The sequence below is a fragment of the Malurus melanocephalus genome, unplaced genomic scaffold (assembly GCF_030028575.1).
Source record: "Malurus melanocephalus ecotype Western Australia unplaced genomic scaffold, MMel_1.1 scaffold_163, whole genome shotgun sequence".
Classification (NCBI taxonomy): Eukaryota; Metazoa; Chordata; class Aves; order Passeriformes; family Maluridae; genus Malurus; species Malurus melanocephalus.
Window position 1 is genome coordinate 615,449 of NW_026623395.1, and position 245,465 is coordinate 860,913.

Below are 245,465 nucleotides of genomic sequence, written 5' to 3' on the forward strand. Positions count from 1 at the left end.
GAGTGAAATCTGTTCATACTGGGGTGTTGGGGAAAGAGTACTTATCTGATTCATGTGGTCTCAGTTTTTGCATCCAATTCTGTCATTGGTTTGATCCTTTCCCTTTTTCATGCTGAATGTTAGCTCACTAAATGAGACAGGCAGGAAGAATCCTGGTCTCCCATCAAATACAATGGTAGATAAGTCAAATAGTCCAGTCTTGTCTTGCAGACAGAGGTTGCTATAGCCTTAAGATAAGTTGTTCTGTGAGCAATTTTCCTTCAGTGTGTGCTTAATTGCCTAATCAGTGTGATAAACTTATTTCTGAGTTTAAAACCAAATAACTAACATCATGTAGTCAGCAACTTTGATTTGATGAATCAGCTGATTTTTGTTCAGATATTAAAAAGTATTTGAATAAAGAAATATTAGAATTGTACTTCTTCCCACTGCTGTTCTTCAAAGTAGTTTTGAGGTTGGGAATTACTAGATGGGTTAAGTAAGCAAGTTAATATGTATAAACTTGGCCTGTCACTGTGCCCTTAAGTTGTTTTTTTGTAGCAAGATAGTCAAAATATCTTGGTGCACTGAAATAAGAGTCGATTGCTCAGCAGCTAATGTAGCATCAGTTTGGGGCTGAAAGATGGTTGCAGAATTACTGGAAGACTTTTAGAAATTTGGAGGTCAGGTGGATGGGACATGTAATCATATCCTCATGTGAAACTTACCCTGAAGAGGAAAATTTATATTAATAATTTAATATTAATGTATTAAATATTTTATTTACATTTATTTTAATATTTTAAAGKGTCATTAAATTTGTGAATTACTGTTTCATTAAAAACTAATTTGAATAAGGTTTTTCTTCTGATAAAGTTACTTTCCCTGAAATACAGTTAATCTTTAGTCCTTTGTGCTTCAGTCTCTTACATTGTGGGYTTCCTTGGTCTTTTTGCTTTGTCTTTTCTTTCTGAAGATAAGCAGTACACTGGTATTACCTCATCAGTGATTTAGCACAACTGATGTGTAAAAGTGTCATTGTTTGCCCAGAAACTCCAAGAGACATGAAGGATGAATCTCTGCCAATGCCTAATCAAAATAAGCTTTATGCTTGCAAATATTATTGGGGCTAAAAAGGGCCATCGATAAAACAACCTAATGCAGCACARTAAGATCAGCAGAATAAACTATCCTGATGTATTTTGCAGAAGATGTAATACTCAMAGAGCCTTACAATGGAGGCAAGCAAACAGATAAAATAATTTTCCACCGAAAGAAATCKCTATATGTAGGTAACTGCTGTAAAATACTACTATCACAAAGAGGGAACTGTCTCTATCTGTAAAGAGCTGGAAAAATAAATAACAACCTTTAGTAACCATAAGGGATCTCTTTAGGCATCAAAGCAGGCTGTGGGTAGYGAATCAATCCCTGGAAGCCTTTAAGAACAGATGAATAACAAYTTTTGGCAGGGGAGGGTTAAACTGTTCTTGGAGGTTTAGGGAAGAGGGTTTAGCTTGGGATGGGGGGAAGATGGGTGTCGTTTGCTCAGGTTGATGTCCTTCAGGTATTTCCTCACAGGTGAAACAAACATGAACTCTTACTGTAACTGAAAATATATTGGTGGCTTAGCTTTCAGTTCTAATATTTGGAATGRACGGTTTTAATGATAATCTATGGAAATACGAAATTGAATCAGGTTGTTCTGATCAAATACGAGATGACAGCCCAGTGGTTCACCAGAGGCATTGTAGCTGATGAATATTTACTCAAACATTGACTAGACARGAAAAGTGCCAAACTGTTTCTTTCTCGATAATGAATTGCCTTGGTGTGTATTTGAAATAGTAATAGTTAAACCTTCCTGTAATTTTATAARATTTAACAGTGCTAAGATAAAAGCTTTAGGGGAATCCTTCCCCTCTTTGAGATGAGAGCAGAATTAAGAATTTGAGGTACAATTTATTATCAGCAATTAATAGCTTTCAAAAAGACAACATAGAGCCAGATASTACCCTCAAAATGTGCTTAAGCTAGTTGATTAAAAACAAAAATCTAAACCACAGTTCTTTTAGARTAATCCAGTCCTAGTATCTGTTTTTCAGTTTCATGTTCACTATACTTCCAGGARCAGTGAATAGTGAGGGGTTTTTGCTTGCCTTAGTCTTTTAACAGCTTTGGAAAAAGTGATATGAAGTACTGACAATAATTATGAAAAYTTGGAGAGGTTATTTTTCAGCTCAGTGTCAGCCATGAGTACAATCAAATAGGTTGTCCCCTCTCCCCCCTCCTACYCCAGTTGTGTATGTCACTTTGATTATATCTTTAGCTACTAATCCTAAGTGATGTAGAGACTTTTTTGCTCCTGAAATATATTTGAATAAATAAATGTCACCTCTCTGAGATGGATATGCTTTTTATCAAATATAAAGCATAGCTGTTCATTCCTAAGGCTAACATTAAGCAGGACACTACTCATGTAAGTTACCCCTGCATCATTCCACAGCTGTCCTTATTGACATTAGTGTGTTGGAGACAAAAAAACCCAGTGACACTGCGGCACTCTATTGACTGGTTTTATAAGCTGGAGATGAACAGTGGCAGAGGCACACATTTGCCTCTGCAGATTTTTCCAATGTGCCTTATTCCTAACTTTGTAAAATGAGCGTAACACAGCCATAGATCACTACTTATGCAATTAATTAAAGATATTGCTGTGTTCCAATATTTTAGAAAGTATTATTTAGAACTACATATTCACTGGGTTGTTCTAATGCTCTTCTTTTTGATTTGTGGTGAATTACATGATGGATATGGTGGTGATGCTCAGTATGAGAACACTCACTAATAGAGAAGTTATCAGCAGCTTAGTTTTGTCAGTTCTATTGATTTACTGTCTTATTCAGAAACAAAACTTGATAAACTAATACTAAAGCAGGTGTTACACAGTGACAGCAGTCAGAATTTAGGGCTGGGAAAGCAGGAGTCATTCTTTGATTAGGAGCCATGGGGCTGTGAGATTAATGCARAACTTCTCTTGAAAAAGATTTCAATAGGCCCAAAGAAATTGCTATTTTTTAAAAAAAAAAGCAATGTTTCAGTTGAACAATTTCTTAACCTTACATTCCAAAAAATGCAAGAGTGTCTTGAAGTGAAAGTATTTCCTTTTCATAAGGTCTTAATAATATATGTTTTGCATCCTGATGCAATTAAAAAGTAATTATGTTCAAGCAGCAATCAGTATTTTGACTGGGAAAAATTACTGTTAGCAAAGAAGCTGCTTTTCTTAGTTTTGTGAATTTATTTCAAAGATTAAATATTTAAACAGRAAGTTACAAACTGACAATTTGAAAACAGAAATGTTGAAGTGCACTTCCTTTTCAATTAAATTAGTTTAGTATTAGTGCAAATGTGCCAAGCTGAGATATTTTGACAGTGATTTGAATGTTAATTGGTGCATGAGGAAGCCAAAAATAACTGATGAGTTAAAGGAATTTGTGGGATGTCTTTAAAAAACACATTTTTTTAACATGTATACTGTATAATGAAAATTATTGACTGGTTATATCAAGCAGTCTACTTCTATAAGTAGGTACTTCCTACTTCATTTCTAGGAATCTCTGAAAGAGATTCAAAGAGTCATCTCTGAAAGTCATGATCATGTAATCCTGGGAAAAGGCGCGAATGGTTTTGACTATATTGGTCTGAGTTTACAGGAAGAAGGTAAAAAGTTCATTGTAGAGAAATTGGACTAACAGTTCTAAGATCACTTCATGGTTGCATTTAAGGCTTTCAAAAAGTGGTGTTTAGAAAGTTTGCTTTGACAAAAAGAGATGCACGGATAAAGGCAGATGTTCCGGAATGCATCACACACCTGCTTTAGTTTCCTCTACTTCCTATCCTTTCAGGTAAAGGATTTTTTTTTTTTTTTTTTAATTCTGGAATTACTCTGAGAAAGTTTCTCAGAGAGAAAATGTTTTGAAATTTGATATGATTGTGAAGAAAAGAAAATGGAGATGTCTTTTATTTGAATAGAGTTGCAGTTAACTTATCTGAAGACTTATTTTAACTTCCTATGATATTTTGACTTTAGATATTCWCTTATTTGCTCCCTGCCCTCCCTGCCTTAAATCAATGTGAAAGTTGAAAATTKCTTTCTTCACTGATCAAGTGTTAAATATTCTAGACCCTGGCAGAAACCTTTATGAGCTGCTGTATCATTTGAGGATTCTGTTAGGCAAGGTCAGAAAAAGAACCATCACTATAGAATATCAACAAATGGGACTGTAATGTGTTTTCTTCCACAATTAAATTTCAGTTCTCTCCTTTGCTTTRGAATTCAAAACGGGACCACTGTAACATTTTTTCTCCTTCTCCTGTTTCAAGTAACCACGTTGCAGCATTTCTCAGGTTGTTTTTTGACTAATGTTAAATGATTTATTAGTGGTTTTATTGGCAACCTGTGGCTAATTCAACATGCTATAGAATTATACAGCTCCTGTTCATATTTTAGTTGAATTATAGAGTGCTTTGTGAGCATTTGAGGCAATGCTTTAAGAAAATACTTCAGAAGACTGAAACTCAACAGGCTTCCCATCAGAGGCAGATTACCAGTGATAATGGATGTTTCACATAAACCAGGAAAATAAGCCAGTTAGTATGAATCAGCTGGGCTGTTCTTTATGGGCACCATTCTGTGGAGGCAAAAGCTGCCTTTTGGAATGTAGTGAAGATAAATAGACTTGTGAAGGCAAGAATCCATTACATTAGAGAGAATTGGGGTTGTTAGTTAAAAGGATTGGTGGATAACCTCTCACAATGCAAGAAAGGGAAAGAAGTCCTAGGGTGAGGAGAGAGACATACTGGGATAACCACTAATCATAGCAGTGGGAGGTCTAGGATAAGAGAGAGAGCTGAGAGTAGCCACGAATGGAGCGCTGATGAACTCAGAATCCTAGCACAGAGAATGACAGGTCATACACTGAAAAGCTAATKAATTATATTGATGGAACCTAAGCAGTAGCTAGACAGAGAAGGCCTAGGGGAAAAAAGATCCAGGAGAGTAAATTACCTTGCTTCCAGATTTATGATAAAAGATGTAACTCTTCACAATTGTTGCCATCACTCATTTTCTTGAATCCTTGYAGAATCTGCCTTGGGGTTCCTACTTCACCTCTGTGGATCTTTCTTGTGATCGACTCTCTTCAGACATTTTCAGATTAGTGGGGTTGAAYGTTTTAATTTACTATCAAGCAATTTTTTTCAAGTTGGGTGGTATGCCCTTTTTTCCTAAATCTTTCTGTGCTGTTTATAGATCTTGACTAATCTTGAGATGGCTCTTAAGTAGCACAATTAGTAGCACTATTAAATATACACTTGACTTTAAGTATATGACTGAGGGTTGTATTGAATGGAGATGCTGTAACTCTTCYACTCTGTCACTTCTGTTTCAATGAGCTTTACCCTCTAGTGATTTAAGCAGCTGAATCTCCCAGAGTGCTCATTTGTTCTACCCCAGTGCGATGGGGTGGACAACCAGAGGGTAAGAGTGAGAAAACTCGAGGACTGAGTTACAGGAAAACTAAAACCAGTTTCCCATGTGAAAAGTGGCAACTGAGTCTGATTCTTCATTTTWAAAATATTTTAGCAAGGATTCTACTTTCCTAGACAAAAAACTGAAACAATTTCTGGAATGAATGCATTTCTAGGKAATAACAATGAACATAATAGGAATGGAAAATGAATAATGTACAAAAAGGAAAGGACACAATGGGGAATTAAATTTCAGAAGTAGCATATATTGTTCTTCAGTTACACTTCAAATAAGGTTTCTTTAGGTGCTTGATAATCTGAATGGGGAGAAAACTCCCTTCTCCTTCCTGGAGWAAAAAAAAAAAAAAAAAAAAAAGGCTTTTCTTGATTTGTTCTTCAGTTAATATTGAGTTCTTTCCCTTTATTTAAACTATGATCCCATCTTATGATCCCTTCTGAAATCAGGGCCAAATTTTTATTAAATTGCAGAGAGCAAGAATCAATTATGGTTTTGTATTTTTTATGTGTTCCCTGTTAATTGCTATTTTAAAAAAAAAATGTTAAGTGCAGTTTTAATTCACTTAATAGGATTCCCACTGTATAACTTTATAAACCTAACAATTGGTTTAAAGAAACATTTCAGAAAGTTCTAATGCGGGATAAGAAATTGCTTTAACTGCCTTTACTTCAGAATCCCCTAAGCACTTTTCACAGTCRTCTGAAGTAAAATTAAACCATCTCACAGCTGCACTGTGAAATAGAAATTTACTCTTCTTTTTTATTGCAAACTCTTCTTCTTAGAAGGAAATATTGAGCTTCATAGTAAAGAAAAATAGTAAGTGTAGAGAAAACCAAATCTGATGTGGAGAAGRATATCTTTAAACTCTGTACGTGCTTCCTAAGAGCAGCGGGAGCGGCGGCGCTCGGGCCGGTTTTGGGAGCGCCGCGCCGGGGGTGGTTTGCGCGGCGGGGCCGGCAGGGGGCGCGCGGGGAGCGGCGAGCCCGCCCCGGGCGCGGTCCGGGGGCTGGGGGGGAGCCCGGGGGACGCGGCCCCGCTGAGCTTCTCCGCTCTAATTCGGGCAGAATAGTGGGACTCAAGAGCTGTCCCCTGAGATTGCTTTCTAATTGATTGATTAGATTCAAGAATTGACAGTTATTGCCTTCCTTTGATAAATGGGAATAACCATCCCTTAAGCAAACTGGGGAGGTGACGTGCAGGAGAAAGATAGCYTAGGTCTGTGACAGCTTTTCCAACTTTCAAGTTGAAATCCATCATGAAATGCGAATTACTTCAAAGTCGTTCTATCAGTTTACAGATGCCATTATTTCAATTCAAACATTGTACAGTAGAAATAGTCAAATAATATCTAACATAGTTATTTAATACTGTTTAGCACACAAAAACAGCGATGGAAATGACTAAAATATTTTTCAGGACAGTCTTTTATTTCTATGAATTTAAAGAATCATCTCTGAAAGTTGTGATCATATAATCCTGGAAAACGGCTATAAGAATAGCTATTATCTCTATGGGTGAATAGCTGCCCGTTGGGCTTTGGGTTTTTTGTTTGGGGTGAGGTTTGGGGTTGGTGGTGATAAGTTTTGCTTTGGGTGGGTTTTCATTGTTTTCTCCGTTAGAGCTACAGGGTTTGGCTGGAATTGTGTGACAAATTGCAACAACTCTATACATGTTGTATGTGTACATACAAATACACGTACTTCTCCTCTTTCTTCTGTATGTCAAGTTGTTTCTTTAACACTGTTTGGGAAATGGCGTGAATCAGTGTGAATCCACAGAGTTTTTCAAGGCTGGCTTCATCAACATGTCACATTAGTGCTGAATAACCACTAAAATGTATATGGCCCACACATGCAAATTGCTCCGTTGTGTTGCTTTGTTGAAAACTGATGTGGATGCTTTCTCAAGATGGGCCATTCCAGTCATTGACTTARAAGTATCTGGGCTTCCAGAACTGTGAGAACTTCTGCTGCTGTACAGAATTAAAACCTTTGCCCATAGATTTACTATAGAAAGTCACTACCATCATGTGTCTGTGAGAAGGGTGTGAACAGAGGTACWATATAACTTTGTTGGGTAACTTCACTTGTAAGTCATTAGTATGTATTTATGAAAAAAACTTCTTTCATGATTGGTCAGCACCATAACAAGCAAAGTCAGCAAATGTTTGGCCTGGAGAAGTTCTATACAGAATTCTAACTTCAGGGAAGATAAGCCATGATGAGTTCAGCAGGTTTTTGCATTGATGTTTTCTTTTTTTATTTCCTTCTGAAATATCAGTTGAATAATGCATCTGGTAGAGGACAATGTCCTGCTTAKGATGGAWTATCAAATAAATTGAGTAAGTTCAACTTTGATCTTAAACATTCAACAGCATGTAGTAACACAATAGATGAGTATAAACATGGTCAACACTTAAGAACTTCCTTGAAGATGACAACGTTAATCCAAGTGTTATGAGTTATTGGCAAATACATTTCTTTATGACATGACAAAACTTTATATTTTTGCAAAACAGTTCCAATGTTTACTGTTTTTACCGTCTGTAGTTTCAAGACCATTTGTTTCATCTTGCTGAAACTGATACTTAGAAGTATCTGYTGTGGGTGGCCATGCTTGACTAGGCTGCCTTGTTTTTTTCCTTTTCATCCTTACATGAGTAGTTCTGTTGATTTTGAGAGGCGTTATTGTTGCATCTTGTGTAGCTAGGACTATAGCTCTGATCACTGATATCAGTGGAATATTTCCTATTGTGCACTTACAAGAAAGTTTCATGGTATATTTTGTTGGCATGCAATGTGGCAGTTTTGAAGAATCAGTTTGATTCCGTTTAGACAGAATATTAAGTAATTGCTGCAGGCTAATAACTACAATAAGATTTGAATAATCAAGCATTCATTCATCTGGTTCTTAACTATWAATCTAATTAATGGAGTGTTTACAGGTTGCATTTATTTCAGCAAGACACAATAAATATAATGGTYCATAATTATTTTATAATGATATACAAAAATCCAAAATATTAATTTTATAACTGTATTTAAGAGATAATATTCTCGATTTTTTTCAGTTTATTAATTGTACGTAAAATACTGCATCCCGGAATGACAGTAGTGGTAATAGAACAAGGATTGCAGAAAGTGAAAGTTACAACCACCAAGTTTTAATTACTAGAAATTAAGTGCTGCCTTGTAYTCGAGATACCCTTAATATATTTTTGAAGAAAGTAACTGAGTTTCAAGCTTCTCTGTTACAAACGTGTCAGCTCTTGCCAGGCTGTCCAAAGTTTGAGGGAGTTRAGTTTAATTTTTATTTGGGAAAGATATGCAATTTAATATTCACTGTGGCATTCTAGTCATGCTATCTCCCAAGATTAAAGAGGATAATCTCATACCTGTGGTTTTAGGCCTGTACACATGTTTTGTGAAACATCTGCACTTTGGCTGTATGTGCACTTTGCAGAATGATTTTATACAGGTGCATTTTGGATGCATTTCTGCAGTTCTTCATGTGTCAGTTTTAAATATGCTTTCAATACATATAAGGCTGGATGTGGCCTTACACACACTATTAAACATGTTAACATTTGAAAAAAYACCTGATGTATTTTGTGCAGGATAATTTACACACTGCAAGCATAATWATACAGTCCATTCTGCTCTTTGAATTGCAGTAAATATATTACATATAAATATATGTCCCCAATTAATATCTACTGCCTAGGTATTAACTGGGGACATATAAAGTGCTTTTCATGGAAAGGGAGTGATACATTTCTTATCTGGAGCACCCCTTAAATCATCATGGAACGATAGTAGTTATGGAGGGTATTTAGCAGATTCATTACAAAAAAATATCAGCTGTTGATGAAAGCACTGCTGAAAGAAATAGCTTCACGGTCATTTCTCTGGGTCATGCCAGACTGATAAATAAAAGGTTAGGGTGAAACATGGCCCTGCCAAGCAAGAGATCCTATCTCCCGCTGTTCTCCTTGCGGCCACGGATGCGCACCTGGCAGCTCCCCCGAACGGACTGCATGTGTTGTTTCTGTGAGCAGGGCTCCTCCGTAAGCCTTGTGAGTGGCTCTGTGAGCAGAGGGGCTGCCTTCCACGCAGCAGGGCTGTGCCTATTGCAGCCAGTGCTGCATTCGAGAGCAGTGGCAGGAGAAAACAGCAGCGGGGGAAGTTCCCAGCGCATAAAGCACCAGGATGATTACTGTTCTTTCGTGTTGATGTTGTTTTTGAACCGGAGTAGGACACTAACTCCTGCTCTGCTATTACAGAGGAGAAGCAGCACCGAGCTGCAGAGTGAATTAGGAGCTAACATCATGATTACTCTTCGCTGTTAGCACAAGTTGTAGGAGGGAAAAAAAATGGGAGAGGGAGGAAAAAATTCCCTATTTAATGCCGCCTAGGGAATACCGTGGAATTTAGAACAGATAGCGTTGCAGACTAGCAGCATGCCTGACTGCACTTGACTTGAATCACTGGGAAAGCAGCCTCATGTTGTATCATTTAAGGCTGAAGGAAGAACGGCAAAATAGTAATGGATTTGTGTACAGTGTTTCTGCATAAATGGAAAATAATATAAAGATGGTGGTATGTAATTTGTATTTTATTTTTAAGAAGAATTTAATCCAGGTATGTATGCTCTTTATATTTTTGTCTAGTCTACATACAGTTTTCTGTTTCCTTTGTTTCCTTTCCTTATTTTCATTCTGAATGTACCTCCCACTGTTCTTGTTAATTCAATGCATTGATTTGTAACTGATTTGCTTTCTAATGCTGTAATGTTGATGAAACTGTCTGGGCTTTTGGAATTAACACTTCATTAAAAACCTTGGGGGGGGGGGGGTTATTCTGTAAGGTTGGTAACTTCACAGTTTAAACTGAGTAAGACAGTATGGTGATTTTTTTTCAATGAGTTGATATGTTTAAATTGATACAAAAATATAAATAAATTAATTATATGAACACACAGTGAAAATATAGTATGTTTTGCTTATTTATGTCAGTACTTTTTTTCTAATTTGTGACAGGATTAGTAATAAATTGAGCTTTACGGATGCTTATGTATTTCTGGGTCTTGATTAATCTCCAAGATGAACACCCTGCAGCTTTCTTTTGAAGAGGCAGCTTGCTTAGGCTACATGCTTGATTCGGTTCCACAGCTAACTGTGTGTCTTAGAATACCCTCTAGGATGTACCTCCTTCAAGCCACAACCTAGAAAAACACCGTAACTGTTTTATACATTTTTGTCCATCATTTTAGGATCAAGAAGATAACATTAGTATTTTGCCATCTGCAATTTCAGAGGCCAATAGTAGCTGAAACTCATTTCTTACTATGAGATTGATGGTTCATTTTGCTTTAAGAGAAAAAATCATGTAGATATAAGAATATGACTGTATTCTTTAGCCCTCCCCTTTCTTTAGTCRTGGGCTCCTTTTGCACTTTTTGCCTTATTAATCTTTTCTTTCAGCTGACAATTGATTATATGTGCTAAGTGAAATAGAACATAGAGCTATGTGCCCTTAAACTAAGGACACATAGATAGATGTCTTATAATGTCTAGTAAAAAGATGTTAAAACCTCTTAATTCTTATTTGATTGTTCATTAATCTTGAAATATCTTAAAACATTCTGTTGCATTTCTAATTTCAATGCAGCCTAGTTATTAGATTGTTTTTAATAATGTGTTGATCCAAAAGGAGTTAATATCAGTTCCAGTATTTTAATACTGTTGTTAACCCTTGGCGGRCAGAACTCCTGTGCTCTAGAAATATTCATTAGTGTAATGTTAATTGCTTTCTGATGTGAAAATAARCTGTCTGTAAAGTTGTAGCTGTTTTTCACAGAGAGGGTGATACTATGTTTTGTTTCTGATTGCAGCTGTCAGTGATTATATAAAATAGATGCCTTTATTTAGTGTAGTACACAGCTATGATTTGGCAATTGAAAATGTGAGGTTGCTTGACGCATATGAATGTTTTAAAACTCAGTGCTAAATCTTACCATCTAAATCAACATAGTGAGAAAAACAGTGAGARAATGTGAAGTCTAAAAGCACTAAGAAGAATGAAAAGTAGAATTTAAGGTTAAAGCATGTTTTGTTCCTCACAAATTTGTTTTGTAAGGGATATAAGATAGAAATTATGATCAGCTGTCCTGTCAAAGAACTTCACATAGAAAAATGTCATGATGCAAGATAAATGAGGGTTCTTTCAGTGGAATATACACAACTTGGAGAGTTGTATAAAGGTTTTCTATCACTGTACCATTTGCTTGTTCCTGCAGTGATGTCAGCACAACATTACCATAATGGCTATATATTGCTGTGAAAACACTTAGGAAATCTCAGGTAAAGTACTGGGATTCCAGAGTGTTGCACAGCAGACTCATAACTCAGAATATCTCCCAATTCATTAAAGCATCAATGAGGACTGAAAATTCCAAATTTTCCATTAGCTATAGTGTTGTGAAAATCTAGGAAGAATGAAGTGGTATAATAGCTTCTGCCTTGTGAGACCATTACAGCTCGGAAGCTCTGGAGCCTAAAAATTCTTTGGCACCTCAGAAGGTTGTTACACTGTTTTTGCTTTTCTCATTTGTGTCATCCACTTCCGTTGGGAGCAGAGCCTCTTGCTCTCAGGTATAAATCCAACTATCACTCACAGTTGTCRGGACACTGAAGCAGACAGCAGAGGGTATTTTTTAATAAAGTTTTTGCAGCAAGTATAGAATTATGCTTAGTGTCTACCATCCCTATCAATGAATGTCATTTCAGGTGTTAAGCATGATTTCTATGTGTTTGTGCCTACTCATCCTAGTGTATGTTGTCAACAGTACTTGTAGTTGTTTGTACATGTGCTGTTTCAAATGCAAATGTTTCAGGTGATTGCTACCATTTATCAAATGAAAGGCCACATTATCAAAAACTTTCCTTTTCATAAGTTTTTGTTCTAAAAGTTTGATGAAACTATTAGTTTACCAGATTTTAGAAAACATGTAAAATCTCTTTGTTGCAGAGGAATGGAATCCTGAGAACTTTACCTGTATAAAGTTTTYCTCTTGCTTTAAATATTTCACTTGGAATTTTTGTAAATAGTTAAAAAAATAAAATCCCTCCCCAGACCCTAAAGAAAGAAAATAAGCTGTAGAGTGATGTAGAGCACACATGGTCACAGAGTTCACATTGAACWCTGTCAAAGAGAGATCTAATTCAGGGCAGTGTGTTGCCCATTCCAAGGCTCAGGCCAATAAAGTTAGAGGATTAAAATTCTTACCTGAAAGACAATCAAGGGTTTTCTTTCTAAAATTCTGTTTTCTGATGGAATTATTGTTCTGAAAAGTTGCTGAAAYTTTTGAAATGTTAGTATTAAAGGAAACTTTTAATATACTCAATATACTGTAGATACAGTGTCTGCATATATGTTAGGCAGTGTAAATTAAATCACTTGAGTTCTCAACTTATAATGTCTAACTGACCCTCTATTAAAAYGCTAATGCAAAGCTAAGGACAGAACTGAGATTTATTTAAAATGTATGGTGATAATTCCTATTTTTAAATGACACTAAATAGGTTCTGATTATTATATAGTAACTCTTTTGTTTACTTATGGTAATCTGACATAATAGCAAGCTGGTAATAGTCTAACTAAGCTGMTATATCTGGTACTGATTCAGTAATTCAGTAATCTCCATATTGTAAGCAAATAACTTTTCTCTCCTGTGTTTCCCATTCCTTTTGTAGCCTGCATTGAAGTAGAAATGAACTATTGGTGAAATTTTCTGAATCTTGGCAGTTTTTGAAGTGAGAGTATTGACTAAAACAAGTTTATATAGGACAGCATATRTCATGTATACAGGGAGGAAAAGCTCACTATTACCATCTTATTTATACACTACGGTGTCCTTTTTTTCTCTTTTTAATTGAAACATTTGAGGAAACAACTAGAAACATGAAAGAGAAAAAGGTTAGTCCATTAAGTCAAATAATATTTAAGTTTTGTTCCAAATCAGCTGCAGTCTCTTTGTTTTTGTATGCACTAGTATGTTATCTACTCTCCAAATGGACCACATTTTACCCTTTATATCTGTTCAATAGCTTTTTGCATCTCAGTATTAATCTAATATACTTGGCATATCTCTTCCTTTGTTTTTAGTTCTAGTCAAGTCCATTGATCTTTAGGAACAGTTGCTTCAAATACGGCTCCATGTTTGCAATGTAAAGACCATACTACAGATTTATTCTTAAAGAAATWGTGTTCTAAATGCCTTCAACAATCTTCTTAGTAGATTATAAATATTTGAATTGTGATTTTAGACTCAGTTGTCTTAATAAAACTTTCTGGAGAAAAATGCAATTACAAATACAAAGGTGTAGAGAACAGCATGACTAAAAAGGTAATTGTGCAAGTTGTTGCAAAATAGTGGGGTTTTTTCAATTCCTATCTGTCTTCAACAGTAAGTGAAAAAAACAAAACCGAAACATCTTTTACTGAAAAAATAATCCTCTCTAGTGGTCACAGTAGTAGGGAAGCAGTGAAGACAACTTTTCTCTTCAGAAAAATTACTCATCCTTGCTTGCTAGGAATTTGCATTTTCTTCTAAAATAATCTGAAGATAACATGCTTCTATATATTACAAAGCGGTTTAATTGCAACTGTTAAACTACTGACTTAATTCATTAATACAGAAAGTTCTGTATATGATTTCTGGGTTGCATGTTCTAAATCACAATGAGCCAAGGTTAGGTTTAAGCCTGTGCTGTTTGTATCTGTTGCTGTATAACTTGATTAAGTTGTAGGCTGACAGAAGAGATACGTGACAGCTATCAATGACCTGTCTTGCAATATGATTTTAAATAGCTAGATTGGATTYTGTAGTGTACCTCATGAATATATGTGCAGCCTCTCCAGGGCAGCAGTAGGCTTTGTGGGTTAAAAATTAAGCAGATATTTGGCACTTTGGACTGGGGTTTGAAACAGCAAGCAGGTGGTTAGTTTTACTTTTTACATTCCCATAGAGAAGGCAGGTTGTTTAAGGGGGCTAGATGTGTTAATGACAGGATCCATAAAAAGTATCACCAGGTAAACAAGCAGATATAATAAGCTTTCCAAATAATTTTGAAGACTAGGAAGAGCTTCCTAGCCAAAAGGAGAGAGTGCTGATAGCACTTCATGCTCACCTGTGAATGTTGGAGGGGCTGGTCTGATAGGGCAAAAGTCTGCTGATGTAAAAACTCGAGGAATTCTTGGAACAAAGAGTAATTATCCAAAAGAGAAAGCAGGTGTTTTTAGTGCTATTGTCAGGGTTCTTTGGGCAGGTCGTCCACGCAGCATGTGCAGTGTTGAGATAAGTGTCATTTTACCTTAAGAGACTCACCAATTACATAGATTAAAAATGTCAGTAGTTAAGACTACAAGGAAAATTTAAGAATATAAAGAAGCAGATAAGTGCTCTAAATTAAGTTCTTCTGAATTAGGTCATCTGAGATGATTGTCAGAATAGTGCTCCTGTTATAGTAAATTAATGAAGTGATGTGGAGTGTACACTCTAATGCTCATCAAAAGGAAGGGAGCATAGTTTTCACCCAACAGACGAGTTGAGGGCAAGTACACTTACATCAAGATAACTTCATTCCCAGGCAAGCATAAAACTAGTAAAAGACCATAATAAATCTGTATATCTGAATTCTGTTATTGATTCTTGTTCCTAATAGTGAGAGAACCTCTCTTGGCCTTAGTTTCTGTGAATGCAGGATAGATTGTTTAAATTATTTTTGGTACTGTTTGATTAATTAATCTCTATGGAGCATTTTGCATATCATAAAAACATGTTGCTGTCTCTAGACTATAGTGACTGTTTTGGCAGCAATACAGAGTGGTATTGCTGCCGGTTTTGTTTTGGTTCCCCCTGTTGTCTTGGTGTTGTGAATGTGAGCTGTCACAGGGCATTTGATAGAGAGAAATTGCTCTTCAGTCTCATCTTTCTCCCTGGCCTCTTCCAATACACACAGATCCCTTGTAGTTAATTCATAGTGTAAAGTTTAAGCAAGGCTATGGTTCTGCCTGGTTCTTGCTTTATAAGGGGACAGTCTGCATCCCCAAAGCTACCTCTGAATGGAGAGAGCTGTTGCTCTGAAGCTTCAYTTACCAGGATCTGAACAGAAACTAACCAGTGATCTAGCTAATCTATTTAAATATTTAAATGATACTTTTAAATGATTGACTTTTCTTCTTTTATAAAAATAGAGTTGGATTTGTTAAAGTAATTTTTTTAAATGGGAATCTCAGAGAGTCTGGTGTTCAGATATATAACTAAAATACACTGTTTGCATTATTTTAAAAGCTATCATTTTTAACTGGGCCCACTCCTCCCCCCTTCTGCCTGATAGTTTGAGGCTTGGATTAAGATCCTTTATACAGGATGCTTCCAACTGGCATTTTTATTTTGACAATGCTTTGATATCAACAGTATGCTTGAGACCAATCCAAATTATCTGTTCACCTTCAAGCTGATCAACAAAACTATTTTCAGACTTGCTATGGGTAAAAAGTTGATTAAAGTGTCATTTTGTCCTTTCTTTCTAGAAGGAACCATTAAGAATTCATTTTAGTTCTAATCTCACAATCCATAGCACTTCCCAGTTTCCTGCTCTATAACCATCTAGCATAAAGTCCGTACTTCACTGCTGTAACATTTCAACATGATTTTTATGCATAGAATGGGTTAACCCAGCAACGTTGACATTTATAATATATATTATTTTCATTCAATACACAGGCAAAGTGAGAATTTAAAAATTATGGCCATTATGGTTTATTGGGAGACCTGGATAAAACAAGAAAATCTCCATATGACAACTTGCAGCTCATTTAGATAATTGACTTAGTTCTATGTACTTCTTAAAAGACTATTCCTTATCTTACAGAGTTTTAACCTTACATTGATTTAAAATGTTAAGGACAACCTATGCAAATCTTTACAGAAAGAAATGGATGAGACCTATAATGACTCAAACTCRATGCTGTGTAGACATACAATTGTAGAAAATGAGTTTTTGACAGAGCAATGGTAGGCTGTAAACTTATTAACAGATCATATGACTAATACAGCTGAGATGGAATAGAACTCGCATGAGAGAACATAAATCTGCTCCATTTAGCAGATTTCCCTGTGTTTGAAACAGTACAGCTTTTAATTCACTATGGCGTTGTCAGAAACTGGATTTAAATAAATTCAGTGCTGAATGTTCAGCTATTTGTAATATTTTCAATTATCTCTGATAAAAAGCATTGGTTAGGCACTGGATAAAACACACACATATATGGCTTGCTATGAAATCAGGTTTTTTCTACAGAAAAGCATTAAACCGTATATAAAATGAATGGAAATGTTCCAAAGTCCAGTGATAACTTCATTATTTCTTGATGTTTTTAGGCTGACACAGGAAACAAGYCTTCTGGCTTGTTTATACATTCTTAATTTGAAGTCATTTGAAGAATTTCCAAGTTATCTAAGTGAAGTTTATATAAGAGAGCATTTAAAAAATCTGTGGCTGTGTGGGTAGAAGAGGTAGGCAGTCACACTTCAAATCTTGTTTTATAATGGTTACAAACATTCAGTGTAAGAGCTGAATGGTTAACAAGTGTTTCTACATCTAGAAACATGCCTTTGACATTGAAAAGTGTCCCAGAATGGTTCGCTTCTCTGCTAATAATATGTGAAAACAAGGCAGCCTTGGCTCTAGTGAAAGCTTCTCAATACTCTGAGAGAAGTCATTTGCATTCATTGAAAATTGTATGCAGTCTCATTGAGCATTCTTTTGCTTCCAAACATTGCTTTGTCTTAATACACTCTTAATCTGACTTTAGGTATAAGCCTACAAGAAAAAGAAGTGGCAAGAACTATGCTGATGTATACTTACTAAAAATGTGATTCATATCCCACAAATATCTCTCCTTTTTATAAAATAATAAGCAGCCACTTTGGGAAGAGTGTTTTCTATTCTTCTGCTCACTCTGCATGCCAGTTTTGTTTTTTAACTGGAAGAGGAATAAGTCTGTTTACATACTCTCTTCCAGGATTCCAGAAGCCATCCAGGCTTTTAGCAGCTTTGCTGGTGCTCTATGCAGCAYAGTGCATTTTGCTGCTGCAGTATGAATCAGGGGTTAGTGATTATTTACCATTACGTATGTGTATTCATGTAATGAACAAATATCTAGAGTATAATAGTAAGGTCAATGAAGACAAACTATRCAATACAAAGACTAGATCATGAGGTGTGTGGGTGCACCATAATGTTTCATAATGTTTCAGGCTGTTTGCAGACAAGGACAGTTCATACTCTCTACTCCTCTTAAGACACCACAGAGCAGTTTTTAACYGTTCATATACCCTGTATCTAGTCAAACTTCTTATTCTGCCAAAGAATTTTTAGCTGCTTTAGAAACCAAAGTGGCAATTTGAAGGACTTCTTTCTTGGATTGTTCAGAGCTGGATTTTTCTAAGCTGGTTACCTTGGTTTTATTCTGCAGCTATCAAACTGGATAGCCTGTACAAGAACTACATTTACATGTTTAAGATGTATTGACTACATTTCTATGGAATGCAAACTTTTGTTTTATGGAATAGAAACTTCCAGATACCTCATGAAATCTTGTTAGACTTGTTTTAGATCAAATAGCTTTCCTGTTGCAATAGCATCTGTTTCTGTCCTGCAACTTATAAATTATGTTTATTTCTCCCATTTTGTGTATGTTTAGGGTTTTGTTTCTTTCTGTGACCAGAATAATGTCAAATAACCTGGATGAGAATTCCCATCACTTGTCATTATTTTCTGTTATTTTCTATGAGTTATTTTCACTTAAAGAAGAGAAACCAAGAAGATAAGCCCACTTTTGAGTCCCAGCTTATCTAGCATGTTAAAGTCTGCTATCAAAGCAACTATTTCACAAGCCATAGGCATGCACAYAATTCAGTCTCAAAATAGAGCAGTACTTCATGGATACAATACTCATTTGTTGTACCTGAATCCTACCTTGCTCCAAAAGATGAAGCAAGTGAGAACATTCTACTTCTGTTTTACTTTCTAATAACAACTTTTTGCCCTGTCAGTTTTTTTCACCACTGGARTGTATCAAATAGATCTAAATTGAAAAGTCAGTACTCCAAAAGAAAGTAGAAAGCATTTAAACTGAATATCTCTGTTAGAGGCAGAGAATTAAACTGGACAAAGAACATGTAAATAACTATAGCTTATTCAGTGTTGTTAAAAATATTTGCCTAGGTCTGTTTTCAGATTCAATTGTTCATGAAAAAAATCTATTCAGACAATTATGAGATATCATCTGTGTTCATTGTAACCTAGTTAAAATATCATCAGTATTATTGAACGAAAGGTTTTCTTGGTAGCCATTGTAATGTCATTCCCTCCTTTTTAGACACTTCAAGAAGCCATGTGCAACAGAGTGAGATTTTGGAAGACATACAAAACCTCATCAGGATTTTGTTTCGAGCAAGCAGATGCATGATCTTTTTTTTCTTTCAATTTTTCTGTCACATTATTCCAGAGCATCAGTAGTTTATATGGCTGTAGTCTCCATTGAAACATTGCAGATGATTCTTTTGGAGATACAAATACTTCTCTGGTTCAAAAATTGGTTTTTGTGGAAACAACCTAAAATAAATTACACTCCATGGTTTCTGCCCTCTTCAAGAGCCTGATCTCATCTYATATATATATAAGATTTGCAAAGGAATGTTTACAAAGAAATCGGGAAATAGTACAAAAAGGAAAGAGAGTTGTCAGAGCAAAAAGGAACAAGACTTAACTCAGATTGGACAAACAAAAAATCCAAAATTTTCAAATGCTTTAAAAAGCACCGTTAAAAAGATTGCCAAGTGCCCATCTGCTCGCAACTTATCMACTGAAGAAGAGGAAAGCAATAGAGAATTTTCACTTTCTCCAACATTCAGTTACAGAGTTGCTATTGCCAATGGACTTCAAAGGCATATTTTTGTAGCAAACACTAATAATGAAGATATAGTTCAAGACCTGTCTTCAAATGATAGCTCATGTTCTGAGTCATTAAGTGAAGTAAAAACTAATAGCAAAAAAACTGAATATTTATCCCACACAATGCCTGTGAGACGCAACAGGAAAAGCTTAAGCAGCCTTGCAGCCTCTGATGGAAGTTCGGATGGAGAACGCACTTTGCACACGCTGAAGCTGGGAGCTTTACGAAAACTAAGGAAATGGAAAAAGAGCCAAGAATGTGTGTCATCAGACTCRGAGCTAAGTTCATGGAAGAAAACATGGGGATTAAGAAGTAAATCTCTGGACAGAACTGGCCGTCACCAGAAATCAAATACTCTTGAACCTGGCTTTAGTTCGACAGGTTGTATTAGCCAAACMCATGATGTTATGGAAATGATCTTTAAAGAGCTTCAGGGAATAAGTCAAATTGAGACAGAACTCTCTGAATTAAGAGGGCATGTCAATGCTCTGAAACAATCAATTGATGAAATTTCTAGTAGTGTAGAAGTTGTGCAAAATGAAATTGAGCAATTACGAACTGGATTTGTACAGTCCAGAAGAGAAACCCGTGACATACATGACTACATTAAGCAGATAGGCCATCCAGGAAACAAAGCAAGTCTTAGGTTTCTAAATGTGCCTGAAGAGCGGCTTGAAAAAGCTGAAAAYATAGTTTACAAAATTTTAATAGAAAAAATGGGGTTCTCAGAGGCACAAAGCACTATTAAAATCGAGTTTGCCCAAAGGCTGGGGCAGCAAAGAGACTGTCCAAATGCAAAGCCAAGACCCATTCTTGTTTACTTTGAGTCATCACAACAGAGAGATTTGATTTTAAAGAARTCTTATAAACTTAAGGGAACTGGCATTGGAATTTCTACGGATATATTTTCCCATGAAATTAAAGACAAAAAAGAAAGAGGACTGACTTCTTCTCAGACGTATGAAAGCATGGATATGAAACTTTTAACTGTGGAGACAAAATCTAAAATGCATGACTGGGAGTCACCTGACAGTGATAGAGACTTGGAATCAGATATAAATAAGAACAGTTATGCAAAAATATCTAAATCAGCACTTCAGATAAAACCAAGCACTACAAAGGGAACTACTGAGTCCCCAGACACTAAAGACCTTGCCAGAACTGCTGACAGTAGCRCCTTTTCACACAGGAAAAGTTATGACAATCAGTCACCAGAATTTGATACTATGGAAAAACAATCAAAGACTTATTATTCGGATGTGACTCCTTTATGGCATTTACAGAATGACTTTGCAACACCAAAGCTTAGCCGCTCAGAATCGGATTTCTCCAAATTATGTCAGTCTTACTCTGAGGATTTTTCAGAAAACCAGTATTTTAGCAGAACAAATGGCAGTTCACTATTGTCTTCCTCTGATCGAGAGCTTTGGCAGCGAAGGCAGGATGATTCTCTAACTTGGTACGGCAGTTCCCAAGAGCAGACTTTTGCCCAAGACATGCAGCAGTATCCAGAACAAAATGMAGGAGGGAATATAGAAACTGTTGATAGTGGGGTAAGCAATGGAATAATCTGTGGATCTGGAGACATAAACCACTATGATGATAGTCAGCTTTCTTTACAGGATGATCTTTCCCCATGGAAAAACTGGAATCAGTTGGAACAAGGGGCAGATTTGGGCCTRGACTCATCCATGCAGGAAGTTTTTGTGTATGATATGAGCAGTCCTTCAGACCAACAGACAGATTTTGGAAAGTGCCAAAGTTCTGACCTCCAGTATGATACCGAAAGCTATGATTACACTCTAGATGGTACTTCTCCRTCCTGTCCAGGCCTTGACAGCGAAACACAAAGTCAGTGGACTGGTCAATATGATGACTATCAGGAAACAAATTCTACCTCCTCTTACCAGAATCAAAACAGATTGCCTATGATGTACCGAAGTCAAAGTGAGCTACCAAGTGATGACTCAGAAGAAGCAGCCCCTAAATCATGGCATAGCCGATTAAGCATAGATCTTTCTGATAAGACTTTCAGCTTTCCTAAATTTGGATCTACACTTCAGCGTGCTAAGTCGGCTTTAGAAGTAGTCTGGAATAAAAGTACGCAGAGTTTAAGTGGATATGAAGACAGTGGATCCTCTTTTATGGGAAGGTTTAGAACTTTATCTCAGTCTACTGCAAATGAGTCAAGTACCACACTTGATTCTGATGTTTATGCTGAGCCTTATTGCTACAAAGCAGAGTATGAGGAAGGCTTAGTTGAACCATCTGGTGACAATGAAACAGACTATGTAGAAGTAATGGAACAAGTCCTTGCTAAACTAGAAAATAGAACTAATAGTAGCGAAACCAGTGAGCAGGTCCAAGAATATGAACTGGATCAGTCTTTGTATGAAACTCCATATGAGATGCTACCAGAGGAACAATATGACACACAGATTGACAGCGTGATCAGTGAAGAGATATTGGAAGTTGAAAGTGACATCCCTCCTGAAGTAGAAATAAGGGAAGATGAAAATCAGAATGTCCCAGAGATGATTACTGAAGTTACTGAAATTCCAAAGAAAAAAAGAATACGACCATCATTTAAAGAAGCTGCTTTAAAAGCATACAAGAAACAAATGAGTGATTTGGAGGAGAAGATCCTTGCTGGAGGTAATAGTATTTTAATACTATCTTTTAAGTAACATATTCTCATTAGAGTTGGAGATTAATTTTTTTATAGTACTTTATCTTGCTCCCATTGAATTCAGTAACAAAAATTCTGTTTATGTCTGGTTTTGTTTAGAGGGTGAAATAGTTCACTAGAAATCAAAAGGTTAAATTTTACAAGTTTGTTTTGAAACTGTTTTCTGAATATGCTTAGTCAGACATGTTTGTAAGTAACTGTATTTCTTTGAATTTCAGTAACTTGAAAATTAAATTTCACAAGGCTTAAGTCTTAAAAAAAGAACTAAAATGTGCACTGTTCTTGGTTTTCTCATTGCTTTATAAATGTGTTTACAGGAGTAGTACAGACAGATATTAYGCTCTTGCTTTCTTAAACAGTTTTCAAGGCATGGTTGGTTCTATATTCATCCTGATGAGCAGAGTCCTCCATCCTCTATGCAACCCATAACTTAAGTACATACAAGAGTGAAAGTCTAAGCTGATTTTAAGTCTGTTGTTATTTTGATTCTGCCCTTGTTTGTACTCCCAGTAAGCTGTCAGAGAAGTAGTCCCCAAAATGTGGTGAGAAGGGTGTGGAAGACAAGAGTGTAAATGGTAGCATCCATGTATGAAGAAGTTTTAGTGAGGAACTAAATTCACAGAGGGTGTTGACACTGATTCAAGATTTTTATCTTTTGTATTATCGGAATTCAAAGCATATAAATAACTTTAATACCTCTAGTAATATACAAATAAGATGTTATTCAATGTAAACATTCACTGTAGTGCTAATAACATATGTTTTAATATTGCATGTGCATTTAATTGGGAACATCGTAATGACTGTAGGTAGCCAGATGGTAATTGTCACCTTGACTGAATCTTTCCTTTATYTGCCTTGGAAAAATAATCATCTGATATGTTCATTTTAAAGATGAATATCTGTGCCTTTAGCCAAAAATTGTATTCAGTAGTAATGAGCTTGAGCTACTATAGCATTTCTTTTGTAGATGWACAGATACTTTTACAATAAATAGTCATCCTGAAAGTATGGTACAAAAGCATTTAAAATACTGATAGTGGTAGAGTTTACTTTAAAATCTATTTTTACATTTCAGTAATGATACTTGATTGTGTATTTTTATTTTGCGGGTATTTTTGTGCAGTACTCTGTTAGACACTAGATGGTGTGTATATGAAGGAATAGCTATCAATAACTAGTATCAATAACTAGTATCAATGATTAGTATCAATAACTAGTATTTTCATTACATTTTCCTAATTATATGAGGCATGAGACAAGGGGGAACCACATTCATATTACCTAGTAAAATGTACAATAGGAATACAATGGTCTGAGGACTTAATTAAAGAAAGCACACAAGGAAGACCCAAAATATTGAAACCCRAATTGATTCCACTATTTAAAATCTGTGCATTTCTATGTATTGTTAGATAACAGGTTGTTAGAAAATTAGGTCTTTGATGTTACATCTCAAGCAATCATTTCTATGAATTAAATGTATGCTCTTCTTTCAACCTAGCAGGTAAAAGACTTCTTTCATTCTCTTAATCTGTTACATTTTTTTTCTTTTACGAAGCTGAAACATTTCTTATATTTAYAGAGAATCCATCTGACACCAAGGCTAATTTATGAAAATGTGTTATTGGGTATAGTCTATGGGGCAGAGTGTCTGTATGGTTATGAGATGTCATATACTAGGACCTCCTTTTTTGTTTTCACAAATAAAATACTATAAAACATTATAAAAGAGAAGGGAAATAAAGGATAAAAGGGAATACAGCAAGAGGTTCAGGGAAATTTACACACGAACTGCTGCAACACGCTACTTCTCAGCCTATTCTTAAAACAGTGTGCACTCACTCTCAAGCAGCAGTTTTGTTTCCTCTCCACACTGTTTTCCATGCCATCAAGGAGGACACCTGTTTCAATCAGGAATTCTGCCCCAGCAGTCACCAAGTGATTTGTTACAAAGGTATCTTCAGGTCCTGTAGCACACCTAGCAAGACCTATTAACAAAACATGCCTTTCATGTTTTTATATCTAATGGATGAATATGATATTCTTGCCTTTATGTCTGCAGAATACTTAGCAATTCTTAAGARTTAGAAACTTGTTTCTAACATGTTTTCTAGCTGGAAGTAGTCTACTCAAATAATTTATTTCCTGAAAATAATTTCTGCTGAGTGACAGGTAGTATTGTTGGAGCCAAATCTTTCTTTATTTTACTTTCAGTTTACTCTCAGTGAGCTGGATAACGTATATTACAGACAGTCTATTCACAGATAATGAAATCCACAAGTGGAATATCTTTCCTTGGAGACAGTCAGAATCCATCTGGACATGGTTCTTGGCAATCTGCTCTAGGTGGCCAGATTTAACCAGTGTTCTTAGGCAAGGCCTCCAGGGTTCCCTTCCAGCCTCAGCTGTTCTGTGATGAGGAAATGCATTTTTGAATACTTTGGATGCAGCCTTTGAGCAGAGATGTCTTCTTAACGTCAGTTTGTCTGCTAAGAAAAAACACCTTCCACTTCTGTTTATTRCTTGAATATAGTCTAGGAGAAAAACATTTTGTAAATCAGTTCTTAAAGGGGTTCTACAAAACTTACATAATGAAACTTCTCAGTTTTGACACCTGTCTCTTGCTCTTTATGTGTGTAATTAGGCATGTCTGGAGAATACTTAGTTGATCATTTAAGCAAATAATTGTTTAATGTATTCTATCTTCATTTCAATATTTGAAGGAGTAATAATAACTTCTTTTAAAAGTCACTAATAGCTGTTCTAGGGTTTACATGACTTTTATGAATGGGTTTTGGGGTGTTTTACTCTCTTACCCCTGTAACTGATTCACAGTCAGCTTCAGATTTCTTAGTTTTGGATGAAAAAGTACTAGTAAGAGATCAAGTTCTTTGAATTAATCTTCATTATATAATCAAAATRTAACCTATTCTATAAGGAACTATTTCATCCCTCCCATGTAGGCAGGAGCAGGTAGACAACAATCTGCCCAAGCAGAGGTATAACTGTATCATACAGTAATGTTAGTTCTCCAATTTAATACAAAAGAAGGGTTTAGACTGATATGATTTTCATTCTAGTAGTGCATAAGATAAGGTCAATAAATCTTTGGTACATAAATAATTTATTAGTGCACAAGAACCCCATAAGATAGTCCTGTTCACTGTCACTAGCTGGAGAGAAACAATACACTCTGGGCTGATTTCTTATGTATTATTTATTACAAAATGGTTTCTGAGATGTACTGGAATGACTAGGTTATATGAATGAGAGGAGACATCAGCAGTACAGSAGTAATCCTCAGATTTAAAGTTCTGTAAGGATACTGAGACGTTGTGAGGGTGCATGTATATTAATGGAGGGATTGATGACTTGAAAAACATCAAAGAAATGCTCTCCAGTTGTTTGGTTTTTTGTACACTTTAACAGAGAATAACTTACACTTTTATTCATCGTACTAGTCTTTGCTTGTTATTGTCTAGCTTTCTTTTTCCTTAATGGCTTCTTTCCTTCCATCCCTGTCTTATCTTTTACAGGTGCCTTAGCATAAGCATGATTTTCTGTCCTGAAGGAATTATGCTCCTGGATAAGATTCCAGAGTTTCCTGCAGTCTTCTGAGTTGCTTTTATTGATAATATAGACTCTTTCTGCAAAGGGTAGTTTATGAGCAGTAGCTTCTTGATCCAGTTGCGGAAGATTTTGGTCATCATTTGATATGTCAGATTTTAAAAATCAGTCTGATTTTAAAACACCTTTTCAATTTTCAGCCAYAGAGTAACCTGTAGATTGTTTATGATGTCAAGATAGGTGAACTCATCTAGCTCTATACATACATGCAGTGGCAACTCAAGAGTACAGGGATTGGATTTGCCTCATTAACAGTGAAGTGTTTCTGTTGTTTTATAGATAGGATTTGTATTRTGCTTAGGGGCATCTGACTGAAGAACAGAACTCAGAGATCCGTATGAATACACTCTTATTATGTTTATGCTAACATCTGAAACCAAGGGAATCAGTAATGTATTACCTTCCTGCCATGGTGGTGTGGTCATTTGATTTCCACATTAAGAAAAGCTGCCAGTAAAATAAGTAAACTTATTTCAATGCATATTTAAAACTCAGCCTATTCAAACAAAGAATTTTTTGAAAGTACATATTTTCTTATTTAGACAGCTTTCTGGCCTTTTTATAAAAGCTGTTTGCTGGAATTTCCTGAGTCAGCTGTATTTTCTTAAAGAATAAATTCTTTAGAAGTTAATCTTGTGATCCTCAGACACTTTTTTCCTATGTCTTACCTCCGTGGCTTTTTTTTTTTTTAAACATGCACTTGCATAGGTGCACAGTTACTTGTAACTAACAGCTCTTGTTAATAGTGTTGTACTGCTTTTGTTATGTGAATATAAGTCTTGGATTCAGACCTGAAATTATCAGTGCTGTGAGCCAGATGAAAATCAATGGATCTGCTATTGTTTAGGAAATTAATCAGTCATTTTTATAGYCATTCAGGTAGAAATAGGATAAGTAAAAACCTTACTTTGAAAATTTGTGAGTCTTGAAAATTCCATACTGGTTGGTGCTGGCTGTAATGGAGAAATAAAAAGTTAGAAGTTAAATTGTTTTTTTATGTTAAAGAGTTATTCTGTATGCAATCTACAATAATTGTGTTGGGGAGTGGSCTTTAAGAAAGGACCACTGTTTGTAAAAAGATAAGTGAAAAGTAAATATATATCCCGTTGTATTTCTTAATTGTTTGAGGTAGCTACATTGATTAAAATATGGTGCAAAACACAAAATACTGTGTTTGGGTTTGAGGCGGATGTGTTYTATAAAAATAAAATTCCTTCTCAGACTGCTGGTGCAGACTGGGGAAGGGAAGGATGTCCTAGACAGATGGTAGAATTTTAGTTTGGKCTTTAAAATACTGAAGCAATTAATAAAGATACCATATGTATATTTGTATGAATTATGCCAAACTGAAATGCCCATTCTTTCACTGACCTGTAGTAACAGCCACAGTTTACAGTAAACACTCCCCAGAATCTCCCCAAAAAGAGGAGTGACTGAAGCTGAGTASTGGTCACACTTTTAAGTTTCCTGTAAGTTTAGTATCACCTTGTTCAAAGTAATGAATTAAACACTTTTTATGTGATCTCTTTGAGATGTTTTTCCTGAGCCCATGGCATTTCTCATCTTTCTAATCTCAGGCCCAGTGTGATGGGGAGGAGAAAAAAGTCAATGAATGAGCATTCTGCAATTAGTCTTTGCATCAGTGGGAAAGAATAGCCCAGACAGAAACACTTAGAGTTAATAAAAGATAACAGCAGTACCAAGCCCYAATATTTTCTGTTCTGTCAAAACATTGGAGCTGAAGTATTCAGTGATACAAGGTTTTGTTTGTTTTTCTCACATCTTGTTTATTTATGGTTTGTTTGGGTTTTTGTTTTCACAAGAGTGATAAATTACTTCATTAATTTAAGGATTTAACTGATTGTGTATTCTGTGTGGCTGGTATAACCACATCTGCAATGCTAAAAAAATGAATATATATTCACCTAATGTATCATCTATAAAGAGATGGATTTGGGGACAAAGTACTTTTCAATACAAGGTGATTAATCTTTTGCTCTTCTCTTCATGTGTAAGTAACGTAAACAGGCAGATTCCAGAGAGTTTTCATCAGTGTAAATTCCCTTCTGTGTTCACATGAGATGATTGTCACAATAGAACAGATGGATTGTGTGAGCGGGCTGGGGAAGAAATGATTACTTGCTATACATTTTCATAGACATATAGTMGTGAGGAAACAAGATTACGGCAAGTTAAGGAATCTGTTTGGTGCTGTAGTAGGAATGGTAATGAACCACAGAATTTAATAATCCAGTTTTTTCAAGTGTCTTTGGTTTCTTTCCCAACACCATGTTTGTATCCATCTTTTGGTCAGGTAAATAAAATGATGGAAGTTTTTAATCTTTTTTGGGGGGAGCTGTGGGAGGGAAGGTGGTGTGATAAGCTGTAGTTCTGCTGGATGGGGAGGACACAAAATATATTTTCAGATGATGTGGGTAGAAACTGATAAGTACAATATATTCCTGCACCCAAAATGGCTAGCAAAAATTCTASAGTATCCTTTTTCATGTATGCATGTGTGCACTCTGAGAATCTGCGACTAATTCTACAGGAGGTAAAACACTGTTCTAAAGATTAACCACTCCATGAATTCAGTCCAAATGGTGCTGATGAACCAATGTGTATTGTTTTGACTGAGCTTCACTTGCTTGTTTCATGCACGTAGAGTGTATGCATTATTTTCTTGCTACAGGTTTCACTGGACTTAGGCATAACTCTTTCCACCCTTCCCTTCTTGTTTCTCTTCTATCCTTTGACAGAGAAAAGGGGTATCAGAGTCTTAAAACAGAAAATTGGCAGTCTGTCCAGTTTGGGAATAATGGATTTGTAAAAAGGTTGCTTTTGAAAAATTATGGGAGGAAATCTAATCAGTTAATGATAAAGGTGATACATCTGTCTTTTGTCTGGAAGAAAAAGTGAGTAGTTACATCCAACATCTACACTGAAGTTGGGGCTTTGTGAAGGATGTTCTGTATCAGTTGCTTGCTACATGTTCAGTCTGTAGTTTTTTTTTTCCCCTAGCTAAGGGGAGTGAAATAATTATTTATAAAAACCTGTTTAATATATCTCCCAAAAACATAATATGTGTTTTTGTTACACAACATCATGTGTAAGAGATTCTCTGTTTTACTGCCAAAGGGAAATTCTGACTCCTTTCATGGGACAGGTACCAGAGTTTTCCTTGTGCACATTTTCCACATGATCAGTAGAAGACCTAGACAGTTGTCTCCGAGGAACTCTAAACAGGCAGAAATACCTGAAACCATTCCACTTATTTCTGATGCAAAATTATTGTTGATACTGACAGAACATTGTTAACGGTGAGAATTGTTTTCTTAAGGAGTTGAGAGTATTTTTAAGATAGCTTGCATGATGAGAAGTTTTAATAAATCTGAAAATCAAGACTTACAGCTGTGCTGCTGATGGAACCATTTAAAAATGTCTTGGATGCTGTGGTAAAGAATATGGTATGCAAAAGACACAAGGATACAAGTTAGCTAGAGAAAAAAGCCCACAGAAAATACTGTAATCTGTTTTCACTAAATAAGTAGTGGCAAAGAGCAATCTGCTGACTGACACTAGAGTAGCTTCTCTGGAGTAGATTATTGTAACAGCAGCAAGTGATTTGTCAGTGCTATCACATAACTGTCACCCATAAACTATGTGTATCTCTGGGTATCACCAATGCAACTGCAGCCACACCAAAGTATCCTTGTGCTTCAGCTGCATATATACCAAGATGGAATAAGGACAGACAGATGTGATGGATGTACTATTATTGCATGTAAAAATAAACCAGGAGAGAAGAATATTTACTAAATGGATGAGTACAAGCTAAAGCACCTTTTAATCTTATCCTGTAGGTCTTCTGTTTCATTTAGCACAAACAGGATGGCACTGATGCCTCTCTGCATCCATAAGACAAGTAGGGTACTTCAAATATGAAATAGTGGAATTTTCCTTGGGAACTTTAAAAGGCATGTTGGGTGAAATTTTCTTTTTCTAAAACACTATAAAAGTAAGGACAAAAAGACATCCCTCTTTTTATTAGTTGTAAAAAAGGATTGAGGAATTCAGAAGGATTTATGCATGTCCTACCAAGCAAAAAAAGTCCAGGCGTACCAAAAGTCATCCTTTGAATTCCAGCATACCAATCTTCAGTTCTTAACATCTGTGTCTCTCTTTGGTGTTTAGGAATAATTATTCCAACTTATTATTTCAAGGAGAGCCAAAGCAAATTGTAGTTTGATTTTGGGTTTACCTATAGCATAAAAGATAACGAGAGGGTAAATAACCATTTTTTAATGTTTTAATGCTAATCATATTATTTCAAGTATTTTCCTTCTATTGTATCTGCTAAGCCAGTTTGCTTATCAACAGAAGAAAATCTGCTATCTTTGTCTTATCTCAGTAAGTGATATTGGCTCGATGTCATCTTTTTATTCTGTATGTGATAATACACATTTTTTTCTTCCACTACCATAAGTCTTGAAATTAGTTTGGATTATTTAAATGTTTCAGCCTTTGATTTTGGGATTTCTGAAGATAGTGTTTAGTAACTGAGACTATTTTAGATAGTTCCTTAAATCTTATCTCGAAAGTAGAAGAAACTAAACAGGAGTAGAAACAACTTCCTACCAACAGCAGCTATGAATGTCATACCCTGTGCGATGTGACTGTTTCCCAGACACTACTTTCTGACCCCTTGTTCCTGATCCTAGGTGTATGTGTTATTTTTGCTCTTTAACAGTAGTATATTTATATGAGTATATTGGTATATTTATATTTTACAGGTTTGCCAACATTAGCATTTTATTTTTCATCAGGAGTACACTTTGAAGCAAATCTCTTCCTTCCCAATTCGCCGCATTTGGTTTGATCACTGGAATGGCTGGGTGGGATCTGTGTCTTTTACTGAAACCAAGCCAGATGTTTCTCTTCAAGATCACATGTGTTGTGCTTGGCAGCTAATGGGCTTTCAGTCATCAGGGCCAAAAGTAGAACTGCTATGAAGTAAATGCCCCTGAGACATTTTTGCTGTAAGCACTTGTGCCTTCATCACCAACTGCTTTGACCTTCTGATCCGCTCTTAGGGCACTCAGCTATTTTGCACACATGTTCTTTGTGGCCCAAGCAGCTCAGGGCAGCAGCTCACCCCTCTGTCCGAGTCTGCCATTCAGCATTCCTGCCCTGCTGTCTCTTCTGTCTGTGCTGCTGGGACAAACCAGCTTAAGTGTCTCACTGTAATCCTCACATTCAATGCAAGAAGCACCAAGAAGAACTTGTCTTTGTTAGAGACCAGAGGAACTACTCTCAATTTRTCAAACCAAGGGGCTGTTTGCCTGGATTTCTTTGAAAGTTATCCAGTTGGACTTAAGTTTGGAAGTAGGACCATGATATAGTGATTCAAGTCACTTTGTGGCATTATTAGCTATGTGATATAGAAAGATTTGCAATAATCAATTATCAGTTTGCTTTCATAGGAAATAGTTATTTGGTTGTATGTACTGTTATCATATGTTTTGAGGGAGATTATAATATGCCTTTTCATCCGTTTTGGATAATATATGCCTTGTTTTAATGCTTTCTGGGGTCAGAAGAGAGTGCTTAAAATGCATTCTGTCTTTTACTTCCTATTGTCACCCTGACAAGCCAGAGACTGTCAAGAGAGCCCAGTCTTCAAGTGGATGGTAGTTTTTTGAGCTCACAGCATTCTGTAATCAAATAGTTCTCCTGACAGTCAATATTTATCCTTTGAGAGATCAGTTCTAGAATTTGATAGAAGTGTCTACTAGCTATTGAAAAACAATAGAAAACAACACCATTAGGAGGCTAATGTGACTCAATTTCTAAACACCAGAGATATTTCTAAGGCATGTCCTTTTGTTTCAGATTTGCAAACCACTTTATTAATAGAGACACAGATGCAGTTTTCATCTTCACCAAACTGACCTCCTGTTTTGGCTCTCCATGTATCCGCTAGTAAATTTTCTACATCACTGCTGGTAAAATGCTAGCAGCAATTCTTCTATTTCTCCTGTCAACCAAGCTTTATTCAAGTTTGACCTTCTCTTTGTCAGACAAGCATCACTCATCTCTTATGATGTGCTAGCTTTAATATTATCTTTCAAGCGTTATATGCTATCTCCCTAGAATAAGCTTCAGCAATACAACATCCTCTAGGCTTACAGAGTGCAATGTTCTGTTCTGTAGTGGCAATAATAGCTTCTGGGTGCAGCATTTATTACTTTAGCATGGCTAAATTTGTGTCATTGTTTTGGACAATACTTCTTTCAAGTCCTGTTTCTATTAAACCTGGTTTTCATCTGTTATTCTCCTTTCTCAGCAACACACACTAATTAAAATTGCCCACCTTGGACTACAAGCTGCTTCTGACTGGGTACTTTGCACATGTTATTTTCATGGAACAGCTGTATTGTTATCTAATTCCAGCAAGTATTTTGTCTGAAGGCTTTGTTTCTAGGAATGAAGTAATTATCAGTCAGTTTGATGTTCTTGCAGCCATTTTGCAGAATTAAATATTGAAATGGTATTTTGAGAGAATAATAAACATTAATTCTTTTTCCTGTTTGGTGCAATAATGCACACTTACAGGAGTGGAAAAACAATGTTTTAATTCATTTTAATGCTAGGGTTTCCTGACAGCYTAGGTTTTTAGAACCTTATTACACTTTTTGTGCTGTGCTGGGGGTGGAGAACTGAATTTTTGCAGTCATTAAAGAAAAAGAAGTGTATTGAGACAATGTTCTGCTGCTCAGGAAAGTGCAGAAGTGAAATAATGACACAAGACTTTTGAAGGAGGGTTATGATTGGAGGGGCAGAATCACCTGAACTTCTTTGATATAAATATGTCTGCTGACTGATAAGACCAGTTGTATTTCTGATGGTCACAAGCTACGAAAGCAAAGGGCTGTATTGACTTCTATATCTTCATTGCTAATATATTTTTCATGCTGGAAGAATCTGCCTTTTCAGCATCCTTCATAGATTTTTKTTTCCTCAGAAATTTGGGTATGGAAATTAATTGTCCAGTGTGATGAWTTTTTGTTTTGTGAGAGATGTTACAGATGGCAACATTGCAGATAGAATTATTAAATTGGGCCATGACAATTTGAAAACAGTTGATAAAGTGCAGATTTAAACTTTTCTACGATCTGTGCGTTTTGATATTAAGTTTGAATAGTAATTATGCAGCATTAATAAACACTTGTTGGAAATTTCACTTAGCCTACATTTGAACTGATGGATGGATAGAAAATAACCAGKGGGCTTATCTGACAGTACTGAAAAAATGGCAAATAAGGGCCTCTCATTTCATTTCCCAGCCATCCCCATATGTAAACCACTTTCAAYAGAAGCCAGGATTTAGTGGCTATGCTAAATATTATATAACTTTTTAATACCCAGAACTTACTAAYGGAAACTTAAAGACTAATTTTATCTAATTTCAAGCTTAGTTACCTAATTAAATACAAATGACTGCCTTAAAAAATAAAAAGGGTTGGTAAGCGTTTTCCTTTTGCCTTCAATATTTGACATTTATAAATATGATTTTCAGTCATATGTAGCTAGATGAGCACCCTGCTCTTCATCACTCCATTACACAGGGGTGTGTATTTATATATGGACTGTACTGAGCTGAAATAGCAACAATTAAGGAGTAATAGGATTTTTCCTGTAATCCTAGTAAGAAACACCTTCCTGTTATCTAAAATGGCATGTGGTATAGAGGCCTAATATGAAGGCTTTTACTGGTATTTCACAATGTAGTGAATTTTCAATTAAAATARAAATTTAAGGAGAAACAACTAATTAAAATGAGAGGAGTTAACTAAATGAACTAAATGAACTACTGCTCCTAGGTACACTCATAACTTTTTTTAGTTTAGTATTTTGAATGTGTGAGTGACAGAAGTGACATCTATAAAGATAAACTCTTTTAAGTAAATCATTGTCATTCAGCAGTATAATCTGAGATGTCTAGCCTTAAATCCCTGATTTGAAAATACATTCAGTGGTCTCTTACATAATCACAGTTCATTTCTTATCTACATCAAGGAATGTTGCTGTCTGTTCTGGTAACCTAACAACTACTAAAGTGAACTGCTTGGTGACTCTGTACACTTCCTGATTTGGAGCTCTCATACATGCAGAGAGCACTTCCACAGTTCACAWTATTTCACTCATGGCGAGTTCAGAAGAAGCAGTAAACAATGAAGTTTTCAAACTAATTTTGTCTGTGAAGATGCACTCATTTGTTACAAARAAAGAGATGTTCTTAAGATCTCTTTTTTGGGAAATTTGCGTCAGTTGTCCRCTTTATGCAATTTCTATTGAGAAAAGAGACCATTAGATGGGTGCATTTTTTCATAAGTAGCAACTGCAAGCTAAGTCAAAAACATGCCTATTTTCCCTTCCTAATTTTGGATTGTCACTTTTCTTCCTAAATTTAGGCAAAATTAGGTTTCAGTAAAGGAAATATAGTGAAATTAGATAAAGTTGGCTGGAACCCAAGAGAGGTAAAGAAAATATTATATATCTGTGTCTCCTGGTCTGAAAAATTCCATTTTATGTGGAAGACACATTTCAATGATTTTTAATATAACTTTCTAAGCAAATGAATTAAATAAGGAATTTATGTGATTATTTAGGCATCTAATAGGAAAGTATCTGCAACCTATTAATAATTGCRTTTCACATAAATAATATTGAGATTTGTTATGTGCCTTTTTGTGGCAGTATTAACAATATTGTTAAGAGTAGGTATTCTAGAAAGAAGGTGCAGGTTGTAGGAACAGATTATGGTGAGGCTTCTTAAATTACAAATAGTGTCTTGCCTAAAACTTCCATCAGTCCCCAGATTTCTCTTCCCCTTTTGGACTCTTCCTTTTTTAAAAGTGTGAGAATTGATGCCTCTGTCTCTCCTACACAGAGCCCTGTTGGTGCAYGCTCTCATGCCTTTTCTCTCTTTAAGTCCAGATGCTTCTCCGGCCCTCGTTTTTAACTATTCTTCAACTTTTCTTTAGGCCTCATAAAAGCACATCCCATGTTTCCATGACCAGCTTCCAGTCCTCTATTTACTCCTGGCTCTGCTCTTGCCCTGCCTTGTGAAATGCTGTAATAATTTTGGAATTGAGAAGTTAGATCATATGGTTGTCCAAATATTCTTTATATGCTTGAAAGAGAAGCCAATAGTATCTGATGTTGTGAGACAAATACATTTTACAAAGAAATAATAAAAAATATTTTTAAAGTAAGCTCATTTTCATAAATCTAGTCAGTCAAGTACTTTGATCATGTAAGTAGCCTCTAAAATTAGTGGCACAATTGAGTCTTTTAGTTGCCTGATTGTCACTACTATGCTCTATGCAGTTTTACACTTATTAGGATATTTTTATTTATGAGTTTGAATGTTATTTTTTCCTGTAAATAAAGTGGTTTAAAAATCAAATGTGACACATATTTAAGGTGTAAATTATTATTTTATAATGCATATAACCTGAAGTAGCTCCAAGCAGCTTAATAATAACTGAACAATTTAAAGAGTCCATAGAAGGCGTGTTCCCTTTGGGGAAGTGGGAAGATCAGTAAGGTGACAATTAAAACAATGCTGTTTCATGTATGCACTGTACCATAAAGCACAAATGTGGCAAGACGATAAAATACAGGTAGCTTTTTCTGCCAGCAAATATTTTCTGTCTGATTGTAAATGTTTACATTGTGGTTTTGCATTAAGCAATTTAGAATAAGATACATAGATACATTAGATAATTTATGCTTTCCCAGTTGTAGTTCTGTTGGCATTTGTGGTTAATTTCTGTCATTTTATGAGTAACTGTGATAGAATCATTACACTTCAGGAGTTTGGGTGGGGGTGTGGTGTTTATCCTTACAGACACTTTCCTTTTTTTTTTTTTTGAAAATAGAGCATTAGTTTTAAATACTGCAACTATATTAAGTATGCATTCATTATTATTTAGAATATATTTTTTAAAAGCAATCAAACTAAAAATCACATGGAGATAGGATATAGTATGTGAATTATATGCTACCTGAACAGTCATGCATAAGGTATTCTATGGCAGGGGTTCTTACCTCCCCTGAACAACCTTCTGCTTGATAAAGGTGTAGTGACAGTGATCTTGCCACAATTATACAGTAATGCACAGGTGTTACTTGGATTCTGGTCTACATTAACAGATTAAAATACTGACAGATTTTATAGCATAAGATTTTTCTCAGAGACTGTTTTGTCTAATCTATATTCCCCTTCTTCCCAATTCTCTTTCAGATAGCGGTTCTGTGGATGAAAAGGTTTAAAATCACCTATTTGCTATAGGGATCATGTATTTTATTGTCGTTTGTTTGTGACTTATTTGACCTGTTCTGTTCCTTCATTTTAGTTGTGAAATCTGCATGGTTTATTTCCCAGCTTTCCACTCTTTTGTTCTCCTTTGAGTGTATTGCAAATGTGTTGCATTTCTATACAGGGTAACCCTCACTGTTGTGCTTTTCATAATTGCCAACACAGGGGTCTGCTACTGTCAAACATGATATCTGASTTTTGCCTCTAATTATCACCTCCCCTGCATACACTATAGGATTTAAAGGGCAACAGTATTTGGGAAGCAATATCTTATCTTCCCATGGGTTCTTCCAATGTGTGTCACTAAATGCTGAATGCTACCAAAATGTTTCCCAAAGGAACAGTTACTCTAGCTTTGGCCTGGAGCTGACCCTGCTAAACATTTTCATATGTCTTATATGTTTGATGCAGTTAARTTCTGTCCAAAACTTACTAAAAGCAACCAAGTAACTACTCTTTTTGATCTCTGTTAAAGGCTAGGATAGTAAGTGCAAGTTCCTTGGATGCTTCCAAACTTTATGCAGTCCAGGCATTTGCTGGGTAAGTAAAAATATAACTGTGAATTATGTTGTTTATATCTGAAAATTAGTCTTAGAGCATTTTTTCGAAGTTTTTTTTTTTTTTTAAGAAAGTGCATTATTTTAAAAGGAGGGTTGTTTCATTGCGTGTATCTTCTATTTTTTTTTAATTCCTTATTTTTTAGAAATTAATGCAACCATTTGGATGCTGAGGTCAATGAGATAAGAGATTTTTTTACCTCTGCATGTAAAATAAGTGTCCTTTGAAGCTGTAGCACAATTTTGTCTTCATTCTGCTGAAAATGTGGTAGTGTCATGCTAGCAATATTATATCACTCTAGTACTACAAAGTCAAGGGGAAAGATCTTCCAGTGACTGAGACTAATGTGGTAGAAACCTGTTAATTTTGCTTTGTTGTCTCCAAATGAAGTTATCTTGCATCCAGTTGTAASGATTCCTTCCTATTTTGAATACTTTTTTTATTATTCAGGAAAAGGAAAAGAAGTAAAAATAATTGGTAGAATTTATCAGATATATTAGTTTCCTAGTTAAAAGGGTTGTTATCCCCTTGCTGGTGCACTGTGTAAGCACTTATTGGTRTAATTACACTTTATTACAAAGACAAGATGATGAGATTAATCATTCGTCATCTGATTTCAGATGTAAAAATGCTATACAATAGATGTTAGACACTATGAAGTTTTTCCTATTTAGATTYCTATTTTGGGAGGGTGTGGGTGTCCCTAAAAGGTAGTTATGGCAATCATTTGCTTAACATAATGCCCATGCTTCTTTCTATGGAAGGTATAGTTATGGTAGCACTTGTACTTTTTTTTTTTTTATTCTCTGACAAATTCAAGAAGCWCAGAAAAAATAGTCAATATGACAGGTTTTTTTGGCTTGAATGATGTTTCATCGAATTGTTATGGTTCCACTTCATCACCTTTTATGTCAGATTATTGTTGGATTGTAATTGGACATAGGGAGTGGAGTAAAGAATTCAATGTATAACCTACATTAACATGAAGAGTTTTTCTATGGCTATTGTGTGGATCTCTTCCTTGCTATGTTATTTCTTAATGATCAGTAAAATGGGTTTAGTAAGAATCTCCATTTTAGTCATATTTTTATGTTATAGAGCAGCCTAATAGTTGGAAATCTACTAGATATTGCCTCTTTGTGAGCGTAAGAATGCCTTATAAGTTTTATGTACTGCTGATGGAACTGCTCCTGAGTAGCAAAAAGCCCTGAGTTTATTTCTTGGTCTCTGTACATTTACTTTTCATGATCTCAGAAATGTTATTTATTTCTATCACACTTTTGCTGGGTTTGTTAGTGTCTGGAAGTTGCAGTTTGGGTCTACTTCGATCTTTATGTCCTTGAAAAGAAAATTCTAGTATCACAACTCTGTGTGGAAAAATGTTCATGTGAAAGTACAAAGAAATTGAATAAACTGACTATAAATTCTTTTCCCTTTCTTAGAGAATGGTGCAGATGCATCAGAAGGCACTGAAAATTTCACTAATTTTAGTTACATCTCTCTTCACRCAATAATTGTGACATATATAAATAAATTTAGAGCTTTCAGTTGATAATCTCTTCATTGTGAATGTAGTTTTTATATGCACTAAGATAGCAAGAAATATAAGACTGAAAAAGGTATTTGAGGTCGTACTAAACAGAAGTACCATGGAAAGGAAAATGCTCGGTCTTGAAAAATACGGTATCCCAGGTTCTCTGAAAATTTCCAAGGATCTCTGAATTAGAACTGACAAGGTGTATATATAGCAATCTTCCAAAATCCTCTGTGAAAGAAGTTCAGGGGGATACCTKTGTTAATTGTTTGTAAGAGTCAGAAAGAATGAAGCTGATTTGTTATCCAGATCAATATGTATTCTTTTAAATTTTGTTGATGTGTAAGCCTGTTATTCTTTGAAGTGGCTCCAAGCTGTTGTTTTGCCAAATTATTGCTCTTTGTTGTTGTTTCCAAGTTACGTGTGAGATCTAACTGGAGTTTAATTATGTGCTCAATGAAAAAAGCTCAAACCAGGCAAGAGAAAGTAATGATGGTCACCATGGAATTATTTTAAAATGTGGCAAGTTCTGTTTTCCACAGTCACATGGAGTTGCCATGTGATCATGTATTTAGCTTGGTATTTTAAACTTTGTACCAAATTTGTTACAACAATATCCAGTGATATTCAATATGCAGTGTTGGGCTGTATCTCAACTACCTGTTGTTAAGAACTTTTGATGGAAAGCTATTCTTACAATTTCTAAATCAATGGTAAAAAGTTTAGGAGATATTAAGCAACCTTTCAGCTACTCTGCTTTGGGTAAACGCCAGAAAAAAAAAAAAAAGCACCAAGAACACTCTTACTGGTTTTTCATGACAATTGAAGCACTTGCCTTTAGCTGGTAACTGCTAATTTTAACTGTAAATAGAGATGTTCTACGCAGTTCTTAAGGATGTAGGCTTGTAAGCTCCATGGTTTTATTTTCTTCTTTGCCTTATCTCCTACAGTCGTGGACTCTATGGAATTGACAGCATGCCAGACCTGCGAAGAAAGAAATCTTTTCCCATTGTTCGAGATGTGGTGAGTGACTTCTGAAAGTGTTGATTCATTTGCCAGTTCTGTAGGTCTTTCTTGTCATGACTRTTGTGCATCTGAATGAGGGCTTGCAACAATTGTTTTATGGAAAAAAGGTGTCTTGAGAGAGTGGATTGAGGCYAGTAAAAGTCAATGAGGCAGTTTTTATAATGTACTAGATAAGTCTGAATATCTCACTGGTATTTAGGTATTACATGTGTAATCAAGTAATGTGCATTTCAAGCAATAAAAAAACTACTCATTTTCACAAAGACAGCTGCTGTTGAGTGTTTGGGACRCTGATTCACTTTATTTATTTTGATACTGAAAGAGAAAGAAAGTTTCTTTGAAAAAGCAGTCCTTTTCCACTATGAATATTTTAAAGATTTATGCATACTTTTGGTACAAGATGAGGTATCAGGGTTTTTAACAATCATTGTAAACAATAATTTAAGAAAATAAATTTCAAAGTGGAAAAGAATGGAAGTTCCTTTGAGATTTATTCTGACTTGCAGTCTAAGCAAGATTAAGAATCKCTCTGCTCTGAAGAATTTCAAGTGCTATTTACATTTCTCTTTTGCTTTTCCTGTAGTATAGAATTCATAATTMTATAAAATATGTATTTAGTTTCTGATGGTGGTGAGCCTCCAGACCAATTCCTCATTGTAAAAAAATTATGGGGTGTTAGGCTCAGTAAATGATTACTATGGTTGTCATTGATCAGCCTTTGCCAAATTATGCTCCATGTTTTCTCAGTTACTGTGTTCAGTTATCCTGTAGTGATCCACAGAGCAGTCAAAAAGAAACAGTACAACATCCATTTTAGAGTAGAATTCCTTCTGAAATTGATGAAAAGTTACATTGTGKAACATAGTAAAGCCTGCACTCATTAAAACCATCTTTTTGACAGCCTCTCCACTCTTATTAGTTGTATTAAACATGAGTATAAACTACTGTCCTGTTGTGACACTTTTATGCATGTTAAAGGACACTGCTTTATTCTTGTTGCAACTGCTTACAGAACGGTATAACTCAGAATGCATTAAGACAACAAATAAATGTAAATTATTCTTTTTTATGTTTATGACTGTTTCAGCATAATAGAAATAACATTGCTAGAAATGAGTGCTAGAGTCTCTTGATGCTGACTAAAATTAATATAATTTTTTGTTTCAATAAATCTGACAAATCATTAATATTCCTTATAATTTCTTTCCTATCATGTCTGGATTTTTCAGGCTATGGTAAGTACTTTTATATTGATAAATGTTCTAAAGTGACCATAATAACTGTTACACATTCCATTAATGTCTTATTTATYATGACCTTCTATTGGAAAATAGAAAAAATATTTTATGACAAACAATTTAGTCATAGGAGAGATTGTACCTTGTGTGAATATGTTGTCTGCATCATGTATGCAAAAATCATTAGAAAAAGTTTATGTTAAAAAGTTATCAGTATATTCCAAATACCTTTTCTAATGATACAGGCACAGTGTTTAGGACTCAAGCTCAGGGATGAAGCTTCCCCTGTGGTATGGGAAAGCCCAAAATATTTGGAGAAAGAGAAGTTGACAGTGTTCCCTGCTTTAAATTCTCTTGCTATCAATCAGATACACTTTTCCTTATTTTCCTAATTCCTTTCTATTTCCAGTTCCACTCCATTATTTTCACGCTTCCAGCATAGCATCTCAATATCTTGTTTATCAAAATTGTGTACATTTTCTTAAAATSATATCTCTGACTCCCATTTGTTTCCATAAATTCACATTTTGAAAAATCCYGTTTTTAACACAGAAGCACAGAATATGTTCAGTTGAAAGGGACCCATARGRATCATCAGGTCCAACTCCCAGTCCTGCRCAGGACCATTCCYAAAAGWTACACCATGTGCCTGAGTGTCCAAATGCTTCTGGAGCCCAGTCAGGCTTGTGCTGTGACCACTGATACCACCTTTTTTCTGATATGTAACCTAAATCCCCCTGATAAAGCTTCATAAATTCCCTCTGACACAATTTCAGGCCCTTCTCTCAGGTCCTGTCACTGTCACCAGAGAGCAGAGATCAGTTCCTGCCCCTCCTCTTCCCCTCAAAAAGAATTTGTAATTGCACTGAGGTCTTGCCTCAGTCTTCTCTAGGCTGAACAGACCTGGTGACCTCAGTCACTCCTCACGTAGCTTCACTTCCAGACCCTTCACCATTTTTGTTTCCATCATTTGGGTGATCTCCTCCTAAACCTCTGAGTTCTTTTTTACACTAAAAAAGTGTATTGGGATTCTCTGCTTTCTTTGAGTTTTTTTTGGTTTTTTTTTTCATTCATTAGAGTCATTAGAGGGGATAAAGCAGTCAAAATCCACCTGCAGGCACCATTCTCTTTGCTTCAGTCCTGGATCATTATTAGACTTCTGGTAGAATATATCTRGTGCAGGAGAGAAAGCCAGTGAAAAAAGTGATGGTTCAAGTGCAGTAACAATACAGAGAGCATGAACTCTGTTTACTGTGGAGCCAGAAAAAAGTGTCCAGTGCACCTGCTGATGTAATTGCTGTARCTTCTGATTTTAAAAACTCATCTTCTCTTTTGTATTAGTTAGAGCTTGAATTGAGGTGACTTTGTACTGTGCAAGCACTGTAATCAGGCAAATTTCTTCTTTTGATCACTCAAGAATGTATGCTCCTTAGCTTTATTATTTGATTATAAGAACACAAGAATAATTTGTAAATCTTTGCTGCTGTTGTAAAACAGTCTCTTGAAGTGTAACACCAGATGAAACAACTGCCTGTTTCAGCTAAAATGATACTGCACTGAAATTTTTTCACACTCCGTGTTTCCACAACAAAAACATTTATAGAGGCTAGAATTCAAATACGGTAATTTAAATATTCATATCAAGAAGATAGTCATTTAAATTGCAGTTGTCATATTCTCTGCTTCTGTATGTTGTCAGCTAAATACMTCATCTATTTCACATTAATTCTGCTATATACAGTCCATTTTCTTAACTCCTTTAATCATTGATAAGCAAAWCGGGTTAAATTAATAATAAAAATATTCATTAAGTAGATAAATAATAAAACAGTAAGTATTTGTATRTTTGTGAAGGCTTTTTTAGTTCTGCTAAATGGAAATCATAATGTAGTTATCTTTGAGGCTGTTCAGGACATGCTTTTGTATTTGTGCTACAAATATGAAGCAAAAGCAAATGGTGTTAGAGTTATGTCCAGTCATGATTGTGTAGTTGAGCTGAATTGTCCTTTTTTTTTTAAATATGTTTTCTGGGCTTAAGATTGCAGTTCTATTGAATATTTGAGGATTAGACATCAACCTTTTTAATAGAAAAATTTCAAATCAGGGCTAAGTTATTCACTCAGTAACTTACTTCCTCTCAAGTTACGTTTTTCCTCCTTCCTACCCCCTCCACCCCAGCRCCTCAAGAAACAAGAGTACAAATCTCTCTTCCAGAATAATGAAGCTGAGATCCCTAGACTCATGTACCTGCAGTTGCCCAAAAGAAACAGTTCTGAAATTGTGCTGGYTTTAAATGCTTAAAACAGTGGAGTTTTTGTCACATTCACCTTTAGTGGGTAACTTTTACATCACATTAAAAATATTATCAGCATCAGTAAAGTGGTACAAAATACTTTGTCCTCAACTTTTTTTTTTCCTGCTGATAGCTGCCTGTAGGTTTTTTTTAAAGAAAAGATGATCAAAAAACTGAAACCCTCTGTAAAACCAGAGGAATGAATGTTGCATGGCACAGGCAGGAGTCACGAACATTTACATTAGCCTGACTGCTCGCTCCTCGGTGCTATTTTAGCTGTGCAAAACACAGCTTGCTTATTTCATTGTGATAGAGGACTTTTYCTTTTTTCCAACGCAATTGATCACTTAATATGTAATTGTAGCTTAAGTCAAATTTGCTTTTACTTACAGTTATCATTTTTCAGTGTTTTTGCTAGAATGACTTCTAATTATATTAATTTATTTATTTAAGCTGCTAAGGCAAATTTGGAGATAATAAATTAGACAGTGTAGATACAAGTTGTTAGGGAATCTAGAAGGCCTTGAGCATGAAGGAGTCTAATTTATTTTAAATCCTGTAGAAGGGATTTGGAAAACAAATTAAAAATTAAATAGATTATGGTCTGCTTTATCATCTTCTTTTACTGTTTGAGGTTCTTGCTAGGTTTTTGGTGGTTTTTTTATAAWTTTTTTCATATATTAATGATTCAACAGTACTTAAGGTCTTTATGCCCCTCAGGTCATATTTTCACACAAGGAAACAGATGAAATAGCATCTGAACATCAGTTGGAGAGGGYAAACAAGTCCTGTGACAAGTTCTGTGTCCTGTTAAAGGAGAGAGGTGAAACATTACAGGTTCCTGTTGCTCACCCTGTTCTTTTGATGCTCTGACAGTTTTGATTTCCAGCTGATAAGCTGCACTCACCTTTCTTTCTTGTTGCTGCTTAAAAACAGAGAGGCAATAGGGGGAAACATATTTTCATTACATTCATAACCTGTCACCTTGTTTCCCACAGATAAATCTGGCAGGTTTTCCCCCTTTTTCTTTCCAAAATGCTCACTCCTCCTTCTTTCTCTCCATACTTAAGGAGTGGCACTGCTGTGTGCTCAGTGCTTCACACTATTGAATTATCAACATCTTCACTGTTTCAGAACAGAATTATTTTATGAGTTTTCTCTTGTAGATGTAGTTTGYTCTGACAAGGGTACATAAATGGAAATAATCCTTGTGTGTCCTTTTTTATTTTTTCACTAAAATCTCTGTAAACTTAATCCGAATGACTGTTAAATTTACTGKTTTATCACAAATCCCTCTAGATATCACTTTCTTCCACCATGGCAAATACTTTATTAAGCCTAATTATCTGTTTCCTATTAGGTTTTGTTATTTTTTATGGGGCACTGTACTGTAATTTTAGACACATTTCTGATTAAGGAGCAAAATGGCAAAGCTCCATGATTCCAAGGGCACCCCTTGGGAGAACTCGGCGTGAAGGACATGTGACAGGGTCAAATTTGCTTCCCTGTTTTCTTTTTTCTCACAGGAAATAGTATCTGTTTATTGACTTAGAGGGATAGCATGAAACTGCAGTTCTGCTGGCTCATGTTCTTTGGTGTATTGCTGGAGGACAGAGCACAGCAGCAGCCACTGCCCTCTATTTGAGGTTAATGTTATTATACCCTTTGTGCTCCTGTCCTGGCAAGTTGTTCACATTGCTCTATTGCTTGGAATAGCTGGGATTGGGCAATTGAGACCTAAAAGGGTCAAATCCCCTCCCAAGTGTAAGGGACATGAAGACTAGAGATCAAAACTATAAAACTAGTGTAGTGCATAATTGTACTTGGGTACTTTGCTATTCTTTGAGAAAAAAAATATGCTTCAAGAGGGAGCAAAGGATGGATGCTTTTCAAGTACATTGTTTCAAGACCCAAAACTCTACTGGTTATGAAAATTGKTTTTTGGCTCTTAATGATCCAAAAACAATTTTACTTGTCATKTTTAACTTTGATATGTGGGTCCTGTAGTGTTGGATTTTGTCACAAAAAGTGGGGRAAAAAAAGCCTGAGCAGTGTTTAATCTTTCCTGTGACTTTGTTGATCTGACTGGCACACACCGATGGAACTTGCCATATTCACAGAAATAGAATTAAATTATGGTCACAGAAATAAACAGAATTATTTCTAACTAATAACAGAATGGAAAATCTGATAGCAAATTAATTGCATAGAGTTGGTAAATTGCTGAGTTTAAAAGAGGAAAAAAAAAACAGAAGGTTCTTTGTAACAGGAGAGAGATTAATCAAATACTACTAGGCCAAGGATGATTTCTTCCCCTATAATTGGTTTCACAAGATTAATAATTCTGTGTCAGTCTGCAAGTTTAATTATTATCAAGAAAAAGTTATTGAAAATTGAATCAGGGAAAGTGAACATTTAAAATTAAAATTGAGTGGTCTTATAAATAAATAAATATAAATTAATTTTAAATATGTCAGTGTTTAAAATTATATAATTGGAAGAAATTGGAATTGCCTCTTCATCCAGAGATTAATGATGCAGTTCCTGTGCTGATGTAAGCCTAAATTGCTTCCGGCCCAGTCTGTATTTCACAAAAATAAGAATGTCACATACCAAGTATCATTTAAACTTTTGCTGTAATAGTTCTGCAATGATGGACTACAGAGATCCACTTCACAGTTACGTGAAAAATCTGTATCCTCACAACAAAGGCAACAACAGACTTACAGTTASTGGGTGGTATAATTGATCCACACACTGCTAGACTGTGAGGGCAGCAAAGCATGACAAAGCAGATAGTGGATGACAGAAGCACAGAGATAAAGCACAAGTGTACAAACACACTTGGAATGATTTAGAATGGGAGAAAGGAATAATGAAACCAGCCCTGCAGGTGAAGTACAGCAATATAACAGTGTTATGGTTGATATTTTGCACAATGGACTGAATCTAATCTGTTTCTGTCAGGTCAAAAGTATTACTGATAGCGGAAGTGATATTCATATCTGATATATTATTCTTAAAACACACAGMATTCATTTCCTCAAGGTTCTTTCTGATCATTATACTTGCTAGTTAATTCTCAAGGACCCATTTAAATTTCTGGGGTGTTGCAATAAGGAATATAAAATTTCCTTGTTTATTGTATACTAAAATTACCTTGTTTTCAGTCCTTTGTATGTACCTTACTAGAGCAACAGAGATTATCTCTACATCCAAAYGCATGGTCCTCAGAACTAGAAGTTGCCCGTATACCAATAACATCATATGGCCAATTGAGGAAAGATAGTGGCAGTTCTGGTGTCTTCTCCTATTTCAAATAACTGGAGCATTTCTCCATACAACTATCCATAGTATTTAATTAATATTGTTTTCAAAGAAATTAATACTTTAAGATTTCTCAAGGTCTTTTTATTTAAGACAAGTAGCATTTTACATACATGCACACAGTTTAAAAATGCTCAATGAGTTACAAAAAGTTATACAGMCTGACAACTTGAATTGTAAGACTTCCTCAAAACTATCCCCCTTGTTGCTGCAGGCACAGTCAGCTTCCAAATTAGGGCAGGATGCCTGTCCTTGTACCACATTAATTTGGTTGGCAAAGTAGAAAAATAGTGACAGCCTGTGGTTTAAAAAAACTGAGTCACAAACCTCTGAATAACAGGTTTTATATTAGAAATGGCAGTTCAACTGGGCACTGCTGAAAGAAACAGTAATGATGAWGGAGAGTGTACTTCCATTATGTACCGAAACCTTAAAAATTGTGGGTTGCAAATATTAACTAAAAGGTTTTGTATCTTCTACGGTTTTGTTTACATCCAATAGCATAATCAAGTATTTGCCTTCCATAATCAAGTGTTTGCCTTCCATTAGATTCAACAGCTGATGTTATTCCTATAATTAGTAACTCTTGCATTTGCCTTAAACAGACACTCGCAGCTCGAAAATCTGGTATTTCCATGGCCATGCTCATCCGGACCTCCATAAATACTGATGAAATGGTAAGTGTTTTCAATGACACGTTTAAGTCTTTTAAATAACAGAGACATTTTTGTTCAAAGAGCTCTAAAAATCATTTCAGCTAGACACTGCAAACTGGATGAAGTTGACTGCATTCCATTTATTGTATGGGAACTTAGAGGAATCTTGAGCAGAATTTGCTGCCTGATACATATTAGCCAGACCAGGTTTGCTTCTGCTGACTCACATTCATGACAGTCAGAAGGGACTAAGCAAGAAACCTTTGATTTACGAACGAGTTACTTGGGGAGGATTTTTGTTTTAAATTGTCCTGCTGTACCATATTTACCTGCAGTCTTTCATCATCTTTTTTTCTTCATCACACAATGAGTGCGATTAGAATGGCAGACATCTGCAAGATGGTTTTTTGTGATCATTTTTTCCCAGTTCTTATAGGTAGCTGGGACACTATTTGCTTTTTTTTAAAAAATGTAACTCATGCTAATAATGTATGTGATTCTATGAGAAATATTTAATTCAAGAAGTGACCAAAAGAATCTTTTGAAGAAACGTATTGGCATAGCCAGTAAAACATGTGAGTTGTGGTTTTCCATTGTTGATTTCACTTAGATTTAGCAAAAGAAATTTTTYTTAATGAAAACACAATGGGTGCCATTTTCTTCAGGAATATTTAAAGTGTGGTGTGAGAAGATGTATATGACTAAACTAAGTAAATACAGTAATTTGAGGAAATACAGGCCTATTCTATGTTCATCCAATTGGTAGTGCATACATMGCCTTCTAAAATACCTTCTATTTTGAAGAAAAATGAGGAGTTGAATTTTTCTTAATCTGTTGTTAAGGTCCATGGCAGAAGAATGGGAAAACAGAAAATACTGACAGGTGTTCTGGGAACTGAAACTCATARCACAGATATGAACTCATCCATCCGTCTTACCTGATTTATTGTAAACTTTCTGTGCTTACATGGCAGTCATAAAATTATGATTTSGTGGTGCTCAAGGATGGATTGCTGAGGTAGAAAATACCTGATGTTTGAAATGTTCTTCCAGTAGGGGCAGGGAGCACTGTTTTACAGATAAATGTAATGCTACAGCCRGTAAAGCCTCTTGCAATATATTTAAAACAAGGGAAAGGCACTACTTTTCTATTCTGCCTCTAAGTAGCCAGCCAAACTTAATAACCTAGGGCATCATTACTCTTGGGTAGAGCAAGATTTGAAAACAGAAAGGACAGACATTTTCAGGCAGGAAAGAATTCTCCAGATACTCTCCACAAAATGAAGATGTGAAATGCAGATGAAGAAATGGAGTTACCAATGAAAATTAAGGGRAAAAAATCCCCTTTGGGCAAGCTATTCCTCTGATTAAGGCTTTTCTAGTTTTTACCCTTCCTCAACTTTTTCTGGAGGGAATGTTAGTGACTCTGGTGGGTGTAGGTTATTTGGCTGATTAGATTCAGTATGGAAATTCTTTGAACTAACGCCTTTTATTAAAACTCAAGTGCCACCTACTCAAAAAATTACACCCTGAGGTTAACACTTTGAGCTTTGCCACCTGTCACTGCTGTCCTTTTGGTGCAACACGCACATGACCCAGTGAGTTGTATGTTCACAAGCACAGATCCAGGGACATTTTAACCAGTGTGATACTTAGACATATGCTTTCAGTTGAGCAGCCATTGAATTGCTTTGTTGAGCAAAGAGACAGAGCTGCAAGTTTTTGAAAATAATACATCAATGACACGGAAAAGCATCTCAAGTAGGATATCACAGAAGTAAATTTCCCTTCAGAGGATAAACAGATAACAAAATAATTCTTATATATATTAGTAGTGCTAAATGTTGCCAAACCAGTTATTAGTTATATAGTTATATTGGAAGCTATTAATGCCATGTCATTATGCTCTGTATTTCATATAACAGAAACATTTAGATAGAGAAGAGTGATAGGAATTAAATCCTCTAGATAGTAAGAGAAATAAAATTCTCCTTTGCAATTTGCTTTATTGACAACAGGGGAAAGAACATATTCAGCAGCAAAAYCAATCTACAAATTGTGTCTTTCAGCTGAAAACTTCATTTACCCTCTAATGTTTTGTTTTAAGGCCTGTTGATCTCTACCATTTCATACTTACTGACRTTTCAGAAGGAGATAAAAGTTACTGGCAAAATTCTAAAAGTATTTATGYGAAAAAACATTGGAGCTGAACAGGGTGAAAGGGCAGGATTTATACTGAGGCTACATGGGTTCAGGAGTAGAAGAGTGTAATCGGTGGTTTCTGRGAAACATGACTCCTCAGCAAGCTGTGTAATTTCACTTTAGGCTGTTTTAGTTTTCTTTCTGGGCCCTGTAACATGGAAGGCAAAAGGGGACAAATGTACAAAAATGAATTCTTCAGAGTTACTTGGCCTAAACTATCACAGTCCTTAGGGTCTGCCAAATCAAACTGGTGCACACCTTTGCTTGCTTTCAGGGATGTTATTAGGACAGGCTAAGAAGCACCCTGGAGAGAAATTCAGTATTTGTTTTAGTCCTTTCTCCTGTATCAGTTTTTTTTTTTCTTGGTTCAGTTTTTCATTGTTCTCAGAATGCTCATATCAAATGTCCATAATATGTCTCACTGTATATCTTTGGCCAGGCTTCACAACACAGATACTGTTTTCAGCAGTAACTCTTAACTTCAATAAGAGCTGTTGCAGCCTAAGCTACCTAACATTTGGTTTTGTTAGTTTTAGTGCTTGACCCTATGAATTAGTGGATTTATGGCTGCATGGTAATGGTYTTCTCACAGCAGCAAAATCCTTGAATTGATGACTCTGTGCAAAATTACAAAGATATGCATGCAAAAAAATATTTGATTTATATYGGACAGTCTCTTACTAGTAAAATATCTTAGAAGTTTGAGTAGAGATGTAGGAATATAAAACCAAGAATGTGTCAGCATGTTTTTAGACAGGTTAATATCTTGTATTTAGCATATATTTACCACAGCTGAATATTAAAGATAAGGGAGTGTTAACAAATGCTGAACTGAATAAATTTGCCTTGCTTCCTGTACTATCAGAACTGTGGCAGTGATGTTAAAGCACAGAGACAAACCAGACAAATCCCAAAATCTTTTTCACCAGTTTACTACAGYCGTATAGTCAGCATTAGAGTTGCCTTGCATTATATCCACAGCAGAGGAAGACATAGTAGGATAGATGGRCTTTCAGAAATATCCCACTGTGATACCTTTTTTTATATGATTTCTTCTCTCTAAAAGAAACAGTTATTCATTTATAAGGGAATGCTTGCAAAGCAGTCACATGTGTGTTTAGTGAACACTCACCCCCTAAAAAAAACCACAACCAACCTAAGATCATATTTTTGTGTGGTGCCAAGTGCTGTCTACMGGCTGCTGAGCTCTTCTTATTCCCAATAAATTGCCTGGACCTAGAAGATCTGAGTGCCTGAAARAAAGCTCAAATAAACAAATCAGATTGTTGTCCCCATATAAGCCAAGGTTTTACACACRAAACTGCGGGGACTGCTTTGTTTTCACCTTATTAAGCACTAAAGAGCTGAGATTGGGGTTATTGCTGTACTAATCAGAGAATAGCCAATAACTTTTTCTGTAGTAGAACTAGTCGTGGAACTTAAGCCAAAGCAGTCCAAGAAAAGGGTTTGGATTTTTGAGAGTATGGATCATTTTATCTACAGTAAAAAGCAAATTGATGCTTAAAAAGGAAGTGGTGAGTGTGCCATTGTAGGAATGCAGATAAAAAAGAACCCTAAAATTGGCTCRCTTTTATTTGATGAGATTATTTAGACTTTGAATATTAAAGGATAGTGTTGCATATAATCAAAAGACATGTTTTGCAATGTGTCTGAGTTCCTATAGGAAGTATTTAACTATTCAGAATTAATGCCAGGAAGCTACTTAAAATGCCCCAATGAATGTAATGCTGCTGGTTTTGGTTTTTTTATTTCTGCCTCAAAATATGAAAAGGTATATATGAGACTGTGTTGAGTGATTTGATTCCATCTTAACTGCTCTTTGTGCAATCAGACAAAACAGTCATCCTGAGTTCTTTTGTCTTCAAAATGTAAAGCAAAATGAGTAAATCARTATTTTGTAAATTAGTTCATACTTCTATGTATAGTCTGATATTTTGTAACATTTTAAGTGTAAATGACATGTAGTTAAGAAACAGTTCATTTTGTTAAACTGAAGTGGGTTTTTTTCTTGCCCAACAGAAAATACATGTCTTCAAGAAGACACTGCAGGCTTTGATCTATCCAATATCATCAACTACACCTCATAACTTTGAAATCTGGACAGCTACCACTCCCACATACTGCTATGAATGTGAAGGCCTCCTTTGGGGCATAGCCAGACAAGGCATGAGATGCACYGAATGTGGTGTCAAATGCCATGACAAGTGCCAAGACCTCCTAAATGCTGACTGCTTGCAGAGTGAGTATTTGTTGACAGCTAAASTGTTGTATTAATTCACACCTTTCGGTTCTGTATGTAGATTCAGCTSTATCCTGAAATGAAGGACCAGATCACCCAAAATCAGTGAAGGCACATTGATGCTCATTAATTGAGAAGCTAGCCGTAACCTTTATGGAATACCTTCTATTAATTCCACTTTTGTTCTTGAAACCTGTCAAATGCTGCTGGGCATTTACAAAATAATGCTTGGTACACCGGTGAATTATTTACTTTCCGCTGCCTATGGTAATACCTGGAGCAATTTATTACTTGGCGTAAACCCTCTCTGTTTTATTTAACTCAAAATGCCAAAGATGTCAAAGGAAAGATTAAAAGAAATCCTGATACTTATTGCAGTCATATTGATGTGCTGTATTAAAGAAAAAAATATGAAACAGTAAGTAAGATGTTGTTCCTTCAAAATACAAAACCATGTATGTGTAAGGGAAAAAAATGTTCAGTCAGTGAGACATTTGGCACTAGAATTAAGGCAAAACAACATTTTCTTTGCCCAGCTTGGTTCCAGCCACCGTGCATTCTCCTGTGAAAATATATCAGGTATATTTAAATCGTACTTAAATTACAACACAATTATTACATAAGATTTAAAGCAATAGAAAATCAAGACCTGCAAATCTGCTGATATTCTGATTTTGGAATGGAATGGGCTTTTATTACTCTGGAGTTATTGAACATTGTTCACTGTTGATATGTTCCAGAGCTTCTACATGTAGGAAAACTAAATAGATATTTCACTCTGTTCTTTCTTCTTCTTACTGTGTTCTCTGTGTGAGGAGCTGTCACAAAGGATTGATGCTCAAGGTTTGTACTGTTCAGGAACAAATAAAAATTTCCCAGAGCAACTGACCCCTTGGAGAACAAATCAGTGATGAATTTCTAAATCAAACTTCCTGACTGTGCTTAATTTTGGTTCTGCACTGTGGCTGAAACTGAGCTGTTGTCCCCTGGTCCATATGACCAGCCCAAAAAAAAATCCTGTAAAAAATGAGAGCATGCAAAAAATAAATAGGATTGGCAGTYATCTATGGTATGAACAGTTTGAAAACATTGAGCAACTGAGTCTTGAAAGACCAAAACCTCTAGAAGGCAAATTGCAGATAAAATATTTAACATGCCTAAGAGATCCCACTCTTCTCATTAGTATGCAAATATTTCTGGGCATCCTGTCATATTTTTTGCAACAGATTAATTGTTCAGTGTTCATAGTGTGCTACTTTGAAAATGAGATTCATGTTCATTGTTTTCCATTGAAAAATGAATGGATCAATTGGTTAAATCTTTATTTCTGAGAATGCTGATGCTAAGTGTCATAAAGTGAAATGTAGTTATTTTTATATTTTTATGTAGATATTTATTTTATATTATTATGYAGATATTTTTATTATCCCAGTCATGCTTTTCCCCATCTCATAATCACTAGGATGTATTGGCCTCCAAACTTCTGTAATTTTTTTTTCATATATAATGATTGCTAATGTAGACTGTAGAAATTAATCCACATCTCCAGATCTTTAGGGTCAATATATAAACTTGTTCTACATTAGATTTAGAAAAAAAAAAGTGATACTTTCATTAGATCTCTCATCCTCGATCCCTTTCTTGTACGCGGTGCAATATTAAATTAGAATTTATTTCAATCATGTTGAGTTTGTCTCAGTCCCTAGGGTAAAAGGAGCTTGTTAACTGCCTGTGCAATGTAAGTTACACTATYGTCTTAATTAGTTTGATCAATACTGCATGAAAAGGGTTGTTGATAGATAGCAATAGAGGTTGTCAGCAGTAGAGGATGTAAAACTAGTTACAATAAATAAATTAGGATAAAGAGAAAGATATTTAGTTAAAGGAAGTTGTATTTTAACACATATTTTTGTTTATCTGTGCTGTCTCAAAAATCAGCAGGGTTTCTAACAGGAATATGATATTGCCGTTCCATTGTGCCCAGGATTTATCATTCAATTGTGATGTTACATTTCTACTTTTTTAAGGAAGGGCAGAAAATAAGAGAAAATTAATAAAAGTTCATTCCTGCATCTTCTAAGAATGACCTGCCATGCTTTCCAGACAGCTCAGCAATCATCTCTTTTGTAATAAAATCAGAATTTTTAACTGGTGTTTTGTTTCATGGTAGCGCATAATTCTATTTCCACTAATTCCTAATTTTTTTGTCTGGAAAAATCTTTAATCACTATGATTTTGGTCTTCCACATTCAAAAAGTTTAGGTTCTCTGACCAAGAGATTTTCAAGATCTCTCAAGATTTAGTAGCCACAGAAAACACCTGGAAGAAGCCATATAATTCAGCCTTTCAGCAGACTGGGCTCACTGGTGCCTGGTGTCTCAACCCACACTTTTCCAATCTTACAACATTATGCCTTCCCACTTTACACCTCTATGTATAGATAAATGTTGTTCTCCAGGGTGTTAGGAAATCTGCAAACACATTGAAAACTGAAGAAAACAGTGTAATATTCGGTTTGTAAGACTTCATTGAAATCTTATGCTGAAAGATGACCTTTCCAGCTCTATAGATGAGCTTATAATTTCTTCTTTAGCACTGCAAGCTGAGTACCTCAACAAAAGCTCCTTCAAAAKACCATATTGGTGTTTGATTGTATTATAAAGGAACTCTGAGCTTCTTCAGAAGCATAATTCATATGAATTATGATTGCATAGCAAATTGTTCAATATTATTTTGTGGTAATTTTACTGTCCATTTGAAGGGAACTATATTAATCTTCCCAGGAGTTGAGGACGGCTAGTTGGATGATGCTTTCACAACTTTTTGGAAGAGTGAAGTATTTTCTGCTGCTAATGATAATGAAGATTCTGATATTTAGTGCCAAAAGCCTTTGAGTGGTGTTTAACAACATGAGCCAAAATTCATCAATGCCTATAGCAAGTRGCAGTGTGTCCTTGATTATAAAATTTTGTGTATTCTTTTCTCTTGCTTTATATGTTAATCTCGTCAAGAGTTGGAACAGCCTTTTTAGCACTGCAGGAATTTTAATTTTGCTTCCTACATTTATAATACCATTCTGATCATACAAGTCTGATGTTTCTTTCCTCATATCTTGCTGCAAGATTGAATTTTTGGGGTTTTTGAGAGTATATTGTAGAGACATTGATCAGAAACCTTTTCCTTTGACAGACAAAGGATATTTTATAAGGTGAACTTCTCTTTGTTTTTTAAAAAGTGCTTATGAGATTAGTTACAATTGTTAGAGAGAAATCTCTCCAGAGCACTTCTGCAAAGATCTGCACTGAAATAAAATGTGCAACAACTCAGTCTACTTAAAATATTTTTTATTAATTTAAAAACTGTTGGTTTTGATGTCCCAAACAAATTACCTGAGTATTTTCTGCCTGATATGCCTCTACAGGCTAACACTGTCTAGAAGTATTCTCACATACATCTCCCATCCATGATCTCTTCTCCCATCCTCATATACTTAACTGAAATTATCAGTAATGACCATTTTACTGGAGAGGGAAACATCTCTGTTCCATACCTGTGATACTTTATTTTCTTGGGTGGTCTCTCTTTTCCAAAAAGCTTTAAAGTTTAATACCACCCAAGCACATGTATAGTGTCTAATGATTGAGTTTTGAGATCACAAATTTGTGCCTACTGCTCAGTTCACAGGTTGAGATGTTTTCAAAGTGCTGATGGGTACTGAATAATATTGATTTAATAAATATTTTTAGGTATAACACATAACACTGATGGAGGCTGAATATTATCCTCTCATGTTTAACTAAATCAACTGATAATTTTAGCTATCACAAAGAATATATAGAGGTATTATTCAGGTGAAAGGTCTCCTTCAAGTTTGCAGYACTAAGAGTTAACTGGAGACCCTAGAGGGGAAAAAGAACAAAGTTAATTTTTAATTACAATGGTGATCTTTTCTCTCATTTCAGGGGCAGCTGAGAAAAGTTCCAAACATGGTGCAGAAGACAAAACACAGAATATTATTAGTGCTATGAAGGAAAGAATGAAGATTAGAGAGAAAAATAGACCAGAGGTGTTTGAAGTGATCCAGGAAATGTTTAATATTTCTAAAGAAGATTTTGCACAATATACAAAAGCAGCAAAACAAAGTGTTTTGGATGGAACATCCAAATGGTCAGCAAAAATAACCATCACAGGTAATTTTGTTTCGTTCTAAGAGCCCTTTCTTTCAGATTCCCCTGGTTCAGGAGCAAGATTTTTTATAGGTAGAGCTGGACTGTGTGTTCAGTTGCATGCTTGGTGCATCTACAAACAGTTGAGTTTATGGAATGCCAGCCTCAAGAGTTGAGTTTTAAGTGGCCAAAACTACTTTACATTTTACTGCTCTAGGAGGGAAGACAATAAAAACATTTTATCTCTWCCTTCTACCAATATCTCCTGTGCTAATGATGAGCTTTTTACCAGCAACCACAAGAGTTAARGTTCACCAAAAATGGGTTTGAGTGACTAAAAAATACTTGAGCTTGCAATTCCAGATCCTGTTGGTTTGAAATTCATTATCCATTCTTGTTGCTTGACTAAGGGTGTGTTCCATTTTAGTGATGCTGATGTTGCATAATACTGCTCACTCAGAACATACTCCAGATGGCTTCCAATTGCATTAACCTGGTTTCTCATAAAGATTTCCAGGTTCTCTGACTTCGATGTTTCAGTTTTTTAATTAAAACCTCAGCATAAATGGGGGCTGTTCTGAAGGTTGAGGTGTGGTGCACGAAACTCAAAAGAATAATTGTGGAATTTTGGGACTGTCACCAAGCACTAGGGACATATTTAATTCATATGTTTACTTTTAGTTCTACCTCTGAAGGATACTGAAGGCTGTCTTGYGTTCAGGCTGGTATAACACATACAATTCAACAATCCTTAAAGACTTTTTCTAGGATGTCACTTCATTCTACTGCATAAATAGGAGAAAGATACTTCCTTTCCTTCTAAAAATTTCCCTGTGGATTYAGAATAAATGGGGAAGACAGAATATGCTAGTTCATTCCTAAGAGTTTTTTCAGAAGTTGGATGTGTCAAAGAACAGCAGAATTTTACTTCTTTCACTGAAGTCAGCACATACGACTGAACCCACACCGAGAGCTGATGTGCTGAGCAAGGTGCCATTTTTAGGTAATAGTTTTTATGAGCACGCCAAGGGAGCTTCATTATCCAGAATGATTGACATCAGAGAATGTTAACTAAATGTTACCTCTGAGATGATTTAAATCATATGTGCAAAATAACAAAACCAAGCTCTGCTGAATGGTAAGACAGCAAGTGTTATAGCTGCAGTTCTCTGGCTTTAGTAGGCTTCTCTTTGAAAGTTCTGCATTCTCCTGAGATTTCCACTTTTATGAACTATGATGGAAAATCAAATTGTATGTATTGCTCTTTGCCACTAAATTTGTATCCATTAACTATACACCCACATTAACTGTCAGAAAGGATAGCAAATAGATAAACAGTTGATGATAATTGAGCTGAACTRTCACCCTCTCTGTGATAGCATAGAAAGTATTTTTAAAATCATGCTTCATCTCTTCGGAGGACAAATGACAAATGATAGCCATGCTCATCATATTTAGTTTCAGAATCCACAAGGCAGATTCTTTTATGTTATTGGAGGTTCTACTTTGGAAATGTTTGTTTGGATCTTTAGAGAAATTTTGGAAATTTTTGTTTATTTATTAAGGGGGCAGGGAATTTTAGGGAATCACCAGTCTCAAGATAAGTTATGCAACACTATATTCTTTGCCATTTTGATTAAACCAAAGTTTGAGAAAAGTATTTGAATTATGTGTGAAAAGTATTTGTGTGGTGCTCAGTAATGAATCTTTATATTTATTACTCTATTAAACTGTATTTTTAAATAATCAAATATATAATTTTACATTATTTTATACAGTCCAGAAAAACCTTGTGAGTCTCCAGAGTTACAGACATTGGGAAAATGATCTGCAAAGCTTTCGTTCATGAGCCTTCACTTTGAGGGTTTTTGCTATTGTTACTCTCATTTACTTGGCAATAAAGGTTATGAGGGCTAAAGTACATTTYTCTCCTTTTGTTTCAGTTCTTTGTGCTCAGGGCTTACAGGCAAAGGACAAAACTGGCTCAAGTGACCCATATGTTACTGTGCAAGTTGGCAAAAACAAGCGAAGAACAAAAACTATTTTTGGAAACTTGAATCCAGTATGGGATGAAAAGTTCTATTTGTAAGTATAGAAAATATTGTTGATTTTTCTTTTCTTAGTCTCCATTTAGGTAATATAATGGTATCAAATGAAATACTGGCTTCATTTGGAAATAYGTTTTGTCTGTACTATACATATCCATTGCATTATGAAATTAGCAAGTTCTGAATGGGGAGGGCATCAGAGTTTATTGTGGCTTTATCTTATAGTGATCATGCAGCTCATCATTAAGTCTTTTGGGGTATCTGTTGGTGGTGTCTACTTATTCTAATTTTTTAGGGAACTTGAGCAGCAGTTTTCATACTTAACCTTGCATACCAAGTACTGGCATTTGAAATACCTTCCTATGTGACAGATACTGGCCATGCAAGGTAAATGTGTTTTTGTTTGGCATTGTGATTCTCCGAGGTGTAACTGGGGAATTTGGTAGCAAGTGGTGTGCTCCAGGCTCAGGGTTGGTGTGTTTCGGATGTCCATGCCTTTAGAGACTGAGTGTTGTCCARAAGTCTGATGTGGAGAGCATTTTTTAGTTTATTCTCATATTCCTTTTCTCCTATCAACAGGGCATAAGTTGTCACTATTCCTATCTATATAAACTGTGGAAACAATCTCAGTGAGGGTTCAGCCGTTTGTAATAGAGCCCTGATTTCTTCGAGAAGGTGCAATGTCAACATGACAGGTTACCTTCTCACTCTGTAGCAYTTCCCTGGTTTTTGACCAAAATCCATTACCTTATTGAGGAGAAGGATATTGTTTCAGTAGTGAGTTTGAAAGAGTTTTGGTCCAAGATGCTGTTTCTATTTGGAAAAGTTGCTAGGGAAGGGAATCCAGCTTTCTTAAAAATGTGTGCCCATTCCTTTCAGTTTCAAACACTTGTGTTAGAAATAAATAGTTCATTCAGAGAAAACAGACACCTAGAAACTTATTATGAGCTAACTCCSTACAGAAAGTGGGGGTTTTTTGAGTTAATTGTGTTACTCTGGTAACAGTTAAAGCATCATACCTCATTGAATGRCTTTCAGTAACCTAAAAGTAGGAGTTTAATTACTTTCTAACATTTAATTGTAGGAGTTGCATCATGTTAAAAATTGAATGAAAAATTCAACAAATTTGGTAGAAAGTTTTAAATGTGTTTTCTCAAAGATATGAGCAGGGCTACAATAAAATCCCAAGAAATCTGAAAATCATCTCTATTTTCTTCACCCAGCACTAAGTATTGCTATCATCTGCTGCCCTAGCAATAACATTTATACCCAACTCCAAACCTTACTGCAGCATGAACCTCCTAGAGGTTACTCCAAGAGTAACTGCTTTGAACTGAATGCATTTTCCAACATGTTTATAGCACTTGTGCTTTYTAAAATAATCTCCCTGACTTATTTAATGCTTTGGATTCTAACTGAAAAGAGAGAGAATTATTGTATGAGAGAACTAAAAAGAGAAAGAATTATATGAGAATTTCTAAATTTTATTAAATAAACTATAAATGATTAACCACAAGATTAAATCTACAGTAAATCAATATTACCATTTAATTTACTTGGGAAGTATTATTATTTAAATTAGTTTCTATTAGTGATATGTTATATTCTTGTTTAAAATCTAATATTGATCATTATAACTTTTAAATTATAAAATGCACAAATAAGATGTCTGAAAATCTTACAAGCTTACACTGACTTCTTATACCAAAACATTCATTTAAATCTTCCCATCTGTTCCAAAACAAGGACTTGGAAAAAACATTGGCTCCCCACTGTGCATGTGCTCTGTTATAGCACATGGAGTTAGGGCAGTGTTCTAGTTCTTAGAAGCACAGATAACCCAGTTATGATTGTAGGGTAGCAGTGAGGGAATGTTTCTAACAGAATATAGTGTGACCTCTGCTAAATGAGCATGGGATACTGGCGTAGGTTTAAGTTGGGAGCACATAAACCATGATGAAAATAGAGCTTTTTGGTGCACARGGTAGACAAGTAAACAGGCCAGCAGTTGTTCATTTAATGAATGTAGCATAGGTCCAATGGGGTTTGATCCTTTCTCCTGCCATTATTAGAAATGAGATAATAGAGAAGTTTTGGGGTTTGTTTTTTTTTCAATAAAACATCAGTGATAGGAAAGATCTTTCAATGACAGAGCAAAGGAATAGTCCTGCAGCTGTCACCTGTTTCTGGTTGAGYGTGGCCTCTGTTACAGGAAAAGGGACAGCATTTTCATGTTTTTAGTTACAGGAAGATATCTTTTGGCAGTATCATTTTCAGTTTTGTAGAAACCTTTAGATTGATACACTGTAATAAAACTTTGCTCTCATTCTTTTCTTGACTGTTTTCAACAGTTGATTACTGAAATACAGAAATCTGCTTTTTCTGACTGTGTTGTCTAGCAATCACACATCTCCAAATTGCCCTGCTGACTTTGCAGGTACCACATTTCCTCTGGCCATTCATAAACACCTCAGATCCCATTAATTGTGTAATACTGAAGTCTCAAGTAACTGGATGATTATTTTCCATTATTTCTTCTTTCTATTTTGGCTGTCACTAAGCTAGTATAAGGGCTGTAATAAATAATTTCATCRGATATATATTGCTACCTTCAGTGCATGATAATATTTGCTCAAACTGATTTCAGTCATCCAGCTGTAGATGTTCTTTCCTCAGAAATACTTTAAAGTGTAGCACTCACACATCATTTATTCTGAAATAAATGATTCCTGGATCCATTTAAAGCAATATTTACTATAATTGGCCAAGTCAATTCACCAAAGACCCTTTCTGCTTTTCTTTTATGCATTCTTGATCAGTTGAACTGACCTGTAAAAAGTATGGTCTACAATGTATCTGAAGATAACATGATTGATTGACTGTTGAAATGGTGCTCCAGTTTCCAGTCATATCTAAACACAATTTTGTTAGAATTGTTGAAATAACTCAAGGATTGTCTCATAAGCAAGAGTATGTAACAGAGAATTATATTACATAAAATAAATTGAGTCATAAAACCTACACATTAGTTTACTACATTCATCCATTCTACAATTTCTTCAATAATCAGCCAAATTTCTGAGACACATCCTGCTAATTAAAATAATTGTATCTCACAGCCTCAGCCCAAATCAAGAGAGCAGAACATCTCTTAAGAAACAATTCAAATGATAAATTGTTTGTTCAATGATAATGTTTTTCAGTTTCACATTACAGCATGCATGGTCTGAGTCTTTTTTTCAAACTGCTGTCAATCCAGATTAATTTTATACAACTCTCTTTTTGTTAATACAGAGTAAAATAATGCAAGAAAAAGCATAATTAGTCTCATTCTACTTTATCAGAAAGCATGGCCCGTGACAACACTGCTAAAGAATTGGGACTGTCCAGACTAGAGAAGAGACAAGTAGTGGAGGTAAGGATGTCTTTAAACACATCCTTTCTCCTGCAAAGAGGAAAGGAATCATCATTTTCCATGCTTACTGTTATAGTAGAACAAGAAGTAATAGCCACAAGCTCCATTCAGAAAGCATTAAATCAKACTTTAGAAAAAGTGGGACTTATGAAGTTATAGAATAGATTTCCTCAGGAACCATAGAACTCTCTCTGAACTCCTAAGAGCAAAGTGGACTTCTCATAGCAATTGTGTGGATCTGGTTCTGGCTTGTAGCATTGGCAATAATAACAAAGATGAGGCTAATAATAGCAATGAATAGCTTCCTGAACTTACTGAAGGTAGCACAGTCTCACTTAGTTGTCATTTTAACACTGGGTGCAGATCTCTTGGGGGAGATGTAAAATCAGGTCATGCCAGTGCATCTAATATTAAATAGTACCTTTGGGTACTATTGTAAAGATACTTTATTATTACAATTTTATTACTCTAGCCATCAGACTAAGCTGAAATTCTGTGAGGATWATTCAGATCTGAGTGGAATTCTGGAAATGCAGGAGTAATGTGSTATCACCAGATTGCTGGTAAATTATTAAAACAGTCTCTTCTATCATGCATCTCTGCATATAGTATAACTTTTCTAGTTTTCAGAAGCACCAGTACCTTCCTTCTCTGTGTGCTAGGGAACAACTCACTTCTCATCTTCCTGTATCACACTTTTCTGAATGCTTTTACTGAGTGTATAAAGCAGAGTGGCTACAAGAGGAACGCTGAAAATAGCATATGTTGTCTAGCTTTAGTTCCCTGGGCTGATTTTCCTGGAGTAAACAGAAGTAGGAATCCCACCTGGAGCTTCTGCACAGATGKTACCAGTGACTAAAGCAGAACATGCATGTCATTACACAGGGCTGTTTCTGAGAGTCTGGGCAGGTAAGCGGAATCATTCAGAGACAGCTCTATAACTTTTACACTGTAAGTCTCCCTGCAGTCACACTGCCACAGGGCAGGCCAGGAGAAATATTTGTTCATCCATTCTTCCATTCTTGAAACACAAATCCATGCTATTTTTGTGGTCTTGTATAGGAACTTTACCAAWGTAGCAGAGCTGACTCAGTGCTAAAGTTTCTACACAAATGTGAGCATGAGTTAACGCATTGGTTGTGATAGGACTCACCATGTTTCACTAACCTAAGATTAAAGGAGAAAAGGATTTTGAAGACAACTGCAGATAGAAGGGAACAGTACAGTCATCCTGACCATCTGAATAAATATTTCTTGCTCAGCTAAGTGTATATCAGAAGGAAATTCATGTTGTCTCAGGAGAATAAAAAATATGGTGTTTGTGCTGAAGYACACAGTGACTTTTTATATGCAGCATCTACCTGAAAAGCAAAGCAGTAATAAGATTTCTGTTAAAAGCAGAGGTATGGTGATGAGGGTCACATAAATACCTCACCAGTGATAGATCTCYCTATGTCATTGTAGAAATCTCAGGTTAAATATTTCTGTTGGGTGCACAGCTAAATGCAATTCAGGACTCTAGCAATGTTAAGCAGTAACTGAGCTACATTTCAGGAAAATTAAATGGTTTCTGCGTTTATCCTAGTTTCTTAAGGCAGGGATGTTTATTTGATCTATCTGTATCTTCCTATGTTTTGTATGTCCTTGCCAATAGCTTTTGAATTTTGTGATCAGTCAGAGAAATTTTACAGCTTGCCTCATGTCTGTCATGTTCTATGACAATATGTGGTYAGAGAGAGATGAGATCCTAACAGTGTCCTCAGTATGAGCTCACCCCATAACATACACCAGGAGTACACTTGAAGGRGCAATATATGAAAACCCCAACTTTGGGAGAAGATTCAGTGGATGATTGTGGTCTGTTGGATGTCAGGGAAGCCGGTCATAAGACAAAAGGAAACTGTGCTTTATTAGTTTTGCTAATCATGGAACAATGTACAAATTAATAACCAGAATTATCTGCAAAGTTAAAATCTGGAATAAAGACAGATGCAAAGGTTTCTGTGGTACTGAATKATGTCGCAGTGTGGCAGAGGAAAAGCTGTGCATGTCATTTTTAATGTCTGATTTGCCTTGACAGTAATAATACCATTTACCACACTTTATACTTCCAAAGCCCATTACCAYCACTAATTAATTCTTAGAATACCCCTGAGGGATCCTGGTTGGAAGTTAAGTTGGAGTWTTACTGTTTTAACACTGCAAACACTGAGACAGATCACTGAGCAGTGATAGTGCTTGRAATAGAATTCAAGTAAAAACTCTTAATCAAGTGTCAAACTAAGGTCCTGCTGAAGATGAAAATTTGCTGCTACACTTTAAAGTCAAATTTACAGATAAACRAAGATATGCAATATTTAAAATATTTTTGTAACATCAGGGAACAGATATTAAAAAACATATTTAGTATTGCTGCATGACTGTAGCATATAGCATCAATTTAACTGATGCCAGGTCCCTACTAGTCAAATGTCAGCTGAAAGTTTGTCACTAACACAGACCTCTGCAGTCAGTGTTGGGATATTCCAACCAAGTCATAGAAAGCAATCACTGATGAATAGGAAACAGTCATTGTGCCTTATAGGAATAAGCAGTAATAGAGTTTCTTTTCCATTTCTGTGCAAATACATGCAGTGTGCAGCTGGGAGTATAAATTTTTTTTTCCACTGAGTACTCTGCAGATTGCAAGTGAAGCCACCTCATCCCCTCATACATCCAGCAGTTTCTCAAATCCCCTCAACCCAGGAGGGGTTAGTAAGCCACTTACATTTGCAAAATTTTTTTAGAATATGGCATGGTCCCTACTCTTTCTCCTTACCCAGGAATGGAGGTTTTGAAGAACATTAATGTATCTTTTAAAGGAAGCAGCTACTTCTTTTCCTAGGTTTTTCTGATTGCCTTTCTTGTCTTSCTGGGATGTTTGTGCATACTTCTTGGTTTTTAACAAAAGTTTTGTGACACACAATGAAAATATTCTTTAATTTTTTTCTCACTTTTTGTATTATTCCAGGTTACTACTTTGGTAGTTTACTGTATGTACTACATAACATTCCTTAATAAACTTGACCTTACTGTATCTTTCCTAAGATACTTGTTAAATAATAGCAGCAAGAAGTATGCATTTTAAACTAATTAATAATTTTAGTGAAGAAGTTCTTGACATTCCTAAATACAATCTCTATGGGTGTATAATTCAATCAAGTTTTTCTCTTTATTTATAGTAATTGTCATAAATATAGTAATTGTAGTTTTGTCCCTGGCAATGTGGGATGGCCTTTTATTCCTCTGGATGTTGCAGGTTGTTTGTGCTTTGACATTTGATGCAGTTAAGCAAGTGTGTGGAAATCAAGGTTAATGAACTAGATAGCAGTACAGAGTTATATCATTTATATCTCACTCACATTTTGTGTTTTATTTTTGTTTTTCCAGTGAATGYCATAACTCCACAGATAGAATAAAAGTGAGAGTATGGGATGAAGATGATGATATCAAATCTAGAGTAAAACAGCATTTCAAAAAGGAATCAGATGACTTCCTTGGGCAAACCATCATTGAAGTAAGAACACTAAGTGGAGAAATGGATGTATGGTATAATCTAGGTAAGATTTTTACTGATTTTTTTAAAACAAATTTAGGTAGAATCTTACTGTCTTTAACTTTGGGACGTCAAAATATATAGCTTTGGTGCCAATAGATAACTTTAAAAATATTAAACATTACAGATTGATTTGAAAATGAAGGATACAATCCCCCATTCCCCATCCCCCTATGCCACTGGCAGGGAAGGGGTAGAGCAAATCAGGACTGAAGTAAACCTATGAAGAAGGGAGGCGTGAGGGGAAGGTGTGTTTTAAGATTGGGGGTTATTTTTCATTATCCTACTCTGATTTCTCTGGTAACAAATTAATCTTACCCCAAGCTGAGTCTGGTTTTGCCCATGGAAGTAATTGGTGAGTGATCTCTCCCCTGTCCTTCTCTCAGGAGTCTTTCATTAGCATTTCTGTCCCCTGTCCAACAGAGGAAGGGAAGYGATAGAGCAGCTTTGGTGGGCACCTGCCGAGATTAACCCATCACACTCAGACATGGTAGTCCAGGTTGTTCTTCACAACTAAAGAAAAATAATTAGTACAGATATCAGGTAGAAAATTCATTTTAATTTAAAAGGGAGAAGTAGTAAATAAATTGCTGTGCAGCCTTGTTTGAATATGGGAGATAAAATAAGAAAGACTCATTACTTCGTAGTTAGATATTCTATCTTGTGGCCGGAACCATGTGTGAGGTACTAAAAAAACATTCTCGTTTTCCACAGTAGGATTTCCCGGCTTTAAAAGCATTAAACTAGAATGATTTATGAAAGCTTTTCATATGACACATGTGCTCTTGGTAGTTACTAATGTGTTATTTTTTCCCCTCTTCAGAAAAGCGAACAGATAAATCTGCTGTCTCTGGTGCCATTAGACTGAAAATCAATGTTGAAATAGAAGGAGAGGAGAAAGTTGCTCCCTACCATGTGCAGTACACGTGTCTACATGAGGTATGTTGGAGAAGTTACAGTAAACCACAMAGAAATTACTATTCAGCTGTGGCATGGATCAGGAAGAAACAGCTACTGAATATTAGAGCACTGAAACAAATATCTGCTGCTGTASTTCAGGACAAGTTTATTTTAGGTTTCCAGTTCTATATTGCTGAAGAAATGTTGTGTTCAGAGGCAAAGGCAGAACAACGTAAGAGCAACAGATCATTTCTGACAGGGGGTGTTAGAAAAGGAGGTTGAGCCAGATAAACTCTCCCTGCACTGTTTTTTGATTTAGTGCTTTGATACTCTGTATGTGATTGCTAACATCAAGAATACACAAACATTTCTATATATTACAGATATGTACTGTAAAGGATTTCTTTTCTTTTACAGTAATTCATATTTTGGAGAGAGTGAGAAAAAGGAGAAGCACAGGCAGTATAAAATTTAATTTTCCTCTCATCTAGTTTAGCTTTTGTCAACATTGATAAAAATCACCACTGATAAATCACTGTGTCTTCTGAAAGATTTGCTTTGTAATTGAGTAATCCTCCTTCAAATAGTGATCCTTGTAGAAATTCTATTCTAAAAATACAAGTAGTTTCTGAAAGCTGATAGCTCATATAAGGCTGAACATTTACCACTAGCACATAGCCACAAAATCCCATTGTTCACCATTTGTAAAATTAGATTTTCAGGGCAATTGTGCTGATAGATTTTGATAGAAATTGCAAATGATGGACCTATGAAGTAAATGACAACATTCAAATGCTTTAAGATAATCCAAAAGCCAGTTATGGGCTTATTAACAAAATGCAGTATTTCAAAGGATTTTTCAGTCACTGAAAATACAAAATAAAATCTGTTGTTCAKTTTGTGAATACATATGGAGCTAGGCAATCAGAGAAGCATTCTATGCCATGAATGTCAAATCCTAACTGTTCCCAAGGTTACCAAACCTACACTTTATTGCACACCTTGCACAAGTTGAGAGGCACCTGCAGTATTTCTGTTAGCTTCCTGTAATTTAAGGACTTAAATAATGAATTTGAGATTTATTGGTCACAGATCCAATTAAAGTTGAAATGCTGTAATACGTATTGCAACATCATGATTTCATTCATTAACAAGGGCATATAAACGAGGAGTTTCTGAACTTTTTTTATGTAGCAGACTTTCTGTGCCAGCTAACTGACAGGACTTTATATCAAGGAGATACAATGTGCTGAATCGCAAGTCTGCAGACTAGCTTGAGGCAGTCCTCAGAAAAATAAACAATTAGAAAAAGGACTATCAATTAATATATTGATGACTATGTATAGTATATATTTTCAGAATGCTACTGAAAAGCCAAAATTTCCTATTGGGAACATTTCTTGTCTTTAGAATCTCTTCCATTACTTGACGGAGGTTAAATCTAATGGCGTTGTGAAAATCCCCCAAGTGAAAGGYGATGAGGCCTGGAAGGTGTACTTTGATGATGCTGCACAGGAAATCGTGGATGAATTTGCAATGCGCTATGGAATTGAATATATTTACCAAGCTATGACGTAAGTGTTATCGTGGCTGGCTTTCTGCTTTTCTGTCACCAGTGTRTTTGAGGGAAGCAATGAATTTCAAGCCTTCATGACTTCATTCACCATTGCTCTTCCATTCCTGACTTAAAAATTCTTGTTTTCATTTTTGTACATCTGATTTTCATCAAAATGCTTCTCATCTGCAGTGGAATTAAGATGTAAGCATTTTATAAGTTGTTAATTACTGGTATGCCTGCTAATGCGTTCCTTAATCCTTATGATACTGCTTTATAGCAAGGTTCAGAAAGACTTGCAGTGTTCCAGATGGGACTGGGATGGTAAAACAGGGTTTCACAAGCTCGGTATTCTTTTGCTACAGAAATTACGGAACAGCAGCAATGGCTATAGTGAGCTTCCAATATATRTATAAATAATTAATGTAAATAATTTTAACAGTATTGTGATTTCTTACTACATCACCCATTCTGAAGTAGCTATCTGAACACCTCAGAACACAGCACCATATAGCTCAGAGGCCTGGAGACGTGAGAGATTGATCACATATTCTCAATTTATCCAGCAAAAGTTTTCTGGTGAAAAGGACTGTATTCTGCTCCTGCTGGAGCTGTAGGAAAGCAGGGAACTACAAATGAGTTATCTAAATAAAAAAAAAACAGACTATTTTTCTTGTAGAAACCTGGTATTACGGAATTTTGAATCAGAACATCTTTCATTTTTTGCATCTCTTTACCCTGTAAAAAGAAAAGTCTGCAGGTACATAAAAAAAGTATGCAGGTACATAAAATTGTGAAGTTTTCTTTTTATTGCAGAATATAATGACACCACCTGCTATAGCAATGAGCTTGTCTTTCCCTTTATGTGGCACTCTGTGAAATGCTGTATTGTTCATCTAAGAGAAGGGTAGAAGAACATACTTTGTAATATACAYATTTTTAATGATCTTCCTCCTAGGAACTTAGACAGCATTGCTAACATGGAGCTGGGCATGTACTCCAACACATTTTTCAGGAGTCCTAACTCAAAAATTCTAACCAAGTCATTTTAAATTAAATTACCTGWTTTGCCTTGTCCCCTTTTTGTTCTTGCTTTCTTCTATACCTTTTCCYCCAAATTTCCTTGGTGTTGATGGCTGCAAACGAGATATCTGAAGGCAGACGTAATAAGAAAGTGAATTCCGTATTGATAGTCACAATAAATAAAAGCTCAGATTTCATTGCTCCCATACCCACCTCCTTTTATATTTTAAAATGTTGCATGTTGATAATGAGTGCTGCCTCTTTGGAGAGAAGGCCCTGGCCTGTTTTAGTTAGGAATAAAATCAGTGTTGAATTTAATCTCAAGTAATACTTGGAGAAGAATGTATATTCATATACACTGTTTTGCTGATTCATCTGCTGATGCATCTCAGAGCATTCAGATTTTGGGGAAAAGAATAGTGAAGACATTAAGTCTGTTTGTCATGACGAATTTTCTTTTGGACTGTTATCTGTTGATTTTATTTCTTTTTATGAGATTACCTTTTTCTTCTGGAACAATTTTAGTGGCTGGAAGAAAATATACAGCTTCTTGATTTGGAAAATAGAATTATCAGATTACATTTGGTAACAAAGAGCTCCTACTAAAACAAAAGCAATTTTCTACTGTACAACAGAGAGAGAATTTGAACATAATCACTTTGCCCAGAGGAATATTGTGTAAGCATTTCTTGCTTGAGAATCTAGTTGCAGAGTACTTCTACTGCATGTTTCATGATAACATTGCAAATTAAAATGTTTGCATTTGTAAATGCAAAACTGACTATGCTTTAATGCCCCATGATCTAGACCCCAGAGAGAATCCACATGCTTCTTATGCACTTCATCAGGCTATGGATGCTGCTAATGAGGTGCTCTTTTTGCCTGAATGTAATTTTTAGTATTTTTGTGTGTGTTAGGATTACCTATTATATGAAGTGTCARTGTCAGGTAGTGATAGTCAGCCTTCACACTTCTAAGTATGGCATATGCTGGAGTAGAAAGACATGCCTTTCTGTGTTTCTACACAACATAAACCTGATTAAGCTTCCCTAAAGTATCCCTAAAGTCTAAAACAATTTGGCATTCTGTTCCACTACAGCAGTAAACAACCCCACTTGTCTGTCATTTCTGGTTGATGGCAGTGCCTTTGTCATCTGTGATCCCCTTAATAAACCCTGAAGATTTCTTTCTGGCTCTYAATACTTATTGATATCTATTTTTTTAGAGCACAGAAATAATGTTKCAAAAATATAGTCTTGGTTTTCTAAATAGAGGGAGGATACTCATACTGAAATATGGATATCAGCCCAGAAGATATCACATAGGTGGTTTCCTGTCTGCTCTGGTCATTGTCTCCAGTGACACCTTTCTCACTAAATGTAGAAAGAGAATGAAATCTCGTGTGATTACACCTGTTGCTGGAGATAGAAGCATCTCCACATTTTTATGAGAATAAATTTAGTTTTTCCCTAAAGATGCTGATTTAGAAGGGGTGTCTTACTCTCAAAATACAGATTACAACTGCACAGTTCCTGAGCAAGGAAATYTGCTTTAAGTTACCAGATGAGGAATTCATGTCAATAGAAAAACAGCCATCAACCTAAACCAAAATACAACAAAAAGACTGCTTGTGCTGCCGTAATTGCAGCTCTTTGAAGTCTTGACTGAATAGGTTACATAATCCACTCTTCTTTCTTATGATTATTTTATTCCTCCACTTCTCGTGGAGTCTGTATTTGGAATAGCAAGACAATTACAGCCCTTCTTACATGGTTCAGATGAGATTCATTTTTTTTTTTTTGTGATGGATAGCAGCCAGATAGACACTGTTAGACAGTGTTATGTCTAACTCCCAGAAGTACAAGTGTAGATGTGTGAGACGATAGAAAAGAAAGTAGTTCTCAAAACATGAAAAAAAAAAGTAGAAAAGTATCTCCGTGATCCAGCTGGTCTTTATTTTGATAATATGGTGATATGATGGTAATCATGTCACCTTATCATCAAAATGTAATGTGTGGTGATTGATGGAAATTTATGCTGCAAATTCAATGTCTCAAAGGAATCATACTGGAACTTTATTTTCCTATGTTTATTAAGCCACTACTCTGCAATCAAGGAAAAGGAACTTTTTCCTCTCATTCATCTTTCAGCATAATTTATTTCTCTTTAGAAGGCAAAAAAGYGAGCACATATTGAAACAGTGTTTGACTAGACCCTGAAATTGCATATAATATCAGCAACCTGAATTTACTGTGTAATAGAGTCAAATGCAATAAAAGCTCTATTAAGATCTTTACTTCTTACTGGCAAGAGTCACCACAGGTAGAACCTAATGATTCTCAATCAGCAGCATAGCTCTCATTCCAGCAGGTTAATGGGTACTAACTATGTCATCTTGTTCTCCTGCTAGTTTTAAATTAATGCGGCAGTGTTGCAAACAGCACRCAAATTGCCCATTAAACAAATTTTTTATTGATAGCATTTGCTTACTGATAAGTACAGCTCATCAATTAGACTTTTTTCTTTGCTAATTCACASTAGCAGAATTATTGGAAGAATCCCAGGCACTGCATGTTGGTCAGGAAATTGCATAGTAAGAAAGTTGGAGCAAGAAGGCCTGTTTTCAGATACAACCATAGCTTAAGCAGTGCAATATTGCTCTCAAATGTGTGAGATTTAACAATGGTTGCTGTGACACCATGTTCCCACTGAAATTGTTAATAATTCATGCTATTGGCTGCTGTTTTCAAGGACCTGTAAAAAAAAGGACTGGGGTTTACTTCGATTTATTCATTTTAGCAAGCAGAAGGAAGCCAGGTAGCTTGCAGGTGGCTGATAACCTGAGTTCTCAGCACTCTCAGTCATGACCCATATTGTACACTTGATAGGTTCCGTGAACATTAGAGATTTTAATTAAATGAAGGAGAGAAACATAAATCTGTCACAGATGCTGTATCATAATTTTCACTAACCACATTACAGGTGAAACAATGCAGTGATACAATAAGGACATAAATTATACCAACAGATTTAAATTTTCCTCATGACAAAGTGGTACAATTTGGGTCTATTATCAAGAGAATAACTCTGTGCAGGACATAAGTGTAGTTTACTGTAAAATGGTCAGAAGAACCTGCAGAAGAATTATTGATTTTGTTGTCMATTTTTTGAAAACTGGTTCTGATCAATCCTACGTATATTTCTCAAACTTATTCATAGATAAGGAGGTATTTCTATTAGCTTTAAATGTTATATTTATTGGTGAGAACCACCAATCATCAGTATTTTATTTTAATACAAAGGAAAGTATTATTCTTCTACTTGGCAGAGAYGTGATATATACTGAAGGATTTTTCTAAGGGGTAGAGAACTGTGTTGTTCTTTTGTTGAATTCACACTGCTGTGTTCAAAAGCACTTCTTGAAAATACTGGCAMTGAATCAAAGGTTTTGTAATACTATTCCATGAGCATATAGCAGGAATAGTGGGTTCTAGTCTTGGCCCATGTGATTGGTTTGCTGTTTGTAGTTTTGAGCAGTTTCTCTCAGTTACGTGAAATGCAGATAGTAACRCTTCATGATTGCCCCTACAAGAAAATGATCTTGAATGATATCTTGAAAGATGATTTGGGCAGTGACAGCCACTATGGGTACTTGGCTTAAGTTCAGCAGGATGGAGTTCAGTTGTACCTTGCGTTAATTATTTTCTTGGAAGGACATAGGTGCCCATGTGGTTCAGGCCCAGCACACTGCTCTGCCTTATGCTCCTGAGGAGAAACAGGAGAGAGGAGCCAGAGACTCCAGCTAAGAGAAGCATGTAGCCAAATCAGGAACTTCAGTCACACAGAGAGTGACTGGAGTTTCTTCATTCTCTTCTGTTTGACTGTATACCCATTTTCACTATCTTTCCTACCTAATCCCTCTCATTCCCCTTCCTATTTGTGTGCATTTAGTCTTTACCCTTTGTTTCCCACCCAGTGCTGCCTAACTATAGATCTTGAAATTAGGAATTTATGTTTTCAATGATGATATTCATTCTACTCGTGTCAGACCTTTCTTTCATCTTGTACCTCTCACGTTTTGTGTTATAAACTCTTTGTATGCTACCAGCAGGCATCTCCTGTTGCATTAAACAAGTGCTGCTATGTTGTACCTCTGGTTTTGGCTGCTTCTGGTTTAACAAACCAAATTACCTGCATTTTACTGGCCTGGATCAAAGTGGAGCAGTTTCAGTTRTGACCTAAATCAAACCAAGGTGAACCCAGAAGCTGCTTGGTGCCTCACCTTTCATGGATAATGTAGTCTAAAATAAAAACCACCCTGAAATGCTGGTTTGAATCTTTTTGCTAGCAACCATCAAATCTCTTTCCACTATAGACCTCTTTATGACTTTCTATGATGAGGAACTTGAGTTTGATTTTTAGGTTTTCTTTAATAATGAATGTTTTGCTTAATAGCAATTAAAGTAGTTGTCATGTTTTTGTGTTTAGGATTAACAGAATAAGAACTGAATGTGATCTAATGTGGTCAGTTTGAAAACATCAGTGTGCAACAAGTGGAAATTATATCCAACATGTCTGGATTTTCCTCATATGTATCTGCACAATTTTCCATGAGGTAGTTTGAAAGTCACATCACTGGAGTTTAAAAGAAAATTWTGGTGAGAGAAGAAGCCTATTCCTTGCCATCTGTAATAACTGCTGATTGTTTGATTGCAGGCACTTTTCCTGTCTATCTTCTAAATACATGTGCCCTGGTGTTCCAGCAGTTATGAGTACATTGTTGGCCAATATAAATGCTTTCTATGCTCATACAACAGCAGCAACCAATGTATCTGCCTCAGATCGCTTTGCTGCTACTAACTTTGGGGTAAGTAAATTGTCTCTTTTAATAGTGTTCTTATCCTCTTCTTCTTTTTTTCTTCTAGTATATTCCATGTTAATTTCTACATTCAATTTTTTAATTGCTTGTTTTACAGAATAAGGGTTGTTAGCTTTTGARTATTTTACCCTGAGTATTTAAAATCAATCATTATAAAAGCCAGAGGAGATGCTGTTTAGCTCTTGTAAGGCGTTGAGGGTAGAAAGCACTGGCACACATTCATAGTACTGAAATCTCCAACAAYAGGTTTTTGTTTTATTGCAGTGGGGCTTGCAAACTGCTAGCTGCATTAGACTAAGGGTTGGATGCAATTTCTTTCTTGGGCTGTGTCAACAGTGAATTCACATTAACCTAATGGATGTAGCYGTAAATGCTGCTCTTCTCACAAGAATCCATAATGATGGACTCTCTTGTTTTTGCTGAATTTTTTGCTGGTGCATTGTCCAAGTCTGTATTTGGGTATCAGGAATTTTAGGAGGAATACTAGCATTTCAGGATGTGGTAATACTTCTTTAGTTATTGCTAACTTTTCTTCTCTGGATGAGTATCTCACAACATGGACTTCCTAGACTTTGAACTTGCTAATAAATAAAGATACATYCACTCTTTGTTCTGATTTCTTCACCTACTCTCACTGCAAATTGAGAGCAAGAAAGCAGAGCCATAATTCAAGAGGTTGCCTTCAGAACTGTGGTATTACWCAATACAGAGAGAGAGTATAAAGGCGATCTCACACTGAAAAATGTATTTATTCCTCCCTCTTTTTTTTCTTTTATTGATAGGATTTTTATTTGTAGGGCTGATATCAAAGGTATATTTGATATAAAATTTTTCATAAAATATCTTTTATTTATATGAAATAAAATTTTAATCATAATTAAAATTTATTAAATTTAGATTAACATTTCTGATTTTATTTGAAGTAGTGTTAGAGGCACTAGTACTCTTCTCCAGTATTAAAATAAGAGGCATTATGAATTCTAGATTTTCAAGACAAAATTATGAAATTATACATTTGGATGAGTAAACCAAGAATTACTTAATATCTTTGTTGAAACAAGCGTGCTCTTTCAGTGTTCACGCTTTTTAGACCTTTGAGTTTTTGATGCAGCTTTTGAAATTTAGAATGGTTTTGCTGGGTTTTTTATCCTTTTTTTCCATTTTTCTAATGATCAGAACTAGTTTTGTCCTCAGATTGGGCAGAGATTAAGTCCTTGCTGTGATGTTAATGCTTGTTTGCCTTTGACGCAATTCCAATCCAATTCATAGTTCAACAGATGGGTGGAAAAAGAGTAGTAGGCATCRCTAATACAGATTTGGAGCTCTTTTTTCAAACAATTGACTTATAGGCAAAATACTAGATTATWCTTCTCTCCTGGGTCAAAAGGCATTTGTTAGTGAATAGCTGCACATCATTCATTAAAAAGAACATCTCAAACACAAGTCCTCAGGCTACAGCTGGGAATGATTTGGCTGACTGAATATTTCAGTGCAGATTTATAACACGACAAAAAAGTTCTCTTTTGATTGATCCCTTAAGGGAACTGTGCCAAATTAGTGGGGTTTGGTATAGGTTAGTACTCCACTGATGAGAAACAGTGCACAAAGACTCTGTTTTCAAATTACTGATCATCACATTTAAGGGATGGCACAGATACAATCCTGAGAGCTTTCAGCTCCAGCTGTTTCCAGAAGTCTGCCACATTCACATAGGCTGAGAAGATTTCTGCACCATTTTGTGCAGTGGACTATGGAATATGTTCTAATATGGTAATTAGAAACTCTCATTAGTATTGCTTGAGAATGGCAYAACTCAGCTGGAATTCTCATGGCAAAATACTTTCACTGCTCCTTCATCTATCAAGATAACAAGTTAATCTTCACATTTGAAAGGAAAAAGGAATAATTCCATAGTATTAGTAGTAATTATTCCTACAAAAGCCACTGTTTCAGAAGTATAATTTTCTGTCATACTTTTGCACCAATTTCTGTTGTAAATGAGCATCATTTCTTATGTATTAAAGGGAGGGGAAGGTGCTTTCTTSAAGATTTTAATCAATTATAAGGGAATTATGAGACAGGAAAATGTTACATTGCAAAATCTTTGTGATCTCACTAATGTATTCCATAGCTGCCTAGTGTTTAATGCACACTAGGTAAATTACAATGTAGGATAGAAAGAGAAATAAAGTGAAAGAAGATGCATTGCCTGGCCTTGAARCACAGATATTTCAAACTATCACTTGTATATGAAATAATGGAAAACAATATTATTATTTTCAAATATATTATGAGTGGAAAGAAGCATTCTAAAACCCCAGAAATTACAGGAGCCTGCAAATTCTAGTCCAATATATTCTTGTTTTCTTTTTACAGAGAGAAAAGTTCATAAAGCTGCTGGATCAATTGCACAATTCTCTGAGGATTGATTTATCTAAATACAGGGTATGTACAACATTCTATCTRGAGTCAACATGAGACCCCAAATCCTTTAGAACAAAATTATACAGAATTTAAGCTGTTTATATTTTTCCAATTTGACAGAAAGAAAAAACTTGGTATTTTCTTTCCAAAAGCTAAGAATGGGTCAAAGGATAAGCACATATTCAAGGAGAATAGTATTCAACAACTTTAGTTAAATTGGTCTATAACTAGTCTCAAGTTGATTAAGTTAATTCATCTGGGAATTACCTGAGTCAGCAAAGGGCAATTGCATTTATTCTGAGAGACTGACATCTTTGCTAAAACTTGCATGCTGAGATCCTAGCAATGCTGGAAGAATCTTGTCTCCTTGTTTTCCCAWGTGGTAGGAATTCCAGTTGCATTTCTGCCTCATGGAATCTCTTTCTGCTGAGGTGAGCTCCAAAGCCAGTCTTTCAGGAAAGGCTGCACTGCATACCTGCCAGTTATCATCTGGTTCTGAGCTCCTTCTCCAGTCCACTGGATCAGGAAACTTTTGGACAATACCTAAGTTAGGGCTTCATCACCTGTGGCTCTCATTTCAGCTTCTAGGAATGGCAGCCTCCAAGTCAGGGATTTCTCTGTTCACCTGGCCTGCTCTCTAAAACTGGAGGAGAAACGTAGTCACAGTTGCACAAACTTAGTTTTTAAGACCTTATCCTTTGTGCAGCAGATATGTTCACCCTAAGATCTCTTAATAGGAAGAATGCTATCCAGATAGTATGGTAGAATGAGACTGATGATTCATTAGTAGGAAGTTATTTAAATATCAACATTTTGTATCAGTCTGTTAACGCAGAGATCATAGCAAAAATTTAATATATTATTTATACATTGAGCTTACTACCGTATTTATGCCTRCAAGTGATGCATGTGCCATGTAAAATCCATAAGTTATTTTCATTAGGAACAGTTTCCAGACATTTGTAATATTTTTTACTCCTATTGTGATAATTCCAAAACATGAATAAAAACTTTTTTTTTCTATTTTTTATTCATGTTTTGGAAATATCACAGTATTTTAAATCATTCATATTACAAATGCAGGAGCATCATCAGTGTTCCTACTCATGACCAAGGGATACTCATCATTAACTCCCTCACAGGCAGAATTCGGGTAACATGAACATCTCTAATCCTTCCAAACAGTACCTAATGTTTTCTCAGAGGGTTTTTAATTAGTTGTTCAAAGATTTTACCTGTAATTCAAATTATGCATTATTCCTCTTTCCCTCATTTACCAGGATAATTTTCCTGCCAGTAATTCTGAAAGACTCCAAGATCTGAAATCAACTGTGGACCTGCTCACCAGCATAACATTTTTTCGGATGAAGGTATTGTCCTTTACTTGCCCAAATAAATTTCCTGAAGAAAACAAAAAATTTACTTTTTTAAATATTTTGAAGTCGTCACATAAAGCTAACTCAGCCAGACTCCTTAGGAGTCATGAGGGATAATGTTTTCCTACTAATATAATAAAATCACAAGTCAAACAGTGAAATACGTCTGATAACTATTTGTCTTAATCACTCCGAAGGTTGATATCAAGTCAAACATGGAAGTATTTTTGGAATGGAATTATGCACATTTCTATTTCTGAATGAAGAAAAACACAAAACAACCTTTGTCATATAGCATGCAATTTCATTGCATTAGGGACTACATGAAGAGAACTAAAATAATCCATTAAATTAAAGTTTGAATTAATGTATCCTGAAATGGAGTAGAAAGATGAACCCTTCATTTAAAAAGAAAAAACCTACTATTTGGCTGATATTCTTATTCAAAGGAAAGTACATAATTATATGGTTTCATTATTTCCTAAATAATCAAAAAAATTCTAAGATGTAATGATGTAAACCCTTAGGCACACCTGCCTCTTTCATCATCTAAATAATTTAATTCAAATAAAGCTTATTGATAAAATCTTCTTGTTTAAGCATGTGTTTTACTAAGTTCTATTAACTAAGACCACCTTAGTTCAGCATAATTTTAATTATTTTTATCATTGCTTTATATCAATACTTTTCATCCTGTATTACAGAGCTACATTCAACACTTGGATTTTTTGTGCGCAGTCTAATTCTGACATTCTGCCATTTATGAAATACTTTTTAGGTCCTGGAATTGCAGAGCCCACCTCGAGCCAGTACTGTGGTGAAAGACTGTGTAAGAGCCTGCTTGGACTCAACTTATAAATACATTTTTGATAATTGCTATGATCTCTATTCCCAGTTAGTGGATCAGGTAAGGTCAATGTGAATTTGTTTTGTGCTGTTGCTCATTCATTATTGTTAGTTTGCCTTAAGTACATAGAAAGCCTTCCAGTTCTCCTTCATATCAAAGCACTCTGATTTTCATTTTATTTATGCATAAAAGAGGAATACACCATAAATATACCCCCACACAGCTATGAAGTCTAAAATTATTAACAAGATGAATTTCAAAATGGACTTTTAAACTCATAACATAATCATCACGTTGGACACAACTGCAAAATTGTGCAGTGGTTTTAATGAAGATGACATTTGATTGATTACTATTCATTTAAGATCTGTAACAGGGAAATAGCAATTCAAAATCTAATATTTCACTTCTGTAGTTTAGACAAAAAAAGTATTTTAATTCGCCGAAAATTAGATAGTCTTTCCATCCTTATATTTTAGCACCCATGATGCATACTTAGATCTAAGCTTTAGTAATTGCTTTAAGAAAGCAGAGGATAATTCTGAAACATTTCTTAATATTAGTCTGTCAGATTGAACTGTCAATCATCTGTTGTGTTCCAAATGTCATGCAAAATCCTTGAGAATGTTGTTTATTTTTTCATATTATATGGTCATTCTATAATTAATGTTAGAATGAAGTACTGTCTTGAAGTATCATTGCTTTGTCACATTACCTCCTGAACCTTGTAGTTGCTGATGGATGGTATACAGAAAATATGGGAATTCTGTGACTATTCTAGGCTTAATTCTTTGGCAAATGCACTTTTTTTGCAGAGGATATAATTAATAAAAGCATTCATACTAATTATATAAGGCATCAAATTTCATTTGAAAGTACATTTCACTCAAATCCAGAATATGAATTCGTGTATTTCAGGAAGGCTGGTATTTGCTCTATATTCAACATTTCTGAGATGAGAATTTATTTTCTGACTTTGGATTCCTGTTATGTGAGGAACCTTAACTATAGCATTGAATGTAAGAATTTCTCACCAGCACCAATAAGCCCTCCCCACTTAGTGCTGATGTATATTTATCCTACAACAGATTATACTGTAAGCTGAGTAGGAGTATAAATTAGTGGAAGGAGCAGCTTCAGGCATCACATCTAACTACGTCATAAACTGTTCTGTTTTCTTGCTAATGTTTACTCTGCAGCAATTTGATCTTGTCTGTTAAATATAATATGAAGTGCTGCTACACTGGGTGTTACATAAGTCTGCAGTTTATCAGCAGATTCTAGTCTTAAGTAAACAGCTAAAAGTGATGAAGTCCTACCTCTGCAAAGCATTGTGACAACTGCAAAAGCGTATCTGTATTCAAAAAATTCACAAGTTTTTTATGTGAATCCATATTGACACTAAGCCTGTCTATTTCAAAAAATTATTTTAACTGCAGCGATATTACAGCCTTTCTGCTTGGTAGGTAATGTAAAACATGCCTAAGTGATGGTTCTCTCCAAATTACATTTCTGGCAGAACAGGCAATGTTGTCAATATACTTTTCTCTCACTCGACTCTACTTAATAGTGGAGAAATAAAAGGTACTGAAATTTTAAAAATCCACAAGTATTCACTCAGTTGGAAAACTGAGTTAACTGCATTCCACTGTATTTCTGTGCCTCTTGAATTCTGTTTTGCAAGACTTCCTGCAGGGGCAGTTTTATGTGGAAACTTTGAGCAGGTAATTGTCTGTACAGTTAAAATCACTAAGCAGTGCAAGAAACTTCAGTGAAGAGTGTCAAGAGCATAATTTAAAATAAATAGATTGCATTCAAAATAATTTATTTCCAAYAGCAAATCACATCAACAATGAAACAAAAAAATCAAAAACCAATCACTTATAATCTTAATGCCAGATTGTAGAACTTTGTTTCACAGAAGGTGGGAGACAATTCTGAGAATTATGACTAGTCTAGCATTAATAGACATGAGTAAAATTAATTCAAAAGGCCACCAAAAATCTGTATCAACTCTTGAGTTGTGCAAGGAGACTGTTGAGCATTATCCTCTTATAGTTTCCTATCAATATATCCAAGAGTGTGTTTGGTTTAAGGAACACYAAGGTTCCCTTATCTCCGCTCTCCTCCCCCTAGAGGAAGGAAAGGAGCTCATCCCAGTGTGGTGCTACAGCACAGGAGATTCACGTTTTAGCTGCACAGCTGAGCTGTGAGTATGAGAACCGAAATCGATGAACCCCAAAGCAACAAGAAATGGTTCTTATGTAGGTCACCACCTGCTCTCACTCAGGGGAAGGGCTGGCAGCTRCTCCTGCTGGGGCCCTGCACACTCACCGTGTATCTGTGTGGAACTCGTGCCTTCTGCAGTTCTTTTGGCTGCAACCTAAAATTCTCGGAGATGCCTGCCACAGTATTTCTAGAAAATATGCTTCAAGTCTGAATGTGTGGGATTGTTTAAGTTTGGGATGAAAATAGAGCACTGACTGATAAATTTGAGGGTGCTCAAGCTGGAGGTTTTGGAAATTTGCCACCATAAATGCAACAAGTAAATCACAAAATATGCTCAGCAGTYTCCATTTCCTCATTTTATTGCTCTCTACCTTAGTGGCAGACRGACAATCACTGTTAAGAAGCTAATGTCTTGCAGCAAAATACCACCCCTGAGGATATTTCCTGGGGKGAAGCATTGCAAATGCTAGCGGTATGCAAAAATGTCATACTACAATTCCACACCAGAATACGAAGAGCAGCTGATGACAAAAAACAAGTGACTACTACAGACAGTAAAAAATGTTGGCTTGACAGTCTTACTGACATGTGTATTACTGTCCTCATTACCCGAGACAAAGCCTCTGATGAAGAACTGTCTAGTTCCTTACGCAGCACATGCAGTATTTTCTCTTTTTAATTAAGAGTGATCTGAGTGAAATGCTTAGCTGCCCTATGTTGAATAAAAATGTCTTGGAGAATTAGTTTAGGAAGCACCTTGATAGCTTTCTGGCTCAATTTACAGACATGATCCTGTTTCTATTTTCTTAAGAAAAGAAATATTCAAATCCTGGCTRGTGCTCACAGTGACTGAAGTCGCTTCAGTAATTCCTTTTGCAATCTTCTCCACTGAGTAAAACCAATGAAATGCAGACCATACTCTTCATATTATCTGAAGAGCTCTTGATCAGTACAAGTTATTTCATGACTGATAGCACCAGTATACTGGGAAAAACCTCTGGAATTCTTAATATTTTACACCAGCTCACCAGAACGATACCTGTATTGTACCTTATGTTAGAGACCTTTACTTGAGTCTGTTGCTCAGCTCTACATGTTGTCACAGCACAGCATGGTGCACACCAGGAGGGAGCAAAAAAACAGTTGAATCATTTGAGAGCCAGGTGTCACACAGCTGCAGCAGCACAGTGCTCTGCCCTTGCAATTTATCTCTTGCAGAGCTACAGCACCTTAGGTTGGGTTGATAACATAATAAAATACCCCAGGTGCTGGGAATCAGAGCYGTGGATGAGCACGTGGAGAGGCCTATGCTTTCAGAGCTGCCTCAGTTTTGCTTTACTCAGCTGTGGTTTCCTGGTCATTTTTCCATTTTTGGGGGATTTCGGAGCCCAAGCCACATAGCTGTTTTTGAAGTTGTTTTGTCTCTAGTATAAATAACMAAAAAAAAATTACATTATTAATTTCTAGAAATACTGCAAGAATTGATACATGGCATACGTGATCTGTGATCTTTAAATACGTTCAAAAGCATGAAGTGGGAAATAAAGTGCAGTAGCATAAGCTGTTTATCACAGGGAGTTCTGTTTTTCAGGCATGCACACTTCAGTGTCAAGAAATACTTCTTGTGAGGCACTTTGTTATAATTTCATATTGCTTTAGATGCACTAAAAATGTTCTGACATCTTCAAATGTGGCATGCAGAGGGTACTTGGAGATCTCTCMTTGTGTTGCAGCATTGTGTTTGATGGGCTGTGTGTTAACCACAGTAAYAGAAAAACATTTGGTAAAGTACTTAAGGAAAACAGAAGGATGCATTTTTTGCTGTGCTGTTTCCAACTCCATTCTGAGAATTCTGTATCAGAAAGACCAATTCTTACAGATAAATTACTTCATAGCAGTTTGTTTGAGAACACTGATTGGAAAATCAAAGTGCTTGCAATAAGTGAGGAGATCACTTGGGTCTTCCTCCACCCGTTCCGCTGCAGAAGCAGAGCAGTTTTGGGTAGGTGGAGCAAATCAAAACCACACTATCACTTTTTATGTATCACTTGGCTGGCCACTCCCGAGCAGCTGTGCATGTCCACTGTCCTGAACAGACAGACCAGTTAAACCAGCTCCTGTCACGTGCTAGTCCTYAAAGAAAAAAGCTGAAAATTCTTAATGAGAATTCATCCAAAACAATTCCATTCTGCTTCAGTTGATACTGTAGAATACATTACATATAGTTGCCTGAAGAAGGTATGGATGCCCTGWCCCTGGAAGTGKTCAAGRCCAGGTTGAATGGGACTCRGAGCAGTCTGGTCTAGTGGAAAGTGTCCCTGCCCRTGGCAGGAGGATGGAACRTGATGACCTTTAACATCCCTTCCAACAGATTTTGAATGCATGTCGGCAAGTAGTTTCTGGCTTAGGTTCTCTCAAATAAATTCTGTAAAGCCAAATTTTTTGCATATTAAAAATTATTAAAAATTACATCAAATTCTAAAAATAGACAGGTGTAATATATAGATGTCTATATATATGTATATTTTATATATAGCATATATATTTWTATATATAGCATATTGTATATTCCCTGGTAATTCTACATTAAGTAATAGTATGCAAGTAATTAAGTCGTGTCATAGAAGTAATAAATATGAGCAGTTTAAAATACAGAAGCATTGTTAAAATTAATATTTCATTATCTGAGGCCTGTCTGTAATACTGCCCTCTGTAATGTGCTGATCAAGGCTACTGTGTTGGTTTCCACTCTATCACTATTTATATAGAAAATATTGTATTCTGAAATCTAGCTTGGTGCTTGCAGTAGACAGCAATAAATAACTTTCTGATATAATAAGATTCGATTTATCAAAGTCGCACAGATACTAATGGTATTGATTGCACAGAACATAACAAAAAAAAACAAAAAAAAAAACAAAGCAAACTAGAAAAAGACATTCAGCCTACAATCTGGTAAAATCAGTGTTGAGAGAAGTTGAAAGCTTTCTGTTCCTCCGACCAGCCTGTACAGATTTGTCTCAGGGTAATATAGATGTAGATTTTAATCTTGCTTCACACTGTGCCTGAGATTGCTTTCTCCACTCTCAGCCACTTTTCCAGAGTACAAAATGCTTGCTTGTCAACAGTTTAGCCTTTTTTTTCCATTRAACTCAGAAAACTCTACATTTTATTTTTTTCCTTTAAGAGGATATCAAAATACCAGGAACTGATTTTGGAAGCTYTGTTCTGCATGATCCATTGTTTGCATATGAATTCAGGTGACTAGGAAATTGATAGTAAAAGAAAATTGAGAAAGGCATGATTCAATGCAAATAAAGAATTTATCTCAATTTATATCCTATGAAAATTTGCACTTACGTCTTTCTGATTTTGATGTCTTCTGTGGCAAGAAAAGAGTTGCACATCATRTAGTTTGGATGTTGCATTTGAAAAACTCACAGTGTATCTCCAGTTCTTGCTCCGTTTGTGAATCTGAAGTGGATAATATGACTTTTCTGTAAASATAYTTTTCTTCCAAGCAGTTTGTTACARCTCCAGGGCGGTCYTAAWGACAAGAAGTACCCAAGTCAATTAATATGAGTTAAGAAACATGTATTTTCATGTCTTGTTGTTAAGACATCATCTAATGTTATTGCTGCTTTGATCTGCCAGCAGAAGCCCCTGAGGAATAGCACAGCAGTGCCTTTGGCCAGTCAGTTCTTGAGCTCTTAAGTACAGGATACCCTATAGCATTTCATGGTTCTGTGCATGTGGGCAGCATTACCATCCAGAGATGTTACAGGAGGTCAAGATATTTTAAGTAGCCTCTCCTGTGTGAAAAGGCTTGTGGAAAAGGAATTGATTCTGCTAATTGGCAAACTTCCATTCACACCGGTTTGGAAATRTCTCTTGATTACTGGAAGAACAGTCTGTGATTTCAGCTTGTTCAGTGCTATATCAAACAAAAACAGAACACAGGAAACTTCAGAAAATTATTTCCTTTWAAAGTTAAGAATCACCAATAGCATCTGTTTAATTAATCATTTTGTCATCTTGTTGTATCAAGAATTTCTGTTCATTTTGATCTTTCCAGTTGTATTTTTAATTCTCTTTATTGTTATCATCCTCTACAATAATAAGCAGTATTTAGCTCTCATATATATTCTCACTGTATTTGTGCCAGTGTGGCACTCATTAGGTGTATCRGGTATTTAGTCCATGCTTTTGCACTGACAGTTTCTTTCAAAAAGATGTAACTAGAGAGGAAAAAATCCAGAGTTCAATCAAATTTCCACCGTTGTTCTACCTCATGATAATAGCACTGCACCAAGCCTGCCAGACTGGGGGAAGCATTTGGACAACACTGTCAAACATGCAGTGCGATTGTGGGCATTGCCCTGTGCAGGAAACCACAGTTTGGACTCTGATCCTTGTGGGTCCCTTCCAACTCAGGGTATTCTAKAAKTCTATAATGCTTCTACAAAGGCATCTGTTGCACATAAAGCAAAAAATAATGCTGACAATAATGAGGTAAAAAGAGCTTGAATGATTCTGAGCAGCATTTCTAACACATTAATTGAAATTAGGRTAAAGAATGGAAATAATGACTGGGCACAGACAGAGTATGCACTTTCTTTTCAGGGCATAAAACTACATCTGTAATGTGAGACTATTTTAAAATTGCCTTCTCTGGGATTTTTGAAAAGGTCATATTCATTTTCAAGAGATTTCCAAAGAATTATTGTAGAAAGAACCTCCTTGTGCAACCATTACTTTGTAAATTGGTTACTTTTTCYATCTATATTAAAGAACAGAATTTTGCATCCTGTGATTCACAGTCACAGTCATGAAGAGCTGTCTCAGCTATGTATCACTTGCTGTCAAATACAGCTCTGGGATAAGATGCTGGGCTAAATATGAGGTGACTTTGCCTTCTATAAGTGCCTTTCAGTTGATTTGATTTTAAATATGCACAAGCTTCTGAGAAGAAAAAAAACTGGTGTATTAGACAGATATCTTTGATATAGAAACAAGGCATTTTAATAAAAATATAATGTATACCAGGGAAAGCCCTTGTGGGTGGCGTGAATGTTATAATGTTCTCTTCTGATTTTGAAAGTTCTCACTTTCATTTGCACATACAGTTGTTAATTGTTAATGACACCAGACCCACCATCTCTTGACCTGCTCCYGAGCTTTATTTCTGTTGCTTTAGACACTGAGGTGGTACCCTTTGTTGTTCAGTTGAGTTTGTAACAGTGTGATTAATGATACTTTTCTAAAATATTCTACAGTGGCCACAAAAACAATTTCAATTAAGTGTTGTTGGAATTCCCTTTCAGATCTAAATGTTATTCCTAGATAAAAGTTAATTGAGGTTAAAATAACATTTAATTAATTCACTGTGACACTAATATAGTGTTATGCATATTCAAAAAGATACCAGGTCCATTGAAGTGGTCATACTTGGACTAGAAATGAGAAGTACAGGGAATATATGTTTAAACTTGCAGGATCATAAGCATGTTTAATTTCTGACTTACAACTTGAGACCCCTTTCAATCTCAGGCAGCTGTGTAGAAGAGCATGTGCAGACACATATATGTGTGGCAGAAATTGTGTATGTATGTGTGWGTCCATACAGAACTGAAAATATTTCTTTTCATATTTGGGTCCCTACAATGAATTTAWTTGTTGGACATTGATAAGGAATCTGATCCTTCTCCTAGGCAAAGGGATGCAAAATACTTTGGTCCAGGAAATTGTAGGCCAGGAGTTAATAAAGTCTATCTGTAAATGCACATTTTAATGAAATTAATTATCAAATTCTCAATAAAATAAAGGGAAATTCAACTGCTTCTTCATTTAGACTATGTAGCATAGCAGCTGTTAGGCCAAAAACCTTCAGTGTATAATTCAAAACAAAGCATTAAATACTCCTTAGCATTGATTTTTTTTCAGTCTTTATTGTGTAGGGTATAAAAGTCCTGCCTCAACAGGCAATTTTACCTGYGCTGAGTCTCAGCACAGCAAAGAATTTAATAATGTATCTAATTAAAAGTGTGGGCATGCACTAAAAATCAAGTTTCTATTGATCTTCTTTGCTGAYGTGACAATCTTAGCACTGTCTATGTTTTTTAATATTTGTCCACAGCCAAGTACAGTTTTTCATACATCCTGCTCTGTTGGTTAGCCAGTCTGTCCAAAGTTTCTGAAGATTCTGAATGCATTGCTCTTCCCAAGCAAGTAGTAATCTATAGGGGGAAATCCCATAGTATTTTTTTTCTAATAAAAATATATTCAATTTTAACAGAGTAAAAAACAAGAAGTTCCTAAAGAAGAACAGGGACCAACAACAAAGAATTTGGATTTCTGGGCACAGCTTATTACTCTGATGGTCACCATTATAGATGAAGATAAAACAGCATATACACCCATCTTGAACCAGTAAGTAACTGCTTTCCCTATAAAAATTCAGAATCATGGATTTATTAAAATAAGGAWAAGAAATACACCTGAATTAGAAGCTGTATTTTAAATAGAAGCTATCTGGAGATTTTTACCCAGACTGTAGCATTGACATAGTTTGGTRAAAACTGAGTGCTCTGGTAATGGAAAGAGAATCTTCTGGTTTAGGAATTTTAATGACACATGGTATGTGAGTCATCCCAAAAAGTTAAGAAGCAAATTATTATACAAGAGGGCTAAAGGGATAGAGGGGAAATTTTGGTGAAACAGAGTGAYGGTATTGATGTTATGAGAATGTGTGGGCACACATAGGGTTCAAACCATGCCCAGACTCTTTTAGGTATGATTTTTGGGGATATATTTGTAAAAAAATAATGAACTTCACAAAAAGACTCTTTCCAAATTTATGATTGGCTGGCCAAACTGACTTGAAAATGTATAAAGGGGAGAGCAACGTCCTGGAGATAGAAGTTGACTTCTCAGAATTGAAAATGTAGCAGATGAGGGAGGTACAATCAATAACCAAGGCAAGACAAATAACTTAAGGTTGATACACGAGTAGGAAAGAGAGAAACAATCGATAAACACAGAAAAAGGAGGCGAGATGGGGTTTGAACATGAAATATATAGGAAGAGTGCAAAGAAGCATGTTTCACATATTAAGAGCTGGAGAAACAGACCTTGCACTAATTGAAATGTGACATGATAATRCCCTAGGGAAATGTTTAGCTCTTTTAGCTCTTTGAAGCCATTTTACAGAGAGATTTTAGAAAATCAGGTCTTGGTCTAGCTGTGATGATTTATGCAGAAATTAACATTAAAATCTACATCTGTATTATGTCTAAACAATTAATAAAGGTGTCTGCAGTTGTGTTTAATTGAATGCTTTAAAGGGCAGCAGGAACAATCTGCTTTTTTCCAGACAAAATAGGGTAGATACTGAAAGGCATTCTGTACACTGAGATGTGCTTGTCTATTGAGAAAAGGTACCATTCTATTTATGGTCCCACAGTAAAAGTAACAAAGAAACCTCCTGGTGATAACCAGAAGCTGAACGATATTTCATTGACTTCAGACTTCTTCCTTGAAAGAAATGAAGTATTGTTTCAGTCCTGGATAATAAGCTSTCCTTATTCAATCATCTGTTGCAATGACCTTGTTAAGGATGAAGTTGTTACCCTGTGAAGGAAATAAAACACTTTTCCTGTTTACTCCATTTTCATAACGGAGTGTGCAGTTTCTGCATTAATGAAAACTCAAATTTTTGTCTGAAAGACTGTATAAATAATACACTCATTGTAGAATATCTGATTGAGACAAATACATAYAGGAATTAGGAATTAAACAAGTGTAATTGCAGGTTAATTATCCTAAAAATTGTTCTAGCTGTATTTCTATACAGTTGTGAGGGAGAAAGTAAAGACATAAAGAACACAGTTCTTCTAAGGGGATTCGTAGGTTCCCTAAAGTACAGATGAATGATTGTGTAAGACGTGAAAAGAGAATCTGGAGTGGACGGAATTGGGACAAATTAAGGGAGAGAGCTTGTGTCTCTGACTTCTCTCTCGTTTTTGCTGTTATTTTGTAAGAGAAAGAGTGAACACAGGGAATTACATGTCTTTTAGAAGTAGGAGACATCAGAAGTAAAAGATGAATAGGCTGTGGGTGGAAAAATCTTCAAAAACTGTTCAGAGTTGCTTTGGATACATTTTTTTAAAAGAACAGCTTCTCATAACACAAAAGCAGCATGTAAAAGCTGTTGAGAAAAATGAGACAGCCTCTTCCCCCCTGCTTACCCCAGAAAAGAAAATGGGTTAAAACAGATGAATGGCAAATATGGGTTGAATATATAAGAATACTGCAAAAATAGGACTCCTTATCGGAAATATACGGCCATGAAGTGTCTCAGTGGACTATTCAGCCCTGCATCCATTTGAATCCTATTTTAGAAATTAGGTAAACAAAGATCCCCAGGAGAGTATTCTGATGGAAGTTTTCACAATTGTACAATATTGCTCAGAATTCTACTCCTCAACCCGTTTTGGAAACCCTATTTTTGTATCTACCTTAGAGGCAAAAATTATGCTGTGATGGAGTAGTTTGAACTCTTATCAGATTGTGAATTCAGATGAAGCATGACATGATGGCCTCAGCAAGCATTGCAGCCACTGACAGACCATAGCAGAGCACCCAGTGGRAGTGTGGGGGCAAACTGCAGTTCTTGTATGACATAAGAAACTTGACAAGTTTGAGGGAAAGACATGGTCTGGTATTTAAATCGTGAAATTCACATTCTAATAGTTAAACAATGTAAAACCTGCTTCATAAGCRTATCTAGGACTTCCTGCATTCTAATTATGCATTGTATGTGCTGTGAGACAGGAGAAATTGCTTTCAAAATAAAATATCAATTTTAATAAAAGGAAAATCAAATCAATAATGAAATCATCAACTCAAATATGTTTCTGTATTTTGAAAGCTAGATCTAAACTTTGGGCCTCTGMRCTTCTTTTTTCTTTTTTTTTTGGCACATATATTCAGAACAATCAAGTTGTCATAGTAGTACAAATTTAAGAAACAAGACAGCTCTAGTGGGACTTCTAAATTTATTCTTTACAGATCCTTAAATCTTTGCTATGCAAGGGTCTGTTTTCTCTGTGATCACATTGTGTTCCACAGTGTGGGAAGAACTAATACGTGAAGTCTGCAGGAGCAGATTTCCTCATGCTTCAGGAGATAGGATGTTTAATATCTCTGAAAAGTTAGGAATAGTAACTTGTATTGTAGAAATAGCATAATTGTAACCTACTTGGCAGTGAGTTATAAAACATAGGTCAGTGGAAAAAAATTATGGAAGGAAGTGAAAAAAATTAGAGTATCACTAATTGTACTGTGTCAGCCTTATTTTAGAACATTTCTTTGGTGATGGAAAGTGTCTGATGTGTTTTGTGTCTCGATCCAGTGATAAGCCCCATTATCAATTACACTTTATTCTATGGAAGCATATGAATATCACTTCTTTCATTGAACTTGGGAACACTATCCTGTGCAGCAGAGCTGCTCTCATTCTTTCACAATACCCACTGTCATCTTYTCCTGTAGCAATGTATCCTACACTGAAAGACCAGATCAGTTATATAGACTATATAAAGTGTCTGTCTTGCCCACTATTGTTCCTTCAGGGAAAGKAATGCTACTTTGGTTAAAAATAAAGCTTTGGATAGATGGAGGGTAGAGCACAGATRTGAGAATAAATGAACTTTTTGCTCACAGTTAAATAGAACACATATTTTCCAAAGTCAGAACTTTTCCTCTTAAGGGTTAGTAAAGCAGCAACAGTGGCCAGCACTCCACAGCTGGTGTGATGTAACCTCTTGCTGTATGCACAGCACAAAAATGAATGTATTCACTCCCCAGGAYTGGTGAGATTTAGCACCTGGATGAGATTGAAACCACCGAGTATGGAATATGAGCTATTTTGAGAAAGTGGATCTGAGGTTCAGAGACTGTGATATTCTCACAATGTAGCAGACTGAAGATTTGGAGGCACAAATTAAGAAAAGTTATTTCTAATTGTCATGATGGAATTTTCTGAGTTTGTTTTGAACTAGAGACATGCAGTACTGTCTGGGATAAATACTTTGGGGGGTTATATACTTTTGCTTGTACATTGATTCTTTTTGGGTTTTTTCAAGCTGAGTTCAATTTCATTCMATTGATCTGTGGTTTTATATGTAGCTCTTTGTTAGAAACAGCCAATGAGAACTGYTTTCACTAAATTCTGGCTTAATTAAAATCAATAGAGAGAAGACATTTATAAGTGGCTKTCTTGTGTATGCAATTTGGTATTTTTGGAAATACTTGGATATGATCATGTATGGGGAACATAACTCTTCTGGATAAACTGAGGTTTTATATTGTTCCAAGATGTTGAAATTGGGAAAATGATGGCCTATRGGGCAGAAATACCTGCAGAAAGAGCAAACTAAATGACTGACTGAGCATTCTCCTGGTTGTCCTTTTGCTTCACTGAGAATTGTGAAAATACATGGCTTTTACAAAGATTAGAAAATGTAATGTGTAGAGAGATTTGCATGGGAAATTTCTCTGATATTTTGCTGCTTAGGGATTTAATTCTGAAGTAATTTGAAAGACTCYTTTTACCTAAAAATAAGGTGATAACATACAAATAATGCAAAATACTATGTTCATATAGGTGCTTTAGTATTTGACCTTTGATTATCCCTTCCCTTCAATAAGACAGTGGCTTCTGTTTCCCATTTACCTTTACATGTGGAATGTCTTGTGTGCTTCAGTTGTGCATTAAGCTATGTCAGATTCTYACATACAGTAAAATGCAAGGGTACCTCAGGCAGTTACATAATGTCTACGATAGCTGTGCAGTGCCCATCAGTCTCTGTAAGAAATATTAGAGCTATCATCAATTTTAGATTTCACCTAAGTGAAGCCAGGTGGGATGTGTTGAACCACAGTAATTTAACCAACACTGATAATGGCTGTTGGTGTGTACATGTGCTTTCACAAGTTAGAGTGCATWCACATGAGTATTTATTACTAATCAAACAATGACATTTTTATCAGACCCAGCCTTGCCTTATGGCCACCTTTGCAATATGGTCAAAAGACAGTGTCAATATTAAATCAGCTGTTAAATACTTCCTCAAAGCAAAGTTCAAGTCTGGTGCTAAGAGAGAACTCAGAATGAGCTGGAGGTGAAGAGGTAAAGAAATTAAGACCACTGAARTACATTTCAGCTTTTGAACAGAAATTAATTTTGTGTTAACAGCATTAATACAAAGTTCTTTAATTGACCAGCCATCAGCATCAGGAARGCTCAGTGAACTGAGCTAGCAATTGCTTCCTATTAAAGTAGCAGAGCTAATGAGCTGCTTAAGTACTTYTCTTTTGCAGATATGATCAGGTCAAATATGTCCCTGGAAGGAATATATTACTATATTACTAATATATTATACTGCTACCACTTTAAAGTTGCACATAATTCTCATTCTTTCTATGTCAACAAGACCTTTAAAAATTCTTACATTTTTATAAAAATTATTACAGAATATTTTCTGCATTTGATTARTGCTTTAATAAAAGGTCAAAGTACTTTGGATCAAATTCTCAGGTAGTATAAAATGTAATAAACTTAAGAAAAAGCCACACTGCTCTGTGTATTTCCTTATGAATATATTCCCTTTCCKATGTATTTCTGGTGAACTGTGGATRTATTTGTGTGACTCTTACTGCACCCCTGTGCTATAAACAACTGCTTTACCCCTCTGGGAGGTTCTTCTGTGCTCTACTTTCTGCTCCTCAGCTGCCTGACCTGCCTGGCTCTGCTTCTGTGCCCTGGAAATGGCTCATATTAATGTCAGTCCCATACGTGCATTAAAGACAGCCTTTTATTAAAGACAAATAACTTTTCTTTTAAATGTGACATAAAACACAGAGTCTTTCAGTAAAATTTARGCTTTTGCTAGTTGCTAGCAGTGAAAATGATAACTCAAAGATTAAAGCCTTTCTTTTGCATTGAATAAGCAGCTAGGRTCTATGAAAGTATTGTGTAAAATTATTTAGCTGATAACAGTAGAAGGTATCTAAAAAGGACTGTTTCTCAAAGATAGCAGACGTCTCAAACTAAAATTTTGMATCACAGTCTGCATTTCACTACTTGTTATATTCTTTAGTGTTTTAATCCAKACTTCAAGGTGGAAATCTTCAGTGAATTGGATTCAATGAGTGTATAAAGCAATATAGCTTCACTCTTTCCCAGTTTAATAAGGGAATTAAGGAAAACCTCTAGCTGCTAAACATCTGAGCCAACTGTTGAATATTTTTCTTTAGCAACCTGATTTATCTGAAGTTGAGGGAATTTGTGCAACATTTAACTAAGTACTTAYTCAGGCCCCCTGCATTGGGGAAGTTTGTATTTGAAGATTGGATGGTTTGTATAATTGTTCCAAAACATAAAATATAGTAAGTGCATATAGGGGAATTATTTAGTGGAAATATTTGTCTTTTTGCTGTGTAGCTGTAAGCCTAATTCCTAGCAGCAGGTGAACTGATGTAATGTGATTGATTGCAGGTTCCCTCAAGAGCTGAACATGGGAAAAATCAGCGCTGAAATCATGTGGACTCTCTTTGCCCAGGACATGAAATATGCTCTGGAAGGTAATCAGAACAAACTATTAATTACACTAGTGAGTTCATCAAGACTGATTTCCACTGCAAGTGATACCTGGCATCAGATTTCTTGTGTGGTTAGAGCTTTCTAGTTTACATGTTTAAGATGCTTGGTAAGTTAGTGAAAAAGAAGGATTATGAAGGAATTAAATCATTGYACTGTGAATATATGAAATTATCTGTGGAAGAAGGACACGAAAGAACTGTGGCTCGAAATGCTGTTTCTTCGACCTGGAAAAAACCTTCAGTGTCCAAAGAGACACACAAATGCTTGCTAGAGAGTAYTGTAGACACTCCAGTTTTTCTCACTAGATGAAAATTGCTATCTTGCCCATAAGGAACATTTGCAGAATGAAATTATGGAGAAAGCRCACACTTTTAATTAAATCATTCTGCATTCAAAAGGCAGGATGTATTTATTCTAGTTCCAATAGAATCAAATGTAGTTTCATTTTATCTTTTAAAATACTGCTGTGGTTATCCATTGTTAAAATACACAGGCTTTTTCTATRTAGCAGATTGTCTCCAACTAATGGCGTCAAACACAATAAAATGTGGTTATTGCAGCAAATCAAGTAAAAATACCTGTATSAAACTAGCATTGTATTTAGCCAAATCTGCTACTAACCGTGGAGCAAGTCTGACAGGGGTGAGAAAAACCTTATGAGGATGGATTTCAACAACAATTCAACAGGCATAAAGGATAAAAGAAACCAAACATTTGAAGAATCACTTCTATATCATTTTCTCCAGTGTGGTTTATCACCACACTGATACTAATGCCATAGTATCAGTGTGGTGTTGCTTCRAATACATGGTGGATTTTTATGATGATTAAGAAAGAGAAAAGATGAATGGCTGCAATGGCTATTGATGGAAGAACTGTGTTGTTCATCTGCTGCAATCTACTTTATTTCGTTAATTGCATTATTTGAACATGAAAAATCCACAGTAAGCCCAGCAGAGGAAAAAGATACTAAGAAAGGAAGGAAGGTTATTAAAATACATAGAATGACAACAGAAGACATAAGACATCTAAGGTGTGGGTAAGAGAAAAGATGTTGAAGCTCTTGTTTTAAAGTGATATTCTGTAATCTTCTCAGAGTGAATCACAAGTACAAGTTTGAGAAGGGATGTCAGGCAGGAGACTATTTTCTGGGGGTGACCAGTGAAGGCAAAAACTTCCAAGAGCTGAGAAACAAGAGGACCAAGTGAAAGCCACTGTTTTGGATTAACCKTCTGTCTGGACAGGCTGTCAGTCAGAACCAGCCATCATCAGAAGATCGCTGTTCAGTCACTCAGTACTGTGATTCCCTTACAGATAGTTAGCACAGATTACTGGGTATTTCTAATAGCCACAATTGCCATGTCTTCACAATCTTGGCTGAGTACACTCTGCACGTGGGCATCCCTGAGAGCTTGCAGTACCTTAGCCATGGAACTATAAACATTCTGTATTGCAACAAGATAATTCACAAATTACTATTATTTGCTCAGTAGAGCGCACTGACCACTCAAAAGGCAGCTTCAGATCAAGCCATGGTTTGTTTCTTGGTTGTAAAGAATAGAAGAGGAAATTYTTAAGAAAGAGTTCATAATACAATATATGAAGCATGGATGGCTGGACTCAATCTGGACTTTAATACAAATATTAATGTTACTATTAATCCTTATTCTGCAGGGAGGGATATACAAGGCACTTGATTTTTTTTTTGTTCCAGACCAGTCCCTGAATGTGGTCTCATTTCTGTGTTGCTGTGGATACTGACTTTCTGAGGAGAGGAAAAGGCATTGCTGGCATTAGGAATTCTAAGCGGCTCCCACAATCATTAGTGAAACAGTTCCTGCAAATAAATAATAATTAAAGGAAATTGAAATTAGTATAYGTTATTATTTTGAAATTAGTATAAATTATTATAAATATACACAATYTCACCCTCTGTGATTTCATTCCTAAACAGGAACCTCAAATAAATCTAATCACAAAATATAGATCATTATGCTGATTCTCTACCCAGCTTTGCTGGGATTTGAATTATCAATTCTTTCCATAGAAATTCTACAAACTGAGTTTAACTCAGTTGTTGATGGCAATAGCATTTTTTTGTTTAAAYTCTATAAGATTGGAAGCAATCCTTCAATATGTTCGCAGTCGGTCCTCATGTTTTAATGGAGTTCATTAAAATGCATTGCATTCTGCTATGCCMCTCTTGCCTTCCAAGTTATTAACATGGGCTACCATCTGTTTGTACCTAGTGTCCAGGGCTGTGATTGCAATCTTTCCCTATTCCAATTTAGTRTTAATCTCCTGAAGCAGCATCTTTTGTGTTACGAAGTTGATTCCTTTCTGCATCCAATCAAGAAGCAATGAACTGGTCCAGCATTGTTTGCAAAAGGATTGCTCATGTGATAAAAAAGATTAGCTYAGCTCATCCAAAATCCTGTTTCTGGTTTTGCCTACTTTATGTATTCCCAAATATATCCAGCCGCACCCACCAGATTAAATTCAGGAAATAAGAAGGCAGCAAATGCTGGTGCATCCACTTTCTGTTCCTTTTCCTGGGTGCAGTGCAGAACGGCTGTTCAGGCTCTCTCCTCTCCCTGCACAGCTGAATCCTTCCTGGCTCTGCTCAGGGGATGTGTGGAGTGCAGAACTGCCCACCTCCTCAGGAGAACAGCCCAGCAGCCCTGTGAGGAGCACCAGCGGGCAGCACACACCCTCTGCCTTCCCTTCTGCCCTGGTCCTTGCCAGGACACTGCAGCCGGGAGGCTGCTGCTGTGACATGGAGAGGACAGAGGGGACAGCAGCTTCCATGGCAGTGGCCTTTGGCAAGAGAAAAGCRAAGCCATGGCTCTGTGAGTACCAAGGCAGCATATTGGCATTGAGGGAACAGCTCCATTTTTTGGTGAGGAAGGAAATGACATCCCAAAGCACAGTTCAAGTCTCCACAGCTACYGAGATCAGGGCTACACTGTGCCAAGCTGACATGCCTTGAAAACAAAGCTGTACTAAAATCTGGTCTTGAGTTCATAATTTCATTCTAGGTTTTCTTCCAATTTAAGTTAATTACAATTTTTAGCCTTTGCACAGTGCTAAAAGTTTTAGGCAAACTGACAAATTAAGTTCACACCAGTTACAATTATATTTTTTCTGATCCGAGAGGCTTGGGATTATTCTCATGTACAGATTTTGCACGGAGACGGTATCACGTTTCTCTTTGGGAATTACCTTCCTTAGATTTGGTCCCTTTGGGGTTTTTTTCTTCTTTACAGGTTATTCAAAGATGCGGCATCAGTGATACATTATATATCATTGTTTGCTATTTAGTTTGCACAAGCATGTGATTTGAGAGGATGGTAATATTTTTATACTGTCATCTCCCCCAATTCTTTTGTATTTATACTGCAAACAAATGAGAACAGCATTTCATCGTATGTGATTTGTTACTGACTTCATATGATAGGAAATCTTTTCCTTTACAAGTATGAAAATGCAAAGGTTAAAAGATTATGAGAGTAATGAGCTGAAATTAGACATGCAGTTGTGAAGTATCTCTTCTTATTCTTTGTCCTCAGAAATGTCTTTTTTCTGACCTTTCAGATCTCTGACATTTGAATAGGTCAGATCAAATGTCTGAAGCTATCCAGTCTGTTAGAAAAAGAACATCCTAATTGCTGTTATTAYGATAATCTAATTCTGGTAGTGGCCAGAAGTCAACATCAGAATCAGGCCAGAAATTAGTTAGCTGTAAATGCAGCAATAGATTCTCTTGGGGCTAAGATTCTGAAGGCCTTACAAAATAATTTTATATATTTCTGTATATAATGTAGGTTTTTATATATTTAACGTAGGTTTACTTTTGAAGTTTGCTGCTGTCCTCAGTGCTTAAGCAGATTCTATTTTTCTGTTTCTGACAGATATTTCTTCCATGACAGAAACTGATAAAGTGATTTGAAAGAGAAGAGGCAGGTCTGTGAGTTGATGCTGAGCACAGAGACAGCATAGAAAAAAAMCAAAAAGGCTAATGCTGCCCAGAGAAAGGTCATGCCATTTGGTGGCAGATTTCAAGTCTATTTTCACTACAAATTTATAATTTACAAAGTTTCCCTTAAGATAGCATGTAGTTTTGGCTTAGAGGGAAGGTACAGAGGTGAGGGGAGGTAAGASTGAGGTTTTGGAAAGGACAAGAAGGCAGCATCCACAAGAATGCAAGGCTTCATCACTATCAAAATCTGAAACCTTTTTATTGTAGTCTGTGTGATTTCTGCTTTGGCACTTTTCAACAAATGTATTCCATATTTATCTTTTCAGACACCTGAGGAATTAAGAGTCYTCTGTGGTCTCATGGCAATTCAGAGAGTCTGTAAAGGCAAAGACGAGGAGATTACAGTTGGGGTTGAACTTCCCTTTTGCAGATAAGACAGAATTTGACAGAAATGGAAAAGGGGAGTTACAAGTGTTCTTTGGTCATCCTTACAGACAAGGGTGGTAATAACAGCASGTACATGCTGTACATCCTGAGGGGCTGAGCTTCCTCAGTATGAGAATCCACCTATCAAGGGCAAAGCAGGGATCTCCAGGTTTGCCTAAAAAGCACCACAGCTGTAACAAATAGCACTATTTTGCTGGAGTTAATTAGACCCAGTAATTAAGACAGATGAAGTGGACAGMACTGTTCCTAGGGGCTGAGTTAATACTCTTCATGGCTTTGTGCTGTAGCAATGTGTCATCTTACCTCRAACTACCTCAGAGATCTTTGGTATGGCACAGCCTCACACTTGGGACATGCCCCTTATAATTTCCTTGTTMTCTAAATTATTTTCTTGGATTTTACCATTGGGCCACCATCAGAACAATGAGTAGTGCCACAGTACAARTCTACAGTAATCTTAGTAAGTAAAACTTCTGTGTGTGTGTTTGTGGGTTTAGTCACAGTGCCACATTTACCAGAAAAGGTGGAGTGAACACCTGACTTCTTTGTTCAGTCTTAAACTTGTCACTCAATACCAGCAGTGTGCATTGTCCCATATATTTAATAATGAAAGCTCTGTTCTTATTTGTTCTTTTTTTAACCAATGAATATTAATCTTATAATTARGCACTGTTGTTAGCTCCTACTCAAAGAAATCACTTACTCTTAAAAAGTTATGTATAAACTTTTCCTGGACATTGCCTAATTGTGACAAAGGCAATTTTTTGCCAACTTATACCAGTATCACCATGTTGGACAGGTTATGAGTGTGAATGGTGCCTTAAAATGAACCCTACATTGATTAATAATTGTAGGTTTTTTATAGCTCACATGGCCCTGTCCTTTCCATAAACCAAAGGGTTGAAGAGAGGAGGGTTCTGTTCAGCTGGAGGGGCTGTATATCACCTGTAGCAGCAGGGGCAGGTGAGACTTCCTCCAGAGTTTATTAGGTATCTCAACCCAGAAGAATATTTTGCTGTTGGTTTCTTCTTGTTCTTGATTTTACCAAAAAGATGATACCACATTATTCCATCTCACGTTTTTACAAAAGCTGGAGTTATATCTTTTTTCTGAATTAATTTTCTGGCTGGGGAAGAAAAAAAGTAAAATGCCCAAACAAACAAAACCTCTAAGCAAATATTTGTCTTTGTCCCYTCAGACAGTCCCTTAAAGGACCTGCATTTTTTAGTGCAGTTCTGCATCTGCTGTTTGGGGAAAGCTTTCTTCCTTTTGTTTGCTGAGGGATTTCTCCCCTTGTCTTTGTCAGAGTAGAGCTGCATAATTTTCACACAGCAGCACCTCTTCCTGCATTCTGTGAGCTAATCACACCATGAATCTGCTTCTATTTTGGGCTTCTTCCTGTGAGAAATAGTAACTAATAACTTTCTTGAAACAAGGTATCTTTCTCTATCATCTAGAATAAAATATTTGAGTTTAAGAAAATTAAAAATAACAAGCAACCTGTATGCTGTTTTTAATGTTGCCCATTTTTACCAAGACACTCTTATAAAGTTCTTCTCACATAATAGCTGTTCTCCTAGTCTCTGTCTTCTTTGGTTGAAGACTCAGTCTTTTACTTTCAGGACTTGTGGAGATTCACTTGTGTCTTTTTCTCCTCTAGAAGCTGAGGTAAATTTCCTCTTTATGGACAAGTGCATTAGGTCCAAACTAAACATTTGATACTGCTTCACCCCCGGGAGAATAGGATAAATCCATTAAAACTGCTTGTTTCCACATTATCTTTTAATAAGCCTTAAGTGCAGTGTGCTGGGTAAGAATTAGAGAGYACGTCTGTGCTTTTGCCTTTGCAGACAGAGCCAGATACAACACAGGTAATTATTAAAGTGCAGCCTCACATTTATCTTCCTGCCAGATTCTTCCTGTTTTGTACTTCATTCTACTAATTGCTTATAAAATGCAAACATGCCTGTTTGCTAAGGTTTTGTGCTCACTCTGCACGCTTGTGACAAGGCAAAGAGAATCRGGTTCCTTCATTGAAAGATACATTGTTTTTTAAAAAATAAGCAATATGTAAGAAATCTGTCACAAGAATTACATTGAAGATGCAAAGCTGGGTATTCAGTAGTTAATTTCTAATGCTGTTGAAGTGCTCTTTGTTACCTTTATTCTATTTTCCATCCTAGATTCAAGTGTTATACTATCAAACCATAAAATCATGGAAGGGTTTGTGTTGGAAGAGAACTTAAAGATCCTCTAGCTCCAAGCCCCTGCTTGCCCAATCYAATCTGACTTGAGCACTTCCAAAGATGTGGCATATATTCTCTCTTTTATTTTGCAGTTTTCTWTATATTAGAGGTTTATGAAAGCTTAATCAATATAAATTGGATTCCTATATTAGCATTACTATTTTTCTTTTATTGCTTTATTTTTTTATTACTTTGGATAGATATGGAAACATYAGTATGAATTATTTGAAATTTCAGTCATATTCTTCAGAACCAGGGCTTTAATTACAATCATAGATCACAGATAGGATGGACAGTTTTTTCGGCCTCATTCATAGCTTCCATTTCCTTACACTTTCCATGGTCAATAAATCTACAAAGCAAGAATTCCACCAATAGTAAAAGAGCTCAGTTCAGATTGCCTCACTCATTGGAAGCAAGTGTTTATTTCCTTTTGTAATCAACAGCAGCCATGTATATCCAAAGACAGAATTTTGTCTCCAWATGTTTGCTCTTTGAATATCTTTGAATCTACTTAGTATCATGGTATGCAAATTTCACTCTGATATGATATTGAAGGGTGAAATTTATACTGAGGTTCATCGTATTCACTTACTTGCAGTCCTGGCATTTTTCTTTGTCTTGGCAGCAAGCAAAACAGAGCAAGTTTATGTATAATCAAGCTCCACATCTTGCGTTGCACTTTTGGTGAGAGCCCATCCACTTTTCTGGAACTTTTCTGCAAGTATTTGGCTTTGGAAATGGTGATTAATTGATGAGACTAATAGGAATAATAAGGACTAGAAATAAGCAGTAATGCTAATATCAAAGTTAATTTGTCTAAGTAATCAGAAACACTCTGGCAATATAACACAGTAGGTAAAAAATAGCAAATGCAGTGCTTTGAGTAGGAGACAGGGCAGTTTGCAGCAGGTTCATACATCCCTCATGGTCTGACATGTTGCAGTGTATAACCCTGGCAGTCAGTGCCTTTGAAGTTCCCGTGAGTCATTTAGCTCTCCCAGGAAACCATGTACAGCTCTGCCTTTTCACACACCGAGCAGGTGACCCTGCACTCTCTTGCACCTGCTGTGAAATGTCAGGCAAAGCAGACACTCAGAGCAAATGGCCTCTTTCTTTGAGAGCTTCTCCTTGAATATAAAGGGCAATGTCATATCAGCTTTTACAGTGTGCTGCATTAACTCAGGGATTGATTAGCCACTTCCACTGCAGGCAAAAAGGCAAAAAAGAACAGCAAATCCATTTTTCCTCACCAYTCAGAATAAGATAGTCTGTCTTCATTCCCTGATCTCTGTCACAGAATCACAGAATTCTTAGGGTTGGCAAGGACCTGTGGAGGTCATCCAGTCTAACCCTCCTGCCAAGGCAGGGTCACCTGTAGCAGGTGACATCAAGACATCAACTACTGGCAGGTTTGGAAAGTCTCCAGAGAGGGAGACTTCATGACCTTCCCTGGCAGCTGTTCCAGTGCTCTGCTACCCTCAATAGAAAGAAATTCTTCCTCACACTGAGGTATAAGTTTATGGCCATTCYTCCCTGTCCTGTTGCTGGTCACCACCACAAAGAGTCTGGCACTATCATTTGGCACCCACTTTGGAGATATTTCTGTGCATGAATGAGATCCCTCCTCAGTCTTGTGTTCTCCAGATTGAGCAGGCCCAGATCCTCTCATGTCTCTCCTCATAAGAGAGATGATCCAGATCCCTCATCATCTTTGTGGCCTCTGCTGGATCCTSTCCAGTAGCTCCTCCTGTCCAGGGAGGAAATACGACTCCATGCTAAGGAAATCTTTGAGCAAGATCTACACTGCCTTGATGCATGTTGCCTTGGAAAGCATACTTGGTGTTCTTTTTACTCCAGTTGCCCATTTGCACAGCTTAATTGCCCCACAGAGATGTTCCAGGTGCAGTCCATTATGTTTGTGAATCCTCCAAAGATATTGTGATGAAAATTTCCAAGTAAATGCAGAGAAAGATTGTGTAAAAGTCTGTTGTGAAAGATACAATCTATTTTTTGAATGTGAATTAGAGGGGCAGATGTAGATTAGAGACAGTTGTAATCCAAAGAGGAGGCAATGACAGAAGTTTTCCAGTTTTGGGGTTTATTATATTTATCTTGACACAAAGAGCCCTTTCAGAAAGGTCAGTAGTATTTCACAGTCTAAAAATCAATGCAAATTATACATAATTATCAATTAGTTTTGTTCTACTCTGTCTTTCAGTTAATAATCAGTGACTTCCATTGCCTTTAGCAAAGTACCAGAATCCTGAGATGGGATTCCAGGAGAACGTAATGTTTCCCTCTAAATCAGTTATGAACTTTGTTTAAAATTTTTCTTCATTTGTGGCCTGACCACTGTTACATTCATTCAATCAGAGGCTTCAGATTTCTTTCACTGATACAGAGATTAAGTTTAGAGCACTTTAAACATAATACCCACATTAAAAGAGGAAGTGGCACAGCMATCACTCCTGTATTGGAGGGAAATTGCACTGGGATCAGGTGCACTGAACATTGACTTCTACTTTTATCCAAAATGTAGATGCATCAAATGGTGTAACGTTCCCACAGTGATTCASAGGGAATACCAATTCATACCCTGTCCATATCATTCCTTATAGGAGCTTTTCTTCCACCAACCATACTCAGTTTGTGTTCCCAATTACACTTTCCAGTCATAAGACTGCGAGTTTGGAAATGGCAGGTTTTCTGAAACAGCAGTTCTGGAAGAAATAGATAGCAGCTGCTAGTCTGTAGAAAGGTTGGTAATTATTGCAAATAATATGGAATTATGTCACAATAGCTGAAAATAGCAGCTCGGTTTTAATGGGAAAATTTGCAATTAATCTATAGCAGCTCGGTTTTGATGGGAAAATTTGCAATTAATCTATAGCAGCTCGGTTTTGATGGGAAAATTTGCAGTTAATCCAAACACAAATCTCATATGCTTAGTCTCAATCATTCCTGTTTTATAAACTGTAGGGCAGTATCATATATGTCATTCAAACCAGCTGGCTGTGATGTAATTAATTTGCTACACATAAATATTCCTTATAGTAGTCATTAATCCTGAAACATTACCTACAAAGTCTGACAACTGGACAAGGTTTTTTTTTCAGTTAAGTATATTTATGTATATCTAGTCAACTTGTTCATTTTTTACAGGCTAATTTCCTTGAAGTTCTTGTTCATAAAGATTTGAAATATACTTTAAAACCATCTTATTAGAATTCTGAAACAGCTTAACTACATGTGGTTTTTTTAAATATCGGCTTGGAAACTGCAGTAGAAAAAGAAATTGCTCTGAGTTTTTGTACCCAAAAAAGGAAAATCAGAGAYGAATAAAATATCAATTTGATTATCTGAATAGTTAACATGTTCATCTTTTATGAAAGTTGTTAGGTTACCCTTTCTTCCTTTTTTAGTAACTATTACACATCAAAAATTACATGGAAACTCAGAGTGATGTTATTACCTCAAGGTTAAGAAGAAAAAAGGACTCTCTAGTGAACAGAATTCTATTCCAGTTTCCATAAATGACATTGCATCTCTAGTGTCACAGGTATTTCTGCTTAGCCAGTCATCGTATTGACTTTTATTTGTTGCTTTAAGAAAATCTCAGCTTTCTCTAGCAACTGCTGAAAAAATGAGCAAGAAATCAAACATGATTCCAAAGTAGCATTTTGGTCAAGGCCTGTGAGGAAAGTACCTTGGATTATAGTCATTCCTATTATGTCTCTTTATACATTTTTCTCTAAAAGAACTGCTGCCTGCAATTAGATTATGTGTCACATACAGGGTCACCAGCTCTGGGGCTTCTTCCATCACACACCATGTTCTTTTGTATCTGGTGATGCATTCCATGTAACAGCTTTTAAAACAATGTCTTTTTCTTGGTTATACAAATATTTGAGTCGATTTTTTTTTCTTCAGTGCTTACTGCAAGTCTTCTTAAGGGTGTTACAATCTCTAATTTGTGCTGCTGACAATTCCATGCAGTTGTGGTTTTCCATGCAATGGAAAAATGTGTTTTCATTGTGTTTGCTGTTACAATGTCTATTACTGCAAGCCTGTGGAAAGCACATGTGCATTACAGCATCACCCCTAAGGAGATATCACCCCCCACCCCAGGTGTAATCAGTTATGTTAAAAARTTACCCTTACTGGAACTGCAATTCCTGAAAGCAGCTGAAGTCCCTCAGCTTGTGTAAACACAAGTTTACAAATGCTGCAATTTGCAAGAATTTTATCGGTATTTTTTTCACTGATGCGTGACACRGTGATACAGAATATGCCAGCCTGGGAACTGAAAATGACCTCTTTATGGAACTCATGAGATGAATTAGATGCTTATAACAATATGCTGCACTACGAGGAATGTGTTAGAAAAGGAGCAGCACAAAATAAAATCATTACCAGAATTAGGTTTGCTGTACTGGAGATTTCCTAACCCAGAATCAATCATGGGAATGTTCAGGTATTTCTGTCATCATGTCTCCAGAGAGCACATTTGCACACAATTGGCAGGTTTGGTTCCAGACTGACTCAGYGGTATAATAAATTTGCAAAGCAAGAATAGACTTTTTTTTAAAGAGTTGTATTGTGCAGCTACTACATCGGTCTTCCAGAAAGCCCAAAACAGATATGTCTGTGTAGGGAAATGTGGTGTTAGYTTTCCCTCCAGGAAAATAGGCACAGAAGTCTGAAATGCATCTATGTATCCAAGCTGGCTCATGTTTACATGAATTTGTGCAAGTTTTTTAGAAATTAAGGAAGCCATCAATCGGTCCTAATCTAAATTCAGAACACCTACAGTGATGCTGCTGAGCTTTGCRACCAAAATCCATGGTTACCATGGATAAACCCATCTATTTTCCAGTTAAAATCGTCACAGGCTGACTCATGGGCACCTGTCTACTCTTTGGTTTATATGAACTGAAGAGGTAATATGCATGGATATTAAATGACTTCGTAGGTCATGTGAAGTGTTTGCTGATGTTCTCACRTGTTAATGTCAGGAATTCTGGATGCATTTTTCAATTATATGTAACTAGAAGTAATATCCTAGGAGACTCTTTAGATATTTTCTACAAGGTATAACAGCCTGAAGAAAAAAGTTCAATTATTCATGAATTACTTTTGTGCTCATTTTTAATGTGTTATAAATCTAACTTTAAAAAGAAAATATCAATGAATGGTATATGTAATTTGTACCCTCCTGGACAAGTTTGCCAATTAGTGGCAGTAGCTCATTCCTAAAMTTGAAATAAGCATTTCCTTTGTTTGTGATACTATAGCAAACATTCTCAAGTTACATTCAACAGTCAAATAACCATACAGTGCTTGAATGAGAAAGAAAGTGCTACTCATTTCAGAAATTCCACTCCTTTGAGATGCAATAYAAGATATACTTTTAACAATGATTTAAGCATCAGATGTGCAATGATTTTCATAGCAATAGCATCATTGGTCTCAGTGAAAGACTAGTCTACCTTTTACGAATGCCTTTTATAGAGCAAATGTTTTGTCATCTATCTTTCTATAATAGTTTGTGAAAAACCTGCTACCCAAAAAAAAAAAAAATATTCCTCGGAACCATGAGAGGAATCATCTTTCTCTCTGGTTCTGTTTAAGGCTAGGAGCAATGGTGCTATGCTGGGGAGAATTTGTAATATTTTCAAGTAGCATAAAGATGAATAAATGCAATATTTAGACAGGAACTGATTTAGTGATTTTTCTTGAGTGTGATGGAAAGGCAGTGAAGGTGAAAATGCTACTGCAATGCTAAAAAGGCAGTAAAAGCCCACAGGGGCACTTCATAAGCTGATTTGCACAAAACTTGGTAATTCACTGCATAATAAAATGCTTCTGAAACACTTGTCAGATGGCAGGTGATACTATGGGAGTGCTGATTCGACATAATAATAAAACTAAAAACTTCCTTTTAATGTACCTGGCTAGACTTGAAAACACAGCATGTGTARTTCATAGTGCATTTTCACTGACAGCAAATCCAGTGGTACATTCAAGTGTATGACAGAGGATGGGATGCTCCTGCAGYTACAGAAAATCAGGTTCACATCCAAAAATATATGAGATTTGTACAATACTGTGTTGCAAAGCAAGAAGTAAGGAGCAAAAATGAGGTTTGAAACAGGTATGTTCTTAACACTTACTATTTCCACAATAGCTATTTACACAAGAACATTCCTGCTGAGCACCAGCACAGTATTAGGTCATTTTTTAMGAGAGCTGGGAAATTACTCTTTTGCTTAGGGAAGAATGTGCAAGTGACATGGCACCTCAAACAGATGAGAACTKTGGAGATTTTAGGAAGCTGTGGGCAGTAAGTGAAGGTATGATTATTGTGCCCAACACCTGTGGACCCCTGATTTCATGCTGAGGGAGAAGGAAATGAAAGATTTGAGCAAGGATAAAGTGCATATTAGTGAATGGAGCTGTCCAGGTCTGCAGGGCTGGGTGAAGAATGCAGAGCATTGTGTACAAGCTAAAATAAAAGATGAGAATCCTGGAAGAAAGATTTGTTCYAAACAAATTAAATCAGACTTTAAAAATGGAGGTAGTGGTTACAGGTGGCTCCATGACTCCTGCTGCCCACTTCCATCTGCATATTCAGTTTGTGGAAAACAAGAGGACACTGAGAAGGTGAAGTCCATTTGAAAAATTTCAAAAACACCTTATTAAACCATCTTTTCTACTTATGCTATAAATCTGTCTGGCTGTGGAGCTGTCTCCTTGCTCTTTCTCTCAGCTCTGATGAATGCAGTCCATTTGCCAGTGCAGGTTTCACAGATTCAGGTAGGACTGACATTTACAGCCACTACCTCCTCTAGCTGTTGTACAGCTATGGTTGTCTTTTTCTGGCTTGACACTCAAAAGCTTCTTAACCATTTTGTAACAGCCAGAGAAGAATCTAAAGAACGGTAAGTCAGCAAATTTGTGGTTTTTTCTCACTGCAGTGAAGAGAGGTGAGAAGCCTAATTTGTGGTTTGGTCTTTGGTTTGTTTTGTTTTTCCTAAGGGTACTCAGATCCTGAAAATTGAAAATATGGGTACTACTACCCGTGAAAAATCAAACCAATTATGCTTTAAAATGCAAGTTCTGTATTATTGTGTCACCTGTGCACTGAGGCACAAGAATGTTATTTACTGTTAGAACACTATTAAGAGCTTTTATTTCCACTCCTTCTATTACAGAACATGAAAAGCAGCGGTTATGCAAGAGCACAGATTATATGAATTTGCACTTCAAAGTGAAATGGTTTTATAATGAATATGTGCGAGAACTCTCAGCTTTCAAGGATGCAGTGCCTGAGTACTCTCTGTAAGTGGTGTGTTGGGAAGGCTTCCCTAGGTCTGGGCTTGGTGCAAGGTTCATTTTGGTCAAATATTTATGTTCGGGTTTGTGCAAGATCTCAAGGTGTGTAGATCTGACAACTACTTTTTGCACTTCCTTCTCTTTATTTCTTCATTCTATCAATGAAATAGTCCAGATGTTAAGTGTGCAATTAGCTATTTCATAGGTTTCYACAGCTGTTGTAACTGCAGGTCTTCAGAGATGACAAAATGTTTTGGTCAGAACATGTCTGAGGGAGGTATGCTCTGTGTGAACAGCAGCAYTAGATCCCTGCATTTGTTTCATATCCAAATCTGAATAAAGATACAATTCTAATGGGATCTGCTGCTGAATTCATTCTTGGATTGGGTTAATACTCGGCTGCTGGTTTTGTTTTCACCTCTCTGCCTGCAATAAATATTGAGTCCTGGCCTTTCATATGAGCTGTCAATCTTCTGCAAGTGTGCTGGTTTGCTGAGATGAGGTTTGAGGCCTATTACTTTAATTTTTTTTAGAATAAATTAAAGACAGATAAAACAGCTGATTTTTACTAAAACAAAGTTATATACAGCTTATTTGATAGACAAATAAAAAATACATGTTACCAAAGAGCCAATATTGATAGAAAATGTGTACCTGCCATATTTCACTGGTGGAGAATTAGCTACGGCTAATTTTACATCAGCAGCGTACACCAGTGAGAGTATTGTCAAACTGAAGCCTGAAAAACCTTTTGGTAGCTGCAGCATTTTGGTGACAAAAGTTTTTCCAGGGTTGTTAGAATTTTTTTGCTATAAGAACAGATGTGAAGACACAAGATGCCAAACTGCTGGTTAGTGTGATACCTGCCTTCTCTGGATCTTTATGAAATGTACCTACTTAAGCAAATTGCTTTGATTTTCAGGTGGTTTGAACCATTTGTCATTCAATGGCTAGATGAAAATGAGGATGTCTCAATGGAATTTCTTCATGGAGCACTAGAAAGAGACAAAAAAGATGGGGTGAGCCTTTACTTTTACAAGAAGAGAATAAATAAAGTAGTAAGACAGTTATATATTATCACAAAACCAGAAGTACATTTGGTTCCTCAACATCCTTTTTAGACTTCAGGAGATAAGAGTTTTTTGGAAGACACCTTATGGAGAAATTCTTGTTCTTATTCCCTCTGCCTAAATCCCCACAGAATTTGTTCTATGGTATCATTTCACTACCCTATGATGTGATAATGGTGTCATGAAGGATTTCTTTTTTTATTTTTAAGAAGTTTGAAAGTATCAGAAATGTGAAAAGCCACATTTATCAGTATTATCAGTGAGACTACTTTTTTTTTTCCTTTATTACTTGTTATGACTCTAGGAAAAATTTTAAGTGTAAGAATCAGTTAATACAGTTTTGATCTCTGAACAAATGTTAACATTTGAATGTTTCTCTCTAGTTTCAGCAAACATCAGATCATGCCCTCTTCTCTTGTTCTGTGGTTGATGTCTTCACACAGCTCAATCAGAGCTTTGAGATTATTAGGAAACTGGAGTGTCCAAATCCAGAAGCACTCTCTCATTTAATGAGAAGATTTGCAAAGGTAACTTAAAGTCAATGCATCTCAACTCAGCTTCAGGGACAATGACACTGTGTTGCCATGTACTTGAAAGCTAAGTGATTCCCGTTTTTTAGAATTAATGTTTTCTGTCTGACTGGGATCCTTAGAAAGACACAGTCTGTAGTTTAAGGCTGGGTTTTGCCTATTCTKTCAAAATGGTTTACCTGTTTGGGAAGTTCCATGCTCTCTGAGACTTCATATTTCTTTATTTTATACATATATGTATGCATACACATAACCAATTATTATCTTGCTATTCCATTAATGGGACCATTCAAATGCAATTAGCTAATCAGCAAGTGAAGGAAAAATTCAAGGTGTCGCAATGAAGTGTTTTTGTTTGAAGTCCTGAGGTGGTAGTTATTCACCTGCTGTTTGATAAACTCAACTCTGCCAGCTTTCTATTTGGATAGTTACATTTCCTCACAAGCTCTGAATTTCCATTATAGTCCTGCTGCCTTTAGAAAAGTTCACATTYACATTTAATTCTGTTCTTTCATTGCAACAATTCTCCATTTACAGAGCTCTTATTTACATGATTATTGTAAGGTAACTCCTATTGCCAGGCTTTGAACAGTGCTCCTTTTCTCTTATTTTTCCATTTTATTTCTAGTCTATGTATTGTCACCCTGGAGGATTTTTTGAGCTTGCTACTGTTCCATTAACTATGTAGTACATTGCAAGGAGTAGAGCTCTCGGTGCTTCTCAAAACCAATACTGCTAAAATTAAACTACCTCTGCTATTGAAAATTACATTACATTAAGAACTACCCACCATCTGCTGTGCMGGGATTTGAAAATGTGCTCACAGGATTGTTTATGTTATGTCTAAAAAATATAATATGCTATATGTGTAAGCACCTGTTAAACCTACCATGTGTACAAACTTCCCCTTTTTATTATTTTTTGTTTACATTCTGAAATTTACCATTTAAAAGATTTTTCTCCTTTTCTAGACTATCAACAAAGTACTTGTTCAGTATGCTGCAATTATTTCAAGTTACTTCAGCTCATATTGTGATAAAGAAAATGTGGTGAGTAAGAAGCCRTGGCTTTTTTCTGCCTCAGAAATTAGCTTTTAGTGACTTACTGTACTTTTTGAAAATGTAATCACTTCTTAATATGAAAAAAACATGAATGGAGGGAGATCAGCCTGTTTTCATCGGTGTTTAAAGTGATGTGTAAAAGCTGGAATAAGTGAAATTAGCTAAGAATTGTAGTTAATTATTTCAGTGTTAAAGCTAAAAAGTAGTTATAAGATGACCACGATCATGCCATGGATAGCAGACTAATACTCTGGTGAACATGGTGAAKGTATCTTCATCTTGTCTCTCAAACAGGAGAAAATATTTTTGTTCAGGGTTTTCACTATGCATTGCCTGGTCTCTGGTGCATTTTTCCTTGTGCAGGGAATGTTTGCAGACTTTTCTGCTGCTGCCACTCACTGTGCTTTACCCATGCAGAGGTGAGAAGAAGATCAGGAGCTGTTTTGTTGCCTCCCTGCTTTCAAGGGAGTCCCTATGAAAGACCAGATTGCCATGGACTCAGAAATAAATGAGAAATGGACACTAAAGATGTGGTTGAGCAAATGGAAACATTATCAATACTTTGCTAAGACCAAGGAAAATCCCACTTTTCAACTGGCTTTTCAMTATGATTGTGATGYAATCARAGCTAGTTGTCCCGTGRCAGCAGCTTTTAGCACGATGTTTGCTGTATTTAGCAGTGCTCTGTCCAGCTGTATCAATCTGCAGTCAGATCAATAACTGCAGCCCCATCTTCACACTGTTTCTCTTYAGTGGTGCAGCCCTTAGACAGCCCATCACAGATCTCAGCTCTACTGGTGTCACATTCCTGCTCATGACTGGAGGATGTGCTCCCTCCAACTGCTCTCTGTAGTGAGGGGCAGTGTGATGCTCTACAGTCACCAACATACACACAGTCATAGAATTTAGGAAGACATCTATTGCAGATAAATATCAATTACTGGTTCTTCATATCAATTTTATGTTAATATTAAATAAAGTTCACTGCTTTCTAGGAGAAATGGGTTCTGGTAAAGCATTGAATCATCAAGTCAAACTGTTTTTGTAGTTTTTTGGCCTGTCCAGTGGGGTTTTTTTTTAATTGTTGGAGTGGTTAATTTCTGAAATCATCCTAGTATGCCTACATTTATTAAGGCTTTGGATAGAATTAATCTCCTTATGAATGATAGAATGGCTTGGGTTTGAAGGGACCTTAAAGATCATCTCATTCCACMCYCCTGCCATGAGCAGACCTTYCACTGRACCYAGTATAAAGTATTATATCAAATGTCTTTGAGGGACTTAACTTTTTCTTAACAAAATTTGCCTCATTGAAATACATACTTCTAGTTTAATAAAAATCCATTTGATCTGGTAATTTCAGCTACCATAAATGTTCATCTGCATTTGAGTTGATAGAAAAGATTAAAACAAATCATTTTTATGATTCAAATTAGAATTTGGCATTCTTTTCCAAGTCAATACTTTTAGTAATTTTATTAAACWCTACAAAATGTGCACATAAACTGTCCAAATAAAAGCATCGGAGATGCTTTTAATAAAGATATTTATCTAATGTAAAAACAGCTTCTTATCTTCCACCTTCTGTCAGCATTTACAAATAAATGTGGGTTCTTGTACTGCACTTGCCACTCACTTTTACATGTTGTTGCATCTGGCTGATTGCTGTCAGTTGCTGCACAGACTATTCTGAAGGACAAGGGGATAATAAAATACAATGAGAATGTTTTTAAGTACTATTCTTCACTGACAACAATAGCAAATTTTTCATTGAGCCAAGGTAGACTTAGGCTCTGAAAGAGCCACCTGAGCCAGGCTCAAAGGAAACTTTGAAACTGCTTCAATGTGAATTATTTCTTTTGTAACTTCAGTATATTGCCACAGGCATTTACATTTGTTTGGAACAAAAGGACCGAGATGTTATATTCAGCTACTTATGCCCTCATGAGAAATCACAATTCTCATAATTATTGATTTGTGRTATTGCAGGTAATTTCCAAAATAATTCATTTGTTACAAGTCAGGAGATAGCAGAGGAAAGGATGATACGGTCTTAGTGGTTGTAAATTAACAGAAGGTAGATAAACAAATAGAAGTGGGGAGTGCAGATTTGTCAAGAGATGGTCACAGAGGTGCCATTTCAGTATGCAAAGCCAGCTGCACTCTGTAGGACAAGCAGCCAGCTTTACTGGGAAGGAATAATCCAAGTAGTAAGAAGTTAGACCAAATTTCTTTCTTTTTCTTCAGCTGAGGACTCTGACACCAAATTCCTATTAAAGTTACATATTAATAATTAAAGCTAAATCATGTTATTGATCTCATCATAGTTCAGCTCTACATTGGAACATTCTATTAACTAGAAAGGTACAAATGAGTATCAATCAYTGTAAACATTCCATCACCACCTTGTTGTCTGGAAAAAAGTTATATGTGTTTTATTGAAATGTATTTCTTCCATGTCTAAATTATTCCAGTCATGCACTAGAACACATTGGCCTAGACCAGCCAGAGCTCTTTTAGTAACTRATATCTGATTGCTTCATCTGCACCGTAACAAACCAGCATATAATGTCATATAAGTACACAAAATTCTACTAATAGGTTCTTTCATCCATGTTTTTTTTTTAACTAGCTCCTTAATTTTATGTTTTACTTTTACCCTTATATGAATACAGAAATTGCTGCCTTTTGCACAGTGACTCTGTGTTCTGCTTTTAAAAATGAGCTTAAACAGCAACATTACTAATATGATTACAAAGTTCTATTGCCTAATTTATTCACCAGCTTTTCAAGTAATGTAAAAGTGCATATTTCTAAAATATTATTCTGTTATTAACAGAACTGSCTATTGATTTATTCAAATACTTAAGCTTCAGCCATTATCTGGGTTACAGGGTTGTCACAGTCTTTTCTGCAAAGACTGGGTCTAGCAAGCAATGTGGCAATCCATTTCCTTCAGCCTTTTGTCACTCCCAAAGTACTTTGGTCATTGTTGCCTCTGCTCTCCAAGGGATGAGGGTGTGCTGCTTGCATTAATCCACCAGATAGAACTGTATTAAGGATGACTAGAAACTGTCTCAGAGATTCAGCTCAGGATGTGAAATTCTGGGATCTGAAACCTGTCCAGCTGATTGGGAGATGACATCAAATGTCCTGTGGGGCAGCACTGCCTTCAGTGGGTACTCACTGCTGACCAGGCAAAGAGAAGCCTCAGTTTAATAGGAAGGAAAGGCAGCAGTGRATGGGAACCTCCTCTAAAATACACAGTTGTATGGATGAAGATGGTCTTAGAAATCTTTTCCAAACTTAATGATTCYATAATTCTGTGAATGYAGGGCTRCTGAAGAATTGATCATGCACAATCTCACATTTGCTGCTCTCTCTGTAGGCCTGTATCTTGATGAACAACATTCAACAATTACGAGTCCAGCTTGAGAAAATGTTTGAGTCCATGGGAGGGAAGGAGGTGAGAGATATTTGTTTCCTGTTCCTTCAAAGTTCCTTAGAGATCATTAGCACCATGTTTGCAAGTCAAATCCTAGTCAAAGCTTTCACTTCTACTTGCAAAGAAAATCATAATGTTAAAAAAAATTTACTGCCCAGACAATACTGGACCTAATGACCTAACACTATTTCACAGACACATGCTAATGATCTGTAATGCTCTCTCAGCACTGGGTGTTTTGTGTGGCAGTCTGTAGTGCCAGCTTTATTTTAATGTTTGTATTGGATTATACTTTGCTTTCTATGTATTGGTACGTTTTGTCTGTAATGTGTCATTGTCTTTGTCTAATGCCTTGGACTTGCAACCCACTGAGCAGAAGAAAGAAGGAGAAAGATTCTCTTATGAGGTTTGTGATAGTAAGCATCTTTTATTATTCCTGACCATATTTTCTAAGGCTAAGAACAGTCACATTTTCTACTTATTTCCATTTATGCATTTGTGTAATTCCCTGAGATCTAAAAATCAAAAAGAGCTATGCTTGGGCATTCAGTTGACACTAAATTGATACCTTTTACTAGGCAGATAGTGTAAAGCCTTTCAGAGTTTAAAAKCATTTTAAGTGCACTTTTCAGTATYTGYGGGCCTGCTTGTATTCAAAATACCATTTCACCAATAGCTGTAACTCAACAGTCCAGAACATCCTCTGCTTTACCCCCTTTTTCATTTTAGAAGACTTAAAAGTGCYTGGAGTCCTTCAACAGTTAAAGGACATAAACAGTGCTTCAATACTTTCCTGACTGTAGTCTTTTAGTGTTCTAAAACATGATGAAGAAATGAACATATCTTCAAGCTATAGGCAAAATGCTGTCTTCTTATTGAGGCAATGTTTAGAACCGGAATATCTTAGCCTTATTGTCAATAGCTAGCTTTAAAAAAGAGATACACATACATCATCCTTTTTCTTGTTGAGGCTGTGGTTTGACAGATTCAAAAAATAGATTGATATTGAAATAGATTGATAAAAGATAGATTTGATCTAATGTGGCCACAGTGTAGAGAAAGCTGGAAAATGCAGCATTTCCTATTTGCACATCCACAGTGGGACACTGCAGAGGTGACACGGGTCCCTGTGCCATTCAAAGAACTGCAGCTTCCAGGTGCAGCTGCAGAGTCACTCCAGGGAGCAGAGGTTCTGTTGAGGCAGGAGCAGCTCCTTGAAGCTGCCATGGCAAAAATGCTTCCTGCTCTAGATAACATGAACTGAACTTCTGTAGCCTTGTCATTGCAAATTTCTTACCTGATTTCGAAAACGGATATTTATCATCTACATGTGACTGTTTTTGTGGTTCCTATTAAACCCTTTTCCCTTTCTAAATATTACAAATAATCTTGTCTTCCATGATTTTATGTTCTGTGCAACAGAACAGTTTGTATTAGGTCTTGGATTCAATTTTACTTTTGAATGTCAGGATTCATAAAACCAGCTAAGTGCCCCTAAATTAGATCATGGCAAGGGTAGAGGAAAGCTGAGTTGCATTTTGTTTATTTCTGTCAAATTATTTTCAACCAGAATATTTGCTTGTATCTCAAAAGTGTCCCTTTTTCCTCRAGAAAATATTAGTTTTTAATTTGCTCCTAATGCCTTTTATAAGGCACTTTTTTTTTTTTAATTTAGGAACTTTTTCGTAGCAATTTTCTTTCTAAAGTTATGACTTCTCATMATTTTTGGTTTCCTTTTGATGKCAATGAGGATGAATTGTTAAGGTTSTTACAGTRTCAAAGCAKYAWTTCCTAAAAATGCAACATGTAACCCTTGGAGACAATTTGGATATATTTTTCTACAATTWCTTAATTCCTGTTAGGGATTAAGTGCATCTCTGCATCTCTGATTCACAGTCTAAGGRAAAAGATCTTAAAAATACATTCAGATTTTTAGGGCAACTTCCTAAAGAAAAGTACATTCCTGTTCAAATTTTTTTCACCCATATCAAAATACTGCTAAAATGTTTGTCCTCAAATTGGAATACTTATTGCCCTTGCTATTCCAAAGCATCTACTAATGGCCAATTTGGCTTATTGAACTGATACTTAGAAGAAACAAAGCCAGCAATAAAATCTGAAAGCACTTTTCTTGCAGGGAAAAAGCAGTTTACAGTTTCACTGGTGGAGGGCATAAAAGTCAGATGATTTTCAGCAAAATAATGAGACCTATTTCAGTTGAAGCAAAACTAATTCTAAGAAAAATTAAATGCTGTTAATCTCCTCAGTGTCACACTGTGAGCAGTATGTCTTTCAAACTGTGCAGTCAAAATATCCACAATCAAGCAGCAGTCCCTGTGTTCAGAGTAGGCTTATTGCACATTGCAGGCAGGGAGCTCTATTTATAGAGAAAAAACTGGTTTCTCAGATCCCCCACGATTAAAATAAAATAAGTTTGTTTGTTAACTGTCCCTCTCTACTGCAGCCAAGCAGGGATGGTACTTAAAAATCTTACCAATGAGAACAATTCTGCCTGAATAAAGAGTAGTAAAGCAGGGTCCAACCCACTGTTTGTTTTTGTAAATCAAGTCCAAAAACGTGGGAACATATCTTCATCATAGAATTTTGGTTTAGCTCCTATTTGTTTCATCCAAAAGGAATGCATACTTTTACACTAAATATTTTTTTTCATGCCTGACAAGTTGGAAGTTGATAAAAGAGAAAGAAGTTCATGCTTGCCTTGCTTTTCACCAGATGGCAGAACATGGCAGAAATGAGTTACAGTGATTAGGATCCCAAAAAAATGTAAAGAGAAGGAGATGTTTATGTATGACAATATTACATTAACTGTAGATAAATCTTATTCCCACTTCAGKAAATTAGTTCAACTTGACATATAAAACTTAGGAATTCCTGCAGTAATCTATATGCAGTCTTAAAGGCTTTGRTGGGATGACAGAGGTCCAGACTTCAGCAGAATAGTTCTGAAGTGCCCATTGTTACATCTCTAAAGTCAGAGTCCCAAGTGCTTTTAAGTGCACTCAGAGCAGTGGCAGCCAAACACATCACTGTCCCAAGGGTGTAGGTGCAGGGAGGATGCTGTGAACCACTGAAGTGATTGAGCTGATAAATACCTGTATCTTTGCTAGATATACAGAAAATATATAAAACTGTTCTCTGAACAGAAGGAACCAGCTGGTCCCATTAGGAAACTATAAGCAATTAGACCTGTGAAATTGCAGATAAATGGAATTCAGATTACAGAGATTCCATTTAACTCATGCAAAAGTAATTTGCATCTCTGTAGTTTCCTACAGAAACACCACCAAAATTGCAGTTAACAAGATTATGTCTGTACTAGCACACATTGAATTACAGCAGGGAATACCTCAATCTAAGACATTGAAAGCAACCAAATTAATCTGATTTTTAACTCTTTTCCAAGGCTTGTCAGTATAAAAAGAAAAAAAAAAATCACAGTTTTAGATAGGCAGCATTTGGAAACAATGATGTTTAAATATTTCTTATTTTTTCAGTTGTTCAACAAATGTGTTGTCAGTTTTTGTGTAGCATTCAGAAAAAGTCAAATTTCTATTTATTTATTTAATAGTCCATAATCAACAGATCTTATGAAGTGTGCCAGCAAATTTATGAGAATATTCCCTTGTGGGTAAAAACTAATTCTATTTAAGAAGATGGTAAAAGAACAGAAATATGAGASTAGAAAAGCCAAGGAAGTTAAGAATTGATAGAAAAGTTTGATTTACACATTATTAATGAAATAAGTTTGCTCCCTTAAAAAATCCAATTTTGAAACCTGAGCAACCTATCCCAATGCATTTTAAGACTAGTCCACACGTGCTGTGAACTGTCAATGGAATCCCCAGTACGTTTATCCAGGGGATAAACATATTGTCTTTTCTCTTTTGGTGTATTAATAACACTCATAGCTGGGTTTTATTATTGGTTTGCTGGGKTTTTTTCTCAAAATAATCTGCTCAAGTAGAGCCTTTTCTTTTTATTTTCCTGAAAAATATTCAGGGAAGTTTGCTAGTTTTCATTCCTTCTTCATCAAATTCTATAAAGCAGATGAGACTTGAGAAAAGAGAAGTCCCCAATACTGTAAACACTTCACTTTAATGTCTCTATATCCCTATATAACATCCCCTCAGATGCTGATCAGCATTGCCTTTTGTCTCACTTCCATGCTTCCATCTTAGCTCTGCCATGTCAGAAAAAAGGAGCAGCTCATGGCTGTGGCATATTTGTATGATGCCTGAAGGCAACCATTAGCACGTGATTAAATAAATGAAAAGTGCACATTTTAGTTCTGGTGAGACACTCAAATCTCACTGTATTTTCCAGTGGTTCAATAGAAGCAGCATTTCAAAACCTTGCTGACATGTTCTTAGTGAAGCCCCCATGGCCAGGCGTGCAGCACTGGCTGGGCAGCTCGCATACCTCTTTGTGTGCCCTCCCCCACACCTTATTGACAGCATGAGCATGTGGACACACGGGGCTGGATGTCCTGCCAGATGCCTCCAGCTGTGCACACACAAACTTGTTCATGCAATTTGTGAGCACAAAGCCTCTAAAACCTTTAAGAGTTGCATGCACCCTTCTATAACGTGTGTAATGTCCACAATCTGGCGTTAGTATTTAAACCAATTTTGGCTGGATTAAGTTCAATTCCAGGTGAATTTAGCAGATATATTGTGTTTTCTGGTTACCACAACTTCTGATAGAAAGTATCTACATTGACCTCTGTAAGCCCAGTAACAAGGTGATTTTCTAGCTTGTGCATGGTCTGCTAAGAAATTTTGAGTCTTCTGCCTGCCTGGTATTTTGTGTTTTCCTTGACATGTATCATGTTCWGTGTGAATGCTTGTGTGTTCAGTGTTTGTTAAATGTTGATATTCTAGTGGTCTTAAATTTATATTTTGTATGTTTCCCTCCAAAGGAGACAGTATAATTCCCTAGTGAAATGCATTTCCTGGAAGAATCTTTACCTTTGTTAGTAAAGTCTTAATTTGTTTACTAATATAGACATTGCAGTAAAATTAGTTTTTTAATTCCTGTTCTTCATATGATGGAAAACAATCACTTTAAGTGTATGAACTGTCAAAGTGTATCTGCCAGGGAAACTACTCAGATATACAGCAGCAACAGAACTTCTCTCAATGCAAAGTAACTCAAAACTAAATCAGTAAGTAGTCACAGTAAGTACTTACAGTAGTAAATAGAATATGAGCTTCTCAGATTAGAAGAGTGCWACACGACGCTGAGTGTCTTCTAAAGGATGTGTGGTAATCCTCCCTTATCACCTATTTCAGATTTTTGTCAAAACCTGTAGTGAAAATCTTGGATTTTCTATGATTTTAACCTACACATAACCTCTAAGGAGAGAAATGATGGTCTAAGATAAAACACAGTAGARTGTTGGATCTATTTCAGAGTTTACTTTGCTGTAGAATTCCTGTGTGGACTCRTGTAAATTATCCAATGTGCTGTGCCAGCTTCCCCTTGTCTCTGAAGGGTGATTACAAGAGCTGACCTGCTGCACCATAGCACTGGGAAGCACAGATTAAGAATAAGCACCAAACACTACTCATGCAGCTAAAGGATATAAAAACGCAAATAKACACAGCCCTGATTTTGTATTCTAAATGTGCAGTGTCCTTTGAAATTGTCAGAAGATCTGTACCTGACCTTGCTGCAGAACAGAGTCCAGAAGTTAAGGGTTATCATTGAAAATCATTCCTTTACACTGTGATGTAGACAGCTGAAAGATCTGGAACAYCAGCTATTAATTCACATTCAGCTCTTGACCCTGATGATCATCTATCACACCAGAATGGGCTGTAACTGTTTTTCCTAAATGCTAAAGATCAGGGAATTAAAAAATTATTTTTTATTTGAAAAAATTCATAGCAAATAAACAAGCTGCTGATCAATACCAACAGGGTACCTTTTTGATATCTGTGCATGGATCCTCATCCCTGTAAGTGTAAAAATGTATTTCTCCCCTTCATTAACTTTTTTCCTATGTTTAGAAAACCTCTATCAGAGCATCAGAATGTGTTGCTCTGTAATTGAATTATGTATGCCTTAATGGCTTTTAGAAACAGCAGTACTGAATTTTGGTAGATTCCCTTCCCACATACTCTATCAGTAGAATTGGCATGGAGAATCTTCAAGCCATCTTTTTCAGTGCTGGCTGTTCTAATTTTACACTGCATTATGGAAACATGTGAAATATGGAAACAAGTTCGATGCAAATCACAAAACAAAATACCAGCAGTGGTGAAATGTAAAAAAATAATAAAAATACAAGGGCATCGGCATTAATAGTAACACAAGCACTAACTTTTCATGCATCCTTTTCTTGGTGTGCCTTGTTGAATAGCACTGGCCTGATAATGATAGTTCTCTTCTTGTGACTGCCAAYACAGTTTCCACAATCCCAACGAAAGTAATTTTTTTAATTTCTAAGAACATAAATATTCACTACTGTAATGAAAGATTTTTCCTTTTTTTTTTTTTATAGTAATTGTATTTCTAGGCCTACTAAAGCAATCCTGTGTTGCAACAGGTGTTTCCATATTTGGTTTTCCATAGTGCAGTGTATCTTTGCACATAATTCCTAATTCATTTATTGCAATGGAAAACCTAGAAACTTAGTGCATAAATAAAATATAATGTTATTTCTCTCTTTGCAGCTGGATCCTGAAGCTAGTACTGTTCTAAAAGAACTTCAGGTGAAACTTAGCAATGTATTGGATGAACTCAGTGTAATATATGCTGCAAGGTAACAAACCCATTTTACTTCAAACCTTAGAGAAATATTCCTGCTCAAAAATCTACCTCATTGATAAAGTCTGGGTGATTGTTTGGATGTTCCGAGGCACGGCTTGCCCTGGTGGAGTGGTGTGCATTTGTATCTGTGTATGTGTTTAGATTCTGAAACAAATAACAGTAACATTGCTGTAAAGACAACTGAACATGTCTGTGAGCATGAGTGTGTTACAGAGGTGAGGCTGATGGCTTTTGTTCTGCTTTTTGGAAAGCAAAGTCGCTGTTATTTTCTTGCCTGATACTATGTTAAACTTGCCTCTCTGACCATGTTTATATTACTTCCTGAGACTCACAGCTTTTTCCAAGTGGTCTGCTTCAACCAGGGATGTCTGTCTGTGTTTAGCCTGCTTCAAGTGGTCATTGTGAATGGCCTTCTTGGGTTATTTGCTTGCCTGTGGCTCTGCAGAAATTGTCTACTRAGCCTTTCCCTCAAAACCTTTCATTAATCAGAGTGCTCACTGCAGTCCTGAATGAGTATGGTGCTGTGCCAGCAGTGACTGTGGTATAAGAAGCAGCAAGTTACTTTTGCTTCAAATTAGAAAGAAATCTAAGAGAGATTAGTGCTGTAGTGGTGCTCATTAAGCAAAGTCTGAGTTGCTTATTTAATCCATCAATGGGCGGTCTGAGTGGACAGTCTGCTTTTCCTGAGTGTGCTTAGTTTGCCGAATTGTCTTGCTGTACTTTTGCTCCCAGGCTCTGGTTCTCGGATCATTGACAATGCATGACTATTATTTCTTTCCAGGGCTTCTTTCTGAATGAGCCAACTAGGTTTTGCAAAAGCAAACCCAGAATAGCTCAATCCAGGATATGCTCCAGATAGCTAGAACATTCCTCATGGGGCAGTTTACTGCTTGGGTTTGTGAGGTTAACAATGTTAGAAAGATGGATAACGTCAAGAAAGGCAATGCATAATTTTGGCTCTTGTTGGAGGGAGCGGTCCCAAGAATTTCCATGAGCAGTTTCACTAGCTGCCTAGATTTTGTCTAGGGCTTTAGAATGTGTAGGTAAGTGTACTCTCAATGCATTTGGAGAAGTTTCTGATTTTTCCAGTGTTTTCACAGGGAAGATTTCATTCTCTTTTTACAATTAGCCATGTCACTGGAACAACTTACTGCCCAAATATGTTTCTTTTCTCTCACAGTAAATTCTCTTTCACTTTCCTCAAGTTAATCTTTGCCATTTATCTTTTCACCTTAAAAGGCCTCATATATTTTTGGCCTCTGTTTTGCATTTCTGTCATAAACTAATACTAAACCATTTTTATCCATYGTAAATCAATCCATAAACCAAATTACTGTGTGTGCAGAGACTCTTTCTGCCTCTGAACTGGTGACTGATTAACTGCTGTTCTGCATTGGGTCAATATATTTTCCAAAGACTGTCACATCARTAGCACCATAAGACTGTCAGACGCTTAACCAGATCAGTTAGGAAACAGAGCAGTTTTTGGAAAAGCTGAAACGGGTACAAATTTGAGGAACAAGAATGTGTTCACAGCCACCTTGAAGTGAAAAAGATTACTCCCGGGAGAAAGAGTCTGAGTACTTCTAAGCAAGGGTTTGTTGCAAAAGGATATTTTAAACAGTCCAAGTGTTTTAACTCTTTGTAGTTGCAAAGAAGTAGCGAACCTTCTGATGGCACTGACTGTGTGAAATCTGAAAAAAAGTCAAGTTGAGCCAAACAGGGCAAAATCCATAGGAGTTTTTTTTATTTTTTCCTCAAGAAGAATATCAAAGCTTGGTTCATTTTAACCATCAAGAGAAAAATTATTAATTGTCATCTGTTTGCATCATCCTTTCACACCAAACATAAAATCTTGTGAAGTTGTTCCTAGCTGGTAGTCARTTACACTTAACCTATAGATTCTGATACATCTGTTGCTTTCAGAAAATAAATATTTGGCACATCTACAAGGGTATGAAAAGTGTGGTGGAATGAAAACAAGGCAGGGAAAAGATCAAAACACTGCATGAATTACTTACATTACCTATGATCCTCAGYAGATTTTCAGAATGTAACACCAAGTATCTTCAATTGTGAACGTTGCATCATTGCAGAATATACTTAAATCTTGTTGAAGAACCTGATGCAAAGTCATCATTATTTCCTCTCCCAGAATTCTTTCATTCTCCTTTTTTCTCATTCTATAGTTTCCAATTTGTTATTGAAGATTGTGTAAGACAAATGAGCAATGAACTGAATCAAATGAGAGGCAATGGGAATGCAGCAGCCAATAAGAACAGYGCAGCCATTGATGCTGAGATTGCACTTCGGCCTCTCATGGATTCCCTGGACAAAACGTGAGTGTGGTGACAGATTTGTGTAACAGACTGGGAACTGATGCTGCAGTCAGGCACACTTGGTTTTACTCTGAAGCATTGTTAATACCTGGAAGCACTCTCTAGTATTTTTAATATTTGTATTATTCACAGGTATGCAGCATCCCATGCTTCACCTGTTTACTTACCCTGAGCAACTTTTACATGAGCTACAGRCTTTTCCTTCCATGTCTTGTCATGTTTTGAGTCATTGGAAAGGAACTGGTGCATGGTTCTCTCTTCCACACGCTGTGTTATGAAGATGATGCTGAACAAAAGAACAAAAGTCAATTCCCTTAGTGAAATTGTCTGGCACTTGTTCTAGGCTTGTACCCAATGTCCCACTGCTTAATGATACGCACTTCTGTGTCACCAAAAACCTGGTCACTATCTGAACAGCAGCTGGATTTTTTTTACACAAGTTACACACCCTTTTGGTTTCTTATGCATATTTTCTGCAGTCAGAAATTTTCAAAGTGAAGATGGAAAAGGTGCTCCAAAAATTTAATTTTACTGCAAGCAGTAGATAACAAGATCGCATAGACACATCAGTATATAGAAATAAATGCTGCCAAACAGTAGCTGCAAATTTGCATTAGCTGTCAGCAACCAGTTCTGCATCCCAGTAGAAWTACAAAACAAGGGAGACATTTGCTTTTTATTTTTAAGACACAAATTATATACTAAAACTTTATTTTAGGGGCRTGGGAGTGCTAAATTGTATCATCCATCAAACTTTATAACTCATCAGGATTTTGCATTTTCAATAAATGTGCATCAGTGATATACTGAGCATTAAATTAGATAGTGGAGATTTATGAGTTTGTAATCTGCAAGTCTTTTTACCAAAAATATTTACTGATAATATTGCAAYTTAGCTACTGAGCAATTTTTATTAGTAGAGAAAAGATAAACCTTAATGGCCTGAGCATAYAGTGATAGAGCACCTCTGAAGTCTTAATGCTACTTTTGGTGACTGGTTTGTGTTTGGTTTTATTCCAGTTTAAGTGTCGCTGCAAAAATCTGTGAGAAGACAGTTCTGAAACGGGTTTTGAAAGAGCTCTGGAAGTTGGTCTTAAACAAAATAGAAAAACAAATTGTGCTTCCACCACTGACAGACCAAACTGTAAGTGTTCCAGGAGTAATTCTCAGCTGCTTTAAAGGATTGTAATAATGTGCTTGATCAGGTGTTTGCCATGGGGTCTGCCCCAATCTGTTCTRTACCTTGACCTGCACTGGCAGTGTGTTGCTCTCAGGTGTTTCCAGCTTGCTCTTWGCTGGTGAGGAAGACTTTGCTCCTTCATTTACTGCCTGCCCCAACTCTGAGCAGTTTTTATGGATGCAGTCATGTGAAAGAATTGCTGGCTTTGGGGTGTGCTCTTATACAAGGGATGTTAAACCTCATTTCTCTTGGCTTCACTGTGCAGAGTAACACAAAGMGTGTTCCTTGCCCTTCCCAGTTGCATCAGAAATCCAATCACTTCCAGTTTTGCAGGTTTGAGAAAACCAGGGATGCCCTGTCCCTTCTTCCTCCAGCCCTGCCTGCTGTGCCACTTCTTATCTTGAGGCAGAACTTAATTAACATCAGGAAGCTTAAGCCAAATATAGCTGTAAAGATTTGARGTATTTTAATAGCAGACTTGACAGGAGGTCTTCATTGGGCAGAACTGCATTTCCAGCCTGCTGAGGAAAGGGAAGATAAAGAGGTGTACTTACAGAAAGTGCTGGTGCTGCACAGGAGAGTCTTGTGGGGCATGGCCTGACATGAACTCTGGTCARTGAGCTGAGGGCAACAGTGAAATCTGATTCTGTCTAATAATCAACAAAGCCAGCCTGCCTTGGAGGCCTTTTGATAACGCTTTTTTTTTAAGGGAATGGGATAATGTACATGTTAATCCTTCTTGTTTTCAATCTTGTCTAAAATAAATTGACCATCTTATGACAAGCTATTCATGATGTTGCCACAGTGTCCCTTTGGGCAGCTTTGCTGTTATACATTCTATGGTACCATTTCAGCYGCTAAAAGTCTGTTGGTCAGGATCCATAAGTTAAAGGCTTATCATTAAATCATGCTATAATATATTGMAGATACATGAAAAAATACTGCTGGACAGGCAGGAGAAAATCTAATAGAACATGTATAAATGTGCTAAGATAGTAAYGAAATTACCTGAACTGTTAAAAATTGTAGACTAGAGCTGATCTTAGCCAGAACTCCAGTCACTGAATTTGTTCATATTTACTGTCATTACTGTTATGTTTACTCTGCATGATTAGAAACAACCTCTCTTTCAATAAGTGACTGTTTAAAATTTATATTTCTGAGATCTTTAATTTGCTTTTCAGATTTTTTGGTGCAAATTTTATCTGCAAATACATAAGCAGGGTTTAAATTGGGTAAATGCATTTTTCCATCATGTGTTAAGAGCATTTATTAGCTTTATGCAGGATCAGTTGTTACACTGATTCATAGGACAACAAATTTAGAAGTGAATTTTCCTGGTGGTAGCCTCTATATGAAGCATCACTGGCAGGCATCGTGAATTACTTCCATTTATTTTGCTACCTCTGTTTGCTTTTGAACACATAATTTTAAAAATCACTGAAAAGTAGGATACTGTTTTTCTAGCCCTGAATGTTTCTCTGTTTGAGGATGGGAGGCACAGGCATTCAGAAAGAGGGTTTATTTTTTCATTTACTTATATATATGGATGAATATATATATATATATATATATATATCTTACAATTATTGCTACTAAAAAGCAATGAAGAATTCAGCTATAGTTCTACATTACATCTTCTTCAATTGAAGCATATAAGAAGCAAAATTATTTCTGGAAACTGAAACTCTTTGGAACAGAAAGACTAATGAAAAATTAGTTCAATGTAAGCTGCATGAATCTTCTTTTCCTGAAATCCAGATAATCAGAACTATGTCTTGCTGAACTGCCATGTAACTGCACTGGTAATTACATTGCTTGGAGTAATTGTGATAAAAGATGTGAGCATGGAATTACTGTAGAATTCTGTTTGTCTGAGACAAAYGTGTGGGTAATGGCCTTTAGTGTCATGCCAGGATTTGGCAATTGTACAATAGTGCTGTAACTTCATAACACTTCAGATTTTTTTTCTTTAAGAACGGGCTCTGGCTCACAGTACACCATTGTGCTGCATTTTACTCAGCTGAGTTTTCCCCATGCACAGGCTTTTGCAGGATTCTCAGGGCTGCTCACTTCCCAGTATATTTATTTTAGCCCAGCACCTGAGAGCTGCAGTTATAGACAAACATCTCACTGACACACACTGAGAACAATCACAGCTTAGCTTCAAGTATTAAACACAAAATGAGATAGCAGAAAGGAGAACACAAAATCACTCTCAGCAGAATGTGCAATATTTGTATCAGCTATAGGATACTGGAGGGAATCTTGCTGCAGGCATTCAACTACTTGGCCTTATCAACTAAATTAAAATGTGTCTCCTGTGGAACTGAAACTTTTATTTAGCTTTGCAAAACAGTGACTTTGGCCAACATTCTAGCAGAAAATAAGATTGTGTTGACATAAAAAGCAAACGTGCTGTTGTGAGTCTATTTCCTTAATTTTCAATGTGATTACAGGGACCCCAGATGATATTCAGTGCAGCCAAAGATCTTGGACAACTGTCAAAACTCAAGGTAATGGAGCTAGATGAAGCTGTGAATGGCTTGTGCTAACAGAAAAAGTGGATGAAATATTAGTGACTGTGAGGCCATAGCTCATGCCTCATTCTCGTTCTTATATATTATAATAAGATTGAATATGGCAGTAACTACTMAGAAGTGAATAATTATTTTACAGCTTCATCAAAACTAAATTATGAATAAAAGACTTTATATGGTAAGTGTTCATTGTGTGGGTCAAGAAACCAACATTCCCATATTGCACAATTAGGCCTTATGAGCATTAAACATCATCAGAAAAAAAAAWTWAAATATTAAAAACAAAGCAAAAAMCCCCTAAGGTGAGAATACCAATAAATTTCTTTCTGTGTGCTATTTATGGTGTTCATTAAAACACGGCATGTACCCCTGCATTGAAGTCTTCAGCACTTGAGTGCTGGAGTCCACTTGATGGAATGCAGAGATGTTTGATACAGATGTCGCTTGTTTKCCAGTCAATTCTGCCATTAGGATTTCCCATTTGTACAGAAATGTGGTATTTGAGGCCTCTATGAAGGATTGTTCAGTTTGCTAGAGGAGTTAAAATTATTTCCTAAGGAAATCACTGATTGCTKATTTAGACAAAGATTTAGCAGGAGTGTAGTCACTCTATGAATCTAACATGTTCTGACAGGACCCCCTTTTTTTTTTAAAACTCAGGGCATTAACAAACATTTGGTAAACTGTCAGGTTTATTAATAAAATTAATTACTTCTATATAATCTAATATAATTATTTTAAGTTAAATTTTAACCTTTCCCCCAACCCCCAAAACAGAGAAATCATGTATCCTAGGAAAAGAAGTAATGCTCAGTATTAAACAGTGGATCAGGTTCTCAGCAGTCTGTGTTTTCAAGAAACAACATGATTGCTCTAGGTTATAATTTTTTTGTAAAAGGATTCTGCAGTTGAATTAATCCCTGTTAATCATAGTCCTTGGGGGGCATTTGGTGGATTTGTTTGTTTGGTTTTTTGACATATTCACAATATTGTGTCTCTTTCAAAACCAACTGCAGTCTCTTGCTTTGCAGGACCATGTGATCCGAGAGGAAGCCAAAAGCCTGACCCTGAGGCAGTGTGCAATAATGGACGTGGCACTAGTTACTATAAAGGTACAGCTTTAAGTGTTTTTCTGCTCTGTGCTGGAATGCCAAAGAATGACTGATTGGTTTTTAGATAAAAAACAGGAAACATGCAGTCTTTGTGAATTTGGTTTCTGAAGTCAAAATAAGTAATTAAGGAATATTATTTCATTTACTTATCAGTCTTTCTCMCATTGGCTTTCACCATTACTTTGTGTAAATAACTTTAAAGCAATCAGTTTCTAGAATAACAGCATATTTTTGTGTCCGCTGGGAAGGGACAGCACATCAGGAAGGGATGGAGGCAGCTACTTAAGTAYAAAATTGAAGATATAAATAAGAGGAAATACTTATGGTCAAGTGTTTTGCAATAAAAGTCTCCAAGGTAAGCAAGAGTAACAGAGAAGGCCTCCCAACTGTCATGTTTTGTATTTGTAGTGGAATTGGCATCTCTTTCAGAAACAAAAATAATTGGGGATTAGTAACGTGATAACATGAATGGAACAAATTGTTGAAGTGCTGTGTGCTCCAAATTAAGCCATGTGAACTCCTCAGTAAAGTATGCAAATCTAATTATATTCTTTTCAAAGCATTTGTTCTAAGCACACAAAAGTTGGAAAAATGTAAACTCTAATCTTGCTTAAATTTCCAGTGCTTAAATCCTTACAGAGGTATTGATAAGTATTGTTTTACTAAAAAAAAAATCTAGAATTGGAAGAAAAATATTAAATAGGGAAAAACCCTGTGTTAATTCAGCATATCATCTGTGTGCTAAATTATAATTATTAATTCATAACATTCATAACCTGAGCTAAAGAATGCCTTCTGAGAAACCTCTTCTCAAATTGCAAGCCAATGACCGTATGCATCACAACTGCCTACTGTACTTAGAACCTGATATGGCAAAATCAMTTCTATCCAAAATATTTAACAGATAACCTTGTTCATGCAGAAATTGGGCTTATACTGGTAGAAAGTGAAAAAAGGCAAACTTTGTGAGTTCACTCAAGAAAAGAAGATTGCTATGTGTATTTAGGAATGTAGTTCATAAGTTTAAWGATCAAAATATAGATCTTTTTGGTAATACTAAGTAAATGCAGTTTGTTAAAAAGCAAAAATCATGGCTGCCCAAATAAGAATAGAAGAATGGTAAAAATGGCCTATGGTGTTCAGAAATTGGGTAGCTCATTATGGTAAGGAAGGGTCTTGCAGGGAGGACTATGTCTGTACTTGCAGTGTTTTTATTTTTCCTTTAATTAAATTCAAAGAGAAACAATTATGATTTAATAGTGAATGGTATTATTAATCCCTTGAAGAATATAAAGTAAAGGAGTAATTTTTAATCTTAAAAATATATATAGCATATTATCCATCTTTGTATTATGTAAAAAGAATCATAGCAAAATTTCTTTTTTCTAAATTTGCAATTTACATTTAGGAGAAACGGCTTTCTGGCCTCAGCTATCTCAAACTGAGTTSTCTGCCACCTCATTATGTCAGCCCAGAGACAATGTTCATGGATAATATTGTCCTACTTTCTACTGTACACCCAGAGACTACAGAGACAATACCCAAAAGGGCTTGTGTGGCATTAGTCAGGTTTTGGCTGAGACTGCAGTGGCTCCAGCACTGATTTCCATACACTTGACATYTGCCCCTTTCATTTGTCAATGTGACTTTCAAACCTTTTGTGTGACCTGTAAACCCTGAAACCCCTCAGAGAGGAGCAAGAGTAGCAGGTGAATTAKTTTAAGGTTTCCATCTCTACGGAACAGGGTAATAACTGATCCAGCTGAATCTGTAAAACCCTGTTTACTCATTATTTTTCTATATTTGGTTCCATACAGTAAAGATAKGTTCACACTGCTGATTTTGTTTGCAAAATGTACTATTTATGGGCAAAACAAAACAAAACAAAGAAAAAAACCAAAACAACAACAAAAAAAACCTCAAGAAAGCGAGGGGCAGGCGTCCTTGTTTCTTTATATGGCTATTAGCTTTCATGAGGATTTCAGCCATTTGTAGTTGCTGCTGCAGATAACATTTTATTGGGAGACACAACTTTAAAAAAAACACAGTAATTGTCACAATAACAGAAAAAAGCTATTAACAGATTTTAACACTTGCTTAAAAATTGATTATAATCCTTAGTGAAATCATGACTAAACTCTTAAGGAATTAAKGCAAGAGACTTCTTTGGAACATACAGTATGAAGTAATACGCTTAGATTACATTTATGTAATGAAGAGAAGACAGAGGTGATTTAGTGAGAACCTTTTAAACTGACACCAATACCCCATAGTATTAATGCAGTATAAAACTTTGCAGCCTGATGACTTCAAATCCCATGTTTTGCTCCTACAGATATTTTTTCCCAGTAAAAGTCAGTAGCCAGCAACACAGAAATGTAAATAATAACTGTTATGAAACGTTTGTTTTATCTCCTGCAGAATCTTGAGAACTGGAAGATGAAATGTGTACACTAAATGCAAAGGGCATTGTGGACTGTAGGTCTGAGCTGTCCAGATAAACTTGGCATACAGCACTGAGTGGATATGTAGGGATGTGAATTGCAACTATGTATTGTATGTACTCTTTGGCAAAACTCCAAAAAGGCAGGGAGAGTAATTGTACTGACAGTCCCCAACACTTCTGGTGCAGAGTGGACCAATATCACATCATCAAATAGTCACAGTGCCTTCCTGAAAAACACTGCTTGTTTTTACTAATTAGCCATTAATGGAAGYTTCATTGATCTTGAGACCTAGACCTGCAATCTGGGTTGCAAAATGCTTTCCAAGGTGTTTGAACAAAATGGAGGTGTGGCACATTTATCTTTCCATTGTAGCTAAAGTGTATTAATTTATCAAGGACTCTCTTGTATAAAACTTAAGGAAAAATTCTTCATTGTGGGAGAAAGAAGGGAAGATTCTGAATCTGTCCCCCCAGATTTTCTGAACTCAGCTTTGTGTTTGAAAACATAATAGCATACATTTATATATACAGTATTATATATATATATAGTTTGCATAGTTTGTCATTGAAGTGGTAAACATATTTGTTTTTCCAAATCTAGCTGTGCCAGCAGAACAGTAGTCATCTTCTCACACTGCTGCTCCAAAACTTCACACTGAAAATTTTAACAAAATTCCCTTTTTCTTAAAAAGGAATATATTCTTTACCTGTGTTTGTAAACCATGCCTTCATTTGAGAGGGGTGTGTGATGCTGGGTTTTGGGTTTTTTTTCTAGATAAAGAATTATAATGATTCCATTCTCTGCAACCTAAAAGAATGCTGCAAATAYTTGTCCAGTTTTGGCAAACAAATACTTCGGATTATGAAGTATTATTATATACAAAATTAAAATTCTGTGTATTTCTTTCTTAATGTTTTTTTTTAAACCTTGGGAAGAAGCTTTGAACTATAGATTATGACAGTTAYCACAAACACTATAATAAATCTATACATGTCTGTTGCTACTTCTAAACAACCATTTAAAAATTGCACCTAAAATTGTATGTCTGTAACCGAGGCCTTTCTCAGATAATTTTCCTCTGTGAACAACCACATTTGTTTTTCATTTTAGCAATACTTCCATGCTGGAGGAAGTGGGCTGAAAAAGAATTTCCTGGAAAAGAGCCCCGACCTACAGTCCCTCAAATAYGCTCTCAGCCTTTACACACAAACTACTGACGCCTTGATAAAGAAGTTTATAGCCACACAAACTTCTCAAAGTAAGTGATGTGTAAGGGAYAGAGAAGTACATCAAATTTTATTTTAAATGTTTTAAATTATTGATTGCAAATTATATTCTCCACCCCCTATGGCATTTGAGACTTTTTATTGGCACAGATTTCCCCATGTGATGTCATTGATGTTATCCTTTAATGTTGTTTTAATGTTGGTTATTTGAGGAGAGTTGCCTGCAGTGATGWGACTCCACAGGAAGAGCAGTCCCYSAGCTCTGTATGAACACTGAACAAGGGATGATTTGTAGGAGCACTGCTCACATATTATATTCCAAGCTGAATGTTTTCTTCATTCYAGAAACTACAAATTCTTGCATAATAATAATCTTTTACTAGACTTCTTTTGAATGTAATGTGCATTTGTAAAAAATGACCTGACTGCCACTTTATGTCTTTGGGAAAGAATACAATTTGTAGATACCATGAATTATCCTGCTCCAGCTCATAGGAAWCAGACAGTTTTAATTGGATAGTGAAGCTGGAAATCAATTGTTTTTACTTCTCAAGTACAATATGTTACTCACAGTATAAAAAGCATGAAATGTGAGGTTTGCAGCTTGCCCCAAGATTATTTCCAAGGAATTATTTCCTAAGCTGTTTCCATATTAAAACTGAGGGTCTCTGTTTATAACTTGTATATTACAAATRAGAAAATAGCTGTAAAACTCTAATATGTAGGGAATTGAGTCTTTTTTCGCCTCTCAAAAAAACCAAAAAAATAGCAATATGGATTTAGGCCCAAAGTTACTACTTTGTAGTGTATTTTGTTTTTCTTTAATACAAACGTTCATTGTAATTTCAGGAGAAAAAGAAATTATCTAGGTTGTAGCCATAAGTAGTGATCTTTTATAAATCCTGAACCAAAAAATTGAATTTTTTTATTTTTCCTCATGATTTTAGCCTGAGGTCGATGTTYATTTCTATGCCCACATTACCATGCCTATATTTGCACACCAGTATCGTCAGAAATGAAGCCACTGGGAATGAAACTTAAGGAAAAGTAACTCATAACTTTTCATTATCCTTTAATGCCTCATTTAAAATAATTAATTCCTCATCTATTATGATCTCCAGCCYCACAGCTATAACTGTATTGTCAGTTTTTAGTTAAAATTACCTTGTTTGCATATGAGCAGCTTTCTCTGGAATTAGTTTGACCTTTGCCCTTATTTTTCACATTGCCAATCCATAATCAATAGACAGGTGGATGTAATTAAAAGGAATGGGCAGGAAAACAATATTTTAAATGTAAATAAAGCATATCAAGTAATAACTATGATTGTAGATATAAGTGGATGCTTGGTTTTCCTGTAATAACTACAGGAATCAAACAACAATCAAGCTTACTTTTAACCACAGATTAAAATAGTTTCTCACTCACCATGATTAAGGTGCAGAAGAGCATTGGCTTATGCTGTAGAAATAGATGGGTTTTTCCTCTAAATTCAGCTACAGTAAAATGCTCTTGCATACATTCAATTTAYAATATGGATTGTTTTCAAAATCTTTTGCAACCAAACAATTCTTTGTGCASGCTCCACTTGTGCCAAGCATGAATCTGTTGTGAAAGAGCAGCACAAAACTTGGCTCAGTTGCAGGAACTTGGGGGTTCAGYGCTGCATGGCTGGAGCACCCATGGCTGGTTCACAGCTGGAAGGCAGCCAGCCCAGAACTTCAGGGAAAGCTCCAAGGCTTCTGCAAAAAAACATCTATATTTCACATTGACACTACCTCTAGACAAAATGGACAAATTTCAGGTCAGACAGAACAAGATCATTTTAACTAAACTCAAGCTAAGTTCAACCACATTTCAATAATCAAAACAAAACTATAAAAGCCAAAGGACAAACTCTTACTCTACTTCTATTGGCCTATTGCACGAGCTTCCCTACTCAATGGTACACTTGACTTATCATTAGTCAGTGCTGAGACCAGTACTGGTGAAGCTTCTCTAAAGTCATTCCAAAAAAAAAAAAAGAGAAGCATTCACCTTTTTATTAAGTTCTACCTTCACCTTTTAAACTAYTTAAAGTATATTAAAATTAAATGGCTGAGCTTTAGTTTACCAACTGCCTTAAATCTTCARTAATTTCAGAAACTAAAGCCTGTGCTGTGAATATTTACATTTGTTTAATTTCAACACTAATAATATTTGAACAAATATTATTTTTAGTTTTAGCAAACTACATAAAAAGACAGCATCTCAAACAGGGTTTCCTTAATGAGCTCTCATTTATTACCACTAATTTCTCCAAAGTAAACACCACTGTTGCATCTAAAATGGCTATTTACTGGACATAGAGAAATTATTTTTCTTACAAATTTACAGCACCTCCARCTTACAAGTCTCATTAGACAATGCTGCTGCTATTGTAAGGTACACAACAGTAATACATTCTGGCAGATTCTGCAATGTATTTTTTAGCTTGACTTAAAATATTTTGTATTAAGCAGAAAAATCAATACTCATAACACAGAGCTYATACTGCAATCCCTACCTCTGTGCTTACACGGCTGCAGAAAAGGCTTTGCTTCAGCTGTTCTCTATCAGATTTCTTCATTCTTATGCCAGACAATTGAAARCTATAAAGGGACGATGTATCTAAAAACAAGAAAATATAATACTCATTCTCATTAGGTAAATATGCTTATCTYTAATGTAACTCCATCCTTGTCTTCTGAAATCACCARCACAGGGAAGGAGTTATACAAATCAAAAATTATTTTCAATTGCCAAGCCAAAATTCAGTTCTGTTTTCCTTTGGAACCTGTAATTGTACAAGGCAAAGCAGAACTTCAATATTTCATAAATATATGGAATTACATTCAAACAATAATCTGATATAAACTATAGTTTAGGCAAGCAKATAGATGACACACTACATAAAATTAAAATTGCTTTAATTGTATAGCAGCTCTTGTAGGTGAAAAAGAAAGACCTTTTCTTCTTTTGCTTGTCAAAACCATTGTATTTTTAACTGTCACATTTTGAAAGCTATACCTGTATTCTATCACGAAATTTAAGTCCTAYGGAGCATTTTCAGTTCTCTTATAACCTACACTTCAGACAGAATTTAACTCAAGAAGTAATCCCTGCTTCATCCACTGTAGTTTCAAATTGAGGTCAGAATCATGTGTTACACAACCTTATTTCATGAAAGAAAAAAACAGACCTGCATTACAGGCACAGAAAATAACACACTATTGCAAGCAGCAAAGAGGGAAGATAAAAACAATGGAGAAACTTGCAGAATTATAACTGATGAAAGGATTCCAGCATAACCTGATAGCAAAGTAAATGCATTCAGAATAATATCAGAAAAAGTWATTATTTCTAAAGTTCACATAGATAAAATCAGACTGCTGGTAAAGCAAAAAGTCTTTACAAAATATTCACTTAAGAGGCTGTCACATTGGAAAATTTCTSATTTTCCCTTAAATGAAACAGTAAAATACCTAAATTAGAAGCAAGTTGCACATTAGTTTCCTCTAAGTCTTCAAGAAAATAAGCACAAGCTACAGGTAAGCATCAGTTATATGACGTCAATTAAAAAAAATAACTTATTACTAGAAGCAGAGCATTCAATACATATATAAACCTCTTAACTTGAGAGGCCTGGGTGTTGTCTGGATGAAACGCTGGACAAATACATACATATATAAATATATACATATAAATGTACATAAACACAGAGGGATAGACAATGCCAAGTGGATRCACAGCTCCCAGCTCAAAGCTGGCTCTTCMAGGGTTTCTTYAGCACATGGACAGAGCAGCAGYTGCAGCCCTCACTGTGTGGAGCACGGCTTTCCCTGGGGAGGGATGAAGGGAAGGGCCTTAGCTGGGGATTCCACTCCAACACTCAAAGCAGTAATTCCTACTCACACCTCAACATTCTGCTTTTATATTATGCTTTCTGAGTGCCTCATATACCTGCCTGACAGCACAAAATTCCAGCAGCAGAGAATGTACTTTGATAGTGTGGCTTTGTACAATTGTGGAGAGGCTTACAGATGCTGCTGAATCTCCTGTCAGCCTTAATTCCATCACACCAAGTGATCCTTTAGACAAATGATTTACGTTTTCTAATCAAATTCAAACCTACTAAATCTTTTCAATCTTTTTATGACAGCATGATGAATTAATGGATTCTGAAGTCAGCCYTCAAGTACCTGAACTGTGTTCTCAGAATCCCCCAAAACAAACAATTATCAACCTTGYATAGAATCACATGTTGTAATTACTGTGGTTATCATGATAAAACCAGTTTGCTCTGCTGCCTTGCTTTTCTCTAACACACATTCAGAAGAGATCATCTAACTTGCTACATCCATCTCTTAAAAATTCAGCTTTAATTTATTTTTGGATTAAATTAAAATGTTAAAAAAATGCACTCAAAGTTTTCCTCCAAATCAGAGTCTCAGGATCCTGTGAAAAAAAAACTTTGAGTCACCCTGATACTTTATCTGCAAATAAATTAGCAGCTGAACACCAATTAAATATATATATTTTATTGGCATCATCAATCAAAATATGACAGATACTTGTCTGGATTAAAGTGCTGGTTTCATAGCTGTGCAATTCCTAGAACTATGAAAGCTTGAATATTTGTTCAACTTTTTTCATTCTTATGTCCTATTTAGAAAATAAGGTCAAAGCCCAGGTCCAGTATGTAAATGAGCAACTTTTTGCTGAAAAAGCCARTGAGGCAAATGGGATGGGCTGGGCTTACCAGAGGCAGCAGTGCCAGGTCAGCTGGTCTCATGGCCTGGCTCCCAGTGCTCAGTGAGCTTTCTAAGTCTTGAGTAATAAAATCACGTCAGGCATGAGTATTAGTTTGCATGTAGTTGTTTTTCTTTTTGAACTCGATTTCTTATCATCAGAGAGGTAAAGAAGGCCTAGAAATCCTAAACCCTTAGAGGCAGGGTTAATGAAAAAGAAAAAAAAAAAAGATAAATACATGTAAACATCCACAGATCTAGAAATTTTTGATACAATCATGCAGACTTTCAGAGTCTTGCTCATTATCTTTGGCTACTTCGGGGCAAAAACAGTGCAAATCACCACATTCTTAAATTTTATGCTAACTTATTTTCTGTGAATCCCATTTGTTTCTATGGGGCTCTTTTTTCATGTGAACCGAGAAATTAGTTTCCAAAGCCCCTCCTCCTTTGAAAACCTTTTGCTGCTAAAAGTGCAAGCAAGACCAAGGAACCCTTGTGCAGTAACTTTTGTACACAGCCATAGACTGATACAGTAGGAATCTCATGCAATAGCAGGAATATCATCCTAAAAAATATAGGGAGCTCTTCTTTTGTTGTTACAAAATATACATGGCTCATTTTTCCATTTGCATATTCTGTTTCCTCTATCAGAGTGCACAAGTTTACCTTTTGGAAAAGGTACCTGCTGAGGCACAGAAAGCAGGGAAATTTCTCTGTGCACATGTAGTGATTATATYATGACTGAGAAATATTTGATTTGGTCCTTGGCCCAAAATGTCTGTCTTCTGTCAAAATCATTAATGTTATAACAGCTAATTGATGACATTCCAGCTGCTAAATAAGGAGGAATAAAAGCCTGACTTTTAGGCCTTTCTAGTCCCTGAGGAGCAAGCATCTTTGGCCAGAGGAGATATTTTTTCTCCTTTACAGTTTGCTTGCTGCAAAAGAATGACCTCACTTTAAAAGCATGTAATCACTTTAAGACCCACCAGTAAGAGAATGCTCTATTTTGAATCATATAAATATACTAACAAAATGTAGAGCAGATATTAGAGAGTGAGCAGTAATAGTTAAACATCCATAAGGTTTTCAAACATAAGCAGAATCATTTGTAAGTTTGTTAGCATTTGAATAAGTAATATAACGGTACTAAAGGAGGAAAAGTGCAATCATCCTCTACCATGCACAAATAGATATTTATTGCCAGCTAAATTGGCTTATTAAATGTAGTAGGATAAATGGACCTTTCTACAGTGCAGTCAGAATCACTAATTCCTGCTGTGACTGTACAAAAACTGGTAGCAAAAAAGAAAACAAAACAGCAGAAATAGACAGATCAGAGACTTTAAAATGAGGTACAAAGTTCTTAAAGGTCAACAAGAGATGCTATAAGCAAATGTCCTAGAATTGCATCTCTAGTTTGGTCCACAGATCAGAGACAAAGATGGGTGGGATGATCACTAAAAGAAACCAAGTTTATATTCTAGACTTCACTAGAAACTGTCTCTGCTGGCTGAGATGTTTTGCAAAGGAGATTTTCTCAGCAATACTGAATGTAGGGTCATTCTAATGTGAATTGCTTTGAGTATAAAACTGGGTGATGTTTGATTTCTGTATAACTATATTATGCAGTACTGTATATACAACACTAATCCCACTATGTATTTGCTGTACTGCTTGGAGCACTATTGCAAATTATGGACTACTAGGAAAAGGAAAAAGATGCCTATTAGGAGACCTTTGCAAGAAAATATTTTGCATAAGTTAATAAAAAAGTTGGAGAAATAGATTAAATCTAATTTTACAAATTCACAGGTTTTTGTCTTGATGAAATCCTACCCGTCATTATTAGGGGTTAACATGGCACACTCCTCTGTTACCATCACCCACAAGCTGCTCTCAAGGCTATCTAATGAAATGCTAATTTTCTTCTTTTAAAACATCCCTGGGATTTTTGTTGGGTTTTTTTTTTGTTGTTGTTGTTTTTGTTTTTTTTTGAGCTAGAGGCTAAAACAAGTAATTGGTATTTTCAGTGATAGTCAGGATCAGCTTAACTCCTCTTCCACTTTGTCAGGGGTAAATTATTATTAATTGTGATTGGGAGAGATTTCAAGAACTTCTCATTCTCTCTCAGTACATTCAGTTTATCCTACCCATGCAGTGTCCCCAAAGATTTGGGTGTTGCAAATTCCTGGTTCTCTTGTCCTGTCTAACTTTGCATTGAAAGCTTTTGAATCAGAGCAGTTCAACTCAAACTTCAGAGCTGAAGGAAAGCTATAGATAGAATCAAAAGCATCATTCATAAAGAGGTTCATCACCGCAAAAAGTACCTGTGTTGAGGTTGAATTTCCTGCATTATGGAACAACTTGAAAATGTAGAATTTCACCATATGAAAGAATGAGACAGATTAATGCTCTAAAACCTGCAGTCTCTACTCTGATTTACTTTACAGCATCACAGAGCCAATGAAAATACCCTATCTATATAAATACATTCTATATAGTATTGGAGTTCTATCCTGGGCAAGCTGCTTTCTGAATTATAGGCATGTCTGTATTTAATCCAAGTAATCCACATAAATATAAGGGAAGGCTTTTTTCTCACAAGTGAGCACCCTAGGTTAAATGTAACTCCATTAAAAACCTGCTACTCACTGATACATGCCCTAATGACACCATGTTTGCAAGAGAAAAGAAAATCAGCTTTAACTTTATGAYCTGGACCAAATGAGAATTTCCTTTCTCTTCCCAAGTAAAAGCAAATTTTACTATAGTCAGTTAATATTTTGGTCTATGCTTCTAAATAAAGCTCTGCAATTCAGAAGTGGCAGCTATAAATACAGTAAGATACTAACACTGTGCATTTTTGCTAAAATACTACATTTCAAAAGTAGTTCCATGATAATTCCAAGCCAAACTCACCTGAAAGCTTAGAAATGCAGAACAACRTTCAAGGATTCTGAGCATATTAAATGATCACTGAATCTCCACATTTTGAWATATCAGTTAAAGGAAGGCTTGTTCTCTGAAGCAGTAACATGGGTTAAGAGTATTTAATTGACCTTGCAGTGCTCATCCCACGCAGAGAACATAATTACAGATCAGGCCAAAACAATGAATAAACATTGCTACAAAACTCATTTCTAGAAAGCCACTGATGAGGAAATCCAGGAAAGAAAAAGATTGTTTATGATAGCAGAAAAAAATATTCTGGGTATAAACTAATTGAAGGGGGGAAATCACTTTCCCCACTATTATTACACAAGCCATCCCTCCCCTCCCTCTTCTTTGCACCCCTTCCTTAATTCCTGTATGAACTGCTGAAAAAAATTGAAAGGAATGTTTTCTTCTCCTCACACACAGAGGGATAGGGAACCAGTGGGAAAGGCATTTCTGTGTAAATAAAAGGAATATAGAATCATTTCTCTGCTACCCACAGAAACGGCAGCCAGTTATAAAGGCATAGCAGTTTACTTTAGTATGTAATTCACAGAGGTTACGCTGGGGAGCAAATGCAGTTCACAGAAGTCAACACTCACACTCATCCAGTCAAAGAACAAGTAAACACTCTCAATTTTGTTTACATTGTACTGTTATAATCCAATAYATTGAGGGACTTTTCAATATCTACAGAGAGTCCTTTTAAGTAATCACTGCATGCTAATTGACGTACAACCTCCTCTGGAAACTTAAAAGCCAAAGTTTAAAAATTACATTCTTGGTTCCTCTGCCATCCCTCTAACCTTCTCCTTTTTCTTTAAGCCACTGTCTGTACTAGTGCAGAAATTCAATAGTTTGTTGAGACAAAACCTTCAGCAAAGTATTCATCAATAGTGATACAGAAGTAGCTTTGCAAATACACACTCAGCAATAAGATTTTGGGGGGTACTTGCAAACAAATTTCAACAAAACCACTGGTTTCTGCATTTCAAGATATAAACACACCTAAGGACAACCAGAATGGAAAGTTCCAGATGAACGGGAGTTTTTGTTTCACTAAGGCACTTTACACAGATGTTTGCAGATACTTCTGTGGCAAAATCATAAATGAATGTGTAACTGATTCCACTTAAATGTGAAACACATCAGAAGTTTCAAAGCCTTTCTGACAGAAAATACCACTCACCTTTCACCGTCTATTTCTCTTGATGCACTGAGAAGCCAGGTGTGCTAACCAATAATTCTTGTTTCAGGTCAAACTGCTGATAATTCAGTGGGTGAGATCTCTGTACAGGTGGACATCTCTACCCATCCTGGAACTGGTGAGCACAAAGTCACWGTCAAAGGTAAGTTTCAAACARCCAGCTTCAAAAAAARSMAMMAAAACCAAACCTCTAAGCACTACATCCTGGAGTAAAACATATGAATAATAAAGTAACAAATGTTAAGCATTACAATACTTATGAAGGTATGAGTACAWGTCAAGTGATTAGGAGTGCATTTTTTACTTGCCCAACATCAGCAGAAGTTCAGATTATGCAGGAAAGTATTGTTTATGCTTCTTTGTGTACATAATTTAAAGTTATTATATTAAGCTATGGAGCTATAATTTAAAATGTATCAAATAATACTTCTCAGTTGTTTGTATATAATTCAATTTTTTAAAAGCTACAGCAAAGCTGGGTGGTGAATGAYTGCACCAAGTCTTAAGAAGTTGCATTTTTAACAAAATGCCTTTGTTCTGCACAASTTGAATTTCAGAAACACAGGATTGTTCAGATTAGTATAAGCTGGGTTTTTGTTTTTTTTAATTACAGTGAAGGTAGCAGGCAAAAATAAGATGTAAATGTAAAGGATTTGTAAAATATATATTTATATTTGATACTTTTTAACCTAAAAGTAGTCAGAGATCTTTACTTGGCAGGGTAAGGGCAAAGCTCCTCCTAGGCTTACCAGGTATTGAGATCCTATGGGAATGCTCTCAGCTCACCTGTCAATGGCTCTGAAAAGTCATAAAGGGTAATTAATTGAAACTCTTCCAATGGAATTTTATTTAACTTGATTTCTTTTATTCCTTTACAGTTGTAGCAATTAATAACCTAAACTGGCAAACAACAGCTATGTTCCGGCCCTTTGTGGAAGTTTGCATGTTGGGTCCTAAACTAAGTGACAAGAAAAGAAAGCATGGAACCAAAACAAAGAGCAATACCTGGTCACCAAAATACAATGAAACTTTCCAATTGTAAGTCATTTATGTCTGGGAATTGCATATTTTTTGAAAATTTTCTTTGAATATTTTTGCCATTAAACCATTAATTAAAAAAAAATCCTTAGACTGCTATGCAGACACCATTTGAAAACTATTGAGTAATTTGTTTTATATGAAGATGAGTAGCAGTCACCAAGCTTYCAGTCTTGTAAAACCTGGTTAAAAAGTACAATTCGTTTCCCTACAGAGGAATAATTATTTAAATCCCTAGGAGTCGACTGGCCTAAGTAGTTCTTTGTACTGAAGCATTAATTATTATTTCTCTAGGTATCTGGGCCTTCATGACTGTAGAGATATCTAAATGTGTAAAGGGTTGTGCATGTGTTTTAATTTAATACTGTTATTGTTTAATCTTTAAATCAGTAAGAAACTTCCACCTAAMCTGGAGCTTTAAATTTAGTACTTCTCTCTTTTCTGAGACCAATTTATTTTTCTCCCCTTACCTTTCAATCCTGATTTGAAATGAGTTCAGTCTGTGCCTCACCACAAAGCTTCTTTTGATGCCTGCTGCCAGGGATTTTCTTTATGTTTTGAAGTTTAAAATCGTGGTGCTGACAGTTGAGGAGCTAGCTGAACATTTTATGTACTTTCTAGGGAAAGGTAGCTGCTGATTTCAACTGTTGGGGGAACTCTGTTTCTGTTCAGACTGATGAGAACTCCATCAGCAGTAGCATCTGAGGGGTTAACTGTATAGAAAGTTTAAAACTATACATTCTGTTGCAACAAAATGAAACTTAAACTACCACTCTCACTTTAATTTTTCCAAGATTTCTAGCGTGAATTAATTCCTTGAGGGAATTAAACTGAACCTCCTTGTTCTAAATTCATATTGTTAATCTACACAGCCTGCTGAGTAACGAAGATAAGCCAGGAGCCTACGAGCTTCACCTGTCAGTGAAAGATTACTGCTTTGCCCGGGAAGATCGCATTATAGGGATGACAGTGATCCAACTGCAGAGCATCGCTGACAGAGGCAGCTGCGCCTCCTGGTACCCCCTGCTCARGAACATCTCCGTGGATGAGACTGGGCTGACGATCTTGAGAATACTTTCTCAGAGGAACAATGATGAAGTTGCTAAAGAATTTGTAAGACTTAAAACAGAAACAAGATCTGCTGAAGAAACGGCCTAAAATACCCAAGTAATGCAAGATTGTCACCGCCAAGAACATAAATACAACGCTGTTGTCTGACTAGTGCATGCATGTGCAAATCTGTGGGAATGCTTAACTAACTATGTTTTCAGTGTTTGCCAGTACTTATGTACTATATTTGCAAGGTATGTCAAGGAGCTRTATATCTTTTATACATATTTTGGTCTTTGGTAAAGTAATTGTTCCAATGAAGTGCCAAAACTAARATTAAGAATAAATGTTTCATCATATCTTTTTAAATGTTGATTYCACCTCATCACAATTCCATTCTTTTTTAAACATTTATTAATAAATAAGTAGCTTTTTTAATTGAATATAGGTTATCCCTGTTAAACTGTGTTGCTTATTCTGAATTAAGTTACATCCCTTACTCTTATTTAAAAAATGAGGTGGTACCTAGTTTTCTTCAAACTCTCATGTTATGCAAGCCTCATTATAGGTGTCTTACTGATGACTTTTTCTATCATTACTACAGATGCAGTTACTTATAGAAAGTGTTTGTAATTTTATAATTACCAATATAATGATTTTTGCATAAAAACTGAAAAAGGATGGAAATATTTTATGCTAATCTCTTTTTCCAACCTTTCATAAATATCACTGTGAAGAAATGCTGTTAAAGCAGGTTCTCAAGAAGCTGTGCTTATCAGAGTTTGTTACTGATGTTTGATATCTTGAGATAACTTTGTTCTTCAAAACTGCCACGGTAATATCGTATTTGTATTAAAAGAGTAAGTCAGTATCTGTAGAAACAGGTTGCTGTACAGTACAGTATATGTGCTTTTAAAAAGTGATTTTTTTAAATGATATGGTACTGTACAAGGGGTAGTAGTTTGGAATCTGTAATGCTGGTTTGTGGGGTGTTTCTAGAAATCGTTTATGAGAAGAAAAGATGCTTTTAGCATTTTCACTCAGAGTTATGAACGTTGCTTTACATACTTAGCTGTAACATCAGTTAAGTGCTTTATTTAATTTTTTTTTAGAAAAGTTCAACAGTTTGTACTTATGCAACATTACTATGTATTGCACTAAAGCAAACTCTGTGTCCTGTAAATATATTTAGTGAGGAATTGTAAAATAAAGTATGCAGAAACTGCTTTATAGTTTTGTCATTTGATATTATTTATGTAACTATTGGTTTTATGTGCATGCGAAGCCCATGGAGTGGGCTTACTATATAGCTTTATAATATATTAAAGTATGATTTGCACTGTCTGGCATCTGGCTGTTTTATAAGTGTAAGACTTGATGTGTCAGTGTCCTAAAAAATACGATAAATTAGGTAGGTATATATACATATTCACAGACATAAAAAAAAATGTTGTGTAATGCAGCACATTTGTCACTGGTTTTGGTCACACAGGTTTCTGATTACACAGGCTGGAGTTTTCAGCTTTGCTTAGAGAAAAAATAACTAAGGGAAGGGAGGACAAGTAGTTTGTACATTGATGTCAGCCTTCTAAAAATGTAACACGTGGCTCCACAAAGGTCAACCAGATTCGTTCCAGGATACCCTTTTCTGTGATATTTAGATGAGATTTTAATAYCTTTCAGCATCCTCAAACTTCTTGCTTGAATACTAAAAAGTATATTTGTCTTAAGTTTATTTAGACACTTAGAGAAGTTCTGCATAACCTCTAGAGAGTTAAGAACCCTYCCCTAAGATCATAAATTCCAAACTGTATTTCTGCAAGATATAGCCTAAAGTGTCAACAGTAGACAGACTGTTTACAGTTAACAAGATTTGATGTAAGAAAACATCAGCAGACTCAGTTTCAAACAAAAAAAGGGGAATAATCAGGAGCTGAGGTTATTCCTGCTACAGAACACTGTTGTGAGTAAAATGCAAAAAGCATTCCACAATCTATCATTTGTGGCTCTGTGAATTAAACCAGAAAGGCTGGAGTAAACAGCTTCTGTTTTTTAACCTGGAGCACTTTCATCATATTTTTCTGTGGCTGTTTATTCTACTGTAAAATGGCACACATTTTAGTGCATAATGTAATCACCACCCACTTAACAGTTTGTCCCCGAGATTCAGRATAAAGGAGAAACAACTGAATCAGTCAAGGAAGTCAATTACTGCTCTTAGTGCTCTCCCTCAGCTGCACACACCAGAAGTAATCGGGCAAGCTGGTAAAACCAGTCCTAATCCACAGCTTACACAGAACACTCTTGTGTTTCACTGTTTTTAACAGAGAAATATTTACTTTATCAGAATTTGCCGTGAAGAAGATAAGAGGAAAATATGATAACTCTACACCACAGGACTGTGTTAAACATTGTTACAAATCAAAATACAAGTAAATTCAATGGTGTAGCACAAACAGTTTCACCTCACACATTTTAAGTAGTCAAAATAATTGCTATGGAAGAATTTTCAATGCTTTTTTAAAAGCTGTTGTAATCTCTTTTAGGAAAGTAAAAACTCATGAGRAAATTTTCCTTGTCCTACTGAGCTAACCTTAGTGAACTGACAGCTGTTCCTGCAGTTTCACTCCTCAGTGACAGCTAATGTAATCAAAACTCTAATTGGAATTCTATTTGTATTGGTTGGTTAAGATAGCAAATATACACATWTGCACTTAGGGAAATAAGGGAGAAAAAAAAGATGGCAGAGCATAACAAGAGTTTGAGAACAAATTTTCCATTCTCCAAGGAAAAGTTACTACATGGAAGTTATTTAATGTGCACCTGAAAAGAGCCAATATATTTAGAGAAGTTTGTCATATGACAGCTCTTTAACTGTATACTCAGAACTGACAGTTTTATGTAAAACTGTTCAATAAGGACTGAGAAAGATATTTGCCCTTTTTATTTTGTTTTCTAGGATGAAAATTTAAGAGCCAAATATAGAAACTGAAATTTTCTTCAAAGCATTTTGTAGCTAATATCTGACAAAAGAAGGGAAATAGTAATGTGTGAATTAAAGATAAATATAAGAAGCTAAAACTAGCAGCCCTTCTGAGATYTCAAATGTTTATCTAAAGTAGCTTTTTTTTCTAATGCCACATTGAGATGACAACTGAATGAAGAACACAGCACTGAAACTGCCCTTTCCTTTTGGATGGACACTGAACCCAGGAAACTGCTAAAATACCAAAGGAAATATCTCTGAGATGGAACTAGATATATCTTCATATCCTTTATGCCTTCTGAAGACTTAAATTTGCATCAAAATAATCAATTCATGGCTTTGGGCCATCACCAGGAGGCTTAACCTGTCCCAGCAASAAAATATAGAACATTTTTCAAATTATTTTACCTGTACCCTGGAAGAATCAAGAGAATTTTCATAAAGAATTCCTGGCAAGTGCGAATTGCCACCATTTGGCTTAGGTAGACRTGGTTCTAGTGATTTACTTGAGAAGCTTACAGAACAGAAATAATAAACCAATAATTTTCATTGGTTTTCTTCAATCTGTTTTACTACTTTCCACTGATATTCTCATGCTAGTGACTGTAGAAATCAAATTTGTAGATAAATACTGAAAATAGAATAATAATTTAGCATTACTGTATTAGTCTGAATTAAATATGCATTTCTCACAAATCCTTTGAAATCTAAAGACCTGAACAAATATGGAGAGAATATTAAGTTATTGTATTACATTAAATTCAGCTAGCAGACATAAAATTAACATAAATTGATTCAATGCTATTTGTAAAATACAGCTGGGCGARTGTTGGAAAGCATTCAACTGTTTACACATGCTTATTTTGATGGTATTTTCATATCACTTTGCATTTTGGCACCAGATTTATGTGATTGACTTGTACTATGAAAAATTCAATAAATGAATCTTCAGGAGACAAATTCTAAATTATTTTAGAAATTATAATCAAGACATGGGATACAAACACTAGACTGAGACTAATAAGCAGAACTGGGATATTCTAAAAACGTGTCACTATAAGTATTTGTTGAGATGAAGAAAAATTCAAGTTTGTATCTGGAGAATACCTATTTCTCTTGGGTGTTTTACACTGACTGAATGTGCACACACAACAGAGTATAAATGTTTTTCTAAATTACGAATCTACAAAATCTAATTTGAAGATAAACCCAACAGGAAAGCAAATGAACAAAAGTATCTTTTCAAACAGATTCTGCAGCTTACAGTCAGCTTACCTAAACAAACTGTTCCTAAATGACCCAGCCYATGACCATGTCATTGTAAGAATTCCATTTCAGATTTCAAAGACTGCAGCAGTTACAGCTGAAAACCTWCACTATCAATTTAACAAAATGAATTAGTCACTGCCGAATCTGAAATTATAAGTGGGTATATTGTAAACTTGGTAGTGAAAGCCATTAAAATATAGATTAATTTTCAACTAAATAAATACATGATAATTGGAAAAGTTAATCCAAGAAAGTGAAGTCTGCTCTTTAATATTTTTCTGGTTTTTCTGCATACTACAGTACAGTCCCAGGATCCAACCTGCATTGCCTTGGGGTCTCACATAACACCTATTTCTCTGGTGTTTTGGAACCGTAGTWGGAGTTCCAGGCAAAGAGGACAAACCAGAGAGCAGCTCAGGCCACAGAACAGCTTCCTAAGGTGGACCCAGCTCTGGTCTGTAAACTGGACATACCCAGTTGCCTGGCCATACACATCAAAGAAAAAACAAACCTCCACTGGGGTAATCACAAGTGACATCATTGGAGTTGTAACAGACCATRCTCAGGCCAAAATCCAAGATCTCCATCTTTACTTACCCAAGATACACAAAAGCTGCTGACAATCACTGAAGCAGCTCTCACTTGTGTTCCACTCAAGCCTAACAGGATCTACACATTGTTTTCAATCACATTTACCCATTTAAGCAGGAGGATTTTTCTTGCCAGTGATGGCACTGGCAGCAATGTTAGTTAAGCCTCCAGGCCTGAGGTCACGACAGTGAGAAAACAAATGTCAATTACTGACTAGCAGAATCAAAAACTGAAAAGGAATTGCAAAAACATGCACTAGACACTAGAGCACTAATGGAAAACTACAGCACAGTGAATACATTCCTCTCCTCTAGATAACAGTCCCTGTAAAATGCCTGTAGCTTGATTTTASCTTACAACCTGTGGCAGGGCYTTGTCCATAGAAACCACCCAGTKTTTATAGGMATTACACAGCAGTCGTGCATAAAAAGCATTACACAAGAAAAWTGGATACCCAAAATAGCTGGACTGTATGGGAAGATACTCAGAGGGAAAGATGGAGAGGGGAAAAAAAGAGTAATGGATATGGAAGAGGGCTGACAGGCAGTGTGGATTCAGATTTCCTTAACTCACAGCAGAATTAGAAAACGCTGTGTGATATTGATATGACACAAAAGGTAGATCTRTCTGTATTTTTGTCATGTTCTAGTCTAGCTCAAGAACTCTCTTGACTGTGATTGCAGTAGAGGWACAAGACAGAATTTGATCCCTGAGAGGGTCTTCCCCATCTCTTTGTATTAAGTGGAGTCTGAGTAAATGTGCTCTGCATGTCATTACCCTCTGTTACAAAAAAATAAACAATTCCCAGCTTGCAGGCCGCTATAACCAAGTTCAAGCTACAGAGCCTGCAGATATTATTTCCTGAATAATATATATCCAAGACACAACATTAACTGTTGTAGTGGATGAGACCACCCCAGAAAATGCTGAAGGGCTAGACAGCCCTGGGATAGCTGGAACGCAGTGGAGATCTTGATAACCCCCTTGGGAATTAGATGGTTCCTTTCATGAATATGTAAATCCTGATGCCCTGGTTGGATTTGATGTAATCTCTCACTCCGCCTACCCCTTCCTCCATTGGTCACTGTATTCCCTTTGCCTCCTCTCTCTGCCCAGCTTCTCAGGTAACTGGCTCCCAGGTGTATATCTGTGGCCAGATAACCCTATCCTGCTCTCTTTTGCCTCTGGTGTCCTTTGGGAATAAACTCCTAGAATAAGCTATGGGATTGAGCCCTCTGTTTCTTGGTCTCTGGTAATGTATGGACTCAGTCCACCGGGTTGAGTGTGCCTACCATTCATCGGCCTGGGTGTAGGTTTTACTCCTGCACGGCACCAAAGAAGTGCTGGCCAAAGGGATTTCCACAGCCAGGGACACTTGTGGTATACACAAAGAGATCAGATCGCCCTGGACACCCCAGTTCATGTTAATTAACTAGGTGGAATATTATGTTGAGGAGCTTGAGAAATAAGAGCAATTTGGATCTAATGATGCATCAATGTATCARCACAAGAATTTGCACCCAGGAAAATATAATAAATCAGAATGCCCTTATAACACTATCTGCTTTTCTTCTTATGGAATTCACAAAGGAACTCCTGTGCCAGACTGAGCCTCCCCAGCAAGATTACCATTCTGAAATCAGGCCAAGCCCCTCATTCCCCCCAACTCAGTATCAGAGACAAAGCTTTGCAGTAGCTACCAAAGTGAGCTGGACTCAGCAGCAGCAGTGAACTTAACTCCTACCAAATATGCTCTGTGAGGTTCTACAGTCCATACAGTTACAGCACATCTCTACTGTAGAGAACTTCGTTTCTGACCGGGGAGAAATTTTACAGCAGAAAAAAGTAGAAATTCTGTTTACATTTAGCAATACTTTACTACACTTATATGAGAGGGAAACAACAAAGAGTATAACTCACAGTATATATCCTTCCCTGTCAGACAGACAATAAACAAAGCTTGTAGACAAAATTTATTGGCTGAATCGAACGTCTTTAAAAAGAACAGATATAATAAATAAATATGAATAATAAGTAAACAGAAAAATGTTTTTAAACAGCTTGCAATTTTGGCAAATGCAGTTATTTAGACTGGCTGGCTAAATAGTCTGTGAGAAGGGGTTAAATCTTTGTTGAATGCTCCAAGTYAGCTATGGAGTTCAGTGCAAATTAAAAGAGACCTGTCTGGCTGAMTGCACTGCCTAGAATCAGCTTATTGAAACACAGACCGGGTTTGAAATCCAGCACCTCAGACATTGCTAACAGAAACAAACACAATTAACTGGAATATTTAGAGAATAACATCTGCTTTTGTGCAGAGGGCAAAGTGAGCACAGAGGAGAAAACAATTTGCCAAACAGAGGAGGAAAGTCTGGAACAGTATCATTATTTACAGAGGCAGCTTGTRTCTGGATGACAGTGTTACATAAAAYATCGTTAAAAAAGAGAAACCAAAAAGCCAAAACAAGAGACATTGCAATAAAACAGAAGGAAGGGCAGAATTGAAAGAAAAAGGCCGTGTTACAATGACTGTGCTATTCTAAATCAGACCTGCCACCTAGAGTGTCCTTTGAGGCTTTTACCACTGTAAATTATTTAAACAACAGACTGATGGAGGTTAATTAGCACACATCTGTATGCCAAGGTGACTGCGACTAACTGCAAGAAAGAAAGTCTGTTGCATTGCCCAGGATTTGACTACAATACAAGGATTGATAAGAAGCAACAGCAGGAATCAGACCTTAGAATTGTTTAAAGCTGTGTAATTAATTCTCCTTTTTTACTGAATTTCCTGTTGATCTAGTTCATCTATGTTCAGTTCATCTCTTTCTTTCCACTGTTAATTAGAAAGGTACTAACAGCACTTCTACCTGAGTTTTCACTGTTAAAAGCAGTCATCCTTTATGTTTTCTGAAACAGTAATTTTTTATTCCATGTGAAAAATATCACATCATCTTGAATTTTTCTCACACAGCATGGAGCAAGACAACCTTTTCCTGAAAGCTGTAATTCAAAATTTTATGCCCTTTCTCAGCTAAAAATGCAAGAGCTGCTCCTACGAACTAAAAGATGTTGCATGCACCACCATCATCAATAATTCCTGCAAGACAAYTAACAATGTTTTGTGCTAAGCTGTGAGTTACAAGATTCCAAGTACCTAATTAGTGCACAGCTTCACTAAGACACAAAAACATGACTTACATTTAATACATTGATATGTACTTTTAAAAAGCCAGTCTATGCAGATTCCATACTGTTTTTAARCTTTTGATGTATGCTGCACCAAGAAATTCAAGAGTTACACAGAGCTACAATGATTCTCTGTCTGTTTTAAAGGCATCTAGCTAAACAGCACTCAGCAAAACCAAAACCTCATTACATCATAGGGACCAGGAGCTGTTCCCTATATACAAAATAGTTCACAAAAAAAAGATTACAGAATAATTCAAAAATACCTATCAGGTTTTAGRTCATTTTCAGACATTATTCAATTTGACCGAATTCTAATACTTCTATAATTGCCATCACCGGGCATCAAAAAGAAAAAATTCAATTCCCCCAAAAGGGTGAATACTCTCCAAAACTCAAGGAACTATTTAAATTCATTAAGCTACAAGTGCAAATTGGCATCCAAATTTAAAATTAAAAGCTGCCAAGATTTTAATTCAGATTTAACATGCTGTCTGATCTATGATTATAGTGAATYTTAAATTAAGTGCAAAATATTTTCATCAAGGAAAAAAAAAAAACCAAAAAAAACAGGGAAACCATAATTATTTGCTTATGTTTTTGGTTTAGTATATAAGTTCTTATAGCTTTTGATTTGTGGAATTTTGGGGGGGGGGGTGTTTATTTATTTTAGCATTTAATATATAGAACAACAAATAGCATATCTGGTACTTTGCATAGGCCAGCTACCATTTGTAAAATTGCAATCAGAAGTAGATCTTTTTCTTGAAAAGGGATCCCCAAAATAGATCAGGCACAGCAGARTAAGGGGAATCAGGAGCAGAGATGSTGCCTARGCTCATACAATAARGCTGTGACASAACAAGAACAGAACCAGACCCCTGAATGCCCTCCCCATCACCCAATTGCAGGTTATGAGCTTCACAATTAGTTCTCCTAATTATTCTGACTAACTAAAGAAACTGAAGGGGTTTCTCTTCACTGGCATGTGATCAATGCAAACTATACTATGATGCTGCTAAAATTATTTGGGAATACAAAATGCAGAGAAGTAAAGGTCATTTGGAAGTATCACTGATCATTTTTACAAGCCCCCACACACAATCATACAGCTATTTGATAAATCTGTGTCAGTGTTCAAATGCCAAAAACAGAGCCTGCAAGTCTTGTTAGCCTAAACTCTTCCCAAACCRATTTTATGTCTCTTAATATGAGAAAACCCACTGGAAACCAGTCTCCACTACAACTCTAAAAGCCCTTAAGCTCAACCAAGACAATTTTTATTGTTAATCTCGAATTTGTCCAGGAATTAAATTGTAATGAAATATTAAACATTATATGGCAAAGATGATCTGCGATTTTTGGAGAGCAGGAGGCAAGTCTATTGGACAGGGATGACTCAAGGCAATTCTTTTCATTAAGCATATATAATTTTTTGTTATTACCTCAGAGGTGCTCTTATGTTATGAATTAAACTCCACAGAAAATTACTTAGATTAAAACCAAGATTTCTTCAATCATTGCTGAAGTAATGAATTCCCATTGGATGATCCTAGGGTAGCAGAATAAATATGTATGAAAAAGAAGCAAAGGCTGCACTCTGCCAAGGTTATTCTGTCAGCTGGCAAGAGTTACACAGCACAAAAAAAACCTTTTCAAAGGTGCATTTGAGCTCTAGCTTTAACTATCAAAGAAGTAAACTTCTACACTTGAAAAACTGACATAAATACTATTTAAATAGTTTGGCTTTTTTCACAAAATATATTTGAAACTTATCTTTATACAAAGTTGATCAAGTCCATTTTAAGAAGGTTGCATGTTTAATGTGGTGTCTGGGTAGAGTTATTTTAGATTAAAAGCTTGGACAAAAAGTAAACAAATTTTAAGTAGCAGTCAATCCAAGGACTTGAGAAAGAAAAAGGACCAAGAAAGGAAGAAAGTTCCATTTGAAGCTTGTCAGCAAAATTATATACAAAACACATTCATTAATGATATCCTATTTCCAACTATATTTAATTATTTACTATATAGCTGACTTTTAAGTTTTCACTACACCTCCTTTTCTAAATCATGACTCAGAATAATTACTTAGGGATACTCTTCCAAAATATGCTCAAGACTAGCCCTTGAGGAGCTCTTCATCTACCTGAAAAGGAGAAACCCACAAAAAAAAAGAGCTCTAATTTGAATGAGTTTGTATTATAGCTCTCCTTCACAAACTCATTACCAAGAGTCAGACAGACACTGAGAGTGCTCCTACCAGACACACGAATGATAAATCTGACAAATCTCCTTTGATCGTAAYGGAGGTGACAAGTGCCAGATTCCATTCTTGGATAAAGCCTCTCGTGCATTCACAGCTACTGGTGCAGTTTGGCCAAAAACTGTGGGGRGCCCCAAGAGCTGAGCCTGTGCTGMTGCATAWTAACCCAAAGCAATTAAAAGGGTGGAATTGGATACATTCCTGAACACTTGTTGGACTTGAAAAATCAAAATCACCATCACCTGCACATAGAAAAATACATTCTGAAAACCAAGCTCAGCTAAAGAGAAATTCATAAAAACATTCTAGGAAACAAAAAACAGAAAAAAAATAAAAGAAACACATGTCAAAGGTTAAAAAAAAGCACTCTTGCTAGCTTGATTGACATTTRATAATTCTAATTTTTAGTATCTTTTTATGTATATTACATATTCATATACAGGTATTTGCTAAGTTTGCTATTAAATTCTAACAATACTAATTCAAAAGGGAAAAAATTATCAGCCTATAATGTTCAAATGGGCAACTCTCTCCTTCAAGTTAGATATAAAATAACAAGTGCTCTACATTCAGAGTGATCTTTTTTCTTCAGTAAATATTAYGTTACATTAATATTACTACAGAAAACCATGTTTTAATTTCCCTGACCTTCTCTAAATGTTCAGCAACACAAACACTTACTTCCTAATTGTTTGGAGAATACCTAATCCACACACCAACCASCATGGCCTCCAGCCATGAAGTCCTCTTTTTGTTGCATTTTAGCTTAGTAAAAGAAAAAATGGTTCATTTCTTCTTCTCTGCTAAGCTGTCATTGGGTCACGCATCAGTTTCCTTTAATCACAACAACACAGCATTCCCATGTTTTCACAAGGGTTTTAAATTCTGGCTCAGCTGTGCTAAAGCACTTTACATRCCCTTAAAAACTATMMATGAGGCAATACAGACTGTCAGTCTCGTAAGTAATTACACATGCCATCCTTCTGCTAGCAGTTGGAATCTCCAGTTTAGCAGCACTAACCAAGCCCCTGTCTACACCAGGAAGCACATTCATAATCATCTCACCACTGCTGACACAATTTCCCCTCCAATGAGCTTGAGATCAATGGGCAGATTTTGCATTTCCAAGTATAAARCAGGCATCAGTGAATTTTGCAGGCATGCTCTGAATTCCTGCTTTCCAGAATAGATTTAAGTGAGAAATCTGTGTACAAAATACACAGAGTCAAGGCGCTAATCTTGGAACTTTGCACTTGTAACAGCTAAATGTGAAAAGGAAACTGCATTAATAGATTAAGTTTCCAGGTTAATCAAACTGAAAAAACATCACCTGAGGAACTTCAACATTTGCACACCATTGAGAGGTTGTTCTGAAACTGCCTGGCAAATCTCTGAGGAGCACAGAGAAGCTCCTGAGCTCAGACACCCATGTTCAYAGCAATTGCTTAGTGAAGGTTGACTGGATGTTACTGTCTCCATCTGGTAAGGGAAAAGATCACACAGGTAGATTTTTTTTTAATATACACAGCCTTACCTATTGCTAGTGATGCTTAATTGAGTATTTTTCAAGAAGCCTTTTCTTATTTGTCTGCCTTTAAACACTTCACTCCAAGAAAAAAACTTTTTCTAAAATAAACATTTTAAAAGGAAAAAAAAAAACCTAAACATTGATGACATTCAGGCATTTTTTAAAAAATCAAAGACACTGTTTCATTTATTAAGTGGAAGACAGAAAAAAAAATTATACTGGTAAGAAAAGACTGTCATCTTTTTCTTCTAGTTCCTACTGACTGAGGGTGCAATGAATGGTGGCTAATTAAAACCACACACTGAATTATGCCTTTATGGAAGTGCTAACAGCACTGAGGAGAAGCACTGCAAAGTCAATCTCTTCATAGCAGAAGCTTTAGAGAGAGGAACAGCTATCCAGAGAAAAACAATGATCCAAAAAGGTGGATCAGCATCGGGCACTCAATTTGGGGGCATATAAGAAACCAACACTTTCATTCAGGCTTCCTAAAACAARATTACAACCCTGCCATCACAAACTTCTTTCCTGATTGCTGAACCTCTGACACACTGTCAGACCCTTTCTAGACATCCAACACTTACCAAGATSTTATTGTTCCCTGTTCTGAACTCTAAAAGCAGTATGAAATAGATGTAACAGAATCACATTTCTACACCTCTTTTGCACTCTTCTGTGTTGTTATGGRTAACTGTTTTGGTCCAAAGGAACAGGGAATTACATCCACTTCATACTGATGTCAAAAGACAAAGGTGACTTTCCAACCTGGACTGCGGAGCCACCTGTCATCAAATCTGTCAGAGACGTGTCCTTTTACTGCATTTTTCTTACCCTGCACTGAGCAAATGGAACTTTATATTTTGTCTTTCCACAAATTCAAGAAATGTTGCTTGCCCATTGAACGTGCCACTGACAGAGTTTCATTCCCCATGACCCTGGAAATAAATGCATTAATCAGAGAACAATTCCACAAGTTAAGCCAAAACCAGCATGTTCACAATACTGGTTATCACCAGGCAAACTGGGAGCATGATTCAGACAAAAACATTGGTCACTCTRATTACTGCCAGAGGCTGAGGTCACATTCTGCCTACAATTACACAGTTTGAATGACAACAGAAAYCTGAGTTCAAGTAATTAAACCACCTGAAGATGAAAGGATCTCCTCCAGGTTTCAAAGCAGTGATCTTTGATTGAACCAATTTCAATATATTCTTCAGCTACCTGTCCTTGATTGTCTCCCTGCGTGTCACTGAAGTTTCCCACGAGAAAAGAGAATTCATTTCAGCCCGGAGATTAAAACACATYCTGAGACTGCAATTTCACATTACAAATGCTTCACTGTGAGTGCTGTTGTGGAGTTCCTAGCWGGGAAAAGAAGGGACTGTGTGATTGAGGAGACAAAGTGTGGGCATCTTGCTTTCAATAAGCCACTCAGATCCATTGTGAGCCCACACAATCCAGTYTTGTCTTTTCATAACCAGTCCCATATCACTTCAGAAAGGCCTTGAAACATTGCACAATGCTTCTACATTCAATCAACCACCAGAAACTGAATGYGCACTCGCTGCCTGAGCTTCCAATCCTCAAGCAGCCACTACTTCAGGAAAATTAGGACAYATTTCTCTACAGTACAGTGGAAACACTGTGCAGTTACAAACAAGGTAATAATGCAGTGATGATGGACACCATTAAGGAGCTTAGATGAAGTGCTGGTGACAAAGGTAATATGCAGAAAATATTGCTGCATGGCAACACAAAATCCCTGCAAAAAGCTAGCAATATTCTGGCACRTAAATGGAAAAGCACTCACGATCAGGCCTTAGGTTTGGGTTTTTATGATGCTGAGCAATAACACAATTTGCTTTCATTACCATTCATTGCTTTATAATTGCCTGAATTTTCAAGGAAGTCTGGGGATGAATAGAGGACACCCATGTCATCTGACTCAGTTTCCCCTCACTTCCCGATACAGTTCTTTCTTTTATGCCCTGAAAACAGCTCCATTTACAGTACAGACACTTTGCCACTTACTGCTGTGACAATAAACAATCCTTATCCTCCACAGACCCAGTTTGCTGTGGTAATAGAGCATTCATTTGTAGAAGGAGAATATCTGAACTGCATCAATCTGAAAATCTCCCAAGAAAAGACGCCTACAAATCTTCCAAGGTTTGTGATTTTCCTTGATGAAACAGTGGCTCAGGAACACAGCACGATGAGCCATCCTGTGCCTTTTGAGATTTCTCATTACAGTGTTTTAGATCTCAAGGACAATCAAAACTTACAAAAGAAGTTTTCTTCTGCATTTTCCAACTCTAAAGAAGAGAGCACACACACAGGGAGAAAAAAAAATTCTAACCCAAGAAACCAAGAACTGAATTTTAGTTGAAGCAGTCCCAAGGCCTGAATCTCTGAGTCAAGGCAAATAAAAGCTGGATTCAGCCGGATGCAGGAGCCTATTATTAAAGATACCATCAACAAATTATCTTTATAATTAGATCCCACAGGGTAGTCCAAAATTATGAGTTTAGGACTATCCTTCTGTTTGTACTTTGTATCATTCAATTTATGATATAACCAATCCYGGCAAATATTTACCATTAGAGATAATATTACTTGTTCTAGAAGTCACATTAAGAGCTCTTAATTAGGCTTACTACAACTTAAGAATTTCACTAGCATTTTATATTCTTAAAGTTTGCCCACAAAGGGCATCAGGTAATGCTACTTGTTGGAAAAGACCTACAGTACTCACCACAACTTTTTTGTTTTTCTTTTCTTTTCTCCTTTCTTTCAATCTAATTTTACATCATTAATCAGATGCATGATGCCTGGCTTACTACAAACTGCAAASCAAAGACATTGCTATCATAAAAAGCTACTTTTGCATAATCAGATAAGATTTAGCATGCCATTCATCTTCATTATACAGCTGATAAGCAATTCCCAAGTTGCATGGCTTACTTCTGTATGCTGACTGGCTATTATAAAAATAAACACATTTCAGAGCATCCACATAGATTGATATAAATAAACAAGAGTTGAAATATAAAAAGGTTGGTATATAACTATTTAAGTACAGTATGTACACAGAAAGATGGATATGTCAGAAGCAGCAGAAGTTTTCTTTTTTTTTTTTTTTTCCAAAATATACCTTTGTTTGAACTTCCCCTCTCCTACACACTGAGCAGGTGTCTTGGGTTGATTTTGTGCCAATCCTGTTTTCCTATATTCYMGTGRAATATTTACTACTGATGACTGGAATCATCACCAAAAAGATTGCTTAGGTGAAAGGAACACGGCTGTGTTTAAAAAAATTTTTTTTTCAACATATTAATATTGATGAATTAGTATTTTTTTCTCTCAATTCATACAATACTGGATTACAAGATGCTCCTGGTCAAACTCTTCTCTCACAGACCTGTGAATATTTATTTCATCTCCCCAGAGACCTGTTACCACCTTCCCAAGCTTTCCTTCCTGAGCTTTATTCTTCTGCAAACTTTGGGATTTAGCCTGAGGAGCTAGACAAATTTGGATGCTCTCACTCTTTTCTCAGTGGCCTTCTGCCTGTAAGTATGTGTTCCAGATAGAGGTTATTTTTAACCTCAATYAGTTTGCTGTATTAGCACAAACAAGAATGTGACATAAGGTTGAATAAGCAGACAAGTGCAGGCAATATTCATAAACTAGTATTGCTCAAAATAAATGAAGAAAAAAAGAGACAGGAGGAGGGTGTACACACACACACACACACACACACACACACACTTCATCCACTTATCCTGTCATTCTCCTACAATAGCTTTCTTTCTTTCCAGGGTAATATTCTGATGCAGTTCCTGGTTCAGGAATAACAAAAGGATCATTAGGCTGCACAAGCACAGGTGAACACAGAGCAGGATTTCCAYGCACTTTAAACATCAAAACAGGTTTTCATCCTTCAGTAATACCTATACCTCTTACCCAAGGGCTGTATTTATATGCACTGTCATGCCAAACTATATCTATGGCCAATGAGTAAATTAAATTTGCTAGCTAGAACACACATTTATATCCAGTTGCTTATTTTTTCTTTGCTTTTTTCCTTAGTAGAAGTAGAGCCCATCAAATTTGCCAAACAGATCATTAGAATGAAATAACATGCACTAGGTTATTGCGAAATATTTTTCCTTGTTTTCCTTTCTTCCCACAGCAGCACTTATTCTGACACTGCACTTGTGAATGATGGCAGATGTCTGGAGCCTTGCAAGTCAGCTTCCTAATGGGAGAGAAACCAGTGATGTCAAGTCTGGGTACAATTTAAGTGTAACTTGTTCTATTTATGCAGGATCTCTGTTCTTAACTTCACACAGAAATTACCAGAGTGCCTCTGGGTGATCTCCTCCTTCAATAACAAGCCCAACTGCAGTGGGCAGTGCTCAAAGAGCAGCTCTGCCTCAAAAAACAAATTTAATCGGAACCCTGGGTAGAGAGCAAATCCTCCTGCTGCTCTCACAGTCCCTCTCCAAAAGTCTTGTCACTGTAGTGAGACTTGCATAACCAATGCTTACAGCAGCACAGCGTGTCTTCCCAAGATTGAACATATGCTCGTGGGCTAAGGAAAAATCCTGCTTGAAGAGTGCCTGGAAGTGCCATCTGTTGACACCTCCACAGCCCTGTTACTCACCACCCACAGAGACAGCACCTACAGGACGAGTCGGAGGCTTTGTGGTGCTAGACTGCAAATACAACACACATGACAGTCAACCTCTCTAAACTTTCATCCAGAGCACAGAAGCACCAGCAGTTACTCACCAACCACTTGCACAATAAGGACCCTTTTACAAGGTTTGCATGGAGCAGCTCTTCAGATGTATTGTTTTCAGAGTGGGATTTTATGTTTCTAGATACCTAAAAAACATCCATGTTAACATTTCAGATTTGTGTGAAATAACAATATCCCTGATTTATTATGAACTAGTCTAAAGAGATGCGGTAAATTTATAGCCAAGATTATCAGCCAGTGGCTGAGCTGAAACCTTGGCAGGCATCCACTGAAGATGACWGTGATCCACTGAGCTATGTCAACAAGGGCAGGGCACAGGGGAAAGAAGTAACCACAGAGGCAGAAACAGCTGAGGAACAAAACTACTGGACTCTGCTAAACTGATTATATCAAACAGTACATTATAATGATCTCTATTAAAAACTTTTAAAAGCTTAAAACTTTTTCTTCATGATATGCCAAATCTAGTCAAATAACTCTAAATAAAATCCAGAAGGGAAAACCTAGACATTTCTGTCTTTCAGCAACTTTATGAATTGGATTTCAGATTTTAAAAGCAATTCTGTTTAGCACCCTAAAATAATCTATAGACTACATTGGTCCTTGAAATGTGATCAGTGAATATATTCATGATCACAAACATTTGTTATTAACTTGAATGTTATATGARTCTCCAGTTATCAGTGACCCCCTATATCAATGGAAATACACACACAAATAACAAGGTCAAACAAGGAGATAGACTAGAACCACGTGCGGAATTCCTCATGAATAAGTAACCCCAAGGCTTGTAGTTTTTCTAGAAACATCTACATTAAAGTTCCCTTCATGGACAAAAATCCCATATCTGCAGAGGAACTATGYTAAATTAAAGCATAATGATTAAATCTTAAACTGTTATTTGTTCATACTTTGCTATAGAACACAATCCCCACTACTGTTAAAATTATTAACTGGTATTCCCARCTGGTTTAGATTCAAAGCATTCAAGCATATGAAGCATGATGCATTGTCTTTTTACAGATTATTAAACAAAGAATATTTAAAAGCCCTAAAAAAATCCAATCAAACCCAATTTCTATTTAGGATTTGACTTAGAAGTATTAAAATCTAAACCACTAGTGCTAAAATTAGGAACATTAAAATAGTAGCAATATGCTTGTTATCACTCAGTTGTGTTCACTCAGCTTCTGTTTGAGACTCTTCCAAAGAAAACAACCATAAGGTTTACTGAACCAACCWTATGATGGAACCAGGGACAGATGGAGGATGAGACTGTGGCAGYGCACTCACAGATGGAGGAGGTTGTAGACAATATACTAAAGATATTTTACACCTCCCTGTATTTTCAGTAAACAGTGAAATAAGATACCAAAATATTATCACCATTGGTGATAGAAGTGACAGTTCCTGTTTGCAAAACCATGCCAAAATCTATGCTTAAGCTACTTCACCTTAAAGCAGTTTTARTTTCTGAATTGCCCTCATTCCTGATTTCCAAGAGATGAGTTTTAGTAACTATTGGGTACGGTGGCTTAATCTAAACCAATATCAGATTAATTAGGGATAGATTCCTAGCAATTTTCTAATCTGATTCCTCTCAAATGCAGGGATGTCAACAGCACTGGCCAAAAAGCTGGGCATTCTGAAGAAGTTACACAAAGAATTACTTCTTTAAATGAAAATATCATGTGATCCTACATGACATGACTCAAAGTAGCAAATTAGTTTCTTAGCTACCCAGCAAAACAAAATTTGCAGCAGTTTACATTTTAATGTAGTATTTTTCCTATGTCATATTCCTAACCATACCCAAGATATTACTAGGAAAGGGTATGAAAAAGTTCCCTCACAAATCATAATGGAGAAAAAGAATTTTAAAAGGTGAATTGTATTAYTTTGTTATTATATTAATAACAATGATTCCAGAAAAAAAAGTTTTAATTATTAACTTATTTCTTCATAGAAGAGAGTATAGTATTCATGTAAGCATGAACGCTTAATATTCTGTCCACCATGAAGCATTAACTTCAAGAAATTGTCATTAACATTCATTCTAGGTACCTTAACCTCCAGATTATACAGTATCATTGTTTTAAAGAACAAAYCCCTATTTGGCATTACTAACCAAAAATACAAAATGCTATAGCCTTGAATTATGATTCACTAAGCTTAATTAAGCGAGTAGTTGTAATCTCCATAGATTTATTATAATATACTTAATTTAGAGCAATGATACTCAGATTAATGACATAAATATATGTTACAAACCAATATTAAAATTCTGTTGACCTCTTAATTTCTTCTCTTCTAACAGAACAGATCCCTACCACTGCTCATACCCTTGTCACAGAACAGTASCTGCTGCCTTGGTACCAGCTTTTATGCTTCACCTTCCTCTAGAAGAGAATTGTTATTTGCTGCAGTGTCTCTTGGCCAGCTTTTACTTTAAACAGGCTGCATTATTTAGTACTTAGTCTGATCCCTACTCCCCTGTCCTTGATTTCATTGTCCTTTATCCATCAGGGATGAATGTCAGCTTTTAAATATTTACAGATGTTTACACCAAAGGTCCAGCTCTACTCAAAGAGCAGCGAAAAGTCAATGCTATCAACTCTGAACCATATTGGATTACATGGGGATCTCATATATTGAGCAAAACTCCATTGACTATAATGCAAGAAAAAATTACAGMATCTCAGGTGGCTTCCAATGATTCTGCCGAAAGCTACACATGATATTTATGTGCTACATGAAAAGTGAAAAGAAGCCTAAAAACAYTTGTTCTTCCTCACACAATTGTTATACACCCTTCTCCTTCCTCATAAAACCTAACAGCCAATAGTTATTAACGCACTCCTGTGAAATACACCATGGTATCTTAATAACATTCTTRATTCATACAAGGTTTTCTGTAGAAGAGCATCCCTGGATGCCAACAGTGATTATGGCACATCCTGATTKCAATTTCATACCAAATTTGATGAAACCTTAACCCCAGCTTTGGCTGTGCCTACTTGACCAAGAAGCAAGGACCAATAACAGCAGATTTGTGGAATAAACCCAAAGCCACCAAGGTCACATCACCCACAAAATATACACTTCCTAGGATTTTACCTTGTAGTTTTGCTGGGTTTGACTGGGGTACAGTTAACTTTCTTCCCAGTGGTTGGGATGGGGCTGTGCTTTGAGTTTGTGCTGAACACAGGGTTSATAACAGAGATGGTTTTGCTGTTGCTGAGCAGGACTCGCACAGAGCCAAGGCCTCCCTGCTTTTCATAGRGCCATRCTGGTGAGGGYTGCACAGGAGGCTGTGAGGARACAGAGCCAGGACAGGTGACCCCAGCYGACCAAAGGGATGTTCTGGAACCAYAGGGCACCATGTCCAGTATATGAAGTGGGGGGAAGAAGGAAGGAAGGGATGGAACATTTGGAGCKATGCCATTTGTCTTCCCAAGTCACCATYGTGCATGACAGGGCTCTGCCCTGCTGGGGAGGGCTGAACACCTGCCTGCCCCTGAGAAGCAGTGAATTCCTTGTTTTGCTTTGCTTGTGTGCACAGCTTYTCCATTCCCTATCAAATMCGATCTGAACCTGTGTTTCTTGTAACTTTTACTCTTCAGTTCTCACTCCCCGCTGGGGGAGTGAATGAGTGAGTGATCAGCTGCCTGGGGTTTAGTTGCTGTCTGTAGCCACAACAGTAATTTAGCCCCATGGACCATCATCCAAAATTATGAAAGTTTCATGTTCCACTTCATGATGTACAGCAAAGAATTATAGTTTGGGATAATCAGGAGATTAATTTCAAAAGTAAAACTCGTCAAAATTAAAACTCTATCATAGGCATAACTCTTTGAATTCTTATTCTGAAAAATATAGGCTTCCCTTTTTCTGCACTATTAATATTTGCCTCCTGTAGAACTTGCCTAATTAATCATATTTCCAATTGCCTTTCCTGTTCTTAAAACTTCTTGGCTAGTTAGAGGTCATCAAGATCTGCTATAATAAATCAAGTGGAATATTTATTTCAATTATTTCAGACATGTTTTTTAAATCTCATTTGCTTTCTTTTAGGTAATGRAGCATAAATACGTCAAAAGACACTCTGCATCATTTAGTGCAATTGAGTAGTGACAGTTAACATTTGGTTCATGTGTTGAAGTGCATGAAATTCTCCAAAATTGCCCAGCTTTTCATGAGATGAAATTGCAAACTCGTACCATGTAATTTTAATTTATTTATGGTGCACCATTATACAGAATCACCTTCAGTCAAGATTAGAAATAAAATAAGCATTAAACAAATAACTGCAGTGACCCTACCACTCTGACAACTGCCATAATATCAAGGGTTTTGTTAAACAAGATTAWTATCACTGTTAGTAGCACAGTAAATCCATCTTTTGGGCAAGATCAAGATTGAAAACTGAAAACACAACCAGTGTGAGGGGGAGGCACAGAAAAGGGCACAGAACATGGAAAGACCTGTTATTTCTCTTTACATATTGAATAACCTATAATATAAAAAGCAATAGGAAGAGCTGGATAAGTATGGCATCATTTTTTTCCTTTAATTCGAGCCTCAAATAAAGTTGACTTGTTTACTAGCCTCCTTTCAGCAACATTTGCTCCAGAGTTGTCTCTCCTCTGACAGGCATTCCCTCTCTATGATAATCYCTTTTGATCAACTTAGTGTAACAGGTTTTTCCTACAATTGTGAATTATGTCAGTGTAATGCAAATTAATTTTTATTATTTCTTATTCAACAGATAYAATCCCAGGAGACAGATACTCACTGCTTTGATCACCAATATAAATGGCAAAAATTAAGCGTTCAATTCATCATTTATAAAAATATTTGTCTTAGAAATCTTTAAAAATCAACTTTTGTTTTATAACAAAATRGGATGTTATTCCTTGATTTATAACATGAAAGCAGTAACTAATTTCTGGTAACAATAAACAGACTTATGTAATGTACAATTGGGATCATTAAAAGTATCTAATAAAAATTCACAAGTATTCATGAACCAACTGAAAAACTGAAACCTTGATCAAGTATTCTGCTGAAACCTACACATATTCCTCTGCTAAACTTTCTCTCAAAGCTAAACACGTCATTCTTCCAATAAGTAATGTTGATGCCTATGTCCTTTATAGAGCCTCCATTGCCTTTAAAACATTCTGTAATCACATTTTCTGCAACAGAATTTAACTGTTTAGTCTTAGACATCATGAACTGTAATTAGTCAGCAGCTAATATTTTGGCAAGTGGAAARTGATATGTCATTTAGTAAAGCTTCACATCAGAGAAGGAACCAGTTCTGAAAATTAAATATTGATGTGATAAACATAATATTAAAATTTAGTTGCAATTACTAAATGAAAGCAATAGACGATTCAAGATTAGAGGTACTCCAGGTTCTCCAGCTGAATTGATGGAGCTTAAATACAGGTAATAAAGGCTAAAAGCAATGCCATCCCAATTGGCTTTTTACCTTCAACATTGGTTTGTATTACTGTGGAATAGCTAAATACCAGTCTCTGAGCACTCATGTTTCCATGTGACAAGTAAAGAGCTTATTCCCACCTTCAATTTATTCACCCTGCGTAAAACAGCAGCTGTCTCCCAAACAGAACTCAATGCAGAAGCATTTACAAGTACTTGGAAGTTAAAACTAATTTAAACATCACATATACCTAATTATTTAAGAGAAGCAAATSTATTTCTCATGTTGTTKCATGTCAAATGGATCAATTACCTCACGTAATGTGCCTTGTCAAACTGAAAACTGATCTTGCRTCTTTCCAGGTCACACATCCRTTTATTTGTGTCACATAACATTTAGTACTTTGATTTATCAGTAACATAAGGGAAGCTTTACTATGTTTTGCCAGACTAAAAGAGGAGTTCAGAAAGCAGCACCACCTTTTTATTGATGTACAGTAAATGAACTTCATCAAGACTTTAATTGGTTTAATTTGGAAGTTTTACATTATTGAGTTCTATACACTCTGAGCTCCAAAATGGAAAAGTCAAGACAAAATTATTGTCTCCTAAATATTACCTTTGGAGGTCACATATTGCTGGTAGGAAAACTGTTTATTATGGTACCRTTCCCTCCTAGTGTGAGGTGATTAACAATAGATCAAATGTATTAACTATGCATCAGGAGTTAGCTACAATACTCATAAYGTTACTCTGTTAATAGAACAACTTTTCCTGCAGCACTAAAAATTCCAATACTGCAATTAATGGACCTAGGTATAATGTTTAAAGTAAATAAGCCCTTTCACTGTAATAGGAGGGGAAGTATTTACAGACAAATGAGGTACAATAAAGCAACCTGTTCACAGGCTTTTGTGCAATTCCTTCATGCAATTAATTCAGCCTCAGAACTACAATGTAAAACTCCAAAATTAAATACAATTAGTTCTGTGGATTAACTTCACACCAATGACACTTCAACACTCCCAGAGGACTACAGTCCCCTCTCTTACCAGTGTTCACATAGCTTTATAAATCCTTTGAACTAGATCATTCCATCCTCCTCTCCCATGCTATACACATTTATTCAAGGCACTAAAATCTCTATTTCTGTTTGAATTCTGGGACTCATCTGAGTATCTTAATTGTGGCTGTAAACCAGTTACTATTGGGTGCATGTAGGGAAGGACAATGAGTAAATCAGTTCAGGGCCAGACACTCTATGGGTGTAAGCAGCTCAGCTCATGTTAGGATAACCATAACCCACAGACAGATRAGAACTCCAAGGGTTAACCTTAAGTATTCAAGTCTCCTACTTCATCCAGTGCATAATCTCCTCACTAGTATGGGTACACAAAGAGAGGGGTATTATAAAACCACTACCATATGCTTCTGATTCMGGATGTGTAAAACACTCCAGGGCATGTCTGAAAGCAGATGGACCTCTGCAGAGATCATCTAAATCCATGGATCCCCAGGGACACTCCAAGGATGGCACAASACACTACCTCCTTGAAAATGTTCGGGGCAAAAGAAAACAGATCTGAAAAAGTACTCGCCATGCCAGATCAGGCTACATTCAAATAACGTTCCATGATTCAAGCAGAAAAGTGATCTCATGTATGTGACAAAGTCTCAGATGMGAGTTCATTCACTTGGATCTCAGATGTAGAGCTATAATAGTGAATTTCATTAAGCCATCAGATTGCTATGCAATGGCACTCTAAAAAGAGTAAATTGAATCTTAGGCAGTATTAAGAAACACACAAAGACCAAAACACCATTGTGGACTTCATGGCAGACTCRTTGTAAACACCAACAACTTTGAGTCTTCCTGCCCTCAAAAAGAATGGAATAGAAAAACAGAAAGTTCAGAGCAGGTTGACAAAAATRAACAAAACCATTAAATAGTTTTGTATTAGACTCCAGTGCTCCTCAGTCAAGATTAAATGAGAATTTTGATASAAGTCTATAAAAATCAAGAATTGCATGGAAAACAAAGGATACCAAATTACAGGCAGATGGCAGATTACAAACAGAAAAATAYGTGGCACTCCACAATATTTAGGAATTACACTAAGGATTAAAATGAAAAAAAGAAATGGGTGCTTTCTTCATTTGTAGGAATTCCTTTTTGTTCAACATTTTGAGTAAATCTCAGAGAAAACCAAATCAAGTAAAGCATGAGTGATTCAACAGGGAATCATAAATCAGTAAAATGAGGATTCCTTTAAAAATAGGTCAGGATACATTGCAATATTAATCCTTCTCTAAGTACAGGTTGCCTTATCTACATTCTGTTTTCTTACAKTGCAAATGCTTTCAAGCATCATATGAGCGTCTAAGCAGTTCAAACAGCACAGAACCCTTGTTCAGCACTGGAAGGTTTTCTCATCTTTTCCTAAACAATGAGAAAGGAGATTTATATACACACTACATCGAGAGTTTTCGATGAAGCAGAATAAATGGGTCACACAGTGTTTTTAAAAGTCTGTTACTGTGAAAATACATGCCCACTAATGGGATGTAAAACCAGGTTCTCAGTAAGTAGGTCACGCAGCATTTTTATAGACTATTAGAACATACACATGCATACTAATGGAATACAAAACTGGATTCTGTAAAAGTAAGAAGATTAGAGAGACCAAAAAAATCCTGTGACATGGATGGGTCTGAGGAGGTTGCTCTATTAGACAGCTGTATATATTTGTCAGGGATAATCTGTTTCCTGAAATATTTCTGTCTCTTTTCTTACAAAGTTGTTTGGAACAGCCTCTGGGGGAATTGTGCTTCTCTGTTAGCTMAGAGCAATAAAAATATAGTTCACTTCTAAAACTAGATGTTAAAAAGTAATTCTGCCTGTAGAGAGCACTACTTTAAGCAGTCCAAAGCTTGAGAAAAGGAAGCTAGAAGATGACAGAAACAAAACTAAGTATAGTTATGTTTAAAGTTATCATTCATTCTCCTATAATTTTGGTGACAGATTGAGCTTACATACAAAATAAAAAACACATTGAGTTGGCATAATGCATAATCATAACAAAACACTGCAGCATAATGGAAAGGATGTAAAGCAACGTGACTAGAATAAAAACACCTATTTTATTTCAAAATACAAAATATTTGCACTGAATGCTCATTTATTTGAGACCTACCAGACAAGTTCATCATTTCTACTCTAAAGAGTGTTTGTCACAACAAAATCAAGATAGTTGAAGCAAAAGATTTCTGACAAGTGAAAATACAAAATCAATTTAAGCAGCACGTTATACATTTCAAAGTGAAAATGTATTCATCTGACTTGTTATAACTCTATGTACCAGATAAAGTCTGCACTGTGCTCTAACTACCCCAGAACCCAAATACAAACAKAGCTTAACTGTGGATTCAGTGCTTGACTATCTTGGCCTTGAAGGCGGAAACAATGTTCTGTGAAAGCAGGGTGCCCCAAAAGAAAGAATGTGCGGTATGAATTCTTTGTTCATCCTTCATCACAGGAGGCCTGCTGAGGCCCCCCACCTCTCCCTAATTTGAGAAGCACAAGCTCCTTTAAGAATGACATCACATTCATTCATCACATATGATGACCTGCCATTCATATGGTGTTAATGCCTGCAGATAACACATCTGTATCTTGCCAGACTCCTGACAGCCTCACCATCGATTTGAATTGTGTGCCTTGCAAATGCACTCTGCAGAGACTCAGGGGTGCCTGCCTGACTGCACTGATACAGCCAAGGCAGGACTTTCAATACAGTCAGAGCTGAAGGCAAACAGATTTTTCTGGATTTGTTGCTTACAGAATCAAAAAAGCAACCAAGTCAGGGCAGTAAATAACCCTTTAACAATCTAAKGCCCAGCAGTGTTCAGAGAGCAACAGGCAACAGAGTAAGAAAATTTATAGACTATGTTCAAARTGCAACTCATATTGTCAGAATTTACTAACCTGCACCCAGGTCTAAGTTAATTTTCAGCCCTTCTCATCACCCATGGGGAAGGACTGGAACATGCCATCTTGTTAAAACTAAGAAAAATATTCCACACCTGGATGTTCAGGAGTTGGTTTCACTTACTTCTTGTCAGCTTATGACCCTTAGGTTTGCCCTGCAGGTATGATTTCAATCGAATTCCCAAAGTTAACCACTTCACAAGGGTTCTTGACTTTCAAGAGCTATAAATGAATAACTCCTAGTGTTTGCAGACACAGAACACTTTCATTTTAAATGACCTTCTCATTTCTGATGCTTTCACCCTGAGCAGCTTGCCCTAGGAATCAAAGGATACAAATGTCCATTCAAATATYTCTTTTTATTTTATATTTTGGGTTTGCTCTGACACAAAGTTTTTGACATGCCAAGAAACACAAATTTCCATATTATTTCTAGCTCTAAAAAATTCAGAAATAACAAGAAGAATAAAAAATATTAAAAATTCACTGTAAGCTGTCTGCATGAAATACTTCATACCACAGCTAAGGCAATGCACTGCACAGCATGTCAAATAATGGTAACAGTATGGCAGTCAATCACAAATAAAATTAACGTGGTCTGAAACTACCACCGAACATTTTGCACAATGTTCTGCAGTAACATATGGGTTCCCAATCACTCTGCAGAACTGTCTTTCAGTGTGAGCGATGCTGTGAAAGAACAATGTTCCAGATACTGGATGTAAACATACTTTTTCAGGATTGGAGAAAATTCTTCTAAGAAATAATTTTTATTGAAATCCCCCTAGGAGACCTTTATGGAGTCACCTTAGCCATACTCTGGGAGTGTTCAACATCTGCACAATTTAAAGTAGCTCATTATAAAGGGTTTTGTTTTTCTTTCTGAATTGTAGGGTTTCTATCCAGCCTTGCACATGCACTGCYTGAAGGTGACCCTGAGGCTCACTGGCAACAGATGAACATCCCTTCATTCTCATGGGTGCAGTTTAGAAACCCAGCAGAAACACAGCATGTATGGAAAAMCTCTGTCAGACTCATTAGGCAATTACAATGATTTCTCAGAGGAATGCAGCAACTRCCCTCGTAGTAGCACCCTTAAAAACAAGTACTGTTCTTATAGATGCACTGCATTACTCTGAATTYCTCCATTTCATAGGCTGCCCCAGGGGAAGAATTAAGTTTCTACTATGCATTAACTTCTCATCAGGTTTGCACAGTACAAAGTAGCATTTCCAAGATATCACTGGGACTTATCCTCTATCTTAAAGATTGCTTTGTTGAAGACATTTTCATTTTAGTTTTATTTATCTTTTTTTCCATCTGCCCTGAAAATCCCTGAGGGTTTTTTTTTTTGGTTTTTTTTTTTTTGGGGGGGGGGGGGTGAAATACCCTTATTTAATTATATTAAGTGCTTAAAATCTTGCTACGAGTAAGATACAAAGCAAACATAACATAAAATTTAGGTCTAAAAGAAGAAAAAAAATCTCCCTCTACAAATGCAAGGAGAAAAAAGCAGCTGTTCGCACCCCACACATTTTTTCCACATTTGCATTCATTGGATAAATACCAACCAAATTTATAAGTACCACACCAGCTTTTGGTACTGAAATGAGGGGAGGGAAGACAGGAACTAGGAATAGGGTTTTGTTAAGAAGGAAGAAGTTGGGGCACTTTTTTACTTTTATTGAATGCCACATGAGAATCCCAAGGACAATTTGCAGGAAATACCCATTTGTCTGCTAACCTGAAATTCTGATCCTGAGTTTTTGCAAAAACTGAATTCCAGAAAGCCTCACTGTATCTACAAAAATACTGATTTTATCATTAAATCTTTGAAGTTTTTAGCCAAGAACAACTACCTCACTCAAATTCAGAATAATTTGTTATAAGTGTGTGAAATCATACAAAGGCCAAAGGTACTCTCAACAGAAAAATCTCCCTGACCACACTAAATTCAAGTAACAAGAAATAGTCTCCTGTTCATGTAATTTTAAACAAAGAAGTATATTCTAGTCTGGTGCTCACCCATCTGGTTCCTCAGCATGAAAACACTTCCAAAGAGACCAATTCACAACAGCCACTCTGTCACAGGAAAATTCCACCCACATTTTGTGAAATAGAAAGRTAACAAATTTGGAATATGACAACTCAAGCTCACTTTAATGTGAATGCAGGGCACAAAACCATCGATCATATAAACAAAGCAGATTTCATGGTATGTGCAGCATCTGTATTCTACACAGAACACCAACAAATGCACAAAAAAAAAAAATAGACTGACTGCAAAGGAATCTTGTCACAATGTCATCCACTTCCTGATGCAGAACTACATCACTTTTACTCAAATGAAGAATGAAAGTATTTTCAAGGCTATAATGAAAAATAATTATATGGAGAAAATAAGTAGGAATAATTGTCCTATTCTTCCAGTTCCTTTTAGCTGAAATGTTTACAAGTGTGTGTGATTAATGGCAGTCTGTCACCATCACTGCCTCTCAGAAGAAAAGGCTAATGTACAGCACTTCTACCCACATATATTAGATTGCCAGAAGAAAATAGATAATCTAAAGCCAGCCTTACACCTTACAGAGCCAGAAGTGCCAAGTACTTGAACAGCTGTCAGAGAGGTCCCCGAAGAAAAACTGGCTGACCAAGTGGAAAATACTAGCCAAAAGCAAAACACTTCCAGCAAGACGTGTCTAAACAAGAATTTCTCTCATTTATTTTCTAATCAAAAATCGTGAAGAGCAGGAAGAAGGCAGACAGGAAATGGGCAAGAAGGGGACAAAAGTCTCAGAGTTGACCAGACTGTACTTACAGGTGTTTTAGTGGATATCACAAAATCATTTCTTTTAATAGGAATTTTTAAAAGGTAGATTATCTCAAAAAGTTACAAGAAATTTCCAGCACCTCTTCTTTCCATGTTTCCCTCTCCAATGTACACATGGGCAATCTYAGGACACGGTCTTTTTTTCCTGCTTTATTCACAAATATGCCAGATTTCCCGTTCAGTAAAGTGGAAATTTACTCTGAAAGCACAAGCTTCATTTCAATATCATTACTATGAACAATAGATTAAGGTCAGTAATCATGCACCATGCAGGGGGTTTTAAGCAATGAATGTAATACTGTGAGATATGCAGAGAAGTTGCATTGTTCACATTCAATCACCTGTATTTTAAACTTCAGTATGATTTTAGTATAAACATTAAGGCTTCAGTAAGGCCTTATAAGACACAGTGTAACAGCACAACTCTTCCTATTGTCAGAGACATCCCAGTAAATGGAATTCAGATATGCAGCACCTTTCTGGAGAATCAGAATTATCTGACACAGCCTTCAGTCACTRTTTTTAAATCTAAATGCAATTTAGCAGAAAGGCACTTAAAGTTTATGAGTCTTTGGCACCTTGAAACTCTAGGTCTAAAGCAGAAAATGGAGAGAATAAGCAACTTAGTAGATACCTTTTGCTGGATCCCTTGAGACTTAATAAWGTACACAAATTTTAGAAACATAAAAAAATGAAAAATAAGAATAATTTGCAGCATTTCATCATCTGTGGAGTTCTCATTAGTAATATTTAAGGTCCAAATCATTTAAATATGAATGGTAAGGAAGCAGCATGTGCCAAGAAGTAGAGTTTTTACTGTTGTACTTTGAAAACTGTTTAAAAATTAAGTTGCTCCTGAATAGATTTAACAGATGGGAGTCTCCAAAGATTTTTCCTGTGGCAGCACAAGGAGAACGCTGAAACAGGTTTGTAGTGCTTCATATACTCTCCAAATGTGCATGCATACATTGTTGCTGCTTTTCTACAGATTCAATTAAAGTCTTGAAAAATATGTATCCAGAAGTTGTTCCTCAGCCTTTTGTTGTTTTCACTAGTTATCAGGAGAAACAGCTAAATCTTTCATGTATTATCTCCTGTAAATGCCTTTCAACAGCTTCAAGATTTTTTTCTCCTTCTGAACCCTTTACTGTGGCGCAGAGATCAGTAACAGCACGCTCAGACTCACGGTCTGTTAGTGACAGGGTGGTGGCAGAACTACTCAATCTCGTTCTAATAACCTCATTCTGGCAACTGAAGTATATCAATATATTCTAGACCATTTACACCCCTTTCCACTTGGATGTCTTACATGAATGTGCTTCCTCAGAAGCATGCAAACTCTTAGCAAAAAGAAAATATTTAATAAAACCCACTTTTTTATAGGTTTTAGTCTAAGGAAAAAGTATATGTGTTGGCTATATAGTAAGATTGTACTGGAAAAAGTGGACAGTGGTATGTTCCTCCTTTACACTTTGCCTTGTCTTAAAAATCAATCAAAAGAACAACTTTAAGTGAGTTTTTCCATTTCTTTAAAGTAATTTAAAGAGAGTTAACCCTCATTACAAAAGAAAAAAAAAAACAACAGTGCTTTGATACAATCATTCCTACATCTTAATATACTGGCTACTTGTCAGTTCACATATATGCAAAAAAAGAAAGAATAGGCTCACTCAATCTTTCCTCAGAAAAAGAATTAGAATATTCTATCAAAACTCTAGGGTAAAGAAATGCTTTTCTAAACCTTGATAAATCATAAAAGCAAGAATTTATGCTTCACAACAAACTTTTTCCAATTTTGGAAATGTTTCAAGTACTGTTCTCTATAATCATTTTATCAATTATTGTTATTTTAAACATCTGTTTCCCTCTGTAATCTTTTTCTACAGCTATTACTTACAGACTATAACCAAACATGCTGTAATAAATAATGAAGTTTATATTTTACTTCTTTCTAGATAGGTAATTCTAGGAGATGAATTATTAATGCATTATTTTAGATTCAGAACAACTCTATGGCTTCTCTTTATGCAGCTTCAAGCACATCAGCTAGAGATTAACAGAAATGAGATGGATCTAGTCAACTCAGGATGAGCTCTAATTCCACTAATCATGATGTGAAATATAAAATGTTCTTTTTACTTGAACAGCAAACAAATGCAGCTRCCCTGCCTAAGTGGAAAAAAAAATCAGTATAGCAAACATCACTTCAAAATACTGCATTAGTTCTGCTCAGGGAAACCCTTAAAAGTTTGCTGATTTGACATAAATGTGCATCTATTGCTCTTGTCACTCCTACAAGTAATAAGAACAGCTTCCCCTACAAGTAATAAGAACAGCTTCCCAAATAATCCAGATATTTCTGCCAGCAATAACGGTTTTTCTAAGAGAAAAAAAATTCTTTGTAATGCAAGTAAGATGTCGATTAACAAAAAAGTAGTCTGACATCAGACTTAGAAATACTGCTCAAGACTAATGCTGATTTGCAGCTTACCAATATTTCACTGTTACTCAAAACCTGTCCTGCTCCAAAGGTGGSAGATTGGTTTTCCTAAAAACACTATTTTTCATTACTTAAAACACTGTAGGGGGCTGGAAATCRTGGTTCAAAAATCCAGAGCTTTTTAAATTATATCAAAAATTGATATCACATGTCAACATAGCCTCTAGTGAGCATTCATTGTCTCATATTAAAACTTTCCTCTTGAACACATTAGCTAGAAGTTTAYCTGTATTCAGAACACTGAATTGGGCAAGCAGTGCACTATGAATATTTTTCTGGAAAGAAGTTAATCTCTTAAATTTCCATTACTTAAAAATGAAAAAATAAAACTTGGAATTCATCTATTTTTTCACTATATAATGGTACTAAGAATAAGTTCCTGGTAACTAATTGTAGTTTATGAGCCATTTGAGAAGAGATCACTCTGTGCTTGTGATTTGCTGCTCAGTCATATAAATGGTAATTTTTTTTTTCTCCAACTGAATAATGTTGGCTTAAAGTTAGGGAAGTAATTCTTGACAACAAAAATACTAATTTTTAAAAAACATTTTCTCCCTCCTCATACACCTAGCTATACATACTGATCTAACAGATAAGTACTATGACTTACACTAATTACAATACATTACTTTCATTAGAGAAACAACACAAATATATAGTAAAATATACAGGGTGGTACAGGAAAGGAAGGAGTTCTCAATGTAAAAGGGAGTGCTCAAAGTACCACGAATGCCCAAACACTGAGTTTTCCTGGAGAAAAMTTGAAGCAAGATCATGTTACAGCTGTTGAGTTTGCTGTATCTTACTGAAAATGGAAGAATTTTCTCTGCTGCCAGTGAGGGAAGTAGAGGACAATAAAACCAAGGAGCCACATGCAGCAGAGTTGTCTGAACATGTCTGTTCAGAACCCCAAAACAATAAATCTTTGTTCAGATTCAGACCTTCATTCTGCAGTGAAAATGCCCTCAAGAGAGCCATTAAATTTTTTTTGCAGCCATTCCCATTAGCTGAGGAAACCCGCTTTAAACTCTCCTACAGAAATCCCTCAGTGAGACAAGTAAAACAACAAACAGTGACAATATTATCATTGTGGGGTGAAAAGCTCGTATTTTGACAGGAACATTATGACAAAGATTTAGTTTGTATGTTTAAAAGCATCACAGAATTTTTTCCTCTTCCCTGAGGAACAGGAACACATAAACCCTGGGATCAAGTAGACTAAAAACCTACCTGAACACCCCTCTTTTCTCCAAGTATGGCAAGTTCTAGCAGAAGTGAAMAAGACTTGAAGACAGAATGGAGAAGACCCCACAGGATCAGAGACAAATTCAGCAAACCACAGAACCAGGTTAGCTGGACAGCCTGAACTAACTACCTTGAGCAGAGCTTCTGCTTCAAGCCTTTGCTGAAGTAACCCAGTGATACTTCCCCACACTGAAAAATATTTTGCCCTCAGAGCAAAAATTGCTGTTTTCTGGAATGGTTCTGTCCTGTTTACAATGAGTATGTTATTGTTTTTACAGAGAATACAGTTCTTAGAAAATGTTTGGCTTAACATCTCACAGGCAGAATGAGCACGATCTCACAGGATAAGCCTATATTTTTGGGAGTTAATATTCAGAGAGACAGGAAAATTCTATCACATTGCTGTAACAGTCACAATATTAACTGCAGGCAAAACAATTGAATCAAGTATTGTGACCAATCACCCCCTTTGACATTTTATAAGGTTACATCAAAGTTGACATTTGTACAATCCTGAAAGTAAAATAAATGAGTACATACACTCAAATGTATGTAAACTAGCAAAGCTGCAGAATTTGGCTCACTAGAGTTTGTGATTCCTGCTACAACTTTAAAAAACAATGAATATGTTCAGCAAGATACTGAAAACATTTGGGATCAAATTGCAAGTGCAATTTGGATCAAATTGCAAATCACCCAGAACTTTCTCACGTACAATATTGTGTTCTGACTCAGAGGCTCACATCACTTTTCACCCCTACCACGAGAAGTGCCACTATCCAAGAACTGTAAAATGTCTTCCAACACTAGAGATTTCCAATAGTATAACAATTTGAGAGTTGGCTATTTAAATCTGGCACATAATATCTTCTGTCAAAATAATTACAGTCTTTTGAGAAAGGTTTTCCTGTGCTGTCTGGATTTCTTTGTGCAAGGTTGTCCCCTTGTCATTTGTAACCACATCCATAACATTTTAATGGCAATTGCTGGACCTTCTACTCTGTTACTGAGTTGTCTCAAATAATTTTGACATATTTTATTCCCAAGACTAAGCCTGATGAACAGTTTGGGCTGACAAACCATACCAAACAGCCATATCTGCAATTACCAAAAGCAGCTCAATCTTAGCTATTAAAGCCATGAAARTGTTTCAAATTCAGAAACATATATAATGAGTTCCAAGATTTCAACTCTATCTCTGAACAAAAAATATTACAATTAAAACAAAAACCCCACATGACCATACACAGGTATCCTCTTATGCAGTGARTTTGTAAGTATTTTCAATTTCTCTTCAATATTGTTGTTACATCATTCTCTTCCTGCTACAACTTGGGCTAATTGCGTTTTAGATTAAAAATGGGGTACAATAATCTAATGCATTATGAGAATAGACATCAGACTGCTTGCTTTTATAGATCATCTAAATACTAGGAGATAAAGATAAAGAGAAAAATCACTAAAGTAGCTCACCTAGTGAGATCTCAATCAACTAAAACATATCCAGTAAGGAATATATGCAATGACAAAAAAAAAAAATCAGTTTTCCTTTTGACTTCCTTTTTACTGTACTTCAGAGTACAAATATGGTATAACTGCATTCCAGTTGAATTATAAGATACTAGGACTGAGTCTTCCCTRTGGTCAGTAAATCTGACTTCAAAGGTTGGATAGATTTTTCATAAAAACACAATTTAATTCTGATTTGGCATCAGTCTCTCTCRATTTTCAATTCATGAACCCAGAAATTCTGAGAACATTTTGCCCTAAAAACACTAAAGTGCAGTATTCCAGAAACAAAAGCTCCTGGGGTGATGTGACAGCAATGCCAATTTGCTCGTAGGGCCAGTGAAACAGCAGCACCCGAGAGCTGGCAGGGCTTCTCCCACACTGCTCCCAGGGCAGAGGGCTGGGCATGACCCAGGCTGAGCCCTGCAGCCACCTGCAGCCAGGGAGATTAAACCCCGACCTTAGCACAGGCTCACTCAGAAGTAAAGCAGGATTCAGGACGGGCTTGGTCACTTGATGCCTGGAGGACTSAATTCAGCACACTCGGGGCCCATATCTCTGGGTCAAAGCTGTTATGGGAAGCCCTTATGAGCTGTGACCCMCAGTTTCTATTGTCCACCAATGTRACTGGCCCAGTATTCATCCAGCAAMGGAAATGGCTGACTTTCTTTATCTGATGGGGATTTTATTTCAGAAGAAAATGTTCTACCAGCTCTTTTTTGCCAATTACTTCCCAAGCGCTAGGAAAATCCGAAGACAAACAACTCAGAGACTGCAAGCAGCTGCAGCACCACTCGTTAATGCAGAGCCTGTCCCAGCCAGGCACCATCCATTAGCTGTGTCTGGTGCTGCACAAAGGCTGACACAGCTCAACACCATCTCCAGCCTGCCCCAGGCACAGCACCAGGAGATTTYCTTGAGCAGAGGATGTCTCTAATCAGCTTTTTGTCAGAAACCAGTGGTGCATCAGGCATGGAAATCAATAATAGCTTCCTCTGTTGCCTACACGTTTACTATGTTTGTATTCTAAATTAAACAGAGCTGTATCAAAACTGCTGTCTATGACTGTGTTTTGGTATTCAGAACACCACCACATCATTTGAGGATCTATATTTTGCATTTTTGTGGGCTGACATATCTACTTCTACATCTTAAATGTTTCAATTCTAAAAAGGGGGGTAAAAAAAAAGCCTGTTTGCATATAAAGGTCATTAATCAAACCATTATTTGCATTTTTTTCTTGAATCAGTGAACAAGCTRAAGTTAATTATCCCTTTCCAAAGCAAGTCTTCAAGTACTTTCAAATAATTAGGAATAGTTTACCAAGGTCTTTGCTTAGCCTTCTGCTTCTTGGGGCCTGCATACACAACAGAGGAAGACAATTAGAATGTCACCAGGAAGAATTACTGAGGCACTCCTCTTGGCCATTGCACTGAGCTGGAAGAATAAAAAGGTTTTCTCTTCCTATCCTCTCATTGCAATAGGGATCAATTGGCATTTAGCACATAAGTCTATGAAAGGCAGATTGTACAAGAGATTGCCTAAGAATAAAAGCTTATAAAGCACTTTTAAATTTAAAACTACATTGAAAAAATGTATTTATCTTAAGCTCAAATACTTGTAATCTTTGCTTCTGTTAATCACCCTCATGAAAACACTGGATTTTTTTTATTTCTCTGGTCTGTGAATATTTCCAGCTAGCAGATTTCAGTTGAAATGGAAAAGAAGTTWTCCCCCAGATTATTTTCTTAGAAACTACTGAAGTGTGTCTTCCACAGGTCAAGTTTCAAAGGCCTGAACAGTGACCCAAGAGACAGAGAGCAATACAAAGATTAATCTGAAGCACATGTAGCTTCAGAAGATGTCTTTTTGGTCAAACATTTTCAAAATAACCAAGAACCAACCACTAGTCAGGAAGTATTTCTAACAATAGACTSTAACTAGAGGTGGAACAAGTCTTTTGTACAAGATAAACAGGATACTCCCATGAAATGCATGCCCTGTGTGGCTGGACACCACCATAGTTACACACTAAACAAACTGAAAATAAGTGAGAAGTGCATTCCATTCACTTCATCTCCTTTGCGTACATAGTTTAACATGAAATCCAGTGGAATATCTGCAGTAAAGAATCCTTTTTAATGTTTGGGCTCTATCCACCAGATTAACATCCACTGGCACAAGTTCTACATCTGCATTATAAAAATATTTCGAATTCACAACCCTTCCTACATACATCAAAAATGATGACAGCAATTTGCAATATTTAATATATACGAACACACATTCATTTTATTGTACATTTTGTTTGCAATGTGTGTYCCAATATAAGGCTTTCAACATCCAAACAGACTAACAGCGATGGTCACAGAAAGCTGGAATAAAGCAATAATATTCAATAGACTCTCACCTAAAAGATACAGATCACCAGCATTTATGATACAGATACACAGTAAGTAGAGGWCAGAAAGCTGAAACAYCTAAGGATATCAAACTGATATATAYACAGCTGGGTTTAGATAAGAAAATATTCAGGTGAAACAATGACAAGAATTTTTTGAGGTTTTTTTCCCTGTAGTAAAGACTCTTGGACAATGAGATCTTATCACCATCATTCCTATTTGAACATTGACACTTTGAATACTTCTCACTGCAAGGTATTAAAAATGTCTGAATGGGAACGTTTTTGTGCCAGAGGGAGAGGAGATGAGATGATTTTCCAGCTTGAACACGTACCTTAAAAATGATGGGAGTGTTCTTATTTTAATATGGAAGACTGGAATTGCACTAAATTTCTCTTCAATTTCCTATATGTGGAGTATTTAGGTGGATCAGCTGAGAAAATACTGTTCTTGCTTTATGAAACACTGAGCTCTGTATGTCTCTTACTCAGGCAGGGATTACAGAGGATTTAACCAGCACACATGTGTCCAGTGCTTTTTAAAGTTTAAATATCATTTCTCAGTTTSTGGCTTCAGTAGAGCAGTTATACACTTATGCAAAACTTTACGCACATTTTTGATAATAAAACTTGATACCTGTGTCCACATCCTACTGAGATGTGTAGCATAATTAGAAATATACTTATTCCCAATTTGATTGATGAAGAAAGATCTAAACTTTTCACAACCATGAGATTAATAAGGGCTTCATGTCCTTCAATTTCATATTGTGTCATAAAACTATAGTGTATTTTTTATCTATGAAGTGGACATAAACTAGTCTTGCAATCTCCCATGACACTCATTGAAGAGCTATAAATACCATTCCCTTTCATTTACAGGACTTGAATAAAAGCATAAAGTTTCTGCAGCCACAGAAAATATACGTATTTTAACATCTCATGCTTAACATTACAAAACTATATCTGGAAAACTACTAAGTATTTCAAGTAAGTCCTAAAAAAATCTGAAATGCTTTACAAAAGTAAGTTAGATTTTCTTAAATCTCAATGTCCTATTTATTGCAGAACAGATTGTAAAATGATTAGACTGCAGCTGGCATCTTTTTAAATGTATGATAGCAAGGAGAAAAGTACTTATTTTGTTTTTCAGCCACTGRCACCGTAAAATAGTTTGAGTTACTTAAAAGGCGATTTTTTAAAAGCACTTCAAGCATATTTGAGTCTTTGCATAAAAGAAATACATTTCAACTTTTTGAAATAAGACCGAAAGAACATTTAGGTAACATTGACAGAATTTTGGACAACTATTTCCTCAGACATCCAAACAGTTGTAGCCCTGATGCTGTATGGCACATTTGCCACCCAAATTTTATGTCCAGATTGATTTGTAACTGGTCATGATATATTTGAGATAATTACCATTGCTACTAGATCACCTCTGTAGACAAAATCTGGTTGGAAAGATGTTTTTTCAAATGTCTGACATGCTAATATTAAATAAAAAGAATAATAAAGTAAGAACAATTATTTTAAAACACACAGGTGTCAGTAACTCTTCATTATCTTGAGTGAAAGTATACAGGTTTTCTCAGAAAATCACATCAAATTATATCTTTGGTAAAAGTCACGCTCCTGCCCTGAGCTATACACCCGAGTTTTGAATTTGGCCCCAACAGAATATCTGATTCTTTTCCTGAAAGTAAAACTCCAAAAGGTGATTTCAATGTGACACCATTTGGAGATGCCCGGGCACAGTTTTAACCAAGAACCAATTTTAAATTCGTCTGCGTAGTAAATATAAGATAACATGTTTAATGTAGAGCTACTTCTCATACAGGAGAAAGCTACTCTGTATAAAACAGACAATATATCTAGGGATACCACAAACACTCCTCAATACAAAAAAGAACCTCAGGACACACAACCTAATTTTCCTTCTCAAACAGTATTTTTTTTTCAAACAAACAAAGCTAATAATAATGTACTTAAAGGCCACAATTACATTTTCAGCTCACAATCACTAGAGAAATGCTAAATCTATAATAAAAAAACATCTATTTTTATCAGTTTAATTACTAACTATGAAAATAATGAGTCAGATTTTTAAGATGCAACCTTACATGTCCCATCACATCAGGTTTTAAACCTGAGTAGCTTAAACACCATCACAGTTTCCATTATAATGAATATAAGTCACTCATATTATAAATACATCTTTACTTTAGAGTGGAATAAATAATTAATAAACTTTTTCAACTAATTAAGACCCTCTCTATATGTAGACAGCAAATTACTAATCACATTAAAACTTCAGACATTTAAAAACATTTTTCAAGAAATTAAATGTGATTATTTCGAACATGATCTCTTGTTCCTGGGCAGAGAAAACACAATCATCAAGGGGCTTCACTACACAAACATTGAAGTATATCTATTGAGAGCATTCATACATTTAAAAAATGAAAATACTCAGATACATATCTATTTAATCATCTAATACTATACTTATTTTTTCTGATGAAATTTGGTATTTTGCTACCAAATTTGAGCATACAAAAATCTATGAACACATAAGAAACATTAGCAAGGCTGAAGGGAAGCCACATCAAAAGCACAGTATGTGCAGGTTCTCTCAGCCATGGTATTCTTACCCCTTTCTGGGTTCAGCTGTGGACAGTGTGTGGACATTCTCCTCTGTCAGAACACAAGCAGCCACTGCCCCAGACGCTGCCAAAGCCCACACTAACACATTYACAGCTCTGCACAGGCCCTGAGCAGTTCAAACTCACTGCAGCTGTAAACTCATTGTTTTCACCTGGGCCTCGTTTGCTTTGCACCTGTGGGAGAGACAAAGGTGAAACCTGTTGAATAAAGTGAAAGAGTGAAATCCTGACTGAACAAAAGGGTCTTAATCRCTGATAGGACATAGGGCAGAAATACACACCTCCAGCTTTGTAGCATCCCAAATTGTAGTTTTCACATTTTTACATAACCTGTGATCTTAATACCAGTATTGCTGTCATCCTGAATATGACTCTATGAGTCAATCTTTCATTCACTACCAGAACACAGCTTTATGTAAAAGAACACACGTCTAATTAAAGTTTTATATGTAATAACAGTTTATCAAAGTTAATTACTGCTATTTGAAACAAAAATCCATCTATTGCAAGATACCCAAACAGAGGTTTCCGGAAGCAGTCATTTTACAAATGACACTCCAATCACAAAACCATACTGTTTACCATTTCAGGTTTTCTGTCATGGGATATAATTTGGGAGGACGTTTTACATTTGAAAAGCTTCAGTTCTAACATAAATATACAAGTAACAGACCCAGAATTTTGTCAATGTCTGCAGCTTCAGTGTCCTTCTAGCTCAGACAGGTGAACTGCCCTGAAATACAATCTSCCTCTGCCACACTGATGGATTTTCATCAGATTTCATCTCCAAGAGCATCTCTGTCATTTCCAGCTAAGTTTCAATTTCATTTCTCATCTTGACTGACTGTGGAAAGAACAATTTTGGGGAAGGGGTGGGGGGGGTTGATATCATGAAGACCAAAATAAGTGCTTGGTTTGCCAGTTGGTGATCCTTCTGCTTTGTCTGTTGATCATTAAACATATAGCTCTTCTCAAATACCTATCTGAAATACAAATTAAATCTCTTAAAATTTTTTATACTACATCTATTTGTACAGACAGTGTAATAGGAGAGTCACAGAGACTTATCAACTGATTCACATCTTGTTTAGACAAACACATATAAAATAAAGAGGTTTTAAAGGAAACAGTATAAATCTACATCCAAAAGGTATCCAGGCAACAGAAGTAAAAACTGAAATACTCAAAACCCTCAGCTACCTCCAGGGGTATGTGAAGTTCACACATGGGTAGCTTTTCAACGTGGAACTTCTGTATTATAYAATTCTGCAGGTTTCCAGGCTGGGCAGAATGGTGCACACCTTTGCATGAGACAATCTCAGCCATCCTCAGGAGTGATGGAATTGTGTCTCTCTTACTGTGCCAACCCACAGGCAACCCAGGAACTGGTTATTTCAGGGCTGATCAGAAAATATGATCCCAAAAGTAATGCTCCGGTACCACTTTTAGGACCCTTTTCTCTTAAAAAAATTAAAAATAACTCACCCTTGCCTCACTGGCTGTGGAATTGCTCCCTGGCCTCATGGYTGAGTCAGTCTTTCTTGCACCCTGACAAACATTCCCAAATTCCCCCTCTTCCCACTGCCATCATGACACACACAAGGTTGCTGACAGGCTGCTTTACCCTCTGTTCAGATACAAATAATCTCTCTCCACTTTCAAACCTGAATCCTATAACCACTGGAGCTTGTTTTGCCTGTAATCATCATCGTGAACATACAGGGTTTACATTAGACAGCAGTGATGCTTAATAGTGACTTCAGAAAAATATTGACATTCTCTATTCCAAGAAATTTAAGGTAATTATAATCAGTCTAGTCCCTGAAATTATAGTTTATACACTATAGACTACACTGAGCAAACTACTCAGAAAGTATATTCTCCAATTATTAAGCTTAATCCTCAGAACACAAAGATGTTAATATACCTGGTAAATAACTAATATGAATAAGCCCATATGAAAGACATTGTAATGGGCCAAATAAATGCAAGTTTAGTTATTCTGTTCTTCAATAAACCTGAAAAACACTCCCTACATCCCACGGATCAAATCACAAGGGATTTGACTTTGGAGACTCATAGAGAGAGGTAGGAAGTCAATTAAATGGGCAGAGTTATCCATCAGTGACAATCATAAAGCCTCATGAATATGTAAGCCATTGAGTTTTCAGACTACAAAGTTCATAGTTCATATTGCTTATTCACAGCCTGCAAGTTCCTAGTTGGGTACATTATATTTATATGGAAATTAAAACTAAATATTAAATAATTGCCATTTTCATTCCAAAATTATTTTCCCAAATAAAAAAAAAAACACAATAAGAACTATGATGTTTCAATTGTTACTGATTGAGTTTGACTTTCTTAAGGTCTCAGTGGAGGACTTGAATTATTTGCATAATTAACTTTTGAGATCCATATTGTTTAAAGATTTCTATGTAACTTGAGCTCTATTAGAAAGTAAAAATTTATCTTATTGAGTGTGGATAAAATAAAACAACCTAYAAAATGAAAAGACAATCCTAGAAAATTACGTCAGTTGGAGTTTTACAAGTYTTGCACAAAACAAAGTATAATGTCTAATTTGTGAACACAGAAGCTGAATCTCATAACAAGGAAACCTTTCTTCTCCAATTCCAGAGCACGGGCAGCTTGCATCTTTTGTAATTATGCAAAATCCTCTAAATCTACTCACTGACATCAGATTAAGATATCTTCATCCCAATTTACCCACCAGAAAAAGCAAACTTCTGCATTATTAACATATTGAAACGTAACTGCAAGCTAATGAAGGCTTACTGAGTCAATGGCAGAGCTGCGTGGAGCACCACAACACCCATGGGAAGGCAGCCACCATGGAGTAGGGAATTCTGTGCTAGATATGTCCAATACAATCTGTTCTTTATGGTTTATTTCTCAGAAGAGAGACAAACTGGCCAGCTGTACAAGAAGCTGATCTGCATTCTTAGAGATGTAATTGTCATTTTCTTTTACTCCTTCCCACAATGTGTTAACCTGCAGGTCTTCCTTACAGACACAAACTCACACAGAGCAACCTTACAAGCAGCAATTGTAGCCCTGAGACTTTAGGCAAGGGCTTCCATGTGTGTTATTAATTCATAGCAAACACCATTTTACTATAACAGGGACTGTAAATGCTGCATAAAGTGATACAAGCCATATTCACAAGGCCAAGCAGCAGATGGTAAAACCAGATTGTCCTCTTCCTTCACATTTCCATAGCATCAAATGCAGTAAAGCTTTGACTCCAAGCAAGATATTTAGGAGTGAATGGAATACAAATCAAGTAAATGATTAAACAAACACAAGATAAATGCTAAATTTCATAAATGACTTCATATAACACTACATAAAAACTTTTTTAAAGCCACATAAAGTATTATTTTCCCATTCTTTTTCATTTTAATAAAAGCCAGTAAATGTCTTCAGGCAAAACAAAATAATAGAGCAAGTAAGACCTCTCCTAGTTGCATGCATAGATATTATTAGAGAAAAATACTTTACAGCATAATAACTAGATATATCCCTTATGTAACATTAGTCCTACAGGTTTTAAAAACCTGCTACTGAAATCCCAAGAGTTTGTAGTAAAATAGGTGATTTATGACCCTTGCTTTCAGACATGGTTAAACATTGATCTGTTCAGCACAAGCCTCATGTTGAAAAAAAAAATCAATTCTGGGTTTCAGCGAATGAAGTAGTTTGGTAAAGATTCATGAGCTTTATATATAATGATCTAAAAATCAAAGTAGTATGAATGAGGATCCACTCCCTTAACTGTCCTTCATACACTGAATGATGCCATTTGGTACTAATTTAGTGGGTTTAGTAGAAAAGACAATTCGCTTCAAAAGAACGCCCTTGTGGCACAGGACAGTCAGCTGCATTGCCATCCTGGGATGGACTGCACTGAGTCTGGGGGTTTCATTTAAGAAATCAGTGCCCTATGCACCTTCAGAGTGGAAAATCCGTGTGGGTCAGTCAGTGGCTTGGCCTGCCTTCCCTCTACAATGATCAAGGTTTTGTGCTGTATAATGTGCAAAACATGCAGTTTCCCAGTAGCAGTGAGTGCAAGTGCAATGAGGTGATGCAATTTTGAATGATCCCATTTGCAAGTGTCATGCAGCTCCAGGTTTGGACTAACCCAGGAGCTGTCATGAGCTGGGAAACCTCTGCATGCACAAAGTTTTGCAGGTGTGCAAGACACTGCTCTGCTTTGAAGGACTTTCTTAACTATTCCCATTCGGAAATGTGATTTTGAATTTTTTTTTTCTTTTGGTGTCCCAATAGAGGCACTTTTATGGAAAAAAAAATAACGGAAAAGCTTGGAATCCAAAACTATAAATTCATTATATCCGCTTTTAGATATTCAGTGATTTCCACAGTAGTGCCAAAGATAAGAGTAGTTAGTTAATTCTTACTGGCTCACAGACCTAGAGCCACATAGAGTGAAAGCCCATTTCCACCCTGCTTGTCACATACAATCAGTACCCACATTTGGAATCCAGCATCTTTCAGTTATAATTTTCAGGCAAAATCTCAAGACAATGAGGCTGCACAGATGAAGTGCAAACTTTGCCTCAAGACAGTGGAATCAAAGGCTATAACTTGAACTTAAACACCATCCAGAGCAATTTAAGCGAGGAAGCAAACCAGATTTTTACCCTCTGATTGATTTGTCGATTTGTACTATTATTATCTTTGCCCAAAATACAGTAACACATAGAGCGAGACTCCAGATCTGTATTAATTATTCATACAGTAACAGATACACCATAGTCAGCACACTAATTAAAAAGAAAAATCTTTGAGATTTTTCCATACTTGAATCTTCAGGCAAGCAACTTCAGTTAATTTTTGTCTGCAAAACAGAGACAAGGTTTATCTTACTTCTGTAAATGAATCTTGTGTAAAGAGGCTTCAAACCACCTTTCATCTGACATATAAATGTATCTTTCATGAAAATATTTAAAGATTCATTCCAATGAGAAATGAAGAAAAAAATCTAGAAAATGTCTTTTGCAACTAAGATTTTGAATGAGAAGGATGTGTAAAAGAAGAATAAGATACATCTCTAAAGCATCAAAATAGCCTGCAAGTATTCACCCTTTTAGCTCTTAATACCCCTTTAGAACCTGTTTCATCTAAAGTAATTGATAGTGCAATTGTTTTGTTGAAGCCTCCTTTAAATTCAGGCCTTCATTCTCCCCTTTTTACTATCGTTAGACAAGCTTGACTGGCACTCTAAGCAGAAGGTCCTGTTCAATAGGTTCTGTGATTTGTAATATTTTCTCAATAAGTACTTGTGTTGCAACAGATATCGTCCTTTTGCCACCCTATTTGGCAACAGACACACCTCAGAAGAGATTTCTCTCATGAGGAGACTCTTAGTCTGTACTTGCTTTTGCTTTGGGAGTTTTTTTCTGCTTAAAAAAATGCAAAGCTCTGTGGAGATTTCACTGCCTAAATTTCCTACCTAAACTCGGGATGAACTTGTTACACACCGACAGAATAAATTAAACACCAATCCATCATAACCTTTTTTATAAACTTGAACTTTGAACTATAGACCTAAACTAAAAACAAAAATTAAAAACTTCTTTTGATCACCTAAATCAGAAGTAATCCTTAAAATGTTAATGTTTTATTCATTCACATCTTACATCGGCGAAGAACAGCTCAACAAGCAAATCAGAATAGTCTTCGTGTGCTACTCTCTTGTAGCTTCTCCTCCTGTGCTACAAAAATACTGTGTGAATATATCACCATACTTTGCCTAGAAATGCATTTGAAGAATGATCATGCTGTTCTCATTGCTTTCTGAAGGCTCATAGGTTATTAAAAATGAGAATTGTATTCATGAGTGAAACGGCTTGGGGGAATTTTAAACTGCCTATAAAATGCAATATTAAAAAATCTGTTTGTTTTTTCTAACTGGCACAACCATGATGACCTTGGTTACTTGTGGTGTCTCTCTTTTCACATTATATTGTTCCTGAAATAATAACTCTGAAATTCTGGCAATATAAAAAAGGAGTAACTGCTGTAATATCAGTAGATTTGTTGATTATGTGACTAATTAGGTTTGAAGATGAAAATAAATGGTGCTAGATTTTGATTCAAATATGGATCTAAAATTCAGCTTTGCTTTCCCCAGAATATGAATTATAACATTTTATTCCATGATGGACAAATGGGGTTTTTTTTGTTTTTATGAGATCTGACTTTTTAAAACACAATATTCTTTCCACAAGCAGTTCCCTTACTGAGAGGCCAAAGGCACAACCACTTAAATGTGTCCCTCTGCTAGAGAGGTTTTCACATCTCTAATTATCATGTCTCTAATTATCTGGTTTGTATCACCAATTATAGTCAGACTTGGCGTGTTCACTCCACCACCTCACTGGGGCTCATTTACCCCAACATGCATAAGCGGGGTCGAGCATATAATCTTTCAATTTGTATCCCACTTGCAGCATATCTGCTCTCAACAGTGATAGGTTCATTAAATTGAGTCAAAAACTAATAACCAATGCTTAGATATTGATAAGGAAGAATATCAGAGTCACCTACAAACATATGGGGGATTATCTTGTATAAACCCAAGGACTCAATATCCTAAACATAAATGGGCTTGGCACTACACATAAGAGGGTAAATGTGTCTAAAACTGTCCTTGATATTTCTCTGTAATTGTTAATTTTTCAGACAATAACATAATGAGTCAAACAGGTAATGAGGACAACTACTTCTACTGCTGTTTTTTTTTTTATTTATCCAATCATTATACTCTGCTTTCAAATAGAACAAGTAAAAGAAATAAATTAGTCAGGACCTTACTTAGAAAAATTCAAAGAGTTTTTAAATTTGTTTTACCTTTTCTGTCTCTAATTCTACCTTAGAAATGGAAATTTTTCTCCATACAGTTTCCTAACATAGCTTGTAAAGTTCAGAAATCTGAAATTCAGGCTATTTCAGCCACAAGAAATCCAAACCTGTCAATCAAAAACTATTATTAAAAAAAATTGAATTACTGTGAGTTTGAGTAGACACATTACCAATAATGCAATACCTTTGAGAGACCTGAGACTGACCAATGAAGAGTGTGAAAACCTAATCTTTCATAAATGGAGTTTCATATAAATTAACTCCTTGTAAAAGTTGGCAAAGAATGGGTCACTCTACGTGCAGCACAGGTGCACTGAAGGAAATGCATTGGAAGCTGTCCAGTATTGCACAACAATCTGCCTCAGTCTGCAGTTTCCAGCAAAGCATTGTGAGCTGCTCCAGTGCATAGACAAGGTGCCTTTCATATATATCAGCAAAATCTCCACAAACTTTCAGTCGCTGAAGAAAGAGAAAGTTTTATTCAAAAACAGGCCTGCACAGGCTGGTCAGCTAAACAATTTTACCTTTTATGCAGGCTCACTGGTTCATCAAAACTCAGGGAGAAAATTATGTAAAATCCAAAGACTATTTGAGTTTCAAATCATTTAAATTTCAACTCACAAAAGATAACTTTTAAAATAATAACCTTCTGCATTTAACAGAGAATTAAGGAACTGGCTGGTAGCTTCTACAAACCCGAGGCCTGAATGACCAATACAAGGAGTTAATTGGACACTGCAAAGGTAAATGTAGACCCAGGACTTTATTATTCAACGAGAGTATTCCAATTAGAAGAGTTCAGTGTGTTTGACAGCCAGCCCAGAGAGTTCTCAGTGGGACATTTTAGGACATACTGTAGATGCTACGTGACCGACATCACAACCATTTTGTAGGGGACAAATATGGGCTTAGAAAAGCTCCCCACAGAGAGCCCCCACTCTGTGTAATTGATAGAGGCCACCGTGCTAACACACATTCCTTGCTTTCTGCACACATGCTGATGGATGGGCGTGCAAGGATAGAGAAGTGCAGCTGGAGCAGATATCCATCATTTCCACTGGATCCTTCAGTGGAAAGTGCAGCTGGAGCAGATATCCATCATTTCCACTGGATCCTTCAGTGGAAAGTGCAGCTGGAGCAGATATCCATCATTTCCCCCGGATCCTTCAGTGGAGAGTGCAGATCCCCTAAGGCTGTGCTGACAACTATTACAGAGTCACCAGTGGCCCTTAACTGCCATGGAGATTGAGTTTGTGCATAGCACCCAATATCTGTGAGATTTAGAGGCAAGTCCAATAAAGGCAGCACAAATTCAGTCTTTCCCTTGACCAAGCAGCAAGAAAAGAGCTCCATGGGGGAAATGGAATTACCACGGACTTTTACTCTCTAAGTTTTTATAGTGCAATCTGAGAACAGTATTAACGACTTGCTTCCAGTTTACAACTAAGCTGATAAGCCCCTTCAATATCCAGCTGGGATGGCCGTTGCACAGATGGGAACTTTGAAGTGCAGGAAATTAAAAGTCATATTTCAAATAGTCTCAAATTTCATTACTTGATTTTCAGAGGGGTTCTTTTTCAAGACAAACTTAGAGTTTACTTTCAGTAGTAATTTGTAGGAAAAGCAGTTCAATCCTCTTGAATCCAGAAAAGGCAAATGGCTAAYATTACTTAGTTGTTAAGCACAGGCAACTTAAAAATGAAGGTCACACTTGAAAACAGGAACTTCACTCATTTCCCAGAGTCCAGTGTTAAATTAGTGAGTGAGAACAGGTTTGTTTACTTCCCATATTTTCTGTATGTTCAGTTGAAATGACTGTCAGTAGGGTAAATGGCAGAGGAGAATTCMGTACTATACTGTCTTGGGCACAAATTCATCATTCAACTAGGATTAGCACAATTGGTTTGTTCTCTTTGGTTAAAGTTTTTTAAATGGTCATCCATTTTCTGAGGGAGGCAGACACACACTCACCAGACTAAGTTAAAAGCCTTGCACTGTAAAATTATAATTATTTTCTAATCATTTCCAAACCACCCAGGCATTCCTTGTTCACAGCAGAGCAGAAGAGCTTTCCCACAACTGGAAATGCTCAGTATGGCTATCAGGCTCTGTATCACCTTTCTCAGGTGATGTGACACAAATTCACTTTGCACAGCTTGTAGTATATGTACTGTTGTCACAGTCAATATTTTGATCTCTCCAGAGAAGAATACAGGGTTCTTTAAGTGCCGAGAAAAACACCAGCTACCTAAGGAATAGATCACTGAAAATCTGTGGGAGGTTTTAAGTTTGCAGCTGTAGACASACATTTCCATTACAGGGGGGGCTGGTATGGTAACTCAGCACTACATTGCTAGGATTGCTGCATTGGATGAARACCAGAAGCCATCAATGAAACAGGAGAGTTTAATTCCTCTCACAGCGGAGAATTTTCTAGCTCTAACAAACCCTTCGGTTTGCCACCCTATTTGAAATGATATTAATTATATTCATTATACTGCTAAAGGTCAGTAGGTTGTTATCTTYGATATTGTAATAATTTTAATGGCTGATTTTCATTGGCCAGATGGCATTCCTTATGCTCTTATTTCTCAGAGATAATATCTACTCCAAACAAAAAGATCAAGCTCTCTTTATTTCAGCAATCACAAACTATCTTTAAAAAACAAATCTTGTCGTGAGCCTATTGCAGATATGTCATTCTATTGCTGAATTGCAGGAAGTTTTTCAGAAATACTATATTTGGAAAGTTTCTAGCAAATGGGATTATTTTCCTTTGAGTGTTTCTAAGAGTAATTTGAAATGGATATCTCAGCACTGAAACACAGAAACTGCTATTTGCAATAGCAGAATGAGCAGCGTTTCTGTCACACTGTAAACCTTTATGCAACTTAGTAATTGATGGTTTGCCTGGGATTTGTTTCCAAAATCGGGGGGAAGAAAAAACAAACCAGGAGAACCAAGTATCCAGATTTACATACTTTGAAAGTGAAGATAGAGGGTATTTCAGTGACAAACAGATTTTTCTTTTTTTCAGGACTATTCATAGCTTCTCCTAGGGTATAATTCATTACTGGAAAGGCTGCTGCCACCACGTATTTTACAAGTAGATATTTCATTTGCTTTGTATTAATTGAGCCTGAGGCTTTTTATACTATTAGATGAGGGTCTAGTGGCCTTCGAGACCAAAGCCAGCAAGCTGGATGAACTGTGAGTAGAGAAACTAAGTGCATTATCTGTGATGCTTTTCATTGGAGTGACCATATGGAGGGTTCCTATAAAGGTCAATTCTTTGAAAAGGAAGAATGTAAGAAATTGCATCAGAATTAATGCACAGAAAAGGGAAACAAATTATAAAAAGGAGGGGGAAAAAATCACTGGGACCAAAAAACTTTTGCCRAAAAGATGAAAAAAACCCCGAAATTTTCAATGTATTTCCTGTGAAAACAGCAGAGAGGAGAACTACTGTATTAAAATCCAGAGAACACAATTTCAGTCCTAGAAAGAGGTAACAGAAGTGAAGTATGGGGCAGAGCATAAGGACAGACATTTATGCACAGAGAGGGCTACAAACATAGAAGATTTACAGGCAGTGACTTGCCAAGGCAAGCCAAGTACCTTTCTTTGTATGGTGCACAGCTAAACTGTAAGTGAATTCAAGTATGGCCAGGCACATTTTAGAGACATAAGACCAAAAAGAATAATTAAATAAATGCATAGGAAATGGGTCTATTAGTTGCTTTTACAAACACCAGTCCATATAAAACATCAGCTTAGGAAGGCCAAGCTCTTTTCCAGAAGATTGGGTTAATGTTGGGAACAACAGTGTGAATAAYAGATTGCTGTGTTCCTCTCATTGATAAGGGCCTGGCATTGCCATATGGGTCACACACATGCAATGAAAGTTTGCTGATAGCACAGAATAATTCTAATTAAGTCTGCTTTTTGTAAAATTTATTTGAAATATCTAGGAAAAGTATTATTAAATATTTCTTTTCAATCTGAGTTAAGGTGTATAATTAGCTCTCCACAGATCTCCAAACACAAGACTACAATCCAGGTAATAAATCCACTCTGGTCAGCTCTCCATCAGGTGACATTGCTTTAAATGCCTCCAAGCTGAAGCACAGTGCCTTAAAAAGAGCAAGTAGTTTCAACATCAGCTAGAACTTTTTCCAGTGCAAGTTCACAAACTGAGCAATTCTATTTAATAAACTTGAAAGAGGGTCTATATCAAATAGTTTCTTAAATTCCCTCCTGATTCTAAGATGAGACATAATGTTCCACTTTCAAATTATTCAATTGCTTCACCTTTCTCTCATTTGCATGACTTCTGTCCTTAGTCAGAAAGTTGAAACTTAAAATTAAAAATAAAGAAAAAGAACAACCTTTACTTTACTCTTTTCTCCCTGAATAAAATCTCTCTTGTATAAACAGCCCATTTTTGAGATTTCTTTTAATAGAGAAGTTGTATTTCTTCGTATCATTTTGATTTAATGCAATATTTACTTAATCTAATGTACTTTGCAACTTCTTTTTTGTGAATTTTTTTTAAAAGCTATTAAAAAAAAAGACAGCAAGAATTATAAAGCATCCATCTCCCAAAACCTTTCCTTCTTTCACTTCCTGTGTATGTATAAYAGTAAAAACATCCCTGCCAAGAATACTACATTTCAAATTGAAGACAATGGAAAAAACCCTACTGGAAGCCAGCAATGCAGTAGATTTGAAAACAAGGGGAACAAAACAGAATGGCAGTTATTAATTATTAATCATCAATAAAATGTATTAGCATTAGAAAATAAGCACAAAGCAAAATGTTAATACCTACATAACAATATTTATAATGTTGGTGGCTGATAATAGGCATTGAAGAAATCAATCAAATAGGCAATGGGGTCACAAACATCAAGAACTTGCTCTTAAAAACAAATTCTGAAAAAAAGGACTTGTAAGCAACGCATAGGCCAGGTGCTTTATACAGGTAGTACAAATAGCAATTAATAAAATTAATACATGCTTCTAAATTTTTTATGCTACATTTAAAACAAAACTAAAACATATCCATCTGTGGACAAAAGAGAATTGTGTGGCCTGTAATGAAAGAGGATGTATGACAGCATCTGGAAAAATTTAACAGTTTCAAGTCAACACACACAGAAAATTAGCTGAGATCGCTGAACTACTGTCAACTTTTTTACAAGCCCAAAAATCTAAGGAAACCTCAAGTACAAAATGTTCCCAGTGTTATTGCAGTGTTGCAAGCAGTAAAAGAGGTAGCTGGGGRATTGGAAACTGGTCAGCCTTCTGCAAAGCCTGGAACAGAAAACCTATAGTGGTCAGTACAGATTTAAACATCGTCAATGCCAGTCAGCAATCAAAATATAACTGATATTTTCCTAGCAAGGAAAAATCCTGTAAAAAGCCCATTCTCGTTTCAAAAAGTTGCCCAGAAGTTTGATAAACACAGTTGTGTCAGTGTAGTCCACCTGGACTTCTCTGAGCTACTTGACTTTAAAAAACAGAAAGCTTGCATGTGGAAAATTGAAAATAGTCTACTTCTTAGTTTTTTACTTTCTGAAGCAAACAGACATCAAACACTAATGTCAAACTGCAAACATTAGGAGACAATCATTCCAAGAGAAATCATCTAACAAAATATGTTTGGAAATACACTGCACAAAAYGTAGTAGTGAAAATAAAGGAAATTGCAGAAGCTGCCTACACACCCAGGAAATCACTTCTCTTTCTGGAAAAATGTGTTGTTTTTCTATTTAACTCGAYGTCCTGTCTCATTAATAAAGGCATCCCTGAACATTCATTTTCATGGGAATACTCTGCCTGCTGTTGAATATGCAACACACATAATTTTACACTTCTAGCTGGATCTCCATAAACCTCAACTTTCATCTGTTTTACTGACCTCTTTCTCTTATTCAAACACCAAGAGTAAAGATAGTTTAACACTGTCACATCATTTGTGGTGTCAGACTGCAAAAACTATGTTACTATTAGAGAACAACCCAGGAACACAGCTATAATGGGAAAATAATAACCCACCAGGCTCAAAAACAGACACATTCAGCAGATGCTAAGTAATGTCATCAGCTTCTAAAAGTCAGCATCTGCACAGAAGCAGCAAAAGATCCAAGTCCTCTTTTCAGTTTCTCAGAATAATATTTTATGTGCCAGTGATTTATTTCCTTTCACATATTCAAGCTTTTTGCACTCTTACATTATATATTAACATTTCAATAAAAATATAATAAAAACTCAGAGGGTCTGAACTTGATGGATGAGGATGCAAAGAAGGGTGAAAACATGAATGTAAATGTGCTAATCTGCTGCTGAACTACCAATCTGAAGGGGTATGGTTTAAAATGGTGAAAAGAATTGAATTTCAATAGAATTAAGTATCTCCGACACTTCAGAAAATATCTTCTTTAATGTCAATAGAAAAAGTAGGTATTTTCTGTGCAATGTAACTGTTCAAAATATACTATTCATTAATGCCAATAGAATATGACAATGACAAATTGATGAGATATTTATTCAAGACTTGGACTTTTTAAAATGAAGTATGTGTTGTGGTGCTCTTACAAGCAGAATTTATTCCCGGACCACAAGTATGTTGGAAAATAGATTTCCTTCCAGAAAATTCTATCATTATTTTAATGGCTTTCAAAAACACTRAACCCATCTCAGACTTGCAGCCCAAGTTCTGCAGCCTCTTATTTTGAATGCATTGAAATTGCAATGATAATCATGTTATTGCTRAATGAAAAACATATGGTCACATTATAATAATGTTACCCGCTTTAGTATTCAGACATTTTCACTATTTAATGCTTTTAACTTTCTACTTATAATTAAGTAATTTCCATCACATAATTTCCCTTAAACAAAAAGCATGGTAGCATAAAACTGATGGTAGCAAATACATTTAGCCTGAATAGGAAGTTATTGCATGACATCAATAAAACTGATATCTTCASATTACTGAAAATTATTATAATATATATATGCAAAAAATAAATACARTTTTAACTTAGCATTGTTATTTTCTTCTGATCTCTCAAGATAAAAATATGCAATTAACCTACTCTTCATTTCTTAAAGAAAAGAGACTCCTTCTGTGGGATAAGAGGGTATTTGAGGTCATGCTGGCAACCAGAAAGTGYAATGGAAGGTCTGTAATTCTGCTGCAGCTGCTGTGAACACAAAGGTGATGCAGAAGAAATTGTCAATAATTCTGAGTGCTGACTGTGCATCTGCAGATTTATATTAATAGTATGTGTACTGTGAAAAGGAACGGAAATATATCTTGACTCCTAATACATTTTGCTATCCCCCAAATGTGGGTCTTTATATGTCCACAATTTAAATCTTTCAAGTGCTTTAAATGAGATTTATACAGATTAAAATCTCCCTAAATGAACAAAATAGACTGTGCACAATATTCCAAAAAGACAATCCAAAGGGTTTACATAAAGCTTGAGAAACCAAGGAAATTCACAAATGATAAAATTAAGAAACAATGGTTGAACATGGACATGAGATCTGAAACAACAGTGATAATAAGATTATATCAGTTTACAATGCATTTTATTAAATGCAAGTAACTTTAGAACTAACATGGTATTTTTCTTCAAATTAGATTTGCTTTGTAGTTTCCTCAGGAGTCAGTTAAGTCTCAAGAAAATCAGTTTGCTAAATTTAAGTTAAAAAMATTTAAAGCAGCAAATCCTGTGTCTAACACATCAGAGTGGATAAATTCAAAGCTAGAGGCTCCAAATGTTCCAGCATAGCTTTAGCTTTGACTGATCCTAACAATACACCTACACAGAGTGAAAGGGATACAGATTGAGCACACTGGGTCATTTTTGCTGTTTGGATATCTAATATTCAAAGTACGATATGTATCAAAAAAAAAGTTAATTTTTCAGATAGATAGCTGTTACTTTTTAAAATGTATAAGTATTTAAAGCTGGTAAACAAGTCAAGTAAAAGGACAGACAATAAAACCMTATGGTCAAAAAAAATCACTGCCTCATATACCCATGATATTACCTCACTTTCATTAAAACTAAATTTTAAACAAACATTTTTTCTCAGTCTAAGCAATATTAATAGTCCTCAGTCTGTCTGCTTTTGCAACAGTTTTTCCCAGAAGAAAATGGGTTGGGTTCGGGTTTTTTTTTCTAATGAGAAATATATCACCTCAAATTAATTTAGAATTGATTGATGGGAAAATTAAACCTTGGACAGAAAGCAATTGTGGAGATTTTTTTAGCCAATAGGGAAACGCTCTACAAAATTATGGTGTGCAGAGACAGCWGTTGCTATAGAAACTATTTTGCAACCTTAAATGTAAAAGCAAGTACCAGGTGTCTGCTGTAATGAGGTTGTAAGGTAATTATGAATCATAAATAAAGTTTGCTGCCAAACTGATGTAGCAATAAGGGTAGATTGAAACCAAGCATGGTCTTGAGGCCCAAAGGACAARCTGCTCTTGGGATACCGTGCTGGGAAGGTGCAGTTTGGCCAACACAAAGCTCACAAGCACTCACACACTGCTGGACAAGTCCCTGCTCCCAGCCCCAGCACCAGAGGAAGRATCCAAGCTGGGCTGTACAGCAGGACTTACAGAGCAGGAGTGCATGGCCAGCAAAGGACACATTTCTGGGACAAACAAGACACAGAACAGCTACCAGATTTGCCTTTGGTCACTCCCCAGGCTGGAGAAACCACAGTTCCACACTKCAGCTATAGGGAAAGATGAGAACCTGCATTCAAAGGAGCCCAGCTGCAAGGGCTGTTTCCCAGCTACCAACATGCATTTCCTTCCAGCACTGACTCAGCTCCTTCAGAATGCTGAGAAATAGTAACAGATAGTTTCTGCCTGTATCCTGACAGTACTATATATCAAAATTAAGCTGCTGCTTTTCTGGGTTCTTTTAGAAGACTRTGATGCATTTATTCCTGCATTTAAACAATGGACTTCAATTTCCAAATCTCCAGCTCTTAAAGCACACTTTAGTGACTGGCACTATGGAAGTTACATTAGCATTGCTGAGTCAGAGCCCAAATTTGGCATTGTTGACAAGTCAATTGAATTTTCTTTAAATTAGGTCATTTTTGTAGATCTCTACAAATTTTGCCTTGAAGAAGATTCTAAAAAGTTTCTCTTCTGAAATCTATGTGTGTTTCTACCAGATGCTTTTGAGTTTCTTAGGTCCTCCAAAAAGTGCTCAGTCACACAGTAACCGATCCATCTCAGAGCATCTCCAGGGGCAGAAAACTCTTGCTTGGGGTTTGGTTGCTGTATGGGTTAAACCACAACACTGTAACATTGACTTTATCTCTGCCAAGGGCATCCCACTCCAGGAGATGAGCGTAAAGGGAAGCTCAGTCTCACCTGTCTTCACACAGAGCAGCACAAACCAACCCCTGAACCAGAGACTCCTCACATACCAGTATTTACAATGTCCTGGGCCTGCTCAGGCATTTTGAAACCAACAAAACATTAATGATTTGACATGAAAAGAAATCCTTTGTAAGAAACAAACCCACGTAAAACTTATGCAAGAGAAAATTGTATTCTTCCATACAAATTTTCCCAGCATTCCCACTTGCTACAGGGAGTCTCTGCTGCCTGATGAAATTTGTTTCTCATTATAAYCACATGAGCTCCAGACCACTCAAATGATTGCATTTATTGAAGTGCACGTGACTGGTTTTTGTCAGTTAGTACATGTTTCTAAGAGAAGCCCTGGAAKTCATGCCTGGTATTCCAGACACGACATCAGTTAATTTGACTGGACCTTTACAACACAGTATCACAAAGTAACGATAACCTTGACAAAGAGCCAACACTAAAAAAAGCAAAAGCACATTCATATGTCCCTGTAGTGTCGGAAGGCAGGGAGGAAGAGGTGCAGTGGAGCATAGTCATTTATCTCAATTATTGTCTGCTTTTCCTAAATCAGTTTTGACAAGAATTACATTTCATAATATCCATTATGTTCTCRGCCTCGTTTTGGTTTGGGTCTCTCTCTTCATATTAACAAGTTCACTGATGTCTCCCTAAACCACATCTCCTGCTACTACTGCTGAAGAAAAAACCCTGGCCTGGGTGGACCATCACCTACTGTTCACATGCCGTGTTCTCACAAAAAAGCCTAAGTGATGCCTTTGCCCTTGAGCACTGGTGCATCCCAAAGGGAAAATGTTTGTTCCTCTGGGTCCCAGGCCCAGCCAGGAGACTTTATCTATAAATGATGCATATTATTTAAACACTGCATAAACCTGCAGCAACAGGGAAAAAGCTGGAATAGCACTGAGGTGATTTCTTCCTTGGGAATTTTCTTTAAAGAGGAAAAAAATAGTTTTCAAATTGTGTTCTAAGTTGTTAAAAATTTTATCTTACTTCAAATACATGATGACCCTTTCTTGCTATCTTTGCCCTTAGTGGAGCTATAGGGCTCACAAACTAACGCATATTTGATTGCTTTCATATACAAAGAAATAAAACATTTTATGTYTTTAATATTGATAACTGACAGAACTCTCACCTAAAGAGAATTACATTAATTAAATCAAACACTATTAAAAAGAGAAATCAATAAAGTTAYAGTGGGGTTATTTGGCATATATTAAAATAAATTCGTGTGATACCAACAGACAACTACTCACAAGTTGGTTCTTTCACTTTTAAAATGCTTAACACTCTCCYACCAGTGGAATGAAGCAAAATAAAATTTGAGGAACGACATTTGAATTTATAGATTAGCTAAGTCTATGAAAAAGGTTTTGTGTGCATAGTACTACACAGACTGAAAATTCTTGCATTACTTTAATTAATTCACACACAAAAAAAATTTATAAGCTTATGACTCTGAAAAGCTTTAAACTATAACCAAAATGTTACTAGTAATTTTTTTCATTCAGTYAGTTAAGCACTGATAATGAAGATATAAACTAATCTATTATTCCCCCATGAATTAGAGAGAAAAAAAATACATCTGAAAAAAATCTTCATGAAAAAGACACAGACATTCAAATACATAGACTCTGCTGCAATTATGACTGACTATCCCTGACTGYTGGCTGCTGGGCAGAGGTGGCTCCCCTGCAATTATTAATGGTCATGAAAAGATTAAATGCTTTCAACTGCTGTTTCTTAGTTTTAGTGATATTTTCCAGTTCAGCTCTTTTTACCATTCTTAAACTCTAAGGGAACAATGGAAAAGRGAAAACTCAAACACCAGGTCTTTGACCCAAATTGCTTGCAGCTAGTTAGGATATCAAAAGTCTGCAATGATGGATACAGTACTATTTCTTTCAAAGAGTRCCTGACAATGAAAGTCTGATGGCACTCACAGCTCTCAGAAAAAAGTTCTGTATGAGGACTTCAATACCCCTTTTAAGAGTGCCACAGTCARCACTATCAAGGAGGAAGAGCTTCAGTATGCTTTTTGTTGCAATGAATAGCAATGGTGGGGTACCTCCCCCAGACAGACAAGCTCATTAGTCAGAAAAGCTCAGCAAAGCAACACTATTTTAAAGTTCAGAGACTCTGAGCAATTCAAAACTGTGTGGARTCACCACAATAACAAAGAAAGATGAGCTGATTCAAGCATGCTCAGACAACCTCTCCAAGTTCAGATCTTCCAGCAGCTCACACTCCGTACCAAGGTAACTGCTCTGCCAAGTGGCTGAACGCCAGCCAAGGGCAGCAGCCTTTCCTGCAGAGGGGCTCTATTGGAACTCTGCAGGTCTCAGCATCTTTGCCCAAGCTTTTCCAATATTTCTAATCAGCTTTCTTATCTCATGAGAACAAGTGGAAGTTGGATTTGCTTTGCTCTTTAATGTATAACTTCTGGTAATGCCTTCAATGAACATCTKCCATTAATAATCATTGTAGGTTTCATTCCCTTAGCCCAAAGCATAAACCTGAGATTTCTTTAGTCATTTTCACCTCTGTATTTTCCTTAACAACCTCCACTGGGAACATAGAGTTTTCAGGAGTTTATCCTTTGCAAACAGGATATGGACCTGCAACACTTTCCTCATGCATATCCAAAACATTTTCATTCAAGAGGCAAAAAAAATATTATTAGAAGTATAGAAAAGTATTTATCTAAATATTTTCTTGTTTCCTACAGGTATCTTTTTCACCTACAAAATGGTTTTCCCACTCCAACAATTTCACAAAGGTCCAATTAACTCCACTTAGCWATTACTATTTCCTTGACCTTTCTTACTTGCATTAACTTCTCCTGGTTTAGTTTGCATTTTCATAYGCTGAAACACCTAGGAGGTATGCCGTAGTGGCTATAAATAGCCATTTCAAATTATTATTTCCCTGACCTTTTTTCTCACATTCTTGCCAGTGTTCCCTCTCAGGGGAGTCAAATGACAATTTTGTCAGTAGTTTYTGGGTACACTCTCTTCTCTCCTTTATAATCTTCTATTTTTCATATGCAAAAAAACCTCAGTGAACTTTTACAGTTAAATTATACATCTTCCTTTTGTTAATCAAGACCTAGCTCTCCCCATACAGCTTCCAAATTATAGCTTTTATATATATATATATATATATATGCATTGCACACAACCTCATAAAGTTACCCCCTCTTTGCTCTTTTTCCACTCTTCTGCAGTCTTTATAGCCTATATTTCTGACCCTGTTTTGTATGGTCAGAAAGAAATTATAGACTCACCTGCACTGTTTTASATTCTGTTCATAACGACTATTAGTGTCTACTGATTTGTTTTAAATGTTCCTTACAGTGTTTTCTAAGGAAAAAACCCACTTTAAATTTCAACACAGGAAGTGCATTGGACCTGAAGTGCACAGAGATATTAGAGAAAATCACTATCCCTCCAATTCCTGCGAGAGGATCTTGACTGAGAAAAAGAGCTGGAAGCCATATCTTGCCATTAAAAGTGCACTGGTTTAAAAATAYGTAATACATATAAAAGCTTTAAATAAACCAGTGTTTTTTGCTGCAAGCACTACCTAACTTTTCTGGCTTCAGCATAATAAATAAAATGTAACAATGCAATATTCTTGAATAAGAGCTTAAAAACAAAAGAGATGTTTGCAAAAATTATTTACAACTATTTATACACAGAGCTATAGAGCATAACTCTTGCAAACTTAAGCATCAAAATATATCCCTACTGTAAAACTACACTACACACAGTCATCTCCTGTAGTGGAAAGATTATTCAATATTTGGAGTATAAAGGACATATCAATTTTAAACCACTTAGCATGTTTGRCACAGTCTGTGGAAGCAGCAGTTAGAATCAAGTGTTGTAGGTGATACTTGGTGGAGAGAACTGAGGTGAGAATGAGGAAGCTTACAGGTTTAGCCTGAAAAAGTTGAGTGAGGATTACTTACCTATTCTCTTATTCTTTTATGACTCCATTACAGCAGGACAAACTCACACAAACAGCTGTAAAACGTGCCAACCAAGGATGGCATCCACCCAGCAGAGGTTTGTGTGTGAACCTGAGGGTTTAGCCTTGAGGTCTCTGGGCCCCTGRCAGGGGCTCTGCAGTATTTGTAAAAGGTCTGCAATATGTAACTAAGAGCAGAAAGCCCATTATCACTAGGTTTAAACTYGTAATACAAGAAACCAAATTCAACCAATGCAAAAAAATTTAGGTGGATCACAAGTGAAAAAAGGTTTAAAGTTACCAGTACATCAGGCAAGGCTCCTGCTGCAGGTCACAATGATCAAATATAACATTACGTTTCCTCCATTAATACCATGGCAGTAGTCTGTAAGGAAATAATAGATCAGAATTCGCCTRTAAAATTGTCCGCCTATAAAATTTGTCAATATGTACTGAGCAGTTTAAGTGACATCAACCACATCCTAACCTCTATTACATTTATTTAAATTTATAAGTTCTCTGCAGAGTGAACACATGATGAAATTACCATATCTGTCATGCTGCATGGGGGAAGAAAAAAGGTTACAGAAAATGAGATCTACAATATTTACTTTTAAAGCTCTGCAGCTGACAGTTTAATTTTGACAAAAGTTAAAACAAATGTTTAAGATGTTCTGCAGGTTCATTTTACGTCTTCAGATCTTCAATCTAAGTAAAAACCTACACAATTTGGAATTGTTTCAAAATTGGCTCTAGCACTCTTCAGAGAGCAAGTTTTCCCATAGAACCCTACAGACTAATGGATGATGGCCTTTTTTCAGTAAGACTGCACATCTTCTGTTGGTAGAAGATACAACAGGAAATTCAAATTTGACTTCCCATCTCAGCTGATCAACAAATACAGCAGAATGACAATTTACCAATCCACATTGACTCTAAAGAACACCAAAAAGGATTTAAACTTTCTCCAAAATCKATTTAAGGATACTTTATAATGAAGGCAACTTCCACTTTTCTTCAATTTTGCAAGGCTTTTAAGTTCATATATATTTATTGTACAATTTTAAATTCTGATTTCATATCCTATAGTAGTGAAATAAACTGAATGGAAATCTCCCACAAAACCAGAGGTGTTAGATGGGTTTATACTAGTGATTCATAGAAATGTTCCTTTTATTGAAGAAGGAAATAACCCAACAAGATCTGGAATACATCAGGAGATGACATTCTGCCTAAGGAGYAAAGCTTGAGTCCTTGACATTTTCTCATCATTAAGATTTCATAGAGCCATTTGTAAAAGTCAGGGGCACCAGTCCTTGCATGCTGGCTCAACTCCAATTTTTGCAATTACTGCCCAACAGCTTAAATTCTCCTACGACATTGAAATATCTTCCTGCTCCTTGTATGAGATCCCTACCCCATTTTCTATTGAGAGTATCTCTACTTTTTCTGGTTCAGACTTGTATACCCTGACTTCTAGACCAAAAATAAAATCTCCTGTTTTGTACCCATCTCACTACTGGAAAGGCCACAGTGTCTCTTGATGCCATAACATGCTCTGGTTTCTCTCTAAACTATGGTGCATGGAGCACCGGGATAACCAGAAGGTGATATCAGTCACATACAAATGATTTCCATTAAAGAAATGGGTTAAATTTACTCCTAATGGTTCAGCCCAGAGAAGCATGGCTCTAAACTATTGATTTAAAAAGCTATTAAGAAAGCAAAGACTTTGAAATCTGTGAAGTTTAATTCCTAGAGTGGGAAGGTGCAGAGATAATTCCTGGTTATAGGATCTTAACTGCAAATACAGTTGYTTCRGAGTAATTTTTTTTCTTTGTTTTTTTCTACAAGCTTTATGACTTCCTGTTGTTTTGAGATTTGTATTTCCTCTGTCCACCCTTCCAGTCTCCTTCATACAATGGTTTTAAGAATCCTTGTACAGTGGCAGGACTTGCTACTGTTTGGAGAGCTTGGGAATTAAAACTCTGAACTCTCTCATCCTACAACAAAAATACCAATACAAGCTTGGACACCATTATATTAATCTGACTTGTGGTTCTGTTAGGGTTTTAATACTAAATTTAATGAAAATATTACTTGCAAAAGAAATCTGCGAAAGAAWGGGAACTCAGGGAAATACTCAAGTATTCTACTTTATCCTTTGACCCCACCACAGAAAAGGTCTGGAAAATTCCCATATACTCCTGGATTTCACTGTAAGATTTTAATTTGCAAATAGTGAAATTAGAATTGCTTAGATTTGATGCAAAACAATGTACTGAAACACATCTGCTGAGATCTTGAAGTCACCTTCTCCACACAGCAATGACMCACTTTGTTATAGCCAGAGCCCTTTCACTTACGACTATGAGATGTTCAGCTAAACTCTAGCACCTCTGTGAAGGAAATAAATGATTTACAGACAAAAGTATGGTAAAAATATTAAAGATCACACTCTACTGCTTTGAACAGTATCTGACAGCATGTGAAGTCTTCCCTGTAGTCATCAGAACTACTCCCAGCACAAGAAAGGATCTGAGCTTGAGGCGATCCTATATGGCTGGCCAAGGTCATACAGCACATCTGTGACCAAAATGGGCAGACAGCCCAAACCTCTTCCAACTTCTGCCTCCTATGCCTCCTCTCAMAATGACATTCAAAAACTTCAGAGCTCTTTAAAATATTGATACAGTACATTAATCTTTAAAATATTTGGGATAATGTATATTATCTAGTGGTGTGCATACAAAATGCAAGTCACAGCAAAGAGAAAGGCCATTCGTAGGGGGCACTGGAGCTAGAAGCAGTACCATGGCCTAGCAACAAATGGCCCTGTGCCACGGTTATCTTAATACCAGAAAGCTTGGCCAGGCCATTTGACCTGGAGTCAAAAGGACTGAAAGGAGTGAGCTCAAGGAGCACAGTGTGTACATGGCAGGGGACCATGCAGCCCTCCCAGGAGCTTGGGAAACATACACACACAGGAACAATGGGTGCACAACACTACTCAGGAGTCTCTCTACAGCCACACATTGAAGTGTTCTCCTTGACTCGCTGTTTTCTCAGATGCATACAGCTACAAAGGTTTATAAAGAAAAGTTCATATATAATTTCTTCAATGCTCCTTTTTGAATACACATTGAAGTGTTCTCCTTGACTCGCTGTTTTCTCAGATGCATACAGCTACAAAGGTTTATAAAGAAAAAGTTCATATATAATTTCTTCAATGCTCCTTTTTGAATGCACATTTTGGAGTTGTCTGATGCTACGGCCATATTAACTTGTTCACCTTGAAATGTCACTTTGTATCTATTGCAGTCTGATGCTTTGGCTGATGACTGGATGCCTCTTGCCAGCTGCATCCACTGTTTGCATCTCAGTTTTCACCTTTTAACTTGACTTCTTCCTCTGCAACAATGCAGACTTCAAACGATGTTTTCCTATGACATGCAGTGCTGAAATAATATTAGGATTTCTTGCAACTTTGTCCCTGCTGCAAATATGTCCCACAGCCCCCTGCCTTTGAGGCTTTTAAACAGGAACATTAAGTGAAGAGCACTGCAGGCAGAATCACAAGAGACCAGACACCTCCTTCTGCTAACTGCAGACAAGARGGAAAGAACTCATAAACAGTGTGTAAGTGCTAAGCCAGAGTTATTGTCAAAAGCTTTTTATTCCCATTGCTGAAAGATGAGCAATTCTGGCATTCTCTTGAGAATATTAACAGCTACAGAGAAACACCAAGAAACCCATGAAAACAGCTGACTTAAACAACTTTTGCAGAGCAAGTCCCCCCTCTCCGCATTTCCTTGTGCTGGTAGTAAGTGCAAAGAAGTTTTCACATTTTTGACARCTAAAGCTGCTGCAAAGGAAAATACAAGGAACATTACTCAACATTTCTCTAAAGGCTGCTATATGGAAAGGCAGAGAGTGTTCTCTTTCATGGACTTTCTAGAAGTTTCCATCTTTAATAAGAGATTTGTGAGAGGCAAGGTCCCCAGAAAGGAGCACTTGAAAGGTCTCATTACCTGCCAGGAACCTCAGCTGCTCTGGGCATGCTGCTCATGGAATTGTGTCCTGTTCTCCATCCACCGTATGCTTCACAGCAGCACATAAGAATTTTTCATATTTTAAGACAGTCTCAGTCAAGGACTTTATTGCCAGAGGTATTTTCTTCTGCAGTTTTACACAGGTGATGAGTTACTTTCTGAAACACTATTAAAAGATACCCTCTGCCAAAGTCAAGAGTTTGTTTCAGTCTCTGACATTGCATTCTGACATATAAACTAGAAAAAAAAGACAATTATTTCCATGGCTTTAACCAGCAGTACTGACAGAATAATGGGTAGAACATTGATATAGTCTTGTTAATTTGATTTATAAAAATAATTGCTACTAATCAATTATGTAGTGGATTAGATCCTCCACAACCAGGCTCAGTGAAGGCCCCTTTACTATCTTTGGCATTTGCAGCAAAAGTCACCAGCGCTATGTGTTCCTCATTCCCATCAGTATAACTTTACATCCTCTTGGYTTTCATAAAACAAAAGCTATCATGTCAGCACCCCTGTGAACCTGTGAACAGCAAAGTGAGCTAGCTTGCAGGGTCTTACAGTGCCAGGAGTTAGGAGCAAATCTTCACAAAGACAGCGCAGGCAGAGCTCACATCAGCCACRCAGCAGCTCACCAGGTGTCTCCCTTGGTCACAGATGGCTTATTTCAGAAAATTGTCAATGGAGATAACCTACTTCACGTCAAAAGGAAGGGTATCTAAAAAAAAAAAAAACCTTTTATCTAAGTAAAGATAAAAAAAATTTTTTTTATTTAAAAAAAATACTTTTATCTAAGTATGAAACTAAAATTATTGTATCTGTCTTAGCATTATTCAGAAAACAAAAGAATCAAAGGTTCATTAAATTAAAATTGAATCTGATTTAATTCTTTCATATGGAAGCATGATTGTAAGCTATGTTAAACAACTTAATTMATTACATTAATTATTAATTTAATAAATTCAGAATAGCAGTCTCAGAGCAGATAAAGGTCAGTAATTTAGCAACTAAATGTGAGCAAAAATTAAGCAAAGAAATAAAATGCCACAGTTGAGACAAAAATTCTGTGTCACTGAAGTGAGCTGCTCTCCCTGGGCTGTGCTAGGCACTGCATTCTGGAAATGTCATTATGTAACAATGCAGCTCCTCACCTGCCGGGCAAAAACGCACCAGAGGGGACCTTTGGGGAAAATTCCGTCATGATGAATATACGCAAYCATTAATTACATATTTCTTCTCTTGCGCATTTTTAGACCTTTGGAACATGGCCACTGTTTCAGAATAGTCAGTAGTATGCCACAGTACATAGAAGTGTCAGARGTTGAAACTATTGTTCTCACAAAATAGGGCTTTCTATTACTTTCATTTTCTTTTCGAATATTTATAACTATGCCACTAGTGCACTGTAGTGTGGATGAATGATCTGTATTTCATATTGATCTTAGGCAACTCAGCAAAGGCTTTCTTTAATCTATAATTAAAAATTAAAACCTTTAGGGGAGCTATTCATCTGACAGTCAGTTTTATTCTTGCTGCTCTCTGCCAATAATTAAGTTCTTCTAGCACTTTCAATTTTTTAAGGACTTGGTTTATTACAATTTTCTTTGCATTTGTTGCCACAAAACACCATAGGCTGATGTGATGCCACCAATTCTCATTAAAAAAAAAAAAAATAAATAACCACACAGTAATATGGAAAATTCATTTTAAGTGCTTGTATTACCAAGCTGTATTCTGTGAAAAACTATATTGTATATACCCCTTCATTATTACATGTAATAGCTACGGTTTGCAGAATTAATAATGTGGATTTCACCACTCTAAATTCTATTTGATTAGTTTACAAGTACCTGGTTTTACCTAGGAAACTCAAACGACCTGACTCATAATCAAGAAGAATTGACACCGCAAAACAACACCAAGTTATCACTTAGCAGTCAGAGACATATGCTGATCAAGTCTCAATATATTTTGTACAAGAGTATTCCTTCTGTGTTGCCCCAATTGGAGTAATGCTGGTACTTCTTGCACCCAAAGTGCTCAGAGCACTCCTCTAGGGCTGAGCACCATTTCCACTTCCCATATGGGCCAAGCACTCCCATGACTAGCCTGAGACCTGATTCTAAAGAAACAAATATTTCTGTAGATTTTCACCAAAACTTTTCACATTAGACTAGTTAAGCCATCAGCAAAATGCCTCAGTAATGTCAAACAAGCAGGATATTGAACTCTCTTGCTGCCTAAAAACATTTCACTTTCATCTCTGCTTGTCAAATCAGAAATCATTAGTTTACAATAGAGAAATCTGGCACTTGGCACTTTCCTTATTAGAATGGAGGCTTGGGAGGAAAACATGATAAGAACAGCTCTGCAGCAGCACGCCCCTGTGATTAGGATAGAGGCATGTGGTGCTTGACACTGCGGGTCTTGCTAAAAGGAAAAACCACAAAGCAGCCACCAGCCTTCCCCAAGCCTGTCAGTGATTGTAACCACAGGACTTKAAAAAACAGTGGTAAAGACAGGATCTGAATAACCTCCTGCTAGGTTACACAGTTTCTCCAAAAGATTCTCAATCACTAGCCTGAAAAATGCTATAAGACAAACAGAAATTATTTTAGTTAAACAGCCAGGGATCATAGCTAAAAGCAAGCAAATCACTGCACTGCTGCATTTCGGGGAGAATTTAGAATTTCAGCCCACGCTACTATTTTTTTTGTCAGTACAGATAAAGAAACATTAAAGAGTTTAGATTTTAACCAGATTTATAGTGTCAGACCCTCGAGCTAAAGTGTTCRATGTCATCAACATTTTTCCCACTTTTATAACATTTATTCAAATGCAAAGCAAAYCTAAAGGTTCTACACTCAAGCAAAATTAAGTAGGTATTTAGAAAAAATAATTGACATACCTTTTCATGCCATACTAGGAGATTAAATGTATGTGCATCTGCAACATAATTAGTCAAAACAAATCTGATATGAAGGAGATAAACATATTTTTGGTATTAATCAGAATAACATAGAAATTAATGTGTATTATCCAAGATGGAAGGCTGCAAGTTTAGAATGTGAGTGCACAGAGGTAAAATTGAAATATATGGTGAATCTGATGTCAGCATTATCCCCAACATTTCCTTGGATTATCAATTCCRATTCAAAAACACAGAGCTGTGAAAATAACTATTTTGAAAGACATTTGAATTTCTTATGAAATGGAATGAGAACATGAAAACAGAGGGGCCAAGTAATCTCATCATAAACCCAAATCCCGTGACATTGACAATGCCCTGAGGATTATAGCCATAGCTCAAAAAAAGTAGTATATTTTCTGCAGAAACTGTTTCTGTTTTCTATTCATAGCCTTGCATATTTATGAAGCCCAAGAAGGAAGTGAGGAATCTACTTTGTAGGAGGGGAAACAGTATGCTGGGCCTGCTTGTTTTACCCAGGATAGGAGGATTACAGGAGGATTTCTGTAATCTGACAGTCTGTGCTCASTGACTCTCTCAGTTACAGTGGTTAGGCATATTTAACTTTCAAAATAGAAAATGACATATGCTAAAGCTCTGTTTCAATGATTTTTTCCATCTGAGATCTCTTGTATTGTGCTACTACCTATTTTTCTTGGATGAAACAATACGCTGTCCTAGATCCTCCCATCAGCATATGCCAGAACAAAATTAGAAAGGTATTAGATATTTTGGCTGTTTGGACATTTTACCAGAGGCAGCTTTTATTCCATGTCCTTCCTTTTTCAAGCGAATTTCTAAATTGCTGGACATATTAGGATACATATTCTTCTCCTCTGACTGCCATGTATTACAAGACCTGACARAATCTCAGGGCAGAACTGCTTCATCACTTCAAAAGGCACCAAAGGTTTCCAACCTGCAAAGCCAGGTTTCATTAAAATGAAACATATGGTAACATTTTAAGGCACGAAGGTGTAAACCTGCTGGAATGGCCAGACCAAAATTAAATYACCAGATTGCCCAACTGCCCTGCCCCTGCCCAGCCTGCTCTCCCCACAGCCCTGCTCACTCTCAGCACGTGGCCGAAAGGGAGCTGGCAGGTTGCATTCCCATCACCACCCAGCCAAAGCCCTCTCTCCATGCTAAGATCCAGCAGAAACATGGYTGACTCTCTGGAACTCTCACAGCTGTAGCTCAGGTAAGAGACTAGACCTGCATGGACACATGAAAACATGTCCCAGTGAAAAGGAAAGAATGCAACACCCACTTTTGTACAAGCCACATGTTCACTGAGCAATTAACACAAGCTGTATAAAAAGCATCGTTGCATGGAAAGCAGTCCAGCACCCAGACTCAATTGCAACCAGCATCMTTCTACTATGCCATTTTACATTACATTTACTCATGAAAAATGCATGTTTCCATAAGCAAAAATATTTTCATTACTCTGCTGTTAATCTGCTTTGTTTCCCTGAACCTGACCAAACAKTTCTGATGGAAAAATTACACAGAAGCAGCAGAAGAGAATGTCTGTGTTGACCTTGACAGAGGGAGGAAAATAAATCTGTGTGGCTTTATTTTTCTTCTAGAGAACTTCTACATTCTGCCACAACGTCTCTTTGTATGACTCAATGATCTTTGATCCCAAAGGGACATAAAGTTTGGCAGTTTTATTTTCTGTTCCTTCCTTGTTTTCTATTAGCTATTACTGTGTAGATATTGGACTTTTTTTCTTTGATCCATCAGAAGAAAATCAACCTTTCTGGAGAAAAACAATCAGAGAATTGTCTACTGACAATCACTGTTCATTTGACTTTTCCTATTATTTGGAAGACAGAAAATGCCATGTACTGTAACAGTACTTGTACTACCTCCAAGTATTGTCCAAGGTTTTCCATTTTACTATTTAATCTAGAAAATTCCTTTTTCTGTTACTTCAATGTCTGTAGCAGTTACACCATATGTTAAAGGAAATACTGCAGATTTCCTGTTCAGTGATTAAGATGTGACTAGGTTATAACTAAACCTCAGATGGACCAGAGCAGAAAATATCTATTAGGGAAAAGGCTTTTTAAAAAGTGTAAATGTCAGAGCTGCATCTCATGTCCAAACTCAGTCAYTTGCATATTCCCAGAATGGAATGTGACCCAGGAACCTGCTGTGAATGTGTGGCACAGGTGATCTGTGCAGGGGCAGTCAATCCAACGTCACTGGTACACACTGAGTCTGCTGCCTGGGCCCATATGGATGAGCAGACCCCTTTGTACCACCCGTTGTTCTCTTCACTGCATAAATGGATGAGAAATGTGCAGAGGAGACTCTCCTAAGACATCCCAGCCTTCTGCTTTGTCCAAGCAAAATTTTTTCATCTTACTTCCTACCTGTTAGTTTGGTACTACTAGTTAGTAAGCATTGTGAAACACTGAAAAAAAAATAGGAAAATATTTTTGTCTGATTAATAACCCGCATTTCAATTAGAAAAAACTTGCATAACGGTCTAAGGTGAAGTACACCATAACACAAAAAATAATTTGCATTGGAAAATTTGCAGAAACCAGTATACTGTCAGTAAGATTTCTCACACAGACACAGAGATCTTATTAAATTAGAGAGACACAAAATCAACAAGAAAGAATATGAAGATTGATTATATTCAACCATCATGGTATATATTGTTCTTTTTCCCCTGAGGTCAAACATAAAAGCTGATTTTAAAATTCTGTTTCTTTGCTTATATTAAAAACGATCATCAGAAAATCTTTATCTCCCTTAAATACAATCCCCTTTGGTAGAGACTCTGAAGAGCAGAAGGAAAGACATTATAACTGACATGTCAACAATACTGTAAATGGCTTTTCATACTTCAGAGAAGACAAGAATGTAATCAAAATTCCATGCTTAAAAAGCAAGGCAAAGGAAGCAAGACAGCTGCTATAACTAGATCTGTCAAAAATAAATATACAAATACACAAATAAATAGAGACAACTTTTTTGAGAAACAGGATATAAGTGCTCCCACTTGGGGGGCAAGAGGTGGCTTCATTAAGGGCCAGTGCCACAGAGGGGAACAACAGATACTATTCCTCTCGCGTCTCTGCAAAGCAAAAAACAAGACGGGTGTTTTTAGGGACCTTTCAGTGTGCAAACTGCAGAAATCTCACAGGGTACTGCCACATTGCAGCATTTGTTTTTTATTCTTAAAAATCTGCTCAAAAAAATTCAGGCATTTTCAGAGTGGAATCAGAAAATATGAGCTCAACTAGTCTGTCTTTAGTCTAGCTAAGAACTGAGTGGGCACAGTTGCAGATTTTATGGTCAGGAGATGCTGACTACCTCAGCCTTCTGAAGTGGATTCCCAGGGCCCCAGCAGAGGGTACCAGGTGCCCTTTGCTGAGAACTTCATGTCAAAYACCACAGTGCTGCCCAACTGAAACAATCTGCCCTTGCCCTGAAGCCCAATACAAGAAGCACAGAAAGTGAGATAAATCCATCCTGTCAGGGAAGGTGCTCATTGTTCAAAAACAATGCTGCTCCTCAACAGACATAGACAAAAATTTTCTATCAAAAAATGCCTATCCAGCAAACTTTTTCAAGGGCAAGTCAGTTCAGTCAACTCTAATGACTGAACCTTTCTGGATCCCAGCCCACTTGCCTTCCTCCTTGCCATCCCATCTGTCCCTGGCAGCCAGGATGTGCCACCCTGGAGATTCCCAGGCCATCATCCCACATGGAGGGCAGACATCTCTTCTTATTATTATTGTTGCTGTTACTATTTTAATGGAAACATACTTTCAGAAGAGACAATGAAGAGTATGCCCAGCATCCAGGTGCCTTCACATTAAAGCCCAGAGTTCCAATATAAACATCAAGAGAAGGGCTCCTCTCAAAAATATCATTCATTTCCTAGCTAGAAATATTAGAAGACATTTTTGTGGCCTAATTAGATGCTGTCAGGACTTCATTACTAATGTCAAAAGCAACCAAACACTTCAAAATGAGAAGTGCTGATGCTTTGTATAGTGATTTCTAAATATTTTTCTCTCATGGAGAAGAGATCTTTTCCCAGAAAGATAAGAGGGAGAAAGATAAATGACAGAAGAGGGAGAGGAGAGGTTTTAATTCAGAGAAAGAAATTACAGCTTTTCCCCTCATAAATAAACCCATTTTATTGYTGTCACAAGGCTTAATAAATGGTTTTCTGCACATACAACTTGTGTATGTTAACTTCAGCCTACTTTATGTGAGATTTTAACTATAGGGAATTAAGAAGTGCTCTGTGTCTCTTAAAGAGCAGGGAATAAGGATTTCTGCAATCAGAAAAAAGCATTCAGGATGACTGTGGAGTTTACAGAACTCCTAAATCACTTTCAGGTGTTTGGATGATTAAATGAAGAGTATTTTAAATGCTTAACAGAGAAGATTTCTACACRAATTTGCTATTAGATAGGTACTGGATTGATAAAAAGTCTTTATTTCCCTGTTCTCTTTGTTACCGGGTACCTCACAGGCACAGACATCTGCTTTCATCAGTTCTCCAGGCTCAGCAGATGCCTTTCTGCACTGATGACATACCTTGACAGCTGATATTTTGGCATYCTATACATCCTGGAAAAAATCAAAATTCATAAGCTTTGAAAACCTCTTTACAAAATGGAGGCCTTAATAATATTTTATTCCTGTTAAATTCTGGCAGGAAAAAAGCTTTGGGAATCTATACTTTTTTGTTCTAGAAAAAAAAACTTTTGGGGAAGAAAATCCTATAGGTCTAGTTCAATTTCTTGTTAGAGCAGGGCTAACATTAATGCTTTTATTCTGAGATACTAACTTGTATTAAATCAAACTGCCATATATAACAAGGATAAAGTCCTAAAAATGTCAGAAACTCAGGGGAAAATCAAACAAAACCCACTCCAAGATCACTTATTCCAGCATGAACATCCATAYTTTCATACAAATGAAATATCCCAGTCTGCATGACTTGCCCTTTGAATACTAAGTTTGTTCCCACCCACACAGCTATGAGTAGTTGCTTCCCCAAGATGGATTTTTGCAGAAAAGGAGGGTCTTATGTCGGCATTCCTCCTGAAAATAAAAAATAAAGGTCCATTTTATTAACTCTTCATTTTCCATTAGGTAGATAATTAGGGATATTGAMACCTGCTTTCATACCCAACCTAATTGGATAACTACATGAATTGAGCCACTTACTGTCTCATTCATTTCTGAGGCTGCTAATGTTTATAGCATTTCAGTAATTGCAGTAAATGGCAATAGTGCAACTAGTTATTTGCCTTGCTACAGGCTTTCCACAGCTTTAGGGTATTGATCTATGTTGAAAGGACTTTTTCTATTGTAAAACTGCAAACCCTTTGAGAGCAGACAGGTTASATTCTGTGAATGAGGTGCTGACAGCCTCACCAAGATCAGCACCAAGATTTCTCTTGGCTCTCTAGGAGCAAGAGCAGAGCCCAGAAGATTTAATCAAGAACAGTGACATTATAATAATGCAATACAAACATTCATTTTAGTGATTTATAGAGCATCCACGCTGTCTTCTTAGCTCTCATGAAAGAGCCATCAATTACCCAATAGCAGTTTCATGAAAATAACTCCTGGCTTAATTGCAAATACAAGTTAAACATTCTCTGAACCCAGCAACTTGAAGTTTTATGCCATAAATTTTACCTTCATTTTTTATCTGATGTGAAATCAGTCTGCAAAGCTCACTATTTTCCCAGTGTTCTCTTGAGTTTCACTATCAGCTAAGACACAAATGCTACAAATTCATAAAAAGTATCAGAATCAGCAACTGCAAGCATTGAGACCTAAGGGACACCACCTGATGGAGCCTGCTGGAGCACTCTGGAGAAAAGGGCTGACAGCAGACGAGCACAATGATGTGGGGGGCAGGGGAAAGAGGCAGAAGCCCAAGCAGAAATACAGAAAGAAACAAAGAGCTGYTCGAGGTAGAACTTCCCCGGGGACTAATGGGAACTAAGCAGAATTTGCTGGTGCCAAAATTTATTGAGTTAGACAATAGAAAGCTTCACTCTATAGACCCCACCTGAAAAGACTGAAGAACTCCATATAAACTCCAACTCATGCTCCACCTCTGCTGAGCTTTTCAGATTTTTTTGTTTTAAGCATTAAATCTCTGAGTTTAATTCTAATAAAATATTGTAGAAGGTTTAAAGCCCTCTGGGCATTTGGGGCACCTCAATCAGAAAACTGTCTAGGCATGTCCGCTTCAAAGCCCTGTCTGCCCTGAAGCACCATCACACCTAAAAATAAATCAAGACATTATCTTTAATCATTTGAATGTGCATATGTTAGTAGATGTAAGAAAGGAAGGTAAATTTTGTAAATATTTCGATTTTTAATTGTTATTTGTTCCTYACAAAGTCCTTTCTTCTTCATCCTCAGTCTCCCAAGACATAGATTTTAGTGTGGTGGTTACAAACTGGTGAGAATAGTTTGCAGCCAGAAAAAGAGTTATATAGAAGATGACAGTCAGACCAACAGGGTACATGTGAGGGAATTGGCCTTGGCRCTGTAAGGTGATATTGATGAAAGTCAGAAAGCAAGGAAAATTACTGAAGGAGARCTCTGTGCTACAGCAGGGCACAAAAGAGTATTGGATTTAAGTTAGGCTGGCCCAGAGCCACTCTGCTAATTGCTACAGGCTGCAAGCACACACCTTTSTTCTATTACTGTTGTTTGGGAGTGAAGAATCAGGGCTGTGTGAATTGCAATCACAGCAGCTGCTCTGAGCATGCAGAAATGACACAAAAATATTGACCAGGGACCTGTCACAAACACTGACTCTTCCCTAAATGAGGTTTTATATCAACTTACAATTGTCAGTGCTGAATCTTTATGTTTAGACAATAATAATGTCAGGTATATAGTATTTTTTAAATTATGGCTTTCTTAAACCTTTCATTCAAAATTACCCCCCTGCCAAAGCTGAGTTTCACCTTCCTTATAGCACAAATCATACCACAGTACAGAGCATTAATACAGCCTGCATTATTTATAACTGTCACCAGCTACATTTTACCCCTACTGGAGACAGCCATAAGTTTGAAAAATGCTCCAGAGCATTGTTTCACAATTTAAATTTGAAGTGTTTGGAGTGGGGAAAGCTCTCTCTTGCCTGTCATTCAATTAATCCAAAACTGAACCGTATATCATCTTTGATTGCATTCGCTTTTATCTTCTTCAACAGAGAAGTAATTTTTAAATCCTGATTGGGTTTTTTTTTTTCTATTTGGGTTTTGAAKTCCCACGAGATTGCTGAAAGTCTGATTATTTATAATTGCAGYAATTTGGCAAAATTGTAAACTAATAGGTGCAATTTGTATTGGGACTGAGCATTAGAAGTTCCTGGAGTGCAAACTAAGGGTATTTGTAATAAAACACCTTTTTCAGAGTAGAAATTATAATTTCATTGACACTCAGAACAGCTACGGAATAAAAGACACCTCACAAAATCTCTGTTTTTTCAGGGAAAACATAAAACTTGTAGCCTTTGTAGCATAAAGTTTCCCCTCTTTTGCAAAAGGGAGAAGGATGAAGAGGAAGAGATACAGAAAGAGCTAAAGGTTTAAGACTTCATCATTTAACAAAATGAGAGCAAAGGTTTCACACACATCAAAACTAGAGAAAGGCAGAAGGAAAAAGATTTATAAATTGGTCTGAGTGTCTCTGTCTCCCCTCTTTAGTGAGACTGTTGGAGTGCCTTAGCCATTAACAGAGAAGAGCACAGTAAATATAAGGGTAATCACTGSTATTATTATAACATTACACTGTTACTAACATAAAATAAGTGCAAAACACTTCATCACAGAGGATATTGATCCAACCAGACTGATCTCAATTTCAGGCATATAATGCCAAGTTGGAGAAAAAGCACCTRAGAAAGTCATTTTCATTAGTCAACCCTTAGTTCCAATGCTCCAAGAGCTCCTGATGAAGTGCCCGCCTGCCTTCCAGGCAGTRTAAAACATGTCTGTCTGCAGCTATTCAAAAGCTTGAGGAGATGCTATAATTACTGCATCACTGCCCAAATCCTCATTTTTCACAGACCAAATAAATTCCAGCACCAGTCTGGGTTCTCTTCAGCCATGACTCAGTACTTCAATCCATTACAGTAACAGTGSAATGAAGGCATTATTTAAGGAGGTAACTAAAGATTTTAGGTAGGAGAATGTAATAAAATTGAGAGAAAACAGGCTATTACAGCCAAATCATTTACATTATCATTTTCTGATATTCYTTGTTGACACATGCAAATGACTAAGCTACTTAAAGCTAGAATATTTTCTTCCTTTAATCCCCATTTACAACACATTGTTAAAGTGTAAATGGAGGGGCTTGTTTATATATGTAGGCCAAGCTATTTAATGCATCATTGATCAGACATTGTTCCCGTTTAGTTCCTAAAAACAATGCAGTCACAATGTAAATGGTTTTAAATAGCGTTGTTTTTTTTTTAATTGAGATGATTTGCACTCTTCAAAATAAGGCACTTCCCTCAAAAAAAAAAAAACAAAAAAAAACCAAAAAGGAGTAATTGAAATGCCAGTTATTGCAGTTATAACTAAATTCATTCAATTGTCTTGATTTCAAGATACATGATAGGACAAAAGTGCTTAATAAAATGCTGGTATTAAAACAGTGACTAAAACCAATGGAAAATGAAGTAGGACTTGGCTCTATTTTTCTCATGGGAAATGAAGTTACATTTCCTACTAGTTTTGTCTCAATGGTCATGGCAGTACCATGCAYGCCAACATCAGCCTACACAGAGTTTTTTATAAAGCACATTCCAAATCATAGAATCCATGGAAGGCCTGAATATRAAGCTGTCATGATACCAAATTGAAACTGTTCAATAAAATAGATTTTGAATATTTTTGTTGAATTGGTCTTAACTAAACTATATGAAAACATAGTTGCTTCCTATACTGTCCAGGTATGATTATCAAAGCATTTGGAGTGACAGAAAAAGCAAAGACTAGAGGGAGTCAGAATCATGCATTTTAAAATAAAAATTTCTAATTTGTAATTGCAGCCTCAGACAAGAATAAATGAGCCATATCCCAGGGAGATAAAACAATATTTAAGGCAACATTGTAATGAGCTCAATATTTTTCCTATTCCTAGAAGAAAATATGATCCCTAGTTATAGCCTCAGCTGCTTAAGGGCAACCTGAAGATCCCAACAGAACACAGAAACCAGTCTTAAAGAATTTGGGTTGCTCTGCATTTCTTTCAGTTAGCTGAAATGTAGCTGACAGACTACTGCATACACTTCTAATTTGGTGCCACGCTATCRATATTCCCAGCAGGTTACTGTACAGTCTGCTATTTCAAAGAGACACATTAGATTGTCACTAAGTGGAATTTACYATATTAAAAGCCTTTTCAGTGAAATAATAATCACTGTTTGCTGAGACAGTCTCCCACATGAATCAGAACAGAAGAGACAAACATGTTCACCTTCTTCTGAACCACTTTAAACTGCCATGTTGTCAGCTACATAAATAAATCCACCCAAACAGACAATAACTGTTTTTTATTTTAACATACACATAACAGTGAATGTGCAGCAGCCCCATTCCTACTTAACAGGAACACTATTTGCAGTGCTGTAGGTATGAATATGTCAGACAGTTCGGTAGAGGAAACTATTTACAGAGGCTTAACACTGTCTCCAGGACACATCAAAAAAAATTCAGAAGTACTTTTTAGGGGCTTAACAAAATAATTTAAAAAGAAGGGGAAATAATCTTGCTTCATAATTTTCCATCTCAGACAGCAGAGGAGGAGCTCAGTGTATTCTGATTTTACTGACTGCAGTATCTATGACAAGATCAGCAATCCAGATTATTTGTRGTCACTACAGATTCAGTGGCATATTTTATTATGGTTGAGAGGTGTTCATGACAGTGACATGCCCTAGTTCTGATCAAAGAAGTTATATCCTGCTCATACAATCTTTCTGGACAGCTACATTTTGACAGAAAGCTCTTCCTTGCTGTAATCCAATCTATAGTATTGTAGACTTTATTAATAAGCCACTGTGGAGCATTCCAGAGACAGCTGCTCATTAGCAAGCTAAATTATTTTTCTATGTGATTATTTTTAGAAAGACCTATGGTAAATGGCTCTGTCCTTTCCTGTTTCTACAGTCAGATAAAAACACAGAAGCTGTCCATACCACACGGAAGTTGACTGCCTTGGTACCTGAAGAACCACCTCAGGGAAGATGTGGGCATGAGACAGGGGTTCTCAAGTGCTGCTWGATCTGGGCCATTGGCATAAACTACCTGTTTATTTGGTGTAGGAAAGTTTAATTAGAAAGTTTKCAAAAGAAGTTTTAGAAGAAATGCCAGTACTTTCTTTTCAAGGGAGTCTGATGCTCTTAAAACAGTGTATGTGTCTCCACTTTACCCACAGTGTATATGCAGAATTCCCAGTTCAAGAGAAAGAATGTTCAAAAATAGGAGCACACTTGAATCTTTACTTGAGAGGTCCATTATCAGTACAGTGCCCAGTTAATTTAATCTTTAATGTCTGTCCTGTCTTTGCCAGCCAGAAAAGCAAACCACAACTGCTATCTKATAGATGTTTTTTCCCACTCCTTGCTCACCCCAGTATGAGGGTTGATGTGCTCTCCAGACTTTGCACAAGGCTAAGCCAAATACACATTACTGCTACTCAGTACTCACAGAATAATTACTTTCAGACGGTAGTCAATAGGGGTTTTCAAAAAAGCTCTGGGTCATCTTCTGAGTGACCTGAACAAATCTACCTTTTCCAAGTGCTTCAGTATTTCTTTGCCTTCTATGGGATGTGAATTAAACGTGCTCTTGTGMAAGGAAAATACAAAGCTCTGCAGGTGTCAGTCACCATTCTGCAGAGCTGCTAACATCTCTCCTTTTCATGATGACTAGCAGGAAGACAAGGCAGAGACAAGGCAGCAATCAAGGAGAAAGGTTCCACAGCAGGCACAAAGACAGGATTTTTTGCATTTTCTTTGCTGTCMTACGTGTAACTTCTAAAAAGCCAAAAGGACATTTGGTACTCTCAGGACTTTTAGCCCTTTCCATGACTTCACAGCTCACCCTGCTCTAACTTAGTTCTACAAATTAAGATAAAGAGATAGTTAACATTTTGCATCACAGACAAAACCTGATTTTTTAAATTTGATTTTTATGACGATTAGCCCCTATTCTGAGCCGTCTATCCATATGGTACTAAGGAAATCACTAAGTCCCAATACAGGTCCCAGTGGGCTTGGAATCAGAGAACTAAAATACAAACTCAGTACTGAGTATTCTTTTTGTTCAGTAAGAGCATTCAGATACAGGTGGCTGCCATCTCTCTGCCATACAATGATTAACATGTTTTCTAATACAATTTTCAGGTGTCACCTTGCAGGTCCAGCCAGAAAGCAAACTCTCCTTCATCAGGAGATGCCAGCCCAATGAACCTTAGAAGACTTGAACAGGGACTATCCTCTGCCAAATAAATTTCCTTGACAGCTGAATCATTCTCCTGTAAGAGAAGGGGAGGGARCAGGAGCCTGTTCACTTGTCTTGAGTCCCCTTGACAGAAATGAATAAAGGACAATAGCAGTTTTTAAATGCTGAGTTGCAGGCAGGTCTGATCACATGGCAATTATCAGCTTTTCTCCTGGAGGAGGGGCTGTCAGCTTGGGGCTAAGAAGCAAAGGATGAAAGTTTGGCCACAAGCCTGAAGGGTGAAGATCATTTGTAACCCCTTCTAAAGCAAGATCTGAATCAATAGTTCTTAGCTTTTCTCATTCTGGGCTTTTTTTTTCCCTTGGGTGCTACCTCTGCCCAATTTYACAGGAAGAAAAAACTGCAACACTGCAGTGGAAGTACTTGGTGACCAGACAYAGGTATTTCAGAGGCTCTATCTCTCATTATCACAAAATACTCCCTGCAAAGTAAAGAACTAGAAGATAGATTGTTCAAAATACAAAAAACTAGAAGATGCAAGAKAAAAATCAAGACACATTATCATCTGTATTTATTAGCTGAGTRCTTAACAACATGTGGAAGTCTTTGTCAATGTTCACTGCTCTCTATAATCACTCGGTAACAAGAGTAGATCTTGAGACCTGTTTTGTAAATGGTGAACGTGAAGGGACCACAACTAATTTGAGCATGCAATAACAACTAGAAGACATGACTGTATTTCAGACATAAATCTACACATTGACTAAAATGGAGCTCGAAAGCAAATTCTATTATAATCTCTGCAGAAAAAAACAAAAAAAAAGGGGGCAGACTGTAGCAATTCTGGGGCATCAGCTGGCTCAGGGAAACCCTTAGCCTAAACAAAGATATCAAGAAGATTTGAAGAAATATGCAGAAACTTGTGGACTGCATTTTAAAATCACTAAAGCTAATTCAAATCCACAGCCAGCACACAGTGGAACACAACATTTTTATCACTTTTCTATAACCATGAAAAATGCTTTGTATAAACAGAGTTGAGGAAATTTTAATCTCTGGAAGACCACAAACAGAAATTTCCATTTGTGAATCACTTCCTGTAGAAGAGCTGTATTGTGCTCTCCTCCTGATAAGGGAGAAGAGCTCACACCTGAAATCTGACTCCTGTTTTAGATGAATGGAAGTAAATTTTGCACACTTTGTACTAGTGTTTTTCAGATTGCCTGTTCTGACATGTGGCAGGTTTAGCATTTACCCTATTAAGTTACACCATTCCTCTTATACCATTCATCTCCTGAGTACTTGCACAGCTGAAATGTTCAGACAAGCATGAGGGAAGGAAGGAATGTGAGAAGAATTGCATTGAAAACCTGGCATGATTGTTCTGGATTATACCTTTTAATCTCAAAGATGTAAGAAACAGAGATTGTAAATCTTATGTCCAATCTGTAACTCTGCTTATCACTACACACATGAAAAAAAAAAAAAAATCTGACCGGAATTTTATGAAAATGCAGAAACCTGAAAAATCCTACATCTTTCTAGATTCTGSAGGATCTGACTCATCTGAGACAATACAGTGCCCTCTGCGGGTTCTCCTCTCATATTACAATCCCAGGAAGTAGATGCCTAGGAGTATCGTAAAATCCTGCCTGCTAATCTTTGTAATTAGACTGTAAGTACTGCGAGCTGAAAGGAWGATATAAACTAAATAGAAACAGTCTCTTCTAAAAGTAGTAATAATGATGTTATATTATAAAAAAAAAACTGGGACTCATAATAGATGTGCAGCATGGAAAACATGTAACTGCTACCTAAGCACCTAARTGTTCTCCTGAAGAGTCTACTAATAGTTTTTACAGGAATTTCACTTGGTTTAATTGTTATTAACTCGAGCAGCAGCAAGTACCATTGCAAACTCTATCAGCACTTAAAAAATCAGAAAGGAGATTAAATCCCATCATACCAATTTGTACAAAGCTTTTGCTTCCCTTGCACCTGGACACATACAAGCTAAACACTTCAAACCACAACTGCATTGGCCATAACACTTAAACACACAACCATAAACTTGAATGTGGAAACAYGTGAAAAAGTTCAGATGTAGCACGACAAAACTTGTTCCTTGGCCTACTTTTTCATGTAATAAAGACAGAAATATAAATTATTTTGAATTAGCTTCGTTTGAAAAAAATTAAGTACTCACAATAAAGTAACTCAGCATTTTTACAGCAATTACCAAAGTACAGTGMCATTCTATTCAGGGCATGGTAACACTTACTGAACTTCAGTACTTGTATGTAATTGAGCTGTGTTATATTACTACTTCAGAGTAGTTTTGTCACCAGACAGATTGATGAGTGACAGAAGTTAATTTCTTTTTGAATGTGTAAAACCCAGACAGAAAAAAAAATAAAAAAGGTTTTTTTCTTAGAAAACAAGGAAAAATATTCATAATGTTGTCAGTTTCCTTCCTTTTTATACAGTGTGATTCAGAGGCATGAAAACCCCTTTTAAATATATCACTGAGCAAGGGGAAATGTCATAGCAATAAAAGTCAGTTTCAAGACAGCAGAAAGCATTTTTTTATTTAAATACTTCTGCCCTGTATCAGAGGCATGGCAAATAGATACATGGATCTTATACACATGTGCGTGCCTRTGTAATACACAAACATGTGATAGCCAGTTTGTTTTATGGTAATTCTTTCTAAGGTACTGAAAAGGAAAGGTCTGGATAGAAGCCCAAACCATTTCAGTAGAATTTCACAACTCAGGAAGAGCACAGCAAATATCTGCTAGCTTATCAGATGTAATCATGAACAAAACAAAGACACCTTGACCAGTCACAGAGCAAAATGGAGTTAATAACCAAAGTGGCAGTGCTCCAAAAGCAAACCTGGTGAATCTGTTTAGAACCTCCCAGGAATATCAGCAGACTCTGACTTTGCAGACAAGATTAAAGGAAATACTGTCCTTATTAATATGCAGCCTTTCAACAATTTCAACATTAATAGGAGTAACATTCCATTAATATTTTAGCCGCCTAAATTTTTTTCCTATTATGCAATAGCTTTTTCTCCCAAAGGAAAATACCTGATTTTGCTGCCTTTATACAAAATGCTTAATGCTTCCAGCAATCCTAGATTTTCAGCAATCCRTTGTTTCTCCACACTAACATTGCTAACGTGATGGGAAGAACAGGCCACAAATCTTAAAGGCAAGAGACTGGATTTATCTTGTTATCCCAGCAGATCTCATCACTAGCTGGGTGCTGCCAACTGCTCTGAGCATGCAAGTCAATGCAGATGTCAAGATTCCAAGATACGTCAGAAGGTTATCCCTAATCCCTAGTTGGGAAGCCACAATCTGACTATWAGTTAGTTGTCTTTTGAGAGGACAGATAACTACGCAAAAGTGGGTTATGAGAGCTGTAACACTTTTCTGATAGCTCTCCTCACAGACATTGTCAGCTGAAGAATTAAAAATTAAATCAGAGAGGCATTAGCACACTCCTGAGCAAAGCCAGGGGGAAAAAAATTGTTGAGGAAAAACAAAAAGATTTGCTGGGGGAAAAAAAAAATCTAGAATCAGCCACTTTGTCCCACTGGATAAAATTATGTCAGGAAGAGAGGAATGAGAAGTAAATTGTTAGCTCATGTGAGAGGATGCACTGGTCACGTGGTGTGTCCTMTTGAGAATGGGCTGCAGCACAGAGTGACTCCCTGACTGCGGCTGTAAGAGGATTTAGCTCCAAGAGCAAAATAAACACAGGATACAGTGCCACACCTGCAGTGCTGCTGCTAAGGGGCAGCTTGCACTCTGCACTACAGTAGAAAAGTGAGAGAYGCTTCACCCAAAACCTCCCACTGTAAAATGGCATTTTCTGATTTCAGCTGTTTGTTAAGCAGGAGGTTGCCTATTACATAAACGAAACACTGGCACACTTCAGCCTTCCCTCTGTGCTGCCATTGGTGCTTCCTGGATGTGGAGCCTTCGCCAGGTTATTGCAGGCTAGTAGCTGTCTTCTATGATTACAGTTTGCTGCAGGACCGAGATCCTCCAGGGGTTCTTGCCCTGTGACAAGGAGTAAGGATTCAAGAATTAAACAGCTACTCWGATGGTCAGGGTGATATTTATAGGGAAGGCAGATTTCCCTGTGTTTCTTCAAAGCAGGCTTTCATTATTTTGTTAGCACAGCATGAATTGATCCATGTGACCTCAGGCCCCTGGCTTTCACTTTGTAATTTAACGTAAAAGAAAACCCAGTATCTTATCCTCTAGGTTTCAAAATCTGGACACAGCAACCCAGGGAACTGTATGATTATATTCCCAAAAGTGTGTGTTTATAATTAGGAGCACAGCCTGTAATTTACCAAGTGAACTGCTCGAAGTCRATTTCCCCATTGCAGCCAACAAATATTCTCAGCCAAGTCCCTTGTCACAGGAGGAATTTCAAAATGGGTGATCAGGCAGCAGCCAAACAATTGCAATTACTTGGGTTCCAAGCAGACAAATTAATCAGAAATTAGCCAAGTGTTAGAAAACAGAAACAAATCCATATGGAAACTAAACACATACTTTCACTCTTGATAATCAGYGAAATATCCAGGATTCTGCTGGAACAGCAAATTTGGATTTTTTTGAAGGCATCTTTGCTGATCTCTGCATTGTTACCTGARCACAGAGAGGAACAACCTCATTGTAGCTGCTACAAATACACCAGAGATTTGACATTACCTGTGGCCTATGCTACATAGCCTCCGGGTGAAGCTGTGAGCCGCACCTTGGTCTGCTCTGTTTGTCTCAGCACTGACTTTGAGGGCCTCCCCCGAACTGGCCCTTCTTCTTTTTCCTCCTCACAACAGGCAACTCCCAAAACAAGGAGGATGTGAAAGAAACATAGCAGCCACTGTTCATACAGCAGTGTCACACATTTAACAGAAACTCTTTCATCCCAGTAAGGCCAGATTTCACTGAGGCATCCTGATGTACCTAAAAAAAAAAAAAAAAATTAAAAATAAAATTTAAAAAATAAAAAATAAAATAAAAAAAACACAACAAAAGAAACAATTTTGTCTCCTTGAGAGCAAAGTAAGTACTTCATTCCCATTTTACCCACAGGTAAAGAGGAGTTCCCACCAGCACCAAGCGCCCAGAGCAAGGCAGCATACCAGGAAGAKATCACAAGACTTGCTTTACAGTTGTTGAAAACCTTATGGGCATCCTGTTCCTAATTCACCCTGGGCACCACTCACAACACTACAATTCTGTTCAAAGCCTCTCTAGTGCTCTATTTATTTCTTTAGTTTGTTTTCAAGTTTTGTGCATTCTATTTATGTCCCAAATCCCCCCATGACCCTTAGCCAAACACACCAAACGTAGACACCCAGATTATATCATTTTCCTCCAGAATTTAGCATGAAAAACATACTCATTAGAAATGCCATATGTCCTGTTGTTATGATCCTGCAGTGCCCTACAGCATTAAGTATATMATAAGTCATGTCAAGATCAGGATTTCAAAATGAAGACCAGCTTTCAGAGAGAGAACAATGAGCTGATCTCTTGTTCTGTGTAGATATACCYGATTTAATTTTCTTTTCAAGCAAAATTAAGGAGACAAATTAAAAAAAAAAAGTTTCAGTTACAGCTGTTGTATTCTCCTTACTGACTCTGTAATTTAAGACAATTACATACCAGGCAGCTGCTGAAAGTTTTTTTTGTAGGGCACCATCCTTTGACTTTACAGGGACACAGACAGGATCCAGCTGTGCATCACAAAAMACCTTGTTGAACCATAAACTAGATAAAGAGTTTAATGAACATGTTATATAGGACTTGAGAAGCCAGTCATYAAATCTTGATGACAATGAGACCCACATATCTACCTCATAATCAAGTTTTGTTTTCAGTCCAGTGTTGCTGTAACTCAGTATATCAAAGACTGAAAAAAAAAATTCTCCCCATTTTCACCTGGAAGTTTTGTGCAATCACAAGTATTTTTGTAAAGCTTCTTTTATCTTTTCCATGACATATTTAATAATTTTCAGAGATACCCTCCCCCATCTCTACAAACAACTTTTCAAGTTAAGAAAAGATTTTTTAAATTTTGGGAGTTAAAAAAACAGAAAACATGTAAAGTACCTGGAAATAAAAGGCAATACTACAAAGAATTTGTGGCTGATTTAAAAGTATCTATTTCTTGATGCTTTAACTGTTCTCTGAACACACATGAGGTCTCAGAACTCCAGTAGAGCCCAGATGTTTGTTCAAATGGCCCTGAGAAGAGTGAAGACACCAGGCTTTAAGCCTCACCTAATCATAACAGGAAGGATGTTTCAGTGGATACTCTGGAGCTTTCASAGCTATAAACATATTTTAACTTGGAAAAAAAGCTGATTTCAAACACACAGACACACACAGATATACAKATATACATAGCATAGAATTACTGAAAATTGAACTGACAAAACTATAAATCCAGGTTTATCTGACAGATGATTTTTGCCTAAGCAATACTCATATTATGACAATCCCACCTRCTTAAATACCAGCATGGTTTACACTAAAAAGAGAGAGTAGAAGAGGACTATTGAAGTAAGTCAGCTAATAAATGCAATCAATATAATGCTGAAAAGAGCAAATATGGTGAGGTTGAYGGAATAGAGTGAGTGGCATACCAGGAATGAGTAGTTTTTGCAARGAGATGAAATCAAGAAGAGAAAAGGAAATTATGGCATCAAAGGAAAGGGCAGCACGGACACTTATCTGCAGGTTTTTAGAAATRTAGGTAAGGACAGTGAGAAGCTTCCTGCAATATGGTTGAGCACAGTGAGCTTTGCTGAGCARCCTCTCCAAGGAATACAAGAGAGATGAACAAACTACACTACAATTAGTAAAATCCTGCAAAGTARTGAGCACAAAGCTATATAGCAGGAAAGGATGTTCATTGCCTCTTATTCACRAGTGAATATGGACATTATGGAATATTAGTTAAGCTCAATATTTACAGGAATAATGACCCTGAAATATACGTTACTCTAAGGCAGAGCTGGAACTCACTTCTACAATCTCCCAAGSGAAGGAAAATCCACACTGAAGTCTGGAACTTTTGAAATTTTGCTGATATGCAGATCTGCTACCTCACATGTTCSTCTTGAATCTGGATGTGGGTAGGGATACAGCCATAAGCAGCTGGTCTCTGAAATTACACTTTTGGTAAGTTGAATCACAGTTTCTTCTCACATCAGAATGCAACTGGCAGTCAGAGAGCAGCTGACATGCAAATACCAAAAGCAAATCACAGTAACTCAGAAAACTGAGATGGAATAAAAGACAGCTTGCTTGTSTCTATGGCTCTAACGAGACAGAAAATACCTAACTCCCTCCAGAATCCTGTCCTGCCWGTCTGGGCTCTCATATGTTATAATTATTCACAACACTTCTGTGCCTCAGTACTTGAAATAAGGAATTCTACACATCCCAGCATTAAACAACTGCTGCAATATCCAGTCAAACCAGTAGAATCCTCCTTAGTCTGTGTTTATGCCTTCCTTTGGGTCCACTAAACACCAGATTTTAAAATCTGACTTTTCAGTTGGATGCTGACTGAATCCACTGACTGGAAAGCAAATCCAAGTGCTCTCTTGAGAAGCACCATTTTTGTAGTTATTGATGAAAATCTGTTTTGCCCTGGCACAAAGTAGTATTTTGCATGTAAACTTTGCCAGTAACCATCTCTAAGCCTAAGCATAACTGTTCTTCAAGCTGATGCCTTGTCCACAAAATTAGTCACATTATTTTAAAGCAAGTGTAATTATTTTAAACCAACCTAATTATTTCTGTATGGAAAGATGCAAGGAGTTGAGTTTAACTCAGATGCAATTTAATTCTAAAAGTCAGTTAGGAATATGCTGATACTAAACTGGAAATGAAAGTATTCAATAAAGAAGTTTCAACCAAATGAAATATAGCAAGTTTATATATAGGTAGGCCTCTGAAGGCCACACTTTGAGTAATAATTTACTCCAATTATTTTAGCAAATGTAGCAGTTTCACACTCACTATAGATGTAGAGATGCTTAGGTGATCATGAATGGTTTATATTCAAACCTTACTTATCCTACCTGAGGACTTAAGGTCCACAGAGTGACTCACAAGAAGCTTATTTAAATACCTTTTTTTCAGAAACTCATAATATTTTTCTCACATGCAAAACTTCATTTAATCTGAAAAATCAGATTTCTTTCTAGAGCTTAAATTGCAAATGAAACCCAAGTTGTAAGTAAAGGCAATTCTATTTTTAAGGCTGAGATCACTAGCATGTAGAAGTGCACTTGCCTGTCTTCCCTAGGCAGTTGAACACAATTTATACTCTGCTTGAAAACAGTTATTTCAGAAACCTTCAATTTTTGATGTAATGTCTATCAATTAACATAGTCTGCTGATTTAATGAGAACAGCATTTAGAATTTGAATAAATCACTCTGCTGCAACACCAAAGAGAAAAAAAACAACAAAACCAGAGCTCAACCAGTATGCTGACTCTTTGAATGGGAAGACAGACACCAAATCCAATACCTAGGTCTACAGCAAGACTTTACATCTAACTAAGTAAATTAATTTTAATTTTTTTTCATTTAATTTTTAATGCCAGTACTAATCTTTARGATATTACAATAGATCAGTAAGTTGGTATTTCACCAGTCAGTGAAATAGAGCTAATTAAAATTGCACATTCCCCTTCCAAAATTTTTAAACAAAAAAAGAGAAAGATGTTTTATTCAGGCAAATTTCCTCTGCAGAATTCTAGTGTAGTAGCCTGCAAGAAGGAAYAGACATCTATTAATTGCTAATGGCTTCCATACAACAATAACTTCAAAATTTACATTTCACAAAACAAGAGATCTTGAAAAGCTTATGTCTTGCAGCACAATGTTGTCTCTTGTGGTGAAAAGTCAGAACCTGATAGGCCTCTTACATTCTTTATTCAGCATTCTGTTGAAAAAGRCAGCAGTTCCTGTGTTATTCCTGTCACTTCAGCAGTTCCATWTGTGATCATTTTCACAAATTATTAAAAAATTACCAGAAATTAAAGAAAACTTGAGTTTCTGAATGCCAACCTAAAAGTAGATAACTTGATCTCTGTCATCCATTGAGCATTCAGCAAACATAGGCAAGAAATTTGTAGAGGACAATAAACTCACATGCTTGATTCTATTGTTCGGTCATGAAAAATCTGTATATGAGAAAACTTCTGTATTCACTGTATCATAAAAAACATCATTACACTAACAAAACAAATTGTTGTTTCACGGTTTGTTGTTGATTCCTTTTCTCTCTAATATTGCATTTATCCAGTGTGATGTCACAAAAATTGTGCTGAATGGTTTGCAAATGAAGCACACAGKACTAAGGAACTTCCTGACATAGACTCAAACAACTTGCTACCAGATGCAATTCATGTAATTTCTTAAAAGAATTGCTCTTGAACTCCTTTCTTGCTTCTGATATAGGTATATTGTCCAAAATTCTTCTGACAGTTAGGRACTCGACTTCCAATCCAGATTTATTCACTGCCAGTTCATGCCCATTACTTGTGCCAACATTTGTCTTGCAAAATTCTTTCCCTGGAGTTTGTTCTTTAGGCATATTTCTAAGGTAGCACATCCATTCTCAGGCTTTGCTTTCCTGAGCCAAACAAATCTTCCCCAGAATATGTATTGTCTGTTTCTTGARGAGCCTTGCAATTCCTTCTGCACCTGTTCCAGCCCAAAGAGGCTGTACATATTTGCACTGTTAAGGGTTACCCAGGGCCTGCAGCAAAGGCCCTCAGAGCCACCTGCCATCAGCCAGAGCGAGAGGAGCTGCCAGAGCAATGCCAGCCTGCAGGATGCTTGGGCAGCACACAGGCAAGTGCTCCACACTGGGGACTGCTGAGCTCTGCACCCCCAGCATGGCACAGCCCCAAGGCTCCCATCAGCAGGGCCCTGCTGGCACTCTGTGCTGTCAGAGCATCCCATCTTCATGAACTATCCATCCAGCACCAGCTGGGCATGGAGCCAGCCTGCACCCAGMAGGGCTGACACCAGGCATAAAGATAAATCACTCACATCTGACTGGTTCGCTTAGCTCAAATCTGCCAGAACCACAGCTGGCAAATGCTGCCAGAGCCAAGCTGGAGCCATGCAGTGCCAAACCAGATATTTCTGACAGTGAGTCCCCACTCACCTGCAGATGAGATTAAATGCCCACAAGTAAGAGAGGGTCAGCTGCCTGCCCCTCCTGAAACATCTCTGTATACATTTATTTTTACTGTTATTTGGGAGACAGAAAATGCCTCCTTCTGGTGTAACAGCACTTGTACTAACACTGCAATCCAATTCTGCTAGACCCTGAAAATCTAGTATTATTATCTGAGTTATGTTCTGATACTCCGTGCATCACTGTCTGCCACTTGCTCTTTCACAAAATGTATCATTACACAGCCTGCATGCGAGATTCCAAAATCCTTTAGCAGCTATCCCCATGGTCAATAAAGCCATAACACATCGAGGTCTTGAAACAGCAGTGAATACCTATGTGCCCCTCTGGAAACACCCACCTGCTGTGATATTTGCCTTCTGCACTTTTCAGTCCAGGAGAAAATTCATCCTCTCAGTCCCATCATGTCCCATAAAACACAGRGACGAAATCATGAGAGCCAAAAGAAAGATGCTGAGAGTAGCTACATGCCATGTAGTTCCTGACTTTTAACTGAAGTCACAAATAGAGTCTGCKACACTCTAGGGACAGGTCAGTAAAGTATCCTGGATATAGTAAGGAGACAGCACTGTGGTGACGGAGGAAGGAACGCAATAAATAGGAAAGAAATGCAGACAGAAAATAGGAGAAGTGGGACTCATTACAGACAAATACTTCTGAATTCACAGCAAAAAAGCATCYGAGAAAATGTTAAAAGAGCTACTATGAAAATTGAGAATTTATCCTTTGATGCAATGAGCAAAATGGCCTTGTGACTAWAACAAAACTCAGTTCCCAGTTCTGCCAATGAATCCTCTGCAACTTTGTCACTCGCCTCTGTGCCGTGGTTCACCATCTGCACACAACAAGATTTGCAAAAATGCATTCAAACTTTTTGATACATTCCCACTCTCATCATGTGTAAGAGAYRGTACRGAAGTCCCTTATCTGTCTCACAAYCRTCGAGATGGACAGAGACTGAACACCCAAAAACCCCAAGGGGGGAAGGGGGACTTTTGCTTAAAGAAGTCCAGGCCAGATCGAGGTGGGATGTCTGCCAAGTGCAGGTGCTCAGGCTGCTGAACAAGGTGTAAGCTYGTTCAGGRCAACTGCACTGTTCTTGCTACRAAGGCGGAGAAGAACTGCATAATTCGTACTGTACACCTTACAAAACAATGAACATTCTTTCCCCACCTCTTGGCCGATTTCCCCCGCTTCAGGAGCTCTTGGCTAAYTGCCGCATGCTTTCGAAAAGACTATAAAGAGACTCTCTGAGAAGACCTCTATGAGTTCTCCCCACAGACGTTGACAAATCTATTGGATCCGGAGCAGGAGGATTTCGTCTGTGCCGTTGGTAGCTATAACCCCACTCTCTCTCTCACCCTCTCTCTTTTTCTCCTTCTCACCCTCTTCTATCGTGTAWATCGTGTTGTTGGCACTCAATAAAAGTGCTTYGATTTTGAATAAATACTTGTCCCTGTTCTTTTGCACTCTGAGAATCAGTTAACGAACCATCATGACTTCTGCTTGTATTGAGCRGATTGTGACATCATGGCAGCCAGAAAAAAAACACACTCAGCTTTCAAACAAAAGAAGGAAAAGATCTAGGAAGGGAAAAATCTAACTGCCAAGCACACAGAAGAGAGAGATTTTTAATTTTGATGGGGAGGAAAACCAAGAGTGTGCCGAGGAAAAGGAGGAAAGAGAAGACAGAATACCAAACAAAACAGAAGTGCTGAGTATTCAATCATAGTAGGGAATACTCTAAAATGGAATGAGAGCTACATGCCCTGCAAAAGTAGTGCACACATTTGGGAACGAGATTTTCTAGATCAGGACCCTTGGTTCTCCTATTGCGTTGCTGGCTGGGAATAATTTGCTGATATCAGCTGAGAGAGCAGACAAGTTCAACAAGGTGCAATAGCAGAATTGTTGCTGGGGGGAGTGGAGAGCATGGGAAATACTAGAAGTCATTTTCAAAACAGGGGYAGCTATTTTCACTCACTTGAAAAGCAAGGGTTTTTTTCCTCTGAATTACTATCTGCCAATAGCATATATTATGAGCCAATCAACGGAGACAGTGGGACATATCCTTTCTAGTCAATTACTGTGGTTCCCTTTGTATCAAATCCAGTTTACAGCAGTTAACTCTTGCAAGTAACAGCACCAAATATGTTGTGCTAACAATAATACCAGGCATGTGATCCATCAAACGACAGACACACTACTCCATAAGCCAGTTGTTCGGGTAACTTCTTAGACTCTGAAAAATACAGAAATATAGGGAACATGCATCATGTAGTCTACATAAGACACATGAAATTGTATGAGTCTATCAGCATAGACTGGAGACAGTGGAATTAAGTCTAGTGCATTTTTTCACTCCTGTCGGAGTGTCTGTGCAGAGKGCAAATCCTCCAGGGATATCCAGGAATTGATTTGTGAAGTGAGATGTAAGTGCCTCACTAGAGGTTTTACCTGTCTGACTACTTCTGTCACAAACAAGTTGAGTGCAGACAAAAGGCTGTCTCTGGGCATCAARACCAATCTTTTCATTCTTTCCTGCTGCTGACATTTACCCCCCTACTCTAACAAGATCTGCAAATCAGAAAAAGAATTCTACTATAAAGTCTCTTAACTTTAACTAAGAGAAATGTAAAACAAAATCATATGATGAAGCAAATAATCGCTTCAGCACAGCTGCATCTCTGCCCAAAAGATGCAAACATCTTCCTGAATATATCACAATACTAAGTCATGATTGCTGTGCAATTAAACTCACTTTAAAACTGTATTTTAGCTGTACTTGAGAATAACACTGTATTTGAAAACTCCCATAGAACTGTAGTTTCCACCACTTTCAACYTCCTCCCCATGGAAATCCTCATTCMTCTCCTTTTCTATTCTTCTGCTCATGCTTTTAATGTTRCTCTTGCCTTCTACAAGATTATCAGCATATTTTTCTAAGGCAAGATAAATGAGTATGATTGTTCTGTCCTAGACAAGGTCCACCTGCAATCACACTATCTTTTTAATCAAAACTACCAGTCAACCAAAGTATGTTTCCAATGAAAAAATCACACTTTCCTTTGATAAACCACTTTCTATTATTTTTATCAAGGKTTTCCCGGCTGATGATTTTGGCTGATATGTTTATAATTGACAACTTGACACAAGTCAGTACCTCTTCTGAATAGTAATGATACAATCTACTCCTTAGTCCTTAGAAATGTAATGCTAAAAGATAAAAGTGTTATTTTTTTTCCTCTCAGAACTCAGAGAAATGGTGTCAAGACTTTTAGACCTGGTTTGCAGCTGCAGCAATATTAAAATTAAAGGAGCTTTGCTAAGCCTCACCTTAAGGTGGGCAAATCACACACCAATACAGTCATGAGAGGATAACACTGGACAGTTTTGGCCAGCAGGATCAAGCTCCCAAAGATTACTCACTCACATTTTCCATATTTACCATCAAGTTACATCAATATTCTYTTTCCAAACACAGGATAAATTGCTTTTTTCTCTAACTCCTTACCTGCTTGCCAGGCAAGATCACTCCCTATGGTTAGAATTCCTGGGGTCACTGGAAAATTTTACAGAGCATGTGAAACCAGGCACAACTAAAGACAAAATATCAATGTGAGTGGTAGTATCTCTTGATTACSCATTCACAGTTCCATTTATCAGAGAACTGGTCATCTCTCCTCCTGCCCTCACTACAATATACTTTCAGCTGTGTATTGTAAACAATCAGCCAGGGCTTTTTTTAGCTGTGTAATTAGAACCCATTGTTTCTCTGTTTAATTTCTCCTTCTGTAACATAGCCCCCAGTCATTACCAGACAGTAGTTGTTGCTCTTATTACTGACCCTGCTGYCTAGATACCTACTCACACTTATTATCCACTCTTATTTTTCCAAATAAGGACCTTATTGAGGACAAAAATAGTCATTATCCCTACAACTGTGCATTAAAAAWTTCAAATTTAAAATTCAAATTTTAAGCAGTGAGAGAGCATAGGCTCAGAATCTTTTTTTTTTTTAAATACCTCCTTTATGACCCTGTGAAATAATTCCATAGTAATGATATTTTTGCAGKCACTAGAATTCTGATGTTTCATAACCTCTGACTTACTTACTGCAGAAGGTTTATTTCCTTGGGTTATCTCCAAAATGGCTTTTGGCTGTTCAACAAATTTAAAAGTTGTTAAAAAAAAACCAAAATAAATTAATCCTGGCTTAACACTAGAAATGTGCTCACAACTTTTTTTAAAGGTTGTTATTCCCCTCGACTAAATACCACTACAATTATTTTACAACTGTATTTTTTTTCTCCTGTAAGCATCTCTTAATTATAAAGACGTCATTGTCTTCTTTCTGTCACTACCATGGGGATGTAAACAATCCCAAAAAGAAAAAAATGTCCCCTCATTCCTTTCAGTATTCATGACTTCCATCCTAGTTGTCCCTGCTGTGTCAGCCAGAAGAAATGCATCACCTCTCTCCATCCACCAGCATCATCCATCAATGCCCTCTCTCCACACTTGCTTTKTTTGTCTGTCACTTTAGGTAAACTTTGCACTTCACCATTTTACCCTCTGAAGGAGACTCTGAAGAGYTTGTACTGAGCCAGCCCACCAGGCACCATTGCAGAAGGGCAGGTAAAAGCAACCCCACACTCAGATGTCCTGGGAGGGAAGGCCAGCCCAGCAGCTACACACACAGCTGATACACAGAGGCATCTGGTCTTCCAGGGAAAAAACACTTCATTAATATGTTCATAGTCTGGATGAGTATGCTCAGCCTGCAATACTAATACAGAATAAATCTAGATAGGGGATTGAATATTTTTCTTCAGTTTTTAAATCAAATACTCCTGGCAAAGAAACCCTTCACCATATGCTGGTCTTTTATACAGAGGGGACTGTAACAATGATACATCTAAATAATCCAGTTATATTTGTTAGAGGTTGTAGACAGCAAATACTAACAAGAGCCATTTTCTGCTTTGCACACAGCCCTCCAGTAYTGGCCTGGGGAATTGAAGAGGTAATTGGATTTATTGTCCACCAGAGTCCACACTGAGAAGATTATAACTAGTTATGAAGATGCACGTGTCTAAGCCCGAGTATCATCTTGCACAGGCCACTGTATAAGAGAGTGAATTCTCTTGAAGACAGCTCATTTAAAACTTATTCACATTAGCAACACAGATGAAAGTACAGACAAAATTATCAGTGATACCTGGCATATTATCCCATAAAATTTACCTCCTCATTTGTAGAACTGCACCATTTATTTTGGCTACAAGTCACAATTCATTTGAATTACCATTTCAATACACAATTAAGTTCCCCTTTCCTCCCCTTATTTAACCTAAATTGTGCATCAGCAGCACATACACCAATTCCCCTCTATTTTTTTCTTCAACAAYAGTATGTACTAGAGTCAAGCCAGGACATGGCATGAATACTTTTCAAAAAATTTATTAGTTTAAACAGGTATATTTATAGATTCATTTGTTCTTGTCAAAACAATTTGTACCATTCATTCCAATTCCTAAGCTGGACAGCTCTTTGCTGAYTCAGAAGCTTGCATTCACATTGCTTTTCCAACCAATCCCATGCTGAAAATATATCAGTCCTGTATCAAAAACAAACAAACAAAAAAAAAGCTGCCAAAAATTCAACCCCCCTAATTTTATTGAAATTTCTCCAAGAAGCTGCCTTTGCATCAGCCAGGAACAGTTTTTTCTCTGAGAATTAGAAAGTAAATTCCCATCTCTGTAATGTTGCAAGATGCCTWCAACTCCACACTAAACAAGTCTGTAACGATCCAGGAATTTAAAGCATATTAAGCTTGGCTCTGACAACAGGGCTATAATCAAGCAAGATGAGAGATCTGATGACTCAGCAAATTAAATTTCCATAAGGATTTAATTTCATTGAATATATTTACATCAACAGATGAGAAAATCTCAGAAGTCATAGCATGGATTAGTGCAGTCTAATGAAACACAAAACAGAGGGGAAATGAAGTCAGCAACTTACCTTCTACTTCCCTTACTACAACCAGTTAATTCATTAATCAGCAAGTCAACAGCATTCTTGGCAAAAACCTCTGGGGTTGAACACTTTGCATTGGGTGCACAATGTCCCATMATGTGGCACAGCAAGTCCCACGATGCAGAAAAGGGCTTTGGGGCCATCTATCCTTACACCTCCAGCAGCTGGCTCAGTGTGTGAGAAACTAAGCTTCTCCCTCCTCCCAGGGCAGACACCAGGTAAGCAGAGAGCACCTACAGCCATCCCGCAGCCCAGGCAGTGAAGAAAGTTAATTTACAGCTTTCTTCAGTACCAGAGAGGGCAGAATGGCAGAACTAAGACAAAAGAAAATGAAAACTCAGGTTTTATTGCCTTTTCTTTCCCTTATATAAGATACAAGTCCAAGTTCTTTAGCAAAAGAYACCCCTGATCAAAAGAGGTATCCCACTTACTCCAGAAAGAGAAGCCAGTACTGAAACTAGAAACATTAGCCAGGAAAGCTTAGAACTCATGAAAGGCTCCAGYCCATAAATCAAATCTCTTGCTATAATGTGCCCCAGCTGAGCCATAGTCATGCTTCAAAAGGCAGAACCAGAACAATCCCTCTTCCCCAGCCCTGCACGTATGGTGGTGGGGATGAAKCACATTCCTGCAGCGTACAGCCTCTGGTCTTGTCCCAGTGCTCGGGTCCTGCACTGTTAGCAGCATTCCCAGAGGACCCAGACTCAGTGTGACAGTTTGCAGGMGGCCTTGTTGCCTAGAGATGGCATCCCCTCCTTCTGATATCCTAAATAAATTTGTTCTATGCCCTATCTGCCCACAGTAATTCTAAGGGAACAAATCCTCATAGTACATCTTCAGACTGACCTTTAATTATAGTCACAATCCCTGCAAGGCTCTGCTCTTYATCACTGCTATAGAAGTTTTTAATCCCAAGTACCCTCATCAAGGCATGGAAAGGATAAAGGAGAACAAGTTCCTTTTAAAGCTTGGGGTATTTTTGACCTGACCAAAGAGTAGGCCTGCTTTGAGCTGCTGCCTRTCTCTTTTGATGAAATGGAGACCCGCATGTGGAGACTGGCCAAGAGAGCACCCAGCAACCTGGTGGTGAAAAATGGTCTGAAGATTGTGTACATCTAATTTCTTTATTTTCAGTTCCTAAGTGGYCTGTTCTGAATGTCAATCAATTGAAAATACAGGAAGGAATTATTTATATGGGCCTCCTCAGTTATAAAATCAAGAAGCTACAGGTTCAGCATATGTTGGCCCTTCTGACCCACCAGGCATCCATCAATTACAGMTTCCCCCCAGGAAGTCCACTTCCCTCAGCTCATCCCTAAAGAGCCATTTCCCATGCATGTCAGCCACTCCTGGTAGMACTGCAGTGCTGTTTGAGAGACACAACCACTGTCCGAGCAACTACCACTCACTGTTCAGTCCCCCACCACTCCCATCCTGTCTGCATAATTAAAAATCTGTCACCTTTTCTGAGTTAACCAGCAATTGGCAGCTCTCTCAGGATAGTGCTCAGCAGACATAGGGCTTTAACAGATGGCAAGACAATGACATGGCTCAAAATCTAAATGTGATGCCACAAGATCAGTGYCATGCAGATTTGGTAATAAACTCAATGGAAAACATTACAACTGTGGAATCAGTAAGGCATAGCTAAAAAAAAGAAATGAAATGCATCCTCATACAGTAGGGAATTGGTGTAGTTTGTTGAAGGACAAAAATAACAGACTTACTTCTCCAGAAGGCTGAAGTTCCWATAGGACTACTTCACATATTTCCCATTTCCCCGCTAATGATGCTGCAAGCAATATGAATCAGTAAATAGCTCTGCATACAACATACCATGCACTGAGAATTAAAAGATGTAGTACATAGATTTCACTCAAATAGTTATGCTTCACATACCATCAGCTGTTTCTTGTAGAAGTAATGTACCACAGCTAAAAATGAGGATTAAAACTGTCTAAAACACGCTCTGATTTTGCACCTTGCTGCTTTGTTAAAAGTGAAAGCATGCATGAAAAGATTAAGTAATTGGATCATCTATCAGTATCAATATTCAGAGAAGACAGGCTGAAACCAAAGACTAGGGAACTTCTGAGATCAAATCAAGATAACTAAAAGAAAAGCTCAACAATGAATTTGAAAAATTATATTAAGATTTCTTTTCTTMTTTATGATTTTATTAACTCGAAAGTGTTTAAAATCCAGGAAATCACAAACACTATGCTTCCTTCACATTAACTTACATGAAATTATGCCTTTGGTTCTTGAAYTTTTTGATAACCAACCAGTATACCACACAATGTGCAAGTACCAGRACACAACGTGAGGGCTTCCCATAGAAAACATGAAGCATGCATTACATATTTYGGCACTTAAACCATTTATCATCTCTACTCTCTGCCTGAAATTAGAGGCAAAGAGCACCACAGTGATTATTTCACATCCAGCTCTGGTGTTTGCTCTGCTGTCTGTCACATCTGAGAGTGGCACTAAATCACCCAGATCATGCAACAGCAGTAAGAAAGTTATCATGTAGGATTTATTACCTGTGCTCCCATAAAAACTTCTGGGCTATACGTGAGGTAACTGAGAAYGATGGCAAATGTAGAGATACAGACAAATAGAATACTGTGTCCTTGTCCCAAGGGAAAGCCACATCATGCCATTTTAGGTCATTTTAGTTTATTCAGGAAGTTAATGCTTCTTTGCAACAAAAATTTCAGGTCAAGAACTGTGGACTTGGATTCCACTTGGAGCTTTCAAAAGGCAGTTGAAGTACTGATCACAAGTTACTCTTTCCCAAGAGTTTTTATCATAACAGCACCTATGGACTAGGAAAGGATCAGACTCCACCATGCAATGAGACAGAGGACAGGTACGGAGGGAACTGCCAAGCAAACTACGGAGGACAGTGGTGATGTATGGAGCAAACATCTGCTGGGCAGCAGAAAGTACAAGAGAAACTTCTTATTTATTGACAGCTGTTGCTCAAGCTGCTATACAACTTGCACAAAAGCTGTTGTAGATGAAGTATCTTTTGAATGAGGGATGGCCTCAGATCCAGTTTACRTCTTTCTAGCTCAAGACACAACTCATTTCGGACAGACTGGATGTTATCGTTGTGAAATGTTTAGTTTTAATTTTAAGACAGAAAAATAATAGCAACAAGGAACCCCTRTTACACAGATACCTGGCAGCTAAAGGTATCAAACAACATTTGTCCCCCACCCCATGGCTCAGCCTTCATACAGCCTTTCCCTTTGACAAACTTCTTCCACTCACCCATCACAAAAAATCTGGGATACTGATGCTGTAACTTTCCAAGTTTATCAGGTATTGATTTTTACTTTCTGGAGTTCTTCATCCCTACATCCACCCACACTATCCACAGAAATAAAATTTGTTCTGCAAACTCTAAATCCCTAGAACAAAAGTTTTTTCAGGGCATTATTCCAAATGTATCATAAAGGTGTTTTGCAAACTCTCACCAGCAGAAGCCTTACAATGAGGAAAAACTACAGAAAAAAATCAATGTGCATGTAATTTAAAAAAAGGAAAAGAGTCCTTTGTTGTCTCAAATTCAACAACGCACCTATCTATGTGCCTAACTTCAGGAAGGGAGAGGGACTTGAGCAGCTATTTCAAGTCGGATGAGTTGAGGTCCTACTTACACAAATTTCTTCCCTTTTCCTTTCAGAAATGTGACTTTTCTGAAGTTCYATGAGCATCCTTAACTATTCAGCAGTAAATATTCAGATCACAAAACAAGCTGAAATAACATCAGTAAGTTCAAACTTTTGATAATGTTTACATTTATTTAATTTTCAATGTACACAAAATGCAAAATCCTACTTGCTTTTCATGTGCAAATAATCCTACCAAAATCCTTTGGGACCACTTCTGAAAGTAAAATGAGCAGGATTTAGTTCTTAGTCCAACACCRACAGGAAGGGAAAATATGATACAGTGTTTTATCCACAGCAAAGAACCCTGGCACTAAATCCTCCTGAGTGAGTAAAACRTCAGTGTGTATTCTGCAGCTAATCTGGCAACAGAACAATTTTCTGTTGGYAATTTCTATTTTTGCCCAAATGACTATATAGAGGCAGATGGTCACACCAAAGGAGGATGATTCTGGAAAGAAAGCTCCCTCCCTGAGGAATACTTCACAAGATCAGTCTGGGGACTGCCAAAGCAAGATCTTTTGCCAGGCACTGAATCACAGCACACTAAATACCTTCAGGTTCTGGCTTCTGTATCACATTCTTACCTCCTAAAAAATATAGYGCTGAGGGAAAAAGCAAAAAGACATTTTTGTGACTGGATAGGGCTTTGAATGCTAATGACTGGATTTCAAGATTCATTTCAAGTTTTTATCATCCAAGGAAAGCTTTTCTGACTACATTTTCTCCATTCGTAGGAGTACGCCCTAGGTTACTGATTATCTGGGATCTCATCATCAAGTTTTCCAGAAAATTCTTGTTTCTTTCAGGCTGCAATGGCTCAAGCAAAGAAAATGAAAAAGAAAACTTTCTTTAGAAAGAAAGTTTCTAAAACACAGGCCATACAAACCTGATTTCAGCCAAGGGTTTTAATCTCCTTCATAACTTTCCGCTGTGTTCAAACGTCCATTAACAGGGCCTTCTTTCCTTAAAACAAATGAGAAAATGAGGAATTTTAAGAATTATCTATGAAAATACATGAAATAGTATTGCAACCCATTTGCAAAAAAATTTTGATCAACAATAAATTCAGCTTTAAAACCTTCAGGGTTGTCAGGTAGGAAGAGTGATTTTTCAACAGTGAGATTAAATCAAATACTTCTGTGATCAACAAGATGAAGAGTTGACAGTTTTGATTTTGATTAACTCAAGTTTCAGACTTAAAAATGGGTTTAGAATAGTGCAAGTCTTCTTACCTTCTATCTGTTTTGCTTGTCTGCAGACTGAATAAGACCACTTTTTTCAGGCATTCATACTTGGCTAAGATACGTTCTTCATAAGCTTGAGGGCTAAGCAAAAAATTTTAATTTACATTTTAAAATACCAGATTGTGCTTCAGCCTACAAATCATAAAATCTGCAAGCTTGGAACCACAAAATATTTGTGCTATATCCTCAGTGAATAGCTGGGGAATATTTCAGCTCTTTTGTCCTGCGTCCCTAGTGATAACAAATATAAAGCTTTCAGTGCTAAATTTGGTTGCTCACTAGACTTACACTGATCTGTTAGGATTTTCAAATTATGTAAGCAGAGAAAGTTTCTGAAACATGGCTTCAGGGAAAAATCACATAGCTACAAAGTGTTACTAGATTTAAGAACTACAGAATTATAGGCTATTTAACTTCAGCTAAAGAAGAAGAAATAAGAAAGACGCCAAACAGCCTTGGCAATCACCTGGCAAAACAACAGTCAATTTCTTATTTGCATGGGAGCTGCTTTATTGCCAGTCAGGTGTTTGGGGTTAGACCAACTCAGCTGTTCATTGTTGAATGGCACCAAGTTGGTTTGTATCATATCATTTCTATTGGGCACACACATTAACAATTCCCTCTGACTTCCAGAGCTATCAGAAAACTGTCTCATGACTGAACTTGGCCCTAAAGGCCTTAGTGCCTAATGTGTGACAAAAACATACCCAAAAAAAGTGATGGAAAGAATGAATTAAAGGAACTGTGTTTGAAAGGAATTCTGTTTGTTTCAGAGCTGTGAAAGTTATATTAAAATTACATTAAAAATATCCCGTAGAATTCATTTCAGTGCTTTACTATGCATGGAAAAGCTGGAAGAGACAGAATGTACTCCTYGTGATCAGGTAGACCATTTTAGAGAGGATTCCAAAAAGCTGAGCAACTTGAGTGAAATTACCAAGGGAAACAGAGCCAGGAATAAAATTCAGGTCTGCTGACTTGTAGCTGTCTACTCACCACTTAGCTACTGCATGTAATGTGTGGGAAGGGAAATGACATATTACATTTAGGATGTCAGAATGTACTCCTACAAAGGTAAATGATTCATAAAACTCCACACCAGCGAATACTTCCCTGCATCTACAATCAACTGTTTAAACATTTAAGACAAGGGCACCACTCACTTCCAAGTCACAGTTCTCAGGAACGAAGAACATTCAAGGTGATTTACTCTGCTTCCTAAGAGCAGCTGATGCCCAGCTGTTGAGATCTGTTTGGACAGAATTTAGTTCTTTAGCAGGTTTCTTTATGTGTTTGTCTTTTTTATAATGCTGTCTATCTCCCTCTCGTAAAAGCACAGTCCTAATCATAATGCATTCAGGTAGTCTTGGACTTGTCTGTTCACTAAAGATTTAGAAAGTGAAAACACAGCGGATGAACTGACAAATTCTACATCTAAATAAATGTGAGCACTGAAGGTTATTTTCTTCCTGCAAAGCATGCAGGAAAAAGCTAGGGGTATTGAAAGAGACAGTTACAAAAGAAACAAAGAACAAAGGAGAAACAGTGCAGACTAAAAGGGTACATCCATCCATATGTTGAATACTGCAGGAATTTGTCATCATTTCATCTCACAAACCAGACAAGAAGAATAGACGTAAGCAGGAACAACAAAGATGTTCAGAGGCCTTCCTGCAGAACAAGGTAACAGATCAGGACTCTTTGGTTTAGAAAATAGGTAACTAGAGGTTCACAACACTGCAAACACTGCAAAGAGAATTAGTCAGAGTCCTGCAATACAGATATCAAACTGTAGAATACAGATACCAAAAATATCAAATCTAAATCACAAATAAGTTCTTCCTCACACTAACCAATTAAACAGAAGTATTCATCACTGGATCACTGAGAAATTAAAATATAGAGAGATTCAAAATTAGGCTTTACAGTCATAGAAGACTAACTGACCATAAATTTCCAAAGAAATCCTTAAATTACCAGCTGTTTGAATTTAGGAAGATAAACCATGGAAAAGGGCACTCAGATGATGCTTTGTGATCCTTCTCTGTAAGGCTCTGCTGTATGGGCCATCACAGGTAGTACAAGGTTAAAGGGACTTTAAATACAAACCAGCATAAATGTTTCTTTATTTGCAGTCTAAATGCTTTAAGCATTTCCAGAACTGGAATTAACAGGATTGTCATAAAAAGGGGAAAAATTATTAACAAATTTTGCAGATGAAACTCATGTAATGAAGTAGATTTAAATGACTGCCAAAAAACCTACACAGTCTGGCAGAAACAGCTTAACAGAAGTTGMCATGTCCTTAGAAAACTAGGAGGATACCTGGTCTTTACAGGACCAGGTTCATATAGGTCACTACATATGATAAAATAAGCAAATAAATTGAACTGTGTACAGACCATAATGACCACCAGAAAAGTTTGCAATATTATTAATTTCTTTTTCTATCAATATAGAAAGCAGATAAATTTGTTAATAGAGAACTATAGGTTTTTGCTCAACCACCTTTAGTTTGATCTAAGAATGCCTCCTGTGTTCACAGATGGATGTTTTCAAGCAGAGCCTCAATTCTGAATTTCTGCTGTAGAAATCCTTCAAGAGCCAGTAAAAGCAATTTTCAGAAAGCCATTTCCTTCCTCTTCAAAACAATTGAATCTACAGCAGCTGTGAATCGTGAAGAATGCCTCCTGTCACCTTTGTATCACAGCTTTCTGACAGCATCAGTGACAAAATCTGGCACACAGTCTCCTCCCAAGTCAATTCCAGACATGGAAGTAGACATCCATGGAGAAAAAGCACAAGTTCTTTAAATGYAGCATCTCAGTATTTCCCAGATATCCTGGGGATAATCTGTGTGAGGCATCCCAAGCAGTAACAAGGCCATGCCCTAAAGAAATCTGGATTAAAGGATGCTTTGTGCAGAGAACATTCTAAATGTATTCCTAGCTCAAGGTTAAATACTGTTTCTTTCTAAATATCACCCACAAATTAGGATCACATTATGGCATCTGTATCATCTATTTCAAAAGAAAGCTTTTCCCCAGAGATCCCCAGAAGCTGGGTACAGCTAATCAAATTAACCTCGAATCAYTTTCCATCTGTCCCCACATATCTARCCAAAACAAAGGAGGCAGGAGCAGCCCGGGGGAGCAGCCTAGCTGGTTCTTYCTGACTTCCAAACCCACCAACATTTGGCTTGTTAGAAGAAAAAGCTGTCTGTACACTCAGACTTGAAGTCTGCTGGGTTCAGGTTTACCACCTTTGTGTATCAAGCTACAACTGTATGACCAGTACCACTCTATCCCCAAGTTTTGTGTCAGGGATTACAAAAAAACTGGAGAACACAGGGATTTGAACTTCAGCCTCAATTTGCCCAGTGCCGGAATGGCAGGCAATGTTCATATAAATGGCAGGCAATGTTCATATGAATGTCAGGCAATGTTCACTTGTTTCTGTGGTGAGGTTGAATGAAAACACTTAGTTCTACCAGAGCTTGTGTAAACAAAGATACTGTAATAACCTCACCTCAACACAAKGGAGAATTTCTGGCATTTTAATCAAGTACTAAGAAATCTTTCAAATTCTCCACTCAGGGATCACTTCAGTCAAGTTGATTACCAAAGCAGTTCTCTTAATTTGCAAGTTTAGTGCAGAGTGGAGCCTACAGAAAACAGCTCAAACACCGGCAAACAACTTTTTTTTTTTCAATTATGCAGAGACTTCTGCCTTGATTCCCAGTGATAATTTGTGGATGCACAATATTCTTGCCTTATAAATAAAACCTCTATTTCTACTCAGAAGTCTTCCCCACACTGAAACATCACTAATAAATCTCATCGTTTGTAGAGCTAGAGCTGACATCCTCCCCTTATTCAGTATATACCTTTATTGCCGTTTATATGTGTAAGACAAAATGTTATGCAAGTACTTTTTAAAGGTGAAGAAACAGCTGTTTAAGAAACAATAGTGCCTTCACCAAACCAAATGTAACATGAAAAATCTAAGGGGGGCAGGAAGGGGGAGGAGGATAACACACCAACAAACCCAAAACCAGCAAAGAATGTCTTCCAGCGCAGCTGCCTCCACAAATCCTTATTCCTCCCTCTGTTCCTATCCAATCTCAAGTAACGCTGCTTGTTCAACATGAATGAAACAAAATAAATTTCTCTGCATATGGCCTCTTTAAATTGAGATCTAAAAATAGACAGGCAGCCACAGGAAGGCCTAAACAATTTTATCAGTGGTTGATTGATTTCGGTTTTCTGCTTTCTCTGGTCACAATTCAGTGCAACCCATAAATAAGTTAGGCTGGTAAAGGAGATTGAATTTTTGAGGCCAGAACAGTAATTGAGGAATTGAACAGCCTGGAGGTTGAAATATCTTCTCCTGGGATATAAACCTTTGGACCTACTAGCAGCTGTCTATTGCTTTTCCAGCCATGGACACCTATGACCACGTCAACATATGGAACTGATTTACATTCCTTTGTGTCACACACAAAGATCTTGTATGTAYGCTGGGCTCCACTGTGCTGTTACTCTAAAGTAAGAATATTTCAGGAATATCTCTGACTAAAAAAAAAATCTCAAAATTACGGGAAGGCCTAATTTCCTATCAGGAAAGTCTGCACCAGCTCAGTACGATTTGATTATACAGAAAGCTGTRTTTTACACTTTTTCCACATTATATTGGCATTTGTGAGGAAAAGACTGAAAGTGAAGCCTGAAAGAAGGAATTTTCCTTAAAAGTTTTCTTAAAAGCAAAACAAACAAGCAAAGCCAAAACCTCCCCATCACCCGCCATTGTTTTTGGTCATTCCCTCAGGATCAAACCTCGAGCAGAAAAACCTCTACAGACACCCAAAGTAACACGCAAGGATTGCAGAAACAACCCCTGACCAAATGTAACAAAAAGCTACCTCCCGGTCTTAAGGTGCATGAAGGCATGGAAAAGCACAGGTGTGCAGAGGG

At 36.6% G+C, this 245,465-nt stretch overlaps 1 protein-coding gene across 1 annotated transcript; it reads left to right on the forward strand.

Annotated features, from left to right (window-relative positions):
• The first annotated feature begins 19,233 nt into the window (after positions 1–19,233).
• Positions 19,234–142,567, forward strand: UNC13C (unc-13 homolog C). Its single transcript, XM_057372082.1, is given in 33 exon segments — positions 19,234–19,269; positions 19,272–22,209; positions 36,186–36,208; positions 36,736–36,800; positions 39,303–39,375; positions 40,608–40,613; positions 46,842–46,913; positions 51,135–51,354; positions 55,317–55,544; positions 57,464–57,605; positions 64,413–64,582; positions 65,402–65,517; positions 66,889–67,052; positions 72,773–72,923; positions 75,312–75,380; positions 76,640–76,729; positions 77,514–77,642; positions 86,107–86,240; positions 92,371–92,456; positions 106,365–106,491; positions 107,408–107,504; positions 107,939–108,082; positions 109,057–109,134; positions 112,535–112,612; positions 119,290–119,378; positions 121,576–121,725; positions 122,746–122,869; positions 125,365–125,421; positions 126,477–126,557; positions 130,115–130,262; positions 139,196–139,288; positions 140,025–140,184; positions 141,057–142,567. Coding segments are annotated over 33 exon segments (6,624 nt in total). The 3' UTR covers positions 141,343–142,567.
• The last annotated feature ends 102,898 nt before the right edge of the window (positions 142,568–245,465 follow it).